The sequence below is a fragment of the Pezoporus flaviventris genome, unplaced genomic scaffold (genome assembly GCF_033815535.1).
Source record: "Pezoporus flaviventris isolate CSIRO_AGI_PZ_B2104156 unplaced genomic scaffold, CSIRO_AGI_Pfla_v1 ptg000007l, whole genome shotgun sequence".
Taxonomy (NCBI): domain Eukaryota; kingdom Metazoa; phylum Chordata; class Aves; order Psittaciformes; family Psittacidae; genus Pezoporus; species Pezoporus flaviventris.
The window spans coordinates 35,665,674-35,954,031 of NW_026892555.1; the positions used below are offsets into that span (position 1 = coordinate 35,665,674).

Sequence of the window (288,358 nt, forward strand, 5' to 3'; positions counted from 1 at the left end):
GCCACAGCTGGAGTTTACTGTTTGCTTCCAACAAAACAGTATAATGCAGAGGGCCAGCAATGGCTGCAAGAATGACTCAAATATTAGTCAGGTAGAATCTAAAGGGAAACAGATTCTGTCTGTACGTTGGCACTAAATGCTAAGTCTTCTACCTGCAGCACTTTATTAATATATATTATATAATTATATAAAATAATTATAATAAATATGTTATTAATAATCCTGTGCCCACAAGCATTTCAGTCCTGCAAGCACTGTCGGAAGGGATCATCAGAGGAAATCGCCTATTTGCTTTTAATCTAGTGTTAGTTACTACCATGCATCAGAAAGACAGGCTGACAGACAGCGGAGATGTTGGGGACCCTGTTTGTCACAAGAAGGACAGCAAGGATCTGCTGGATCTGTTCCTGCCTTGTTTTAAAAGGCAGGTTTCCTGCATGCTTTGGCAGACTAAGTATTTACTATTTTATAAGCTTACACCAAAAAATTAACATAGGTTATTTAAACTTCCCTTACAGTAATCTGTACATGATTAAAAATAGCATTTGCCTTTCATTAGTGGCCTCCTGACAGTGGAAGAGCAGGTGTTTTGTTGACATTTTAAGATTGGGATGGTCTTTGAATTTTAAATTCTCTCTTATTGCAATAACCTGCTGACTGCCGAGTTGCAGTGCTGGGAGCCTTTCTGCAAGGGAGGACCACAGTGCAGGCTGGGTATTGGAAAGACACTTGACTTGTTCTGATTGTTTGGGGTACTCTGGAATCTAGTGCCATGTTTTGTTGAACTTCTAATATCCCTCAGTCAAAATAAGCTGGGTAGCTGTTTATAGATGTAGAATGTCAACTAAATAGTGGACTTCTCAGCCTAAGCTGAAGAATTGAGGATCCCGACTCTTTGGATCAAGCTGAATGACTGAATGGTTGAAGCACCTTCTCAGGACTGACATAGCTCCTTCTGTGCAGCACTGTTTGCTAAGATGTGTGATAAATCTTGCACTGCAATTGCCTGTGTAGCTGCCATTTCATTAATGCACAGCAGACTTCAGCCTTGAGGGCTACTGGTCTGGCACCTTTCAAAAGCATGACGCTTAGAACTTGTCAAATGGACCAGACCCAAAGATTCGAGGTGAAGCTGAGGCACCCAGCCCCTAGGCTGGAGAAGCTCTATGCTAAGATGTAGGAGCCAGATATCGGTGCACTTTGGACTCACATGCCCAAAGCTAAATACAAAACCTTTCAAGATGAAGGCTAAGGGTCAAGTGTTTAGCACAATCAGACATTTCTAAGATCATCAACACTTTAAACAAAATTCTTTATTTTTGCATCTGCAATAGCAAACACTAAATGAACAGTGAACGAGTGAGAGGTACTAGAGTTATTCATATCTTCTGGATGTGTACTTTCAGAGTGCCTTTTCTCCAGACCATTCCAGAAGACAAACAGCATGTTGCATATAAATCACAAACAGCATGTTGCCAATAAATCACAACGCAAAATACTTTTGTCTAATGACAGTTAAAATTATTTTAAAAATAAAAGTGAAAAGAAACATTTGAATTTTATGTAGTAGTTTGTCATTAATATCATTCCCTATGTTTTTGTTTAATAAAACACTCTGTGGGAAGATGGATATCATTGTAGTGGAGAAAATATTTCCCTAATATTTGACTTTCTGTAAACTTTTAAGGACAAAATTTTAAGATTAAAAAAATATACTTAGCAAGTACAGCACATATTTTACTGCTTTCAAAGTTGTAGAGACAGGAACTTGTAAACGTATCAATTTTATTGTAATAGGTAATAGAATAATATGCCATCTCCCAGCAAATGAATAATTACGCTATTACACTTTTCTGCTTCATGAAGATTTCCTCTGACTTTGGTAGGAGTACTGAATGTAATACACTTATAGGCTGAAGTCCTTGGTGCTGTTTTCAGAGCTGAAATAATATCTGTTTCAAGTGCAAAATTTCCAGCAGATTCTCCTCACTGTCACTGAACTTAAGTAATGTCTCAGCTTCAGTTCAGTGAGACTGCTCAGGATTTTAGAGCTAATCATGTGCTTAAGTGATACACTGGATGAAGATCAACTTTTTTCTAAAACATATATATAATGAAAAATATAACTTAAAGTTTTATAGAATGAAATGATTGCTAGGGATACTTAACCAAGTAACCTGATATAAACAGATTCTTTAAGCAAAGTAATTTTTATTCTCCTCCAAAGTCCAAGCACTGGGTTAAAAATCTAAATGCAAAAAGAAGTAAACTTGAATTTTGAGAGAAGCTCAAGAAGCCCAATATTTATCAGGAATTTGGAACCACTAATTATTTCTTACACTGTTTTAGAAGTTACTTGGAATTTACGTAGAAAAAAAATGCATGGAATCCAGGGATAATTCCATTATAGTATCACAGAAATGTAATTAGGTGTAACAGAAATGAATACAAAATCCAACAGAAAAAGATCATGCTATCATTATGCTTTCAACCAGCCTATGCCATTTAATATAAAATTGTGTCTGAGGCAATAGAGAATTCTTTGAGTTATCGCAAAAAAGCAATAGGAAAGACTTGTTTTTCAATTAAATGGGACCTTTTCCAAAAAAAAGGAAGGAAATATGATAATTTATATTCTGAATATATACAAGTTTGAAATTTACAGGGGCCTCTGAAATACATACATCACCATTTAGTGCTTGTGAATATAATACAAAAAGATAATGGATGTTGGGATGACACATCTCTGAAGCCTGTGCAACTGGTTACTCACCATAGGTTCTCCTCCTACAAATTAGGAGCAGCGATGCTTCCATCTGGAGTAAAGGGAAGGAAATGAACCCCCAGCCCAAAAACACAGCTCACCCAGAAACTGAAACTGGGGAAAAACTGGCTGGAGAGTATTGTTACATGGAAATACCTGTGTGTTTCTGGAGGCAGAAGAGACCTGTCATATGCAAAACACAAACAGTCAGAAGTGTCAGACAGCAAAAGCAGGAAGCAGGGGACCTGGCAGAAGCAAAAAAGTAATAGCTAGAGAAAGGCTTGGAAATGCAAACAAAGGAAACACCCCATTTCCTGAACTGGAAATCAGGCTTTTGCTCTCTGTAGAGAAACAGTGTAGCATCAAGAACGTTTTATCCCACTCACCACCAGTTTTTCCTTCTGTAAGGAAAAAAAATCACATGATGATAAGTGTTTTTCAAGGTAAACAATTATTTTCCTTTTTATTAAATATTTCTGTTTTGATTTAGGAGTTTTTTAATGTGTCCTCACTTGTTTATATTTGTGGTAGCCATTTGTTTGATTGGTGTTTGTGAACTCCATCATGGCCTACTTTTGCATGCTCATGTGTGATATGGCCAGGTCACTCTGCTGCTTTGGCTAAACCACTGACATCTGCATCTGATAATATATTACTTTGGCTCCTCCAGAACTATGAAGCAACCCAAACTATGAAGCAATCACTTGAATTAAAATACAGAGGACAAGTCCACAAGTTCAAATACATTCCCCCCAGGCACAACACTACACTTTTTTTTCAGGTTTTAACCAGCCCTTGACTATTAAGCCAGAACCATGTTTTTAGAGAAAACTTTTAAAGCCAAAACACTTTTCAAAGACAAGGCTTTCCAAGTGGAGCCATTTTTAACTGATTTTAGAAAGTCTGTGTTACCAAAGCAAAAGATGCATAGCAATAACCAGTGACATCTGTATAGCTCCAGCTCACAGCTCTGATAGAAACTGAATAGATCCAAGTAGTTCCCTGTCTTCATTTGTAACATTCCTTTTCCCTAGTATCAAGCATTGTCTTGGCTGTGCTTACAGACACAAAGCAGAATAACTTTCAAGTGTTCCTTCCATCACTTCAATGCCATAATCAGCTCAAAATCCACTGCTTAATTTCAGTTATGGCATGAGTTTCCACACACAAATGAACCAGTGAAAAGTGTTTCTGAATGGTTCTAAATACTCGAGGGTATAAATGTCTCCATCTATTGCTGCCTTCCCTTCATCAGCTACATATTGAGATGACCCATAGACTGCATTACCTGCTGATGCATGGAGGATTTTAAGAGGTTATGTGTTCAGCAGGTAGGTGACCAAAATGTTGTGCTGCTTTCATCATCTCGCATGTGTGTATATGCTAAGGCATAAATCCTATTCCAATTCAGTATTACCTTTCAGGAATTACAATATGTTCTCTCCTGTTTTTAAAGTCCAGTGCTTGAATTCATAGGGCTGCATCTACTTTTGTATTCCTCTTTTTATTCCTACATCTTAGTGACATCAGTTCTGCCTGTGGAGGTGACACTCAGGAAGTATCCTGTCCCTTCTCATATACTGCCCACTTATCGGAGGCCAACCTCAGTACGTGTGTAAAGGAGAGCTCCAGTGCCTTGTGAGTATGTCCTCGGTTTCAACTTAGCCTGTGACAAACCTGGAAGGTAACCGTGGGCATAAGCTGTCTGCACACATATTTCCGACTTCCCCTTTCACAGGATCTATGCTTGTGCCATTCTTTAGAGATAAAGTAACTTGTGAGGTCTGATTTTAGAGCTGCTTGAACTTAATCTTTATCCACCCACAGAAGATTTAATGGAGCAAATCTATTTAGGACAGAGTCAAGTACAGACTCTACCTCACCACCCACCAGTTCCTTTAATTAAAACTCCTCCTGTAGGTGTGCCCCAGCACAACGAGGCACACCTTTAGCAACCCTAATAGCTTTACTGGCCAACTTCAGGCTTTGACAGATTTGCAGCACAAGATTAAAATCAGCTGACTGACATAATGATGAGCCACTAGCATCTGCCCCAGCCTTGTCATGAAGCCTCTGGGTTAAGAACATACGTGCCCCAGTGAATGAGCCGAGTGTTGCTCACCAAATGACAAAGGACTAATTCAGATCTGGTTTAGTTTAACACCAGCAACTGAAAACTGACAACTGAAAAAAGGACAAGAAACAGTAAAGGTAATAAACCCAGAGACTAATAGAATAGAAAGATATCATTTTGAAGTAAATCTGATTCTGTTTTTTAAAGGTTCTGAGCAATCTCAAGTACCTTTGACATAACTGATTGCACATTAACTGAACAACTGGCTGCTAAGCCAATTTCTGGACTTTCCATACAGAATTTACTGTGCTATGATGTTTACTTTTTGTTCTTCACAGTTAGGCTTAATTCAAATTAGTAAGTACAATAAAATACGATAACAAAATATAAGCCCAAATCCTTTAATTGATATCTTAATCATGACAAGATTGATCAGCAAGACCATTAATAGAAAGCAATTACCAGATCAACAATCAATGCAGTAAGTTAGCAAAACCCAAAGAACACACATTTATCACATTTAAAGGCATGGTTTAAAAGATTTGTAGCACTAATGAATGTAATGAAAAACTGTGGTCTAGAAGTAGCTAATAAGAAAGAAAAACTGATTGTGCAGGAGTGCAGTTAGCACCTTGGGAATCATTATCAGCTCTAGTCTGAGACATCAGGATTTAGAAATCCTGTGATTGAGTCATGCTATTCAAGTCACATTTCAGGTTTATATGAGCTTTTTCTCCTTGAAATCTTATTCGTTAACTGCATTTCTTTTCAGGGTGAATGTGAACACACAAGCACGCATTTGGAACTTGTATGTATCTCTACTTTTTGACACCAATGTGACTTTAGTTGATAATTACCCTGTGTTTTATTGCTAATTAACTTCCATAGACACAGTAACTCTTGGCATCGTTTTTTTGAAAGATTTTCTTCAATACTTTGATCCGTTCAGCACTGCTCTACCTTGTCTGCTCTTGCCAAGACAGCTAACAAGTTGTTCAGTGTATTTCAACTGATTTTATTTCAGTTCAGAAGACCAAGTCTCCTTTTTAAACATTTTCTTCCATTTGTTTTTTTCGGGTTTTTTATGTATCTGCCATATGCAATTTGCCCTGTTTTGCAATGGTTAGCATTCCTGACTTAACAGCTTAATTATTTTAACACAATACCCCAGCCAGTGATTTTCTTTTGTTAGTGATCATATATTTCCTTCATTTCCCTATAAGGGGATTCAGAAATGTCTGTGGGTGGATTCCTGGTTGCATTGAAGCCAGTAGTATCACCATCCTGGAAGACAAACCTGTCTGGATTTTACTGTCTCCCTTTCCTCTGCTTCTACTGACCAACCATGCGGCTCTTAAACTTGTTACATCACAGTCTATCAATAATACACTTGCTAATAGTTTTAGGATTTGTAATCTGCAATCTTCAATCATTTGTTCTTTTCACTTGGGTAATTGTGACTTTCTCTTGAACTGTTTATATTTGCAAGTCAGGACATTTCACCCTCTTGCTGATTCATCCTTATAACGGCCAGGACTGTGAGAGCCAATTTTTTTACGCTTCCTTCCCATCCAATCCTTTTTCTCCTCTCCTCTTTCTCTCCTCTGCCTCTCCTCTTCGTCTCCTCTCTTCCATTTTGTGCTATAGCTATGTTCAATACTAAAGAGAAATGAAAACTTTTCAGATGTTGTTTATATATATATACACCTGCCAGTTAATGAGTTAATACATGATATTTATTTTTGTAGCAGTACAAACATTCTTTAGTTGCCCCAAATATTTGTTGCTAGCTAAGACTGCACTACTCCAAAGGCAAATAAAACTGAATTATAGTGAAGTAAAGAGTATATTTTGAAGGTTACAAAGTCAGCTATTAGAAACTTAGGAAATCCCAGAATTGTCGGCCTTTAATGCGTGAAAGTATGATATAGTTCCATTCATTTTTCATCAGAACTTTGCCAAATTCTGTCTATATAATCTATATAATCCTGGTCAGGGAATACAGCATTCTTCAAAATTTTGTGCTGTAACTCAGGGCATACACCTAAGTGCCTTACTGTACTGCAAATGTTAATTTTGGTTAGGGTGTATTAGCATTAATATTTTCATGCATACTTATCAGTAGGGAAGCTAAATGCTGGTTATTTTTAAGCCAAGAGTGCTATACATATTCAAAGTGCAAGTCCTGAATACTCTGCTGGTTTTTACACCTAGATACCTATAGATATGTGTCTCTTTTGATCGGCTTAGCACTTTGGCATATCAGACCCAAACTCTCAAGTTAAACCTGTGGAAAATGAGGGACTATCAGATATCACGCTACTAGCCTACGAGCGGTATGATGGTATACAACTTACCACAGACAAGGATGGAATGAACTTTCAAGGAGAATCTTTGGTTATCCAGAACAGCCACTGCTCTTGCAGTCACTCCCTTGCCTTACCAAGTTTCCAGCTACGACAAGAAAGAAGCAGGAAACCTCCACCCTCTTTTTCTACCTACTTTAGATTTATCTGTAAAATCATTCCTTAACCACACCCTTTTAGATATGTGTATATATTAACATTTTCTCATTAAAAAGTCAGAATGAAAATGTGAAAATTCTCCCAGATGACATCATACTTGCATGTCCCTAGCATCACCAGGGCTGAAAAACTTCATGCTGTAGCACAGCTCTTTTTCCTTTAACTCCCAGAATAGGAGTCTTATTTTCCCACAGTCCACATCTTGGACTGCCAGGCCATTTCACTGCATGGCTGTGGGGTGAGTTGAATCAATGGCATATCTGTTGGCATGCTATTCCTTCTTCTCCTTTAGTGACTGAGTCTTCTGCCAGATTAGGAAGTAAGTAGTTCTAACTGTGACCACATGATTGTTAGATATAACAGAAGGGAAATGACAGGATCACATGACTTGTGGCACAGATGGCAGTAAGGAGAAATGTCACCATGTCTTTTGAGACTCTTTGCAGTTGTACCATCTTACACAAAGTAAAACTACAGCCAAGAAGATGTAGCTTCATCTGTTGGTACCTTCTTCTCCTGATCCTCTTGCCCATCACTTTTATGCTTTCCCAGTGTCAGTTTTTGACCCAAATCTTCCCTCCTATTGAGACCCCTGCAAACTGTAGGAGTCATCTCACTGTTTCGACCTCAGTTCTCTTGGCTACTCCTCTCCCATACTGTCATTTCCACACATTTTCAGTTCCACCTCTCTTCTTTGATTTCACCTTTAAGTCATACACAAATTCCACACCTTCATCTCTACTCTGAGGCAATGTCAGTTCTGTCACACTCCTCCTCAAAATCTTTCCTATTATTACACTCCTTCTCTCACTTCATTTGGTTTCCAAATTTCATCTTGCTCATTCAACCCCAGTTTTTACTCATCTATTCCTAATCGTCTTTTTTACTTCCCTCCCTGGCTCCCATTCATGATCTTTTTGCGTAATCAGTCCTCCACCTCTATCAGCCAATGCCACTGCTTCTGCCCAGTAGACCACTCAGCTTCTTTTTTTATCCCTGACATGATACGAATCCATGTGTTGGTGCACATAACAGGTATGTCTTTGGCATGTCAGTCCACATGATAGTGGAAAGTGAGACTACGACATTTGAAGTGCAGGGGCAGAGGAATGGGACTTCTTGCTTCTTTCAGCACGGGGTCTTTTTCAGAGCTCAGGCAGATCCGCTTGACTGACACAGGAGGTCACGGGAGAGAGGCTACAGTGCTGCATTACAAAAGCATGAAATGCAGATTGAGCCATTCTTGAACGAGAGGACACAAAGTGAGAATCAAATGTATTAGTCTTAAATCTAGTGAGTGAGATGAGAGGTCTGTAGCCTTTTTGTACTGCACTTAAATCACTGCACTTCCCTTTGCGTGTATCCTAGCAGGAAGAGAGACAGAGAGCAGTGAACAAAAAGGCTTTTAGTACTGTTGCCCTGAATTCAGCCCGATCGCTATTAGCTCAGAGCTTCACTTTCAGAGAAAACAGCTGCTGAGCTAAGAGCTGGAAGCAGACCCAGTTCCAGTGGCATCTTCAAGGAACTAAGCCCCAAAGTTCCAGCAGGTCACAAGAGTATACAAAACCTCTCTTCTTGTGGGGCTTTTAACCTAAATAAATTTGGACAGATTATCTTTGACACAGAGCTTAATTTGTTGACCCCATTTCAAAGTCTGATGCCACTGCCATTTCTCAAAATCACTAAAAATGTTACCACAGGTATTTTTCCTTAGCATTGTTCACAAAAATACATAAATTGTTTTGATTGAAATATTTCACATGCATTTAAACTGAAGGCAAGAACTGACTTGCAGTTTTGCAACTGCAATGGTTACAGCAGAGTAAAGCTACAAGCTGTTGAAAATAGCCTTACATGAGTTGTGCTGGGCAAGTGGAAAAACAAGCTTTGCTCCTGCCATTGCTTGTAACACATATGTCACTGGTGTTTCAGTGACGCAGAATCTGCTTCTGTCTAAGCCTGGGAGTTTAAATCCTTGCGCACATGAAATCTACCCAGTAGAACAGGCATTTGTCCATGTGCTGCATATAGCAAAATCACACTGTGATGTGTAACATACAGTACAGATTGCAGCATATACTGTTCGAAGTTTATTTTGAGTCTTCTGCATTTTCATAAGACAAAAAAATATGATCTATATCATCTTACAACATTGGCAGTATGAAACATACACACAGTATGCATTTTGAACTGTAGCATATGTACAGAATGTTCACAATTTAAACAGGAGAAATGTAACCGAGCAGCTATCTATCTATCTATCTATCTATCTATCTATCTATCTATCTATCTATCTATCTATCTATCTATCTATCTATCTATCTACCTGGGCTATCACGGTATTAGGAACCTCTCCGAAATCTTGGTGGCTTCCAAGTGAAAAGCCCTTCAAGCTTATCTTACGAATTCTCTATCCCTCCCCCGACCCAGTATATATCTGCAAATGCCTTCACCTCTCTCCAGCCTGCAGTTGTTTCTATCAGATTTCTAAGCACACAAACTGCACTTGAAGAAATCTGCCAAGGAGCCAACACCAGAAACAACAGCAATTACACGCCACCAGTAAGGGTAAAAACTGGGTGTAGTTGTATCCATCTGGAGAGTAAAGTTATCATTTTCCAAACATAACAGCATTTGCATTCTTTCTCTTCACTTATGACCAGGCTTCAGCAAGAGCTCCATAAAGATCTCAGGACAGCTTGAAACTGAAGATCCCTCCAATTCTTAAAAAGCCGTTTTTCAACATGAGACCATATCACTGTAAGACTAGGTTTGCACCTCCTGAAAAGGAAATAAATTTCCTCTTTTCTGCTACAGCTGTGTTAAAGGGGACTGTTCAGCCTCAACTTCTTTCCCCAGGTAGCTGAGATGGCAATATGTACGGATACGTCTATTGTAATTTTAACTGTGTATGCTATGTGCAGATACTGTCCAGCTGGATCTGCATCAAGGTAGCTCATACTATAGATAACCTGACATCAAACTTCATCAGGTTTGGGCTTCTAAGTCTTTGAGATTCCTTTACTAGTTGAGGAGAAATTAATCTGTACTGTTCGGCTTTGTAAAGGATTGACACAGAAACATACACAGCACTCATAGGGTACTTAGGACCTTTTGGGTTGCGTTCCCTGCATTTTAAAATAACAGTGTCTTGCTTATGGTGTGGTGCTTTCTGGTGTGTGAGTTTTGGTTTTTTTCATCTACAGTTGATCTGAGATGATAACTTTTGACAAGTATGCGAAGTGCAAACTAGAAAGTGGTGTTGTAACCCTCTTCACATCCTCTGCCAGAACTACAGTGATCTTGATATTTTGAATCTGGATGAGGGCTTATTCCAATGTGTAATTGTATGTGGACAGTTGTTTCCCACTATACTGAAGTGAAACACTGGATTTTCACAGCAGAGGTCACTTGGAAAATGAGTAATATTTTACACTGGTTTATGTCTTACAGTGCAACGCTTTTCTGTCCTAAATTACTCCCTTTCTAAGAATTAATAGGACTAATAGCTAAGAAATCCCCTGGAATTCCCAAGCTGGGGATTTCAAACACATTTCCCTACAAAAAGCCCTACAGAGCTATAAGTAAAATGTTAGTTTCTCTTACAGTTTCCCTCCACGCATTGTATTGCACAATTGTGTCTGATTTTTTTCATCTCAAGAAGGTCAACTGATGGTTTTAAGCAGTAGTGACCAAATCCTGACACACTTTAATGTGAGACACACTGATTTGCTCTTATGGCATTTTACTGAAATCAGCAGGAGCGTTTGAGAAAGAAGACACACAGGGCTGCCCACTGCAAAACCTCAGATGTGAGACAGGCCTCTGAAAATGATGAGATCTGCTGAAGTCAGGAAGGTTTGTAGCTAACTGGCTATTTTATCCGCTAAGATGCATTTGGGTATCTGCAATTCAGAGAAAACTCAAAACAGGGCAATTCATAAAACTGAGTGTTGCAAAACTTTTGTCCACGGTGAAAAGATATAAACCACCAAATACTGAGAAACAATGTGTAATATATATGAAGCTGAGAATGAGTTAGGTACACAAACTTCTGTCAGCATCCAACCAATCCACAATTCTAGAAACTGAAGCATATTACTCTATCAAGAGTGAATTTGCCTTGAACGACACCTCCCATCACAGCAATGTTTTGAGTGCACCAAAAGGCGATAGAGCTGTAAAGTCCATCTTTGTTACGCCCCCCTGCCCTGTCATGCAACACCGAACTCCCTGGACTTCTGCCCCGTTCCACCCCATCGCTCTTCCTACAGCTGGGGATCCGTCTATTGCCTCTGGTTTTAGTTTCTCACTTCCTCCTCTCTTGTCCTCTATAACACACCACGGGGACTAGCATGGTGGAATAAAGGACTGGACCTGGCATCTTCTCAGGCAGCAAAAGCTCAAAACCAAACCTTTGCTATCTGTACTTCATTTCTCCTACCTCAGGTTAAATTTTACGAAGCTGGGAGGGAGCTGTTTTTAAGCATGAACACGCATCAGGTGTTTGTCCCAAAACCAAGAGGAGCCAAAGGCGGTACCTGCCCAAGCCGAGCACTGTTTGCGCTGGGGACAGGCCACCGCCTCTCGGTCGGGTCCGTGGGGGCCCCGATCCATTCCCGCGGTGCATGGAGGGCTGAAGGGGATCTCAGGGCAGGAGCCGCTTCCCGGGACGGTGGGATGATCCCGCAACCCCCTCCCCCGTCTCCGTTCTGGGACCTTCCCGCCGCATCGGAGCCTTTCCCGCAAGCGAAGCCCAGGGCTTCCCCTCCGCCGCCGGGAGGCCGCGGGGGCGGACGGGCGCGACCCTCCCCGCGCCGGGCGCTCCCCGGGGAGGAGCCGGCCGGGTCGTACCGGGCCCGCTCGCCAAGGCCGGCTCCGAACAGCCAAACCCAGCCCCCTGGGCTCGGGGTGGGCGGGGAGGGGCGGCCGGCCTGGCGCCTCTGCTGCGGGGAGCAGGAGGACGGGCGAAACTTTCTTCCCCGGCGGCGGCAAGGTACCGGCGGCCGCCGAGGCGAGCGCTGCCGGCATGGGCCCCGACACGCTGCAGCTCGGCACCTATGGCGGAGCGGCTGCCGCCGCTCTGCTCCTCTGGGCCGTGTGCCTGCTCTGCAGGAGGAAAAGGTACCGGGGTGCCGGGGGGCGGCCGTCGCATTCCTCCACGGCCGCGCCAGGGTAGCGGGGGTGCGAGGCGGACGCCGTGCCGCCGAGCCACGCATTGGGCCGCGCTTCCCTTCGCCCGCCCCTCCTCGCCGGGAAGCCCTATCAGCGCCCGCCGCCGCCACCGCCGCCCCCAGCCCGGACGGGCGGCAGGGCCCGGGGGATGGCGGCCCATGGTCCCCCGCAGCGGCCGGGGCGAGCGTGGGGCCGCGGTAGGAGCGAGGGGCAGCCGGGGAGGCGCTGGGCTGCGGACGGAGGCGGCTGTAATCCTGGCCGGCGGGTGGGAGACGCCGCTCGTTCATGGGCGCCTTGGGGAAGCTGGTCTGGCCCTTCTAGGTGCTACAAGACAAGGGGTGCCCGAAGCGCGCACCCCGGCCCCTGGCAGTTCGGAGTGTGAAGATGGTTGACCCTTCGGTTTGCTCAAAACCTGGGGGTTAACTTGTGCGCTCTATGTAGCAAAAGAGATCCAGTGCGGCACTTGAGAGCCTTCCTGCGGAGTCCAGGGTGCACCGACCTGACCTGCAGAGGCAGGGTGGACAAATGCTGCGGCTGGGTTGCAACATCGGCCCTCGCTGCCTGTTTTTTTGGTGATGAGTAGCTGATGCGTAATAGCAAAGCCTCTAGAATTCAGGTCGTTTGAGTGACTTTTCTATGTGTCTCTTTAGTTGACAGTGTTGGGTTTAGTTTGTTTCAGCTAAAGTGTCACAGAGGGTACACACATATTGTGGGATGCTTTAAGTTGAAGTTGCAGGTTTTGGGGAGGAATTTTTTTGGGGGGAAGGAAGTGCTGCCTAGAACGACTCCTTCTGTTCCTGAGAAATGCATGTTTCTTTATATGCTAACCCCTTACCCCGTACTTTTCACTTGTGTTGCAATACTTCATGCTTTTCAGTGTCTCTACTGCAGCTGATGAATAAACGTGTGTAAAGGCTTGGGGGATGAAGAGTGAAGAAGGGGAGGGATCAGTATTCACTATATTGTTTGCTTATGATTTTAATTTGTGTAATGAAACACATAGCAAATACTAAATTTAATTCTTAATAGTAAACATTTGCTTTTCCTAATCATTAAAAGTTATTTTTGGAAAGTTTAGACATGCACAGATGTAGAAAAGAAATTGCAGTGCTAGCCTCTGAACAAGAGTCAGAGAGTCAGGTTTTAGACCAATAACCCAAACTTTGGGATCATTTATAGAATGAAGTAAATAACAGAGAAAAGTAGTGAAAATTCTTGGTTTGATTCCAGAAGGCATCTGTCACTGACTGTAAACAGAGATGGGCTATTTCCATGATGTCTGTTTTGGAACCATTATTAATGTGATTGGAGTTAGAGAGCCTAATCCTTCTTTTAAGTAGAAGACATCCATCCCAATGTTCCAGTGGGATCATCCTGTAAGACAAACTACTTGACAGAGTAGCTCAGGATGCAGCTTCATGTTTTTGAAGATGAGTGGATAGCTGATTACCAGATCATCCTCCCTGTTGCTTATCTGCCCCTGTGTGAACTGGTTCTGGGAGCTAAACCAGCAAAAAAATGCTACTTTTTTTGACAAGTTTAGTTTCCTGCAAGTTTAGCTCCCTGAAGGAGGTCAGCACAGAAAACAAAAACCATATAAAACTGTGCCTGTCATTAGTAGAAATTCCAGTATAATTATAAAAGACTGAATTTTTGAAACTGGAAACAGGAAAAGCTCTTGCTTGTAAAGTTTTCAGCCAGATGTAAGTGGTAGGGGAAAAGGGTCAAAGAACGCATTTTGAGTTATTTTCGTAACCCTTGTGGATGTAGAGGTTTTTAAGTGTGCTTTTACTGTTTCTATAGCAAAATGGTTTGGACATTTGTGCTACCACAGAATGATGTTATACAGGAGGTCTCAGCAGGAAGGCATACTGTCTTGTCCAATAAAGGAAACTGCTGTTTGATTAATAAACTACTTCTTTAAATCCTGTGCTGTTTCTCAAAGAAGTGTGCAAAGTTCTAGCTTGCAAGCAACTGGAAATAAAAAGTGAAAAACCCCATCAACATCTGTGTAGCACAGGCCTCAGTATAAGGTGCTGGTGTTGAAATGCTATCCTGCTCCAGCAAAATGTGCAATTAATTTTTCTTAGTCACAAAAGAAATTGGGCATGGTCTTGAGAGATGCCTGGCAGCAGCTGCAGGAAGAAAAGCTGTACTATGGGCACAGTGTGTTTAAAAATGGGTATGAGGGTTAGTTCATGCTCCTGAGATTTGGTGCAAGTTTGTGATCTCCCCTTGCTTATCTGACCCTTACCTGTTTATCTGTCCCCATGTATCCTTCATGTGTCAAGTTTCTTCTTTCCTTGTATTCTATTTGGATCTAACAAGCCCAGTGGCAGGCAGGACTACCCCCCTCAGAAATCCACAAAAAACATTTGGGAACTTGTTGACATTGGAGCTGTTGGCATTACTGAATAAATGCCAAAGCGAAGGTTGTCATGCATAATACCTGTTAGGACAGAAACACAAACTTCTCTGATTTTGCAGAGATTGCCTATGCTAGATAAAATGTTGCTACTTGATCTGTGCATGTGTTTTTATAGAAATTACTATGTTGCCCTAATGTTGGTGTGCTTGTACCAGTGTGGAAACTCTGTATAAGGGTTATGTTTAAGGTACTAAGATAAACTTTACCAGGATAATCAAACTTAGCATCTTAACCACAGCCATACATGGATTCCATCAGGACAGCAACAGTAATCAAGTGCATATGTATAGAAGAGTTTAAGTAAATAAATATACACCACTAAGTGCTAACTTGCACTTCAGAGTTCTGTAAGTTTGTTTTGCCAGATGATGCTTCTGTCCTGCTGGACCAAGGTGAAGCACAGCCACCTACTCTGAGAGCTAGTGCATCCAGGAGTGTAATGAGGGTTTGTATGTCCCAGAAGAAAAAACTCTCCAAATCCATCACTGACGTTCCTTAAGCAGGTGTTGCGGGATTTTGTCTTACTTGGAGTGAGGTGCTTCTGCTTTGTTTCCTCTCAGACTGAGTGCTCATTCCTGGAGAGAAGATTTTGTAAGGAGAGGCGTTCTATTAACTTAATCTGCCATTGCCTTTTCCTGTAGTGAGGTTAGTTTAATCTGGCATTAAGGGATTTCAGGGTGAGTTCAGTACTGGTGTTCTTAATTAAGTATTTAGATCTGTTCTTTGGAGACAGCAAAAAGGGGAAGTGGAATTTCTTTTTGTATTAATGTTTATCATATGAGTTCTGGTGGCAGTAATAACACAAAGGAAACTAATTGGAGTCTTTGCCAGATTTCGTATCACAGATGGTGAAGAAACAGAACAAAAGTTTCCTTAATCACAGAAAATTTTGAGTTAAACTTCAGTGTCAGATGAGGCTCAGTGCCTTCTGCATGCTACAGAAAGATCTTCCTTTTACTGGTTAATGAAGAAAAGCCTATCTAGACTGTTTGCTGGGGAATGTGTTTTCTCCAGAGAGAGCTTCCTTTGTGCTGTTTCACGAAAGCATTTCAGCTATGGCAAAACCTGATGACTTCCTAGCCTGGAGATTGTACAGATTGGTCTCTTTTGTCTTCATAAAATGTCTAAGTCAGCTCCAGCTTTATGCAGTCTTTGTTTTCAAACTGTTTTTCCACTAGCGATGCACAGTCTCACGGAGCAGGAGGTGAGACAGCAGGTGAGACCTGCTCCTGCTCATCTTCCAGTAGTAATGCTGCGCAAGTCAGGGAAGGTCCCTCAAAATCAGCAGGGGTTGGTTCCTAGTTACTTCTGTAGGTGTAGTACTGTTCCACTTCTTGTTGCTCAAACTGATGCTTATTTTTGACTGCTAGTGTCTATTGCATGTCTATGACTGAAAATGATCACAAATTGTAACCAACAGTTTGGGAATGAGGCTGGGATGCTCTCTGCATCCCTCCCTGTGGGGCAAACATTGCAAATTACCAGGAAGAGGAGGAGGGTGAGGCTTCAGTTAAAACCACTGGCTTTGGAGAAGAGGAGAGTAGAGAGAAGTGGAACAAAGATTGTTGTATCCGTATTTATCCCTTGAAATTGGATCCTGCTGTCCTTAGGTTTGTATCCCAAAGTTCATCAGACAAAAAAGATACAGACCCAACCTAGAAATACTCATCGTGGATGTATCTCTGCTTGGAAAGTTAAAACACATACTACAAGAGCAACACCAGTGAATGAGTTTGTAAAAATTATTCCCTCTGGAACTCCACAGGTTGGTGGGGTTGGTATTAATTATCAGAAATGGGCTTCACAGTCAGGATTGCTTGCATGGAATGATACAATCGCTGTAGGGCACATGTAACCTATGTGGGTTTTACTGTACAGCAGTATACGTGCTAGGTTAGACAGAGCAAATATGTTCTAATATATTATTTCTGACCAGTTTCTAATACATCAGAATATAGTATGTAAAAAACTTAAACAGTGTAATTGTAGATTAAAAACATACAAAGAATTTGATACATTTCTGAGAAAGGATTTTGCTATGGCCTAAGTTTCAGATTTAAAGCCTTGTTGAAGCAAAGTGTCTTTCATTTTTCTCTTTTATTCTATCCCCTAAAATACCCCCAATCTATACAATCTCATTCATTTAAGATACTTTTCCAAAAAATTGCTCTCTTGAACCTAGACAGATATTGTTGAAAAGAATATAGATTTTGTCTTTGCCTTCAAGAACATCTTATCCTTCTCTGTGACAAGCTGTGAGCTTGCTAACAGCTCTCTTACCAAGTGAATTGTAGTTCACAAGATGTCATCAGCCTGTCTTTTTTACCACTTTTGCTAATTTAGGCAATATGTTAAGGTAGTTTTCAGTTGGAGGGAACATCAGGAAGGACAGAGAGAAGGATACCAGAAAAATCTATCCTCTCCCTTCTTACCTTGTCTTTCTACAGAGGCCTTTTTCTCCATCCTTTTGGTTGGAGTTCTGGGGAGCGCATGTGTTTTCATGACCTCCTTTTGTTTAATGTCATTGTCCACTCTTCCTCTACTCTGAAAAGATAAGGACTGAAGACTGGAACTGTTTAAGGCAGAAAAGTAACAGTTCTGTTTCTTAAGTAGCCTGAAAAAACCTTTCTTTCTCACCATCACACTCGGGTTTTCTGTCAACTTTTCACTGCTCTGCCAAGATGCGGTGGAAGCTTATTTATCTGATTGCTGCTTCTGGTAAGAGCTTAGTGGAAGTCAAAAAAAACAAGAAAACCTGTAGCCTTCTCAAGATGTACAAGACTCAGTTCACTGGCTTTTGGTTTTCTTATGACACTAATAGAGCTAGAGAGCCATTATGTTGAGGGTCCCAAGATGTTTTTTTCCTTTTTCATTTCTTTTTTTTCACTGCAGCTTCTCATCCTTCTGATATGTAGTCTGGGTATCATGTACATCTTGGGTTCTCTTACTACCAAGACTTTGAATATGATGCCTTTGTTAGCAGATAATTTACTTTTCCAATAATCTATGATTTACAGTATTCTTTGCTTAAGGTACACTGCCACCTAGCAACAGTTTCCCTTTCCTCCCAGTTTTCTTGACCTACTTTGTCAGGGGTTGTTCAGCTTTAGTTTGTGCCTAGTCTGGTCTTGATTAGCATCCAGAACCCATCAGTAGATGCCATCCTGGTAAATGCATATGTGTATGTGGTGCAGATATTTTTAGTGGCAATAAGAACTGCTAGCTTCAGGTTTCTCAATAAAATACAATGGTTTTTACTTTTACACTGGTTTTTCCTTTCAGTGTTTTTGTGGAAAATGCCTAGAATATTTTTATTTTATTTTATTTTTATTTTTTTCCTTAGAAGTGCTAGGTTTTCATTTCTTCTGTTCATTATTCTTTGGAGGCAATAAAATTAAAGTGCAAGAATTAAAGGGAATTGCTTTCTGCTCTTTTTATTATTCCAGTGTAACAAGAAGCATGGATCATCCATCTAGAGTATTGTACACAAATGCACATAGCTTGCAGAAAGTACTGAACAATTAACCCTTCTGCTCCTCCTCTAAGTTGATAGTCCTAAAAGTATGAATGAGGAAAACCCAGGTAAACACAGGGTTCTTCAAAAATGAGATTCATGCTTACTATTCTCCTTAGAGGAGGAAAACACGCTCACTGGCAAATTTTAGCTGAAACGTTATATATAAAGGCTGGTGTAAAGGAAGACATAAACGGGGCAAATCTTAATCCTAGTATCCTCTTACAGGAGATATTAACTACTCCACCTTCAAGCATAATGGTGAAATTTGCCACCTGATGTGTTTTAATTGTTGGTGATGTAACTAGAGAAGTACATTGCCAGGCAACTGCAGGACAGACTGGAGTCCCAGCGCGTGAACCTACCTGGGCCTCTGACTCCAAGCAAGGAATGACTGAACTTGCAGTCTTGCCTGCGGACTCTGCCTCAATTCCTCCCCTGTAAATTGGAGGTCAATGTGACCTCTTCTTTATGTACCGATAGCACAGCTGAATGCTTCACAGCATATGCAGTTATCAATGAAGCTGAAAGAAATTCTCCCGTCCTATAACTACTCAACATGTGCTGAGGAACTGTTACCTGGCCATTCCCTTTCTCCTGTATGCTGAAGTACAAGTCCTAGTTAGTGTTTCAAGCCAGAAATGCCACATTTTCTCACAATATTCAGCTAAGCTGTTGGGTCATGTCAGCTGCTTTAGTATTTACCTCACTTATCAGAATTACAGTCCCAAATAAAATTGTGGTTTTTTTTTTTGTTTTGAGGGTTTCTTTTCAGTCAAGTATTTTGATTAAGAAGTTGGGCAGGGCTTGTTTTGGTAAAGTAATATAACTGTTCTCAGTACTCCATCTAGTCACTTATTTTGCTTAGTACATTGTAATGCCACGGAGTGGGGGAAATATAGAAGCTAAAAGAAACAGCATAAGTGCAATGTTAATACATAAGGAAAATCTCACAGCTAAATTGGCAGTCTTCTTCTCTTTTATCCAAGTTTTATAGAGCTACTTGGTAGTGGAGCCAGGGTTGGAATTCATTTTCCTGACTTCTAGTTTTGTGCTTTAGCTTGCTGCCTTTCCTTTCCAACACGCTTACCATATATGACATTATAGCTGTCTGGTAAACTAACTTTTTCAACCACGAGGCAGATTTTTACTTCGGATTCAAAACTTCAGTAGTGTTCCTTTTCTTTCCCAACCATTTACTGATCCTTCTACAAGATGCGTTTAGGTTTTTAGGCTAATATCCATTTGCACGCCGTCTGGGAGAATTTTGGCTGACTGAGAGTCCCATAAAACAAAAGTTTCCTCTTTACAAACCACATGGAGCTTGGCTGTAGATATTCAGTTCCTTTCTCCACAAACTGTTTTTAATGGTGCCAGATTCTTCTGTTTCTTCTCCTTGTTTGGCACATGTCAGGCAAAAAAATCTTGGCTCTCATATAGAACATATCTTGTTTCCTCTTAACTGCTCGTACTTTCTATTCGTAATTCAAATCAGCAGAAAAATGCTATGGTTGTGCTTCTCATGATTTAATCTTGTAGTTTCCTAAGCAATATTCTAATGTTCTTTAAAAAGTAGTGTGCTCTCATACTGTAGGCCTGGTGGTAGGGGATTCTAGCTGAATGCAATGAGCATGTCCCTGTTGATTTGGGAAAATGTTGCATGGTGTCCTGAAGGGGTGGCTTGTTCAAGCCCTGTGGAGGCATATGAATGAAGCTAAAATGGGATGTTAGAGGAGTGTCCTGTCTGTCACACAGCTGACCCCTTCTTATGCTGCAGTGAAAACCCAGATTGAAACACTGCATGTTGCAGGCTTATGTCCATAGTGGGAAGTTGAAGAAATATCTCCTTCCTGGTCCATGGCATCCAGAGAGCCTGTGCATATTTGTCACAAGGTACTCATGTTACTTGCTAACAGCCTCACTCTACATCCATGGGAGTTGATCTGCTACTGATGGCTAAAACAGAGTGTAGTACTGCTGAGTGTGGTTGCTTTATCTGATTTCTTGTGACTCCCTAGCAAAACGTTCTGCTCTTTCCTTACCCCGATTTCTGGCTTCTCAGAAGGCCCTTGCCCAGATTTTCCCTGAGTAGTCATTACAAATTCTTATGTCACTTGCCTTGCCTAAAAACATGGGGAAAAAAGTGAAATTTTTGAACAATATGTTGAAAAAAATGGAAAATTGCCAGATTTTCATTACTTTTTAAAGTGATGCAGTATTTAAAAAAAAATAATGGTCTCATTTCAACACTGTGTGAGAATGCAAAAGTTTTCCAATTATTAGCTCTGGCAGTAATTACTTTAAAAAAAAACAAACAAACCCCAAAGAAACCTGTATATTTCTTAAGAAGACAGACTACTGCTGCTGAAGCACATTAGACAGAATTAATGGAGAATTGGTGATTAAAATGAGGTTCCTGAGAAGCCAGTATTTCAGTCTTTTTGGACTCTTTTTTTCCCTTTGTATGCATGACAGCAGAAGGATGGATTTACCCCTTTGTCACAGTGTAATACTGTAGTCTTTGAAGGCTTTGGAGAGAGTGTCTCCAACTTTCTAATAGGGCCACAAGGAAAATCAAAGTATTTTCAGACATCCTCATTTAATCTGGTTAACAAAAGCAGGATGCTGAAAGAAGGACAATTGTTGATATCTGCTTGGAGAAAATGTGATCAACTTCCATTGCTGGTCTGCTCAACTGGTGCTACAGTAGAGTTTGGTCATCGCTTCCCCAGCTGGGAAGCACTGCTCCATGTTTTCCTCTTTAGTGCTGGCATGTTTTTTTTAGGTTACAGTAGCTCCACTTCAGAGCTTCTGGTGTATGCTAGATCATAGCCATTCTAATTCTGCCCAGCTGGTTTTTCATCATGATAAGCTTTGGGAGTCACATTTAGGAAGTTTCTCTGAAAATAGCTCAAACAGTGGATTGATGGCAAGGTATAATTCTTTCCTTCAGTTGTTCAGGAATCGCTCTGTGATACTTACTCATCTCAGACTTACACTTCATTAAGAAAGAAGAAGCCTCCTTGGAAGACTTTTTGTTTCGGTCATTACTGCATTTGTAAAATGTTTCCAGTGGAGTAGGCGTTTCTTCCTTCTTCCTTTCAAAAACTTCTGTTATTCTATTGGATGGGAGTTTTTTCAATTTTTTAGAAGATTTCAGATGTCTGGGTTATTTTTCAGCACAATAACCATTTTGCTTAAATAGCAAATTCCCAAGCCCTACAGCTGAGGGCAAGGCATATTGCCAGAGCCCGCACTGCAATGTTTGTGTGTGATTCCCGTTTAAAAGGAGCAGCTGTGTATCTGTACAAGAAGTGAAAATGTCTCTCAATTCAGGAGTCATCCAAGAACCAATTTTAAAATGTGCTGAAAGCGCAGAATTGATATTGGGGCAAACAGGGAGGAAAAATGAAAGTACTCGGACAGCAGGCTTATATGTGGTGCTCCTTTTAACCCTAATACATGCCTGAAAGAGTCTAATTCAACAGCAATAAGAATTAGATGTGTGTGTCTGATGATGAAATTAAGCTTACAGTGCATGACAGTACACCAAACTGTTTGGGCTTTTCAGTAATAGCTGTCATCAGAGCATGCATGACTGATGGAGATTCATTTCCAGGCCCCGGAACAAGTGCAGCAAGCCAGATTCAGAGCCTGGGCTCCTTCTGAGTACCAAATGAGGGAAATTCGAAGTTTGTGTCCTAGAGGCTTGCATGTAGTATCCTTTAAAGCCAGGTTAAATTATCGGTCGCTGCTAAGGAGCAACACAGAATTGATCACAGCAGGACTGGAGAGGTTTCCCGTGTATGTCAGCATGCAGTGGCTTGGGAAACAGCTGCTTGCACAATGTCTGGTTTGTGGTTGAACAGACAGCTGAATTTCTGGCATTGCTGCTTTAAGATCCAAAAATTATAATTAAATTTCAAAGAAATTTTGCATATGTGAATGAGTCAGAGTTATCTTTTTTTCTGTAAGCTGTTTAGTTTCTTGCATCCTGTGTAGTGAGAATGCTGCTAGATCCTATCTGATAATACCACATTAGGAGTGAAGGGATTTTTTTTTCATAACCTGTGGACTTCCTCAGATAGAACCATATCAGCTGTAATAAATTTAGAGCCTTAAACTCCCGTTGTTATGAAGACTTTAAAATAAAACTGTGCATGCAACTCCTATTGGCGCTGCAGTGGTAAGAAGCTAAAATAGACAATGCTGAGATCTGCTGGGCTCAGAAGAAAGTTCAGGCTTCCTGGCTTCACAATCTCATTTGCAGAAGTAGGACATACCTACTGTTTTGCCCTCAGGACAGATGTCCAATAAAGCACAGTTGTTGTGACCCATCCAGTCTTATCTCCTGCATAGTTTAGGCCATTGCAGTGTCTCCTGCATCAGCTACGTTAAATTCTGCTTGAACACAATCCTGTTTGAAATGCAGAAAGATTTTCTGCCCTTGGTTTATTATTTCCTTTGAGTGATGAGTAGTCCAGTGCTTATCCTGCAGGTTGTTCTTACCATTCTGTCTTTGCTTTAAGAAAGGGGGTGAATTCAGTCTCATTAGTGGATGCATATGTCCTTTTAAACACTGACAAGATTTAATTAGAAGTGATGAAAGATAGCTAAGATGGCATCCAAAACTAACAAAGAAGGCCATCTCCTGTTCCAAGTATTGAATCCTGCTGAAAAACAAAAACAAAAAAAAAAAACCAAACCTGCTTAAAGGTGCAGACAAGATAGGGATGCTGGAGAGGGACTCTTCATTAGAGACTGTAGTGACAGGACAAGGGGTAACGGGTTAAAACTTAAACAGGGGAAGTTTAGGTTGGATATAAGAAGGAAATTCTTTCCTGTTAGGGTGGTGAGGCACTGGAATAGGTTGCCCAGGGAGGTTGTGAATGCTCCATCCCTGGCAGTGTTCAAGACCAGGTTGGATGAGGCCTTGGGTGATATGATTTAGCGTAAGCTGTCCCTGCCCACTGCAGGGGGGCTGGAACTTGATGATCTTAAGGTCCTTTCCAACCCTAACTATTCTATGATTCTGTGATTCTAAGATCATCTGACATGTCTTTGTGTCTCAATGGCAAGTTAGTAGGGACTGAAGCAACTTGTCATCTATCCTTTCTCCCCACTCCAGGAACATTTGGGAGGACCAATGTAAGTGTAGTGCCTGCTGCTTCTCTGTAGTCTTTACGTTGCATGCTTGCTTTGGGAAAAAAGAAGAGCAGCCAGGTTTTAACCAACACTATAAAAAACAGAGATAATTCAGCTGGGATCAGATGAACAAATGCTTCGTTTTTGGTTTTTTTTTTTTTGCTTAGATATGAAAAAAATAAATCTTGTTTGATTTGTTTTGTGCGTTATTTCAGTGTATATTCTTATTAATAATACCTCTGAGACTGTTGTTTAGGAGCCAGGCATATGTGTAAGCTCATGCCTTCAAATTGTGTTTTAACAGTTCCAGAGAAAAAAAGCACTATATAAAATAGAAATGTGAGAGATAAAGCAACTTAAACTGTAGTGATAAGGTTCATTTCATAAAAATGAAAGCCCAAGAAGATTTTTCAGCACAAATACAGTGTGCTGATTTGGAATGTCAGATGATTTGTGTCATCAGAACATGAGGAAAAAAAAAACAACAAACCAGGATGCTTATAGCTGTACCTTTGTAGGCAATTGATGGTGTTAGAAATGTCTGATAGAGATATGGTTTTGATTGCTCAGTCACTGAGCATGAAGATGTCACACTGGGCTCAGTTTTCGATGAAAGACTGCAGTGTTGAAGATGGAAGGAGATGGAAGTCCCCATGTGTCTATGATGATGGTGCCTTCCAAAATGAAGGCTGCCCTAGGATACCTTCACATGCAGGACATTGCCACACCCCATAGCTTTTCTCAGTGGGCAGGACCCAAGCCTCTGGGTGACAAAATCCCTGTTGTTACCGCCTATGACCATTTGTACCTCTGGTATTCTATTTAGTCCCAGGCGCACTGATCAGGTATAGCTATAGATTCAGCTCTGCTGTATCAGATGCTTCTTTTTACTTTTTGTGACAAATATCAATTTATCTCCTTAAAGGCAGCAAGTTACTGGAAAGTGTTTCCTGCTCATGGCAGTCAGTTAATTTCTCTTAAGACTGTGGAAGGGACAGGTCAGTTAATTGTCTTCAAAAGAATGAATTTTACTGGAAGCTAGTGCAGAACATGGGTATCTCTTTCATTTTCCAGTGTTGGGCTGGTGAAAGCAGCTTCAATAAGTATGATTTGGCATGCTAAATTTCTCTGCTCTGTATATGGAAAGCAACCAGCACATTTGGATTCTGTAATATAAATAAGGTCCTTGGGCCTTACTGAAATTCTGCTGATAATCATTATAACCTGTCTGCAGAGTTTAGCTAGTGGGTAATGCTAGATTTATGTCAATAAAGGATGAAGTCTGTAGTTATCATTTTTTTCTCTTTCAGCTGGATTTATATTGTGTATGACCCCTTTTTTCTGCTAGGTATTAGAGTGCTTTTTTTTTCCCTGATTTCTCAGTTTGCTTTGTTGCTGTTCACAGAATTCACTGTGCTGTGTAGGAACTGTCCTCTTGAATTCCCATTGCTCTGCTCAGGGAGTAAGCTAGGCTAATGAGACCCCTCTTTGTTTCATTTGAGTGGGTTTTGCTAATTGCTTTTATCACATTGGAACCTGTAGGGGGATTTTCCATAGATAAAATGACAATAAAAAAATGAAACGCTTTTTGTTGGTAAGTCACCTGGCAATTCCGCCTGGTTTCTCAACATAGCTGTCAGCAGATGTGAGTGACTTCTTAACGCCCAGTGTCTCTAATTGCCCTTTATTTCCCCTCTGCTCTCCCTGGATGGGATTTATTTCTCACTTGGTGGGATGAAACACAAAAGCAGGTTGTGATGGAGTGCATCTCCAGTCAGCAGTAGGGAGGATGACAGGGTGAATTAGGGTGGTCAACATGTAGCAGGAAGAGAAATTTCATCCTGCTTCCTGCACTGTCCTGTGGTTGTGGCTGATCTGTCCCCATCCCACTTCATCCTTGTATCATCACTTCCTTACAGCCCAGCTCATGCTGAGAGCCTGCTGCTTCTGCAGATCAAAGGGGCAGGGACTTCAACACTTTAGCCTTCCCAAAGGCTCATGCTCCCCCAGTTACCCATTTGTACCCATCTTCTCCCTAAGTTGTGTTCAGTATACTTCAGTATACTGATCACCAACCCAAGCACTCACCTGCTCAGGACTGTACTGTTATTTTCATCTTGAGGACGGTATTAGGTTTTGTGAACATCCTAAGAAAAGATGATTGAATGTATTTCAAAAACCGAGAATGAGATGGCAGCGATTAGTCAAACATACCTAGGAGTGAACAGCATCTATGAGTCCCTGTGCTCTGGCCTTTGAAGAAAATTTATGCTGAATCCTAATGGAGTTTACTGAACCACTGGATTTGTAATTATTGCTGTCTATGAATTTTACTTGGTTTATGTTAAATCAAGGTATATTTGGGGTTGTTTTGTTGTTTTCTTTTTGTCTAGCTTGAAATTTTGCCCTTGAGCTATGCTGTAGTCCCTTCTTATATTCAACTGGGTCAAGAGTAGCCTGAAAGCTCCTTGCCTTTTCCTGCAACACTTCTTCAGGACTCCGTCCTCACCCAGAGAAGGGATTAGAGCCGTCACTATTCTCTTCATTTATATAATCCTGTCATTGCCCTGACACCAGCGTAATCTTCTTGACTGGCTGATCAAACTGATTTTCAACAGTTTTAGACAGAGTAAAAAATTAGTGCATTTAAATCTTCCTTGATTTTTCTGGCAGTTTTTCTGTCATTCAGTCTAGCATTTTCTTTATCTCAAGTCCCTTTTGTTATTTACTGTGCTTATCTTCCTCCCTGTAAAATATCTACTACAGCTGGTGTTTTTACTTTTTAGGCTCTAATTCTCCTAATCTTAGGTTAAAGGAGTTAACGGATGATAACAGACCCTTATCAGACTTTGTCTTATTGCAGTGTTTGACATGACTTTTTGGCCTTACTTTAGACATTTGAGGTTTTCCACTCATTTCAGCAAGCCCGGGATTTTACTTTAGATATTTACTCACAGCATAGAGCTTCTGTAGTGGCTGCAACGTTATCATATAGCCAAATGAAATAATCTCTTCCGTAAGTGGTGCATGTAGATTTAGCATTTTTGTGGTTTATAACACATCGGTAACAACTGAAATACTTCTGCAGTAAGAAAAACTGTTCAAAGCCATAGCAAATCTTGCCGCTGTGGGTCTTTGAAAAGGGGACAGAGGTCTGGTTTGTGATCCTGCTTCTACCAAGAAATGGCTTTGGATTTTATTAGCAGGGAGGTTTGAATTTTTACGGTGCAGGATGAAAAAACACAGTACTTGAGGGTGCTCTGGGGAGAGTCACAGTCACTGAATTTCTCAGTGACATTTTGAACCCCAACAAAGTTTTGCCTACCTGGCCGCACTAGACAGGGCTGTAATTTATCTGTTCTCACCCCACTGTTGCTGTGCCTGCAGAAGCCCTCTGGCAGCAATATCTTAGGGGGCAGAAGAGATTTCTGTAGCAGCTCTTTCTGGTTGAGGAACCAGCTTAGTGTGTCTGTTCGAGGTCTGTTTGCTCACGTAGCGTTTACTGACAAGTAGGGCAGACCAGGCCATATGGGCAGGTGTGGAAATCTTGATACTAAAGACATGCAGCCTGACACAAAATCTTTGCTTCTGCTGGACTTTGCCTTCAATGGTTCACTATCTCTACATGGTGACTACCATGTTAAGAATACTACTTGCAAAGTGAGTTGGAGTTAATGAGTCTAATGTTCTGATTCAGTGAATTGATGAAGCAATGCCTTCCTTTTAAGCCATTGAATAGTTTCTTATTTTAGTGGGATTTGAGCTTCTAAGTGGAGCAAAAGCTCAAGTTTTTTGACAGATCAGCACTTTCTTGCTGAGGCAAATGTGAATTTCTTATTTGATGGTATGATACAGAATATGCAGTAGCATTTCCTTGCCTTAGTTCTACTAATTCCCGGGGGAAAAAATGTGACACTAATTTTATGCTTTGAATAGAATTTCAAAGCTCAGTTTTCATACAGCTAAAATGTCTTGACTCATTGATTCTTGAAGAGTTTGCAATTCAATGTTTGGAATTTAATTTAAATTGCCTAGAAGTTTGCAGAGGATGAGACCACTTCTTGTTGGTAACTGAAGTTACTTAAAGATAGAACTTTCACTTCCATCTGCATACCCATGCTAGTCGACATCTTAAAAGGTTAGGGTTGATTCTAGGTTTCATTTTATATGCAATATTGCATATATTTGAATTGTATGGATTGCCTGGAATCATACTGGCCACATGGCCCTGATCACGAGTCAGTCTTTCTTTTCTCATTTCTAACACTGTGAAGCTGTGACTTGTCTCTTGAAACTCCTTTCTGGGTCTATAATGCTAGCAGCTGCCTGCGGCTAGCCACCATTGGCACACTCACTGTCCTCTGCTAAACCCACCCTTTATTTTTCTGTCCACAAACTGACACGCATGTGCTTGACCACATCTGCTGATGAGTCCAATCTGGTGTTTCCCAGTGGGATACTAGCTTTCTAAAAACAGTCTGAAGCTTATTCTCCTTTCATTAAAAAAGATGGGGAGGTGTAATTCTGTTGACTTAGAACAGAAGTGCTCCTCTGAAGAAGAAGGCTGAAGCCTTTAAAGCCTTTTTCATTTGAAAGCAGAGACTTCTGTGTTCCAGCTATGGACCACATCAGATGTGAATTTTCTGTAGTCACATGACAAAACTAATCACATAGTTGCTAAGAGTGGCAAAGTGGCTTTTGAGCCACAAAGATTTTATGACATTGTAGCATTTTTTGTTTGCTTGGGTCATCTGGAAACTGATATGGTACTTCTTTAAGAAAATCCATCCTAAGTTTGTCTCATGAGTTGCTCCTTTGGTAGCCTTCAGCTGCACAGAGCTGGCCGCAGTTTGTTATCAGTGAATTTTGGGGAATTTCTTCTGATCACTCTGGGACGAGATAGTTCCTTCTAATATAAAAAAAAAAAAAAAGAAAAAAGTGTATGTATGGTAAAAATAAGAACTGTAAGCAGCTGAGAAGGTAACTTCTGGGTGTATGATGGAAAAGGTGTAGGGTAGGTAGTTTAATTGGGGTATAATAGGTGGTAAATCTTCTGGAAATAAAGAGAGCTCATAAGATGAGAACGGTAGACTGAAACCCCAACCATCCTTTGATTACTACCAGATTTAAACATTCTTGCAATCTTAGCATACTAATTAACCACAACTGATACATAATGTATGCCTGTAAATAAGTAATTTTCCTTTAACTCTGGTTTAACCCTTGTAGATGCTATTTTAGGTGCTCATTTTGGTGTAAGCTTTACATTAATTTAGCTGTACTGTTTGGTGTCAAAAATTAAACTTAGTTAAATTGATAAATGTTTCATGATACATATCTTTTAAATAATATCAGTACATAGGTCTTGTCAGTCCACAGCTTTATGACAATCAGTAAGTTTTAAAAGAGAAAGGTATCTCTTTTTTTCTTCCTTAAAACTGGTTTATATAGGTTGCCCTTTTTTTAGTATCAATTACCATTTATCATCAATTCAGGCACTTGGAGATCTTTGTGTGAAACTGGAAGCAAAGCCCAACTCCTTATTAATGTGTTGAAATGAATGTGTTTTCTGAGTTCATGTATGATCATCTGAGCTTCTGTTTTTTCCCTTTCCCTTTCATTCTTTTCTGAAAAAAAAAAAAAAAAAAATTGCAAAAAAAAGTTTTAGGGGAACCAAACTGTTAACCAGTCTTTGTGCTGCTGCAGCTATGGCAGTGCTGGAAGCCTGCTGTATGTGTGCTGCATTGATGATCTCTAATTCATGTCTTTAAATCACGCAGTCTGTGGTTAAGTGTGCTACTGCGTGGTACAAGTAGGTCATCTTCACTGTGCCTGCAGGGATGGAGCCACATTGGGGCTCAAATCACTGTTCCTTCAACAAGACCTCACTGAAATAAAAATACTGAGTGTTCACCACTAAAGTTATGGGGAAATTCAGTTTATTATTGCACATACAGTGTTGTCAGAAACTTGAAACTCTTTTTACAACCTGATTAGTCAAGAGTTCAGTGAGGAGTTAGTCCACACTTTGGATTCCTGGTCTGTGTGATCTACTGTGTTTCTTTGCTTCATGTGTGAGAGCACCTGGCATACACCTCTCCTTAGAAACTATAGCTAGTTCCTCATTCTAATGCTAGTGCCAATGCCATAAGGATCCAGCCTGGGTTTTATGTCCTTTGCAACATAACTGGTCCTTTTTGGACCAGTGGACCTTGCTGAATTTACTCAAGTCACCCAATTTACAGCAGGGATTCATTCAGATGATGCCCAGTATGTCTAGCTCCTGCAGATCAGGGAGTGCCTCCCTTGCTTAGCAGGGAGCATCCTCTTCTAAAAGGAGGCTCTGCCCATTTTTTCTGAGTGATCAGGAACTTACCTGGGTGGAACTCATGTACAGTTGTGTAGGTTCACTTGGATTTTCTCATGGATGAAAAGTAAAGGCTCTCTCATATGCAGGAGTAACAGAAGATGCAGTCAATGGTCGATGTAGTATTAAAAATAGTCATTTTATCTTGGCTTAGTAACAGTGGTGACTGCAGCAATTAATACAGTTTGAAAAGAAGAAAGAATATAGAACAAAGACATTTAGGCAACTTGTTTGTAATTCTCCTAAATGTACTCTGCTTCACAAAAATTACTGCAAGAAGTTGGTAAGTCTTTTTTGCTCCACAAAATCAAAACAAAATTGCTTTTCCATTTTTCAACCTGGTGCTTCTGCCAGCTTTGTTATGCTGGGAACGTGATGTGGTGTAAAAGGCATCTGTAACCTCAGGCTCTTAAGAAAAGGCCCATGTTTTATACCTTATTCTCTTCTATTCGATGGATACCTTCTAGGAAATGTCTTTGTTGTTCTTTTTTCCAGTGCAGAAATACTGCTTCAACATGTTCTGTGCTGAAATGTCAGCATTGTGCTGTTGTGTAGGTGGTAGTATGTATTATACACAGTTTTCAAAACCTGAATAATCAGTGATGTGCATGACTTTGCCAGGGAAAACAAATGGCTGTGTCATCTTGATTTCGGTATATCAAGAAAATGTAACCTATAAAAGTTAATTAGCATTCTTCCAGAAGGGAGTTGTTTAACTAACATCTTTGTTTCCATGTTTTCAGTTTTGTCAGAAGCTGAAGTGTTTTATTCTGTTGCTAATATATACCCATAGATTTGCAGAGTATTTCACAGAGCTTTAGCTACCATGCATCCATCCTTCATTTTGGCGAACAGCTAGGTTTACCACTCACTTGAACAACTGCTTAAATCCACTGAAAAGTTTTATCCTGTTTTTCATGTAATTTTTTTTGCATGGCTTTTATAAATAAAATTTCTTGAGCCTGATGGTGTTCCTGTTATCAATCAAAATGAGGTTTCAGTGATTTTAATCTGAGGAACCCTGCCGTTGTCATTGAAATCTTGACTGTCTGCATCATCTTGACTGTCTGCATCACTGGTTACTGCTGGGAGTTGATGGATCTCTCTTTCCCCTGCTCTCTCTTTCTCTCTCATGGCTTTGGTTCTCTAATAGGCTCAGTTCTTCCCGTTCAACCTGGATATTACTGACATTTGGCTATATCAGATGCACAGAATGTCCTGGTCTGAAACAAGGCTGAAGTTTGAGCACTCATAACACTGAATTGAGTAATCTCACTTAGGGTTTTCTTATAACTCTGCAATTCATTAGCCTTCCTCCACCACTTTAGATTTAGATAGAATATTTAGGTGTTTGCACACCAGCACTACTTAACTATGTGCTAAGGTAAATTATAAAAATTAGGGAACAGGCTTCTCATGCATTAACTGGTTTTATACGTTCTGCCTAGACTGAGGTCTTCCCAAGGTTTAAAAATCAAAGATAAATGAAATTATACTTTCATAGTAAAATTATATCAGTAGTTTTACAAATATTCTAGAAGTGGAGATGAGGTTTTGTTCTGGGTATTACTTCTGGATGTTAATATTTACAGAAAGTGTTCAAGAAAAAGCAGTTAGTGAAGAAGTCTTATTTTAATATTAATGAGGCCCTTATAGAAAAGATAATCCTTAGAGGCCAGATTTTCAAGCCTGTTAAGCCTGCTGAGATGCACTTGCTGTGCACCAAATCCTTCCTTAAAATGCCAAAGTTAAGATGGTCTTATGGATAACAGCTTTGTTTCCACTGCTCTGTAAATGTATGCTTGGGACTTTGATTTGGGAGTCAGCTTTGATGTTGTTACTATGCTGTATATTAAAATGTTTGGTGTCCTTTAATGCAAACCCTGGATGGTGGCTAGAACCTGTGCCTAGACTTCAGCATCATAACTGACTCCTTACTTAACACAGTGAGGGAGAACTGAATGAATAGTGGTCTCCTTGGCAAAGTAATGGTGGAATCAGAGCAAAGTAATCTGAGAATTATTGGTATTTAGAGGGCTGTTTTTTCCGAGTTATGTTGTTAAGAAGTTTCTGTGCTGTCTCATTATTCTTGGGCTTGTTCTGAGCATGATCTGTTTGATTTTGTCATGTCTTTGATTGCGAGAGTATCTACTTTGACCCTTTGCTTGAAGCAGGCTTTAATATTTCACTTGCCAGTGCTGTGTCAACATATCTTTGGAGAGCATGTGTCTTCCACACCATCCCCCGGCTTTCTTAGTAGCCAGTTCATTTTGTTCCTCATCCTTGTCTTTAACTTACCGCGTTCAAAACCAGGGTTTACAGTTTCCTCGTCAGTGGTGGTTGCTATGTGCTTCTCTAAAATGAAAGCCTGCTAAGGCTTGATTTTTTCATTTAGGACTTAACTGAGGTTTTACAAATAATTAATTCCCTGCCCTCTTTAGAGATGGTGTCTTCATAAGAGGGGTTTTGGAATAAAACCCTGTATATGTCTGACAGCTGGATTTCAAGCCCCAGCACCTGGCTGATTACTAGTATCCTTGTCCGTGTTTCCAAGCAAATATGCTTTCTTTCAGAGTTCAGTTGTCTTTCTTTTCATGATTTTCACTGTATCTAATATGCTTGTTCTCTCATCTCTCACCTTTAGTCCTGCCAAGCACATCACCATATTTTGAATTTTTCCTGTGAGGACTCCAATTACCCTTACTCATTTGTAACAAACTGATTTACTTGGGGGTTGAGAGAGGCTGCTACAAAGAGTTATTAAATACAAAAAAGAATATCCATTAGTAGAGGGTGAAAAGTGTAATCTTTAAGGTAAGACAGGATATGTTCTTTTATATCCATAGTATATCCCTTTCTGTCTTTAGTTTTTATTAGTAACAGTTGTTTTCAGTTCTTTACTGACCCAAGTTGTATAGTTTTCCAACCTTTGGCTAATAAAAATCTAAGTCCTCTTGAAGAATTCTAACTCTTATTCACATTTTCAATTTCTAATTTTGCCCTCCCCAGTTAGCAATCGCTAGGGTTTCCTGTTGCATTTGGAAACTGTGCTCTTTAAAGCTGTTGACTTTGGAACTGTCCACATTGAACATAATCCAGGACATGATTACTGATTACTGCAACAGCAGCTTCCAGCCCAAAGATTTATTTCATCTATGTGTTTCTGCATAGTTACTGGCTTGAGCAGGGTATCTCTAGTGATGGTAAGATATGGAAACTCTAATGGTGTTTTCAAACTGCCTGCGTGGCATCCAAAGAGAAGCCCCTCACATCAAAATGATTTTATTTCACATACTAGATAGGTGCATGAGGACGAGTACATCCTTAAGTGTGTGAAGAGCTGTGATAATGACACACAGTTTCTTTATCACCGTCTCACCCCAAACCACTCAGGCACAGAGCTGTAGCTATGAAACTACAATGAAACTGGGAAGTAAGGTAGCTTTGTTGAGCCATGGGGTCTGCAAACCGTACACAGCCATGAGCCTCCACCCTCAGTGCTTCTGAGTAGCGTCCCAGCACAAATAGCTCTGAGGCCTGGGAACCCAGCTGGGTGGTCAGGTCATGGAGCAAGCACAGAGACAGCCTTCAGGAGCTCTCAGACACATTAGCATCTGCTCTGCCGATTGCCAGAGCCTGTTCTGAGCCCTGCAGTTCCTGTGGTCTGCACTGCTCTGCAGCCTCACTGATCTTAAATGGCCGGAGTGGGGACAGCTGTAGTTCTTGCAAATAAGACTCCTTTGCTACTGATACTGTGTTAATGTATGTATGTAATTTAACCATTTATTTCAAGTATTTTTTGAACTTTTAACTCTAAGGAGTAGGTAGCAGTGTAAAATTACTCAAAATAGATCACTAATAAATTTCTTTTTTCTTTCCTGTCTTCATACTGTGCTATGCTAATGTTAGACATACTATAATAGGGACAGTTATAAGGCAAACTCAGTAATTTCATTTAATATCTTAAATGATGTAGATATTTAGTGAAAGAAAAGAGTGAAAGGCTGTTTCCAAGGTCTGGAACTGGGAAAAGTTCTTCCTACCAAGAACAGTGAGAGCAGGTGGAAGGGTGGGGAGCAAGCCAGCGCCAGGACAAACAGGAGGAGGGTGCAGTGCAATTTGTGGGATGGGCTAGCTCCAATTCTTTCTGGACATTGATAGGTTAATAAACACTTGAAAGCTGTAAAGTGCTGTCTCATATGCAGAAGCATCTTGTGGAGGTGGGGTGGACTTCTGTGCATGGGCTTGGGAGAAGGTGGAAGATTTGGGGTTGGGAGGAAGATGAACACGCAGTCATTGGGGTAAGGCTTCCTAAAGGTTTGGGTTGTCCAAAAGTACTTTGGAAAAGCTGTAATATAGACAAACGTTTGTGTGATGAAGGCACACAGAATAGAGAAAAATATCTTCAAAGGCTTGAGATTTGTGTTCAGGTTAGCATCCTGTTCCTAAAATGGTGAATTGTGAAGGGAAAAATCACAGCAGAAGATAACTAAGAGGCGGTAGTGGACATTTGTTTGCTTTTGTATTGGTACAGAATGTGTTTAAACTTTCTGTTTCTCTAGACACATTTTCACATTCTGGGTTAATTATGTCAGAAGATAAAATGAGATCTTGCTGTATTTGAATCTGAACCAAGATATATCAAGGGGACTTCACAGAGGAAAAGAGGATTTTTAGTAAAATGGTGAATGCTTCTGAGCTAAATGTTCCATCTTACCCAGTTAGTGACCTCACCTACAAAAAGCCAGAAAGTTCACATTTCCTTTGCCAAATAGAAAAAAAAAAAAAAAGTGATCCCTACCTAAATAAATATTCAATACAGTATTTTGTACAAAGCATAATGTCACTGTATCTCAAATAATAATGAAAAATGAAGAGATAATGTATTGTATATTAAAGCCAAAAAACATGAGCTTCCATTTAAAGAGTTTTCTTGGAAAAACTGTCAGACTTCACCCCCTCCAGTACTGACAGAACTGGAGTTATTAGTCTATGTAAAAATTATAAGTGACTGTAAAATATGTCTATCTGAATTGACTGCAGGAAAGTAATTCCAAGAGAAAGGGTTAATATGTCATTATTACAATAATTACAAGTCTTGGAAAAAGAAGCATTACTAAGTGAGAAAATAAGTGTTGCATTCAGTTCAAGCTCCCTTTGAAGGGTTGCATTTCTTTTTATCAAACTATTTTACGCTTTACTTCTGTAGTTCTTACTTCTGTATTTCAGTGTGAGGACAAAAAGCATACCTTCCACAATGAGCCCCTACTGTAATAAGAATTACAGAAATGTGCAATAGTGTCTTTATACTTCTATAGAAGTGTAACATTTATTTTTATCTACCTATATATATATATAATATTTAAAACTAGTCCTTTCTCTCTTGTCAGTGTGCTGTGCCATATGGTGCCGAGCAACATGCCAGATGATAAAAATATTCCTAGAACATATGATATCATCAGTCAATTCAAGAGGGGTGAAACTTCTTGACCAAAGCATTTGTGGCTTTGATACATTTTCCTAGGTGTAAAGTGTATATTTTGAAATGATGAAGTCTGTCCAAGAGGTCTCCTTTTATGCAAATTCTAAAGTACCAGCTTAGAATATTTTGCCTGTTAAAAAATGTTAAAACTAAATAAATTTTGTTTTAACAAAGGAATTCATGGCAAACTAACAGCTCTTTTCATAGCAAGAAATGATTCACCTTCTTCTTTTCAATATGTATCGCTGATAGCTGCTCTGGTGTTGGAATCATGCCATGAAGAATGGCACCTCTTCATCTCCCTTCTTCATTTGCAGAGAAGATGAAATACAGTGTTCAGTCAGAGAATTTTCATGTTTGGTGCATACATCTATCTGTACACACTTGGGAAAAGACCATGTGTGCCCAGAAAAAAGAAAAGGAAAAAAAAAAAGGGACTATTAAGTATGATGGTTTCCATCATATGGTTTAGCTGGGTTTTTCTCACTTTATGTTGAGCTTGTTTCCTGTTTCTAACTGTTTGCACCAAACAAAAAGAAAAACAGAAAATGAAGTTTTTTTCTATTGGCAGAGTAACTATTGGTCAAGAGGTCTTCTGTGGGCAAACTGTGAGTGTTTCTTCAGAAAATATCATAAGGATGATACAAAGCAAATACAAAAGAAACATTAAAAACTGTAGGAACAATGCTGCAGGAAAAGTGGTCTTTGCAATAGTGTTAGCGATACACATGGTAAACAACCAACTCACATGCTAGAAGTGTGTGCACAGACGGTGTCTTTAGCTGCCTGCCAGTTCTCTGTTCATTTGTGTCTTTGTCATGGGAGGAATATTAAGGAGAAAAGCCATGACTTTGAGTTAGGATATAAAAATTGTGCTAGTTGATTAATCAGGATTATCTCTGTGTCACTGGACTCTTTCTTCCTGCTTGTCTTCCTTCATATATTTCCTTACAGTGTTTGTATTTTACCTGAGAGTCTCCTTAGTATCGGGCTCAGTTTCCTGGGTCAGTGTTTTTCAGATTCACCTTAAAACTCAAGTGTGTGTTGCAGCACTCTCATTCTGTATTCACTGTTTTCAGATTTACAGTCCTTAAGTTGCTTCACCTCCCATCAGATATCAGTTAAGGCTTTAACCTGTTTATTTTTGGTAAAAAACTGCTTTACAAGAATTCTTGAATATCCCAGGATAGAAACCTCTGTTATACAAGACATGGTTTAAAACATAGCCTCTGGTCCGGTTGTTATAATCTAGTGTATAGAATGAACGAATTAACTGGGCATGAATGAAAAGTAACATTCAGAAGTGTGGTTAAAAAATCTGTTTTGCATATTGCTTAGGCTCAGACCTCTCATGTTACAGTCCCACTAATTCTCCAGTCATCCATTAAGTTCCCAAAGAGCTAGGATGTGTATTTATAATTAAAAACATGACAAAATGTGTGAGAGAAAAAAACAGTGGTTTTTTTTTTTTGTGCAATGTGAAGAAGGAAAAAAGGGGTTCAAAGTAAAATTTATAAAGCTGAGAACAAAGTGTAGATGCTGCCATAAATTGGTGTCAGTACGTATGCTGCTGATGTAATGGAAAAATAATGTAGTCCTAACTTCCAGTTTATACTTTCCACCTTTTCCTTTTGTGAGTACTCTTCTTCATGTTTAATGGTTCTCTATAACAATCTCTTTCAACCCATGAACTCATCAGCAATTTTTTTTTACAGGTTAATATACTTACAAATTATTTTTAATAGAATAGCCTCATTAGAGGGCAGATTTATTGACAATCCCCACCACCAACTCCCCAATTTTTTCTTTGCAACTCAACTATGTACCTGATTTAGTGTTTTTATGGTGACTGATTAGTTAGGCAAGGAGTGCTTTCCCTTGTGCTTGAAGTCTGAACCTTTTGAATGTCGCCAGAGGTACATCACACCACAGGCATTTCACTGAGACACTGTATCTTCCTTCAGGTTTTGTATGTTTAATGCAGAATTAAATGGGGTTAAGATCCAGAACCCTTCTGCTTGTGCTCATCATTTATGAAATGGGGCACATAACATTTTTGCATGTGTGTATTAACTAATTCAAATCTTGAAAATGCAACATCCATCTTGTAACCCTTCTTCTCCAAACCAAGATCAGATCTACGGATTCTGTGTAACCCTGTGGTTCAGGTATGGATCTGAACTTGTCCTTTGCCTGGAACTTGTGAGTAGCATTGCTGCTGTTTTCTAAGCCAAGGTGATCAAAATGTGCAGGGACAAACCATGTTGCAAATGGGATGCACTTCTTTCAGGAAGACCTAAGTAGCCAGCTGTATTTAAAAGCAAAAGACCTAAATTGATTTCTGTGGGGGGTTCTGGTGCCTAAAAGTGTTCATCACTAACTTGAGACTGAAATAGGCCACTATGTCAGAGCAAAAGACATGGATGTGATTAAAGGCTAAAATGATCTATGCTATGTCTACTTAAGAATAAAGCAGTACTTAATAATGACCTCATAGCAGCCTTCCAGTATCTGAAGTGGGCCTATGGGGATGCTGGGGAGGGACTCTTCATTAGGGACTGTAGTGATAGGACAAGGGGTAATGGGTTAAAACTTAAACAGGGGAAGTTTAGTTGAGCAATCTGGACATCCATAAATCCATGGGTCCAGATGGGATGCACCTGCGGGTGCTGAGGGAACTGGCAGAAGTCATTGCTAGACCACTCTCCATCATCTTTACCAAGTCTTGGGAAACAGGAGAGGTGCCTGAGGACTGGAGGAAAGCAAATGTCACTCCAGTCTTCAAAAAGGGCAAGAAAGAGGACCCGGGTAACTATAGACCGGTCAGCCTCACCTCCATCCCTGGGAAAGTGATGGAACACCTTATCTTTGGTGCCATCTTAAGGCATATCAAGGATAAGAGGGTTATGAGGGGCAGTCAGCACGGCTTCACCAAGGGGAAATCATGCTTGACCAATCTCTTAGCCTTTTATGAGGAAATAACACTGTGGATGGATGATGGCAGAGCGGTGGATGTGGTCTAGCTTGACTTCAGCAAAGCATTTGACACAGTCTCCCACAGCATCCTCACAGCTAAATTGAGGAAGTGTGGTCTGGATGATCAGGTAGTGAGGTGGACTGTGAACTGGCTGAAGGAGAGAAGCCAGAGAGTTGTAGTCTATGGGGTGGAGTCTAGTTGGAGGCCTGTAACTAGTGGAGTGCCTCAAGGGTCAGTACTGGGACCGGTATTATTTAATATATTCATCAATGATTTAGATGAGGGAATTGAGTGTACTATCAGCAAGTTTGCTGATGACACTAAGCTGGGAGGAGTGGCTGACACGCCAGAAGGCTGTGCTGCCATCCAGCAAGACCTGGACAGGCTGGAGAGTTGGGCAGGGAATAACTTGATGAAATATAACAAGGGAAAGTGTAGAGTCCTGCATCTGGGCAGGAACAACCCCAGGTTCCAGTATAGGTTGGGGAACGACCTGTTAGAGAGCAGTGTAGGGGTGAGGGACCTGGGGGTCCTAGTGGATGACAGGATGACCATGAGCCAACACTGTGCCCTTGTGGCTAAGAAGGCCAATGGCATCCTAGGGTGTATTAGAAGGGGGGTGGTTAGTAGGTCGAGAGAGGTCCTCCTTCCCCCCTACTCTGCCCTGGTGAGACCGCATCTGGGCCCCTCAGTTCAAGAAGGACAGGGAGCTGCTGGAGAGAGTCCAGCGCAGGGCAACGAAGATGATTAAGGGAGTGGAGCATCTCCCTTATGAGGAAAGACTGAGGGAGCTGGGTCTCTATAGTTTGGAGAAGAGGAGACTGAGGGGTGACCTTATAAGTGTCTATAAATATATAAAGGGGGAGTGTCACGAGGATGGAGCCAGGCTCTACTCAGTGGCAAACAATGATAGGACAAGGGGTAATGGGTACAAACTGGAACACAAGAGGTTCCACTTAAACTTGAGAAGAAACTTCTTCTCAGTGAGGGTGACGGAACACTGGAACAGGCTGCCCAGGGAGGTTGTGGAGTCTCCTTCCCTTGAGACATTCAAAACTCGCCTGGATGCATTCCTGTGTAACATTATCTAGGTGCTCCTGCTCCGGCAGGGGGATTGGACTAAATGATCTTTTGAGGTCCCTTCCAATCTCTAGCATACTGTGATACTGTGATAAGGAGGAAATTCTTTCCTGTTAGGGTGGTGAGGTACTGGAATAGGTTGCCCAGGGAGGTTGTGAATGCTCCATCCCTGGCAGTGTTCAAGGCCAGGTTGGACGAAGCCTTGGGTGATATGGTTTAGTGTGAGGTGTCCCTGCCCATGGCATGGGGGTTGGAACTAGATGATCTTAAGGTCCTTTCCAACCCTAACTATTCTATGATTCTATGTTATACAGTCACCTTTCACCTCCTGTCTGAGGATCTTGTCATTGCAGTAATTTAGCGCTAGAGAGCGTTATTTTCCTTAACCTATTGATGGGGGAACTGACAGACAGATACTTTAAAGATGCTGTTAAGAGTTAATGGGTTCTGGACCAGCATGGGGCTGGGCTATGCAGCTGGAGTTAGATGTCATGGAACCATGTCTGGTCTTGTGGCCAGGGCATCTCCCATGCATTGGATCAGATAATGGGTGCTGGCCATCGTAACTGAACATTTCTTAGTTTGCTGTCTTGGTATTGTAACCTGCAGACCATCTCAATTAATTTGCAATCAAGAAGAAACAACATAGTGGGAACAGAAGCACTGGCTAAACAAATAGGAGCTAACGAGGCCGTCTGATGCTCCACACAGCTCTGTGGCAGTAACCTGCCAGTAAAGCATCTCAGCAGGTGTGTTACAGCACATGCTACTCTTGTGTAACCTCAGTTAGGCTGCTTCTGGGTTACAGCTTGCCTCTTTGCTACATAACATACCTAAGGAACGCAAATCAGATGCAGTTTGATTATTGTTCTTATTTTTTAATATTTATGAAGCAGTTCATAAGTTTTACCAGTCTTAGCTATCTACACTGTAAATATTTTCAATGGGGATCTATGCTCTCCTGAGTGGTGAAGACTAACTAAAGACAGCAAAGCTCAGAAGTTATAGGCAGTGCTGAAAGACATTTTTAGGCTCTTACAACCTTTAATATTCATTCTTATAAGATCACATTTTCAGAAGGCAGAGAAACACAATTATGAACACAAAAATATACATGCTTGTATGGGTTAGTGCAGTTGGTTCACTACACAAGCAAATGCATATTTCAGCACCTAATTACCCCTTCTGAAGTGTAGTTATGCAATGTATCCACCCACTTGCTATAAACCTGAATGAAGATATAAGCTGCATATAGGTTGTTTACATTGCAAATCTCTGCCTCTTTTAGAAAATCCAACTCTTACTCGCTTCATATGAGCAGCTCACAGGATTTTAAGAATTCATCTTAACAGAAAGCAGATGGTTTCAGAAAGCTGAAATGAAGAAGGAAAAGGAAGAAATTGAAGATCAGAGCTAAAATGTATAAAGTTAAATGAAAACTACCGTGATAGTTTTTTTTCTTTTTTTAAAGACTGTGGATTACAATGATTAGTCTTGTGTCCTGGCATGCAGGAAAAATTTTAAAGATGTTTATAAAGCGGCAACTTTCTTTTTTAATCTGGGAAGTGTTCAACAGTACAGAGCACAGGTCAGCATGTCTTCTTTAATTGTCTGTCTGGTTAGGAGGTGGTGTCTGGTGGCAATATATAACTCTTCCCTAGGACCTCCACTTGTAAAATCCCGTATTTCCTTACCATGCAAAGCCCTAGGGACTCTTGCCGCTGTGCTTAAGTTGAAAGAGGGCATCACCTCTCAGATAAAGGAATGAAAACTTCTCCATGTCAGCAAGAGAAGTGTGTCTATCTGCTCTGCTTAGCCTCTATCTCCAGACAGGTCCTGCCTCTCCAAGGCTCTGTGGATTAGGGGAACCTCAAAGTGGGCTCTTAACAGTCCTACTGTGAAAATAAACAGCCGGTTTTAAATTAGCAGAAAGAGTAATTTCCTTTTGCAGTACCAATTTTTCCATATTAAAATCAGAGGACAAGATTTAAATATAGCATAAACTTCCAATACTGTGTAGTATTTCTTGGAGGACTGTGTTTGCTATGTTTATTTGCCTCAGGGGTAACACTTTTTTTATGTACATTGTGAGGCTCAATAGTCTGGCAGCAGCAGCACTCAGAACTGCTTTTCTTGATACTGTGCATCTGTCTCTGTTATGGTATCTATAGCAAAGTTGATAGGGAAGAAATAGATAGTGAAGATGCCTCTGGACTCAGTTTTTTAGTGATGCTGTTTTCCAAAAGATTGTGATTAATTCTAGTGTGAGATAATATGCTAACCTTTTTTGCCTGTGGCTATTCTTAAGGGAAGAGTGATGAAATTTTGATGTAAATACTGTACAGATTAATTAGTATCTGTTGTCTCCACATGGCTAAGTAATCCTTTTGGGCTTGTGTGAGAAGGATCATGTGTGCTTTATTAATGATCAGTATTCAATCAACATAACTTTTTTCATTATTTAAAACTTGTGTTCTGTCATGAACTCATAGGTCTTGTCAAGAGCCAGAAGTAATCAATATGAATATAAACTATATTGTTCATATTTAATAGTTTCTCTGTGTCACTACTGTTACTGTCAGGGTTTTTTATACTGAAAGTTCATCTTTAAATAGCTGATATAAGCATGGGTGGTCTATCTTCTCCTTTCCACTTTCATAACTATGGGACTGATTTCCAATGACTACATGATGCTGGTGTGCTGCCTGTGCTGCGTGGACTTAGAAAGCAGAGCCTCAGCTTCCCAGTAGAGAAATTTTTCAAAGCAGGGCTCTATAAATTGCACTGATGGGGGAGTATTCAAATACCCAGATGGGAGGAGAGTTGATTATAAAAGCTATTGCTCTTCAAACTTCACTCATGAGCAGGTGATTCCATTTTGAAAATACTCTATTCCAGAGTGTTTTCTTTTTATTCAGTCCCAAAAAGTTGCTGTTTGCAAACCATTTTTGGTTCTCAGTAGCAGACAAGCATTAGGCAGATGTCTAGCAGCAGTAGCAGAAGCACCATTATTGTACATCTCCATAAAGAAGTAGCTATTTATTATTCTTACTGGGGGAAAGTGTATATCTCTACATATTCTCTATATCTTTGTATACCATACATAGAGATATTCAGAAAAGGGCAAACTATCCACATGGCTTATTAAAACACATGGCTTCTGTACCTTTTCTTCCTCTCAGGTTATTTTCATAGCACAGTTTGAGATACACGTAGGAAAAGAAAATTATTTCCTCAATGGAATTTGTAGTTCAAATTCTCCACTAATCTATCCCTGTGCTATTCATACACCTGTTCAGAGGTTTGTGTGTAAATCCATTCTGCAGTTTCTGGAGATACCAACTGATTTTCAAAGCCTGATGGAAAGCCATAGCATTAATATAGAAAGTAAAGCATAGTATATGAGTCCTGCATTAGTACAGGACTACACCTAGTGAATAACTATGGGGTTTCAATGGCAAGAGCAATGGATGAATTTTATATCATTGGCTTTTAGTAGCACTTATGAGTTGGTCTGGGACAGTTCTTACTGAAATCACTGCTAAAACCAGTGTCAGGGTTGGAAAGCCCACCACTGAGGTCATGTCTGTGTTATCAGGTGGTTAACTTCACTCTGGATGCTTTCATACCCTTGACTGGCCCACATGGACAAGTAGTCAGGAGTAATTTGTTTGTTTTTCAGTATAAACAAGCCTAGTGTATTGGCTGTGCACAGGCAAGTTCTGAAAGCTTTTGAAAGCAGCAGCACTGTTTCATGCTAGAGGCAGTACTGGTCCTCCTGAGCTGAAAAGAAATGGTGGTGAGATCATGAGCTGGAATGCCATTCATCCCCAGAGTTCAGGGGTTAAGATCTCTCTGGACTGATTCTTCCTTCTTGTGCTTTGAAGGAGCTTATGTCCTAGATTCGCTAGGCGAGGAGCATTTCCTTTGTTCCTTTTATTCCTCAGTGTGGCTTGTGGTTAGCATAAAGATTGATGCAGAGTACCTTCCTGGAGGTTCATCAGACTGCATGTATATTTGGGGGAAGGGAGCATTTCTAAAGCATGGTTCATCTCATTTTAAATAAGTCTAAAACAGATTAGACAAATTGCAAGTTAAAAGGAGATCGCTCATCCAGATGTGTCCTTGTGTGCCTCTGCCAGAACTGGCCACATACATCAAGCCAGGACGTTGTTTTTCTTGTTACTCTTAAATAAAACTGGTCATTCTAATAACACATATGCACAGTATTTCAAACTGGATTAAAAACAACCTGGAAATTTGGTATCCAGTGAATTTTCCAAACACTTTTCTTTTTTCTTAAACTCTCCTGAGGTTAAGACTCATTCTGTGTGAATGTCCAAAGTACAATTGCTGCTTGATTTGTAACAGCTGCTGCAAGAAAGAAAGTCTTTTACATTAACAATCCTGGGCAGGCAGTCAGATTTTAAACTCTGGGCTACTCTATTCTCTCTCCCTGATTCTCTCAGGAGACCAGTGAATCCAGGAAAAAAAATATGGATACTTACATGTTGTGCAAAGTGACAGGCTTTGAGCTTTCTGGAAGGATGCAACAAGTATGTGAAGACTGAAAATCTAATTTGGAGACATGATGTTATGAGCCACTTCAGATGAGGAAAGAAATTAAATTTAAATTTTCATGAAAATTTTTACTGGTGCAAATATTGTTTAAAAAGGAAAAGTTTCTTAGATGGTCAGTAGAGGGCAGGCATATTTTATTTCTGAAGAACCTTTGCCCGCTACTGTGTGCAAAGAATATTTGTTCTATCTTCAGATTCGAGGAGTATAAGTCTACTTTGTCATATTACAGTGGTATAAATCGGCAGTAATAATTTAAAAAGACATTGTCAACTCCTTTGAGGAGCTAAATGTCCATTTTAAAGCAATTGGAGGATATGAGTTATGACTACAGGCATTTAATTTCTGTGTTTAGATTGTAAAAACCATGGCATAAAAAACCTGAAATACTGCCACTACCAAGTACTAGAGAAGAATCATTTCTCTGCTGAATTCTGTAAAATGCCGTACTTCTTTCTGATGTGAACTACTATATCACTAATGGGGTGGAAACACTCTTGAAAGTCACGATTGTTTAAATCTTCTGCTCGGTAACAGAGATTCTTGAAGATCTGACTAGCCAAGCGACTTTAAACCTAAAGGAGCAATGCCTCTTTTAATTTCTACCTGCCTTCTTCTGTAATTGAAACAGTGTTTGTATTTCAGCTGGACAGAATAGCTAACAGGTTCTGAATACAGGATAAAATCAGTGTCATATCTGATTAACTCAACAGAAAAAATTAAAGCCGATTTAAAGAAGCATTTATTCTGAATGAGCCCATTCTTCCCCAAATGCTTTCTAGCCCTGAAACAAAATGTAGACAGAGTCTTTTCAGGAAACACAGTGATATTAAACACATCTTTAATGTTATTATGGTATACAACTTTTAAAGTCTTTGAATGAGATTTAGTCTCAAAGAGAAATGAACGATAAAAATATGCATGCTGATGCTGTAAAAGACTGGAATTTTTTGTTAACCCTTATGAAAATCTGCACGATCAAACTTGCTGCAGTGAAGCTATACATGCAAGTAGCAGTAACATGAGACAAAGATTATCTCATCTACCATTTCTTTCTGTGGCTTGACAGTTCCATTTTTTTCTGGCAAGCCTGAAGTTCACATAGACACCTTTACTTAGGATCGAAAATGGTTTGAAGATTTGTCCCAAAATATGCACTTCTCATTCACTTTGTCCTCTCTGTAGCCATCAAGAGAAAGTCTTCATTACATTTCAGAACTATTTCAGATAGAAGAAGTGAATGCTCTGAAATATGTTGGCCATCAGCTCCATAGGATTTGGACTTATTTGTTTGGTTGCTGCTTTGCCTTCAGAACAACCAACGCTTAGACATGTGTGACTGAGGTAACAGAGGTCTTTGAATTGCACTTGTAACCAGAAATGAAACCAAGTTTGTGTGCTATTGCTTTCATTCTTTTTAAAGAACTGATGTGGCCTTACAGGCAAGGAGCTGAATTTTTATGCTACTCATGCTTTCCAGATGGTCTCGAGGATTAGTTTCAATTTTTCGTTCTAGAAATTAATGGGGGTCCATATTTTTTGTCCAATACAGCCAGATACTAAAATGATGGATCTGTGTAAGAAATGAAAGCTGATTGAAGAGATGCAAATGTTAGAACCTTCAAATGATTTCAATCAAAATTGGACTTGCTATCATGTGGGTACATGTTACTAAATTAACAACAATTTTATCTACTTGTATCTTTGTTGTAGTCATCTAGGCAGATGGAAGAGCTGTCCATATGCAGCCTATATCATATACAAATTTTACAGGATATACTTTATTCTAATCTTGTGCTTAACCCCTGAATGATCTAGTGTTATGTTTCCTATGAAATAATAAGTATAAAAACTGAACTTGCTGCTTAAGGCTTTTAGGTGACTGGATTTCACAGCACTTAGACTAGATACAAAATCTGAAACTTTACTGTATATTGTTCTGTTAATAACACTGCAGCAAAATATTTGTAGCCATATGGGTCTTAATAAGAAAAAATGTTATTTCTGTCAATAGTGCAATAATCATTATATCAAGCCAACATAGATAACTTTCAAAGTTTTAATGCCCAAGCTTTCAAAAAGAACTTTTTCCTTTAAAATCTGTGCCTTTGACTTGAGGTAGTGAAACTGCTGTAGTTTAAATTTCAAGATTACTTGCACTGACAACATCAACTTGAAACCTTGTCATTTCACAGGAAAAAAAAAAAGAGCTAGTGGTTAGTGGTTTCTATTTCTATGTTATCTTGCCAGTTTCTGTAATTCTGCAGTTATATTTTCCTCTTTAATGACTTCTTATCTCCTGTGTTGGACTGCAAGGCTCTCACAAAAGCAGGGGAAGATCCATTTATGCAGAGTAACAATGAAACAGACTTCAAACAAAATGGTACTTTTAAACACAAATTTTTATGTGATTTTTTTACACAAATTCTATTTTCACAAAGTAAACAGAGATTAGAGAATCTAATTATGTTATTAGTGTTGCTTATAAATGCAGACCTATTTATTATGATGTTAGTGGTGAGCGTGGTAAAAGCTGGAAATAATTTCTCTTTTAAGAAATTAAGACAGACAGATGGCTGTAGAGGAAACAGAGATGAATTGAAATGGCCTGCTCTATATAGTAGGTCAGAGATTTTCATCAAGAAGTACTGGAACAAGGTCTTACTGAATGCCTTCAGTACCACCTTAAAAAAAAAAAACAGAACTGCTGTTTTAGCTTCTCTGAGTTTTTTAAGATATAGGACAATTGTGCATGTAGGCAGCTATGTAGCGTGTATTAGCTGTCTACCATAGATCCTTAAAAATGGTATGTGGACCACTTATGGTCCCCAGCAGTTGCAAAACAACTCATCTGTATAAACCTGAAGAATACCCATGACCACAGTCAAGTGTGAGCTGTCCTTCAAGACTGTTTCTTTTTGGTGAAGCCACGTTGAGTGCTGTGGATTCTTGTGCCCAGTCTTCGTCATCTACAATCACTTGTCTTCAGAGGTGATGAAATAGCTATTTCCATGGCTGCTCTTCTGCTTTTTCTCTTTGATGCTTTCCCTGATGCGAAGGCTGAAATGTGTTGTAAGAGACATGAATGGAAATAACAGTATGGGAAGCTGAATTGAGGTAACCTAGATGTGACTGCATGATGATGTTCAACTCTTAATTCCATACCTGTATAAAAGTCTGTATGGTTGAAGTTTTGAAAGGGGAATAAGAAATAGTTCCTATGGAGTAGGATAGGAAAAAATGCATTACAGAGAGTGGGAGGGATGAGCCTGTGGTGGAAGATAAATGTGTTGGAGACTTAGAGGGGTAAAAAGAAAAGAGATGATAGAAATGAGGAAGAAAAGAATCTCTTGTTTGTTTCTTGCGTAAAAACTTCTGCCGGAGGAAGAGCTCACTTGAACATTAACAGATAAAAAGACTCAGGAAGGCTGACCAGGAAGGCATTAAACTGGAATCAAAATGGAGAGGAAAAGGGCATTTACGTATCTTTTCCAAGATACCAACCCCCTTTGGGGTTTTTGGCAATAGAATGCTCCCAGATTGCTCCCTCCTCACACATACACCCTTCACACTTTTTTATTTTTTATTTTTTTTTCCCCCTGGGTAAAAATCTCCTGATTTCCCAACTTCTTGTCATTCTGTAAACTGAGGTGGGACTTCTGACCCACCATCATATTTATTATCATTTTGCAATACCAAACTTGTGGTCAGGACCTTTCTGGGAGCAAGGCTGTGAAAATTAAGAAAAATGATAAATTTTTTGTGCTGAAGTCTGGTTCAGAGGCTGTTGAAGGCCGTGTGAAGACTCCCATTAATGTGAATTAGTGGTTAACATTTTAAATGTGCTGGAAAACTAAGTATGTGTCTACATACTGCAGTAACATGTCATTAGGAGATGTAGAACCAGGTCTCAACATCTGAGCAGTAGACACCTGAAATAATTCATCCCAAGATGCAGTCTGAAATCCTGGCCTTACTGAAGAAAATGGGAGTAGGATTTTAGCCCTGCAGCTTCTGTGACAGGAATTGGCTCGAGTCTTACATGGGTCTTACACAGTAGTGATGTAGTGCAGCTACAGTGGTTAAGTGCTAGATTGTCCTACAATAGAAGGTGGCCAGGTTTTGTTGGTTTGATCTTAAAGCATAAAACAGAAGCAGCCTGTCAGGACTGAATCAAGTCAGGCTTAGCCATAAATTCCATAAGTACTCCTTCTTCCAGTTGCCAAGCCCAGTTTGGCCCTGGTCTGCTCCCCCGGAGAGATGTTGGAACAATTCATATGCACCTAGAATACAATCAGGTGATAAAAACCAGCCAGCATGAATTTGTCAAGAGCAAATTGTGTCAAACCAATCTCATTTCCTTCTTTGACAGGGTAACTGGCCTAGTGGATAACAGAAGTAGGAGATGTGATGTACCTTGACTTAAATGAGGCTTTTGACACTGTCCGACATGACATTCTTATGAGCAAGCTTGAAAAATATGGCCTAGATGAAATTGCCATAAGTGGCTGCAAAGCAGTTAAAAAAAGTGTTCTCAAAGAGAAGTTATCAGGGGTACTCTTTCCAACTTCAGCAGAGGCAGCTCGCCTGGCATCACTCACAGGTCTCTTCCGTAGGACATTCTGCTCCCTAATCTATCATTCAAAATGCTAATGAGGAAATATGCTTTATTATTTTACAGGGACAATGGGTTGATGGGAGATTTTTGCAACACTTTGAAGGAATGAATCAGTTCAGAAGGATCTATATAAAAATCAACCAGGTGAAATTTGGTAAAGAAGTGCAAAATACTGCCCTTGGAAAAGATACGTAAATGCACAAAGACAAAAGGTGGAAGTAATTGGAAGGCAGAAGAGTGTCTGGGGTTTTAGGAGATCACAAGTGAAATATAACTCACAAAGGACATGCTATTGCAAATAAAGCACCTCTTTTTTTGGGATTCTTTAACAGGAGTGTCATGTGTAAGACATGGGAAGTAATTATTTTGCACCATATGGTGCTGGTGAGGCCTCAGCTGGAGTATTGAATCCAGTTTTGGGGACTGCATATAAAGAAAGATGTAGATAAATTGGAGAGTTTCCAAAAGAAATCATGAGGAAGTGAAGAATTTTCAAAGTATGATTTAAAAAGAAAGGTTGAAAGAATTAGGTTTGCCTAGAATATTTATTGCACTCACCTCTTTTATGATGCTGGAAGGTCTAGACAGTCTTCTGAGATCTGAGATACTCATATTTTCGTAGTCCTCACTGCAGTATCGGCTATCTGAATAATGTACTCATCTCAGTCATGATTAGTTAATGACCTAGTAGAGGCACCTTTAACGATGTCATAACAGAGTCATCAGAAAAGATCTGAAAGAATAGGCAGATACTTGGAGTGGCTTCTCAACTTTTCTCTGTGCAAGTACAGCAGTAAGGAATTCAAATTTATTGGTGAAATAGAGAAGCCAGTGTTCAAAGCTGACATCATTAGTAATGTAGAGAAAAACTACTTTATACATGATGATTATTTTTGTGCATGGCCACATGGATTTAAGTATCATCATTTTGACAAGTTGGTTTCCTTCTGTAAAATTTTCTTTGCTGGAGATTTCTGATTGATTAGATACAGATTTTTTTTTTTTTTTCTGAATTCAAATGCAGTAGAGTAAGAACAATGTATTTAGAAAGTAATTTTTTAAAAGAAATTAATAAGTCCACATTTACAGTATATGGTCAGATTTTTCTTTCTTTCTTTTTTATGCTTGTTTTTCAATTCCAAGATACATCTGCTGAAATATATCATTTAGACATTGAGGTATTGGTAAAATGATTGCTGGCCCTTGCTGTCTGTTATTCTGCTTTTTCTTTAGAGCTGTATGACATATATTTACCTATACCTACCAAAAAGTTCCCAGTGTTTGAAGGATTCAGTCCAGTGTGCTCTTCTGAAAGGCAGAGCTAGAGTAAAAAAGTCCAGATTAACTGTGGAGCAGCTCAGCTCAGCAGACTAATGCCATGCCAGGTATGGCATTTATCTTTGCTGCAGAAAGTTCATATGGTCCCTGACAAAATATTAATAGAACAGGAGATAACAAATCTTTGTAAGCTGTTAAGTAAGGAATAATATATATAATTACTTTTTTTCCTAAAACCCAAATCCTCCTATGCTGCCTCAAGAAGAGTTAGCTTTCCAGTGTGGTTTGAGGGAGTTTAAGCTTCCCCAAAGTTGCAGGGATTTCTGGATCAAGTGAAAGTTGTCTTGTATCCTGCAAAGGATAACACTGCACAGGCTTCCCAGAAGGATAAGACTGACCATTTGTCATGCCTAGGTGAAGATTTGTGGCCAGTGGAGCTGAGGAGCCATTGTTATGTCCCTGTTTCATCCTGTCCTTCACATCCTTCCAGACCAAGGTGTGGCATGGCTGTGTTCAAGGGAGCAGAGACCATTTGCTTTGTTGTAACACAGCTTCTCTGCCTTGAGGTTGCAAATACCTGTGATGTGAGTGGAAATGATGCAGTTGTCCACAGATATGAGCAGCATCTGTATTACAACTCAGCCCGTGCCTTCCCCAATACAATGCTTCAAAAGCATTTGTGTTTCCTGAAACAAAAAAAGGCAAAAAACATCTCTGTCTCTTATATACGCACAGACACACAAACAACAACAACAACAACAAAAAAGGAAGAAAAAATCAGGACCTAGTTTAATCTCTGTGAACTCCAGGCAGCTCAAACTTGAACTTCCTATTCAATTATTAATTCATTTATTTTGTTTGTGGGTATTGCAGTATATGGGGTCTGTGAGATTACCTGCTGTCATTTTTCATAGCGATGCGGCTAGCCCACTGAAGGGATTAAAAGTGAAGCTTCCTTTAGTGTTTGCGTTTTGCAGTGTTATGGGGCACGGGGAAGTTGTTTTGCGTGTCTGAGAGGGGAGCTGCACGTGGATGTGAATTAATAGAGTTTTTAAATGTATTTTTAATTTTTATCTGCAAGCAAGGCTCTATTATCAGCTAGATGATAAAATGTCTTGAATAGTTGACTCTAGGGCTTTCACTAAACTGCCCATGAATGCTGAAACCATCTGTTTTTCTGGACGTTTGTCAGGGTGAGTGTGGCAGAGGCAGCTGTTTGAAAAGGGACGCTTTGGATGATGAACCGGCCCATTGTTTCTGAGTGATTCGCTTGCATTCAGAGGCTCTACCCAAGCGTACTATAGAGCAATCAAAATCAAACTATTGTTTGTCCCAATCATATTGATCTGAAAAGAAGGTGGTGGGATGACCGCATTGTAGATGCAAATAGTTGTTTAGAGCAGCTGTATGCTGGCCAATATGTACCACAGTAGGAAACCCACATGGAAGCTAGAGGGCTCCCTGCACCCTACTGGGGAAAGAGAAAAGATGATGCCAGATTGAACTCCAGTCTACAGCAAAAAAGAAGGCTCTGGACTGTTGGTATTGCTAGTAATTTGCTTTTTACAGCAGTGGTTGACATTAACCCTGTAGTGCCTTAGTAATTAAAGTCAATTGTTTGGGAGGTTTTCCTGCAAGCATATTGCAAAGAGTTTATCAAGACAGTTACATAAAGCCACTGCAATGAAATCAAGGAGCAATGGGATTGCTTGGATGTCAACTATCAATTTTCTCTTCTATAAAAATTAATTGCATTTTTGTTGTTGTTTTCTATGTGGAAACATTCATGCACTGTTTAAAGTTTTCATAATTTATTTATGATGATGAAAATATAGCAGCTGAATCGAAACATATTGTGGTGTTCGTTTCTGTGTTAAATATAGCTGTCTTATCTCTGCAGAAAGCAGGGGAAAAGATGATCTTTAGTGCATGTAATGAAGATTATAGCTTTTAGTTTAGAGTAACTGAGAAAGCTGCATTTCATCCATTAACATTTTAGGCTTTTTAGTTGTCCTTGTCACTTCATTGCATGCATGCTAATATCTCCTCATATAAAATTTAATCTGTCGAACTAAATGAAGGAATTAGTATCTGAAAGACATCTTTCATTAAGCAATTAACGAATCTTTCTAACAAATCTACAAAAGCATATGTGTTTATATTTAATAAGTATTTGTATGATCAGCCAATTACGATACATAGATACATCTCTTTATTTGCGATATTACAAAATCTAAACTTACAATTAAGTTGTAATTATGCTTTAGAAAACCTATTGCAATTGTCAACAACTGTGGTTAGGGGACTGCTGTCTTTCATAATCATCACAGTCACATAAAGCTTAATATCTATTTCTTCGTGTAAGAATCTTTTTTCCTGTCTCTTCATGATTTATGGGTGGAAATGATGAAGTAGTAAAGAATTTGCAGAGGGAATACATTTGAGGATGTGTCTTTTTAAAATTAACAATGAATGATGTATATGTGCATGTAGGAGGGAAGCAAACAAGAAGAGGATGCCAGCCTGGATGAAAAGATGATCACCTGCACCAGCTGCAACACGTTTCCTTTCACAGCTTTAGGGTAGCCTTTCAAATGTATTCTCTTTTCAGACTGCTTGCATAATTTTATGAAGCGACACCCCACTGTAACTTAAACTGTCGCTAAACCAGTTTCTGCCTCTGTGTAAAAAGTGAAAAACAAGTAAAACCAGTGATACTGTCCCTTTGCCTTTGCGCTATTATTAACTTGTTTGGGAGTCACTTTCTTAGCAGTATATATGAATGCTTACTTCCCGGGCTTAGTTTTTGTCTGAATTACTTTAGTTTTCAGAATGCTTTATCTGATGCATAGGTGTGCAGATGCTGCAACAGAATGGTCAATTGCCTAATAACTCTTTTAATACATATTAAAAAAAAAACCACAAAAGCCTGCTTGATTTTCTTGAATAAGGCAGTGTTCCTGTACTAGTCGCTGTCTGATTTGGCCTGCTTTTTAAAAAAATTTTTTTTTTAAATTAAGTCTTTACTTGGATCGTGAAGTTGTTTGAAGCAAAAGACTACAGTAAAGCAGATGAGCCATAAATCATCCTAGCTTCAAGTAATGGCCATTTTCCTGGGCGCGGACCAGATTCTGCGTTAAATGGTTCATTTTCAAGCACATACAGTGTATACAACAAATCTAAGTACTTCCTCCTACTAAATAATAAAGTTCTTCAAAAGTTTCTACCCTTCTGAGTGTGTGTAGGTCCATAGCAAGTGGCAGGAAAACTCCACAGGCAAGAACTGGAGGGTGGGTAGGATGAATAAACCACCAAGTACTTACAAAATAGTGCACCTGCATTCCTTCCCTTGGGATGAGAGTGAGTCCTAGGGAAGAGTTAATGATTACAGGAAGGTACTTGGGTGTTACAAAAATGAATTTGGCCAGTAGAAGACTTGTTTTACTTTCCAGACATACCATGCAGCATTGAGACAGACAGTGTAGCATACTTGATTTGACTCGTTTGCTTATCTTTTTCATTAGCAGTTTGCTACCTGACTGTTTCAGAGCCAGTTCCCCAAGTGTTAAAATAACTCACCAGCTTGACAGCTATCATATATGTCTGGCAGTATTAACAAAGTGCAATCCTTGCCATAAAGTTTGAAAAAAATGTATCAGACACCTACTCACTGGTTGCCAGAGGACCAAACCTCTGAGCATGAGAGAGACAGAGGGAGATGCTGTACCACCAGAGTTTGAGGATGACGAGGAGCCAAGCCACCTGCTATCTTCACCTCCTGGAAAGGGTGGTATTGAGGAATCCTGGGAATCTCTGTTCACTCTCGGGTACTGTGAAAGTCTGCTCAAAGTTTCACCCTTTGCGTTAGACTCAGAGATGTGTTTGTCTTGTGTTGTAGTGGAGGCCAAAGTCATCTGCCCGAGGATGCTTTCATCTGTGTGCAGTGTGCTGCACAAAATACTGGTAAGACCCATTCCCATCCTGAAAGAGCCCTGGTTTCTCTCAAGCATTAGCAGCTTCCTTCTTCTTTGAATCTTCTGTTTGTTCTCACATAGCTTCCTGGATGTGGGCTTTTATTATGCTTCTTTTTTATATGCCTTCAGCAATTGATTCCAGTGCCTACTTCCGATGTTACTCAGTTTCACTAAATATTGGTGTTGTGAAATTAAAGCTGGAGATTTTACCAAGTGCAATTCCTGGATCTGCTTTACCTCAAATGGAATTACACAAACAGGAGCTACAGAATATCAGCGTTTGTTTATAGTCCTGCTAGTGAAAAGCAGTATAAATATGTAGATAGACAGAAATCAGTGCCTTGGAAAAATAATGCATCACTAGTGTGTTGCACTTTAACCTATTCCCATGTCCTGTTCTCATCAGAAGAATTGGGTATAGGTGTAGGGTTGTGGTTTCATACTGAGTAATGTGAAGGAATCATTTGTCTGTGTTTTTAAGCTACATTGGTCAACCCAGTGTCCCCATTTCCTGATACAAACCTGGACTGTAAGAGAGGTAGATGCAAACAGTAATGCAGAACTATTAGTGCTGCATGTCTGTGTGTTAACATTACTCAGCTAAGTCTTTTTGATAGGAAAAAAGAGGTGGCACTTTCTTTTTTACAGCAATGGAAGGCTCAGATCTTTAAATCCTGGTGGAGACAAGGAAATTCTAGTCTCACATAAATGTTTCTTTGGAGTGGACACACAGAAATAAAGCCTGTTTCGCTTTGTTTCCTTTAGGATTTTAGTCATCTTAGTATAAAAATGCATACATTTGATCCCACCTTTTTTCTTTCATTATTTGTTTGTTTTAACACATACTGTTATAATACCCTAAAAAGATTTTTTTAAGCAGTCTCCTTTTCCTGGGGAAAATTTTCTTCAAAAAGAAACATTTTGACAAGGATACTGATTAACATCCTTTCACAAGGTGAATAATATGTTAGGCGAAAATGTAGTAGAGTTAGAGAATTTGGCACAAAATTGGAATAAGGACAAAATGTTGTCAGAATTGGGTGCTGGAAGCCATATGCTTCTTTTTTGAAGGTGGGTCACGTTTTTAGCTGTCAGATTGCTAAGAATCCTCACATCACCCGTGGACTTCAGGCAGAGACAGGTTTGTCACCATGGTGGAAAGGCAGGTCTGCCTGCTACACCCAGTTTGGCACATGAATTTGAAAGTTGTATGACAAGGCATCTGATTTATCAAGCCTAATTTGTGACGTGGAAGGGCTTCTCTTACTGAGATTTGATTTCCACTCTTCCTGTGGCAAACTGTCATTTTACTGCAAGTTTCAGAAAATAGGGAAAATTTGGTTTGTTGGTTTATCTTTCACCAAAGGATTCAGTTTATGAAGTGCTTGAATAGGAATTTAATTTTTATAAGAGCACAGTAAGTTTTCTGACTTGTGGTCCCAGGCATCATTCTCTGTTTGAGAGAACAAAGAAAGAGGTGAAAAACTGAAGACAAATAAATATTAGACTGCTTATCTCAACCCGGAATGAGCTCATAGGTAATTTGCGCCCAGACTTTTGTGCCCGCACTTTTCACTACCTCAAATAAATCTGCTGTTTTCACCTTCTGCTTCTTCCCAGTGTATTTTTGCTATGCTAAATAAGTGTATCTCCCTGTCCAAAGAACTGGTCTCACTCCTGTAGCATATAAATTTTTATTCTTCTTAATTGTCCAATAAATTTTATTTGAAATTCTGGATGAGCTTTAATCAGAGATTTTTTGGGGTGATACAAGTATTTCTGTTGACAATATGTGGCATGACAATACTATCATGGTTTTGCATCTTTTTACTGGGAGAAATGAATAGCTCTTCTTCCTTGGCCTCCTTTGTGTTTTCAGTTATGGAAGCAACCCAGCAGAAATTCTTGTTTCTGTCCTGAAGTGTGCAACCTCTCTGCTGAGGCTAACAGATCTTCCATTACTCATGTCCCACGTTTCTTTGTTGTGGTTTCTGGTCCTTTTTATCGCCAATGAATCCTGACTTCAAGTTCTTGTTAGCATCCTTATATTTAATATTTTATTGGGGAAAGTATTAAACATCATTAATCTTAAAGCTTGTCCTTAAAGTAACCTCTTTCCTGTATGAGTCAACCTTTTTTCTGTATAAACTACTGGTTTCTGCAGTCACTTCCAGTTCAACATTTGAACTGGTTGTGACCACTGGAGATGCTCTGCTGAGTTCCAGATAGATTATTATGAATTACTGGTTTTGTTGTATTTGTTTTTAACCCATAGTACTGCTAGAAAAGAAAGATTTCATGTCTAGCTGAGTCCTTTCAAAAATTGTTTCAAAACCTCAGTATCTCTACAGGCGTGTGGTACCCTAGGACAGTATAGCTGCTAGAAAGAAATGGACATAGTTGTGATTTGTGTGCAACTGCTGATTTCTATGAAGAATATATATATTTCCACAAAAATTAGCACAGTGATCTTTTCAAAGCAGACTATTCTTGAGTTTTAATCTTTTTCAGTGTTTGGAAATGAAATTCAGTTGCACTTTATGTGTGTTGTATGTCACAAGGAGGAATTATATGCAGCAGTTTAACATGCAGAATTTCCATTTCTATATGTTTTTTAATCAAAAACTTATTAGTTCTGAAAGGTGTCTTTTTGGCTTTCCAAGTATAAGCTAACAGATATGGACCCATTTGCACTGAGAGAAAAATTATCCTACTTGCAAATGAGTTTCAAAAAAGGAGACTGCTTGTGACTATTAAGAGATCCTGTAGCGATCTTTGTTCTAGCATGCTCATCCATTCCTGCTTTAGATGCTTACCAAGTCATGTATCCCCATCATCTCAGAAAATACCTTCCCCTTACTAATATTTGCTTTAGGTTTGATTTGACACTTCATTATTTATTTTCTATCTTCAGCTCTCCATGGTTTAATTCCAAACCAGTGAATAGCAGTTTCTAAGTGTCTTCATTACCATAGTTCTCATGTAACTGGGTGGGGTTAGCCCTTAAAACAGAGCTGGTCACCAGCAAAAGGGAAGTTTTCCTGGCTGTTTTCCTCAAGCAAGGGTGTCTCTCAGGAAGCTTTCTCATGTTTCATTAGGAGGAATAGCTGACCTCTCAGTTCCTATGTGAATTTCACATTTGGGAAAGTAGGTGATGCAGCACTTCTAAGACATGGAGACTAATGTATTGATATATCAAGCAAATTTGATATTCAGTACTCACTGCAGACAAATACTGCACATTCAGTCTGTGATATGCATAATAGTAATCAGTATCAAATGTAGAATGCGTACTCAGCCTTCAACTTGAAGTAAAGGCTTTATTCTCAAATGATATATTGACTCATTCCAGCAATGAGTGAATCAAAGTTTAATGATAGTAATGAGGCTAAATAAAAGAGTTTATGCATAAAATAAATATAAATGGTCATAAATATCAATTTAGTTCCAGAACCTTAAAGATTAAAGATTTTACCGTCATTGCCATTTAACTGAGGGATATTTACCTCCACTCCTGTTTTAAAGCCAGTTTCTCTTCTGCATCAAACACAGGAAATATAAAATATTGATGGAAAATGTTGTGTAATAACATAGCACAGTGGTGGTTCAAATACAGTCATAAACAATGGATGGCAGTTATAGCAAAATAAATATTTGGCATAACTAATACAAAAAAAAACCACAATAGTTTTGTTTAGCCTCTTTCAAAAAGGCTTAGCAGTAAAATTTACTTTTTTCTGAAATTTATTAGAAATTTTACAAAGGGCTAATCGGGTTGATTTATATTGCCACTACAGGATAAAGATTAAGAGTTTAACTGTAGACTCCCCATGTCCAGCTGAACTGAGGTACACGCTTTTTCATCAGTCTAGGTGATTTACCGTTAGGAGAATTACTGTATTATAATGGTATTAATTATATTTATATATATAATAATACATATTATTATATCTATAAATATCAAAAAAAATGGTATTAAGGGAGAGTAAAAAGTGGTTGCCACAGTTGCAGTAACTTTTGCTCAAATAGATGTTGACATTGTTTAGATATTGTCAGAAAATGGATCAAAGCATTTACTTTATTAAAGGATAAAATCAATGCTGCCATGTGAGGAAGTGGGAGTGTTCTTCTGCTCCAGATAACCTGTATGTGATGTCCAGTTTTCAGCATGATTCCTACCCAGGGCTTGGTGGGATTCATGCAAAGACCCCTTATCTGAGTGTGGTGGTATTTGTACCTCAGTGTGTTGAACCCATTTAGTCTCTGGCGTGTCCAAATAGGCATTCAGAGCAGTTCCAATGTGAGTTTGTACTCTGGTTTTGTTCTCTCCCTGGTCACCTCTCCTGAGATGCTGTTAATGGTTTTGTGGAAATCATTTATGATGCAGGGACATGCTGTAATGAAGACATAAAGGGCACCATTCATTCTCCTAAACAGAGATGTCTGTCCTGCATGGCCTCCAGCTGCGGGTCCAGAAGGATGTAATTCTCCCTCCATGGCAGTGTCAAACCTGCCAGCTCTGTGTGAATGTGGAATAAATACCATGGAGCATCTCACGGTACTAGATAGAACCCTGTCTTGAGGCAGCTGAATTGAGCCCTGCTTGTTTACTTCAGTTGATATAAATCAGTTCGAGCATCATTGACTGTACTGGTTGCTGTTGGGGGCAGGGAAAAGCAGAGACAGAGCATTTTAAATACATACATTCAGGTACCTGAATTTAATCTGAAACTGAATCCCATGTGTGCAGCAAAAAGCAGAGTACTTACTATCTTCTCTGGTACATGGGACACAGGCTGGAAATTGTTGGTATACCGCTCTCTACCAACCTAAAGCCATTGTGGTGCATACTCTTCTTTAAATAAAATGTGACGTTCTGGTAAAGGAAGTGTAAGATACATTCAACCTTACTAAGTTCATGCACCTGACCAGATTAAGTGGGGCCTGTAGCTGTCCCTCTGCAGTCAAGGGAGGTAAGACAGATAGCTCTATAGAAGAATTCAGATCTCAAGCACCTGAATTGGCGCGAGGAACTATACTTTCCATCAGCTATATAAGATATGCAGGTTGATTAGAATCCTTACTGATTGCTATAATTTAAGCAAAATGAATCTTGACCTAAATTGGTTTATGTTAGAGCTTTGGAGAATGTTCCTAGAACGTAAACCAGGTATAATAAACAGTCTGCGAGGAGTGTGGAGTGGTACCCCAGCAATGTTAGGGAGGCAGGCAAATAACAAACAGATTTGGTGGCTGGCTGACTCAGGTGTTGGGCTGACTGTTAAATTTGAGTTAGGAATTATTTTCTTGCTCATCTTCTTTAAAAGCATGGCCTAGTGATTTTGTGTCAGGGATGTGATTAGGTAATGTAACCACGACCTCCAGTCGGTGTCTTCTCTGTGGTGAATTCATAAAAGAACAGGGGATTCCCAGGAATACATCCCTAGAATAAACTAATGTTCTTTGGGAGCAATGCCTGGTAATTCTTTTTGTCCTCCAACAATGATTTCTGTTTGTGGGACAAAGCTCTCTTCTTAATTTATCTTCTCTCTGGAAATCAGAAGAGCTCTTCTGGGAAATAAAACAAGGTGACTAAAAAAGAGAGAGACCTGAATCCCATACCCCCTGGAGAGCATCTCTGCTGGGCAGAAGTCCCTGGTGCAGAGACCCCTTCCCCAAAGTTTTGCCCAGCTGGAAGGAGCTGCATATTTGCTCTCACTTGGGTCTGCACAAGAGCTGAGCAAGAAGTAATAACTTGCAGGGATGTGACTCTTCTCATAGAGGGTCAGCTTCAGGCTTTAGGCCCTATTCTTCCACTGTATTTCTAACCCTGCCGCAGTGAGCTGTCCACTTAATTACAACAGTGCTGAGGTTTTTTTCAAGATTAAGAATCAATCTTGAAATGTATGGGGTGTGTTAGAATTGTCCAAATATGAAGTACAGGCAGGTGTACTACCCTGCATCTCCCCATGAGGGGTCATTACAATGCCTGAGGTTCTGCTGATGGTGACAGAAATGCTACACCTTCCTGTCTCCCAGCAGCAACCTCCTACCTCAGCAGCTCTGCTTAATACCAGTGATGATCTTGAGGGAAAGTCAGTGTAAAAATACTAGATTAACTTCTATCCATCTTTCAAGCAGAAGCATCCATTTTTTGAATGGGGTGATCTGGGCTGAATACCTGCAGGCAACTCAACGCCATGATTTAGGGGGTTTCTTCCAACCCTGTGTTCACTCATTGTTGTTTGAGTGGCTGTAACCTTAATTAAGGTTGCCATCTTACAGTATTTTTTAAAGCGTGTTCTTGGAAGCGTTGGACTGCTTATGAGTTTAAAGCAAATTAACAATACTTCTTTTTTTCTTTTTTCTTCCCTCTGTAAAAGCTGTTTTACAATATGTCTCTTGTAAACTTGCAGCTTTCAAAGTTTCTGTATCAGAATGTGAATTGATTATGGGATTTGGCGGATCGTATCCCATTAGCTCTTTGGCTTGTAGGAAACAGCCCTTGACCTATTTTTTTAAGCTTTATTTCATAAATGTTTTCAAAACTGTCTGAAGATCAAAAAAGCATGGTCATTCATTTAAATTTACTTGAAGACCAGCGGTTCATGGCTAATGAATGTATGGTTTATTAATCAAATGTATGTAGCTGAAAGAAGCCAACTACAATTCACTTACAATTGCGATTTTACCCTATTTTAACGTTATTTTAATGAGCTACAGATTTGAATGTGGGCTTTGTTCATCTGTTGCTTCCACTCAATTGCAGTTTCACCCTAAGAAGACACAAGACAGATTGATCAGGCTTCCAGTCATTGTGAGACTTAAATGAAGTGAACAGGGCCTTATGTTTCAAAACCAAATGAGAGGATTAAAGCCACAAAGAAAAAAAAAAAGTCTCCTATGTTATCTGTCTGCTGTTCTTAAATTTGATTAAGCTACTTGCCACTGAGCACTTTTGGTTTTACTGTAAATACAGCCTAGAAATAAATTTTCATGGCCGCAGGCACCAATCAGCAAGTGATACCATGAATAATTAGCACTTAGAAACACTTGTTCATGTTAGAATATTTCTTTGACTGCCATTTCCAAAAACACACTCAGATAATAGGACAGTACATCTCTTTAAGGTCTAATTGGATAGAGCTCTGTGCCAGCAGTTACAGTAGTAGTATAAGCAAAGTCTTCTGAATATTTTTTTGTGTGTGTGTGTAATACAAGTTTGTATTTTGTGAGAGCAGGGGAAAAAAAGTAGTCTCTGGTTAAACTGTAATAATATAATGTATTCACATTTTCATTTTTTAACTACAGCATTCAGGTTTGGGCTATAAAAGGCACTTTTGAACCTGAATATGACAATATCTAATATTATCTTCATAAAATGTAAGCAGATTGCAATGACCTGTAAAATAATGAAATGACCTGCGAAGACAGTGTAAGCAAGAATTCTGTATCTTCTTTATTCTTATTCTGCTTTATTCTTAAAGGCACTCAGTTGGCTTGAGAATGTCTGATAGAAGCAATCCCTGTGAGTTATACTGGACATAAACTCCAGGAACAGCAACGTAGGAGCATAGCTCAGTTTTATAGACTTTTGCTTTGGTTTGTATGTTTAACTTTTGACATAAGTGTGTTTGAACTGTGAAGTCCCTCAAGATACACTGTGAAAATATTTATCACACTCTAATAATGCTGTATTTTTCACATGTGTTTAATTTACCTATTTTATAGTTTATTTTGATACCAATTGCACATTTCTGTATTTGATGTACACCTTTTTTGTTCTGAATTGCCTTTTGAATTTTGCATGAAAAAATGTTAACTAGCAAATCAATCTAACATATATGTTATTTCACCCTACTGTAGGGTGACTTTCTGTGCAGAAAATCCTGTCTGCAGATTCTGGTGGCCTGACTAATGTGGGGTACCTCCATGGAGCAGGCTAAATTTGCAGCTGGTAGAACTGAGGCAGAGAAGGAAAACCTTGACTTTCTGATGCATTTAAGCATATCTTAATGTCTCTATGCAGAAAATGAAATGCAGGCTGCCATAACTGTGCCACTTTTCACCTAGCCAGAGTAAGAGCAATGAAGGGTAGGGAAGCTGTGGCAGTGGTCAGCGAATGGACTTGGGGGCAGCCTAGGTGTATCTTCACTGGCGCTGCCTGTAATACCAAGATGAAAGCTAACTGGAGATTGCCTTACTATACTGTGAACTGTGTCTTCATTCAACATCCTAAGGACAAATGCAATATAGAAATTGTAAGATTATGATCAGATTTAAGAGTCCCAGACTCCCAGATTTGCATGGTTTTCTCTTGAGCATTCAGACTCTCCTTGTCTTGTCTAAGTGTTAGACTAATGTCTATCAGTCTCAGGAATTAAATGTGTGAGAATGAACACATTGATAAGAAAAACTAATTTATAATCAACACTGAGTCTTTATGCAAAAATTTAGAATAATGCAGGTCTTAAATCTGTCTGATTCCCACACATTGTTTGTTTTTAAATAATGTGCTTCATGAAGTACATTTTTTGTGTTCTGGGGAGATGATCATTAATAGACCTTTGTGTTTTCTCAGCCTTTGTGTGGCCATATGTAAACTTGAGGAACTGAGTTCTGTTGTATACATCTGTGTCTAGCTGAAGTCAAAGGTGATTTGATTTTTTTTTTTCACTCCAAATCAGAATTTAAATTTAAGTGGAAAAAAAATATTGGTGTGAATATGAAGCACAAATATTCAGCTTCTGTATGTTAGTCTTTATGCGTATCTATGGTATTATGTAAGAAGAAAGCTTTAAGAAATATTTGCATGTATTTTTAAGAAGATTGAATTATTTTATCTTTCATGAAAGTACGTATGAAGACAAAAGCACATAATGCAGTGAAATTTTATAAAGCATTTGTGGGCTCATTTTCTGCAGTGCAGGGTGTTGGCAGCATAGTCAGTGAATATTTCTGTATAGATTTACAGTGTAAAACAAATTTCTCTTGACATTCAGTATATGTAAGTAACTGAGAATATAGTTCATTTCATTTAGTGTTCAGTCATCTAAAATCAAAGCATTTGGGATATTATTACTTAGCTTTGATATAAATGAGTAATCTACCATGTATTAAGCTTGCTCTGTTTAAACTGAAGTTTCCAGATAGCACAGGTTACCATCTGTATTTTTTCATATTATTATTGCCCTCATAATAAGTTCAAGGTGAGATTTTCAGGCAGTAAGCTGCAAGTCAGTTTTCATATAAACACTTCAGAAAAGCTATCTTGACATCAGCAGCTTATTAAGTCTTCCATTTATTATTTAAATGACTACACCTGTGTTATTTTTATTTCTTCATTATTTTGTGGCCGCTCATTTAAAAATGTTTAAAGCATTAAAAACGTCTCTGCAAATATGTGTGAAAGGAGACAATTATTCTTGTAGTAAAGGCCAGGAAAACACACAAAAGATGCCACAGTGAGACGATAAACATAAAAGTCCAGGAGATATTATGATGAGGGTCACAGATACTGTGTTCCAATCAAGCTCAATAAGTTCTGAATTCCTATTATGTTTCTCAAGCCTCCAAAAAGACATGGGAAGAAACTGAAAGTTTAAGTCAAATAAAAAGCACTTAAGCCAAGACCACATGAATGTATGGCTGGGTAATGGAGCTTTCATCTCTGAAATAAAAACAGTTCAATTCAATTGGAACTAAAGTTTCTTCCCCCTTTGAAAAAGTTTATTTTAATGAGTTTCCATTTTATGCGTGGGTTGTTCTTTAATCGATGCTGCTCCATTGAAGTTTTGCCCAATGAAGACACAAGACAGATTGTCCAAGCTTGCGGCTATTGTTGGGAGTTGATGAAGTGTATGGGCCCTTATGGTTGATAACAGAAGTAGATGGTCAGAGCCAATAAATAAAAGTTTAACTCTGACTGTTGGGTGCTTTATGCTGAAAAGCTTTCTATTACCATGAATCTTTGGTTTTGAAGGACTTGTGAACCCAAAGGCAGCTTGTAGCTCTGTCACACAGACTAAGTCGGTCAGACAAGCAGCAATCTGTCCTATCTGATAAACCCAGCTTTGTCTTTTTAAATCCTAGACTTCTCTTCAGGAATCAACATTGTTAATATCTTGACAGACCATTAACTTCATAATGCATGTATCTGCTGCCCTGTTGGTTTATCATAAAAAAATGTTGTTTGCAGAAGTTAAATTTTGCTGCCCTTGCTCATGTTTTTACCAAGCATATATTAGATAAAAACAATTTTAACAACTTTGAGGAAATTAGTAAAATATTTTTGTGACAGCACTGAGAGTCACAAGTGCAAAAGAACCATAAAAAGATTCATATTCAATATAGTAAGAAATCAGAATGTTAATCTAGGATTTTGAGGGGTTTTCAATAAGATAAGAGATTTATTTTGCAGGTAGAGCAGTCCCAGAGCCAGATTTGTTTGTTGCTTGATCTGAAAAGATCTCAGTGAACAGAAGAGCAAATACAAAGTCAATTAAAATATTCTGCATATTTACTGAAGAAATGTCATTTGTTTGAATTTTAAGGAGAAAAACTGTTTAATATTGGTATTATAATTGGTTTTGTTTGAGCAGCAATACTCAGAGTGTGGCATCTAGTGGCTGCCTCATTTTGGAGGTGTCACGCAGATACAGTGGAAGATGTTTGGCCTTAGGGTATCCTGGAGTTTCCTGATTCTTGAGGTAAAAGAAGAGTCAGGAGGTGAAGAATCCTGAACAGCTGGGAAAATGGAGGGAGTGCCAGTGTGGGTACACTTGAGATGGATGGCAGGAGGGAGAAGTTGTTTGTGAGGAAGCAGGAGAGATGATTCCTCTGGGAATGTCTGTTGTCTACTTACATGAAGGTCACTTAAGACCTTACAGTTTTCTGTGGTTCTTACCCTTCTTAGACATCTAGGTAAAGGAAGATCTTTCAGTGGTGTGTGAAGTGGCTTGGTTAATATTTGTCACGTGGTTATTCTTTGTTATTCCTTACATCTGAACACAAGAAAACAGTTTTTTACTGTGGAACGTGGTCAAAACATTGGAACAGGTTCCTTAGACAGGTTATGGGGTCTGCCATCTATCAAAACATGGCCCTAGGCATGGACCATGGGCAATATGAGTGTTAAATGAGCCTGCTTGACCACGTGGGTTGGACTGTATGATCTCAAAGGGTCCCTTGCAACCTAAATGCCAGAAGTTTTTATCCTGGTATACATGTTGTCTGGGTTCTAATACTGTATGTTGTTGGTGTGTGTTTCAGGAAAGAGAGAAAGGTGCAGCTTGCATATGGAATAGGAGGTCACTCTCAGATTGGCTGCCAAAAAAACTCCTTCACTGTAAGGATCAGCTTTTAATCTGCAATGGTAATTGGAGCAACATCAGCTTATATACAGTACCTGGGGAAGGTGGGCAAATCATTTTTATGTATGCAAGTTTGCCGATGACACCAAGCTGTTTGGTTCGGTTGATACGCTGGAGGGAAGGAATGCCATCCAGAGGGACCTTGACACACTTGTGAGGTGGGCTGATGCCAACCTCATGAAGTTTAACCATGCCAAGTGCAAGGTCCTACACCTGGGTCAGAGCAATCCCAGGGACACCTACAGGTTGGGCAGAGAAGAGATTCAGAGCAGCCCTGTGGAGAAGGACTTGGGGGTGCTGGTCGATGAGAAAATGAACATGAGCCGGCTTCAGTGTGCACTTGCAGCCCAGAAAGCCAACCGTATCCTGGGCTGCATCAAAAGGAGCATGACCAGCAGGTCGAAGGATGTGATCCTGCCCCTCTACTCTGCTCCCGTGAGACCTCACCTGGAGTATTGTGCGCAGTTCTGGTGTCCTCAACTAAGAAGGACATGGAACTGTTGGAACAAGTCCAGAGAAGGGCCACGAGGATGATCAGGGGACTGGAGCACCTCCCGTATAAAGACAGGCTGAGGAAGTTGGGGCTGTTCAGCCTGGAGAAGAGAAGGCTGCATGGAGACCTCACAGCAACCTTCCAGTATCTGAAGGGGGCCTATAGGGATGCTGGAGAGGGACTCTTCATTAGAGACTGTAGTGATAGGACAAGGGGTAATGGGTTAAAACTTAAACAGGGGAAGTTCAGATTGGATATAAGGAGGAAATTCTTTCCTGTTAGGGTGGTGAGGCACTGGAATGGGTTGCCCGGGGAAGCTGTGAATGCTCCATCCCTGGCAGTGTTCAAGACCAGGTTGGATGAAGCCTTGGGTGAGATGGTTTAGTGTGAGGTGTCCCTGCCCATGGCAAGGGGCTTGGAACTGGATGATCTTAAGGTCCTTTCTAACGCTAACTATTCTATGATTCTATGATTCTATGTTTATTATGCCTAAAAAAAAATCTCTATTTAGCCTTAATATTTGGCATAGTTGCTTTACTAACTGGTACTCTACTGAACAGTGTTGATCATTCTTCAGTCAGGTGTTTGATGGGGATGAAAATACTTGTTTTCTTAGCTAGAAGACCTGCATTTTATCCATTGTAGAACAAGTTGGGCTTGTGAGAAGAAATGGCACAGAAAGAGGAAATAATGTGCAAGATGTGGGAGGTCAAATGGATGCATTTAGTGTATACCAGAGAATCCTGGACTGTAGCTATGGTGCCTCTAAACTGTGCATCAGTGTGTTTAAGGAATGACTTAGGATGAGGTATAGAAACCCTTTATTTTATGTGCAGTACACTAACTGCTCCTGCAATGCAATATGCCAACCCTAGCTAGTCTTCATAGCAATAAAGATTTTATGTGCTATACCATACTCTTGCAAACCATACTTTAACTCAGAGTGTGTTGCTAAAATGTGCGTACAACTCTGTTGGGATGTGGGTAGCTGGAAAGGCTGAACTTAAGTAAGAAGCTTTGAAATACTTGAGGGAAAGACAGCTGCTAAAATCTCTGTGAGGACTGGACACAGATGAAGCCAATTCCATGGCAAATTAAAGGTCAGGCTAATTTAGTGCTGACCAAAGTTATTTAGCACCCAAGATGAGCTCCTCAGGCACTTGTGAGCGAGTGAGCTAATTGCAGCCTCAATCCAAGTCACAAAGAACTTGTACTGTGCAGGTTGTCTTTTGGCTCTCTGAGTAGATAAGTCACTAACTGAAAGGATTTAAAGGTTTGATGTCAGCTTACTCGGACTGATCACTTCTGTCTTTACTACATTTTTCTGTCCATTGCTGTTGAAGAACACTGTGTTCTAGGAACTGGTGGTAGCATGGTCTGTTATTAAAGCAGTCATCATATATTTCCATGAAACAGGTCTTCTTACTGGTTCCTGCCTCTCTTTTGTAACATACTTGGAGATTTGAGCAGGAATAGTGATATGAAACTCTGGATATTACTGTATTATGTTATGCCGAGTGGCTTTGTGTGAGCAAATCTCCTTACTGAGGAATATGAAATGTGAGCTCTTGCAGATGAGATTCATTCTCTTGCCAATGCCCATTCTTGCACAAAAGCTTCACTTCCAGCTCTTTCCCAGAGAGGGCCTGTGGCTGTACAGATATCCTAAATAGCAGCAGACTGGACACCCCACAGAGCCCAGTGAGAGAGAGAGAGGCACAACCATGAAGCAGTGAATTAAAGACTCACTTTGCCACTCCCTGTAAGCACAAAGGCAATTCTCTGAGAAGACTCAGATTCTAGAGCTCTCTCTGAGCAGGGAGCAGTGCTCCTTCTGTTCCTGGGTATTACCTGGCACAGGGAGGTGTGCTTGCATTTTCCTCATGAGAAAATTATTCTTCTCCCTCTAATTACATGAGGTAGGAATTTATTCTTTTTACATTTAAATCAGTTTTATATCAAGCTTCTTTTACCTGGAAATATACCTCAGGTTATAGAGTTCCCTTAATTCCTCTACTAATGGAATTGGAGAATCTGCCTGTTGTTCCACAGCCCTGAAGGATGGTTATCTGTGCTTTGCATTGGATAGACTAGTTCATCAGGGGATTTCAGCAGTTTCAGCAATTACACGTCGGGCAGAATCATAGAATCATAGAATAGTTAGGATTGGAAAGGACCTTAAGATATTTAGTTCCACCCCCCCCTGCCATGGGCAGGGATACCTCACACTAAACCATGTCACCCAAGGCTCATAGAAGAAGAATCATAGAATCACAGAATAGTTTGGGTTGCAAGGCACCTTCAAAGGAAAGAGTCCTAGGCAGTTAGAGTCTGCTGGCACCTTAACTTACTACCATCTTAAAAGCCATTCTCTTTTACGTACCATCAATAGAGCTTTGGTGGTGAGTTTACCTTAATAAAAGGGAAGGTTGTTGGAAGAGAGCAGTTCATCATTTAAGATAATGAAATAAAATGTGCAGTTAAAATCCTGACTGTAGTTTGGATAAATTTGCAACCATAGGTCCTTTTCCATGCATCACCTGCAGTTGTGGCACCTGAGGACCATGGAACGCACTTTGGCTGTAGGAAAGGACTAGGATGTATGTAACTCCCTGCTGACACTGCATTGCAGGTCCCTGTCATACTCGGAGCTCAGGTTCCACCCAGGAGCTGCACAATTGCTCAATAACGGGCTTTGGCTTTTCTGGTCAAGCTGTAGTGGTTAATGACCCAAGTTCTGGAAATCCCTGTTGCATTAAGCATTGTTTCAGGTCAGCAGAGCACCGGCAGTCTGACTTCTAAGTCTTTGGAACATAAAGCAGCATCCAGTAGGAAAACTGTACTTGATAAAGTAAACTTATTTTGGCGGAAGATAAGGAGCGTTGGAATTTGATTTATATGGTAAAAGTACTGGCTAGAGGCTGTATCGCTTGCTGTCCTTTATTATAATCCCCCAGTTGCCAGATATGGGTCAAAAAGGTAAGATGTACTCTTTTGTACAAAAGCAGTGGAGTAATGAGGACATCTGTTTTCATATGGTACTTGACACACACTACCAGAAATTTGATGTCATGCTGTCCAAACTTGTACATCATTGCAGAATTGCATTAGCTTTTCTGATTGATTCTGACAAGTCACTGACAGTTTTTGAGGTGAAACAGACATGACAAAGGGCAAGCAGAGGCTGCATATGTCAGCTGGAACACTCCCTTGTTGACTTGAAAGGGTGAAAATCTTTCAGTCTTGTCTTTATCTGCCCCTTGCTTCTTTTTAACCTCCCTACCCTTGCCCCAGTGTGTGCAGCTTTAGACATTATTTGGTTATAGGAGAGGGTCCTTTTGAATTTTCTCTTCAAATACGTATAGTGCCAAGGAATCATTTTCTTTTCATGGGTTAATGCCTATAAGGAAAAAAAAAAAAAAAAAAAAGTAGTTCAATAAATACATTCCTCCTGAATCATGAAAGGTTGATTTCATTTATCATATACAGCATAAACATAGTATTTTGTGGTTTGTATTTACACATGCATAAACTTAATTTACCCTTGCGGTGTCAAGCAAATCCTTATTTTCTTTCCAGAAAGTATCAATGTATACATACAAGCACATAGTGTTTTAAACTACCAGTGCTATGAAAAAAAAACAGTTGTTTTTTTGTTGTTTTTTTTTTAAGTTGTAAGGGGTTTGGGGTGGTTGTTTTTAAGAAAAATAAGTACAAATTGCATTCCAGTGATAATGTATATATATATACACACAGGTTTACCAACTCTGAAACAACACAGGATTCCCCCTGTGATACTGTCAGTAAGGTCAAATGCACCATTTGTTCTCAATATATGTTTCTAGGTATACTAGCAAAAGAGCAAGTGGTGTGATGTAGCATGGCAAGTTGGGGTTGCAGTTTATTTTAGCATTTTGCATGCTCTGTTCCGCTCCGGCCCTTCCCTATGAGATGGATGGTAATTTTTTTTGGCCATGCCTGATTTTGTTCATTTCTTGAGAAAAAGCTGATCAGCAAATGGAGATTGTTTGCATTGTAAGTATTTGCTGCTGAAACACTCGGTGTTCTTTAAAAGAAGAATGTAACACAAATGGAAGGTGATGCATTGTAGGTGAAATACTGAAGTTGGAATTTATTATTTTAATGAGAAGATAGCTTCAAACTATATTCTTCTTCGTAAAAGAAAGCTCACCTTTGACAAAGTTTATTTAATTAAGAATAGATCTTTTTACAAAGCAGTATTGTAGCTGTTTTAAAGAAGCATATTAATGAAAAAAGTGAATAATTAAGGAAAAATATAATTAACTGTAGAGTCTTAAAGTAGTATCCAAGTATTAAGCCACAGATTATATGAATGTTGCTTAGATCTGGGTTTTTCATAAGCTAAGAAATTTCATTTTGAAAGGGTTGTGGTCTCTCAGTTACATTAGTGAAAGGCACTTACAGTTGAATCACATTAGCAGCTCTTCCCAGAAAGAGGAATATGTGAAGCAAAGCATCAAAATTCCCCACCTTATCGTCATGTAAATTCCAAGAGACGGCCTTATCTTAGTGCCGTCACCCCACTGGACTCTATGAAATGGAGCAAGTTAGATGCTTTCAAAATACTCATCTGTGGTCACCTGCTTTCTTTTTCCTATGGAGATGCAGACCTCTCCTGGTTGCAAGAGACTTGCTTTTCTCAGTTAACCTTTGCAGACATCTGAGATCATTGTCTGAGATCTGGGGCTTACACTTTGAAAACTCCTGGCATTTGGAGAGTTGTGTCATCTCATTGTACATGCTGAGCTGCTAAAATTATGCACTGATCAAGCAGTAGTTGCAGTGGCTGTTACAGGTGTAGCTGATATTTCTGTAGCTGTAGAGAGCTATGGTAGTGTAGGCAGACCCACGAGAAGCTCAGTCATTGGACTGTCAGAGCTCATATGGGCAAAGCTGGCCCTAGGAAGCATATAAACACTACTTCTTCCATCTCGCACTTGGAGGAAGAAGCACAGTGTGATCATCTTCAGCTTTGATTGTTTCAGATTCCCAAGCTGAATCATCCATATTCAGGAATGATTTTGTTCCATTTTGGACCCTGGAGAAAGTTGTGCGAGTAAGCTGCCATTTGGGAAGCCTTGTTGTCATCAGTTTGAGCTGCATACCCACAGAGGAGAGTGGTACAAACAGCAATACAAGAGCTCAGACACAAAACAACATTGACTTGTGGCTGCATTTGATCACCTTAGTGTATCCTTTTGTATTCTTTTTTGTATTTCCAATGCAAGTTTATATGCAAAACCATACATTATCAAACTCTTGCAACATTTAAGACAAATACAGGGAGCAAGGTGATTTTTCAGCAGATACCTTAAAGCACCTTTTTTTTTTTTTTTTGCTTAAATGCCATTGACTTGAATTTCCATTGTATTTTGTGTGGTGAAACTTAGAGATATATGAAAAAGTATTCTCTGTTGGTTTTGCATACATAATTTGAGCTCACCAGCTGGAATCACATGTATATGTAAATGACAGCAGATTTGGGCTCATAATTGTTCAAATTGGCTATGGCATTTGTTATGTCAACCCTGTGTTCTCAGTGCTGCCACTTTGATTTCAATCAAAATTTTGTTAGGCAGGAGTCATGGAAAATCCATTCTTTTAAGTGTGTAACTTCCTCCTGGTGCAGTCTGGAGTCAGCATACACTTAAAGAATTATTTTAGCAAATGGCAGTCTTTTAATAATTTAGTCTGTAGCATAGTCTTAACAGGTTATATTCTTCAGAGACTTGCAAACTGCCCATCAAGATAGCTTCCAGTACTAATGGTGGATATTTTAATTTAATCTATGAGTGTAAATTAGAATGCCTTTTTTTTTCTCAAATCTGTGTGAATAATTTAATCTCCTCATCTACAAGGGCATGCTGTAGATATTACTTATCAGGGATAATTGCTAGCTGTCATGCCATTTATGAAATTAGGACCTATATTACATTACATGTATATAAAAGTACATATATTCCTTTACCTAAATGTGCTCTCTTCGGTGTAATTCAGATGGGTCCAGTTTAATCGTCATGTTTGAGTTGGGAGGAGGAGCCTGCTCAGCCCACAGCATACTCCTACTTTCTGGTTTTCAATGTTTCCAAATTGTTGGCTCTTTCACTAATATACCCTCTGATTTTTCTGACATGCCTAGAAAAATCCCTCTCCCTTCTCAAGCCATCTGATCTTGGGAGGATTATAGTATGAAAAGAAAATAACTATGGTTATTTTAACTCCTCAGAAGTTGTTACTTTACACAACACACTGAGTTGTGTACTCGGAACCTGTCATTACTTTTTTAACCTTTCCTTTACGTATTTGCTTTTATTGTTCCTTTGGGTTCTGAGCACAGTCACACAGATAAGCAAACCTGGACAGGCAGACCTGGACAGGCAAACAGCTGCACTCATGATATTTATAAAAGATAATGCCAAGAGTTTCTCAGTTCCTTACAGGCCTGACTCTTCATTAAAAAGAATTGAAAGTGCAGTGCCATCAGGCTGAAAATCAGGGAGTGACCAGCGCAGAAATATAAACTGATTTGTACTGTCACAAAGTACATTTTGGTGTCTTAGTTAGGTAAGGCTCAAGCAGAGTAGAAGTGCCTTAAGGCACAGGCCGATTCTGAGCTTTATGCACAGAAAGCATTTTACTGCCATGATAATGTGTCTCTGAAATTAAGCATCCTATCCAATGGCTGATAGTCTTTTAGTTAATTTATCACTATGCAGTATCTATACAGTCACTTACAATGACAAGCTGTAGTATGGACAGTAAACCTTTCCTGTGGCAGACTGTGTCTGCAGACTTTGTCTGAACCTGTGCTATAAATGTTCCCAATGGGCCTTTTTTTCCTAACAGATGAGGTTCATTATTGTCCCTGCTCATGGGTGTGTATGTGAGGAGAGCCACGCTGAGTAATGCTGGAGCTGCTCCAGGTCCTCCTCACCCACCCCAGTCTCCTCCTGTCCCTTGGTTTATCGCAGCAGAGGACATCTTACAGATGTGCCCACTGAAATTCATAGAATCATAGAATAGTTAGGTTTGGAAAGGACCTTAAGATCATCTAGTTCCAAACCCCCTGCCATGGGCAGGGACACCTCACACTAAACCATCTCACCCAAGGCTTCATCCAACCTGGCCTTGAACACAGCCAGGGATGGAGCATTCACAGCTTCCCTGGGCAACCCATTCCAGTGCCTCACCACCCTTACATTAAAGAACTTCTTCCTTATATCCAATCTAAATTTCCCCTGTTTAAGTTTTAATCCGTTACCCCTTGTCCTGTCACTACAGCCCCTAATGAAGAGTCCCTCCCCAGCATCCCTATAGGCCCCCTTCAGACACTGGAAGGCTGCCATGAGGTCTCCACGCAGCCTTCTCTTCTCCAGGCTGAACAGCCCCAACTTTCTCAGCCTATCTTCATACAGGAGGTGCTCCAGTCCCCTGATCATCCTCATGGCCCTCCTCTGGACTTGTTTCAACAGTTCCGTGTCCATTTTATGTTGAGGACACCAGAACTGCACACAATACTCCAGGTGAGGTCTCACGGGAGCAGAGTAGAGGGGCAGGATCACCTCCTTCGACCTGCTGGTCATGCTCCTATTGATGCAGCCCAGGATACGGTTGGCTTTCTGGGCTGCGAGCACACACTGAAGCTGGCTCATGTTCAGTTCCACATCAAACAACACCCCCAAGTCCTTCTCCACAGGGCTGCTCTGAATCTCTTCTCTGCCCAACCTGTAGGTGTCCCTGGGATTGCTCTGACCCAGGTGTAGGACCTTGCACTTGGCATGGTTAAACTTCATGAGGTTGGCATCAGCCCACCTCACAAGCGTGTCAAGGTCCCTCTGGATGGCATTCCTTCCCTCCAGCGTATCAACTGAACCACACAGCTTGGTGTCATCGACAAACTTGCTGAGGGTGCACTCATTCCCACTGTCCATGTCAGCGACGAAGATGTTAAACAGGATCGGTCCCAACACCGATCCCTGAGGGACACCACTCTTTACTGGTCTCCAGCCGGACATTGAGCCATTGACCACAACTCTTTGTGTGCGGCCATCCAGCCAGTTCTTTATCCACCGAGTGCTCCATCCATCAAATTGATGTCTCTCCAATTTAGAGACAAGGATGTTGTGTGGGACAGTGTTGAACGCTTTGCACAAGTCCAGGTAGATGACATCAACTGCTCTACCCCTGTCTATCAGTTCTGTATTTCCCTCATAGAAGGCCACCAAATTGGTCAGGCAGGATTTCCCCTTAGTGAAGCCATGCTGGCTGTCACCAAGCACCTTGTTGATTTTCATGTGCCTTAGCATGCCTTCCAGGAGAATCTGCTCCAAGATTTTGCCAGGCTCAGAGGTGAGACTGACTGGTCTGTAATTCCCCGGGTCATCCATTTTCCCCTTCTTGAAAATGGGGGTTATATTTCCCTTTTTCCAGTCATCAGGAACTTCACCTGACTGCCATGATTTTTCAAAGATGATGAACAGTGGCTTTGCAACTTCATTTACCAGCTCCTTCAGGACCCACGGATGGATCAGGTCCCATGGACTTGTGTACATTCAGGTTCTTAAGATGGTCTCGAGCCAGATCCTCTCCTACAGTGGGCCTAGGGTCTTCATTTTCACAGTCCATGGATTCATAGAATGATTTGGGTTGGAAGGGACTTAAAGACCATCTAGTTCCAACCTCCTGCCGTGGGCAGGGACACCTTCCACTAGACCAGGTTTTTTAAAGGCCGATCCAACCTACCCTTGAGCACTTCCAGGGATGGGGCATCCACAGCTTCTCAGGTCAACCTGTGCCAGGGCCTCACTACCCTCAAAGTAAAGAATTTCTTCCTAATATCTAGTATGAATCTGCCCTCTTTCCTATCACTACTTGCTCTTATAAAATGTCCCTCTCCAGCATTCTTGCATTTTTGATGCATCAGCTCATGCACTAGCCATTCCTCTGTTAGACCCACAGACTAATCACTGACATTTTCAGGAAAAGTGCATTTTTGAGTTCTTCAGTGCTGTTGTATGTGCATTTCTGTCCTGGGTTCAGCAGTAGCAGTCATGTTTTTTCCTTTGTGTTAACTGGTGCAGTGCTGTGTTTTGACTTCTAGTTTGAGAACAGTGTTGGTGAAGCCGATGTTGTCGGCTGTTGCTAAGTGATGTTTACCCTGACCAAGGACTCTGTGAGGCTCATGCTCTGCCAGGGAGGAGGGGAAGCTGTGAGGAAGCAGAGACGGGGCGCCTGACCCGGGCTAGCCGGGGAGGTATTCCATACCACAGCACGTCATGCCCGGGGTGGGGGGTAACTGGGAGTTACCCGGAAGGACAGGAGCTTCCGGGTGGAACTCGTTTTCTTGGCCGGTGGTATCGTATTCTCTTCCCTTGTTATTTTCCCTTATCATTGTTTTAGCTGATAGTAGCGGTGGTGATTTGTTGCTGGACTGTTCTTGTCTCAACCCGTAGGAGTTGCACTCTCTCGATCCTCCTCCCCGTTCCTCCGGGAGCGGGGAAGGGGAGAGGCCCGGTGCAGTGGGGGGGGGGGGAGACGGACACAGACCTTGATTGTTGTCAGCTCGGCACCACTCACTGGGAGTGAGTGAACAAGTTACCTGACTGGGTTTAAACCACGACAATTTCTAACTAGCTAGGTGCTTGGTTTTGCCATCAGCAAAGTCTGAATTTCATCCAGTTATTGTAGGTCTTATGCTTTGGCCTCATTTGTCAGCTTGGTTTCTGAGAATCACATTACCATGTAATGGGTGTATGTTTCAAATTGCCTTTATGATGATAATTGCTGATTTGTATGACTGTTTGAATTTGTATGGTGCCTGTTCATGAGACCAATGTGTGTTTACATCCTGAACTCCACATTTGTGTATTCCGTTCAGTCTGTTGATACTGGCTTGATGGATAGCCTGTTAAGATGGAGCACAGCTCCAGTGGCCACCAGTATACCGGGCTGCCCTATCCCTTCCCACCCAGCTATAATGTGTGTTTTTTAAAAACAATTTCTACTGTGGTCTGGATTTCATTGCAAACTATTGTAGAAACAAATACTCATACTCTATAACATTTAAAACCCATTACTGTACATTTGTCATGCTGGTTGAGTGTGGCAGCACCATTCCAGCATTAAATTAATTGTAAGAAAAGTGCTCCTGGGCACGGCAGCTTGGTTTCTATACTGAGATCCAGATTGTAAAAAACTTGCTGATTTATACCTCATCGGATCCAAATGTTTTTATGTTATTAAAAGATTTGTAAGTACACCTTTTATTTAGAATGCTTGTGAAGGTGTAATTTATAGTCAGTTCTATTGATGTACTGGGGAAAAATAGAAAAATACTTTCCTGGAAATAATAGCTTGGTGAATTTTTGCTTCAAAGCAACTCTTTGGGAGTCTGACAGGTCTAAGGGAGGAAAAGGTAGGTTACGCTTGAGGACAACAAAGACAGAAAAGGGGCATGAGATTAGGATAGGCAGACACATCCAGTGATTCTGCAGTTAAAAGGAGTTATTCCTCAAAGCTCAAGGTAAATCCCACCTCTCCCATGTTTTCTTTTTAGACGGAATGTCTCCTTAAAGCCCCTTAAAAGAAGGGCTTAGTTTCTCTATTAAAATTGTGGTTTACAGGCAGTACAACCTGCCTCACAAGTTTTCTTTCTGCAAAGTAAAACTGCTTTGATGAGGAAAAATAAAGCAACATCAGAAGGCATAACACTATGTTTGTCTTACGGAAATAAACAAGGCTGTTAACATTCTTTTAAGCCTTAATTTCGTCTAGGCGGTGGCTCATTTCAGAGACTGACAGGTAAAGTGATTGGCATCAGGAAGGCAGTTTTCTCCTGACAACCTTCCAGTTCTGTGACTCTTGCCCTAACACCGTGCAGCACCATTACAATTGTTTTGCAATGTTGTTGGTTTGGGGTTTTTTTGCTTGCAATAGAATTGCAGGCACACATATAGAGGTCTGGGCAGTGAAGCTTTAAGTAGAAGTGTAAGTGTATTTGTATGCAGAAGCATAACCATTCCTTATCAATTCAGATGCAAAAGCTGCATAGCTGGTATACAGGAGGACAAAGCTCAAAGGCACAGAGAAATTTCAAACAACAAGGTGTTCAAAATGTGACAGCAGCACTATTAAGACATATCAGCTTTTTTCTTGGACCCTCTGCTTTCAAGGTACTACACCTTTGGTTTTAAAAGGGGGTTAGTTTCCAAATTTAGTGTGCAAGACCTGAATCAGCTGAAATTGATTACACGGGTTTGGTTTTTTTTCTCCAATAGCAGCAAAACCACACATGTAAAAATAGGGGAGGGGGGATTAGCAGGTCTTCACTCATTATTGGGCAGATGTTTCCAGGGGTGTTGAAATAAATCCATTTGGTTGTAGGTAAGATAGTACTTAAAGTGCCAGCTCTCATTGTAACTGAATGTTTGTGGAGCCATTCTTTCCCCTGTTACAGCTCTTTCAGACTGTGGCAGGTTGGTCAGGAGTACTTCTGAATGGCTTCTGAGAGTTGTGGGAGCTCTTTCTTCAAGCTTTGGTATCCCTGCCATTTCACAACACTGCCTTCCCTCATTTTTCAGTGCACGTGTAAGAGTACTCAAGTGGGCTCAGCTCCTTAGTTACTGGGAGCTGGTACAAAACCAAAAAAGTCAGTGACAAGATTTCACTCCAGCAGACCTTATATTGTGAACTTTCAGTATGTACTGAAAAGAAGGTACCAGATCAAAGCAAGTTTTCTTTCAAAGAAGCCAAGATATCTTCCCACTGAGAGAAATTTTCTTGCCAAATGCTGGCTCTCCAACTGTGGCCATCTTGACTAGGGAGCTATTTAAAGCAAGCATGCAATGATTTTACTTTATTTTTTTTTTTCATTATGGCAAGACTTTTACTCCACTTCTTATGGATGGCTGAGCTGTTGATGCTCAAGCTTTCCTTAAAAAGTATGTTTAGACAGAAATAAAGATCAGGAAATTTCAGAGGGAAAGTGATAACTGGGAGGAACTGAAAGCGGAATTAAAACAGACATTGTTAGTATAAATATGTGGGTTGTTTCTGCTGCTGTAATCATAATCATTTATCTTTATTTGATATATTCTAACCTAACTTAAGTCAGAGCACACCTGACATGGTTGTTGCATCCACTTGGATGTGTATTGTCTCTTCTGCTCTCAGACATGGTTTATAGCTGCTAAAGAAAGGGCATCAGATGTCTGGTTCAGAAACTGAGGCCAGATATGCCAGTCTCAGTTAAGATAAATACTGTTGCCTTGGATGACAAACTGTCCTTTGTCTCACCCCTTGGACGCAAAACATGGATGTGGCATTATGTATATTAGGAAGCATCTTACAAAAAATTGTTGGATTTATATAGAATGTGTCCAAAGCTGTTTAATATGTGTTGAAAAAAGCCTGGGAAAAAAAAAATTTAATCTACTAAGAGCTAGAAACAAACAAGGTATCCAGCAGTTGCTCATCAACTGTAAAGCTATGTCAACTTATTCCAGGTTAGGAAGGAATAGTGAGTAGTGGAACAACCACTGAAGGGATTCAGTCATGACTGCAGGGCTTACTTCTCAGGGTGGACTGACCTGTACATTTTCTCCATAAAATTAATGAAGTCAAGACACACATATGCTTAGTCTGCCTAAGATCTGTACACAGATTTTTGACCCTTGATCAATGTAATATCTGGTTTATCTCTTTTAAGTTTTATTACTTGTAGATCTCCACTGGCCAAAGAATGAACAATCTGGGTATTAGCTGATGCTGAGTTACAGCTTGAACAGCTTTCTGAGGTGGATGAAAGGAACTCTCTTTTATGTCTATATTTATAAGAATTTGTCCTTAGAACTTGAGGAAACTATGGCTAATTCCTGACCTCAAGTCACTCACCTTTACAGGTCTAGCCTATGTGTAAATGAGCATTTTGAATAGCACTTTCATTATTTCCAAGATGATACTGGCTTCTGGAGAATATTTTTCTTCTCTGACTGATAGTTGCTATCCTTGATGAGGAAAGCTTGGGTTTGGTTTTCTAAGTTCACTGCAAGTTTACATGCCATAGAATGAGTACTTAGGGTTCAACATTTATTATTTTTCTTATGATGAACAGCCAGTGTCTTTTTGATCTTTTCCAGAAACTTGCAGCAGTTTATCATCTAGGTCATGTAGGCAAATATAGCTTCTAACTGCCTAAACACCAGTAATAGAATTGAACTCGTTTATTTAAAGGCAGAAATATGCACATGCTTGATTTTAATTAGCATGCCTTATTTTCTTATTTCTGCCCTTGTTATAAGAAAGCTTTACATTCTTCCAGTCTTCATTCCAACCCCCACTGCTCTTGTTGCCCTTTTCTCCATTGCTGTGCCCCCTGCTACCAGTCTTCCTGTGAATCAGGCATGTGATACAGACGCCATTATCAGCTACTCATGGCTTCTAGTCAAACCATGCCAAATCTTACAGATTATTTTGCATAACATTTTTAAGAGACCACCTTTCTTGTCCGTTTGTATATCTCTCATGCTTGCTCAGTTCCCTCCTCTGTTATGCCTCAGTTATTGCACCTTAGCACATGACCACCAGCGATGGATCCATCAAATGCAACATGATTGGTCTCATTCTTGCAGTCTCTCATGGTCTCTCTTCTCACTGATTCAACTAACCTTTCATTTAGTATACAAGTATTTATGCACTCTTCCTCATTAGTCCAGAATGTCAGTTAATCTTTGAGGGTATTGAGGATATTGCCCTTGAGAATTGACTTTCAGAGTTTGCATTTCCTTGTGATGACACGAAAAACGGTTCATCTGCTTATGTGCCAAGATGACTGCTAATTGATGTTAACTGAATATTTTTTCTGTGCTATTTTATTCTGTCTTTAAACAGACATTTTCTATTGTCTAAAGTATGATCTTTCAGGAAGAAAACACCTTCTTCATCTGGTTTGGCTTTGTGCAATGCCTAATGCATTGGGTTTCTGATCCGTGATTCAGCTTATATAGTTCAAAAAATAATAAAGTACTACTAGATTGTTCTAGTGATTGCCTCTAATAGCATTATTTATGTCTAGTCATTTTTATAGTTTCACTTGCAAGCAGTAACTTGTAAATTCCTGTAAATTTCAAAGTCAGAAAAATTCATTCTGAGATTATGAAGTATGAGTAGATAAAACCTTCCTTAAACATGCAGGACTATTGAACACAAAAATAAAGGACGCCAGCAATTTAAGCTGCATTTATCTTATTATTCCAAGGCAGTTGTCTTGGGAAAAAAAAAAATATTTTTTTTTCTCCATTTGCTTCTATTTTATAGTACTTTGTTTATAAATTGCTACACTGTTTCCCTGAAGGAAATGGCGAGAATGAATCCAAAGCCTGTTGAAGCCAGTGGGGCATTAGTCACATTTGACATTTGTTTGTTTGTGCCTTTGATACAGAAGGAAGGTTGGGTTCAGGGTTTTTTAGCAAAAAATACGCAAATCTGATTGCAAACCTACAGAACTGGTAAACTGGCTTGAGGGCAGGTCTGGGCCCTGAAGCTTCTTTTAAATCATGCTCTTAATTGACTGCATTTAAAGTTGACGTCTGTTTGAACAACCTTGTATGGATAGGAAAGAGAAATCCCAAAATCTTTAATTGATGGTTAGGGTTCTTTTTTCTAATTTTTCTTCTGATTGATTCTCCACACTTTGTGTGAAGAGATAGGCATTGCCAAAATAGTTACCTAGAAAATGAGTAGTTTCTTACACACAGATTTTAGTTTTGACTCAAAAAAAAAATAGTGGCCTCCTTGCCAGAGGCAAATTGTAATCTGGCAGGCACACAAGGCCCTAAAGACTTCAGAGGAGCTGAGCAGAATGGCCCATATATCTCATTTTAAAGCTTCCTGCAATAGCCTTGAGTCCAATAAGTATGTTGGAAAGATCTGCCTCTTGACACAGCAACAGAGGAAGAAAGATTAGACAGGCACTGTATTCCCAGTGTGGAGGCCTAATTTCTTTCTTTATCAGAAGGACCTCAGCGACAGGCTGTTGGATATGATAAATGTGTTTTTTACCATTAGAATGATGATGATGATAGTCTTGTGTTGCCATGATTTTGTGCTGCAAGTGATGAAATCTGGGAAGAGGGGGATTTTCAACATAAGAAAAGAAGAAAAAGAGAAGCTCCTTATTATCTACAAAGCTTTTGAATTTCCTAAATCTGATGAATGTGCCATGTGTTTTGAAACCACTAATGGCCACATTACTTTTTGGGGAGGCTTAGTAAGAGGAGCTTTAGCGTGTATCACCCTTCTGCTATTCTGTGTGTTTTGTGTAAGGTATGCACATTGAACAAATGTACCTGAGATTGCTTTAGACCCATTACATGGTCACATAGATATGCAGTTGAGATGAGTGTGCACAAAATTCAGGTGCAGAAAGCTTTTAGCTAAATAGGACAAGGGCCTCTGTTGCTGAAACTTATCAGAGCTCCATTGACATTGGGCACTGTAAATCAACAGAACACCATTGGTAAATTAGCCCATCCCATCTTAACTCACAAATACCACTCTTTTCATTTCTGCTAACTGGGTGGCCCAGTGAAGAAGCTATCTGTTTCCTTCTGCACTTCTAGTGGGGGCTAGTCCCAGGCAGTGCCTGGGAGTCGCGGCTTCTCTCCAGGTTCAGCTGTTTAACAACAACCCCCTGGACTAAAATTGCCTTTCTTCAGCATTGTGGGCATTTGCTGGCTCAGAGGAGTGACTGTGCTGGATTAAACTGAAGGCCCGGAAGACTTCATCTGAGGGGCCTCTGGCCTTTGTTGCGATAACATCTCATGTGCAGTTTCCAGTGCCATTTGTCCTCAAAAGGACAAATGTCCTCGGAAGCCAAGAACTTGCATACTTTTTGAAGGCATTCCTTTTGACTTCAGTGTAATCATGATATCCCCAACTGAATTCAATCCTTATCTCAAACAACCCTAACCATTCTGTGATTCTATGTTTCTATTAAATAAAATCTGAAATCAAAACGGACCACGGATAGAAGTTTAGGGAAAAAAGTATACTGAAGGCAGACTGGATTAAATGTTTTCTATGATTTATATATACATGTGTAGATAAATGTATATATTGTATATACATATATAGAGAGACATATACTTCTTTAAATAAAATAAATAAATAAAAATAAATCTATTTTTCATCTTAAGGAAAAATTACCCCCTGATAGTTCTCCATAAAGCAGAAGGCTCCACTTTATTTTTTTCCCTTAATGTGAATGCTCACAGGTTGCATGTTAGGCTTGTTTTGGAGGAAGCTGGGTATTGAAGGAGCCCTGATCTGAGAGCGCACAATTCATCCTTCAGGATTCAGAGTTCCTGAGGGGCAGAACTGTCAGGAGTGGTTGACATTTAGAGGAAAAGAGGCTGTCTTCTATGAATGCTGTGCAAGTGTTTCAAAGGTTTTGAAAACAGGGAGTAAATGCAAACTATACATAAATACTTGGAGGAAAGGTGCTCCTGGTAACCTGCAGATGTGAATTGCTGCGCCACACTAGATCCGAATACAGAGGATGAAATCTGGTGTTATCACGGGAATAGGGCTGATGTTGACATCTGTTCAGATTCATTTTGTTTACAGAGAAGAAAAGAAAGAACAAAAATCTTCAGTGTTAGTAAAAGTTGCTGTTGAATGTGTTTGAATGCAGGAGAAAAAACCTGCAAAGACAGATTTAAATTAATTTAGAGTCACTGAAGGGATTAGGAAGCATTTCAGTGATGTAGTAAATTAGTACTGAGGTCTTTCACCTCCAGCCACAAGTTCAAACTCATGCCAAGCTGCAAGCTGATAAAAACCAAGTGATTTAAACTATATCCTTACTAGGGCATGGTTTCTTGTGTGTGCCTCTCTTCAGTTGTAAACCAATTTCATTATTTTTTATTTCAGTGTGGGATTATTGCTTTGTAGATTTACAAAACTGATATATTTTCAACATTAATTATAATTTTTATAAGAAGAGCTTTGTCCTGATTGAATTAAAATGTTTCAGAACATAGCTATTGTAATGAATGGAACTGGTTTAGTATGGCTGTTCTTCTAGGGATATGGAAGCTCTTTATTCTCGTATTTATATAAGAAGAATTCATGTACATTTGTGTGTACAAATAGTCTTTTTTTATGATAAAAATACTAAGGAAGGGAATTGTATGTTTTTAAAAACCTTAAACCCTTAATCTTTTCATTTTACATAATAGCTAGACTTGGATATAACTAATGTCATTTGGATGTTCAGTATAACATATGCTCTAAAAGCTCAGCCAGCTACATTGATAAGATAACCCTACTTCTCCACATACTATGGGTGCAGATTTGAATTTAACACTGTTAAGCTGTGGATGTGAAATGAGAGATCATGTGAGGCCTTTTTCAGAGATCCAACCATAAACCATACATTCAAATGATACCAAGTCATAAATTCATAAAAGTGAAACAGCCCAATGTTTATGTTTCTCTCACGCTCCATAACTCAGACATTTTGTGTATGTTTGGTTGTGGCATACGGTCTTCTTCTATCAGAAAGTTACAAAGATCTGAATAATGTTACATAAAAAAATGGGACGAAAGCTCTGGTATTTTTCATTGTTGCGATTACGATCTGGTGGTACATGGTATAGGTGACACAACACCTATATCCTAGACAACATGAGATACAACTTTCAGTAGGTATCTCTATGTGAAATAAACGTAATTTTATGTATTTATTTTATGTTAGAAATGTATTATAATCTCTCATTGCTGAGGCAATATTTTATTAATCATTCTTTCCTGGAAGAAAAATAACATCTCACTAGTCAGTCAGGAATTTATACGGTTCTGGAAGCTGCATAAGACAGCCTTTATGGACAAGAAAAGGACCTTTTAGAGAATTAGAGAAGCATAAATGTTTGTAAATAAAAGCCCCAAATGTGCCACTCTTGCTCATTGGAGTAACTCAGTTTACTTCAGGAGAAGGAATTATTTCATATGTCAGTATGAAGCACCTAGTAAAAAAAACTACAGATTTGTAATTTCTTAAATAATTCATCTCTGGTGATGGATAAAGCATATTAGAACGTTTAAATTATAATGCATTATATTTTATTTTCAGACTAACAGGTAGGATATACAGCAGTTTTCGGGGTTATTGTGTAATGGGTAACATCTCTGATAGATTATTTTACATGTTGGGGGTTTTTATTTTTATTTATTTCATAGAAATACTTCACAAAATATCATAGGCTGGCATCTCTACAGTAGCTCGGAGCTGCTCTTTAAAATGTCCTTGACTTTAAATAAGTATATAGCCAGAATAGGCATATTCTTGGCCTCAATGTAATTTGCCTTAGTCCACTCTCTGACAAGGCTGTTTAGGAGGGAGTACGCCAGTGTTTTCCAACAGAAAAATTTATGCTGGGTGAAATTCAGTGTTTGACAGTAATACAAAAAGACATTAGAGGCAGGTATGAAGGCACCTACTACAGGGGATTCCAAATCTTAATTGGACTTCTTTTTGTTTCTGCAATACTAACAATTGGAGAATTTAATAATAATTAAATAAAACCAGTAGAATCCTTCTGTCATCATTAGGCTTGGGGGGAAGCTACTAATGTACTGCATTATAACCAAGTATTTTGTGCCTGGGCTGTGTATTGGGAAGAGCCTCAGTTTGGGAAGAGGAACAGCAAAGGACAGCAGGCTCCTTCTCTATTGCATTTTCTTGGGTTTTTTTCACATGTTGGGGTCGGGGAGTGGAACAGCTAAGGATATTTATTTTTAACAGGGAAAAACCCCACTGGAGTTTGAATATTCTATCTTAAATATAAAGAACCAGAATTGCCTAGCTCCTGGCATACCTTCTCTATAAGGATACAGGGCAGAGTACCTTTACAGCTTTACCTATCTGGGCTTTCAAGTTGTTACCTCTAAACTACACCTTCAGCTCATTCATGGTGCTTCGCCTTTTACATCACGTTGAGCGCTTGTGGGACTCAACAGGGCTAACAGTTCTAAGGGCACCATGAGCCTCCCAAGGTCCTCCTGGCTCTCTTCAATTCCACACAGATAGTCTTGAGGGTTAGATTCAGTGTGATAAACAATAATGAGCTTTTTATTGCCACGTGATAGCCTTCAGATTTCTTATTCTTCAGGTAATTACTTGGTTTGTGATAGAGGAAGTGAGGATGGTGTAAGAACTTCTTGGAAATGTGCCTCACTGCATTAGCAACTGCAACAACCCAGACTTAGCTGGAATTTTTTCATACTTTTCAGTAGAATATTTTAGAGACCATTAAATGTGAATTTAATTAATCCTTACGATTCCTTTGGGAGATATAAGATTGTTATTAGTCCTATTTTACAGATGGGAAAACTGAGATTTTTCAGGCAACTCACTTCTATGTGGTGAACCACTGATGGAGCAAAGATGATAGCATAAGACCTCCTAAATAACTCCTAGTCCTCTGCCTCATCTCCAAGCCATGCTGTTTTACTGACAGACATACTGCATCTCCAAACCATTTTAAACCTATGCCAACTCTTAAGTGCTTCAAGCCTGCTTAAGTTCAGGCTTTATGATACACTGAGTCTCTGGAAGAGCATACACAAGCCTGCAGCTGGTGGTGTAACATGGCAAAAGGAAGAGAATGGTATCTTGTAATTAAGGGTGGCTTTAATTCTGATACTTCCTAACTTTATGATTGATAAAACAATGTACCTTTAATTTGAGATGTAAAGTGCCATTTTTTGTTTTCTTTGTATTCTCAGAAAGCCAAAAGGAATGTGCTGCTTGCCATTGTAGCAACAACTTCCTACATAGGTGATGATCACCCATCCAACCCTGGGCCTTTAGGACTATGGTACAGGCTGTTAGGGGATTAAGCTGGAAGCTAATAAGCCTTTTATCCTTTAGGCACCAACTATCACAGGGGTATGCACATCACTTTTAAATGGTGCCCTATCTGGGGGGGGGGGGGGGGGGGTTGAAAAAGAAACAAAGGAGGACTGAAGGATAATTGGAGGACAATCCCCAGCAGCCTGGGATGGGGTATATTGAGTCCCAGAAGTTTTTGCTTTCTGAATGATTTGGCTGTTTATGGGATTGATGCACAGTCTGCAGAGAGGAGGGATCTGCTGGGGCAGTGGCTCTTGGGGGCTCTGCCTCTTGCTGTCTTTAAGCACGCTGTATTTCCTTTTTATTGCACCTGCAAGCAGTGCTCAGGAGTAAGGCACTAAATTTTGTATACCATCTGGATGTCAGCAAGCATCGCGAAGAGGGGTTTTGTATTCCAGTTAGGATGCTGGTTTGCCTTAGCAGACTGATGCAAATGGGACAGAATAGCTCTGGGTTTGTTCTGCTCACTCCAGCATACTGAGCTGGGCTAAAAAAAATAATTTAAAAAAGTTATAATTTTCACCTCTTTCTCAGATAAGAAAGCTTCTTCCAAGAGGCTGATTTATTTTGTTGAAAACAGACAGAAAAGGCAAAGCCCTTTGTTTCTAAATTCTTCTTCCTCTAAGACTCATCCTGACTGCAAATCTGGGACTAGTGGCTTAATAGGTTTTTGGCCACACTTCTAATCCTGTAAAGTGGACACAGAAACCTGCCTTGGGCTTTTTTTTTTCTGTTTTTTACCTCATAATAAATGTATAATAATTCTGTATAGGTAACGTTGTCAAATTTGTAAGGCAGATCACCAGCATGCTGCTTATGGGCTGAGTTCATGATATATTCTTGTTATGTCCATCCTTGGATCCAACTCTGACTTCATTAGAAAGTTTCACCCTCCTGACTTTCAGACGTAGGCATATGGAAAAAATACAACTGTCAGCAGCCAAAATGCTGCCCTGTGTCTGCTCATCCCCTGGGACATGGATAATTATTTGAAACACTATCATCTAAGGGCTTGTGTCAGAAAGCGGAGAGTGGGAAGGTCCTGGGACAGGGGAAAGGAGTGGCTGCAGCCATGCAGATGTCAACAAAGTGCAGAGCAATGCCACATGACAGAAAATACTGCACCTACCTCTTGCATTTTGTATAAGCAATTTTCCAGTCTGTTGTCTTCCGTCAAATGCAATGTTCTGAGACATTTAAATAAAATAAATATTGCTGTTGAGTTATATTTAGAGCCATGTGAAATTTCTCTAGTGAAACTCCTAGCTAGGCAAAACATGCCGGCTTTCAGGTTTCCATACCACTTGAAGCTTCGTCTGGGTTTGTCGGAGGGGTTGCTCATGAAATCTGTCTGCAAACGCGGGCTGCTTTCCAAAGGCGGCCGGCAGAAGCTCCGCCTGCAGCTATGGATGCTGCCAGGGAGATTTGGGCAAACCAAGGCTGAGTCCAGGTGAGCCTTGGGAGAAAGTTGAGTTTCTTGCAGATGAAAGGTCAAAACAGTTAATGATGAGACAGGCTGCTGATGGGTATTGAAATGAAGGTTTGCATAAACCTCCCACCCCTGCTCATTGTAATCACAGAGCTTTCACATTTCCCTATCTTCCCAGACATGTGTTGCTTATCTAATGAGGAAGGGTGTTGGTGTAATGCATCCGAGCATATGTGGGGCTGGCCAAGGTGAGTGTAGGTGCGTGGAAAACCTTTGAGATAGGGTGGGAGCCTGCTGAGATGGGGGCCGCAGTGCAGGCCTGAGCAGAGCAGGCTGTCCCTGACTTGCTTGGCCATCCATCTCCCTCCATCTCCTCCACCTAGCAAGGGCCAGCTCCCAGCACACTGCTTCTTCCCCAGGGAGTCACCCTAATCCCAAAGCGTTCCCAAGGGCACCACTTTTCCCCCTGAAGTGCAGTCAGGTGAAGCACTCCTGCTCAGCTGAAGTCCCATTTTGAGGCTTCTTGAGCACAAATACATTAGGTCTGTGCAACCCCCTTGCTCTGCGGAGAGCGGCCAGCAGCAGTGCAACAGTTTGTCAGGTGGGCGGCTGGTGCCACATAGGCTCCAGTGCATGTTTTACTGCGCTTTTCTCCCAACACTAAAATCCAGTCAAATGAATTTTGATAAAGCAGCAAGTGCTATTCTCTCTCCCTTTTCGTGGCAAGATGGGGAGGGGAGGCTGAGCATACCTTTAAATCACTGTCCTGCCTCTTCATAAACATTCCCAAAATAATTTCAAAATATACAAAGGCTTTATTGTAGAATATATATTAATGGGAAAGCAGGCAGATTTGTTCACCGCAGTGGTGGTCTAGCTGTGAAGGTTATGTAATAAAATGGAATTTTAAACATCTTTTAAAATAATAACCTACATTGTCTAAAAGCTTTTTTTAATTATCTTAACTTGGTAGGACCCTTCTTTTATTAATTTAAAAGTTAACCTTGTTTGATACAGTGCTAGGAAGGGGCACAGAAACCTTTATTCTTTCAGAGGGCTGAATTCTTTTGTGAGATATGATAGACAAAGCTGGCATCCCTTGTACAAGATATGTAAAGCCTGTCTTCAGACATTGTGACATTGCTACAGAGAGAGTTTGTCATCCATAAATTTACAGCTTATTTCAGTCTATTCATAAATTGACTAAATTTTTTTTTGAAAGAAAAAAATATATATAGGTGTATAAAATACCCAGTTACAGGTTGTGTTCTATTTAGCCCTTGATTGAAACGTATTGCTCCTCAGTATCTTTTAGCTATGAAAATTATAATATGGAACAGAGATTAGAATGAAATTATCATGGCTAGAAGGCATTTACTCAGTGGTGGCAGCCACATAAACCTGAGCCCTGAGAATGATGATAATGCATTAGGTTCTGCATGCCCGATATTATTGCTGTACATTATGTATGTTTCATTTATACTATTTCGCACACACCAGCAACGCTGACAGATAGGTAATTACTCTCTGCGCCAATGAACACTTATCAGCCCCGCTGCTGTTTATTGCTGGGATGAAGTGCGCTTGTCAGTCAAGGTCACTTGTTTGTGTGTCCTTTTTAATAGTTCTTTCACAGTTATTGAACTTTGCGGGCGGTTCTTATGGCAGGCTTTCGGCAGGTTGCTTTACTACATCACCTGCCTTATTAAAGTCATTTGTATTTATCACTTTAATTGATAAACAGTCTGAGTTGCAGGAAGCAGAACTGGAGAGAGGAAGGAGCATATTTTGTTGGTCAGTTGATCTGAGGAGGTGTTCGGTCATGGATGACCTCAAAAGCAATGTTTTGCAGAGATCCTCAGACCCTGCTGTGCCACCAGTGTAAGCTGGTGAAATCTCTTGTGATAAAGAGAAACATGAATTTAATGGTGATGGATACCAATGCAATCTTCAGACTGCTGTAGGGCTGCTGCTTGTGCTTTTTGGCAGGATATTTGCCATTTCTGAACAGGGCTCATATTGTTTACGCCCTTAGGACATGCAAGCAGTAGACCAAGCCTCTTTGCTTGCTTTCAAATCAGGGTTTCCTTTTCTGCAAGAAGCTTCACAGAAACTGTGTGTTGTTGCATAAAATATGTTTTCCAGGCGGTGTGTGTGGCTCTCAATTTATTTATATTTTTTCTGTTCTTCAAAGTAATAGTGTCAAAGGCATTATGGTAAGACTGTAATTTCTTTGGTTACAAAGTATAATTTCACAAGATTTTACTTTTTCTCTTTTTTTCTTTATTCCTTCCTTCCTTCCTTCCTTCCTTCCTTCCTTCCTTCCTTCCTTCCTTCCTTCCTTCCTTCCTTCCTTCCCCCCCCACTTCCTTCCTTCCTTCCCACCCTTTTCCTTCCTTCCTTGTTTCCTACCTTGTTTCCTTCCCTGTTTCCTTCCTTGTTTCCTCCCTTCCTTTTTTCCTTCCTTTTTTCCTTCTTTCATTGTTTCCCTCCTTGTTTCCTTCCTTCCCTGTTTCCTTCCTTCCCTGTTTGCTACTGAAGCTTTATTAGAAAAAAACAGAATAACCTCTAGGTTATTCTAATAATTTATCCAGTCAAGATAACTGTAGCTATTTCCTTAAGCCTGTAATCAGCCTGAGTTTGTATGTTGTGAGATTTATACGGCAGTTCCTTATTACCAAAGAAACAGTTAAAAAGGATTTATGTGGTGTGTGTGTCTGGAATTTCTCTGTGTTCCCAACTTCTGCACTCTGGTGCCTCCTTGGTCCCTTTCATTGAGGGCAGTATTTTGAAGTGGAGACTGAACATTCAATTAAATGCAAATTTTATTCAGGCATTAAAGCGAATCACATTCATTCATTAAACTCAAATGATGCTTTTATTTAGAAAACTATATCAGCACATGGTAGCACCACATGCTGCTTATAAATAACTATGGTGATCCGGTTGTGCAAAAGTATATAATTTCATTATTAAAGGATTTAAACTCCTTACAAGGTGCATGGTGTCCATGAATGTTTCACTTAATTTGATTACATCCATAGAAAAAGCATTTCACTTACATGGAATGCAGTGGGTCTCCTGTCTTACAGCGCCGTTCTAATGCATTATGATCCCAATCTCATACTTGAAGGTGCTGACTTGGCTAGGTCTGTTTAATATTTTGAGTGCGTAAATGCAGATTTAGGCGATTCGGTTCATTTCTGAATCTGGCCTGCCCAGCTTCCACATTTTCAAACCACTTCCTTCTCTTAGTTCTTAGTTACCAGAGTGTTACAAAGAAAGGGTTTTGATCTCATGTAGATAGCATAGCATTAATTACCCTGACACTAATTAAACTGCATCAAACAAATACCACCGTGTTCCTCAGGGGGACAACAGAAGGCAGTTTAAAATAATTACTGGAGCTTCATGCATGTGTGAAGTTTTCATTACTCTTAGGACACAAGCAGAAGAGATTTGGTATCATTAAAATCCCCCCCTTTAGTGTTTGCAAAAAATGACTAAAATTTCCTCGGAGCATATTGATGTCTAAATAGTAGTGATTTCAGTTCTTGCAAATAGTAACTTTTCTTTAAGAATTGTAAGCCTGTGAAGCAGGAACAGGTGTTCCAGTCCACATTCTGGTATGATTATGTATTAGCTTATGTTTGTCAGACCATTTCATTAACCACCCACTGCTATCACATATACATATACTTTGTTCTTTCTGAACCATGAAATGAAATGCATATATCTTCACTAATGCTTGCTATCAATGTAAATGAGAAAAGCAGGCTTATTACCAATCACTGCTGCTGTGAAGCACACACCTCTGTACAGTTACAGGTAATAAACATCTTTTTGTGAGTAGGAAGCAAGATATATTGAGTTCTACGTACAGTAAGAAGCAGGCATGCCTTCCAGTGTACTCCAGTATTAATAGACTGCAATTCTCAGCTGTGTGTACATATTCAACAGGACATCCTAAAGCACCTTTGTGAACCAGAAGATGCTACTCCTTTCCTTGCTCATTTATGTCTTGCAAATGTTTTGAAGCTAGCAAGACTTGCCTGGCCAACCGTTAATGGGCAGCTTCCCCAAGGAAAATTGGAGTGTTTTTGCGCCATTGAGCAAGTGCTGGTTTCTGGATCAGCGGTCGCTACTGTCACAGCCCGCAGCTTTACAGGCCCTTTGGAAAAGTGAGTGGAAGAGTGATGTCCCTGCTTGGGGCCAGGGGTTGGACCAGGTGGTCTTTGAAAGGTCCCTTTCACCCCAACCCATTCTATATGGTTCCACGTACCACATACTAGCAAGCAAAGATGACACCAGAGGCAGTAAATGTGGAAAATCTGGAGTTTCAAACTTGATGTAAATGCCGTGCTTTGCTAATGTTTACTTGACTATGCATGAAGCACCGCTTTCCCTTTTCCAAGCTTGTATATATTTCCCAGTATAATTCCCATATTTCCCAATACTCAAAAAAACACCAAAACCATTGTGCAGAGTCATTTAACCTCTTTATTTCTGGAGATGGGTATGGTGTTGGTAAACTTCTTTGAATTTAGTAGTAATGGCAAGTGTCTATGGTGAAAATCGTGTGAGACAGAAAGCCTTTCTCAATCTTCACTAGTCATAGTGTTCAGAGTATGTGATTCTGTCCTGGGTTCAGCAGTAGCAGTCATTTTTCTCCTTCTTAGTAGCTGGTGCAGTGCTATGTTTTTGACTTTCAGCCAGGGAACAGCGCTGATAACACCGATGTTTTTAGTGGCTGCTCGGTAATGTTTACTCTGACCAAGGACTTTCTGAGCCTCATGCTCTGCCAGGGAGGAGGGGAAGCTGGGAGAAAGCAGAGACAGGACCTGACCCAAACTAGCCAAAGAGGTATTCCATACCACAGCACATCATGCCCAGTATATACACTGGGGGCAGTTACCCGGAAGGGCTAGATCACTGCTCAGATCGGGCTGGGTATCGGTCAGCGAGTGGTGAGCAGTTGTATTCTCTTCCCTTGTTATTTCCCTTATCATTATTATTATTGGTGGTAGCAGTAGTTGTTTGTGTTATTCCTTGTTTACTGGACTGTTCTTATCTCAGCCCATGGGAGTTACATTCTTTCGATTCTCCTCCCCATCCCTCCAGGAGTGGGGGGAGGAAGAAGTGGTGGGGGAGTGAGTGAGCAGCTGCGTGGTTCTGAGTTACTCTCTGGACTTAAACCATGGCAGATTCTTTCTCAAAATTTGATTATGTATAATTGGAATGTATATAGTTATGTATCATAACCCATTTATTTTCTGTCTCCTTTGAGCAACTATTTAAAAGATTTATCTGTAATGGAAGATCCAGCAATTCTGGTGGTGCTTCTTTTTCTTTTTTAAATTAAAGTAATGCCTGGATATTACTAAATCTGCTGCCTGGAATATAACATTGCATTAGGGTTGTGCAATTGACAGACTAAGTAGAGATGATCAAAACTGATTGGAGAGGAAATACAAAATTAATCCAGTTGTAGGATTCTGCAAACCCAACAAACATGCACAGCAGAGTACTTTTATTTCTTTGGAGCCAGATGGTTTGTCCTATTTTAAGCTGATAGATTCTTCATGCATTTCTTTTGGATGTCATTGGTTTTAACTGCCAGACAGTATCTACTGTTAGAACTTTCCTTATTCCTGGATTATTTAAAGAGTATTTTTGGCACATTTGAATGATCATACTGTACACCAAGTTAATTTTTCCTTACACTTAGCTCATACGTGAAAAAAGTGTTTATATAATGAAAAAACCCTCTAAAATGAACAGTTCTTTTTTTCCTTCTTTTGACATGATGTTGACAGAAGTCGCTTTGATGTAGTTTAGAGTCATGAATTTTCTATCTGTTCTGTTTTTCCTGGGGCTCCATCTATTCAGACATCCTGATCTGTCATTTTGCAACACTTTGTGAAGTGCTTGACAGATAGCGGTTTTGACAAGTGCTGGACATCAGCAGCAATTCAGAATAAGCAGTGTATATTTCTCCAGGTAAAGTGACAAAATGTCTAAAAGCGTAAGAAGAACTGTACAGTCTTCAATCACATTTAATGTTACAAAGCAAGACTTTTTCTGCTTTCTCCATTTGTTCTAGTAGCACGCAGTGGCTCAGACTTGAGTATCTGCTGGAATTTTGGATTGAGAACTTTCTATTTTCTTTTTGTATTTCCTAACGCATGACTCATTTCTCCAATCTGATTAAAAAATGAAAGGGCTTGCTGAGACTGAGATCTGGAAAACTGCAGCACAACTAACGTTTCATGTAATAATAATTTTCAGGGTCTTCCAGTATTTGACCTAAGCAATATGTATGTGATCAATCATCTCCAGTTTCTTTTATTTTATTTTTTTTTAATGCCATTTTGATTTTACAAGTAAGGTGTATAAATAAAATAATTCAGGAAAGTCACCATTATTGATTAGTCATCCCATTTCCTATTCCACTTCCCAACTCCATTCCTGAAGGTAGCTTATGTCATATTACCCATAGGTGCTCACAAATCCCTTATTTATATTATGTAGTATATTGAAAATGTAAAACATTTCATATAATTATTTTGCATCTGTATTCACTCAAGAAACAGCTGTTGAAAGTTGAGAGGGATGCAAAATGGCACAGCCTGAAGATGTTCTTGTTCATTCAGCTAACTCCTTTTTGATGTGATACCTACTGGCAGGGTTGTGTGGTGAATTCAACTTCTTTGACAGCCATCAGCCCCACTGACCAGTAGTTTCAGTTTTTGTAGTTAGGGGAAAGATGAGAAAAAATATTTCCATAATTTAGGGATTTTTTTTTCAGCTGCTGGATCGAAAGCCCCTGCCAACAGCTATCTAAATCAACACCATGCCAACATGTTCTGTAGTCCGAAGGTCACTCAAACATCTGGCCCTACAGTCTTGTTCTTTAAGGTTTGTCACTGGGCAGCATCTGTTTATAGATTCTTTCTCAACCTCTCTTTGATCACTTTGACAGCAAAAAGAAGCTTCTATCACCCTTGATGTGCTAAGATAAAAATATCAGGAACATTGGACTGTTGTAAAATTTGATGCAATTTCATATAATACTGTATCTACAATTTTATTTTCTCGAGTTTTGTTGTTTTGTTTTTTTTTTCTTGGCTGAGTTAGAGGGAATTATGTGGTACTTTCTGCTGTTGAGATTTAAAAAAAAAAATATTGTCAGAGCTGATATGTTCAGTGGGAATGTGAAAATTACTACGCTAAGCAGGTCTTGCCCAGCTGAGCTTGGTCAGCATTTAAAAAAAATAAAAAGTTTGTAAAGTGAGCAGAGCCGGCATATTTCACTTCAGTCTATTTTGAGTAACGTTATCTAACTCTCTCTGTACTCCTGTCCCATGTACTCCTGCAAAGAGTTACTTGTTTCATAAAGGTTTATATATGATCCTATGTCTTTAGATATTTCTCTTCTAAATAATAATTGGGAAAAAATGGAAATATCATTGCTTCCCTGTTTCACTTTACTAACTTATGATTAATTTTTAGATCTACCATTTGAAAACAATGCAGGAACTTCTTGCTTTATTCTAGACAGGAATAAACAGGCCGTCTTTACCTTGGTCTTTTGCTTTAAAAAAATATTTGGGAGTCTTTGACAGTGTTAGAATTATCCTATTTATGAATATTACTGAAATCTAGTTTGTACCATGATGGAAAAGATCTCAGATGACATGTTGTCTTAGGAGTCTTAGGTATTCTATCCTCAGCAAAGACACTTTGTTTGAAGATATATGACCCAGGGACAGACATGACCTGTGATATGAATGCAGAAAATCATGTATATGTGGAATTAATTTTTGTTTATGCACTTACAGAGTTTGTGGCAAACACTGCAGACAGCCCTAGAGTCCTTTCTTACTCCATGGAGTCAGTTATGCAGGCTTACTCATCTTCAGCAGAGTGATTTAGGGGACCTATAGGGATGCTGGGGAGGGACTCTTCATTAGCGACTGTAGTGACAGGACAAGGGGTAATGGGTTAAAACTTAAACAGGGGAAGTTTAGATTGGATATAAGGAAGAAATTCCTTCCTGTTAGGGTGGTGAGGCACTGGAATGGGTTGCCCAGGAAGGTTGTGAATACTCCATCCCTGGCAGTGTTCAAAGGCCAGGCTGGATGAAGCCTTGGGTGGTATGGTTTAGTGTGAGGTGTCCCTGCCCATGGCAGAGGGTTTGGAACTGGATGATCTTAAAGTCCTTTCCAACCCTAACTATTCTATGATTCTATGATCTCTGCATGAGAGCTTAATTAAATATACACCTAAAGTCCTGAGTCCTGTACATCTACCATGCACAGTCACCTCAGTTCTGTAGTGATGGTTTTACTGATATATATCCACCTCTTAGATGGAAATGAGCCATGAGCTTATTTCAGCTAGGCTATTGACAGCCAATAGATAGCTAAAATTTCTGTTATCAGCTGAGTGTGAGAAAATCACCGTATGTGAAAACCAGGAGCAGACACATCTTAGTTAGGCACCTTTTAGCTTTGTAAAAAGATATGGGAATGCCTACACCAAATGGCCCATGTGAGGGGACTATGGCCCTGCTGTTCTGTCAGGTGCCGTTTTCCCGGGCATTGAGAGCATGAAGCTGTCTCTTCACAAATGCTAGTAGTATAATAAGAAAGGGGCACCTGGGGAGTGAGGGGTGGTACTATTGGCATATTCGGGCTTTAGCTGTGTTGTGGTTTAAGCCCAGGCCATAAATCAGAACCATGCAGTCTACCCCACCCCACTTTCTTCTCCCTGCTCCCAGAGAGATGGGAAGGAGAATTGAAAGAATGTAACTCCAACGGGTTGAAATAAGAACAGTTTAGTAACTAAGGTATAATACAAATCACTACTGCTACCAGCAATAATAATAATGATAAGGGAAATAACAAGGGAAGAGAATACAACACCTCACCACCAGCCAACTGATAATACCCAGCCCAACTCCAGCAGTGAACTAGCCCTTTCGGGTAACTCTCCGTTTACATCCTGGGTATGACGTGCTGTGGTATGGAATACCTCTTTGGTCAGTTTGGGTCAGGTGTCCTGTCTCTGCTTCCTCCCGGCTTCCCCTCCTCCCTGGCAGAGCATGCGACTCACAAAGTCCTTGGTTAGAGTAAACAATTTAGGAACAACTGAAAACATCTGTGTTATCAGCGCTGTTCCCTGGCTGAAAGTCAAAACACAGCACTGCACCAGCTACTAAGAAGGAGAAAAATGACTGCTACTGCTGAACCTAGGACAAGTTGAAATTTCTTTTTTCCCCAAAACTACAGCTAAGCCATGAAGAGTATTAGCAGTACAGAAGGTAAGTTTGTACCCAAAAGAGGGGAGAGAAGAAAGGCAAGGGGCAGGTGTGACCTCCTTCCCCACCAGAACACCCTAATTCTGAGGGGCTCAGAGTGAAGAAGGAAGAATTTAATCCGTACTGAACCATGTCCCATAACTTTGAGGGGCAAGATGACATGGACACTTGAAGAGATTTCTAGTTGTATCAGAGAGGGGGAAGGTCAATCTTCAGAGATATTTTCAGAAAGAAGTGGTAACATTTTGTTATAATCTAATATGCAAAGAAGGCCAAGCCTAAGACTGTAGATCTGAAATATACAGAGGGTAGGCGCTTCCATAGTAACTGTGAAAGAGATGTAGGCTTTGAATTTAAATTCCAGCTAGCATATTTAATAGTGTATGAACTGTTTAAGATAGATTACTTTAGTGTAATTCTGCCCGGAATCTTGCTTTTTATTAGAGCAATATTGTGAAATGGGGTGATTGCACAATCCCGTATCTTCTCTGTTCTTCTATGTCTTACTTGGTGTCATGATGCTTTCTTTGCATTTTCTGTTTCTGTGTAATTTTTCAAGTCCACTTGAACATATGATCCATACTCCTTTTCCTGTGTCTTACTGCTTTTAACTGTATATTGATTAATCCCTGTCTTCTTGTCTTCCTCCCTTTAGCTCTCCTTTCCTTTGTAGCAATATTTTATCTCTTCTTTTTGTCTACTCTAATAAAATCTCATCACTGAAGGGCTGAATTAGTGACATGTCATAGTCCCGTCCATTCATTTACAGACAACTTTTGACTCAGGAAATACCTAGCTGAAGGAGACAATATAAGAAAGCAAAGACTGTTGGGTGGGATTTTCCCCCATAATGTTTTTGTAGAACAGTCAGTGTCACCTGCAAGAATCAGAAGATTTCATCCTATTATTAGTGCTAACATCAAAAAGACATGGGCACTTTCTGAGAAAAATGGACATCAGGATTTCTGATGTCCAACCCTGTCACCCTCTGAGGTGAGTTGTAGAGAGTCCTTCCTGGAGGTAGTACAGGCTTGAGAAGCAGGAAGGCCGCATGTTAGCCTTAATTGCACTGGAAGATCATACTAGGTAGAACTAATAGTCTCTATATAACTCACAAGCTGCTTACTTTTAAGTTTTAAGGTGAGCAAATAAATGTTCACACGGAAACTCTCCAGGAATACAAAGACCTGACAGAAAGAATCAGGTAAATCTTATTCCTTGTCTACAACTTATACATGGTTAAAACTTCAGCCAAAACTTTAGCTGATGAAGTAAAAAGCTAGCTAGGAATGAGCTTATATGAAAAGCAGCTCTGAGAGCAGTGCAGTGAGCACGCACATTAAGCAGTACAGTTTCCAGCACTACGGCTGTGAGATGAGACCTCTGCTTCACGAACTGCAAAAAAGCATATATCAGCTTGTGTGTTTTTATCTAGTATATTTCTTTTGGAAGTAGATTTTTACGATCCATTACTAGAGAATGAGCAAGCTTTTGGCCTAGGGGTATATCTGAATGAAGACTACGTATTCTCTTGTGTCTGTTTATGGCTTCCTTCCTCCCCTCCCCAAGTCAGAAACCTGATTTATTAACATTTTGTCTTGGTTATGTTATGTTTAAAGGTAAGTGGTCAAGATGAAGCTAACAGCTTCCCTAGCTGAGTTTCACATTAACTCCAGGGCCAGCAGCAGATGTGTGCCAGGGAGTGCATGGCAGGAGAAGGTCGTGGAGGCACATGCCTTTTGCCTCATCTAGTTTCTGTGAATCTGTGACTCGGTTTATTTCGGGTCTGTGTGCAGTATTTTTCTAATTTTAGACTTTCCACACATGAATTTCACTAAATCTTTGATTAACACGTCAAACTTTTAGTTTCTACAGTATTTTCCACACAGACACCTTGCCAGACTCCAGATAAAGGACAGCCCTTTGAAACCTATGAGATCTGAACCAAGTTGATCAGGATTCTGCCTTCTTCTACCTCAGAGTTCAGCATTTTTACTTCTCTTGTTTTCTGCCTTCCTAGACCTTCGGTTGAGTCCCAGATATGTTCTATTTTTCTTTCAGCTTGATGTTCCCCACTGTTTTGTTCTTGATCCTGTTCTCCTTTCTCCCTCTTTCCTTTCCTTCTTCTCTCTCCTGGAACTTACTTCAGGCAGCTCTGCCCAGCTGGCTGTATGGCAAGGCGTCAGCTCTGTTCTCACACAATAGAGATGGGACCCAGAAGCCAAGTGCTGGATGTTGTGGGTACATCATGGATGGAGGCAGCACAACCACCTATACTGCCTGTCCTCAGCCACAGTGTTGAGCTTTGGAGGGAAGATGAGGATCCTACCAACACAGAAATGAGGGATGCCAGAAAACTGGCATTTTAGTGGGATTATTAGCTCCATTTTCAAATCAAGAAGGGCTTCTAATAAAGAATATGGGCCTTTAATATGTCAGAGATGTCTTTAAAATAAGGTGCTGGCCTTGCTCAGCATTGTCTAGGAGCACAACTGGCTTAAAGCCCCTAGGAAGACATCCCTGACTCACTGCCTGCAAGGCAGGGTCGAACTGATGGCTGGTGTTTGCTTTCTGTGATGAAACTTCCCAGAGATGATATTGAAAGCTGAAGAGCCTTTCCAAGGCAGACCGGAATAATTTGTGTAAACAAATAAGTAGCCTGAATGCTGTACAAAACAGCATATTACAGAGGCTGTAAGTATTTTTCCACATTTCTTGCACAAACAACCAGGCTTATAACTGTTTATGACACCTGTAATTAAAAATGAGATAATCCCAGCAATTTGAGAAAGTCTTATATTATTAATATCCATTTCCTTGTTGCTTGCTGCAGTGAAGAATAATTAATTGTAAAGACATTTTTATAAGCAATGCAATAATCTTCTCCAAGCAAAAGCTAATGTTTAAAAAGTAAGAAAATTGATAATGCAATTAATTATGTGGATATTACAATGATCTAACCTCCTTGGTAGAAAGTTGCTGCCTAGGGACAGTATTATCCACACATTAAATTGAAATGAACAATAACATTCTCTTTATCATTGCAGTCTAGGAAATGGCAGATGTAACATAGCTGCAGCCTTATGGAGTTGCTTAAGTTGAAATTTAGAGCAGTTATTGAAGAAGTGGATCTGTTTTCATCAGTAGATATTCACAGATCTGTCTCTAATATCCTAAAAGGATGTTCCAGCTAGAGATTTTGAGACTTACCCTAAATGAATTCGTAGGCTTTATATTGTAACAATGCTTCCAAATTTCACAGGTGGATTTGTATCTAGGTGACGGGTTAATGAGGCTGTGTCCACCTCCTCACCAGCTTTAACCTGTGTTGTAAATACATTTAACTCTGCAAGTAAACATTCATTGAGCATGGATTTTTATTAGTTGCAAACACTGTATTTCAGAATTAGCCATATTGTTTCCAAAACAAACCTTAATGAAGGAAACAATAAACATAAACAATTACTTTTTTTAAATGCTAATTTACAAGAAAATACAAGATATTGTTGATAGTAGATACAGAAAACAATACACAGTTATTTCAATCTATTGTGCTGAACGTTTTTGTGAAGGACTGTAAACTCTTAACCAATTTGGTATATTGTTATAATTTACCTACAATATTTTGCTAATATTACAGATGGCAGTAGAAGCTCAAGATTAAATTATCTGTTAGTCAATTAGGCTTCAACAGGTTGCTTATAATATAACAAGAAAATGAGCATTTAAAGTCTTGCGAGTTGTAACAGTAAAATGATAATGCACAAGTAGGTAAAATACAGCACTGATAGTAAGGAAAATGGCAGGAACTGAATTAGCTCTGTATAAGTGTCTGTGATAATGCATGTGTTTTATATGTAATGTGAACGTATACTTTGTTGTTCATTTTGAAGGAGAGAGATCAATATGAGCTTTATTAGTAAAAATGAAGAACATATATCTGTTGTAATAAGTAGGAAAATGTTTGCATGAAATAGAGGGGTAAAAGGAAGTTTTTGTGTTTGATGTGTCAGTTGTTGATTTGTTTGTAGGTATATATGCATAGACATATATTGCTCTAATCTTAAGTAGTCTTTACAGCAAACCCTGAAGTGTCTGCTGTGTGATTCTCTTTCCCATGGAGAATCAATATGCAGTTCAGAGGAAGAGTATGATGTGTCAGGCGGTGGCCTGTTGTTACGATGCAGAGAGGCAGAGATTTAGAAGGCAACATGAAGGAGTGGAGATTTATGACATAGTTACTCTCCAAGAACTTTGCTGTGTGAGTTTTGAACTTGATATCTTCCATCTATCTTCACAGTGTGGCACACACTCCAGGGCTCTGTCGCTTCCTAGGGGAAATCTGAACTTGCAGGAGTTTCTTGTGGGTTTCAGCAGATATTTGTCAAGAGAACTTGTGATTCTTCTTGTTACATTTGAAATGGGGCCCAAACATTTGCTCTTACTTTCTTTCTATGGTCTGTATATGGCCTGGCCCTGGGCTTGCGTCAAGATGGCTTGAGCTAGCAAAGCCGTTAGCAAGACTTGGTACTGTGAGCGGTGTGCATGTTTCACTTAGTGCTGTCCATCAGTTCAATCCAGAGGTCATCATGTGCAGCAGGCAGTTTAGAGATAGCTACATTTCAATTCTATTCCCTTATAAACACACTTAGAGAATGAAGTCTTGAAGCTATCCAAGAATCAAAAAGCACATGAAAATAAAACAACCAAACAAAATATAAAATCCCCCAAACCAACAGGAAGAACATAAAAATTCCACCTTTGGACATTTAGATCCATAATTCATAAATAGCTGCATGCTTCATTCTGCAGTGTGGTTTGAATTAAGTGTTTGCTTGCGTTCTGCAGGGTTTGGAGACATACATTGCAGAGTGTTTAAATTTGTTGCTGGCATGTTAAGATCACGATATTCTAATGTCCTGGATTATATAATACTACTGAGCACCCTTTGTAAATTTCTGATTGCTGTGAGTGATTTGGCTTCTGGGCATTAGTTAAGTTGTTACATAGATGATTTCACTCGTAATTGTAGACAGTTTTGCTGCCTCGTTTTTTTCTCTTTTTTCTTTGGCAAACAGGATTGTTTCACTAGTGGTAATAGTGTTGCCTGTTGCTATTGCAAGTTTAGCCAGCTGTGAAGCTGCACTTATGTTTGTTACTACCCTGCACTTAGTTATGAAATGCAGCCTATTAATTATTTCATTAAAATGTGAAATACTGGGCCCAGTCTTGGGGGATATTCCACTTTCTCCTGCTGCTTTACATTTCCATTCATCTTAATGACAGTTCAGGATGTTTCTTTACATTTATGTGTAATTTCCTTTGGCTGTCACTGCCTCTTCCTTCTAAATACTTCAGTCAAAATTTTCCACTATTGATGAAATTAAGGTTTCAGCTTGGGAACTGTCATCGCAACTTCTGATCTCTTATTTCCCCCTCAGTGCTATGGTTGAATGTTGAGATGTACAGGGTTGGAGGTCAGGAGTACACCACTTCTTATTCACCATGGACCAGATTTCCAGAATAATACCCATCTTCAAGCATTAAAACATTTGACCCGTAACCCACCTTGGTGGCTGCATTTGACATAATAGCTCCATTTTGATTTTTTTTTCCTTTGGCTCTGATTGGTATTGCAGTGAACTTGTTGGGAAGTTAATAGCTATCATGACAATTTTTATTTTCCAAATGAAACAATGCCCCCTGGTGCTCTAGGATTCGAGAGGTCTGATTTTACAGTCAAAATAAAAATAAAACCAAATAGAATCTTTTCAGACAGATACTTCTTGTCCCTAAATCTGCCAGCTACCACTCAAATGCTGTCACTGTCACTCACAGGAGATGGGGAAAAACACTGTCAACGCTGAGTAACAAAGAGAGTAACAGGGAATAAAAGCACACTTGAAAAGAGATACACATCAGGCAGGGTAAAAGCAAATTATAGAAGAAAAAAATAAAATGTAAGGGTCAAGACAAGAAAGAGTCTAATGAAAGGAATAGCCAGAGAAAAGTAAAACTAAAACTGTCTGCTTAATGAAATGTAAAATCTAGATAGTGATAGAGAAGAAGCTATAATATTAAAAATGGAAGTACTTTTTTTTGTAAAAAGATTGAATATAATAAAGGTATTACAGAAGAAGAGGACAAAGAGAGTAACTGAAAAATATGCAATCAAGAGCATTAAATTAAAATGGCAAATCTAAAATGGAAGAGAATATAGAAGATATATATTAAGTGCATGAATACTACAGAAATTAGTAGAATAAATGTAGTTTGATTTTTCTGTGCACTAACGAAATAGATTATCCATGCAGAAATTTAAACCTCAGAGTGGAAAGCTGGTATCAGTAGAGCTGATAAGCAGTGAAATGGAACAGTTGACCTCTCTTCAGTTTAGCCTGTCACTAGCATTTGCTTCTTTAAAAAATTAAGATGCAAAATTAAAAAATTACTCCTTATGGGCACAGCACACGTGAACTGTGAGAATATCACTTATCCTGTTTGCAGACAGCAAACTCCAGTGCAACATGCCTTCTCACAGCCACGCAGCTGATGGGAGTGTCAGCTTTTGAAGACCAGTCAATAGAGCAGACACTGCCATGAATCACCATCTCTGATGGAGCATGGGGCTATGAATGCTACCAGAGCTATCTGTAACACCAAAACAGACAGCAAAGAATAAAAAAACTGAGGCAGAAGAAAGGCAAAAGAATCCAGCCCATTGCTGCAGCTGCAATATGTGTAAACAACCATGCTCTGACAGTTTTTTCCAGTCGCAGGCAAGGATGAAATAGCACAGCTCAGAAGCAGGGATGTCTGAAAATGGCTTGAAGGTGGCGTTCTGTTCCCACAGTCCTGGAGCAGCAATGAGTCAGTCAAGTCCCTCACTGTAAGTTAGCATAGCCTGAAGGCTGCTGTAAATCATTCTGGCTGCCAGTGACCCTGCAACAGCAGAGAGGGGTTGCTGGGGCATACCAAAGTCTTGGCCGTACTTCTTTTCTTTTGGCCATGTCCTCTAGCCTGACCAGAGGAGTTCGAGGGGGTTGAAGGGGAATCGGGAGAGAAGAGAAGTGAAAGCATAGAAATAGCCGTGATGCCTGTTCAACTGGAAGACCCCCACTTCTGCTGTGGCTGGCAAAGGTCCAGCAGCTGACTGTGGTGGGAACCAATCCCAGCACAAGCAAGAGAAGTTCTGTGGCAGAACAATGGCCAGAGGCATTGGTAGGGTTTGTTTTCAATAATCTGCTTTTCAAAGGAATTTTTTTGAGAGTTCTTCAGATTGTATAGAGTTCCCTTTTCCCAGGAATCTCATCATGACAGTGATGTGTTTGTAGCTCCTGTTGACAGGAGTTCATGTTCTGTGACCACCATGATCACTTTTGTTTTTGTACCAATGTTAATCAGATATTATCCCATGCCCATTATCATTTGGCCTAGCAATAGCAATATTTAATGCTGCATTGTGGATTTATACCATTGAGTATAGGTCGTGATTTTAATTTGGCTTTTATTTACCTGCTCTTATAAAGTAAATAAATATAGCAGATCAGGAGAAAAGCATGAGACTGTGATTTGATTTTTTTCCTGTCTTCTTTGAAGAGCAAAATTCCAAAGAATATAAATACCAAAATTTCTGTTCAGTAATCCTAACTCCAAGTATTTACATTTTGGATTTGGATGCTGTTGTCAGTCACCTCTGAGGTGACCCTGTGTGTGATGGAAGCTGCAGTTAAGAGTGTGATATGTTTCCAAACTCTTCTCTAAGTGTCCCACTCTTGCTAATTCACTGCGAGCAAAATGTGTGCAGCTTAGAAGATCATGATGCTTTCCAAGCCAAAGGGCATACATTCTGAAACCTTCCCTTTCTCCCATTAAGCAGTGAACAGCCTAACCTTACTAGTGGGTAGCCATCAGAATTGTAATTCTATCGAACTGGTTAGTAATGACAAGTAATTGAACAGGCTGTTAGAGGAGATCCCGTGGCACAGGAAAAATTATTATCCTGTTTAATAATGCCTTAAAAGCAGTTCCAAAAATTTCATTTTCAGTCATCTGGGTATTCTGTCCTGCGCAACAAAAGTAGAGTGATTTTTGAAGTACTGAGCAGCACCATTGGTCTTATAAATAGTAGATATCTCCGATCTTGTGTATCTCTGCAGTTATGCAGACATATGCATAACCTGCACATCCAGTGCAAAGGATATAGTTTATACTTCCAGATCTATTTTAATGAAAGTGTAAGGAGGTATCTTCCCCACTTATTAAACCTCCATGAAGGCAGGTATAGAAGAACACAGATATTCAGTCATTCGCTGTCTCTACTTGCCTGTGGCAAGAGGATAAGATCCCTTGATACAATCCATGGTAAGGCAATGGTAGTTTGTAACCACAGGTCTTGTGAGGGAGCACATATACTGTAATCCATAATTAAATTTAGTGCTATTGATACTGTAGCTTGTATTGCCTTGACTTTTTCTGATCATTTAGAACAGAAGTTTTTAAAGGAAGGAAAAGATGTATGTGTTCATTGGATGTATGTCAATGCTGGTTGACACTGTCAGCAGCTGAGGACTTGATCTTCAGGGTGTAAATTCATTTGGCACAGATGATGCCAGGAGAGCTGTGTCAGTCTGCAGTACTTTAAGCTCTGTCTCAAGGACACCCAGTACCATCGGTAGGAACCTCTTATACAGGATAAGTAGTTCCTTGGAGAGGATTCAGGGCTTTCCTGACAGAAGCTTCAGCACCAGCAGTGGTCCTGTAGATCTGGAGCTGCTAGAAAAGATGCACAATCTCTGTCTGTTGCCTTTAATCACAACTGAGGGGAAAACTGTTTCATTCCATCTTCAAGTCTTAAAACTGCTAACATCCCAAAATATTGAAGTTCATCTGATTCTACAGGATTTGCCTGCTGCTTTCTTCTCCCTGGCCTTTTTAGATCACACAGATTGCAGCTATTAATGCTTGCATGTGGGAGATTGTTTTGGAGTCTTACCTGTGTCCATGCAAATACAAAGATCTTCCTGCAATGGTGAGCATTTCATCCCATCCACATTATGTAACTATTGGCTACCAGGTTGACCAGTCATTGCAGCTAGTTCTAGTTCACAAAATAGAGGAATGTTTATGGTAGCTTGGGGGAAGTGGCGAGAACTGGATATTCACTGCACTCACAATTAATGCATAAGGCAGTACTGGAGAATGCTTCCAGATGTAGTCCTTTGCATGGGAGAGTCCGCTGAGCAGCTATCTTTGATTTAGCAGCAGGATGGAGCTGAAATCATGTCTTGACATGCAAGCATTTTGGATTAATAGCTTAATTTTTCCTTGAGGATTGATGGCTTAGTCTGTCATTTATTTGTTTGAGATATTTTATGATCTGATGATTTCTCCTCACATATTTTAGTCAGGTATTTTATGTATCATTGTTGCTTTATGTTTTCTATTACTGGAAATTAATTTCTCACACAGTGTCTTCATTTCATTATATAATACAACCACATGTGCGTTTTGCGTGAATAGGAAGAATCTGTTTTAATTTAGCCATTATATAGTTTGCTATCTTGGGTTTTCCTGTTAAAATTCCCAAGTTTTTGTTTTAGCATAACAATAGTCATATTCATTGCTTCTTACATTATAACAAAAGCACTCAGATGTCAGTTCATAGATTGACATAATCAGCTTTGTCTCTTAATTAGAAAAGAGAATAAAGCTGTTTAGGGTTGTCAGTAAAATGACAGTAGTATCATTAACAGAAGGCTACATTGGATGAGAACAGTGCAAATGCTTGGAATTGGAACGTTAAAATTTTTTACTGATAACCTTTCATTTATAATTTTCATTTCCTTATGATTTTTCTTTCTAATTGAAAAGTAATAAAGCCAAAGGTACATAATACAGCATATAAATGGAACAATTACTGGTGATGGAGAACATAAACTCCTTCTGTAAAGACTCAAGTTTATACCAAAGTAGACCTACAGCTAGGAGAAAGTGTTGTTCAGGATTCCTGCCTACTCTCAAAGCAAAATTCAATATGGCCAATGCACCTTTTGATGCACTCCTTGTCATTTGTATAATGTCACCAGTTGTTCATGAACAACGGGCAGCTTATGGATCTTAATATGGAATTCCAGACACAGCCCAGACCTGACGTCTCAGAGCAGCACATAACAGGAAATCTTTTCACAATTTGTCTGAATTAGGCTTAAAACATGACATCAGGCTACTAGCATTGACTTCAGTGAGTCCATATTTTGCACATTTCTCCATCAGTTTATGATGGTATTGATATCCACCCTTTGGTATAATAGAAGTCCACTATACTTGTAGGACACTGGCTTTCAGCTGGATCAAATAAAAATTCCTAAATCTGACTGAATTTAAAGTACTCAAATACTAGGAAAATGGGAAGTACATGCTTCAGGATTCAGACATACAGATGGAAATACCACTGCAAGCTGCATCTAGGAGTTATCTGAGGTGGCTTACCCCAACAGGGTCTAGGCATTCACAAGACTCAGAATTTCATCACCTTTACTGGCAACCTCAGTTAGTGGACTTTCAGACTTCCTACATATCCAACTGTCTTTTGGCAAGCAATATTAAGGTCCTTCTAGGAAGAAATCTGAGCTGCTTTGTCTCTTCAGCATTAGTCAAATGACAAAATTGAGGTGCAAATCAGCTAGCTGGCAGATCAAGTAGCCAGTCACCTGAGAGAGCACCCTTGAGTGTATTCTAAAACACCCCCACCTACAGCTTTCTGTATGAGATGAGTGGCTGTGCAGCCAGTCTCGGAGGCATTTCAGCAGGGAGAATGATGAATGGGTAAGCCACTTGGCCATAGTCCCAAGTTTGCATTCATTCCTATGCAGTAATATTAGCATGGATGAGGTGTCCTAAATCTTTATCTCTGTCAGGCTGCATCCACTTTCTTTTCATTAGAACCTGTAAAGCTCATTATCACCCCAATAGAAATGTTTTACACTTTTAAGATTTCATGAAGCTTTGATGCTTCCATGAACTTTATGTTCTGTGTATAGACAGCTGCCTCATCTACTGTTTGGGATTCACATTTGTTGGGCTTCAAAACCAAGTTTAATAGTGCTCAGTTGGAATAGCTGGTTGGAAAATCTTGAACATTTATTTAAGGAATTTCCTAATTTTCAAATTCAAGCCTTTTACTTGATGGAAAATGGAAATTACGTTTGCCAACACCAGGGAGTTTAGATCTGTCCTGTACCCTTGAACCAAAGTTGGAAATTACTCAGTTGCCGAGGTGAGTAGCTCCAGTGCAGGCACGACTGGCACTGGAGCACTCCAGTGCAGTGCACAGTGGGATTTCCTGAACGGGGGGAGTCCAGAGAGCTGGCAGTAGCCTGTGGTTCACATCACAGTGGCTGATGAGACCTGGGCAAGCAGATGGTATGGTGTGGCAGTCTGTGCAGAAGAGCCTGCAGGAGGGGTGCTGAAGCCTTGCCAGCTCAGCCAGGAAGCAGTGATATCCACGCAGCAGAAAGCCATGGGTTCTCTAAGATCTGCACCCACCATGGCTGACCCAGCTATCCAGATAGAGCTCTGGTGGGAGCATGCTGTCGCCCAGGAATCTGGCTGCGGGCTGTGCCTGGCTCTTACACCAGTATGGAGCAGTGAGCACCCCTGGGGAGGTGTGCCCAAGTGGAGGAACTCCTCTGCTTACTGACAGAGCACCTTGACGACAACCAGGTGATCACAGCTGATCAGCATGGCTTTATGAAAGGCAGGTCGCGCTTGAACAACCTGATGTCCTTCTATGACAAGGTCACCCGCTTAGCGGACAAGAGAAAGGCTGTGGAGGTTGACTACTTTAATGAAGCTTTTGACACCATTTCCCGCAGCATTCTCCTGGAGAAACTGACTGCTCATGGTTTGGATAGGTGCACTCTTTGCTTGGTAAAAAATTGGCTAGATGGCCAAGCCCAAAGTGTGGTGGTGGTCAGAGTTAAATCGAATTTGTTGCTGATGACAAGTGATGTTCCCCAGGGCTCAGTACGGTGGCCTGTTCTATTTAATACCTTTATCAATGATCTGGATGAGAGGAGCCCTCAGTAAGTTTACAAACAGCACCAAGTTGGGTGGAAGTATTTATCTGCTTGAGGGTAGGAAGGCTCTACAGAGGGATCTGGACAGGCTGGATCAATTGGCAGAAGCCAATTGTATGAGGTTCAGTGCTAGGTCCTGCATTTGGGTCACAACAACCCCAGGCAACATTACAGCTGGAAAGCTGCCTGGCTGAAAAGGACCTGGGCTGTTGGTCAACAGCTTGATGAATATGAGCCATGAGGGTGCCCAGGCAGCCAAGAAGGCCAACAGCATCCTGGCTTGTATCAGAAATAGTGTGGCCAGCAGGGCCAGGTGAGTGATCATGCCCCTGTACTTAGCACTCATGAGGCTGCATCTTGAATACTGTGTTCAGTTTTGAGTCCCTCACTGCTAGAGAGATATTGAGGTGCTGAAGCAGGTCCAGAGAAGGGCAACAAAGCTGGAGAAGGATCTGGAGCGCAAGTATTACAAGGAGCAGCTGAGGGAACTGGGGTTGTTTAGCCTGGAGAAAAGGAGACTCAGACCTTATTGCTCTCTACAACTACCTGAAAGGAGGCTGTAGCAAGGTAGTTGTTGGTCTCTTCTCCCAAATAACAAGTGACAGGAAAAGAGGAAATGGCCTCAAGCTGCACCAGAGGAGGTTTAGACTGGATATTAGGAAAAATTTCTTCACCGAAAGGGTTGTCAAGTGCAGGAACAGGCAGCCCAGGGAAGTGATTAAGACACCATCCTTAGAGGTATTTGAAAGACATGTAGATGTGGCACTTAGGAACATGGTTTAGTGGTGGACTTGGCAGTGCTAGGTTAACATTTGGGCATGATCTTTAAGGTCTTTTCCAACCTTAACAATTCTGTGATTCTATGAAATGATGCAATTGTGCAGTATCTGTTTTTTTTGGGAAAGAAAAAAGTCTATATTTCAATAGATCTAGGACAGGCAAGTCTTGGACTATTCAGAAATATGATTGTATCATAATCCAAGTATTACTTTGTGAAGGAAACAGCTTAGGAAAATAATGAAACAAGTATTCATTTGCAATTGTAATATCTCTGATTACAGTCCCCAGGTTGACATTTACTCAATTTAATTGAAAAAAATTGAGAATTGTATTTATATTTTCTACTCCATCTTTCACAGCAGAGGGATTTAAAACATGTTCAGACCTACAATGTCCCAGTTACTGTTCCATCTTATGATCTTCAATTAATAATATTTTACTTTCCATGGCTGCAGAATGAAAATGTATTCTTGATTTACCTAAAAACTGGAATTAATTAGGTTGCCTAAAAGTGACAAGGATGTTGTACATTCCAGGGAACTCACACAAACAGAAGGCCAAGAGCCTCATTTAAGAGTTTAACCCTTATGCCCTTGAACACAATAGAGTTTACATAAATATTTTAAAAGGGCAGCTGCAGACCAATTAAAGGAATATATTTTCCAAGCATCAAACCATTGTTTTCAGGCAATACACTGAAGCTCTCATATTGATACATATTAAGTCTGTTAAGGGCTCAGCAGAGTTTCAGGCTCAGGAGAGGGAAAAGCAGATGAGAGCACCCCAGGGGGAGTTTGGGCAGAGATCGCCTGTGAGATGCATAGCCCAGCTCACAGGGTGTCCGCATGGGCTGCAGGTGGCTGCATACTGCTCTGTAAATCCATCCAGGGAGGAGACAGCACAACCATCCCTCTCGTTAGTCCTTTCCTAGGAAAAACTGTGGGCACACTGAGAAGGCTGCAACGGTCTTCATTCTGATATCTGCTAAATAAAATTGAGGAGCAGCTGTTTTGTGGGAAATATATTTGAGATTTTTTTTTTAATCTTTAAAAATAAGGCTGTTAAGATACTTCAGAGCTTCTCTCATAATGAGAGGTTTAGCTTTTGCTAGCCCTACCAAAGAATGCTTAGTAAAAAACTACATTTCATACGCACTTACTTCAGACTCTAATGGGCTGTCGTTACATAGCAGGAAGCATGAATTATAGAAGGGTGCTTCTCATACACATGGTGACATGAAAAGTGTCACTACCCACCCCTAAGAAAACAAGTTTGCAAGCAGTCAGAGTTTTTGCTCCCTAATTGTGGCAGCTTGATAAGGCAGGGATAGGACTTAGCCAACTGTGAGCTATAAGAAAGGTTGGCTTGAAAAAGACCCATGTGTGCTACTGGAAGCAGGGGCAGAGCCAGAACAGAGCTAGGGGAAGAAGGAGGGAAAGGGTACAAGTGGAATGGAAAACAGAGTGGGGAAGTTTTCGAAGAGGAGATGTGAGAAGAAAGAGCACAGAAGTACATCTAGGAAGGAGGAAAGGAGAGACTTGTGAGGAGCAAAAGATGAATAGCTGAGATTGCAACATGCTTTCTGCTGAAATAAGTCACCTATAGTTTCTCCTGAGAGAAGTGAAATCACATAGGAACTGAAATGTTAACCTAGGCTGGTGGCAGAAGCAGATGAAGCAGGAGAGAATGAATGTGTAGCGGAGAGTCCAGTTGCAAGACTGTTTCTCAGAACATGCGCAATAGACTTGCAGCACTGCAAGGAAAAGAGGGAAAATGAGGATCTAGGGAGGAAGTATGTGTAATAGTTTGAAAGGGAAGAAGATCTACGCATACTACGTACATCTTACAGACACTAAGGCTTTTGAACTATTCACCCAAGTACAGTATTCAGTTGCTGTTTTCCTGTGATACATGAATTAGTGACAGTGTCAGTTATCTTCCTTCAGTATATAAGATCAGCTTTGAGTGAACAACTTTAACCTGTCTGTATTGTTAATAAGGGCCAAAAAAAAAAGGAAAAATCCTTTTCGCGCCTTTTCTCTCTAGTGATGATAAAGAACCTAAAAAGATACCAAACTTTTGGACAGCTCAGTTACATGAAAATGAAGGGACTCTTTTCATTACCTTTTTTGTTCCAATGAATATCCTCATTATTTGGCATTCGTACAGTTTTTCAGGAAATAATATTTGATTTTTACATTTTCCTTTTTAAATTATATATTATAAACTCAAAGAAAACACAATTGCTGCACATAGAAGCAGCAATCTTTCCATCTAACATTCCCCTCTCTTGCCTTGTTACCAGGGTTTTTTAAACATGATAATGTCCCACCACTGTTTCTGAGATTTTCTGAATTTATTTGTTTGCTTATTACGTAAGGAATGATTGCTGCCTGTTTGAATATATTTCTGTGGGGAGTGCTGACATTCTTATCCACACTTCACTTGTCATTTCTAGGCCAGACGGTTAATATGATTTCCTACTATGAGCTACTTACTGTGTACAGTTTTAACATGTATTGCAGCAAGGCAGTATATGAAAGTGCAGAAATTGATTACAAAAGAGATGGATACTGGGGAGGAGTTCTTGGGTTCTCTTGAGTAAAACCAGTTGATGTGCAAGCATAAATAGTGGTAAAAGGAAATACCAGTGGACTTTATATTCTGATCTCATCCTTCTCACATGAATACAGGAAAATAAGTATTTATGTTTGTGGATAATACCAAAAGAGGAGCAGCTTCAATCCTGCAAAGGAGAGGTTAGCATTCCAAATGGCAAACTGGAAAACACAGAGGACTAACCAACAACATCTGGACAGGAGCACAGTCTTTTCTCTGGGAAAAGGCTGAGGGCTGTAATGGTTCCCAAGCTGGATTTTTGTCACAGTGGTGATTTTGCACAGAAAGCTGAGGTTGTGCTGGGAGGCAAAGCCAGGTGTGTCACCGTCGAGATGGGAGAGGTAATTTCTCTGCTGTACTCGGTACAGAGCACTGCCATAGAGCAGGGCGTGGGCTAACACAAGAAAATCGAATGGGGAGTGACATAAGTATATAGAGGTCTAGAAAATCGTTATGAGGAAATACTGGAAGAAATTGAGGTTATTTAACCTAAAGGAGACTTAAGGGAGAACATGATAAGTACCTTTCAATATATTAAGTGCTCCTGCAGAAGTGAGGGGAATCATTTATTCTCTTATTTTTTTGCAGGCAGAATGAGAAGGTGTGGGCTTAAGGTACAACAGGAAGATAAAGGTTAGATGTGAGGAGAAACTTTCTGATAATGACAGATTGCTTGAGGAGACTGTAGAAACTCCATTACTGAGCATCTTCCAGAACACCATAGACAAATATGAGCCAAGATATCAGTGCACAGCACCCTACCTGGGACATGAGGCATGGAATAAATAACCTCTCATCATCCCTTTCCCACCTATTTTTCTTTCATTAAATATAAATTAAGAAGGGGAAAGCCCTTGTCTTGGCAAATTATCTCAAATCTATGTTACTTAAATGTAATAGAATAACCTTGGGCTTGGTCAGGCAAAGCGTTGAGTAATTGTGGCTGCCCTCACTGACCTCACCCAGAGCAGAAGTAAGGTAGGATTTCAAGGATGGGGCCATAAGCACTTAATTTATATTAATTTTTGATATTGCTGAATTACTGTTGCATTGACCAAGTCTTGTCTTCCCGTGACTCTTATCTTGGGTGTTAAGAAACTTTACATTAAATTTTGTAAAGGACCTTTCTGGGAATTGTCAGCATTAGATACAGCTTGAGCCAAGAGGGTTTTTGCAGTGGGTTTCCATTTTAAAACTATTCAGATTACTTTCCCACAATGGTATTTCCTTTTAGACAATGTCCCAGCCAGTCACTACAAGTAGTGGTTGAATTTATGGATGTGTCGTTCAACACACAATTCTGAAGTACGAAGAGGTGTACATACAATGTCAACCTACAATTGTTGAGGTAATTTAGCCTAAAAAAATGCAAAGTAATATAATTTCCTAGAGAGCAATATTTCAGAGCTTTTGAATGAGTTGTCGAGTACTGGTATCTTTTGGATATTTGGGGATGACCTAAAGGAAATTACTGGAACAGAGAAAAGAGAAGAGTTCCTGTGAGGATGGCAACACAAGTTAGAGATCTCAGCAACAAAAAGCTTGTAATATTTTTATTTTAAAATAAGAAAGGATTTTCATTTTAAATCCCAGAGGTTCTTGACATGAAAAACTTTCAACTAAAGGATTGCATTTTTCTGTGGGGGAGAAAAAAAAAAATCACTGCAAAAAATTCACTGTTTGGTTGGTTTGTTTTCATCAACATTTCTCCCAGTTTGTCTCACATTATCACTAGAGTCTGCCTTTGCTGTACTGCTCTTTTTGGGAGCGCAGATAAACTCCTTTTTCCTGGTGTGCTTAACAGTGTATTTGCTATTTTTTCCTGAGTCTTTCTCATTTTCTTTTACAAGTGACCTTTAGCCTAACGAAAAGAGGAAGTTATCAGTACTGCAGCACAAAATCACTTTACCTAGGCAAAAGTACAGGTGTCAACAGCAGTTTTTTCCATCCCAGGGCTCTTGTTTCTTCTTCACTGAGTCAATCCGTATCTGCATCTCTGTCAAGACTTGGCCTGATGCATCCATTTACTCCGCATAAGCTCACAAGTAGTGATCAGATAGGAGCAGCGTCCAGTCCTTACCTCTGCAAGAGGTATGTGAGCTGGGATTTCGAAGGTAGTAGACTGTGTATTGCTAAAACTCTCAACTGGCTTGTTCTGCAGGGAATAATTTTTCATAATGCATGTGTTCAGCCTGGAAAATTTGGAGTTCTTGATGTCACTGAGGCAGGTGATCTGGATGGGGCATTTATGGCTTGCATAATTTTATAAGTATTGAAAAATTGTGTTGTGGACAAATATTTTGAAGTTTTTTTTATTTATATCCTCTTAGATACAAAACAACTAATGCTGTGAGCAGGTCTGGGGGAAACTGTAACTGCTGAATTAAAAGGACATAGGAAGATAGACTTACTGCCTTTCTCCTGTCCTAACTTTCTTGTGTTTGCTCTCTCGTAATACAAGAAGACACTCCAGACACCACATTCTGGGGATTTCCTTTGTTGGGGTTGAAGCCTTTGGCCTCATTCTTTTCCTCACAGTTAGAGGGTTCATAAGCCCCTGGAAAGACAGTGTCTGTCATGTCTTGTTGCTTAAATATTGTGGTCAGCCTGTGAATAATCTCAAACTGCTTTGACATGTTCATAATAGCTTTTGTTCTACTTCTGTACCCATCCATTTCCATTCCTTAAAGTCCCCCAGCGTGGAGTGTTCCAGCTTGGATGCAGTGTGTGATGATTTGGCCAGAGATGTTACGAGAAAATCGGACTGTTACCTTTAATTTTTGTGGAACGTAACAATGACTTGGCATTGAAAATGACCCCTCTGTGGCACATGATATTACTGTTAGACGTTTTTCTCCCTGGCTTGCAGGTGTTTTTCTCCCTTTGGTGAAAGTTTCTGAGGAGCGGTCAGCTGAACCGGCTGTACCCTGCAGAGTGACGTGTTAATGTGGGGCTTCTTCAGCTGCGCTGTGTGCAGTGAAGGCTGCGTTAACACCAGATGCCAATCATACACCACCAGTGGATTTGCAAGATTATAGGACAGGAAAAAAGATGAAGGTTAAGCACAGGGCACAATAGAGATTACTTATGGTAATGAATTGTATAATTTTTCTAGACAGATCTGGATTAATGTTTATCCCAGGAAAGAGATTACTGTATGTCTGATTCTAGTTGTAAACAGACATTATTAAACAGAAGGTTTATGTTCATGAAATGCGACTATGGGTGTTAAAGCACTTATGATTTATTATGTGCAAAAAGAAAAATTAACCTGTTCATCTGCTGTAGTACAAGATGCGCTGTGGATTTTTGCATAATTTGGAAGGCATCTGCTCCCTTGGAATACAAATAACCAGTGAAATGAGAAGGATTCTCCTCTCATTTACACTGATCCAGTGCCCTACACCGCAGTTATGTTGAATGGTTTAACCAACAAAAGAATAGTCTTAATTGCTTTTACAAAGCAATAATATTTCTATGAGAGATAATGTTGGCAAAGTCTGTTTGCTTGTAAATTTTTAGGGTATTTTCTTACAACTGAAAAAAAAAAAAACCCCAAGAAAAAAAGTATATGTGCAGAGAGCTTAACAAATGACCTTATTTGTGTTTCCCAAATAATTCCCTGTCAGTAATTGAAAGCACAATGTTTGGAGACTTTAATTTTTTTTTTAAATATATATTTTTTCAATCTATTTTTTCACATAATTGATGTTGTAGACCATTTTTCTCCTGCTTTATTGCATCACTGCTGCTATGAGCGAGATATAGGTACAACATCCACATTTTTTAATACCACCTTGCCTAAGGAGCTAAATAATCGCACCTGAGTCAGTGTTCTGGGTGAGGTAAAAAAATCTCACCTTAAGGAAACTGCAAACTCCAAAACTTTGCTTATTTGGTAGAGAAGACATTGCAACTTTATTGCTCGCTAGCAAGAAAGTATCTTTTTACTGTGAAAGCAAAGAAAAATTAGGTATCAAAATCTGTTCATCCTATTTATGGGCTGTATTTGTAGCCAGCTGATTTTTGCATAATGCCATTTGAAATTATCCATTTAACAATGATGGATGATACAAATGTGTTTCTTTGCCTCCACTTTGTAACTGATCTGTCTACTTATAGATTGTATTGGACATGTTGCTGATGCTTTATTTGTAAAATTCACTTACATATGTGAGAAATTTGTCCATTAAGTCTTACTGACTTCACAGTGGCTTCTCAGATAACTAGACTTATTCCTGTATGCAAGCAAAACCAGCCCAAGCCATAAAAAGCATAGGAACATAGAGCAAAAAGATCTGGGAATATTATGAGGTGTGTTAAGTAAATTAAAATTTAAGCAGTTAAACAACTTCTGAATAAAAGGTAAGATGTTCTGAATGCTTTAGATTAAAAGAGTTATAATCTTAAATTGCCATCAAAACACTTGATTTTGCTGTTACGTATTTCTTAGCTCTATTTTACATTTGGTACAACATTATATGTTGTGTCATGAGAAATATGTAACTAACGTTTTCAATATTTTGCCTAATTATCAAATCTTCCAATGTCTGTGAAGTGTGAATCCAGAGTTAATGTTCACAAACATATTGATTAACCCATAATAGTTTCTGTGGGCTTTTCTAATGGTTCAGTGTAGCCTCTGAAGCTGATGAGAACTTCTGGAGGTACCAGGGATGCAGGTGAGAGTCCTTCAAGAAGCCAGGGTCAGCTGCTTAAGAGTTTGTGCAGTGAAGCATTGTATTTTGGGAGGCACTAAAATATATGAGGTGCTCTTTTCTTCACTTTGTATTAGCAGACATCAATAAGTCATAGAGATGACCTCCATCTTCCAAAGAGAAGGAAAGCTAGAAATGAAGACACATTTCTGTTATCAGTCTGCTGTGGGTCGTAAGTTGAACTGGTGGTATATTTTCCTCTGAAAGCTGCATAGCCTTGACGCGGTGTTTAACAGTATTAAGCTTATTGCTGCTGAGCTAAACATGTCTGAAGCAAACGATGACCCTCACGTCTTTGCAATAGCAAAATGTCTCCCTGATGTGATCCTGCAGACTTGGAGCATTAAGTTAATTTTCCCCTGGATTTCTGAGCTGCCTTCTTTTTACCCGGTGGAGAGCTTGTGAAGAATACAGCTTCTGACCGAATGACAGAACGTGGAGGGTGAAATTAGGTGCATTCAATTAGAAGATGACAAAAAGACCATCTAAATATTTGTCAGGGTACTACTTACAGGGCGTAGTGTCCAGACTGGGAAGTGAAAGGCGGCTGCTCTCAGGATTTAGTAGTTTGGGGGGTGAAAAATATGGGTAAATCATCCAGATTCCTTATGGGGTTGGAAGGGATAATTGAGGGTATCAAGTTGGCTGTTATGCTTCCAGGGCTGGTCATCCTTCTCATGTAATCTCAGATTAGTTCTTTTCTTGTATTCACTATTACAGAATTAACCATCATAAAGTTTTTTGGACCACTTTTCGTTATCCATCCACCACTAGAGGATGGATAATGCAGTGGTTTATGGGAGGTATTGTAAAAAAGGGGCTGCACCTTCTCCACAATTAAAAAAACCTATCACAAAACAAACAAAACCACAAAGCCATGAAACCCAAAGAAACAAAAAGCATGGACAAACTTGTCAACTGTGAGATTGTGAGGTTTGGACCAGAAGTTTTACTGGTTTTCCAGAGGGCAAAAAGATGCTCTTGAAAACTAACATTCAAAATAAGTGGTAAATTGAATTAAGAGATCAAGATACGCAGCTTGGTTTGGCCACGTCTGTTTGTCCGTATATTAAATTCATAACAACTTTTTAAAATCCGAGAGCAAATCTCAGGCTTTTAATTTCTTGTTCAGAAAATTTTAATAAGGAAAATATAAGATGCGAATACAGCCTATGATGTTTACCTTTTTTTTTTTTTTTTTCATTTCTGTTGCAGCAGTTCAAGGGAGGATATGACTATGATAGGGTTAATCCAGCTACATAAAAATCCATGCTGTGTATAATAGTAGTAAAGCTTGTGATCCCTTGATCTTTGATTAGATCCAAGCTAGTAAATATCTTGTATTTAATCAGAATGAGTTGTACTGCATGTAGTATAAGTCACCTTCACAGATGGGATGTAGCAGCAGAGTTGTTCGCGAATATTTGTTTTAATCCTTTCCAGAGCAAGCACGCTCTATGTTTCTTTGTTGTAAATCAGATTCAAGCAACTAAAGACCAGCATGAAGGAAAGACATTTACTTGCAGGCAGGAATAGGAAAGTGTGAGAACCTTTTTTTCCTTTTTAAAGAAAAATGTAACTTACTAGATTCTGGAAAGGTATTTTTCAGTATTCCATAAACATAACCAAGACACCATGGCTGCTTTTTTAGACTGGGATGCAAATATCATCACTAGAATTTAATCTTTAACTGTTCATGCACATTTCTACCTTAGAAGACTATGAATGTATGGAGACTAAGATTTATTATGGTAAATGTTTAGCCTCTATTATTATTCTATATTTTGAAGTTATTTAGTTAGAATGGTAGCTGTTCTGTGTGCTGGTAAACTGAAATTATTAAAACATTATCTGTAAGGCCAGTTTTGTGTGGTTTGTCAGCGTCCTATTTACCTAAATCTGTCATAATTGCCTTCTGATACATCTTCTTCTGACATGCCAAATATTGAAAATGAGATGACTCTTTACTGGGAGACTTTCTACCGAATATCATTTTTCTGTGTTCATAACTTGATGGTAATAACTGTACGACCTGTAGTTAAATGCATCTCAATTTCTCTCACTTATTTTTCCTAATCACCACACAGAGCCTTCTGTGCTCAGAGGTGTGATTAGATTTAACCTGCCATCATATCTGAAGAACTTTCTGTACAACATATTATACATTGCAAGAATTATATATGTAAATGGTGGCTCTAAGTGTAATATATAAATAGATAAAAAGATGAGTTGCTCTCATGCCAAAGTTAATTCCTGATCATTTTTTTTCTGTTTTTAACAGGAAGTCTGGAGAGCCCCCACTAATAAATGGCTGGATCCCTTACCTTGGGAAGGCTCTGATTTTTAGAAAAGATGCTTTCAAATTCTTACTGGATCAGCAAAAGAAACTTGGAGATATTTTCACTGTACATATTGCTGGTGAGAAATATTTTAGTATTTCTCTTTTTTTTTTTACATCGGTAAAGTTAAATACTAATTCGGATGCTTAGTTTAGAATCTTCTTTATCTAAAAACATTTTTGTGTAGCATAGACCAATAAAAATTACTTAAATTCACGTGTATTGTATAAATAATAATTATCCATAGGATATAATTATGAACATGTGGATTTATGTACAGCTATAGGTGTATATGCATATTGACAGAATTTGTAGGCATGTAATGTATGAGCATAGCTTTTGCCAGCACATTTAATTGTGTATTGTTTGGGGATTTTTTTCCTAAAGAAGGGAGAACTAACATCATCTTGACACTGCACAGAAAAATATCAGATTAAATTTAGAAAACAAGAAAAAAAGTGCAGAATATGTTCTCACACATTTTACAACTGGTTGACAGGAACACAAGGGAATGAATGACACATTGACTCAGTGATACAATCAGGACTGGAACATAGAAACTTCCCATTGCCAGCCTTTTACTCTGATCTTGCTTGCTGAAAATAACAATATAATAAAGTATGATATAACCTTGCTGCTTTCTGTATTTATAGCTGTATTACTACACTAGCTTGAATACAAACATTTGAGTGATTTCACGTAGACATTTAGCTGTAGAAAAAAACATAGAATGAAGCTGGAATCTTGAATGAAACCTTAATATCTAAATTTACATATATACACAGATATGCTTTTAACTAAAATCAATTTAAAACCCAGTTTTTTCTTCTATTCGGAAAAAGGCAAACTCTTATTAGTGTAGGTGCATGTAATGGAACTTTTTCCCCTTTACATGCTGATATACTTGTTCAAATGATCAACTTTAGAGTTAAGTCTATCTCGGTTTTAGCTGTTCCTGTATTTTTAGGGAGTTTCAAATAAAAATGTAAAGTGTAAAGTATAAAGTGTGCTTTGTAATTTCCTGCAATAGCTTGAAATTACATTCATATTAGCTTTATATTTCGATACAAGTAATACTTTGCAATAAAAATAATATTTTTCTTCAAAAGTCAATTAATTAAATTGCAAGCCATATGTTTAGTTAATAAAATTTTTCTTCCTCTTACCAAATCTGTTCATTTTTTTTTTATTTGGAAGAGCATTTTTACTTCTATTAAATGTGTGATATTTTTTATTCATTCAGGGCTTTTTCTTTGGAAACTGGTACACTTAGGGGTTTTTTCCTACTTGAAATTGAGTTTATTGAAATATAGTTTTTGTTGAAATATAGTCTTTTTTATTGTAAATGTATATTCACAGTATATACAGTTGTGGCTTCTTATGAATACAGATTAATAGTTGTAATTCAGAGACTACCTTAGTATATTCATAGAACCAGATGCAGTCATACTTCAGAATCCTTACTGTGTTTAATCAAATGCTTATTTCTTTATGCAAGGCTATGTTTAGAGTTTTGTGTGTTTAAGCAATCTATGAGTGTAATCTAGTTTAACAAATTTCTATTTGTGTGCTAGACAAAATTCCATTTCACCTAATCTCCCTGTGTTTGGGTATTTTGAGGAAGCCTTCCTTGATAAAGACTGAGTAAATAGAGTGAGTTCTGGATCATTTCAGCCTTATGCAGGAAGATCTTTGATTTTGTGAGTTTGTCATAACAGATATTCCCCTTTAAGTTCTCTTTCCTTGGTATGAAAATACTAGCCATCAAGAATTCACTGAGGAGAAACAGTTTGTCATTCACAAGTCAAGGAAGAAGCTGAAGCTAGTTAGTACCTCCTATCATGTCCCCATCTGAAGACGTACAGAATTTCTATATGTCTTACTGATTTGAGAAAGATGATGTTATATGTTCGGCAAACACAGCATAGCTTGCTGTATATGGACTATCATTACTTTGCTCCCCTGGTGGGTGTCTAAAGGTCCTGTCAAAAAATTCTATCAATATATATTGTTCTAATTATTGGTTCTCAAACTAGTTCATTTGGAAAATGTGGAACGATGCTTGGAGTTTCTGGCGTTGCCCCGTACCGGTAATGCGATTTTGCTGATTGTACTTTCCCATGAGATGAGCGAATGATTGTCATCCCTAAAAGTCGCAAGGGACATGGATGTCATCTTAATAAAGAAATTAAAAAGCACATCTTTCTATGAGAAACAATGTAAATTCCTGACCTGTCGCAGAAAATAGTTCTCTAATTGGTTTTGTGTGGTGGTGCAGCAGAATCGTTTTCCCCAAACGTCATGCCAGCGAAGCACCACTGTACATCATTGTCAGCAGTTCAGCAGAATCTCCCTAATAAGAGGACGATTACGTAAATGCAATAGTCTTCAAAAAAAGAAAAAAAAAAGAAAGAAAAGAAAAGGAGGGGGGAGAGAGAGGAGAGAGTCTGTGTGTTGAGATGATATACTTTCCAAGCCAACCTCTGCTTGTTAAGGGTCAGCAGGATAGGCAGACAGCTAGGTAAGAACTTGAAACAATTTTGTCATTGTTTCTTGGAATTAAACTTTGTCTCCTTTTCCTGGCATGTTATTAGGAATGATACTGAAATTTACAACACTGTCTCTGAGACTAACTCAACTTTTAATAAGATAATATAAGGGTTTTCCACTAAACACACTTGCTTTTTTCAAATGCTGCTGCTAAGTCATTCTTTTCTTTTAAATCATGATACAGCTACAGTAACATACCACATTTTTCTCTTAAGCAAAAGGTAATTTACATTAACTCCTTACCAAGCTGAAGCCCGCTGCAAGCATTACAGAAATAATATCCCGTCATTACATGCCATCTGAAATGCTTGTCTTTTATCATTAGCATTAGAAAGCTCCAGAATGCATTATTAGAGTAATTTCTTAACTATCATACAAATACTGGCTTCTGTGCTTGGATTTACCAAAGTTGACAATCTTCATATTTTCCACATCAATCTTCTATTTCTAGGAGACTGTAAAAACTAAATGGAGATAACCAAGCTATTTGCAGCATGGGTGTAACGCAGACTGAAGGATTGGATGGGGAAGTATGAATTCTCTGTAGCTATATTAAAAAATAAAATAAAATCAGAGGGCTTTTTACAGAAACAAGGATACATCTCATCTTCACTGGCTTTTATAGTACTAAATAAAACAGCTCAGTGACTTGAACTATTGGGAATTGGAGTGTGACATTTCTATATGGACATGTCTACTTAGTTTTTTGTGTTGAAGGATTTTTTTACAATCTAGCAAGGAAAGGCTTAGTCCCCAGTGGTTTTTATATAAATACCTTCAATATTCAAGTCTTCCTGATTTGTGGAGCATGTGGTGTGCCTCCACTTTTGGCTGATCTGGCATTTACCTTTACCACTACTTTGATGGAAATTCATGAGCATCTAGATTTTGGTTCATTTTCAGAAAAGGCTACTTGTCAGAGATAGTTCTTGGCATTAGCTGCAATAGAAAGGCATAGGAGGGGGGAAGCTGCATTTTAAAATACTAGATAATAACTGGAAACTTTAGGAAAGATTTACATTTGTTGGTCTCTGACACCGCCAGGGACAATCAGTGGGAAGAGACCTCATCGGGGGCGACAGAATTTAAAAAGCAAAATTAAGGACCATATTGACACATACAAAATTTAAAATCATAACTTGAGGTGAGAAAGTTTGTTCCAGTTCGGATGTTTGCTGCTCAGGGTAGAGGAGGTGTTGGGGCATGGTTTTGTAATTAGCAATCTGTTCCTGTGTGGAAGAGACTGGGGTAGCCGGTGTAGCCGTGTAGTGCATCTGTGTGCGAGTATGACTGTAATTGCTAAAGGCTCCCATACCCACTCTCACAACAACTTTCTAACTGCCGTTAATTAGCCCTAGATTTTAGGGTTTTTTTCTAATTAAGAGATCTAAAATTAGATTCTTGGTGAGGTACGCAAACAAGCTGCCTTTGTTACAAAGGGGTTCTAGTTTTCTGACTACGTAGACCTTTACTAACTGCAGTAACAAAAGTATTTGGGTTTATGTGTTTGTATGTATTGTTTATTTGCCGTGATGTGGTCTGGAGCCTGAATTGATTCTACAAAATGAATTATATTTCAGTACATACTTACTTTTTGCTACCAGGAACCTGATGAGAATAATAAAAATCAGGATCTTTAATATTCTGTTTCTCAAAGGGTTTGTTGGTTGGTTTGTTTTTTTCTTTTAAAGTATATGCTCGTGTTGAGTGAGTTTTGATCTAAAATTATTGCTAAAATAGTTTGTTTGTCTGAAAACTCATTTGCTGAAAATCATTTTCTTACATAAAGATGATAAGAATTGATGTGCGTTTGCTAAGTGTCTGATTAAAGATCACAAAGAAACTCATATTTTGCATCAGAAATAAGCAGATGGTGGACAGATGGTTTAAATTAATATTAATTAAAAATCTTAACTTAAATTGTTTACCCTGTAAACGCAAAGTTAGGAAGCCAGCTTTCATCTTTAGGGTTAATAACACTCCAGATCTATTTATTAAAGATTGCTCCAATGGGCATTCTTTCCAAGCTTTGATTGCAAAGATGGTAGCCTCAATAAAAAGCATGAAAATGGGTGAAAGCTAGAAAGATAGAGCAATTCTAGGACTCTTAACAAAGATCCTGCAGAGGCTAAAAATTCCTACTGATGTCTGTGGTCTGGGAATGAAGAAATCGTCCGACAAGAGGACTGAGGATTCTGGATCTCTTTTTCATTCTGGTTTCTTGATATATCCATTTTTTTAAAAATTAGTTTCCATCTTTCTGATTGGTTATGTTACAGTAAAGCAAATTCTGCTCAAAAATCTTAAAAACCTTGACTTGCTTTTGACAAAAAAAATGAAATAAAATAAGGGTGTCAAATTCTTTCTCAATTCATCCCTTGTGTTTCCTTACTGGATCATTGGGATTGCAGTGGATGTAACTGGGATGGAAATTATGGCATCTGTTAATTGCAGAGGAAATCCAGAGTGGTGCAATCAGATTTACCATAGAGCACTGAGTATATGTAAAACAGAATACAGAATAACTATGATAATTCAAATATCAGTATATGGTAACCATGGATACTTGTTGACATTTTTAGTGGTAGTGACTACTTTATCTCAGGACATCTGTCACAGAGCCAAATTTGGTCCTCCGTTAAGCATGTAGTGTTCCCATTAAAATCAAAGGAGATTTGTCCCTTTAGTGAGACAGAATTAGACTGTAAGTCCTTGAAGCTTTGCTGTTTTCCTATTTTGTAACTGGGATATTTCACAGAGGATGTGTACATTTTAATGTACACATTAAAGAGGATGGGTACCCTTTTTCCCTAATTCATCTCTCTATTCAAGTTGAGAATCCAGAATTCTAAATTTAGGCTTAACATGGGAATAAAGGGTTAAGATTCATCTGAGCTTTTTGAGTGTTACCATTTTGATTCACGGTTGTTCACCAAAATGGTCTTCTTTAGTAGCTGACTTAAAGTTTAGGGAGAAATTGCAGGATTTTTCTGTCAGGGTCAACTTGAAAGTGTCAGATGATGCAATCCTGTCTGTCTGTACAAGCAGCCTAACGTATGGGTGTGTCACCTCACTAAGAACCTCAGGAAGGGTAGAAGGTTCTCGGTGCATTCTCAATGGATGATAGCACTAGGACAGCGTGTATCCCAGAATGGCGTCCATGTTAAAATGGTAGCCTGCTCCACTGTAATCCGTGGCTTCAAAATCAAGCCCTGAAGTAGTGATTTGACAGATACTAAGCACATTCTCAACAAAAAGTTAGCAAAACTTCAGGAAAAAACAAAACAGATGTAAGAGAGGCTTTAATGTTGGGGGGGTTGCAGTTTGCATTTAAAGCTGTAACCAGCAGATATTGCGTTCCTGTGTGATCTGCTTGAAGAAAAGCTGCCTAAGTGGCATGTTTTCCACTCCAGCCCCCATTGTTCACTTTCCTCCAGGCAGGTGAATTGTGTGTGTCTCTCCCTTCCTGCTGGTAAAATACCCTGTAATTTTCTAATGCTGCTGCAACTACACATTGTATTTTCATGAATTACACCATAGTAGTAGATGATTTATTTCAGAATACCACAATGACAGAGATCACTTTTGGCAAAACCAGTGCATCAGTCTACATAGACATGGCTTCACACTGATTTTAAAAGAGCCATGAAATTATACACAGGTGGAATCTCCATCCTGACTAAGAGAATCTAAATGAAACTTGTTGTGTCTTACTTTTTTTGTTTGTTGGTTTGTTTTGGATTTTATTTGTTGTTGTTTTCTTCTTTGCAGATTTCTTTACAGATTCTTGCTTTGGGAAATTTCTGCATTCTTTTATTCCAGACATTGGCTTATTTTCAGTTATTACTTCTGAAAGTGTCATCAGATTTTAAAAGCACGTCTCAATTTTTTTTCTTTTCTTCAATTCAGGTAGATACATTACTTTTATCATGGACCCATTTCAATATGTCTATGTCATCCGAAATAGCAAGCAACTTGAATTTCATGAATTCGCTGATAAAATGGCTTCCAAAACTTTTGACTACCCAGCCTTGTCAAAAGGAAAATTCCCTGATCTCAAGGAAAACCTGCATAGAATCTACCAGTATCTACAAGGCAAGCCTTTGGATATCATTTCTGACCACATGATGAAAAATCTCCAGGATATATTTGAATGGAAATGCTCACAAGCAACAGATTGGGAAACAGAAAAAATGTACAAATTCTGCTGCTCTGTAATGTTTGAAGCCAGTTTTGTAACACTGTATGGAAGAGTTCCTGCTGCAGATGGCCACAAAGTTATTAGTGAAATCAGAGACAAATTTATCAAGTTTGATGCCAGCTTTCCCTATTTAGCTGCAAACATACCAATTGAGTTGCTAGGAGCTACCAAGAAGGTTCGGAAGGAGCTTATACATCATTTTTTACTTCAGAACATGACAAAATGGCTGGGAGGGTCAAAAGTGGTCCAAGCCAGACAAGATATATTTGAGAAATATGAGCTGCTTGGAGATTATGACAAAGCAGGTAGGAAACTTATGAATGATTGCTTGTCTAAAATAAAATAATTTACTATAGACCTTTGAAATAAAAAGGCAAAATGGCGACCTTGAAATTTTTTTATGTTCTTTCTAATTGGCTAATGATAAAATGTTTTACTCTGAAACAACCCTCTATGATAATTGATTTTTTTTTTTGTGCTGAGGTGGTAAAACAAGATACTTAATGGTGATAATGAGAAAGATTATAACTGAGCTGCATTTCCTCCCCTTATTCTCCCCCCCCCCCCAACATTACATTTCAAACTATTCTCATTAAGCAGAAAATTAGACTTCAGAAGCCTATTGGTCCTCATTAGCATTCACTGATCCTTGGCTGGGTCTGTGTCCTAACATCTTTTAATTAGCACACTGCAAATCTAATCAGTGTAATAAATGCTATTAATCTTCCTTTTCACTTATTTTCTCCCAGCACATCATTTTGCCTTCCTGTGGGCCTCTGTGGGAAACACGATTCCAGCTACATTCTGGGCCATGTATTATCTTCTGCGGCACCCAGAAGCTCTTGCAGCGGTGCGTGACGAGATTGACCATTTGCTGCAGTCAACAGGTCAAAAGAGAGGGCCCACATATAACATCCACCTCACCAGAGAACAATTGGACAACCTGGTCTACCTAGGTAATTTATTTTTATCTGTTAGGAAGAAAAGAGGGGCTCTCCCAGCAAACTCAGTTTATCACTCATTTCTGCTTACTGAGAAGGTGGAGGACACAGCTGCCTAATTGACATAATAACACCCATTTACATCAATTATAAATTATGTAGTTTATAGCTGTAGATACTCTCATTGCATGTAAACATTAAAGCCTAGGTAATTAACTATGCAAGGTATGCAAAAGGCTAAATAGAAGCTTTGCAATTATTTGAAAAAAAGTTGATGCCTAATAAGTTGTTTGATTCTGAGCATCTGCCGAAGTGTTAATGCATTTCAAATACTTCTGTATGGTACTGCCAAGAACGACCCTTTTCTGAAATTAAAGTGGGATAATGTATTTAAACTGCAAATGTAATTTTATCACAAGCAGTTTCTTTCTTTCTCTCTGTAACAAAACAAAGGCTTCTAAAGCGGGTTTCAGTTGAGCGATGCCTCCAAACAAAATATACAAAGGTAAAGCTCTGCAGTGTAGAAACATTTTTTTTCAGTATTGGAAATGTTACTTTGATTCAAAATAGGGAGCTTTAAGGGAGATACAGGTCTTCCAATTCTAAATCAGGGGTTCAGAGGGAGACTCTTGCCAGTGGCTATTGGAACTTGTTTGATTCCGAAGCTGGGTAGGCCTTCAGAGCATCAGTTGATGGTTTCACTTTGTTTGCTAGTGCACAGGCATTGGTAAGATAAATGCTAAAATGAGGTCAAGAGAGGAGAGAGGGTGTATCAGGTCAGAACCTAACCTTTAAGCCTCTGAAAATCTCTATGGGTAGCATTAATAGGGTAGACACCAGCTGAATAAAAGCTTAAAGGTTCAGTACTCCTCTCTTTTCAAATATCAAAACCAGTCCCTGTTAAAACTGACCTCATGGCTGTATGGTTTGGTATCTCATGGCTGTATGTCTTGGTGACTAATGGCCGGAACTGATGTTCCACTCTTAAATGAAACTGTGTCGAGAGAGTGTTGGAACAGTGCAGTTTCTGTGCCTCGTTTGGATCTAAGTACTAACTGCTGTTCTTCAGGACCATTCAGTGTGGCATGTCTCAAGGATCTGTGTTCAAACTTGATTTGCTTCTCATAGTAAGAATATAAAATTGAGTTTGATTCAGTTACTTTTTGTTAGAGCATTAATGTTAATCTTACATAGTGTAATCTAGTAAATTGGTTTCATCTGTACTCATGGCTGTTTTGGTGCAGATTTATCGCTAACTGATGAAGAATGCTTTTGAATTAGGGGAGATATGGATGACAAGAGCACTTCTGAAGAATAACACAGCATTCTAAGCATTTAATGTACTTTTAAGGAACATAGGTAAAACTGCTTAACATCAGACCTAGCATCCACCAAACAAGATAAAAGGAAAGTTATCAAGTTTCACTAAGATCAGGACAGAATTTACTTTGTATTTGGAAACTGATATGGGAATGGCAAGGAGATAAAAAAAAAAAAAGAGGCACCCCAGAAGTGTAGGAATAAGGAAAATAAAAGTGTGTATTTCACTAAAACCCTCTAGTGCAAAGTGGTATGAACAATTTCAAACATTAACTGTGTCATTCCTCTGCTTCGCCTTGAAATCTTGAAGTACCTTGGTAACGTTTGATTTATGTGTTGAGAGGAAAGTGCCACATCCTACTTTACTTTGTAGTATTCTTGTAACACTTTTGTTAAATTTTATAATCATGTTAAACATAATGTGATACGAACAGAAGCTAGATTTCAGTTATTCTGGCACTTAAGTCATAAAGGGCTGGATACTGCCCCATAAAATAATAATATAGAAAAAAAATCTGTACCATAAGAGAATTAAAATCATGCTTCATTGGAAAGAGGAAAGGGATGTTTTGTTAATAAATGTGTAATAGGGACAAAGGTCCCCATTTGCATTGCTTGTGCACCAAAAATCCCCCACACTGAAGAAAGGCTATGGGCAAGAACTGCCTTTGCCCTTGCAGCTCACCTACCCCAACCTCCAAGGCCGAGCTTTTCCACTTCCCACTCTCCCTGTGCCAGCCCAGAGTGTAGGAAACTAAGATTTGTGTCCCTGCTCTTGAGTAAGGCAGACCAGGTGGGATTCTTGTATGTTCAGCGCCTTGTCATCTCATTCTCCTGTTTTAAGCGCTCTGATTCTCTGTCCTCTTTTTGGCCTACTATAACAAGAGCCTTTTTTTGGATTCCTCATGCTATGGAGAACAAGCAAAAATTGCTAAAAAGCCTTTCTGTGGAAGCAGAGTTGTTCTTATGGTCAGATTATTTGGGTCTAGGGAACAACATGCCCTTATTTACTTCTAAATTCAAAGCATAGGTATGTGATATTTTATTAAAAAAAAAAAAAGAGGGCTTTCAACCCACAGCAGAACTAGCACATTTTCACCCTGATTATTTTTTTTCTGTCTACGTAAGACTTTTCCCAAAACCCAAATGCACTTATTTGTGTGTGCAGAGGAACATACATTATTAGTCATTATGGCTCACAACGGAGCTCTAATATGGTAAACAACACATGAGAATGGTCTGTCAGTTTTTATGGTTATAATGGAAACGCAAAGGGTAAAGCAGAGATGTACTTAGTGCATGTTTAATGCTAGACATGTTTAGTCAGTTCGTTTGTTTAATATTAGTCCATTCATTTATATGGTGAAGTATTCTTGCCCCAGGTCATTGCTGAATCCCAGATATCTCCTGCGAAAAGAGCACAGCTTGAAAAATTGTTTTGTACACAAGAAAGGGTAGGAACCCAAAAACAGCTCATACAGAGTGTGTAGTCATAACATAAAAATGCTAAGCACTAAAATCGTTGGTTGGATTGAGAGAAATTAATATCTTTTCCTGGAATGGGCTGGGCAGTATCATTTAGTTCATAGTAAGATGCAAATGTACTTGTTTCAGATTGTTGTTTGTGTTGGCACACCGGGATGCCTGTGTGTAAATGACATCCCCCCCCCCCCAAATATTTGCATACTCAATAGCTATTTTCCTACAATACACTCTAATAATTATAGTACCCTATTACCTGCTATGTGTTAGTGCAAAATTAACAATCCATTATGCACAATAAGTTTTATAAAACATTTATAGATAGAGATCATGTTTAATTAAAATTAACTTGCCCGCGAAAGCCAAATGCACTTATGATTCCAATGACCTTTTATTACCTGCAGTCCCTTGTTTTGGCTGGATGATTGACAGCTTGCTGTTTGGCTACCATGTTGTATTTCAGCTGACAAGACTTTTCATTTTAACTCAATTTGCCTGCCTATCACAAGCTGGTGGCAGGCCAGGCTCAAGTCACCCAGCTTTGCCTCAGCAGCTTGCTCTATTTCTCATTAGTACGCATTTATTCAGTGGAAATTGGAAGACAAATGCTTGAAGGCATGTGAACTAAGTATAGCAAATTAGGGTTTAAAGACTGAATATTTATAAGTATATTGAAACAGTTTTTTAAAAAAATCTAGAATGAATTAGAAGCTGAGTGCTAGCTTTAGTATAAGAAACGAAGAGAGAAGTGGGAGGATTCTAAGAATAACAATACTATGAGAGAGATATCTCTCTCTTCCCTCCCCCCCCCCCCCCCCCCCCGAAAATATGTAAAATCTCTCTGACAACACCTTATCAAACAACAGCCTGGCTTCTTTATGTAGCGCTTGCACAGTGACGTTTAGCATCTCATGTGTGTAAGAAGGGGGGGGGGCGAAATGAGGGTCATGTTCATTTGCTGCTTGGTTATCCCTTGGTATGCTTTAAATTGCCTTGTTTGTTCGGCACAAGCACAGAAACAGATGTTGCTCTACCGTGCTGGATAATTTACTGTACCTCACAGTTCAGAATGGAAGGCCTCCCAAGCTACCCAGCTGGTCTGTCAGCAGCGATGGCTGGTGTCTGCTGAACTATGACAACTGCAAGTAAAGGCTGCAGTTTTATTGTGCAGTTGTCATTCCTCTCAATGTATAGCCCCTGCATTTGTGGAAAGCTGACTGTCTATTTTTTTAATGTGAGCTTGCAAAGCCATATAAGCTCCATTCTCCTTTGTTGATCATAATGTGACTCATTACTTTTGTCATCTAATGATTATCGGCATGATCGCTCAGAGCAAGAGCCAAGCTCGCCTTCCACACATAACTGGTACTGGAAGGTAAAACAGATTTGTCATTTACGATCTGACCGCTAAGCCACACTTTGTGCTCCATTATTGTGATTAACTTCTGCATAAGATATGCTGCCCAATTGTCATTTGGGATCCGGCAGCGGGCAGGGACTGCCGCGCTTTCTGGGAAGATGTCCATTGATGGGATGTGACCGCATCAGTTGGGTGGTTAAATGTAAACCTGCTATTTTGCAGCAGCAATTTAATAATTTTTTGTTGGTTGTTTTTTGTTTGTTGTTTTTTTTTCCCCATTTTCACTCTTCCTCATTTGATTTCTGCTGTTGCTACGTGTGTCACCACCATTTCCAAATAGTGGACCATCACAGAGTTACCAGCTTCATTTTCCACAGGTTGAAGACCATCTGGGAGCAGAGGCTGGACCCTTTCTTTGTACCACATAAAGTTTTGTTGCCAGAACGCTGCCAGTTGAAATCTATCGTGTCAGGTGCCTTGTGGCTATCCGCAGTAGAGGCCATCTTCTGGAACCAGGGTTCTTTTCTGGCTTCGTCACCAACAAGCCGATTTGACTCTGCCTGATTATAGTAACGAAGGCAGTCCAAAAGAATATGCACAGACTCACTGTACGTCACATTGAATCATGGTGCTGGCCACACAAAGCTGACCGCAGCCTCATTTCTTTAGACAAATGCATGCTTAAGGAAAAACCTCCTGCAAGAAAGCATCCAGGGCCACTTTATTTGCTATGCATGCTGCACCAGATTTAATTTTTAGTGAAAGAACGTTTGCTTTTTTTTTTTCAGAGGCATCTACACTGAGTAGCTACTATCTCTAATAAACTAACCTTTTGGGTGCAGCAGTCATAGTGCCTTGGTGAACACTTAAAGAAGGCTTATTTGATACCGCAGAACATAAATGCAGACACAAATGGATGATTATGTGCAAATGAAACCCTATTTTAGGCTATTTTTCACACTGATGATTAGAAGGAATCAAGTCACATATAACAGTGCCCATATACGCTGGTGGAAAAATAGTCAGTTTTGATTACAAAGTGAGAGATGCAGCCCTAGACAGGAGCTACATACTGATATACATGCTATCAGAATGATTTATGCAAATTATGCATATTATTCCCAAAGGAATTCCTCCTCAAACTGCCAGGATAAATTGCCGGAAATTAGCCATAAAATCTGTCGTGCTAGGAGCAAAAGGTGAAGGCCACTGGGAGAGCAAGGACATTCAGCTTCTGGAGCCTTCCAGGATGTGATGGTGGAGACAGAAATCTTGCTTTCCCTAAGCCTGAGAGGACTATGTTTCCTTTTCTCTTGGCTAATTAAAAGTGTCTTTCTCTCTTAAGATTACCAGGCAAATAATGTTGCTTTCATTCACTCTGACCATAACAGACACTATCATTTGGCAATGTAACACACTGGAAATAAAATAAAGAAATTTTAAAATCCTTAGATTTACTACGAAATTAACAAGCAAAATTATTTTTCTAACATGTAGTCCTGACATTCCATCCAACAGCTTTCAAAAGGCAAGCTAAACAGCTCCATGGATGCTTTCATTGGTATTTGCTAGCAACCTCCAAAATGCATGTAAATGCATAAAGCGTTCCTGTCTTTTGATTGTGTTGCTTTCAATGTGATGCCTGAATAATGACTTTCTACCCAAAACTCAGTGCTGCCTACAGCTGACAGGATTTCTCAGCACCATCAGTGAGAATCATATCGGGAGGTTCAGCATGGTGCCTCCCCCCCCCAGCCCTGTGGGGTTGTTTATTGCCTCCTCCTGGTCTCTGCTTTATGTTTGGTTTGGTTTGGTTTGTGGTTTTTTTTTTTTTCCTTTTTTCTTCTTTTCCTTTAGCCTGCCCTACTAAACCCATCAGGATTCAGCAGCTGTAGCCATGTGTAACTTCCAGTCATCTCCCATATTTCTGATGCTTCCCTCCCTCCACTTTTGTTTAATCGCAGAGAGTGCCTTAAACGAGAGTTTACGAATGTGCTCATCCTCCATGAACATTCGCATCAGCCAGGAGGATTTTGTTCTCAAGCTTGAAGGGAATCAAGAAGTCGGTTTGAGGAAAGGAGACTGGATAGCCCTTTATCCACAGATTTTGCACATGGACCCTGAGGTCTATGAAGATCCTAAGGTAAACATTCAGCTGGTGCTACTCTTCCTACTCCAGGCACATAGCAGCAGCCAAGCCTTTTGTGATCTCTGGGTTGTGGGGTTTTTTACTGCTGTTCCTTCTTGTGGAACAAATCTTGCTACTTTCAGATGTATTTTGTAGGGCCTGATAGGTCAAAGAATTCATGGCCTGAAGACAAAAATATGGTGATGAGACTGCTTTCAAAGGAATTGACAATTGCACATACACTACCATAAACATTAGGGTTTTGTTTGGCAGTGGATCATTTGATACCCAAGGAGGGCTGAAAAATAGAAGGTGGTTTAAATACCAAATAATGTGGGCCATTTAGCTAAGTGCCCGCAAAGCATCATTGGCTTTCTGAAGCCCTATAATAGCAGTGTCTTACTTGAGCCTTATGCTTTTTCACCTCCCTTCATAGGGATTCACCCCTTCTTGATCAATTAGTAGAGTGTTGTGAACTTGAGGCTGTAAAGATGTTGCTCTGCAGCAAAGCTCAGAGGGTAATTGTGTCATCTCCTTGTATTTTTCTCTGATGCTGGAGTTAATGAATATCAAAGACTCGAAATTAGTCCACCCTTCCTCAGCCTTAATACAGCTTCAGAAGTTCACCACCTGCATGCAAATTGGGTAGTCCTTGTCTTGGCTAGGTTGCTCCCACAGATTGTCCCATGCACAGGGTGCCATGAAGGAAGAGTAAGCTCCACACTGAGGCTCTTAAATGGCTCCTCTGCCTGAGAGGCAAGAGCTCATACCTGATCTGTTCCTCATCCCCATTTTCCTAAGCAAATGGCTGTCTCCCAACTATGCTGATTTCCATCCTTGGCATTTGAGCCAAAGAAGAAAGGAACTGGATTTTTTTACATATTTATAGAAAACTCATGTTAGAGGCATTTCTTGCTGGGGCTCTGCCTTTCAGGAATTTGGGGATATGAGGTTGCAGAGGAAAGATGAGATTCAGGTGCCTTGTTGGTGCATGTTAGCATCTCACTGTACAAGAACTCCACCAGCCTTCTTACCTTAACTTATCGAGTTAGCGTAAGTGAGGAATAGTCACGGGGATGAGCATTGGAGCCACAAAAATGTAAATTATGTTCAGGATGGTTCTGCTGGCTGTCCCCACCCAAAAATGAGGACAAAGCCCACTGAGAAAATTAGAATTTTAAAAAAGTATCCATATATTGGCAAATAGTCAATTAATATTTCTATCCTTAAAAAGTAACAGTTAAAAAATGAGCTTTTTCTTATTTTATTCTTAACACCTTATTTTGGAGAACATTATTGATTTGTCAAAGTCCATCTGTTTGTTTAGGTCCTAGACCAAAAGCATCAGTGTAGAAACTGATCCCCTCCCTTATCCAATAATTGCCGGAATATATTACCATATTTCCATTGCTTGAATATATCTGCTTAGTATCAGCTCAGCTCAGCTTTCACAGTACAGCTTTAGTTCATATATTTTATCTTTTTGATAGTGAATGAGCAATCCACACATTGCGGTACATTGACTTCAGCACATGGGCCCTCTCGAAAAGTGGGGAAATCACTGTTCTGTTTAGTTCTTAAAATATGCAGTGTGCTTTCAACAATAACTACTGAGGATCAGATAGCGATGGAGAATGAATTTTTTGAAAGGTGCAGTCTTGAGCTTGTCATGTATTTAGGGAAAACTTTCCTGGGAAAACAGGCAGCTTGACGAGATAATTTTGTAGCAATGCTTTTCTCCTGAATACATAAATTTAAGTTCAAGCTATCTTCTGCTTTGGCACCACACTGTATAAGTGTAAGCATATATTATTGACCTCTTTCTCCACTCATCAAAACCTAATAAAAGAGTCACTTCTCTCTGAAGTGGATAAAGTGAACCCCTAAATCCTAACTCAGCTAGTTACAGAGCTCAGTAAATGAATTCTGCAAATCCCATAGAGCGAAATATCAGGAAACCGTACATGGTGGCTTCCCAAACAAAGCCAAATACAAGATGTGACAGAGGGAGACTTATATCGATCACAGGAGATTGCTCCATTTTCATAATATTCTTCACAGGCCGTCCACAAGGAACTTTATCATCTGCTCTTTCCCAGTGTCTTCACCCTTTCCTTGCCATCAATCACGCTGACTCTTCCCAGGAGGCCTTGTGCATGACTGAAAGCTCCTTTATTGTCAAAAATTAGTTGTTATTTAGCCAATGAACTGGCTTTTAAGGAAACAGTGTCCTACCCAAGGGGCTTCAGCAGCGCAAGCCTGAGTTTGATGTCACTGTCACTGGCTCAGTTCCTGTCTCGCACTTGCTTTCTGCTTTCCCAGTTCCTTAGACACCAATTTATTTTTCGTTAAAAGCAATTACAAGTCTCAGATGGCTCTTAAGAGGATAAAGAAAGCATAAGGTTTGACCCAGTCTGTCTATGTGTTCAATACCACCACTCATAACTGCTCCAGGTGCTAGGAGTGCACCTTGCGGAAATGTTCCAACAAAGTGAAGAGCTCTGGTTTGGGTTGTGTTGTTTTTGTAAGCTGTTGCAGTTCATATTTAGCAGTGGTGTTTTTAGACCAGTAGGATTTAGATTACAGGAAGTGAATCTTTTTTAAGGGAGAAGGGATATTCTGGGCTTTCATTTGTCATTGTGCTTCTTCAAATGAAGTGATAACTTATGAAGGAAAAAAAAAATGCCATGCTTCCTTTTGTCTGGAAAGTTCAAAGAGACTGAAAAGAATTACTTGGCAGTGGACACACACACACCTTTGTGGAAAATCCAGACCTCTGCAATTTAGAAAAACAAGATCCTGTTCTTCAACCCAAAGTTACATCCCCTTCAATGCACCTTGTATTTGTTCCCCTTCTCATAGACCACCTCCCCCACCTCTGTTTTTTTTCTTGACAGCAAGACCTGCAGTGCATGTTTTACAAAGCCTTTAATCTAATGGGTAGATCAGTATCACTGTGTTTTTCATTGTAGTGTGTTTCTTTTTTAATCAGTAGAGGTTGGTTTCTGTCTGACTGACTTGTTCCCAGCCAGCTCCAAATGGCTGCTGCTATAGCAGATGTATGCAAAGCAGGACAAATGCTAATGAGTGACCATAAGCAAGAAGTGTCTGTCATTTTTATTCAAAGCATGCAGGAGGATTTTGTAAGTGGTTAATTTGCCATTGACTGAGTGAGGATGCCAGATCTCCTTCATTCAAAAACATGAATTATCTCTGAACAGGGATCCTGCTACTGGAAAATAGTCAGAAAGATGTACAATTTATGGGACATAGGTTACAAGTGCAGCCTCAAGCTTTATTTGAAAGCACTTGCCTTAAAATGGTCAGTCACTACTACTGCTTTGCACACAGCTTCTGGAGCAAAACATTTGAAGGTAAGATGTGGCAAATTAAGCAGCAACCATCTCCAACTGAAGGGAAAATTGACTGCAAAGCATCAGGTCTGGTTTTCAAATAACCTGCACCACTGGGTGCAAAAGAAGGATGGATTTTGCTCTAGCTTGCAAGAGCAAGATCGGTGCAATGCATTAATTTATTCATAGGCATTTGCAGAATTTGGCAGATTATCCTTATTCATGATGTATGTACCACACTGAGCGTGTATGATGCTTTACAAGAAAATTGTCCTTCCACTAAGGTTCATTGTCCCTGCTACAAAGTGGTCAAAATCTAATTACAATCAATATAGGTGAGACAGTCAATGAGACACGGAAGTTGAAGGAGCTTGATGTAAAAGGGCTAAGCTAAGTAAATGGATTTGAGGAGTGTTCTTTGCAAGGAAGATAATGTGAGTCAATGAAACCTGAGGGAACCAACTAAAAAGGAGAAGCTGTCAGCTCCTTGTCTTCCTCTTTATCTTATTTTCTGAGTTTCAGAAGCATTACTGTTGTGCAAACAAAGCCACTCATGTAACTGCCTTGTTAGATATCACGCTCTCTTTTATTTTCAGGAGTATAAGTTTGATCGATACATAGAGAATGGCAAGAAGAAAACCACCTTCTACAAGGCAGGAAGAAAACTGAAGTATTTCCTAATGCCCTTTGGCTCTGGGATCAGCATGTGTCCAGGGAGGTTCCTTGCAATGAATGAGATGAAGATGTTTCTTTTCTTACTGTTGGCTCATTTTGATGTAGAACTAGTGGAAAACAAAGCTGTAAGACTTGATAACAGCCGTATGGGCCTTGGTATCCTCCTGCCAGATGTCGATATTGACTTCCGTTACAAGCTAAGGTCCTTAAGAAAGTGAGTGGCTGCCTATATGCCTTCTACTAATCTCTGTGTTTGCTCTGTTTTATCACTCAGCTTTGTATTTTTGGAAGCATTTGCTTTTCCCTCTCTGCTTTTACCTCTTTCCTATTTGTTTCTAAGGAGAAAAGCCCTTTGGCTGGAAGTAGATACCAGATGCAGGGACATGCAACCTCATTTTGTCCTGAGTCATGAGTAGTAACCTGAGATGACAAGAGCTTGGCCAAGTAAATGGTCCAGTGTCCCTACAAGACGGACCCCCCAACTCTTGGCCATGAATTGGGTAGAACTTACAGGGAGGATGACATCAAGCTGAATCCAGGCCATTTATATGGCAAATGGGTTTAGCAACCCTTTGTCACAGGGATTAGATTGGAAGGTCCCATACACTCACCATCTGGAGGCATCTCTGCATCTGGTCATAGAAAAATAATAGCAAGAAAGGGGGAATTTCATTCTAGGGGGTGAAAGACTTTTTAGTGATTATTATTCTGACTTTCTATTTACTCTGTTCCCTTCATGGTCTTCTGTGTCTTAGCCCTTATTTGGGAGATGTAATGGAAGCTGTGTCGGGTGGTGGGGAATGATTTGCAAGACTGTCTTACTGGCAACACATTTCTGACTTCAGTTTGATGTACTGAGGGTGAATGCTTTGCTTCTCTTTTTTTTTCTCTTTTTTTTTTCTGCAGTGCAAAGAAATTAAAATCTGTGATTTTTTCCTGCAGTCATTTTCAGTCAGAAGGGAGGTTCTGTTGATTTTAATAGGATCTGGATCAAGCCTAAACTATCTATTTCAGCTTTTGAGCCAAAAAAAGTATATTCTTCAGGAGAGAATATATGAGCCTGTTTGAAATATTCTAGCATCTCAAAAATGACCTTCTGTTCCTCTCACTGATTTCCTAGTACATGTCCATGTGTTTATTTTGACCATTTCTTGTGTTTGTTCTTTTCTCCAAGAAGGCAAAAGAAGAAGAGGGCTTCCAGAGCAAGTGTGGTATCTAAACCTAGTTTTTAATAGTGTTTTACTGTGCCTAAGTTATGCGTAGTGTGACCTGTGTTTGGAAACGTATTTGTCCATCTACAAATTGGAAAACAGGCTCTTCCCTGCAGCCAAAATTTGGCCAAGTGAAAACCCTGGGCAGCCACAGAAGTTACCTGTATCCTGACTGCCCAACCTGCTTCACTGGGTGACCAGCTTTTGTTCCAAAATTAATTAATTTTAATTAGCAAGATGTTTAGTCGCTGTCTCTTCCCAGCCATCACTTCAAAGACTGATGAGGATTCTTGTGGCTGTCCCGTCTCAATTTGCCAAGAGGATAATTGTGATGGGAGAGTAGCCATGTCTGTAGGCCTTGTCTTGTTTTCCCAAAAAACATCTCTCTCTCTCTGGGATGTGCCAGTGTAAGTCTTTTAAAGTCATAAATTTTACTCAGCTCTAAAGCATTTGATGGCCTATGGATGGAAACTTCTGCGTACATAGTAAGGGTGAGAATTATTTATTGTTATTTGTGTAGGAGCCTGTGTAGTTATTCATGTAAAGCACATACCCTAAATAAGCATCAGCATCAGTAGAAATGCTTTCAGAGATTGGCATAGCCACACTCTAAATCCTCCGAGGAGAAAATTGTAGTTTTGTGAGATATATTGGATAAACATTTTATCTTCATATATATTATCAATAATGTCTGCAGTGTTGGAGTGCGCTTACATTAAATGGGCTTTGCAGTTGATTAAATGTTTTAACTTTGCTTCAACATTTAATCAACAGCAAAAGCTGATTATTGCTTTGTGCTACAGAATAAAATTTGTTTCTGTGGAAAGATTCTTGTACTCAAGTTACTTGCTCCTGTAGTTACTCCGTAGGAGCTGTTCTGTACTCAGCCATAGCTCACAATGCAGTCTGGACATTAGAGAGAGGAGATGTTGGTATCATTGCACTGCTGACTGTATTCCATTATTGCTTGAGTGTAAGCTGTAAAATGTCTCATGCCACAGTTTTGATAAATCTTTCTTTGGCACTTTGAAACAAACCTGAAGCAACTGCAAAAATAACCATAGGTATTAGTTTTAAATGGAAGACTTTTTATATATATAATTGTATTCTATTTGGGGGATTTTCAATTAGGATATCACAGGCTGATTCATAATTTGGTAGGACATAATAGGACTGTGCCAAAAGTATGTGCAAATCATTAGTAATTTTGGATTAATTGCTGATCAGTTTGTATAGTATCTATTTTGAAATTAAAAGAGTTAGATTGTCTCCGAAATAGTCAATTAAATCTGTAGGGCATGCATCCATTTAAAAAAGAATAAAAGGATCAGAGTCTTTCCCAGGAGCTGCAGGAAACCTCTGTGAAGGCACTTGAAGGGCTTGCATGGGGTTGGAGAGCACTCCTTGCACTACACAAAAGGCCAGCATTTCACTGGGTAAGAGTGAGTTAGTCTTTTTGCTTAGGGACCAAATAATCAAAGATAAAGCAGGGCCTACCCAGTTTGTCCTGGAACTGTGTCCCTGGTAACTCGTACTCCTGGTAGATTAGTTTTACTGGTAAGTAACGTATCACTACCTTAGCATACCCCAGCTGCAGAGGAGGTAGTCCTCACCCCCATATACAGTCATGAGAGCTAGAATAGGACAGAGGAAAAGCCCTTCTGGTCCATGTACTCCTTAGCTGAGGAGGTGACTTAGTCAGCAGCTCCTCTGACCAGGACTGACTTGGTCTCCATGGAGCAGGGAGTGAAAGGCCCATGATGTCAATAAACCACAGCAGTGCAAGAGGATGAGGGTACACCATTCCTGGAGGTCCCAGCTGGAGCCATGACAACAGCATGTTTTATGACATAGGACACAATGCAGTTTTTGATGATCTCTGCTGCCACAGAACCCAGGAGTGACCAGCTCTTAGTGTCTGTCAGAGGGCCACAAAGACAGCAGTCATTGACGCAGAAACAGCAGTGCTGTTTACAGGCATTCAGGTGCCAGTGGTGCTGCAGGAGTGAGTGGTGAGAGACAGTCGGACCTTGCGCCTCCTTTGTCCATGTCCCTCCGCTCCCCTTCAGCAGGAGGGTCTGCCCTGCAAGCCCAGCAGTGCTTGCTCATCTCACCAGCCAGGTGTAGGGTCAGCTAGGAGGAGTGCACGGGTGCTCCTGGAATCTCTCTGCTGTTTCTCTAGTGAAACAGTGCACTTGTCAGTCTGAGATATGACTTGTCTGGTCAGTACGAGCCTCCAACTGTAAGTTGTCTCTGCCTATGGTTATATTGATTATATTGATAGTATATTCTGTTATTAAAAAAAAAATCAACTTTTTCTCATTTAAAATAGATTTAAGTCAGTATGGCCCTTTACAGCACCTGAGAAAACTGAATTCATTGTGAACTAATGTGAATGCTAAAATGTGACTTTTTATTACCATTTCAATTTACAGATCGTATGTTTTCTATTTTCATCCTGGCAGTCAGTACTGCTATAAGCTATTGTAAAATTTTTAAACTGTTACATTGCTTAAAAGACCATGTTAGTCTACATGTACCTGTTTGCAAATTAATCTCTCCCAATATGTCCTAATGTGCTAATACAAAACTGTGTAATAGTTGTTCTTGAGTTTATGCTTCTAAGCCAGTTGCATGTCGGTGGGTGTTGCTGTTTTTATGAATAATTACTGTGAATTTCTCTTGTAGAATTATAAATGATCTTTTATTTCCTCATTGTTGAACTATCTGACATTCAAAAGATTGTGAATTGCTCTTAATTGTGCAAACTGACATTCTGTATATAGATGAACAATGGTTAGGTTCTACTTTAATAGTTAATATCCACCATTAAGGCTCTTAGATCGCATAAGGTCTATTGTGAATTTCTGAGCAAGAAAATTAAAATTTCATTATTTTAGTAATCTAACATCTTAAATGAATTTTGTATTTTAAGGACACAATAAAAATGAATATATATATTTTAATATTGAATGACTGCCTATGGTATTTTTTCCCTCACATTTACGCTTTTCTCACAGATTCACAACTATTGCTTTAATTTTTAAAGTATTTATTCAGCATACCACATTTTTCTGTAACTTGATCTTGAAAGGTATTTCAACAAATAAAAAAAAACAAAAAAACAAACCAAACTCTAATTCAGCACTGGCATGGAGGAACTTCCTTGAATTTAGGAAATTATTAAATCTGTTTTACTCTCCCATCAAACTTAGGCCACTTCTTACCAGATAAGAAAAAGGAGTGGTACTGCTGGCATTCCTAGGACATTATTTAAAATTAGTATAAAGATCTGCAATCCACTAGTGATTCCCAAATACAGCTCCTAGGCTTTTCCTTTTGCAAACCTCTGCATAGTACAAGATGTACTACCTGGTGTAAAACATTCTGTCCTCTCAGATCATTCATTTTAAAAGGGGAAATGAATGAAAATTGTTACAATACACAGCACTGTGCCAGCAAAGCACAGCTTTTCTAAGTATCACTGTAGCTACGGAGTTCTACAAGTAGGTATTTAATATGAAGGTTGTGCCCCAAAGACATCAGTGTTTCTTCATTAGCTCATGCAGAAATGCTTGTCAGGTATGGCTGTGAGGGTTGAAGGTGTGTCCCTAGAGAAGGTAGACCTTGCAGCAGTTTTCTGGGTTTGATGAATGTGTTTGTAACTATGCAATTGCTTTAACTCCAGATTATAGTAGAAGTTAGTGAAGTTTACAAACAAAAAGTGGCATTTTTTGAGATTTCTTGAAGGGCACATTTCTGACTGAGCTTTCTGTGATGGTCTGAAAGATGGCTTGGGCAGGGGGGATTAATAAGACCTCCTAACACTGTATAATACTTGGGTTCATACAAAGTTCTTTCTTGATGTTACTTATATCGCATTGTATTTTAAAATTACTCAGACATCAATTTATGCATGACATATGATTAATTCATATGAATAGTTATTTTAACTGTCACACCATAGGAAGTGTTTTCCCTCCTATTGCCTAAACAAGCCTTTGTACCCTAGCTAGCCACGTCCTGATACCCACAACATAGCAGAAAAATTATCTCATTACAAAAACACCCTTTAAAACTACGTGTGTGAAAGTATTGTTATCCTTAAGTTCTTTTATATGTTTATAAACAGTAATAAGTATGAAGAAATAATTGCTGCATATATAGAAGCACAAAAAAAAAAAAAAAACAAGAAAAGAAAATGCAGCATTTTCATTTGAAAGCAAAGAATTAAACTGTAGTGGGATCTTTATCCTCATATAAACCAGTACTGTGTCTGTGTAGCCTGTCCTGTGCATCAGGCGCTGATTCTGTGTGAATACATCATTTGTAATAGCAGAAATGTGCTTGTTTTCAAAACTGTTTACACCAAAACAAGTAACGAAAAAGAAGCCTAAGCTTCAGCTGCTCCTGCTAGGAGCCTTGCAGGATTCTATCTTGCAAGACTTTGTTAAACCGATTTTGACACTGATGTGTTGGTTTGTATTTGTTTCCCCCTAAGCAGCAGCTATGAGTACAGCGAAGTTGAATAAGAGTCGAGGTTCTGGCTACAGGGAGAGTGAAAGACAGTAAGTAAACACCACGGGATGACTTTTGACAGTGACTTCTTTCCTACCAGCTCATCCTTCCAACTACCTCTTTCTTCCAAACATTTTAGCCGCAAACTCCTACAAGCAGCAAGGCTTTCCCTGTCTGATTTCCACCCCGTGAGCCAGTACATCGGCTTTCTGCTCAATGTGATTTTCAGATGACTTCTAAACATGAAATCTTTACAGCAGCCCCTCGCAAAATCGGCATCGCAGGTAGCTACAGCTGGGAGTAGTGCCGCTAAAGCTTTGAACCTGAAAACTGGACGGGTATTAGTTGGGCTGGGGACTGCTGAGGACCGGATTGAAGCACGGCATACCGCAGCTTCTGGAGGGCTCCGCTCCGGGATCTCGTCTAGGAGTGTCACTGGCCCGAGGCGGGACCGCGACCCCCCCGATCGCTCCGTCAACCCGCCGGGCTCCGGTTCTCCGACCCCCTGCAGGGGTGAGGAGATACTCCTGCCGCCCCTTCCTAAAAGCAACCCCTTCTTCGAGGAATGCTGGAGTGGGGAAAAGCGTAAGAGGACTCCCGGGGAGGTTCCTAGGGAAGAGGTCTGGGTGTTATGGGAGTTTGGAGGGCTTCGGCTGGTGGAGAGGAGGTTTACTCCGGAAAGGCGATTGTTTGCCCTTAATCCTCAATTACGAGGATTTCAAAATAGTATTAGAAGAGCAATCTGTTCTGCAACTTCTCGGAAAAAATAATTGTTGATTTAGATAAGCACTGATCCCTTCAGCGTTTGATGAAGACGTTAATTTATGGCTGTCTAGCAGTTTATGGCTGTCATTAGATTTTCAGCTTTGTCTCTGTTCGAAATGTATCTTTTTATTTTAATCTGAGACAATTATGTAAGAAAACGGCTATGTTTGATCTAAAATGCATCGTTTTCCTATAGCGTTTCAAATTATTCACAGATCATAGTTCTTATATGTGCATATATGAATTTAAAAATACAGCAGTAAAGTGCTTGAAACAGACCATAAATTTGCTTCATATTTTATTACACGTCTCTGAATCAGATTGAGAGGACAAGGGCAACTAGGGGCTTAGGGGAGGATTTAACCCTTCCCGAGGTGGAGAGCCGACCAGAGCAGCGCAAACTCCCTCCGGAGCTCTTGGGGAGGGGTCTGACACCGATCTGATGAGTGACCACGGGGAAATGAGGCTGGCTCCCTCTCTTTGCTCATTTAGCAGCTGTTCCTTCCGTGGCATAGCCGGCTGCCGGGGCTCCCCGAGTCAGGCCGGGGCGCCGGGGCCGCCGCGCTGGGCCCTGCTCCCTGCCGTGGCTCTTGCCTTCACCCCCGCCAGGACCGGGAGGGCACCTGGCCGGCGTGCAGGACCGGCTTAACCCCTGCTGCGCCGCCTGAGCCAAGCGTGGTACTTCTCAGGGAGCCAGCACTAACCCTTCGACGGTAGTCCACCGGGCGGGGGCCCAGCCTCGTCGAGCAGCCCCGCGGAGTGGGTGGCTGTGACAGGGACCGGGGCCCACAACCAGTTCCCCAAAGTTTTGTCCCGCCCAGCCAAGGAGCTGTTCCACCCTTACTGAAGCCTTAGGATCCCTCTGGCCTGTTGGCAGCGGGTGCGATCAAAGTTGCAAATGATCCCGGAGAAAAGTGGCCGAGATCTGACTCCTTTATTTTAGCCCCCAACTTACCCCCCTCCGGCACTACCACCACCAAAAAAGAAGGTGTTAATTGCTGTAAAGTTTCCGAACACGTGGATAATTTACTTTGTCTGCTGCGTTTTAATTAAAAGCAAACTTATTTATGTTTCTGATGTTTATATTACGCGATTTAATTACGTTTAGAGGCAGAGTCGCATTTCCCCCCCTCCCCCCCTTCCACTCTAAATCACATTTTCATTAAAGGTTTTAATAAGAAAACTCACTTGACCACTATTCATTATCTAGTCCCCTCCATGCACACAAGTTCACTTACCCATTCATTTATTCACTTACTCATTCCAGCAGATCCGCTGCAACTGCTGCTAGCAGGGATGTGAACACTCATAATTATTTGTCAAAGTCTGGAAAGTGTATTATCCCTTCTTCTAGTGGTAATTAGTTACCATAGCATCTAATACGTAAATGTGCCCAGAGCACACCATTAACAGTTAAGCGGAGGATTCAATTTAACACATGATTATATCTTTCATAAGTCATTACATTAGGAAAGCCAATGTCACTCATGCTGGGACAATTTCAGGCTCCGAGACCGGGTACGGGGCCGAGAAGGAGCCGGGCTGAGCGGCGGGGGGCAGAGGGAGCCCTCGGAGGAGGCTGGGGGCGAGACAGCGGCTGTGGGGCTCTGGGAAACGGGGAAGAAGCTCCTTGGAAGGGGGGGGACACGTTCTGTTCCGGCTAAGCGATCCATCAAGCGTTAAGAGGGGCGGGGGGGCCTCTCTCCTCCCCCCACCCCCGGCACACACACGGCGCTCACGTTGGCCAGACCTGCCCAGGGACTGGTCCCGCGGCTTCTCGTCGCTCCCCGGCGAGCCTGTTGATTGCAGAGGGATGGGGGTACAGGCAGCACCCCTCCCTGCCAGACACCCCTTCCCCCCTCTGCAGCGTGAAAGGAGGAAGCGAGAGAGCCCGAAGTCGGGCGGCAGCAGGGAATGAAGAGCGTTTCATTCCGCTTTCCCGCTCCAAAGCAGTGACAGGCGAGGGAGAGGGGAGTAGAGGAGCCGTTACATGTGTCACAGGCGGCCCCGCAGCCCACGCTCTGCCCGGCCTACACCTAGGCCCTTCATCAGTGACCAGGAGGCAGAGCCGCCCCGCGCCCCGGGCCCTCTCACCCTCCTTTCCAGCCCGGGTCCTGGCCTCCCCAGGAGTTTGCTGGGACTTTGCCTGCTTCTCCCGTCCCACGCCTTCCCGGGGAGCCCCTCCGGGAAGCCCTCTCGGTAGGCGGTAATATTAAGCGGTAAATATCGCAGCAAACGTGTCCCTCGATGTTAGATGCACGAACACACACTCAGACACACACACAGGCACGCACCACGCCAAGCTGGTGGCGGTGGTTAATTCCTAATCAGAATGATGGACAGCAGAGACAGAACAATACAAACTAATGGCTGTGTTGCTGATCACTTTACCCCTTGATTAAAGACACCCAATTATGGCGCAGAACAGTGTCGTAATTATGTTCCTTAATCACATCCAGGAGGTTTAATTGCCTTAACGATGTGTTTCATTAAATGAATTTAGGTATTATAGTCGACAGTTTTCATACACAGTTGTTTTCAAATTAACATAATATTAGACATCGTCATGGAAATTGTTTTAATAATCATAATTAGACGCACCCAGCCTTTGTCTAGTAAATGCTGAGAGACGCTTCTCCTTGCGCCTGGAGGCTGATCTGCCCACCCTCTCTGGGCTGCCTTCCCACAGCTCCGTGGCACTTTACAGTTATGTTTCCTGAAAAGTTACAGGTTCTGATTAATCTTTTTTGATGGGAAGTGGAGCAGAAAAGATTTATCCCCTTCCTCCGCTTCTGGTGCTGCCGTTAGGAGAGGCGGCTCCGTGGACCCCCGCCGCCGACCTGGGCCTCCCGAGGGGAGGGGGGACCCCTGCGGGATCGGGGCCCCTGGGCCGGGCCCAGCGCAGGGCTGGCAGCTCTGGTAAGCTGCCTGCTCCTCTGACCTCGGATCTGCGGCAGGTCGGAGGCGACACGAGGGGACGGGTGGCTCCAAAACTTGAGGGTAGGGAGGAGACGGGGGAGGGGAGTCCTGTAGCTCACCCGGGAGCACACCCAGCATCACGGTAGAAAGGCACCACAGAGAAGACCTTTCTCCCCTCCCCTCTTTGGGATACCCTGAGCTGGGAGTGGGGTGCCGAGGGGGTACCGTGGCGCCCTCAGAGCAGGGTAAAGGAAACTATCCCCCCACCCACCTCCTTAAATCTGGAGACACACGCTTAACAAAGCACAACACAACAAAAGCGTTTGTTCAAAATATTTTAATAAAGATTCTTTCCGACATAGATACACATACAAACGATCATACATTGCTGTCATAATCTGACCTATTTAATATATATCACTCTTTACACATCCGTGACCTGCCAACAGATCCATCATGGCTCCTATTTTGCCATCCAACCTGACAGTCCGAATTTGTATTATCTGCAAGTAGTGGAAAACAGCAGGACTCATTTTTGAAAAGGGAAAAAAAAAAAAAGAAAAAAAAGAAAAAAAAAAAAAATCTTGATTTACAAATGGCAGAGAGACAGCCACCCAGCCATGCAAACTCAAACTGAAGGCTCACTTTGGGTGAACAGCTACTTCTTGCTTTTCATCTCTCATTTTCCTTCCCCCAAAATCCACACCCCCCCCCCCCCCCCCCAGGCCCCATAAATAAAAGAGAAGAATTCCACGCGTTCCGTAAATCAGCCGAAAGTATTTTAAAGTATTTAAACTTAAATAATCATCCACAGTCAGAATAATTTACATACACATTAAAAGCGGTTTAAATGATACCTTTGAAAACACAGCGCCTGGGAAAACACCGGCTTGGCAAGTGCTCTTGTAGCAGCTATTGGTCTGATGCCTTGTAAAAGTAAATAGCTATTACCTGCTCTAATGCAAAGAATACCCTCTCAAAATTAGTTGCTTGAGCAATTAAGAATACACCTTTCCTGTAATTTTTGGACTGAAGCAATTTATTAAAGCTCAATTTAAATACAGGGATGATGCAACTTAAAATCCAGATGACCTTTCATAAGCCTAAGCAGCTCGGATACATCAACATTTCTGGTTATACGTTGTTGGCAAATAAACGTTTTAAACACTTGGCACACAGTTTAAGTTAATCCATAAACAGAATTTCAGAAGCATTTAAAGTAACTGCACATAAGACCCGTGACCTTAACACATGATAAACATTGTTGGTGTGGAAGGGTCATTTAAAGAATAACAAATAAATAGCATGTCTTGTTTATACATCATTGCAAAGTGGAAAGAAACAAGGTGCACATAAATATTTCTTTTAAAAATGCGATACTTTCAGCCACACGGAGTAGGCTTTTGATTTTTTTTTAACTCTCTTAATTTATTTTTTTTTAAATCACTCTCACCAAACTTTGCGCATTTTCACAGGATCAAAGTTCAGAAACGATAAAAAATACAAAGTCTTCCATAGCAATGGTCTTTGTTTCTGCGAGTCGCTTAAATAAGTTTACATTTCAAGTTTGTTTGTTTCCTGGCTTAGAATAATAATAATACTGCTAATAATAATAATAATTAAAAAAAAAAATCTATGTTCAAGTGCCCTCTCTGATTTGTCCCATCCACCTCCGCGCCCGGGCCGTCGCGACTCCTTCCCCTCCCAGGGGCCGCCAGACCGGGATGAGGGATGCTCTCCAGCCCTCTCCCCGGTGCTACTCCGGCTCCCGGCACAGACTGACGCTTCTTCCCGGCCTTTCTTTTGTCCGGCCGCTCAGCGGGCTCTCCGACGGAGCGAACACCCCATCCCCCGCGCCCCCCAGGCCGGGGCACCCCCGGCCCCCCGCCCCACGGCCACACGCACGCTGGCTCCCGGGGACGTCCCGTTCCGGCAAGACCGAAAGAGAAGAGCGAGGCGAAGAGAGGCCGGGCGGAGGGCGGGGGGGACCGAGCGGCGGTCAGTCCCTCCGCAGCCCCCGCGACCTCCAGCCCGGGACCGGGGCCGAGACACCGGCTGTCGCCGCTCCCCGGGGCTGTGGCGGGGGGCGGCAACGACAGCGGCCCTTAAGGCTTCTCCGTGCACTGTTTGCAGAGGCTGGAGGAGACGCTGTTGAAAATGGCACATTTCTCCGGGCAGGAGGTAGCGGGGGGCAGCCCGGCGCTGAAGGGATACCCGGCCGCCTGCTCGTAGGCGCCGAGGGCGGGGTGCAGCGCCGCCGCCGCCGCAGCAGCCGCCGCAGCGGAGCTGGGCAGGGAGGCGGCCGAGATGGCCTGGCCCTGGTTGAGATAAGCCACCAGGCGCCGCATCTCCTCCAGGGCCTGCGCCTGCATCAGGATGTAGTTCTTGGCCAGGAGGAGCGTGGCGATCTTGGAGAGCTTCCGCACAGAGGGGCTGTGCGCGTAGGGGATGACCGCCCGCAGCTCGTCCAGAGCGTCGTTCAGGTCGTGCATCCGCCGCCGCTCCCGCGCGTTGATGTTGAGGCGCAGCGCCTTCTGCTCCTTGGACTTCTTGCTGCCGCCGTGCCCGTGGCTGTTGGAGCAGCCGCCCTCGGCCGCCTTCAGCCCCCCGCCCCCCCCGCCGCCACCGCCGCCGCCTGCCGCCGGCGAGGCGACGCGCGGGTCCCCCCCGGCGCCGCGCAGCACCAGCTCGCAGCGGCCGTCGCTGTCGTCGTCGGGGCTCTGCTCGCCGCCGCTGCTCTCGGCCACCGAGCTGCGGCTGGCGCTCTCGCCGTACTTGACGCAGACGGAGCCCGGCGGCAGCGCCAGCGGGTCGCCGCCGACGCCGGGTTGCAGCAGCGCCTCGGGCTCCGCCGCCTCGTAGCAGGCGAGCGGCGAGGGCTGGCGGTCGCGGGGGTGAGAGAGGTCGAGCCCTGGGGGCGAGCGGAAAGCAGACTCCATGCGCTTGGCCGAGGCAGCGAGGCTCTTGTGGAAGAGGTCCTCTTCTGCGGGCAGCCCCAGCGCCCGCTCCATCGGCGCCCCGCTCGCCTCCGCCTCCTCCGCCCCCCTCAGCTCCCGGCCCGCTCCTCCAAGGCTCCGCGCCGCGGCGGGCGGCTCCCCGGCGTCCCGCTGGCAGAAATCGCTTCCCGGCTCCCGCCGGGGCTGCGCTGTGCCTGTCGCCGCTGCTGCCCCTGCTCCGGCGGCGGCTCGGGCTGTGGCTCTGGCGATTCCGGCTCTGGCGGCGGCTGTGGCTGTGCCTTTGGCTGTGGCTCCTGCTCCGGCTGCAGCTCCGGCTCCGGCTCGCCCTCAGCAGGCGCCGCGCTGGGGCATTGTGCGCTGGCAGTGGAGCCGCTTCCACCGTTTATCTTGCTTGGATTCACCTTCAAGAGATTTCCGGACCCATCAACCAGCAGCCGCCGCAGACGGGGGAGTCTTTTACATCATTATCTCTGAGAGTAGGTTATTATGAAGAAGACTCGCCTGTTGGGACAGAGCTTTCTACCCAATCAGGTTAACGTTTTAATTAATAGGATTAAAACGGTAACAAACAATCCCAGGCGCTATCTGGCCCTGAGTCTGAATAGTTGCTTTTCCCAGGTCTGAAGACAGGCAGCAGCTAGAGCTTTATAAGAGGCGCCTGCTCCATTATTCTCCCTGCCATCTGTATACACAGCTTAACGCATATGTTTGCAAGACGTTGTGTCCTGTTAGTAACCCAACAACTGCCTTTAGCTTGACATGTGTGGCGACTTTCACTCATCAATGAGCACACTAAAAGCCCTACTTAGATCGAAGGATGTTCTTTGCCTCCTTCAGCAAATTACAACCCTGCACTGCAGAAAAGCCCGCTTCAACGCTCCCCTTCCGAGTGCTGCCAGCAGACTTCTGCTAACTTAGCTGTGGAGTCAGGAGTGACACCCTCTCCCCCCACCCTAGCCCACCCACCCCCTGCATTTACATTAACTTAGAGCTCCCCTCCAACCCCCACCGGTCTTCCCGAAAAGCGTCGCCGGGGAAAGAGAAAAAGATCCTAAAATAATAACTAAAAGAAGCGGAGCGACCCCAGCAGCCGTGTCCGCTCCTGCCCCCCGCCAAAGTCTAACTGCCTTTCCTGGGAGCCGGATGGCCCCTAGCCCCCGCTTCCCCCCTCTCCAGCAAGCGGAGACCAAATTACAGGGAGGCTCCCCTCCTCCTCCTCCCTCCCTGAGCCCTTTCCAAGCAGCAGATTGCCGCTTTAGAGTGATGATCCCCAGTGTCCCTATAAAAAATATAAAGCCCCATCAGTTACTTTGCAAATGAACCTATCTGGGGAGGAGGGAGGGCGGGGTGAGAAAGGGCAAACCCCACCAAACTTTTTTATTATTATTTATTTACTGTGATTGACCAACTCTTTGCAGCTCCTTCCCTCCCCGCCTCCTTCGGCAGGAGAGATCCGCTCCACTCCCCAGCGCCTAGATGCCGCCACCGGTGCCGGGAAGATACCCTGCTCTCCTCCCGGGGCTTTTCCCCCTTTTTTTTTTTGCCGGGCACAGGCTCTTCTGCGCTCTCTCAGAGACTGAAGCTGCAACCCCAGGGCTGGTCTAAATTTTGTCCCGCTGCTCCTCTACTGCTGGAGGCGAGCAGCTCGCTCTCGCTCTACTGTTAGCGCTCAGGGTATTTAGTGGCAGGTTTTCATCCTTCTGACATCAGTAAAAACAATATTTCCCAACACTTCCAGTAAATCATTCTTACGTGGCAGAATTACTGAAGGCTATGAAATTTTTTAGTTTCTCTGGTTTCATTAAAAACCTTTTAATTGTGTCTTTCAGAGTTGGCCCCAGGTGTTGGACTCTTTTCATTACATTTTGCTCTAATGTGATGAAATTCTAATTCTCTCCTTACCATATGGTTAAATTTCCCCACTGAGAATTAGTTGAAAAAGGAGAAATAATCTATTAATCTCTGTAATAGATTCACAAATGAGGTTTGCCACAGAACCTGTTTTTGAATGGTAATATCAGAACAGTTGGGTGCCTTGTTTCAGGAAAGAAAGGACCAGGCGACAACAGAAAACGTTTGAATTTTCACCTGGAAAGAATGAAAAGAAGCCAAGCTGCAGATTTCAAAGTAATTGACTGAGATTTCATCTAGCGAGGACATGACTACAATACAGACCTTCCTCACCTCGTGTCTCCAGATCAGAGCCGAACACACAAGCCGAGACCTCCGAAGAGAAGGGGGGGGGGGGTCCTCCCCCACGTCCTCTTCCCCCGTCCTCCTCCCTCCCAGCCCCGTTTGGCTGCTGCGCTTGTCCCTCGTCGCCGTCCAAGCGCACAGGCACAGAGCGCCTCGTTCCCCTCCCCCTTTCCAAGGGATGCCACCCTTAACCTCTATCATTATTAATCCAAAGGCATTTTCGGTTTATTGTTTTCTAATTAGCAATTTCATTTTTCCTTGGGATCATAAACAAAGGATTTTATAATAGCAATAGTTTATTTAAAAAAAATAATTATTTTATCTGTTCAATACCAAACTTGTAAAACTCATGTGGTCACTTAGGGATGACAGATACTGTTGTTATAGTATGATGGTTAGGGGAAACATTTAATTCCTCGCAATTTATTTTTTGTAAGATGGATTTCCCTGGCTCGATCTCTTCAGCTAATCTGTCGGTTCACTAGTGCTACCTCACTTCTTTTTCCCTGCACCTCTGGGGAAGGCATGCCGTCCCGCTCCGCAGGCGACGGGGCCAGTGCTCCGAGGGGCGGCGAGAGCTGCCGGGCCGCGCCGTCGGGGCAGGCTGACGGGGACACTGCGGCGATCTCCAGGAGGTCTCCCCTTGGCCTCGGCTGCCTTCGCTCAGGTTTGCGCCCTGTGACTGAAATTTGCCTCTTTCCTTCTAAGCTTTCTGCTCGTCCCCGTACACCCGTCAGCCTGCCTGATGCTGATCTGCCTGAGAATATAGCTACGTGCTTGTCCCCGCTTCTGCCCGTCCTTTCATCCATCTCTCTTTTGCTTTTACTTCTCTCCATCCTTTCCTTTCCCTTTCTTTCTGGGTCTGACCCTGTTCTTGATGTATCCCAGTCCTCTTGCCTATGCTTTCACCTGTCACTTGCCGTGCTATAACTTTCTCTCAAACTTTAGCTTGGAGAGGGGGAGGTAGGGAGAAGAAAGTGGAGGGCATAAGGAGACAAAAAGAGACACCAACTCACCTCTCCCGGACCCGCCTGTTACGGTCTATCTCTACCCCCTCCCGAAGAAGTGGCTGTTTAATAGTCTACGGGAACTTTAGTTTGGAGCAGGCAGAAGAATTTATAGAAGCTTTAAATGCGGGGCTTATAAAAATACCGAGGAATGGTCTTTGAGGTTTATGCACTCGTAAACTTTTGCTGATTGCTTCTGGGAAGTTGTCAGGCATTTAACACTGCGTTTATCTTACAGCGCAATGAAAACACATCTGCCCAGCGTCTCGTTATCTGGCTTAATTGTACCGCAGCCCTCCGTCACCGGTTCCGCTCCACTTGGGCACTATTTCGGGCAAGGAGCAGCTCGGACCCGGGCTGCAGAGAGGGCTGCTCCGGCCGTCCTGGAGCATCACCTGCGTCCCCCGGGCACCGGCCGTCCCGGCGGGGCTGCGGGGAGTCGGGAGGGTCCCGGAATACAGATGAGAGCGGGCAGCCACAGCGGCTGCTGATTTTCCACGGTGTCTTTCGCAAAATCTGCTTGAGAGCCACTTTGTTCTGCTCCCTACCCTGGGGAGAAGTTAAACCCCCCCTTCCCTCTCCCCAGGGCTGGGCTTTCCGTTTCATGAAAAGCCTCCTGGAGGAAAGACGGTCTCCAGATTTTCCCTAAAGGCGTCCAGCAGCTGAATGCTGGTGAAGCAGATTTTAGGCAGCCGAAGGCAGCCTCTCCCTGCCTGCTCGGGGCAGAGAACGGCGTGCACTCCGCGGCAGCAGGCTTAGGTCTTGGGATCACCCAAGTTCCCGGTCCCCTTCTAGAGGCTCGGCCCCAAGCCCCTCAGCCTCCGGCAAGCCGAGCCTGGGGGAGCAGGGCCGGGAGTCGAGCTCCGAGGGCAGCGGGGACATCCCCAGCGATCCCCCTGGCTCTTTCAGCGCCAAGTGCTAGAGAGCGATTTTCGTTCTCCTCAGCTGGTTCTGTGCGGTCTTCACTCTTAGACAAACTTTCTTTAACTTCAGGGTGAAGAAAAGACAGTGAAAAGAAAGAAAACAACACCCTCCTTGCATTCTCTCCTACTGCAAACCTCCCCAGAGGTGCCTATCCAGAGGCCAGTGAATTCCCAGCCTCGGAAGTGTTTCCAGCAGCAGACTGGGACCGGCAGCCCACCCGGTTCTCAGGGACGCGTGTAAGGGAGGAGAAGGGGCGACGGGTAGTGGAGAAAATGCGATGCTCTTAGCCCCCAGGACGCCTGGGGCAGCGTCCTGCTCACCGAGGGATCGGGGATGGGACAAGGTGGCGGGACCTGGAGGGTGTAGTCGAGCTTGAGAGTATTTGTGAGGCGAGAGGCTGAGAAATGGAAGAAAACATCCTCCCAGCTCCATCCCAGGTCCTTCAGGAGGAGAAAAAATATGTTGATGGACTTGACCCGACACCTTAGCAGAGTTGAGGCCCCTTAAGGTGAGGGATGCCACCTGGTATCCCTGCCCTGCCCTCGGGAGGGAACCGCTGGAGATTGCAAGGAAAGCCTGAAGAGCTCCAATGGGATCAAAGGCACCTGAGAGTCTCTGCTGAGACCCGCAGGTGGCCAGTAAGTCTTCCTCGGGCTCTACCGCGACCTACCGGCCCCCCAGTCCCGGCCCTGGTGGCTGCGCTCCAGATCCAAAATCCACAGCACCATCTCCTGGTCAGCGGGAGAAATGCATGGCCAGCCTCTAGAAGCGGAGTTTATGCCCGCGATGGAAGGAAGGACAGGCGTGGGGCTGGAGACAGAAAATTACACGACAAAAAAAAAACCAAAACACCATAAAAAAAAAAAGCAACAAAACAAAAACCACAAGCAAACCATGGAAACTTAAAATAACCCTGTAAAGTGTGTTGGCACAGCGAGCTAAATAATCATTCCTCAGGTCTCCCTGTTGAAGCTGAAGTCTAATAGGCTGAGGGCTGTGCTTAGACAGGAGGAGTCAAAAGGGTCTCAGCAGGTATTGCATGTATATTCATTTACATAGGTGCACACCAGGAAATATATGTACTTGAAACAGATTATGGCTGGAAAAGCCTGCTGGTGTCCCATTTTCAGGGACAACACTGGGTGTATATGCAGTGACAAACCCACTGGGGCACTACAATCAGTTTTGTGGAGAAAGACTGGAAGATCCAGTGTGCTCTGTTTTCGCTTTGGAAGGTTTAGGGTTATTATTAGTATGTATTTCGTTCTTCCTTTTTTTCTTTCCCCTCTCAATCTTTCCCTCCTTCTTCTTCTCCCTCTTCCTCTCCCTCTCCCTCTGCTTCTTCCTCTCCATCTTTTTCTCCCTCTCCTTCTTCCTTTTCACCTTTCCTTCTCCTTCTCCTCTTTTGCCTTCTCCTTCTTATCTCTCCTTCCTTTCTCTTCTAGGTCCTCTAAGCCATTCCCCTCCTCATGCACATGATTTCCCACATGTGTGCACTTTTGCTTTGGCCAAAACAGGGTTACTGGTGTAGCTTCCCATAGCAAACCACTCCCTGGATTGTCAGAGCTACCTGTTATGCTTGTTTATCTATTTCAGCCTGAATTCTGCCTCATGCAGTTCTCCCTAAATGCTCTCCTCCTGTTTCCAGCTCTCAGAGTAAGTGCTTACTCTCTCTGCTCCTTTCAAACACTCCCCAGCAAATGTCTGAGTGGGTCTCATCAGAAGAGAGGCCAGAGCTCTGACCATGTACAAGGAACACTTACTCCCTGTCCAGCTTTCACTCTTACACCTGACCCTATTTTGTTTATATTGGAAACTTTCCACTGTGAGGAATATGGCACTGATCTTACTTTTCCCACCCTTGTTTGGCCAGGCTATAGATATCTATTTTCAGTTAACATTTAATCACCAAACAGTTTCTATAGGTGTTTCTTTTCCCTTCCAAGCTTCTTGAACTCCTTCCAGTTCCTCTTTATTGGTACTGAATGTACTTAAATCTGAAAGCAGTAGTCGAGGTGCTATCTCATCAGTGCTGTATACTGAGAGAGACATCTATCACTTCCCAGGAACATGACACAATGCCTCTGTGTTAGAAGCCCAAAAATTACATTGGATTTTTTTTTTTTTGTGGTCACACTGCTAGATCCTATTTAATTTACTGAAGCTCATACATCCAAATCTATATGTTAGTAGGCACGTATATTACACCTACTGTATTCCCTTCAGTCGCCACTTTGCAATTATAGGAAGAAAAAAAGTGCTTGTGTGTGGCTTTCTTCCATTCCTTATAAATCCATGCTGTTTACTGGTTGTGGATCCATTCTCCCCTAAGTACTTAGGATTTTTACCTTTTAATATTTTTTCCACTATATTACTGCAGACTGAATTTAGGCTTACCAGATGGTAGATGACAGGTTCACTCTTTCTCTTCCTCTTCCCCAGCCGCTTTTAAAGACCAGTAACATGCTCCTCTTTCTTTTCAGTTGTCTTAGGGATCACTAATTCTCCAGGAGCACTTGAAAATAATTGTCAGTAGTTTGAATAAGTTCGTTAGTTAATTCCCTTTCCTCCCCATGCTGCATATTACAGGAATTTGTGCAGCTTCACATCCTTAGTTTTCTCCCCCTCAACCTTCCTTATGACCTTCTCTCACCAATCCTAACCACAAGCTGCTCTTTCTGATTGCACTTTAGTTTTTATAAGAATTGCAATTCAGTAATTTTGCTAATTTAGAATCATCTCTCCTTTTGTCCCCTTCTTTGTAGAATGAGAAACCTCTTTTATTTCTAGCAATTTCCTTCTTCCCCTTGTAATTAAAAGATCATCTAGAATCTATACATATCTAAGTAGTTGCTACCTTGAAAAATGGGGGCATTATCACTAGCAATGCTGTTATACTCTATAAATAAGGCAATTTTATATGTTTAATAACTTATCATGGGCATAAAATAAAAAAAACGTGTTGAAATACAGTTCAGGAAGAGTCAAAATCCATATATTTAACAGTGAAAAATAATTTTGTTCTCAAACTCTTCCTATATTTCATCTATTTTTGAATTAAAGTGTAAATTCATTTCCCATTACATCACTTCAGTTGCCATGATAAGTAACAAGCAAGAACAAAGAATTTCCTTCCTGGATTACTTTGCTAAATTCATACTTTAGTCTTTTGGTAGATGATGTTTTTCAAATGCACTCAGATGTCTGATTGTCAGCTTTATGCCTCAGGAAGTATTCCTAGCAATTCAGGTACAGTAAAGTATCTACCTCTAGCAAGTCCCTGTGTACTATATAACTTTTATAGTCATTATAAAAAATAATTTATTGAAAAAACTTAAACCTTTTCCAACTCAACTGACTTTTGATTTAAAGGTGTGTGCTCCTGGTTATGGTAATCTGGTGTGGTAGGTGCTTTTTTCTGAATTAGGTTTGCTGTTTATGTCACGAAGTTTAGAAGCTCTGAGAGTAACATCCTCTAAAACATAGCATGTTCACGGAAACAGAGATATCAGCTCATGTTTCACTGTTACAGTGCCTGGAATTGCACATAATACGAGCCAGGAGAACTTTTCCCTTTTTTAGATTACATTTTTTCTTCTCGGTATTATTTCTATTTGCCATCACTGGAATACAGTACAGAGATTCTGGCTTTATTGCTTTCCTTTCCTTGTTTTCTTTCTTTTTCTTCCTTTTCTTTCTTTCTTTCCTTCCTTCCTTTCTTTCCTTCTGCCTGCCTGCTTGCCTTCCTGTCTTGCTTCCTTTCCATCTTTCTCTGTCTCTCCTTTTCTTTTTTACCTCTTTCTCTTTCTTTCTTTTGCTAGCTTACTTTTGCTTTCTTTTTTGCTTTGTTGCTTGCTTCGTATACCATATGGTCTTACTTAATTTTAAAAGTTACAGGACCCTTTAATGACAGCAGAAATCATGACCAAGAATAAAGCTCCTTGTAACAGTGCCTAACTCTGATTAGTGCTGTGACGCAATATTTTTGAGCCAGACCATTGCAATGGCTTTTGAACTTGCTTTTCAATCCAGAGAGGAGGATGCTGCCAGCTATAGTCCCATCCTGTCATTGATACTGTGTGGTCAGAGGTTCTGCTGGTGCAAACCGAAGGACTTCTCCTCACTGCAGCCACGAGGGCAAGAGAAAGAAAAGCCAGAAGGTATGAGCAGGTGAGGCAGTGACCCTGCTGTGCTCCTGAGAGGTCCAGCTGCTGAGCTCTGACATCCGGAGTTACCTAAAGCAGCCTTGGTGTTGCTCTGCATTGTGCCGGTAGCTCAGTTAGTCCTTCATTCAAACCCAGGGTTAGCACACCCACTGCCAGAGGTCAGACACAAACCAAACTGGGGTAAGGACAGAGGGCAAATGCTATCCTTGGAGGGGGGAAAATAATTGTGCAGGTCAGTTTTGTGAGGAACTTTGGCTTTCAGAGTATTTTGCAACACAGCCTCAGTTACCAAGAGCAGTCCAGGTACCACAAAGCTTACACACAACTTCCTTTCTGAGGATAAGACTGAGTGACCAGAGAATGCTTGAGGGCTGACAAAAGCTTTTACTATCCTTAGTCCTGTCTGAGCCTGTCACAGAGACTTACTGATGTTTCCCCTGTGGAGTTATTTGATTATTCCAGGAGAGGACTGCTGAAGGCAAGGGGCTCCATGCACCTGCAGGCTGAATCCACCAAGGTGACAGTCATCTTTGAAGAGGCAAGTTTGCGCAGACATCTGAACATATTTCAAACTTATTTACTTCATTATCGTTCCATTTCTCTCACTGGCCATCCACTTGGACTACAGTTTGGTTTATTAAATGGGCATGAAAACAGTGTAGTTTGGGGCAAAGCTAGGTTCATCTGATCTACAAAACATGTGGTTGCATGTGGAGACTTGTGAGCTGAGACATTGTCAGGGAAATGGTATAGGCAGCCTTTTCATCTCTCTGGTGTTATACACGTCTACATACAGCATCAGACAGGAAAGAAGCCCTGTTTAGTCTAAGTGTTGGTTATCTTCTTGCCAATAACCCTCAATTAAGAGCTTAGTGACTAATGACATGCAGGTTTTTTGAGAGGTGAGTTCTAAGGTTAACGTTATACTTGTCTGACCAGTCATCAGGCTTGGAGGGGTGCTTGCTTGAACTGCCAAAGTATCCCCAAGACACATAATTTTAGACTTCCCAAACAGGGCATGGAATTTTCCCTGCCTCCCTCTCTTGACTCTGACCATAGGAAATGAAGCAGGAATTTCAGTTTAATGGCAGAAGGATGGGAGATGGAGGTTCCAACACTATTTGCTTTGATAAACCCAAGTCACCCTGGAGACGTATGTTCTACATCCCATGATACGTATCAGATTTGACCTTTGGGCATCTGATTATCTAGCCACTTTGTCCATGTTTTGCTTTTCTAAATTTGGTCTCCCTTCTTTGCATCATGCCATATGATTTCCTTCACGATTCCCTTGCTTATTAGGGCAGATTCTCTGTAGTCCTCACCTGAAGTAAAACCAAAACAACTCCCCTCAAAGATAAAACAGACTTAAATGCTTTCAGCAGTGATAATTACTCCTGTGTATCAAATGAAGCCCATGGTGCAGAGGAGTGTAGTTTCAGCGTGCTTGCTAACATTCTGCTCATTCATGGGATGAATCTGGATCAAGTGCTTGCACATCGCAAGATTTGGGCACCAGTTTTTAGCAATAGCGTCAGAACTATGGCAGCAGTGTGAGATCAGGCACAGTGAGAAGCATGGAGCTTGCAACACACCGTTATCATATTCACACTGTTGATTCTGATTCTCTGATAAAGTTAATTGACTGAGTCAGGGCAAATTTGCTCCACACCTGCTCTGGACAGAGCAAGCTCAACCAGCTCTAATCAATCACTCCCACCAGGAAACTGGCACAAACAGTGCTTGTTCAGCTGGTGCCAGCGGCCAATCTCTGTGGTGCTGGTGCAATCCCAGGATAAAGCTGTGGGATGTGCAAACGGCCCTGAGGGAGCCACATCAGAATCTATCCCTCAGCTGCTTAAAATAATATGCTTCCTGAGCCTTTCTAATAGGCTGCACTGGTCTCGGTGCCATTCAGTTAAGGCTCTGGCAGCATTTCCTTCAGAAAAAAGTGTACTTTATTGCATTTATGACCTGTCCAGTATCAAATTGGTTCCAGGATGGACCAAGGGAATATCTTTTCCTCTGCTGCCCACAGTCAAGATCCTTATCTGAGAGCTTTCAGCAAGGAGGGATTGCTGCACTTTGCTCTGTGGGTAGGGCATGTAGGTCTGGAGTCTGGAAACTGCCCTGCATTTCCTAGATTTATTCATCAAGAGATTCATCCCAGTTAGTGCTTGTTTAGAAATGCCTGTTAGACACACCCAGAACCTGCTTCATCCTTTGTTCCTGAATATTTCTGAGCTCTTTTCATTGTTTTGCCCTGCCCTGCTGCCTGCACACAAAACACTCCATCCAAAATCTGTGACTCTTCTCAGAGGGAACATGTGTCTAAAGGCTCTGTCATTAGCCCTTGGGAGCCTGTGGCTGTCCTGCACAGTGGTTCCTGATGTAGTACATGGAGCAGTTGGACCTAAGCCCCGAGAGGAGTGGAGCTCTGCCAGCCCTGACAATGTGGTTATAACATAGGATGCAGTAGCTATGGCAAACTCAGGACCTTAAGTCAGAGAGAAGACTAATTAAAACCACCAGTAGAGCTGAACTTCTTCCCAAGACAGTTGCAGAATGTTAAAGTCTGTGTTTACAGACAGTGGGTGGCAGAAGAACGGAAGGCAGACAGCAGTCAGCCATATAAATGACAATGCTTGCTTTTGAAACACTTTAATGTATTACTTGTTTTTAGTTGGCAGAAAGAGGGGCCTGAGTAGGACCCTTTCTTTGAGGTTAAGTCAGACTACACCACAGCAGGAGACAAACAGACTTCAAAGGTAACAACATAAGACTAAATTATAGAAAGGACCACGTACACATTTCAATCCTGCCAGCTCTCTTTTCACATGCTGTGGTTACAGACCCTCATCCTATGTTACATGTGGGTTTGGGTAAATTACTCCTTATGCATTGTGGGGTCAGGAGCTTCAAACAGGGACAAGTGGGCACTGAAAGAGTTGTTGTGGTTTGTGCTCTGCCTCATGATAACTTGCTTGTGTGTCCAGAGGGTCAATCAGAAAGCAAGGGGACCGTTTAAGAGTTCAGATTGGATGCTAACAAATCAGCCAGAGGATGGGCAGAAACAGTGCTATTAGTTCTCACCCCAGCTTTGATGGACACAGTGGTGGTGTTCTTCTCCCTGTGCTGGGCTCTGGAATCACGAGGAGTTCAGCTGTCCTGGTGAATTTAATTCCTTGAACATCTGGTCCCTATCTGCTACAGAAAGGATGGAGGGCCAGACGGGAACATCCTGGTGGCTGCAGGCAGCCTGGGGGCACCTACTACATCATACTTGAAGATATTTTGAAAATGATGGATCACAGGACCTGAATAGCTCTCACAGAAAAGATCAAACACTACTGTAAAGTGAAATAAAGTGCAATTTTTTTTTTTTTTTAATTTTGTAAGGGAAAAATGCTAATACAATAAGAGGTGAAAGTAAGAGGTATATCCACTGGAGATTCAGCAGGTAGGCCACACTTCTACGAAAAGGAAAATAAAAGGCAGAGAGTGAGCCCGAGCACAGCTATGTACTCTGTTTAGCTGCTGGTACCCACTCTGCCTCTGCTTTCAACCATTTCAGCCAGCCACTTCCAAAGCAGAGTTTGGGAAGAGACAGGCTTGCAAACTGGGCACATATGAACCTCAGGAAGTTCAACAAGGCCAAATGCAAGTTCCTTCACCTGGGCTGGGGCAACTCCCAGTATCAATACAGGCTGGGAGATTAATAGGTTGAGAGCAGACTCCTATGGAGAAGGGCTTGGGGATCCTGGTAGATGAAAAGCTGGATGTGAGTTGGCAAAGTGTGTTCATAGCCCAGAAAGCCAACTGTATCCTGGGCTGCATCCAAAGGAGCATGGCCAGCAGTTCAAGAGAGGTGATTCTTCCCCTCTACTCTGCTCTGGTGAGACCCCACCTGGAGTTCTGCATCAAGCTCTGAGGCCCCCAGCATAGGAAAGACATGGACCTGTTGGAGTGAGTCTAGAGGAGGGCCGTGAGTATGGTCAGATGGATGGATCACCTCTTCTATGAAGACAAGCTGAAAGAGTGTGCATAGTTCGGCCTGCATAAGAGAAGGCTCTGAGGAGACGTTATTGCAGCCTTTCAACACTTAGTGGCTTAATGATGACTTATAAGAAAGCTGGAGAGGGACTTCTTATCAAGGCCTGTTGTGACAGGACAAGGAGCCATGATTTTAAACTGAAAGAGGGTAGATTGAGATTGGACATAAGAAAGGCATTTTTTATGATGAGGGTGGTGAGACACTGGAACAGGTTGGCCAGAGCAGTTGTGAATGCCCCAGACCTGGAAGTGATCAAAATCACACTGGGCAGGGCTTTGAGCAATCTGATGTAGTGAAAGATGTCCCTGTGCATGGTAGGGTAGTTGGACTACATGATCTTTAAAGGTCCCTTCTGACCCAAGCCATTCTGTGATTCTAAGAGTCTGAAAGGAGTTCATGTCAGTTCCTGTCCAAGGGGCAATAAGGACTGCATTAAGTTTGACTCCTTTCATGCTACATAGTCCTCTTAGTCCATCCTGGAAGGCTTGTGTTTGCAGATGCCAAATCTGTCAGCATGCTCTGTTTTTTGTTAGTTTGATGTTGCACACACTATGTGGCTGCCTATATCACATCTCTCATATTATTTCAGGTATTGTAAACTGACAAAAGAAACACAAACTAATAATGACATCTTAGGGCCACCAGGGGCTTGAGGAGACACGCACTCTAGGCTCTGCGTGAAGCCAGAGGAGTCTGGCCTTAATGATGCTGGTATCCATCAGTATGTGCCGCTTCACCTTGGAGACTGGTGACTCCCTAGTCTGCTTCCCACCCCCTTGGTTTAGGAGTGCAGATACAGCTTAAAAGCTTGAATCTTCGTCACTGGGACCATTTCAGCTGACAAGTGAAGGTTGCATGATTTCCCCAAGATGTCAAAGGGTGAAGGAAAGTTTGTCATGCTTAACTGGACAAACCAGGCAGTGCAGAGTCTCAGCAAATTATAGGGACAAACTGAGACTCAATGTCATTCATTTCAGCCCTTGGATTTAGTTTTATTTTACCTTACCGGTCAATGGGAAAGACATTTATGGTCAGAGACTGACCATACATCACTTACTGCCATCACTAAGGAGGGCCTGGCAGCTTCTACCTTGGGATTATAGACATTTTTAAGTTCCATATCAGTGATGCTGCAGGTTGAATACAAACCTGACTGAGGTGTTGTAGTTAACAGAAATGCAGTATAACAAAGTCTAGTATATCAAATGCTAGATCATGTTTATACTATGTTGTGAGAAAAACAGAAATCCATCCAACTTCAAAAGAAAGGTGGACAACAGCTGCCAGAACTGCTGCTGCTGGAATGAAAGCCTGGAAGAAAAAAAGATGGGCATTAGCACAGGGTAGACACAACAGCTTACTTCCAAAAATTATTGTCAGTTGAAGGAAGGGACCAGAGCAGTCAGGATTTTATTTCACGATATTCACAGTATTTATTTCACAATTTCACAGGATTTTATTTCAGCCTGTATTGTGATTCTTAAGCACTTATAGAAAAAGGTTTATTGTAAAATAAAACCAACAAACCCCCCTGGAAAATCCAAGAGAAATGTGAAAGGGATGTTACAATGGCTGCAAAGAAATTGTGAGTGTTCAAATGCTTTCAAGGATTATAATTTATACAAAATATACAGATCAATTAAAGCAAAAGGACATAAAGACTAACTAACCTCAGAGGTGGCACAGTTTCTATAGGGGAGGTTTACTCCTTTTGGTCAAACTTGACATAGATTATTCACTGATGTGTTTGAAAAACCTCACAGATCTTCCTGTTCTTACACCCTGAGACAGCCTTGGTACAACTAAACAGGAGATTTTGGTATTTCAGGTAATTTTTCCTGCCTGTCTGAAACAGCAGGCACAGTTTAGAGTCATACAGTCTCAGCTATACGGACATGGGTTTAGCACTTTGCAATAGAGTGCAGGTTTAGGTGAGCACCCTTTAGTTCCCATTTTCGTCAGTCCGTTTGTTGGAAACTATCGCTGAAATAACATACCTTCTGACTATGTTTAGTACTTCTATTACAGAATGGTAGCAATGAAACAGGGTTAACATAACCTCAGATTTTGCTTGTGAGAACAACACAGAAAATCTGTTATAAACTGAGAGAGACTGATACTTGCAAAAATAAAATAGGGAGATAAGGCAAAACAAGAACACTCTATGAGCTGCCACCATTTGATAAAAACAGTCTGCATATTTGTGAGGATATTGGTTGTGTCATCAGAGGTAGCTTGGTGGTCATAGGAGGTTGTAACTCCAGATGGACACATGCTCTGCCAAGAGGGGAGCAGACAAGAGGCATTAAGTCAATTGTTTTGCACAAGACATTTCCAGGCAACAACCAGCAGGTAGAGTTGACTGAGTCCCAAAATACAGCATTGACAGGAAAAGGCAGTCTCAGGGTACGCTCAGAGGTCCAAATGACAAATATACAACTCTAATTCAAAATCAATTCTGTTAATAGTTCATTTACAAGTATTTGAAGGTCTTTGCTATGTTAACTGCAGGAAAGTGATGAAGATGGTGATGGTGTGTGCCTGCTAAAGGAAGGTGTGGGGAAGCATGTTGTGAGATGATGCTGGCACATGTTTTTTAGAAACAACTGTTGGGTTGTGCTCCTGTAGTGCCATACCAATCCTCTTGTGCACAGACAATGCATGGAACAGACCTCTGTCAGGCTCCTTGGCTCTTAATGAGTCTAAACAACAGCTGTTCTCCCTTTCTTTGGGCCAAAGTCAAATGCTGAAGCATTAAACATGTGGGCTACAGTGCCATGGAGGGAGTGCACAATTCATCCTTTTGTAACTGTTACACGCATGTGCACTTGTGTGAGCAGTGTTTACATGTACATGCAGTCAAGAGGATGTTGGGAGCATCATAAAGTGCAGATTACAGTTTAAAAGCCTGAAGGAACCACTGCAAGATTAGATAATCAGGCTCCTCGTGCAATGGGTAAGACTGCACTGAATTAATTTGTTTCAAATAGATCATGTCTATGAAAAGAAAATCTTAATGTTCCAGTTTCCTATGTTAATGCCCCATGACCGCAGAGAAATTGTTCCAATGATACCTGTTCTTACCGTTTAAAACATGCAACTTCTTCCTGGCCTGAATCTGGCTAGTTTCAGGCTCTTGGCATTGCACAAGATGTCTTCAGTTACACTGAAGACCACTTTTACTAACGTAACTGAGCCATCTACTTTATACTTGTTAACATTCATAGTTTTTACGTTTATAATGATACAACCTCATTGTGACTCTTTGTGGCGCATTTCTGAGCCCTTTCCATACTGTTAGCTGTCTTCCTGAGGAGTGGGCCACAGAACTGGGCATTGTGCTCCAGCTGCACTCAGGGGTCAGTGCCTGACTGGCTGCTTGAATGCCGATCTGGAATATCAGGCTCTTTTCAACTACTTGATATTCCCTGTTTATGTATCCAAAGATTTCAGTAGCCCTGGAATTGTGTTTGGAACCATGTTCAGCTCACTGGCCCCTTTTTTCCTTAATAAAACCAGCCTTCTTTCTTTGTCAAACTGACTGATTTAGAATCAACTCAGTAATTTTGTTTAAGATGTGGGCATGATATTACCTTACAGAATCATCAAATCATAGAATAGCTAGGGTTGGAAATAACCTTAAGATCATGTAGTTCCAACCCCGTGCCATGGACAGGAATGTCGCACATTAAACCACGTCACAGAATCACAGAATCACAGAATCACAGAATCACAGAATGGTTTGGGTTGGAAAGGGCCTTAAAGATCATCTCGATCCAACCCCCCTGCCACAAGCAGGGACACCTCCACTAAACCAGATCACACAGACCTTTTGTACTCTTAAAATCCTTCCCCAATATTTCAGTCTAAGTATCCTTTACATTTTCAATCTGTGATGCTATTTATCACGCAGAAAAGTATTTTTGTCCAGCAAGTAAGGAAAACTTGGGCTAGAAGGGGGAAAAAGACAATTTTGCACTTCAGTACAAATTTGAGTTTTTGCTTTGGGTAAGTCCTTGATGCTACATGCCTTAGTTTTCCTGCTTATAGCTACACTATGTAGCAACATTTGCTCCTTCTACACCCTTCTCTCACCAACCAAAGGCTCTGTTATCACTCCACAACTTTTTTCCAGCTAGCTCTCCACCCTGAAGAGAAGCAGAAAGAAGGCTGTCACCCAAGACTCCATCCAACCTGGCCTTGAACACCACCAGGAGTGGAGCATTCACAGCTTTCTTGAGCAACCCATTCCAGTGCCTCACCACCCTAACAAGAAAGAACTTTTTCCTTATATCCAATCTAAACTTCCCCTGTTTAAATTTTATCCCGTTACCCCTTGTCCTGTCACTACAGTCCCTAATGAAGAGTCCCTCCCCAGCATCCCTTTAGGGCCCCTTCAGATACTGAAAGGCTGCTATGAGGTCTCCACGCAGCCTTCTCTTTTCCAGGCTGAACAGCCCCAACTTTCTCAGCCTGTCTTCATACGGGAGGTGCTCCAGCCCCCTGATCATTCTCGTGGCCCTGCTCTGGACTTACTCCAACAGCCCTATATCCTTTTGCCAGTACTTTATAGATTATTGAAAATAGTGAGTTTCTTTGTCAACTCTTCCGAAATTCTTGTATACAAAATTTCTTACAACATAACCCTCAGATACATTTTGATAGGGAAATCACATTCATCTAAATGCACCTGCTATAGCTACAGGAATGTCTAATTCCTGCATTAGCTGGAGCAGCTTTTTCAAGCAGGTATTTTATCTTGATTTGGAGTCTTCAGCTGACGGGAAGCCATCAGAATGACTGAAAAACTTCACTGAAGTCTAAATACCCTCACCATTAATATTTTACACAAGTTCTAAATGCAGTGTATTCAGTGTCAGTTGCCAGCTATTCACAGAATCACAGAGTGGTTGAGTTTGAAAGGGACCTCTGGAGGTCATTGATTTGAAACCCTCTGCTCAAGCAGTCTATTATAGCAGGTTATAGGAAGCCCACTGTATTTTGTACGTTTAGGTCCTTCTGTGGAAAGAAGTTATGAGATACAAATTCAAGGGGCTGCCATGTTTTCTGTCCACCCGACAAGAATAATTTTGACCTGCACATAAAATTTAATAAAAATGAATAATGGCTACATCTTAAATCACTATTGATGCCAAAACAGAATCAGAATAATTCAGATTTGCAGTCCAAACTCCAGCTGAAGCTTTGAAGTCACACACATATGTAAAGCCCTGGATCCCTCATCTTGAGAACCCCCTTGTAGGTATTGGAAGGCTGCTATGCACTGCCCTCTTCTCCAGGCTCAACATGCACAGTTCTTTTGGCTTATCTTCACAGGATAATTGCTCTACCTGTTGACCATGTTTCTGGCCGCCTGCTGAACTCGGTCGATTTCATCAATGTCTTCCTTGCACCAGGAGAGGCAAAACTGAAGACAGTACTCTACATGCCATCTAAGGAGTGCTGAGCAAAGTGCAATGTTGATACAGTCTTGCATGCTGTTGGCCTTTTTGTCTGCCAGGGCGCATTGCAAGTTCATGTTCAGCCTATTTACCAAAACCCCAGTGTCCTTTCCAGCAGAGCTGCTCCACAGCCAGTGCATCTCCAGCCTGCATCAATGCAATGAGTTCTTCCTTCCCAGGTGCAGGACTTGGCATTTGTCCTTATTAAATGCCCTTAAGTTCTTGTTGGCTGTTCTTCCAGACTAAGCCCTTTTGGATGTTGGCCTTTCTTTCAGGTGTATGGACAGGCACCAGTTTGATATAATCTGCAAACAATATGAAACTGCATTACATTGCCATTGATAAAGTGTTAAATAGGACAGGTCTTGGTATAGATCCTGCAGTATTCAATTTGTAACTGGCCTCTAGGTGGAGTTCAATTCATTAACCAGTCTAAACATTGACTACATTTTCACCCATCTACTTGTCTTCTGTCCAGACCAAAACATCCTAGCTTGGATATAAGAATAGAATACTGCAGAATGCCCTTTCAAAATCCTTCAAAACAGAGGTAAATGACATTCACTGCTCTCACATTGATCACCACACCAGTCATTTCATCATAAAAGATGATCAGGTCGTTTGGCATAAGGACTTTAGTAAATCTATGCTGACTGTTCCAAAACATCATCATCTTCTTCATGCGCCCAGAAATGTCTTCCAAGATGATTTGCTCCACGATTTCACCAGGGAACAAAGTGCAGATAGCTGGCCTGTAGTTTCCTCGATGGCCATTTTTTCCTTTTCTGAAGATGCATGCAACACTTACCTTTCTCCATGAGTCATGGATCAATTTAATTCTCCACAACTTTAGAAAAAAATGATAGTCACCTTGCAAGAACATTGGCCAGATCTCTAAGCACTCTTGGATTCAGCTTGATCAGTCCCATGAACTTGTATGGGTCAAGTAGTTTTAGTTAATTTTGGAGTACTTTGTTTTGAGGACTGCATCCTCAACCATTACTGGTAGTTCTTCTCGAACTTTCTAAGCAAAGAGCCTTGAAAGTGCTTTTTAGTTGGGGGAAGATGAAACAGAAAAAGCATGGAACACCTTAGTGTTCTATGTGTCCACTGTCACTAGATCACCAGCTCCATTCAGACATGGGCTCACATTTGTTTTGCTCAGCATTTTACTACTAGTAACACAGTGTTGCCCTTGACATCCCTTGTGAAGGTGAGCTTTAGGTGAGCTTTGGCTTTTCCTAACCACTGTGGATGGTGGTGGAAAGGATACTCACTTACTTGAATAACATGGGACAATGGAAGGACCATATTGCTGCAGAGATCCTTCTCATGTTGAGGTCGCTAGATGGGACATGTAATTTCTTGCGGAGAATGTCTAGCATATTTTGGTAGGCAGCAAGGACTCTCAATAGGTGTGGATGAGCCGCCTAACTTTAGATAGAGAAGAGTTCGGGCACATAGATACAAACTGTGCTATTCCATTTGCTCTCAGGGTCATCAAATGCCCATGATTTATTTTATTTACTGGCACAGATGTAGCACATCTGATGCTAGTAAAATTTATTATTGCATAGCTCTGTGTTATTATTATTATTATTGTTGTTGTTGTCAAGCTGTGTATAGGTCTCTAAAGGAGGTCATCCAATGTCTTTTAGATTAAATAGAGGCCTTTACACACATTTTTGTCACTATCTATAATTGTTACTTTTTGTCCTGGTGACTCTGGCATTGGCTCTGCATAGGGCTAAATTTAATTTCAACTTGTAGAGAAGGCACTAAGCAGGGGTCATTCCTGTGCCTCAGAGAGATCTGAATTTTACCACCACGCATAAATAATTGCAAATTGCACTATGATTAAGAGAAATACTCCAAATGAGTCAAAAGTTCTGTTAAACTGGAAAAAACCTGTGAAATTCAAACCAGATATAAATCTTATTCTGACCATTGTTCTTGCTTTGAAAACTTGAGGTTCCTAGGGTTTGTAGGTTTAATTTTTATGTCACTTATTTCCTTTTTTGGAAGTGAACAGTTGACAGTCTGCTTTATATGCAGCATGCATAGCACATAAATAGCATTCAAATTAAATTCTACACCAGCTGTACATACCCTATACATGTGGTTCGCGAATGTTGCTGACTGCAAATGGTGCATATTTTGATTTTCAGTTGATATCTAAAACTGTGAATTATCTACTGAATATGTAGTGTTTTGCTTTCAATCCCTAGATTACATTTATATCAGGCAAAATAAATACAACTGTCTGATAATCACAACCTGGTTTTCTTCAACTTAGGTAAAGATTAGTTTTTGGCACAGTGACCCCAAATCTCATCTTCTTCAAGTCAATAGTCCCATTTCAGATCTGAAAGGGAAGTTTGAAATGAAAAGTAGCCACAGAGGAAAAAACCTAGTGTTGTTCTACACACCGCACCCTGTTAAATTGTCTTGAATGTGGGGCTGCTTTTACTCCTGCAAAGACCCAGTGTACCTTTAATGTGGTAAGATTTGGTACTCACCTATTTTATCTGTCTCAGGCATGTTCATACTGCATGATATTTATATAACATTGACTGCCAGAAACATGTTTCAGCATCCATTGAGTCCAGTATAAAAACCTGTGAGGATTTTTTTTGGATGTGGCTTGTATCTGGTTCTTCCAATATCCTGGTCAGGAACATGGCAGGGAGCCATTGGAAGGAGGAGAAGTAGCCAGATGGCACCAGTACACTGTTGCTTTGGCATTTTTTTCTGGCCAGCTGACTGGCACAATCTCTAAGGAGGATTTTTGTTTGTTTGTTCATTTGTTTTGTATCTTTTCTTCGAGGTAGCCTGTGGACTTAAGTTAAGCTCACTGGTAGCTTGATCATCTTACAGATTTTCCACCTTTTCTTTTTGCTTTTTATTTGTTGTACATAGTGCTGGAGGAAATTTACTTTGCTATACTAAATTCTTGCCCTGATTTCATATTCATTTTTCATACAAAAGCCTTGTTGGCTCTAAGGAGAGCCATATGCTTGAAAGACATGCAACACTGGTATTTTTTTTTTCTATCAGCATATCTTTGAACATTGTAAAAATTCAAAACAAACCTCAAAGGGAGATAAAGATCTATATAGATATTTACGCCCATAAACTTCAGAGGCAATAAGACCAGTATAGATATTTATTCCCATAGCAAAGTCTTTATTTTTAATTCTGTCTGAGTCTGAAAACACCCCCTCTCACTGACTGTATCTCAGATCTTGGTATCTTCCTTAACAAGTTGGGGAAGTTCAGGGGAATTTTTGGGTGCACCTTCCTGAGGGTGGATGTAGGTGTGAAATTTGTCTCCTCATCCTCCGAGCTGGCCAGACACGAGCCATTTCTGGTCTATATAACTGTGTTAGCATTGCACTATGTTCAAGTCAATAAGGCCTGGTGACAGGCTGTGTATATTACCGGTTTGTGTCTAAACAGCTTTGAGACTAGAGCTGGCTTGTATCCAGCCATCTGAGAGCACTGACCAAGCAGCCTGCATGTATCTGCACCTGTCCACATGGATGTATTATAAATGTGTATGATGCAATATAATTCACTGTTTATAAATGACATATTGTGACACCTTTTCTCTGAAACACTTTTTTTTTTTTCCACCAAAGCCTTTCAGCAATAATCCAACACAGAAACAACACAGCTAAGAGAATAAGTGCATCACTGGGAGTTACCACTTCTCCTTTGTGTTTGAACCTTATGATCTGCCTAATTGAGAGATTGATCTTGATTAGTTGCGAGCACCCACAGTTCCTTCTGATGGGAGCATATGGTATTGCACTGTATGCGCTTTGAGCCAGGGAACAGATCTCTCACTACCCCCTTTACACATAGGGCTGACATTACTACAAAGACAGGCGGCAGTAATATAATGCCTTCCAGCAACTGTGAAAAATGTCTGTGTGATTCAGATGCTTTTCTACTTACTGATAATTTATTTCTAATATGCCTTAAAAAGTGGTTCATCAACCTCCCAAAAGCACAGCACTCTTGGGTCATCTGTCTGCCTGCATCTTTACAGGTGAAGAGGTTCCTTCTGGGTTAGCTTATCAACTGTGAATGAGTAACTTCAGTATAAAATGTAAACGTCAAAACTTTCAATTTAGAATTTAAAAGCTGGTTTTGGCCAGTATCTTTCTAACACACAGATTACTGAGTCTTAGAAAAACTGTTCAGACTAAGGTGGTAGATGCTACACACGTTTTGATGACCAATTTTTACATGAGACAGCAGCAGCAGCAGCTTGATTGTTCTAAGGGAGTGAGAAGATATGAAGCAGCTGCATTTGTGGTCTGCAGATGTTCAAGACAACACCAGTCAGGTGTTAACTATCTTTAATTGATCAGCACACCAAAGTGGGGAAGTGAGCATTTACATCTGTGGCCCGTTCTTATAACATGTTTCCTTCTCGCTAATTTTTGCTACTGTCTGGAAGCTTTCCAGGCTGCTGCTAGTAAGACAGTTCTTCCGTAAAGAAGCAGGCATTTCCAGCTCTTGCAAGGCTTTGAACAACTAATCAGAGGTGTTTTCAATTAATAATTAGTTAAACTAAAAAATCTGTACTTAGAGAAGATTTTAGCTTTGTTTTAAGGTGTGCTACTCCTATAGGATGGCTAGGCCTTGGCGCTTTGCTAGCTATGCTGAAAATCGAGTGAGGTTAAAAGGTTTTCAAAAAAAATTAAGTAACAGACCATCATAAAGTCGCAGGCAAGAAGCAGCAAAATGAGTCATGTTTGGCCTGCAAGGTCAAATACAAAAGATCTTTCTCCATTTCTTTATTCAGCATTGAAGCTGTGGATGCTTTCCTAAACCCATGTGGTACTGTGCACACCTCTACCTCCAGGTAGCCCTGACTTGGGAAAGTAAGTCTGGTTTCAGATGCTACCCCCTCCTTAGGGCTTCCATGGGTCCCATTCAGATTTAAATCTGCTCTCTTTGTCTTCCCCTGGGGCTTCCTAATCCTTAGCTCTACCAGAGAGGAGTGCTGAGCTTCCTCCCAGAAGACTAGGGCTGCCTCTGCCTTCAAAATGCTAATGTCCCCTGGGCATGGCCTGGAGGTGATTAGGACTAGCCTGCCCTCTAAACTGGAAATTGGCTAGATTGTCAGGCTGAGCATGGTTCAAATCCCAGACTTATCCCATATTCTGAATCTCTAAACATTCTTTAAACCGTCATAGTTTGGGAGGGTGAACATAAAACATGACTGCCTTTGGGGTAATAATGTTCCCAACCTTGATACTGACAGTTTCCATGCTAAATGTGGTGACAATCAGTTTAGGAAGGTACAGATGGATTTAGAAACCATGGTCTATTCTGTGGATCCAAAAGGTAAAATGTTCAATAGTAAAAAAAGGTAACAGATGGTAGAATTCCTCATAATGGTATCTTGTTGAGACTAGGAATTTAACTAGGACGGGGTGTTTATAGAAGTAACAACATCCAGACTTCTAAGCAGTTAAAAATACAAAACGTGGAGGGAAGATGAGTATTTTTCTTTAGACTTTAGATTTTGTGAAGTTAAACTTACTCTGTTCCTTTATATTGCATACACACCTGGAAACAAAATTTTATCCGTATCTGAAATTTAGCAGCCTTGCAAGATTTCTGACCAGTCTAAATGCATCAAAGAGCATTGACTGGAATCAGCATGGGAAAAGTTTCCTGTTGTGTTATTTCTATATGTTTGTTTTCTTTATCTGAATGTCAAGATAATGAACCAAGTGTACAACACAGAAAAAGCTTACCTGAGATAGGTAAAAAAAAATAAAGCCATGTAATCTGTGACATAAAGCGTAAGTCTTGTTTATATCAAATATGAGTATTTTTAATTTTGAAGCACAAGCTTCTATATAATTTTGAATTACCATAAAAAGAGGAAATACTGTATTCCTTGTTTTCTATGAGAAGTCTAGAAGCTATGAAACTAGCCCTTGAACCAGAAAAGAAAGAAGAATTTCTTGCATTAAAAATGTGAAACTGCTATGTGTGAAATTACTATGTATGAAATTCAGGTCTAAATTCCTACCTATCTGAGAGGAGTAAATGAGAAACTTCTAGAAATATCTGTTGCAACTTGAGGATAAAAATTCTACTGGGGCTCCAGATTAGGCACAAAGAAGTCTCAGGGGGGGTACAGCTCACTTGTCACTGCACATACAGCTGCTGCAGAGCGTGAGTGTTCACCCCAATTTGACATGCAAAGACAAACAAAAGGGTATGGAAAAAAAACAACTATCTTTTGGCAAAAGCTTGACTAAGCCAAACCTTGCTACTACTGAAAAATAGTCCAGGACAGGCTTCTGGCAGTAAGGCTAAGCAACGCAGTGCATTCACTTTCACATGCATAAACTCTTGTCCTCCTAAACAGGGGGTGGCTGTATCCAACCCACCACCTGGTCATGTGTCCTGGCATGTTCTACACTCTGAGCCATACCCATGCAATGCAGGCTGCTGCTGCTTGGCACAGACCAAAACTGCACCAGGAGTGTGCTGACACAGAGTGATCATGAGTTTGAGGCTTTGCCCTGAGACTTGCTTTATTTGGTAGTATAGGCACTGCCTGAGAGAGCCCGATGGAGAAGCTCTGTGTCTCTTAAGTGTGTTCTTGTCAGGTGTTAATACTCTGCACACTGCCCTCACCTCTCATGTCGTCTTTGTGTTTCTTCCTGATTTTCAGTTAATCTTTGAACCAAAATAAATTGTGCTGTGGACATTTGTGGGGGCAATTACAGTCCACACTGAGGAAGTGGGGCATTGGACAGTGAGTACCAGCACCTACTGCTACAGGCCTCAGTCAGCCTCCATGAATTTCATTGAGCTTACTGCCTGGGAGCCTCCAATTTTGCAGTTCAAGGTATAAGGCTGCTCCTGTGTCCCTATATAAAAAGGTTGTATATGTGATCAACTGTCTGGCTGGCTGTTTGGCTGATGAGCTGTGTCTGTTCACAGCAAAAGGAGATTTTAGTATCCAGGGTGCTACTTGAATCCTCTGTTATTATGCCACTTCAGTAAAAATACAGGGCAAATTCTGTAGAATCTGCCCAGCTAATCAACTAACAATGTCATCTGCTGAGAAACATCTTAGAATTCAGATATTCTGAATGCTCTGCATATTTCTATACTCTGAATTATTCTATTTTGAGGTAATTATTCATTCCTTTTGTTATTACTGATGTGTACTGCAAATATTTCCCGTGCATATGATAAGTTATGTTCATGAGAAAATGCCTTTTCCTTGAGTGCCTAAATGCACTGCCAGAGTAAACTGCTGTCGTGGTTTAAACCCAGTCAGGTAACTTGTTCACTCACTCCCAGTGAGTGGTGCCGAGCTGACAACAATCAAGGTCCGTGTCCGTCTCCCCCCCCCTGCACCGGGGCTCTCCCCTTCCCCGCTCCCGGAGGAACGGGGAGGAGGATCGAGAGAGTGCAACTCCTACGGGTTGAGACAAGAACAGTCCAGCAACAAATCACCACCGCTACTATCAGCTAAAACAATGATAAGGGAAAATAACAAGGGAAGAGAATACGATACCACCGGCCAAGAAAACGAGTTCCACCCGGAAGCTCCTGTCCTTCCGGGTAACTCCCCGTTACCCCCCCACCCCGGGCATGACGTGCTGTGGTATGGAATACCTCCCTGGCTAGCCTGGGTCAGGCGCCCCGTCTCTGCTTCCTCACAGCTTCCCCTCCTCCCTGGCAGAGCATGAGCCTCACAGAGTCCTTGGTCAGGGTAAACATCACTTAGCAACAACCGACAACATCGGCTTCACCAACACTGTTCTCAAACTAGAAGTCAAAACACAGCACTACACCAGTTAACACAAAGGAAAAAACATGACTGCTACTGCTGAACCCAGGACAACTGCATACATTGAGGAGCAAATGAAAACTGAAAAAATTTCTTGCAGCACATGACACTTTTGTGTTGTGTTTTCTTTTTTTTTTCCTTCTGAAAGCAGAGGACTTCACATGTGTGGTTCCTCTTCTGAATAGTCCTGTCTCATTATTTCTCGGTTTGAAATATCCAGATTGACTGCCCCCTGCCTGCAACTGCATATTCCATAGGATCATCTGGCTTTATAACTCTAAGATGCAGGGTTGATCTATGAATCTGGCCAAGACGTCTCCAGAAGGCCATCATGGAATAAATAGCAACAATTTAATGTTCCCCCTTCATTATTAGTAGATGGCCTGATTCTGCACTTCCAGTGAGATTAATTCTTCATTGACATAATTCAGAAGTAGATCAGTTTTTACAGACTGGTGATAAAGCTGGACTGATGCCAATGGCAGACTGACATCACAGGATATAAGAGGCATAAACTAAGAGTTATATACCATTTGTGGTTTACCCCGTAAGGTCTATCTATATGTGACCTCACTCTGCCCTTGATCACAGTCAACTGTGATCCACGGAACTGAATTAGCTAGAGCCTATATATTATCTGGCTTGGTAACTGGGGCTCAGTATTGTGTCTTCTACAGTCACAAGGTTTGTCATCACCTTGCAGAAGAGAGGGAAAAAGATGTGCTTTTTCTTGTGCCTGCAAGGCACCACCCCAGTGGCACTGGGCTACTTCAGCCAGGAGTGGTTCTATGCAGCTGGAAACTGCAGTCACTAAAAATAGTCAGGAAGGTTAAAAAAAGCAAGAGTGGGGAAAAACATTTAATATGTGATAAAGTAAGTGATTTTATAACTGATTTTATTACTTAAAGTTCAAACATTATTTTCACTAGTCTTTGTCAAGTGTAAATGAAGATGAAACAAGTTGGACAAGGGGAGACTTGAGTACTGCAGGATGCTTCAGGGATCACATCTTTAAGGGTTATTAAACACAATTTGTTTTTGTCAGATTCCAATTTGTCTGTGTTTTAGCAAATTCTAGAAACTTGAGTACTGACATTTTGTATATCCCTATTAATTATTCATTCCTGAGAATCTGTACTTGTTTGACCTTAAGAATTACTGTGTGTTTACATTGAAGAAGACCCAGTAAGACTTGTCATACATTGTCCTTCACAAAAAATAAAAAAGGTACCACAGTCTTTCTTTCTGGCTAAATGAGGAAATAAAACAACCTGGGCTGGGTCAATGGTTTTAATACTGGTGGGAAACTCTTAACATGCTGCAGAGGCAGCACCTAAGGAATCTGCTGAGACAGCTGGATCTGCAGTTTGAGGTTAAACTTAGGGATACAGATCCACACTTTACCAATGTTTTGTGGGATGAACTGACCCTTATGCAGAGTGCCATCAGAGGACTTATACATCACAAAGCCTCTTAGGTGGGACTTTGGTGGTGCATGAACCTAATGTGGGTACTTTTTACAAGAGCTAAGTTTTAACCATTATGAGTAAGGTTAACGCAATCTCTGTCTTTGCATACACTTAATTTTTATTGAGACAAGTTCAACAAGGTCAAGGGAAGATCTTGCAACCTGTGTTGGGGCAACCTCCAGCATCTATACAGGCTGGGGGATGACAGGATTGAGAGCAGCCCAGTGGAGAAGGACTTAGGGATCCTGGTGGATGGAGAACTTGACATGAGCAGGCAGTGTGTGCTTGCAGCCCAGAAAGCCAACCATATCCTGGGCTGTATCAAAAAAGCACGAACAGCAGCTTGAGAGAGGTGATTCTGCCCCTCTACGCCACCCTTTGAGGGCTTCAGGTACTAAGGCTGATCCTGATTTTCATTGTTCTAAGTGAATTGGGAAAGATTTCCAGACAGAAAGTTGATGACAAAAAGCTACAGCCTGTATGTAAAGAACTCAGTTCCTATAGGTACCTCTATACTGGTAAATAAAGAAGATTCTCATTTAGAGAGTGTTGGTGCAGTGGAAGAGTCACAAGGGAGGAAACCTGGATTCCTGTGGGGTAATCTGGGAGGGTGTCCTCTGCTTTAAATGGGTTTTTGAATTGAGTACAAAGAGGGCATGACTTCTATATAGGAAAAGATCCCTGTTACTGAAGATAGCTACAACCTGAGTATGGATATTCTATGACTTCAGGTGGTGAGCAGGGAAAAGGGTAGTAAGAAATACTCTGAGCCTGGAGACAGAGCTGTTAGCTGTGGAGAGGTTCAGAAGTAAAGCAAGTGTTTCCCAATAGAAAAGATGGGTCTGTGGGTTTGTACCTGAGCTAGGGGCTGTGGTTGTTAGAGGGGTCAAGATAAAACAAGCTAGACTGATTAGATTATGAAACTAGGAGGCAGCAAGTCTAATTGTTGTTTCCAACTTGCTGTATGATTGATGTACGATTAATGCCAACTCATCTAATTTCTCAGGGCATCAGTTTTTCCATCTGTGAAACGTGGATGATGTGGCCACCCTCAATAAACTGCACAGTGTAAGTGCAACGTGATACCTACTCTTAGTGCCTCATGGACAGATTTTTATTCAGATACTCTGCCACTTTTGAAATCACATTGAATAGGTGATTTAAAAGCTTTGTCGTAAATCTGAATATCACTGACACATTAAGAAGAATGAGGTGATCAGAGAAAGAACTGCATTAGCAGAAGAAGTATATTTAAATCTGATATAAATGAGTTTGAACTGTGGTGGTATGAAGGTATTTTTATTTAGGCATTCTGCCAAAATATGAGGCGTTCACATTTTTATCCCCTTTATGGATTTTCTTGGAACATAAACAACATATATTTTATTGTTACAACTTTGCAAAAGTGACTCAAATACAATTTGACTATTGTTGATGAATTGTGTAGATAAGATTTGTCGTAGAAGAAGTAATTTTTGTGAATGTAAAATGAAAAAAAAAAGAGAGATGTATGAGGCATCCATCATGGGCTACATTTTTTGCTTTCTCAACAATGAAAAGATCTAAGGGGAAGAATTTATTTTGCAGAAGTCTATGCCCTGATTTGAGGATAGTCTTTCCACGAGCAATAGGTGTCACCAGAATTTCCCAAACTTGTCTAGCAACTTCATAATTTCAGGAGCTGAGTTTGTCTTTGTAACACAGTGTAAAAAAGATTCAGGGAAGTGTAGCTGAACCTTTTCCAAATAATCTGTTCATGAGTTTGTGGGGAAAAGGCTATGGGACCGACCCTAAAAGAGAGCTGAATTGCAACTTCAGTTTCAGTGCTGTAATATAAACCGTGCATTTTAATGTCTACATCATGCTTGCAGCAGTACGATAATACAGAGGCATAACAATTACATCAGTAGAATGAACACATTTCTAATGGTATTTGTGTTATATGGATATATGGCTGTTGGCCTGTATGCTGATATTTTCATTGCTGCCATATACATGCAATCTACTTATGGTTAAGGTTGCCAGGCAAGTAATTACCAGAATGGAGTGCTAAGCAAGCAGTCCTGGTGTCAAAGAATCTGACCTTGTAAAGATAATGAGACAAGGAGAATTCAGAACAGATGAAAGCCAAGAGCACCTACTTTATCTACTGACAGCCAGAGAACACCTTCATGCTCAATCAGTTCCTGCTAATGAGACAAGATGGGGCAAGATGGTAAAACAGCAGTAATGGGCAAACTTTTTTTCAGCTTAATGATCTATAACTTAGTCAGATAAAATTGTCTTTTAAACCAGGCAGTAACATAAGTACGAACAAAGAAATACAAAGAATGAGTTTAATACCTTTTGATTTTGTTTACATTATAATGAGGAATGATTAATGAGTGGGGAAATATACCCTGTAGTGTGGCTGGGGGAAGCTTAATCCATTTAACTTATCAAAGAGAAGGCAAAAGGGCAATGTGAGCACTCTCTCAGAGTCCACATCAGGAGAGGAGCACTGTAATGAAGGAGTTTTCAGCCTAACTGGCAAAGAGACACAGCATACACTGTCTGGAAGCTGAAACCAGAGTAATTCAGGTGAGAAATGGTGAGCTTTTATCCATGAGCATAATTTATTACTCAGCATTGAGGGGGAATACTTCATCCTCAGTTTAAAAATTGAATTTATTTAAAATAGACTGGCTGTTTTTTGAAAGGTATATGTGCTTTTTTGTGTGTGTTTGTGAATACTTGGTGGTCTAGGGGTCACTTGTCACTCTGAAGGAATCTAAAAAAGGTAACTAAGGAGAGCAAGTTGGTTGTCAGTGGGCCTGGGATCCCTATGCAGCATCTTCAAACCTATTGGAAAGTTTAAGGGTATGCAAATTGTAAAAGGTTGAAAACTAATGGACTAGCTAAATTGACTCTTGGCCTTGGATCAAGAATTAATGTAGGGGAATGTTAAAGCCTCTCTTACACAAAATATCAGACTAAACAATCACTCTGTTCTATTCTCATTTTGCAGTCTATAAATACAACTAATATTACAGAGGCAGACCGAGATTGGGAAATTCAGGCATATGCTGTAGATTACCTCTTCCAGTGCATGTTGGTTAGGCAGCCTTATGAGGTGTTTGCAGGATAGCTAGCTGATTTTCTAAATGATCCTCTTGCACTCCTTTTCCTGCCCTTTTAAAGCTACATGGGAGTTGCACAGTATTCCTGATGCTTACAAAAAGCAGTAGCCTCATTCTGACCATTCTTTGTTGAAAACCTCTGCATTTATTTTCTAAAGACTGTGGCTTGGTGAGAAGGTGGCATGGAGAGGGAATGGACTTTTGCTTCTGGTCTCAAACTTACTTGAAACTCCAGCCAAAATCATAATTAACAAAGGTCTTTGGCAGGTTGATGGCAGAGAAGAAATACAAGCTTGATAGCCCAGTGGCTGTTTGAAATCCTTCTCCTTTTCCCTTTATAGCAAAGAATTTAAGCCACCCAGCATGAAGCAAACCACATGAAAAACACAGATCAGACTTTCAGAGAGTCATTTCCTGTCCTAGTCCTCTGGGAGCAAAGAGAAGGGCACAGTCCTCTTCTGCAGCTCTGGCGGGGAGGGTACTGGTTGGTTACAGAGCCACACTTTTCCCGTCGTTTCCCTTCAAAGCTGATTCTACTCCATATAGAAAGGCCTTTCAGTGACCAGTGCTGAAGTTCAGAACTATCTCTTCAGCTGGGTGCTTGCTCTGGAAGCTGCTGGAGAGAAGTCCTGCTCTTTCTGTACTGGGAGAGAGGAGGAGTGTAAATCCAGAGGCCAAGGTCAGGAGAGAGAGGACCAAGGCATCTTTGGGATCAATTTCTCTAGCCAGCCCAGAATTTCACTAGGCACTTTCTGTGCTGACCTGCAACAAAGCTGGTTGGCCTTTTAAAAAAACCCACCTAGTCTTGATTCAGTGTCTCAGAGCAACCAGACCACTCCAGGGACTTAGTTTGCTTTTAATTGAGGCAAAAAACACATGGTAGTTCCCAAATGCAAGTCACTCCTGGAGGCTGAATGTACTGTCACTCCTATTGTAATGCTCCTCTAGTTTTCTTACCTCCTATAATAAGCAATGAGAGTCCTAGCAAAGTTGAGTCCTCTCCCTTTTTCTGTTCTGACTGGTTCTGCTGCAGATGCATGCAGCACAGATGCTGTGGGCACCACTACCTCAGAGCTTCAGAGGGTTTTTTTACTGTTTTAAACTGGTCGGAGTGGAAAAGTGAGCTGCAAGGGCCCAGGTTAGCATAGCTAGAAAAAAACAGGTAAGTGATCTGGTCTCACAAGCCTGTCTGCACATGAGCAAACCAGACTCTGTTCATGTAAGGTGTTGCTAAATATTTGTCATTCCTATTACTTTTTTCCAAACCTTCTGTCTTTTCTGTTCCCCCCCCCCCCCCCTTTCCCCCCCCCCCCCCCCCCCCAGTTCTTACCAACATCTCTGTTATTGTGGTGCACAGATGCTTTGGGAACAGATACCTCTGCACAGACACCCTGACTCGGCCACAGGAAAACTCCCATTGGAAGAAAAAGGGTGCTCTGTGTTGCCTATTGTGCACTGGCTTTTGGTCCTTTAGATTCACCCAGCCAGGAGTATCTCAGCAGTATCATGGCCTAGCAGACTAAGCAGAGTGTTATACTTGCATGGTGGTGTTTCTTCCCATTTTGCACATCAGGTTGATCATAGCTGTCTTGTGCCTCCACTTCTCATCTCCCTTCCCCTGGGACTCAGGGCCTCTCTTTTTAGACCTGCACACAGTATTGTGCCCCTTTGTTATTCCCACCTATATATCCAAGTGTGATTATGTTCTCTAATGTTGAACTGAACCCCCTACAACACGTTATCTTCAGTCATCTTTCCTCAGGATCTGTTGTCTGTAATGCGTGCCTCTGAGCTTAGCATATGTTTTGTCTTCAGGGAAACATGGTCTTGAATTTATCTGTTTTAAAAGCATTACCAGCTGTGCTTGACACCCCAATCACTGTGTTTTGCCTCCACAAATGTTCACAGATTAGTGGGTGAATAAACCCCTAACAATTATTTAAACTCGTTTTTACTTAGCTCACTAACAAACATATTCAGCCTCTTATATATACAAGATGTATGTTAACCTTGCATATAATTACATCTACTGTGTGTATGTAATGTGATATGGGTTTTTTTATATATTTATACATATATCTACATATATTTATACATATACATACATAGCTTAAAATGTTCCTTTTATTTCAGTATAGCTGGAGATGCACCTCGGTTGAGACAGTACATTCCGGCTCATGGTTTTCAATCCTTTTCAGAACTGTTAGCAGTGGGTTCAGCAAACCCCAATCCTTCCTTTCATAATGATGAGTAAGATCTAATTCCTTTTCAGGCAGCTTGAACCTGCAGATAAAATCCTGCATTTGGAGTCTGTAACTTCTCATCTGCTCCCATCTTAATATGGCTGCACAATGAGCATGGGGAAGATCCATTGTTGACTGGTGCTTCTGCTGACCCATGTCTTGGTTTCTCTGTCTCCAACAATGAGATAGGGTCTTACCTTCTATGCAGAGCACTATAAAAGGCGAGTATTAAGATCAGCAAGAGCTGGGAAAGTGGCATGGACTGAGAACGACTTCCACCTCACTGTCAGCAGTAGCTCAGCAGCAGTTCACGCCCAGTATTTTATTCACCAAAGGTCTGCTGTAAACTGGTTGTATGTTAGGTGGCTTGGGTTTTTTTTCCCCAAAACTTCACATGTATTCCTAGAGGGCTCAAAGCATTTTCCACTTCAGCAATTTTCTTTTAAAGTGAAAATAGTCAAACAACCTTTCATTTGTAGATCAAGTTTGGATTTCTCAGCAGCTTTAAGTCCTTCTCCTTCTATCCCACCAGGGCACTGCTGTGGCTTTTCTCCTTTTCCCCTTCTTACACCAGAGTCAGTGTACTGCAGCTGACAAGTTGGGCCTTTTTTCTAACTCTGACGCTGCACAGTGGTCCCGTAAGACATTGTGACCGAGGATGGCAAAGCCATTCTGTTTCACATGATCTGATTGCAACATCCCAGCCCTGACTTGTCCCACTCTTGCCCATGTGTGAACTGTCTCCATCCATATTGCATTGTAGATTTTTGTGATATGAAGTCAAAAGTGAATCTTGTGTAACATTGAAAACAATGTAGTTTGATGTCTCCCCTTCAATCAGGTTTTTTATGGTTTTCCCATAGCATTTAAAGGAGAGGAAAAAATTTGATCTAAGGAAGAGTGAGAAGTAATTTGCACACCCACTCACACACACCATAAAAAGGAATGAAAACATCTTGCATTCTTCAATGTTTTCCCCAACTTTAGACTTACTTTTCTCAGTGGATAAAAAAATCCAAACAATGAAAGCATTTAACACCAGTGTGATTTTTAATGCTGCAGTCATTGTTTTCTTAGGCAAATTATGAGCAAATGTAAGTGCTGAAAATAGGTCCTCTCCTGTTATCTAAAAAATCTACAGAAATAATGTCAGGAAAATTATGTCTGGAAATGCATAATTGTTACTTTTCTTGTAAGAGCTGAGCAGCTTTTAGAAAACAATAACTCCAAGGTTAGTGTAGAATAAGACAAAGAGGTTTGTGAGGTTAGAGAAGGACCAGCCCATGTTTTTGATTCAGCTGTGCTGTGGAAGACAAATTTACTTTCAAATTTACTTTCTTACTATTTTTATTTTTAAGTACTTAATGATCAGTTTACAGAAACAATCTGATCTTTCACAATATTTAAAGAAACAGGTTTGTGTATCTGTGTATGAGTCTATATAATATACACTTATATATAAAAGGAAAAATAACCTTTTTGCATCTTGGCTTTGGATTATAGTAGATATAAACACGGAGGGAAAGCTGGCAGGATTCTTGTGTCATTTGTATGTTTTTTTAAATTTTTATACAATATCTCACTTTGTGGCTGGTTAGCAGCCAAACTAAACCTGCTTGTGAAAAACAGAAAGTACACATTTCTTGAAACAGCCAGGAGTCACTTTAGTCACAGAGGTAGCATGGCTCAGCAGGGTCATTTTGTTGTGTCATCTGCATGAGAAGCCAGTAATGTGTATTTGTTTTTTTTTTATAGGTATAGTTGGAGTTGATACTAAGGATTTTTATGTGCAAAGTACTGTACTTTGTGCAAAGTACTCTGTACAAAGGAGTACTTAATATCCAAAGACATTTTCTGTAGAGTTACAAAAGAAGGTTGTTTAATCTCAAAGACTGAAGTAGTTAGTGTTTTTCAAAGAACTGGACTATATCCCAGATGGTTACTGGGAAACATTTAACTTTGCTGTTAAAAACGTGTATTTATTTAGAGTATCCTCTTCGTTGTGGCATCATTGTACATTTAATACTGGACCTTTTTAGAAGCTGAGATGTTTTCTAAAATACGTATTATGTTGTGTTGTGATATACAGCTTCAGGATAATGCAGAGAGGAAGGCATGGCCAGGTGATGTGTCCTGGCAGTGTCAGGCTGCCAGTGTGAGAAACTGACACAGACAAGCTCTGTGCATCCCTGGTTGAATGTGTGGCACTTCTTGCACATGCTGGACGCGCTCCCTTGGATGCAAAGGCTGTTCAAGCAGGAGAGCTGCACTGTTTGGGAAGAGGCTTCCTTCCCCCTTCCCTGAGAAAGCAGCTGGAGTGTGGGTACTGGGAAGAAGTCTCATGGGGAGGAATGGGGGAGTTGGTACAGAGGGATCTAGGAGTGGAGAGATCCTCCGTTAGCAGCTTGTGCTGCTGGGTCCTTCTCTGTGCTGTTGGTCCTCACTGCAACCTGCCTTTTCCCAATACCAGCCAGTCCGGGGGGGGAGCGGAGCACAGCTTAAACCCCCAGGGTTTGAGCTTGATCCAGGGGGAGAAGCAGCCTTGCAGAAAGCTGGGGGAGTTGGATGCGCACACTGCAGGATGTCTGTCAGTCAGGGCCATGGGGATGAGGCACAGAGTGAAATTTAGCCTCCTGACAGCTGATGCGGGACTGACAGCTCTGCAACAGACACCAAAAGTAATTGCTAGGTGCAGCTTTGTGGAAGAAAATGATTTAAGGCTGAGTGAGGCACAAACTGTCACACAGAGAGTAAGGATGGTCGCATCAGCTGTCCCACCATACAGCTCCCTTCTGAAAACTTTGCCTCAAATGCTGTCAATTTAAAAAAAAACAAACCCAACCCCAACAGATAGTATAAATAGGGAGGTAGGTTCCAGGTGAATCTGAGTTCATCTGCTGGAGGCTGAACTGTAGCTGAAAGACTATCAGCTGAAGAAGCTGGTGGAAGAAAACAGCCCAAGTATCGTACCCACTTAAGAGAGGCAGAACAACCTGCTTGTGTGGACGAGTGGTCCTGGGCAGTGGTGGGAAAGGAAAAGCAACTCTCACACTTGCTAGGTATGAGAGAGAGGTGAAAACCAGGGGAAGCTCCTATTTGCTGCTATTTTACTGACAAAATGGGATTTGTCAATGTTCAGTAACAACAGAAAAAGTCATATGATTGTAGATAGGTGTAGTTCAAATATGGTTTCCATAGGACAAATTGCACTAATGTGTTGTTCCATTCAATTTCTCTTTCTTAACCACTGAATTTTTGTATCACTTCATGGTACTTCACCTTGGTAAAACTGATTTCAAACAAATTAAATAAAATACCCAATTTACATTAACTGAGCAAAAGGTATAAGTTCTAGGTTCTTTTATGATCTCCAAAATGGATGGGCAATTAACTAATTTAAAAATCAACATTTAAGGTCGAAGATACTTCACAGCCAAAATCTTCACATTTTTCTAAGTCCACATTTTCTAGGTGCAAATATCTGATGTTACACAAAGAAGAATTGAACCGTGGTATCAGATGTAAATTCCATACTTTCCCTACTAACAGTTCAGATCTGGAATTACTGTTTGACTACCTCAAAATAGGAAGAACGAGTAAGATGACAGGATTTGGATAGTGAACACAGTATGATGATCTAACTTTAGATAATGTTCAGGTCTGCATTTCTGGTTTGGGAAACTTGGCCAATGTGTATCTTTTCTGGATGTACTCAGGCTGGGAATTTTGGATAAAAATACACAGCACGTAACTTCTTGTTAGGAATCTGTTCAACCTTATGGCTACTGATCCATTGTAGTTTCATTTAAAATAGAAAGGCAACAGTTATGTGCAAACAAAGAAATTAGGGGTTTTCAAAACAATGAATCTGAATTGAATTTAAAAATATCCATGAACAAATTGACGTGATTTGCAGAGAAGTCTACCATGTTCTCAAATGTTTATCCTTTCTCTAATCCTTGGAAGACTGGCTGCAGACTGCATACATTTTATTTTCAAAATGTGATGAGACCAAGTTTTGAAGCAGAATAGCTATTTAGAAGCTTTCAAACTCAATACATTTGTATGCTTTGTACAAAACAAAGAGTCCTTGGAGGGTGCTAAAGCAGGAGAAAGGGATAGCTTATGGTTTTGGTGAAGAACTGAAGCTGAACAGTACTGTTCACTCTGTAATTTTTGAGCTTATCACATCTTCCTGTGTGTTGTCTGTCTTGACAGATAGTAGGATGACGGATGACATCTGCCTGCATCTGAACACAACGCTTAAACACACAGATGCACTCAGGAAGGATCCATTGTCCCAGTGATGTAAAACACCAACCCAAACCCTGGGGCTGGCACCAAAACCTTAAAAAAAAAAAAACAACAAAACTGCCAAAACCCCCAACCAAACAAAAAAGAAAAACCCCTGAAATATCTCAAATTATAGAAATTATATATAGATATAAGACCATTTATGTTTTTTTTTTTTTTGTCTGATGATTAGACATGCTGGAGCAACCAGATGCTTTGCCAAAGATTTAGTACAGTCTTTTTTACATCTTTCGGTTCAAGTGTTTCGCAACCCTTTTTTATCTGAGCCTCATTATCACCACTTGTTTTTCCCTACCACTTTTCTCACCTGAGCCATTGCAACTGTTTTCTTCTCCATTTCTTGGACTCCAGCCTTACGTATTCTTGCTCTCTTACCTCATTATCAAGACATGTATTTTCTATCTTCTGTTTTATGTTCTCAAAGTAAAAATCACCAATAAACCAAAATCACCCAAACCCAACCCCTTTTCAGTAATCAGAAATCTCTATCCAGTCAATGAAAGTAACTATAGTGTTATTACTCTTGAATGGTGAAGACAGTTCCTAAGAAGTGACCTTTTGTGAATAAACGAATCTTGTATCATCCTGAGCTTTTCATAATCAAGGTATGTACAGCCAAATGTATGAAATTAAATGGGTAAGCTTTCTACATGGAATACACTTTCGCTTTAATCGCCCATGTGGCATCTTATGGCAGTAACAGAACTTGCATTATTTAATTATTATAGATGCCAGTCTCATAATGAAATGATTATCATGGACTAGATGGAGGGAGACAAACTACATGCGTCTTCTTCTTTTAGCCCTATTTTCTATGATTATACAACCTGTACAAATCAGGTAGAACTTTATTAGACCTAGGGAAGAACACATAAGGTTTCTATGCAAATGTTGATCCTGGTGCAAGTTTTACGCTATTACTTACCTCATGATTTCTCTGGAAATAGAATCAAAGTATCATGTAGATTGGAACGAACACCTGGAGGTCATCTAATCAAACCTGTGGCTCAAAGATTTCCCTGGTGATCCAGGCAAATATAAAGTAATACTAGATAGCAATTTCATTATTTAGATTAATCTCTTATATTTATGAGGGAAACCTTAATTACAGCATCACTCTGTTAGACCTGGGCACACCTCAAGCAGAATGAGAAAACTTCTCAGATTTCATAGATATTCAAAGGTTCAAATGAATACCAAAGTTAAAACTGAATAAATATTACCTGATAGCATTGGTCAAAAGATTACCCCCTTTCTTTGCCCATGAATAGTTTGCGATTAGATTTTCATTTATCTGCACAACCATATTTGTTATTCAGGAATATTCATCAAAGAGTTCATACAAACAATTTTCTTAAACTATGTTATGCTGTGTGGCTGATTTACATCACTTGGTATTTTGAACACTCTTGATTGCATGACTGAAAACCAAAAGTAGAAAAGCATGACATACATAGCTAAGAAAAATACAGTATCATGTGGTACATTCAGTTAACAAAGTCAGGTATTCTGAGACAAGACTGCAACACACGGTGTTTGTTCAAATATCTAAGACTTCCAAAGGATTCTTAAGCTAATCTTTATAGAACACCTTTCTCATGCTTAAGGACAGAAATGTTTGTCAGCTACATAACCCAAATCTCAGGTTTGTTGCTTTCTAGGTTGCATGTGATGGAGTTTTTAAAGATACTTTTAAATTCTCTTACATGGCTGATTAAAGTCAAGAACAGAAGAAAAAACCTGCTCCTAATTTTCAAGTAGATGTCCCAAAGAACTTTGCAGTAAATCTCCCAAAAGTTTTGGCTCAGTGATGACTCTTCTGGATGTTGACAGAATTGTTTATCTTTCTACAAAATAATCCAGTGATTTAAACCCCATATATTCTCATGAAAGCAGAAGTGCAGCATTAATGGGTCTAAACTGGGATAAAGTAATTCTAAAAGTTTCCAGTTACTTCATGATTCTCTTCTGATTTTATAATGAAAAAAAATCCATGTACCACGGTTGTTTAAAAATGAAAGACTCCTGATTGAGCTATTAGGAGTCAGTAACAATTCATAGCGAACTTGAAAAAAATCTGTAGAGGTTTTGTTTTACAAATTCTTCAGAACATTAATTTCACATCTTGTTCTTTAAAATGTGTTCCCTTTTGTGGCGATAATTATTGAGGATGTGAGTGAATCAGAGTCTGAATCATTTAAGACCTCTACATCCATGAATAATGTTCACCAGTGACTATTTCTCAGCTCCATATTTATGCAGTAATTCAAACAATGAAGTCTTGTTGTGTTTCAAGAAAATAAACATTAAAGTAAACAGCTTGTTCTGTATTGAGATAATTAGCAGAGGTATTCAACAAAGACTAGACTTCTGTCAGTCCAGTTAGGAGTTTATTACCCAAAGCTGTTGCAATAACAGTGTTATTTCAGTGGATACAGGCTGCTAAAGTTTCCTGGGATTTAAAGGTGAATTCAGTTCATTCATTATGTTTGTTGGCACTGTAAATCTGTAGCATTAGGAAAGAGTGGAATGAGATAAGTATGCTACAGATAGTACAAATAAAGATGGAAGAGGTCACTTTAGCTCCCTAATTCTTCCTGTATGAAAAACTTGCTCCCGTCATTCTGGAATCATAAAAGTAAGATGGAAGAAAAACACTGAATTTCCTTTTTCCAGCTGTACTGCGTACAGTTTCTCATACACGAAGGACATCTTCTGAAGCCTTCAAGCTTGTGTGCTTTCTGTTGGTTCTTTGAATGATGGAGTTCAACACCAATACTGCAAATACATGAAACTGAGAAACTGGAGAGCTTGAACAATAAACTGCTTTTTGAGGACTGTGCTGTGATTTTTGATGACTGTGATGTGTACTGTGAACAGCCCCTAATTTGGATATGACTTGTGGAAGAAGCTGTGTTGAAATTTGTGTTTCAGTTGCAGCTCGAGTAAATCTACTCCTCAGCAGCCTTGAATTGGATATAGTTGGATATGTTTCTTCATCATGAGTACATTCCTCTTCTTTTTATTCCTGAAAGAGGTGAAGGAGCAAAAAGGAACTTTTGTCACCACATTTTCCAAACTGATAGTAGGATCATCCTTTTTCCTATTTGCTGCCTCAGATAAATTTTTCCCATGTAAAAATATTGAAAATTTATTTCTTGTTACATGGTGACTAGATGGATAGTTTCTAAGTGGACTAATTTTGCCTGTTCATCACATTAATTGCTCCCTTTTGCTAATTACTTTTGAGTTAGGCTACTTCTTATTATAGGATGAAAGCTGTTTATTTCTCTTCCTCTGATTAGCCGTGGTAAAGGCCTTGCATACTTTCTTATTTTATTTATTTATTTATTTATTTATTTATATTATTTCTCTGGGAAAGGTATGGTGGTATCTAATCACCAGTTAGTGGTGAATGGAAGGCTACAGAACTCAACTCACTGGCAACTTCATGCATGCAGATGAAAGCTAGGTTTATGTCTGGAGCAGCATTAGAAATACACCTGAAAAAGTGTTTGAGATCTTAATTTTACTATTATGTCTCCCACCTACGAAACCTATCTTTCAAAGGTCTGAATTCAAAACAAGGTGTTGAAATGAGATGAGGTGTTGCAGCCAGTCAACTCCCCTGTAATCATCAGGAGACACACGTTGAAAACAGCTTGACTGCTCAGCTTCCTTTTCTGCTCAATGTGGGCAGAGTCTGGCAGATGACACATTCATTCAACCCTGTGCTTACTATTAAACACCTTTTAAAAAACAAGCAAAAACACTCTACCATAGTAACACTAACTCCTACTTCCAGTGAAAAGCTATTGCAGTTACAGGGAGGGAGAGCATCAGCTGTGTGGGGGAAAAGCATGTCCTCCTCTGAGTATAGCTGCTGTCAGGATGGTTAGGTGTCTAGCATGGGTGTTTGTGCAGACTGCATTTCAGCACAGCTGGGAGTCCTGCTGCCCACCGAGCCTGTCTAACTGCACAGAGCATAGACTGACTGACACCCTTTAAGGCAAATGTAGAAACTTTGCTGCAAAACCTGATATAGTTTTTGACATTGATGGGTATGAATAGTGAGAAATGTCAGTTCAAGCTGAAAAGCTACTGGTGAAACAGCATCCTCCAAACATATTCCCATGATACCACAGCAGACTTCAGCAGCCTTGATTTTTTTGACACAGAAGCTTGTAGATAAAGGTTTAGATATAGCTTCAGTTTCAAACAGTTGCTGGAAAGGCTATAGCCTGATTTGCAGAGCACATTTTCACTCCTAATGCAGAAAAAGGTTGGTTTTGTACTGTCAGATACATAGAATATAATACATATATATATATGTATGTGTTAAGGCACATATGTATGTCTGATTTTAACATAAAAGTATGTGGCAACAGGACATGTTGTGAAGTGGTATTCTTTTTCATCACCTCACTTTTCTCTAGCCAATAATCCAACTACATTTGGAAGAGTACAGTAAGGCACCTATTCAAAAAATTACAGATTTTATTTCTTTCCTCAAAATATTTAATTTTATCTTCAAAATTATACTCCCCAGGACTAAGGGTTAGGGTTAGTCCCTAGGCCCAAAAGCCAATGGACTACAGGATACTATGTCATGGGCATGTTACCACAGGATGCCTCATACCAGGTTTTTCCCCAGAGATTTGAGATAAAAGTTGGGGAAAAAAATAAAATAATAAAAAAAAAAAGTTGTGGAGAGCTTTTCTGTCCTGTTTTGGCTGATAAATGAATTCTGTTGGTTTGCACTTTGCATGGTTGAATTTTTCCTGCTCAAAAATACTTGGGGATTAAGTCCTGACTTTTCATGAAGACCTCTGATTTATCAAAAAAGTTTACACAGAAAAAGTTTAACTAATCCTACCTAGTGACATTTTAAGTTATGTTTTTTACATCACTTCTTCTTGTCATTGTTTTTAAGCAATAGACTTTAAGCCCTTTTTAAAAAAATTATTACTGTACTTGAATAGATTCCTAAGGGTAAGAACCTGACCTCACATACAGAAAAAAAAAAAAAAATTACAGTCTTCGGAAGGCATTTAGAAATTCTTTAAAATATTTGTAAAGCTTTCTTTGTCCGTTTCTTTTTTACATCTGTGCCTTACATCCAGCACATTGTAGAATATTACAACAGTTTTACTAGTCAGAGCTTGAGGATATGCAGCACTTACCACAGTTGCTGGTCTTTCATTAAAAAAAAACCCAAACCTTTTAGCATAAAGCTGCCTCCTTTCATGTTGTAGTTATACTGAAAAGCAAAAACCAGCAGAGATATTTTGTTTGAATGTTAAGAGTAATTTTTTTTTGCTGTACAAGGTCTCATGTCATGACTAATAAGGGGTAACAGGGAATATTACTATCTGACAAGAAATTGTCTCACTCATCCTTTGAGTGGTACTGAGTTATTATTTGTAACAGGGAAATTTTGAGACAAAAATATGAGGTTTATCCTTATTTGTACATTGCCTGATTCACATTGGGTGACTTCACTTAGAGACTACTTCTCCTAAGGTTTTTATATAGATACTTTATAAGATAAAGTGAAGGTAAAGACATTTTATTGCATGTTTCATGAAAAGTCTAACATTCATGTGCTGAATATTGTCTTCAGGATGCTGAAAATACCTAAAGCTTCTCAAGAAAATAAATTATCCCCTCCCCCCCCCCCCCCTTTAGGTGTAATGTACCCTTTAGGTTTCCTGGGGTAAGAACAATTCTTTCTCCAACACTTCTTGTAACTTGTTTTTACTGGCCTTGACTAAGTGCCTTTTGAGCACTGTAGAAGCAAAAGGACTGTGTGGAAGTCCATCGCCAGAGGGAATTCAAAGCCACATATTCCATAGAATCACAGAGTGGTTGAGGTTGAAAAGGACCTCTGGATATCATCTAGCCCACCCCCCCTACTCAAGAAGGGTCACCTGTAGCAGGTTACTCAAGATAGTGCTCCATTGATTTTCAAGTATTTCCAAGGATGATGACCCCACAACCTCTCTGGGCAACCTATGGCAGTGTATGACCATCCCCATGGTAAAAAGTGAAACTTCAACTTATGTTTAAGGGGAATTTCTTTCATTTCTATTTCTGTCCACTGCCTCTTGCACTGGACACCACTGGAAAGATCCTCGGTTCATCTTTTTCATTCCATTCCATCAAACATTTATATACATTGATAAGATCCTCACAAGCCTTCTCTTCTCCAGGCTGAACAGGCCCAGCTCCCTCCCCATACGTTAGATATTCTGGTCTCTGAATCATCTTTATGGCCCTTCCCCAGGTGCTTGCACAGGGGACCCCAATTTGAAATGTGACATGAAATGTGACACTACTGGGTATGGACTACCTCTTGTTTTGTGCTGCTGTTTTCTTGGAGTAGTTCGTAAGACTCCTTGAACCTGCAGAGTTAGAGCTGCATTTCTGGTGCCCATCACGTCAGCCATGGTTACTGTCCTGGGTTCAGCAGTAGCAGTCATGTTTTTCCTTTGTGTTAACTGGTGCAGTGCTGTGTTTTGACTTCTAGCTTGAGAACAGTGTTGGTGAAGCCGATGTTTTCGGTTGTTGCTAAGTGATGTTTACCCTGACCAAGGACTCTGTGAGGCTCATGCTCTGCCAGGGAGGAGGGGAAGCTGTGAGGAAGCAGAGACGGGGCGCCTGACCCGGGCTAGCTGGGGACGTATTCCATACCACAGCACGTCATGCCCGGGGTGGGGGGTAACTGGGAGTTACCCGGAAGGACAGGGGCTTCCAGGTGGAACTCGCTTTCTTGGCCGGTGGTATCGTATTCTCTTCTCTTGTTATTTTCCCTTATCATTGTTTTAGCTGATAGTAGCGGTGGTGATTTGTTGCTGGACTGTTCTTGTCTCAACCCGTAGGAGTTGCACTCTCTCGATCCTCCTCCCCGTTCCTCCGGGAGCGGGGAAGGGGAGAGCCCCGGTGCGGGGGGGGAGACTGACACGGACCTTGATTGTTGTCAGCTCGGCACCACTCACTGGGAGTGAGTGAACAAGTTACCTGACTGGGTTTAAACCACGACAGTTACTCACTTAGGCTAGAGTGGTTTGGTCACAACAATTTTTGTAGCTAGTGAAGCAGTGTAGGTAATATTAAGACCATGTTATCATTCCTGCCATCTCTGACTGAGCATCAGTTCCAGTCTGTCTTCAATGTAGGTCTGTAGATGCAAAACAAAGCCTAAACTTCTCTGATACTATGCAATGAAAGGCCTTTTAGGACATCTTTATTTATATTCTGTCTTAGAATATTCTTTTTCATTGTGTTATGCTATAAAAGAATTTATTGCCTACCTGACAATAATATACTGAGGCATTCTGATTTCTCTTGCAGCAAATTAAATAGCTTTGTGAAGTTTATTAGTAACTCTTAGTTGTGTCTATTTTTATTTAATGGTTTATTTTGAAATAAGGTGGCTTCAGTAATTGCATGCAGGTAATTTTTTGAGGGATTAAATTCATATTTTAGTATTTTTTCCCCTAAAATTTCCCAAAGTTGTAGGCTTAAACCACAACAAAGTTTTGTTAAAATATGCCAGTAGCATGACTGGTATTTTTCAAGACACAAAAAGGTGAAAAAAAAAAATCTGTCCTCAATAGTTTAAGATCAGACAGAATTATTTTATGAATTATGAAATAATCAGAGTGTTTGGATTTTGTACCTTCTCTTCAGTTTCAATTACCTGTAATAGGAATCCTGGTTTTAATTCTCACTGTGCAGATATCATAGCTTAAAACCACATGCTAATAAAATCCTAAAATGGTAGATGATGTTCCCTTTAATATTTCTATTGGTATATTAAATGGGGTCACTTTTGAACTGGGTCGCTCCCGGGGCAGTACGGATTTCTGCAGCAGGATTGTAACTGCAGTACTAGATTTTGACCACTGAGTGTCAGACACTGAATAATCTTTTGACAGTTTGTTTAGCCTTTTCATCCCTTTCAGTCTGCTGCTCAGTGTTAAAGTTACGGCAGATCTTCCTGGCCCTGCTTTAACCAGGAAAAGATCCTGGTTATTTAATGAATTGAATCCCACACTGAGACCAAAAAAAGAAGAAATCTGATCTTACTAAAAGGAAAGCTTTACAACACATGCTACAAAAAAAAAAAAAAAAAAAGAGTGCCTTGCTCTGTGCCTTACTGATGGCATAGCATACAAGAGAGATTTATGTTACTGATAAGACACAGGCAGTTCAAATCCTGTTATTGGTGTAGCTGTCACAGGCTGGTTGTTCTTCCTCAAAAGGAGAGGGTAGACATGACCATAAACTACTTCTCAGGATTATTCTGGGGTTTATTATCTGGGACTGTGAGATGAGAAGACCCTGCACTGCTTTGTGTCTACCAGGTGGTCACAGCTGCCAAACTTACACACCTGGTCTTCCTCTCTAGGTGCTCCTTTCCAGCTTGTCTGCATGATAAACAGGGGGATCTGTCACACTGGATTGCAGGAGGAATGGTAGAAAGGCACAGGCTGGAAAAAACTGCTTGGAACCGCTGGTAGGGACTGAAAATCTGAGCTAGCGTGCAGTAAAGAGAGGAAGATGACTCTTGCTAGGAGCAGAGGGAGAAGCTGAGGTGGCAAAGGGTGGGTATGAGGGAATACAGGGGTGGGGGACATAATTAAGATGTGTCTACAGTGGGTGCGGAAACGTCAGCTTTACTTCAACTTACGCATAAGGAAAAAGACAGGTCTGTGCAACAAAGCTTGCTGTGCGGAAACATCTAAATCAGCATTGTCTGTGCAACCTTAAGTCAGTCACTACCGGATGTGAAGTCTCTAGCAATGGCCACTGGATATTTTGTCTGCAAGATCATCTCAGGATCATCACTTGGACACCTAGGTGGGATGTCAATTTCTGTTGCAGAGCTAAGACATTATGCTACATGAGTTATACCTATGAATTTTTTTCTATGTTTCTCTGTTGCATGATGATGTAAAATGTTAAACACTTTTCAAAAGCACCTGAAGAACAATCAACTAAATTGCACCCAATAACCCCATGCCTGAGCTTACCTTCTGTGAAGTGCCCTTGCTCTCATCTCTGGGGCATACCAGAGAGACATTCATAATGGCTGTGGAACAATTGTTGTAAAATACATCATCACAGAAACTTCCAGCAGGTAATGAATACCTTTCTACTTGGTAAAACATTGGGCTGTAGCACTGCAAATAATACCTGAACAATCCCTTGAAAGAAAGAACACAAAAAGAATTAATAACAGTTTGCACATCAGCTATTCTGCACACTGAAAGAGTCTGGGATATGATGCTGTGGCCATGTCACAGTATGTACTGTGTGTCACACAATAAAGTATTTCATCTCACAAAGCTCATAAACAAAACAGTTGGATGAAATTTGGACAGGGAGTTTTTTTCCTACTGTAAAGCACTGAGTGCTTCAATTAATTTTCTTAGTTTGTAATGTCACAGCCCAATTGTGTGAAGACATCTTTTGCTTTTCTAAGAACAGGGTGTTGGTCAATTTGCTCTCCAAGAGACGAAATGTTTCTGACATTGCTCTCTTCATTATGAATCTTTCTTCTTCTTTTCCCCATCTACCAAACACTAAATAAGTCACTTTTAGAAATGCAGGCTTTCTATTTTAACCTGGTTTATGCAGCGCTTCCATTACATTTCAGTCCATTGTAATCTGATCACATATAAAATTGCCCACTGAGGCTCACTACTTCCAAGAAGTATGTGTAAGATGTCATTATGTGCATCTAATAAAAAGCCCTAGAATTTTTACTCAAGAAGGAATAGTATGACCTGGCCTGGGAACAGAATAGTAAATATTAAACCTTAAAAACAATCTACTGGGTTTATGGGCTGTAAGCCTTCAAGCTAGTAGGAGAGGACAGAAAGAAATACTGCTGGACTACATGTTTATTTCCCTGGTAAGAAAACTTTTTCATATAGTCTGCTGCCCATCTGGAGGCTCGGTGTGCTTACTTTATTCACGTGGTTTTGTGGCCTCCTGCTGTATAAGACAGTTTGCTTTTTGCCTTGGCTCTCCTTGTAAAGGACTTGCTGCTTAGTGCAAGGTAGACTGAAAAATACCCTGTGCAGTCCTCCTAAAGACAATGACCCTCTGTTGCACAATCTATCTAGCTTCCTTTGGGAAAGAGAAGGGAGCTGGGGCAAAATGTAAACCTTAAAATAGAGAAAATAATTATCCAAATAGTAGAAAATTTAATTAGATAGGAACATGGCCTTAATGGCAAAAGCCTTGCCTGCTAGCACATCTTCTAACTTGGGTGGTGCTGCAATTCACGTCTCTGTTTGCAATGGGTACAATGGAAAGGTGAGCAGTAGTCCAAGGGTAGAAGCAGATTATGTAGACTTTTAATATTTGAGAATGAATTTCATTTCTTCATGTCACAGGATGTCTGCTTTCAGCAACAGGCTACAGAGCTAATAGTAAAAAGCTTGCATCTTGTTTCTGGTTGGGATAAGCAGGACTCAATATTATATGTATGCAGCTGGCTTTTGTTTTGGACCTGCAACCTATTGGACCTCACTGAGCTTTATCTCAAGATTTTGGTGGTATGGAAAAGGCGATTCAGACCACTGTCCAGAGGGTGGCACACTTAAACCAGTGGTGGGGAAAATTGTTGTCTCCAGCTTCCTCATACCTTAAACGTCACGTCTGGCTAGAAGTTCTGCTGCTCTCTGCAAAGTTGCCTGGGTCCGTGAGAGCAAAGAGCTCTTTGGAGACAGGAGTGCAAATAGTTGAAGCAGAGAACACAATAAACTCTAATCAGTTTAATCAGGAGACTGTTAGTCTCTGTGGACTATTTGTAAGAGATCTCAAAGGAGAGCTTAAAAAGGCAGCTTTATTGCCTGGAGGCTTGACAGAAGTTAGCACCTCTCCTTGAAAAGCGCAAGTCAAAAAGGATGAAAATTGCTACATCTAAACCATGGATGAATGAGTTTGGTGGAGGAATTACTAGGGAAAAAGAATTACATACTGCTGTGCAAGAAGACAAGCCTAAAGAGGTCCCTGTTGGCCTTTCCATACCTATGAAGATGCATTTTTTTCAGTCTTACAGTAATTGTGAAAATCGTAATGAAGTTGTTGAGTGAATTTGCTTTTGGTTTTGAGCCATTTTGCTTTGTAGCATGGGAAAAGCCAAATTAACCTCTGATACTTAAGTACTGTGGACTGCAAAAAGCTCCTTGCAATACTATGAATTCTGCCTAATAATATTCAGCCTGTAGTGAATCCTGTAGGTATGGTTGTCTGTTTTTCAGGTAGGTAGTTGAGTAGAGGGGCTGAAGTGGCTTTCTCTGAGGTTAGATGGAAGGTCACATGGTGGTGTAGGAAAAGAATACAGGCAGACAGGCTGAGTTTGACAAATGTGCAGAATACTACTTCTTAGGGAAAGAATTCTTTCCCTAAGCAAAAGTGAGCCAGGACTAGAAATGACCTACCCTGGATCTGAGGGCTTGCAAGGAGCCACCTGATGGGTATGTTGTGAAGGTAGGAGGAAATAGGACGGGTGACTGTGCCACCTTTCAAATAAGCTTGGTGGCTGGAGTGCCAGTGGTGGTTGGACAGCTTGTGAGATCCCCAGTGGGGATTTTCTATCTCCTCCAAGCTATTTTTGGTGGGGCACTTTCTGAATACTGTGTGTGCACACCAAGCTCCTCTGGCACCCTGTGGGCAATGGAGCCCACTTGGAGGTGCCAAAGCACCAAGTTAGAGGGCAATAAGGTGACCTTGTCTGCTGATGGGCTGGTAGCCTCTGGCAAATCTCTTTAGTTTGGGCACTGAGAAGGGTACTGTACTGGGGGGTAAACTGTACGCCTTGTAACACGCAGCAGCACTGCTAAAGGATATTTAGTACCTTACAGTGAATGCCGGCTGCCTGTAGCAGGGAAGCAATCAGCATCTTATTGTCTTGGGCAGCCATCTGCTGGAAGAAGGGCTGATTTACCCTGACCAGATTCTCCTACTTGTTTTATTTGACTTCCTGTATTGTTTTTAATTTTGAAAATTTTCATCTGCTCCCATTCAATCTTCCTCAGCTGGTGAACAAACCAGCACAGAAAAGCAAGTGAAGGTAGTTAACGTCAGGTCAATTAAAATGTGTTTAGATATTGATTTTTTAAACTTTAAATTCTTTGTGGTGTAGATAAGTTCTGAAACAAAAAGTTGTCTTCAACTTGGGAATAAAATTATTTGATGCTAAACCCCATAAAAATAAAATCTTAGAGCAGTTTCACGATTAGAAATCTTTCTGAGATCAGAAAACTTATAAAACAATTTTCAGGCTCAGCTCTATTTAATATTTTCTAAACAAACTTAAAGTTGTTAACAGCCTCTCAACTACCTCTGCCCACATTTAGCAGCCAGGATTAGGATTTTTTCTTCCTAGTAAGTCTTGCTGCTGAAGATGAGATACCAAGTGGCAAGAAGCTGCTGGCAGATGTGTATTGTGGCTCACAAGAGTTTTTATTAATATGAAGTTCCTGCTTACCAAGATTACCAGAATATAATTCTCATTTACAATATATCCTGCCACTTTCCACAATAGAGCCCAAGCCTGAGCAAAGGTAACATGCAGAAATACCACAAAGTTGTCACAAGGCGCACACAGTCAGCCAGACAGGCTAGGACAAAAATGGCTTATTTTGCAGTCAGTTAATTTGAACAGAAAAATATCTATTTTGGTTTGAAATCTAATCAAGTGTTTAAGACAGTTCTGTTTGGAAAGGGCAGATGATTTTCACTTTGAATTGCTTCATTTCAAAATCTCTGCCAAATTATCTCGCTGGCAAGACGGAGCCACCTGGCATTTTTGAATGGCTGCTGGGGGTGGCTGCACGCCAAAAATTTGCCAGACTGCAGCAATTAGTTTTAAAGAACTTGGCCTATGCTGTTCCTTCTCTGTGCAATGCCGTCAGGTCCCCCAAGACAGGCAGATTCCTTCACGCTTATTAGGAGGGGCACATGGCTTTTGAAATTAGGGCGAATGCTTTTGAAGCAGAGGTTTTGACCACCAGAAAGTAACATGGCAAATGGCACAAGCATTCCCAGGAATCTCCTTGCTTTTTGCCTTTAGTTTTCCACTTCAGAGGTATTTGTTTGTTGAGAGGAAGAGGTTGTGTGTAGCTGCCTCTGAGTTGTGTGAAGTAATTACACTTCTGCTTGTGTGGATGACAGCAGAGACAGAGACACATGTCCCTGGAAGGAAATGTTCAGCCTATAAATTATGTGTACTATTTACCACAAGGTCTTTTACTGCTCCTTACCTTTGCAATCCAGGACCATTTCTGAGATACAAAATGAGTTCTGTGTTTTGGCTTTGAAATGACAAAAAGTTTTCTCATCAGAAAAAGTCATAGAATCATAGAATCAACCGGGTTGGAAAAAAACTAAGCTGGTCGAGTCCAACCCCAGGACTGCCAAGTCCACCACTAAGCCATATCACTGAGGGCCTCAACTACATGGTTTTTTGAACACTTCCAGGGATTGTGATTCTACCACTGCCCTGGGCAGCCTGGTGTTTCAATGCCTGATTACCTTCTTGGTGAAGAAATTTTTCCTAATATCAAACCTAAACCTCCCCTTGCACAGCCTGAAGCCGTTACTTCTTGCCCTATCACCTGTTACTTGAGAGAAGAGACCAACACTTACCTTATTACATCCTCCTTTCAGGTATTTGTAGGGAGCGATAAGGTACACCCCTGAGCCTTCTCTTCACACGAAACAACCCCATCCAGCCAGTTTCCAGCCCAGTGAAGAATCCACTTATCCAGGCAATGAGCAGCCAGTTTCTCCAGAATTCTGTGGGAGACAGTGTCAAATGCTCTACTAAAGTCCAAATCGACAATGTCCACAGCCTTTTCCCCGTCAATCAGGTGACCAAACCTTATTGTAGAAGGAGATCAGGTTGGTCAAGCAGGACCTGCCGTTCATGAACCCATGCTGACTGCGCCTGATCCCTCTGTTTTCCTGCACGTATTTTGTGATCTCACTGTCAATGATCCCTTCACATTTAGCTTAATTACCTTTCTAAGAAATGGTCTGTCCTCTAGGTGTAAGTGCTGAAGAGATGCCTCATCTGGTTTTATATGCAGCTGAAGCACAGTTTGTTCTGACTCCACAGCGTAGATGTATTTTTCACATGTAAAGCAGAGACACCAATGAGCTGGAGGTATAGAAACTAAATGAGCTTGTTCTAGAAGTAGTCCAGTAGTACCAGTGGGAGTCTTTTCAGCATAAATTACTGCTCAACCTCATTTAATGATGTCTTGACTTGGTCAACTAAAACCGAAGAGATAGTTCAGGCAGTGAAATGATATTCAATGTGAGAGCAGCAGATCCTGATCATTAGTAAGAGTCTCCGTATTCTCTCTTTCTTTTCAATCAGCAAATCAGCCTTAGATGCCATCCAGTCAGTTAATTATAGAGCTAACTTCAATGATTATGCCCTACAAATACCAGAAAACTTTTATTAGCACTCTGTCCTGCTACTGTTTGCTGCTCATACTCAGAAGCATCTGAATTTATGTTTTTAGTGAGAAAATCATACTTCCAAACCTGACAACGGAAGGGTGCAAGCTTGCAGAGTAATAGAGACTATGTAGCCTTCCCTTTGACTCCTGGGCAGGGGATGAAATACCCTGCCTGTAAACAAGGCTTAGAGCTAAACTGGGACACCTAAGACAGCTCCACAGGCACATGAGCCGGAAGTTGAGTCTGGAAAATAATATCTGCCAACCTACTACTTAGTGGGTCCTGAAGCTGCCTCTCTGTGCATGTTGAGGGTTGCCAGAGACCTCTCCATCACCTTATGGTGCTTAGTAAATAGATTTTCCTCCTCTAACTTGGTTGAGGGGCTGAGGTGTTTCCAGATGCCACTCTGACAGACCAGACTTCTCTCAAAATGCAGCTAACAACAGCTGTTTTCTTTTAAGACAGCGGTAATGATGCCCCAAGTTTTCTATTATAGACTAACAGTAGGAAAACATACACACTAATAGGATAGCCAGGTTCACACATCATTTTCTGGTGGGATGCGCACTTACTATTCCTTTAGCAATACCTTAACCAGGGACTTCTTTCTCCTGCTTGCTCATATGCAACAGTGAAAATACACAGATGCAGCTTCTCCTGTAAGTCTGATTAATTTGTATGCCTACAAAACATATATATGTAGCTGTGTAGACTGAGAGAAGTATATGAAATGGTGTTGCAAAAGCTAAGAAGGTTACTGTCATGATGGCTGTGTTATTAATATGCGTTTCTTGTGAAGCAAGGGATTGATTTTTCAGGTTGTGTTGCTTAGAGAAAGAACTTAGTTACTTTTGGTCATATTTTTACGGTTTCTTTTCTGAGGCTTTGTTCATGGTTTCCTGGAACATTTCTCCACATCTGACATTGTTTGCTCATAATCAGCTAATTCATAGGTTACTGCCATGTAGTGGTCCCCATTGACATAATACTTCCAAGGTTCATTTGCCTGTCCCACCATTCTAAACACTGCACAGCTCTTCCTTATGTGGGAGATGGATACCTGTAGCCACAGTTGGTACATTTGAGCAAAAGACCACATGGGGTGGAGGTAGAAGAGAAATTAGAAGGTTTATATGCTGTGAGACCACAATGGAAGGCAAAGTCAGTATTAGCTGTATATCCATTGTGAATGCTCCCAATGAAAAGGTTCATGTGCCACTAATTAGGAGTGCCCTTTGTTGCAGGACATTTTTTCCTTTGCAAATATGAAGGTTTGATCAAGCTCCTACATGCTGAATATTGAACTGATGCCACACACCAATTAACACTCTAGTTTATAAATGGAGAAAGAAACAGAATCTACCTTTTAGACTCTGAATAGCAAGGCTGCTTTAAATTATTTGACTGACACCTCTTGAAATTCACCTAGAAGATCTGGGGGCTTTTGCTCATTCCCTGCACAGATTCTTTGCACCCACAGGCAAGTTTTCCAGGACCCTGGTGTAAAAGAGGGTTAGGCCTGCTATTTGTGTATTACTGAAAGTTCTTTCAAAACTGCTGTGACAAGTAGAATAGCACGATTATAAAGCAAGAATTTTGGGAAATCTGCCTTTGGAACTTTTTAGGAAGGAGGAGGAGAGACCATCTGTTTTGCTTGTCACAATTCATGTTTGTTTAAGATGTGAATTGCCAGAAATGTGGAAAGATTGGGTACAACGACAAGTGATAGAGTAATTTTCACACTGGACTTATGGGAAGCATGTGTTGTCCATCTGTGTGATTCTCATTTTATGCAAATTTAGGAAATATAGTCATATGTTTAATTGTCCAAAGGTAGTTCTGAACATTCAAATGGAGGAAAGATATCATTCTATATCGTCAATAGGCCTTCCTTTGGCTCTATAACACGCCAATGCAGAATGCTGCGTGCTTGAAATGACAAATCATAATAAACATTTATATTTAGAATTCAATAAAGTAATGTTTCGGAGTCTGAAAAACACTTCAGACCCATACTTGGGTTTTCCTGGAAGTCAAGGGGATGCCACAAGTTTCCTGACCCTCCTAAGCTGGCATTACCAATCTGTCCAGAGCCACATACTGATGTCTGCTGGTTCATGATGCTGGGGGAATACTAAAAGAGGCTGGTGTGAGTCTTTGGGCTAAAAAATACACAGCTGTGTGTAGTTAAAGCTTATACAATTAATATCTGAGCATCTGGGAGGAAGTTTTGATTTAAAGTTTTGTTTGGGGGAAGAAAGTGTTTATTTCCCTTCTTGAAAAAAAAAAAACAAAAACCAAAACCCAAATCGCACTCCACAGAGGGTGATTAAAGTTTTACCTGGAGGATATTGCATTTTTCAGAGCTAATGAAAATTATACTTGCCCTTACCTACCCTGAGAACTCCCAATGAATAGCTCCCAAAATATACAATTCTTTTCCTTTTTTATGCATATCATTAAAGCAGACAAAAAAAAAAAAAACAAAACCAAAAAACAGCCAAACAAGAAGACAAAGCTTTTTAATAAACAGCAATGTAGTGATGGTAATTCATAAAAACTCAAGAAGAAATATAATTACAACACTGATTCTGACTCATTGCGGTCTGGCTGGCTTTTGAGAAGAGCTTTGCTGAGCAGGTTAGTAAACAGGGCGGAAACCTTGTTCATAAGGCCTATGGGACAGCTCCCCGGTGGCTGATGTTAGAAAGACTGTGTACGGATGTTAGAAAGACAGTATAGCAGGATCCCAGGTTTTGGCTGGGTCAGGAGTACTACTGTAGTAAAGCTCAGAAGATTTTAGGTATATGAAGCCACAATGAGGTCGGAGAAATGGACTAACTGAAAGGAAGAGAGGGAGCATCACAACCAAAGAAAAAGAGAAATTAACCTGCATTCTGCTTTCTGCAGGTCTCACATGGTGAAGGGACAGAAAGTAGAGAAGTTAGGTCTTGTATATATAGCAGGACAAGGGACAGCAGTAGTTGAAAAGGTGGAAATCTGTATTGTATTGACTGAGGTAGAAACCCACATGTCATAGATGAGCCCATTATTTGGAGAGGACTCTGAAAGTGGGGGAATGAAGCATGCCTTCTTTTGTCCAGTGGGATTATTTAAGGAGCAGGTTAGTTGGCTTTCAGCTGTTAGAGGCTAGTGAAGTGTTTCAAGTCTCTTTCGGTGGCAATATCACGGTGGTTTTGGCAACAGTGGGAATCAAAGATGGAGGAGGGGAAAAAGGAAAAGTTGAGGTGGCAGAAGAGAGATGTTCCTGTGCAACTCAAGATGGGTGGACTCAAAGATGAGGAACTGCAGCCTTGTGAGACAAAATCTTTTTTTTCTGTGTGTTAGAATCTGAGCTCTGTGGCAGCCTCCTACTGAAACCTGTCTTTTACCTGGAGGACAGACTGGTACAGACTTAGTCAGCTCAGGGAACTGGAAGCTCTTTTTCTGTTTCTTTTTCTGTCCTAGAGTACTTGTTAAATGCATCTCTATGGTGGTATGTGGGTAAGTACAGTAAAGTTTATAAGATTCTTGGAGATGTGTAATTTGAGCTATAAATCACATGCTATCTGAATATGGTATAACTGACTGTTTAAAAATTTTAAATGGAACAAGTATATTTTATATACATACCAGGCCCAGTGGAAACACCTCCATAATTCAGAGTACGTTTTGTGTTATCAAAATGTGCAAAATATATAAATGTAATTTTATAAATTCCAAGTTTAAAGAGAAATTAATATCTTTAAGCTAAAATCATTAAGCTAAACATGGCAGCCACTTTGCAATGAGCAATGATTTATTAATGTCTTTGGATATTGAAAACTAGGTGTCTGAAGAAGGAGTGAACTGCACTACCAGCTCCGCTTCCTCCTTCTCTGAATTATATAAGGATGTGTTTAAACTCTAGAGGATTCACTGAAAACCCCAGATCCTCTTTTGATGCTTTCATCATGCATTACCTTGTTCATGCAAAACAAACAAGGAATTCAGAAGTTTTGAATAAACAGCTTGCAACTGTCCATGTTTTCTGCTTGCCTGTTTTAATCAAACAATCTTGAGCAAAATGTTGCTATGTTACTGCTTTGTCTTTGCTTGCCTTCAACAGGGCTAATTATTCCCAAAGCTGAACCGTGCTCATGTTATACTGCAGTATGCTGCATAGCTAGATGTGTCCTAAGTGAGTTAACTGAAGTATCTCTGTGTTGTAAACTGATTTAAGAAAGCAGGAAAGAAGAGGTACAGCTCCTCTGTTCCACACCCAAAATATTGTGGAATCTGCAACAACTTCAGAAATTCTTACATGTTGCTGGAGGTGGTTTCAGTTTTCACACCAGAAGTAATTTGATTTCAGCACTTAAAACCCAAAAAACTCCAACATATTGCCAGTGTACAAAAATTCCATGTTTGCTAAAAAACAGCATATGGTTGGGTGGGGTGTGACCAAAATGAACACAGTTATCACATTGTGAACTTTCTTTTTACAGACTTGATTAAGTAAGTGAGGGGGGGCATCTAGGATGAGAACCTGGAATCCTCCTAGAGTCAGCCTTTTCAAATGTTGTGTAGTTAACTGAAAGGTTCATCTTGCATAAACTGCATCTTAAAATAGGATACTGACATTTCATCTGAACATAAAAAACAGACACAAAAGGAAGGTGAAAAGAAGGCAAGATGTCTCTAGGGTGAACCTTTGGATAAGGATGGTACAGAACACAAGCTGGAGGGGAACTTCAGCCCTCCCTGTTTGCTGTTAGAAAATAGGTAGATTGGGATTATTGGCTTTTTATTTATAATCTATTACCTGGGCTTGAATTTGGCAGAGCGAGTCTGTTTGTCAGGTCTGTATATTTCAGGATGTTTAAAATCACCGCCAATTCTTGTCAGCATAGTTAGTGCTGAGGTAATTGTGGGCACAAATAACTAAAGTAATCTGTGATGGTGCTGTATATATAGATCCACAGTAAATTTTTTTTTACTCTTTTTCTGGTCTTTTTTCTCTTGAGTCCAGTGGTACTTAAGACCTTATTGAGAATATGTAAGAAATCTTTCTGGAAACTAGGCATAGATATTTGACTTATCCTCTGAATCCCTTCTAGCAAGAATGAAACCCTTTAAAACAGTAATAACAAAAAGCTTGGGGTCTAGTATTAACATGCAATTGTTTGGTGTGACTTACATGGTTGCACATAAATCACTCACCTGAGTCTACCTCTTTTGTGTCACTGTCAGCGTAGGCTGTCTGCTTAAGTTGATTTGCTCTTGGCTGCTTTTTCTGTGTGTAAATATATCTGGAGAAGCAGAATCCTTATTTTCTGGCACATTGCTTGCTATTCTATCTGCTGTTCAGTTGTGAATATGACAGTAGTCCAACTTTGCCAGGTAGCGGCTCTTTGCAGGCTGTTTTACTGTCAGGTTCTTGGCTATCTGTATGACCAGCTCTGTCGTCCTGTGGGCAGCCAGAGAAAATGTCTTCTACTCATATTCCCAGACAAACTATGTCGTTTCTGTTGCAGAGGCCAAATAGCATCACTGGGCCATGTAATGCAAAAATGTGCCTTTATTTTCTGCGTGCAAGTCTGTCAGATGGTTAAAAGTTAAAAAACAGTCCTAGTTTGACTTAAAAAAAAAATAAAATTTGGTGATTTTCATGAAGTCTGTAATATTTTATGGTTTTTAATGATGAACATTTTCACACTTCATGTTGTTCCCCTTGTCTTCTCAAATGAATGGTCATCCTTGAGCAGCCTTAATGGTTACAGTGTAGTCCACCCTTCTTTATTATGTTCTTGCAAAACAGGTCTTGGAAACAACAAAATAACATTTCACATAAAAGAATATTTTTCTAGTTTCAAAGCTGAGAACTGAAAATGACGATGGATGCCTTTGAAACTCTGGAAAAACTTCGACTATTAAAGAATTTTACCCACAAAGGCCATTGCTCATGTTAATTATGTTGGCCAAGACAAAGCGTGTTTTTCAGAATAAAACTCAGGTTACTCTGTGTAACAATAAGGTCTGTCAACATGTGACAAGGCTTTCATATCTTGAGGGGAGGATCCAGTTGATGCCACAAAGCGTCAATCAGAATGTAGAGCTGCAGGAAGTTAACTCATGCATACTCCCGGGTTGTCCAGATCAGATGAAGAAAGTGCCAAAAGAGGTTACCCTTCATCACCAGCTGAGAGATGAGCTATATATGAAAGACAGGACAGCTTGAAGGGCCCTGAATGGTGATCTCAGGAGATGTGTCCCTCAAGAGATAGAGACATGATTCATGTCTTTGTACAGTCACTTAAGCAACTTGATGTAAAAATACTAAATAAAACATACAGAAACCCCAAGAGGGCATTTCACCAAAAAGCCCTAATGGGAATTATCCAGCCTTTTAGCAGGTGTAGGGCCCTGCCTGAAAGTGGCATCATAGATGTCTCCTGAGCCTTCCCAGTAACCCAGTAATGGGTCTGCTGCTTGCCAGATAGTCTGTCACAGGTTGTCAGCCACGGCTGGGAAGAGGGACGGCAGCCTCTTTTGTTCCCATGTCAAGCATGCAGAGAAGGGACTCCGAAGTAGATAATTCAAGGGGAAACAGCTGCTGAGTTCTCAGCTCTCCATGATTCTCTAATTTTGCTTTCTTCTCTTAATGTATTTGCCTGCTGCTGGATGAATGCTGCCTGCTGACAGTCAGACAAATAGCAAAATGCTGTAAACTTCATTGAAAACGGTGAAGTGTGGCTATTTCTATGCTTATGGAAGAACAAGTTGAAAGGCTTTTTTGAATGTGTGGGGCCATGGTTGGATAATTTTAAACTCCTGTAAAAGGGCACACTAACTTGATTGCCCTGATCTTTTAAGTCAAATTAAGTATTACAAACTCTTTTGATTTTGTGATTGTGAAGGGATTTTCCCCCCATTTAAAATCCCCGGTGTCTGACATCACTTGAACATACAAGAATCAAGCACTCTGCTTAAAAGTAAATGAACTTTTGAATTGTCCTTGAAAATGTAAATCCTACAGGCATATAAAGCCAGACAGCTGATAAACAACTTTCCCTACCTGACTAATGCCCCATTACCTTTAGGCTAATATCAGATGCCTTACTCACAGGTTATTCGGTTAACTGTACTTTGGCTTCTGTATCACTCAGCAGACCACAAAAGTCTTCATGAACTCCAGCAAGAAAAACTTCTCTTGGACAATTTGTGTCTATGTGAAACTATCTGGCATAGCCTGAGCGATATAAACATAAACCCTTCTGTTACCCTGGCTTGCACTGATGCTGCCAGGTGAAGTATGCTGTGCTTAAATCCTGGGCCATAGTAATTTGTCATTTGCAAAAGTTGTAATTTTTTATTTGTAATCTGTAATTGTTCTGAGCCTGGTTAGCATTGGCACTAGGACCTTTCTGGGATTGCTAAATAACCACATTATCTAGAAGATGAATATGGCATGGGGCTGGTTTGCTGTTCTCCCCCCCCACACCACTTTTCTGGGGAATATTCGCATTTGTGTTTTGGGGGAGATAAAGGTACTTTTGGTGCCTACCTTTTAATTTTCGCGTCTTTGCCCACGTGTCTTGTTCGCTGCCTGCTTTTATGGTGCCATTGCTGGGAGTTCCCTCCCAGCAGTAGCTACGGGGATGCAGGGGGAGAGCCGCCTGGCAGCTGTGCCGGTAAGGTGAGAGAGGCTCGTGCGCTGCCGGTGGGTGCCCGTGCGTGCCGGTGTCAGTCCGCGCACCGGTCACTAGATGGCACCATGCGACCGGGCTGGGAGAGGGCTTGGCGGGGCGGGCAGTCCCCGCTGGGTAACGCCGGGAGTGCGGCAGCGGAGCTGGTGAGCGCTGGCGCTGCCCCTCCCGCCGCTTCTCTCGCTGCCTTTTCCCAGGGGGCCGCGAGAGGTAAAGGGGCCGGGCGCTTGCTTCCTGCTCCCGGCAAGGCGCCGGCGGCCCCGGGCCCGGAGCGTGAGTCCGCCGTGCGTGGAGTGAGGGGCGGGCCAAAAGCTGGCAGGGTACGGAGGCAAAGCTTTTGCCAACTCTTAATACATTCGCAGAAAAGTTTCTCACTCGCTTGCTCGGATAGAAATACATTAGTTTAGGGCCACATGCTGCCAGCAGTCACTGCAGGTAGGCACTTACATTCCCTGCCTCACTGCCAAAGAAGGATTCTAGTATCAGTATTTTACATCAGGGGCATCTGAAAATGAGCATGCTGTTTCTGAGCACGTGTGTGACTGCAGGGCAGTGTGTCAGAAACATGCAGGAGAATGAAATGGCCCTTCGCTCTTTCCCTTCATTCAAAAATGATCAGGAGGATGGAGCACCTCTCCTGTGAGGAAAGGCTGAGAGAGTTGGGCTTGTTCAGCCTGGAGAACAGGAGGCTCTGCAGAGATCCTGTTGTGGCCTTTCGGTTCTAAAAGGAGTCTATAAGAAAGATGGGGAGAGACTTTTCAGCAGGGCCTGTTGCGAGAAGATGAGGAGTGATGGTTTTAAACTGACAGAGGGGAAATTCAGGCTGGACGTGAGAAAGACTTTTTACAATGAGGGTCATAAAATCCTGGCACAGGCTTCCCAGAGAGGTGGTGGATGCGCCATCCCTGGAGGCATTCAGGGTCAGGGTGGATGTGGTTCTGGGGAACCCGGTCTAGTGGAATGTGGCCTTGCTCATTGCAGGGGGGTTGGACTACATGAACTTTGGAGGTCCTTTCCAACCCAAATTATTCTATGATTCTAAGATTCCCCTACACATCCATCACAGCGGTGAGCATGGGCATAGTGGCTGGTTTAGATTCCATTAGCCAGTTTATTTACGTATGATTCAAAAGATACAAAGTTGGAAGCTGAAGAATATGTTCATATTGTCAAATTTTTCCTTGTTTGCTACTGGACTTCTGGCAGTCTGCATAACAGGAGCCTCTGTTCCAGTGGTATCCAGGAGTGATATTATGACCTTAGCATGTGTTGGTACACACCACAGGATGGTCTTAGAGCACATGAACTGGTTTTCTTTAGGATGAGATGAAGAAATCCTTATGCAAGAAACACAGAAGTCGCACACACCAAACATTGTCTGCTGCAACTGTTAAGGTCACGTAGTGATAGGACAAGGGGGAATGGCTTTAAACTGAAAGAAGTTGGATTTAGATTAGATATTAGGAAGAAATTCTGTACTGTGAGGGTGGTGAGGCCCTGGCACAGGTTGCCCGGAAAAGCTATGGCTACCCCATCGCTGGCAGTGTTCAAGGCCAGGCTGGACTGGGCTTTGAGCAACCTGGTCTAAGTGGGAGGTGCCCATGTCCATAGCAGGTGGGTTGGACCTAGGTGAGCTTTGAGGTTGCTTCCAACCCAAACCATTCTATGATTCAGTCACTGGGCAAAGATTAGAGACTAGACTGAAGAAACGCACACAGAAACCCCACACCCTCCCCCAAGGTTTAGTTACTGAGTGGAAGAGAGTTAATTATCCTTTATTTATTTAAAGGTTATGCTTTCTATATTCATGAAAAATTGCACTCGGTGCACAGAGATGGGTGGTAAATGCTATGAAGCATGCGACAACTTGGTGGGTGGGCTTTCAGCACCTCCTTTCTAGAACATATCCCAGGGTTGTTGCTAAATACATTTGAAGTAATTTGCAGAGTCCAAAATCCTGGAAGCAGGAACTGCCAAATTTGGGTTTTCTGCATACTTTCACTCCTGCTGTCTGAGCTGTCTGCTACACTCATGGCTGGGAAAAGGATTTCATGTGATATTTCCGTGATTGTGCTGCAAATGCCACAAGGAGAAATCAGTGAAACTTCCCAGGCAACTGTGATTCAGGTGTACTCATACTTCTCCAAGGGTCTGAATTTTTACTGCAGCTTTTGATCTTTCAACTGAGGGGCTTTGGGTGAAATCTCATTCTCATTAAGCATGTTCATAAAACATTGTTGAATTTAACCTTTGTTTTTATGCTCTGAATGATTTTTTATTTGAAATTATATTGAAATTATATATGAAATTTTATTGAATAGTGGTGTTAGTGAAATATTGCTCAGCTTTCCTGTCTAGGTATTTTGAAGTATAACAGTAAATCCAGAATGGAGCCCTATGTTCTGAATAATGCTTAAATAGTTAAGCTGTTCTCTGTGCTGCTTTATTTAACTGAGTGTCTTATCGTGGTGCTTTGAATTGCTAGAAAATGAGTAAAAAATACTGTAATTTTTCTAAATGCTTTGTATTTACTGAATATAAATTGCAAATGAAATCTTAGCCTCTGAGCCTAATTTGTAATAGTCAAGGATATGAGACAAAGATTAAAAAAGTTTCTTGTGTTTTATTCTTAAAAATGGATTGAAGGAAATATGTTGAAGGCAAGTTGTGCCAGCAGTGCGTAACCTGCTAGTATCTTGGAGATTATTTCTGCTGGCTTTGTGGGCCTTTTCAGTGTGATACTTGAAAATGCTAATTAATTTCAGGATTGCTGTGTGTGTGATATGCTTTGACATACACAGCAAATTAATAATAATATAATAATCTTTCTAAAAGAATTTTGAGAGCAATTTATAGTTCATGCCAGATGTCAGTTGACTGAGTAATTTAGCACACTTGTGTAACTGAAACGTAATAGCTTTTGCCAGCTTGCCATGCTGCTTATGGATATGAATGACAAAATTTACGGGTTTTTAGCTGTGTGCATAATCTGAAAAATTCAGTCCCTGTTGCAGGGAATAAGCAGTATCACAAGTGAATGTGTTTTAATCATCTGAATCATATAACCCAAATACTATTTTATTTGTTTAAACCAGGAAAAGACATAATTCCTCTAAAGAAGTGCTGTGAATGCAAGATGAAGAAAATTGGTTTTGTCCTATCGGTAGCTGCAGAGACCACATCTCCATAGAAGTCATTAAAGCAGCAAAGACAGCACTGTCAGCTTAGAAATTGCACTAGAAGGTCTACTAAGCCTCTGGCCCTGGAATCAAGTGTTTCTTCCTATGTTTGTGTCAAGTGTAATGATCCTAAATCTTTCAGGTTTTAGACCTGGATGTGATCCTAGGAATGGGAGTTAAGGAAACCAGGGATCCACCTTGCCAGACCATAGCTGCCTAGAAACAATTCAGCCAGAGTGGATCTCCTCTAGAGTAGATAGACAGGCACTTCTAGGAGGAGGTTCGTCTCTAAGAAGTAGTTGGTGGATGAATTGCTCCTTGTAGGGAGCAAAGTCTTAAGTGAGAAGAATATCTGTTGTTTCACGCAAATGATGGTAAACTACAGAACTAAGTGGAAGATGTTCCCTTTACCTCCCAGGAAAATGTCAGTTTCACAGTCATCCTACAAATTATGACACTGAGCATTTTTAATTTGTTATAGTTTTACAAGCAGATGTACTTAATTGTTTTTGTTTCACCCTTTAAAGCAAAGCATCTCTCTCAGCTCTAGGTTCCTTATAAAGTGTCTTAGAAGCTCATGTCCATAGTGCACTCTAAAATGTGATGGTTCATCCTAGGGTATTGGCCTATGAAAGCCTTCCTGGCTCTCCACACTGCTGCCAACTCCATCTCCATCACTGCTCTTTTTCTCTCTGAGAATAGATAAGCCATGCAAGGAGTCATTAAGATAAAACAAATCTGGGGCCTGTTAAGCTCAGTTAAATGGGGTAACCACTTTGAAGTGTAAGGAAAGGAGTTACAAGTTCAGTTCCTGCCTGCTGTCATTGGTTTACTTCAGCCGAGACTCTAATCCTAGCTTCTACAGAAACTGAGTGTGATGGATCGAATCCTGGGGTTTATTTTCATTTTTCTTTGGTTTTGGTTGTTTGGTGTTTCTTTTTTAAAGGGTGTTAATGCTTCCCATTTAGTCTTAAACTAGCGTATCCTGAGAATATTGCACACAGAAATTTCCCACACATGCAGTTAGATGCCCAGGTACATCTTTGAATCAAAGTTAATAGATAGAAGCAAGGGAAAGTGAGGTGAAAAGGACTGAAGTGAACTGATTTAATCAAGAAGGGATGAGAAGTGGGTGAGTGGTACAAGACCACATTATCGGCTCCGTTTGCTCTCCTGCACTAAAATCCCACCGATCTAGAAGAGCTGTTAATCAGATGCACAAGCAAGAGGGCACATGCCATCCATGATGTCTCCAAGAAACCTTACAAGTATTAGAAATGTGCTTGATTGTGATTGCTACTTAACCATTATTTCCTTCAGCTCCTCACAGCTTTAGTATGTATTTGTTTCTTCATCTAAGGTTAGTAGCCAAGTGGCCCTTGAGTGTAGCCCATGCACACGGTGCGTAGCAGGGGGAGACCTTAGCTTTGAAGACCTTCCATGGTTGAGATAAAAAGGAATAGTTACAGTGTGTGCTCAAGCTGTTTAATAAGTCATTTTCCACTTTTTTTTTCCATAGGAAACATTTGGCATTCTTATCCTATTGATACATGCTTTGGTAAAATTCAAGACTCTCAGCAGGTTGATAGAAAGCAGTGTTTCTCAGCAGCAGCCAGTGAGGAGCTGATGGGGATCACAGTCTATACATGCTCTGTAAGCTGATCACGGACAAGAGCTAGGCATGCATTCCCATGCACAAAAGCACGGGGTCAGTACGAGGAAAGTAAGGGTTGTGTGTTGTAAGTGTTGCTCAGATTTTATTGGCTTGAAACTGATCTGAGCACCTAAAGCAGGAGGCAGTCTGTCCTACTTTTTCCCCTCAAAAAACTATACTCCAGAGAATGACAGTAGCCCTGTGCATAAGCACTGTAAATCTGTAGTGCCTATAAACCTGTATGTTCTCACGCTACCTGATGGACAGATTTTAGTGGTTTTGTATGACATTATCTGGACATTGTTGATATCAGGTATAGCTAAAACTCTGGCTCTAATGTCTTCATCTGAGGAGGTTGGCCAGAATCACAGTAAAGCTGAGTAACATCTCTAAGGCAAGAATTGTCTTTGATTGATTGAGGATCTTAAATCTAGCTCAGAGTTTACCCTCATGAAGATAAGAGAGGCATAGTGTTTTTTCCTGTCTGCCTGAGACCAAAAAAAGTAGGGAGTAGACCCATGGACTCCAGGCAGGGCTTTGGTTAGCTCCAGACAGCCTTTATCTTGCAGATTTGACTGAAGTCAGGAGAGATGTACAAGTACATCAATGCAAACTTTCTTCTGCATAACAAAGACAATTTAAAACCAAACTGCATTCCTTGTAACAATATCTAAGTTCAGTTAAATTATAATATTGCAGAATTCTTGTTAGACATAACGTGAATGATAGTTTTGATAACAGGCTTGAAAATCTGCTTAATGTAAGTCATGCGTTCTGCATTATTCTGAGTGGAACCATGTGCTGTGGTTCTAAGAAGTAATTTGCTAATTTATTGTAACAGCCCATTTAATGGAACTTTAATGAAGAGTAGTCCTTAAGGCAATTTTAGGTTTCATGTGTGTAGGAGGAATATTTGAACAACGTCATCTTTAATATTTTTAGCTTGGGATTTTTATTGGTATATTAGTACAAGGGCTGTGTTTCCAGTCTAGTTTTGTGACAGTGCCACAAATTAAATGCAGTTTCTCAACTGACAAAGACTTGCCAAATGCTATCCTCATAGCGGGAGAGGCTATGTGAGTAGCTACAACATCAGAGTAACCATGGCTTGCAATGGCATCTTTGTTTTTTTCATTTCTGAGAGGAAGGAAGCTGTATTGGATTTAAGAAGGCTGTATTAACAAAACTTAGCAGCAGTAAGGTTCTCTCTTGGCTGCATGTATGTGTGTATGGTGAACATATGAGAAATGTAATTTTTTTCCTCTGATATGAAACAAGTGTGAAATTGAAAATCTTCGCACTTTTTATTTATTTATTTATTTATTTATTTATTTATTTATGGCCAGCCCTACTTTATTAAGCTAACATATTTATACAAAATGGGGAGTTCTGAATTTGAGTAGAGATGTCCCTAAGAACACCACTGCCATTATAAAGCTAAAAATTTAAAAAGAGGATAAATTCCTTTTGTGTGGCAAGGAGAGCTGGTTAGATTTACATATCAAATGCATTTAGTTTTTTTTTCTCTTCTAAGCACTCCTGAACTAAGCTAGTTGTTCGGGGCATTTGTTAAATTATGTCACTTGGGAGGTGCAGGTAATTCCTAAGCTGTTGTAAAGTATGACCAGTTATATATAAATTTTAATATAAAGTTCTGTATGTCTTTTCTCAGTGACAGCATTGCTTTTCCCCCATCCCCTTACACAGGTCTCTGTTGCTTATTCCTTCTTTGTGCTCTTATCCTTATGCATCTATCACTGGTTGTGGTAGTATTTGCTGAACTACAGGAGTAAAATGCCTGGATTTCAAAGGAGCTCTCCAAATTATGTGCAGGCCCTCAGCTCCAAAGCTGAGGAAGCAGTGGGAAAAGGGGAGTGCGCAGCTGGGAGTGCTGATGCAGAAAGTGGCAATGCCCTCACCCTCCCACTGTCATAGGAAGAGAACAATATCTAGCTCTGCACTGGAGCCCAACTGGGATTACGGGTGTAGGGGTCAGGCTGCAAGACTGGTGGACGGTTCTCCTCCTATGCCGCATTGGCCACAAACTGGACTGTTTCCACAGTCCTTCTTTGTACCACTGCTGAAGTGTTTTGTTACCGAATTGATCCAATTCTTGAACGTAACACGCATACTTTTTGCAGAAAAGACAGATAAGTGGTGGGAAGTGTTTTAGGAAAATCTCTGTTTGCACTCCCGGAGCCTTTTCTGACTGGGCCTTGAGGAAAGAGAGAACTCTTTGCATGGGCAAACATTGTTTTGTACCTCATACACACACACACATGCACAGACGTGTGCATACTCATATGCCCATACCACTTGTGATCAGTCCCAACAACTGTTCACGATGCAATCAATAGTTACAAAACTGCAATGGCAAGCTGGAAGGTGAATTATATGTTGCTATGGATATAATGGTTTGCCTAGAAGAGCAGGTCAAGTTTTCAAAAAAAAATTACTGATGTAGGGTGCTAGAGGTCCGCTCTTTCATTGTGAACTTGATTTTCTGAAGTGGTGTGCTTCTGAAAATGAGGCTCTTCAAAGCCATCTTAAGACTCGACTAGCAAAAATATTTTTATGTCCCACTGTTTGTCATCTTTGTGGTAAAAGCAAAGAAACGTGAAAGTATCGGAGCAGCACTGCACTGTAAACACATACCAAATTGAATTGTTTATTAAGGAATGTTTATTAATGCTACTTTAAATTATTAGGCTGGTTCAAAAAGTCACTTACTTTTAAGAATGTACTGAAGTGCATGCTTCAGTACTTTCCTGAACAGAGATGTTTTTCTAAACTGATTCAGTAACAAAACAACTGGATTAGAACTAAAGGTAAACACCAAGGATGTCTTCAGACATCAGTATGTTAAATATAGTGGAAGCACTTAGGTGGAAAGAACAATAGAAGAAAACATCGAATGAGGTATTTTGGAAGAATTTTTTTCTCTTCTTTTATAAATCCAGAATTTTAAAGCTTTTCTAGACCCCTTTGTTTTAGTAGATGTGTTCTAAATTTATGTGTGCATGTACATATATAAACACACATTTAATATGTACATAGATATATACACACACTATATGCATATGATGTTCAGGTGTAACACATGGGAATAAATAAGGATGTAGCCTGCAGATATGATGCTCTAGCCTGAAGAGGTGGGAGCTGGCAAGAAAATTTGCCTATATATTTGCACTTCCCAACAGCATGCTTGACCAAGTTGTCCAGATCTCCTCCTTCTGAACCATTTTCAGCCACATGAATAACAAAAAGAGGAAAATCACAGGCTACACAATTTATCCCATTGCTAGAATGGACTGGGACAGTTCTTCACACTAAATATCCAGATTTTCTCATTATGCACATCCCAGTCCCCAGAGCCCTCCTTAGAAGTCTGTTAGCAGCTCTGATCCCTACAGAGCTCTTAAGCTCCATCTCTGCTCATACAGAATTTAGAAAACATGTGGCTTTGGATAACTGCCCATACATTAGACTGTCCTGATTAAGCAGTCCCTACTGTCCCTACTTTGGTATAAATAGAGTCGGATCATATGTGTAGTGGAGAGCAGTGAAGAGAATCATACAAATTAGATCCTGAAAATGTAACATTTGTAATGTTGCTCCTTTGCTCAGCCAGTGCTTCATCTGCAGAAATACTTGGTACGGTTTCTTCTTAATCAGTTCCAATGAGAGAGAGCTTTTGTAGTAATGAGTGTTGCTGTGCTCACAGCTTGCTTTCACTGGGAACTGAGAAACTTTAGCTGGAACTTAAATAAGCTATACTAGTGCTTCACAAAACCCAGCACTGAGGACACAACCTGATGAAGGGCTGTGCAACTTGTATATACATCTACTTATCTGCTCTAGCCAGGGCAGGCAGATCTCAAAAGCTGTAGATAAGTAGTCACTGAAGCCTAGACTGAGTACCAGCACTGGGCTTACCAGAAAGTTACTGTCCCTGGAGTTCTCCATGGTGAGAACCAGCCATTAGAAGGAAGATCATAAATACTGTTGAATTTAGATGCCAGTTGTCTGGCAATTGCTGTGTCTCAAGCTGCTGGCATAATTCTTTAGTCCCCCCATGCTGTGCTATTACACCACATTCAGAAGGGAGAAAAAAAAAACAAAACAACAACTGTGTAAATAAACTTCTTAAAATTACTTTTTCTTGTTTCAATATCTTAGCACCCCTGAGTTAGTATATTGAAATATTAAATTAGGAACCTGTCCACAAAGATGTGATCTCTTTAGAGATGCATATTTTTCCCATAAGTGATGGTGTTTTCCAAACACCTTTTAAATAATTCATAGTCAGAAACCAGAATGTAGAAGACTTTTAAGTAAAGAGTGTCAAGTCACTTTTCATTATTCATCTTGGTCATATTAAGTTCTTGCTGTGCATTTTTCAGTGTTTTATTTTTCTGAAGCTGCTTGTTTGGGAGAGCTCAGACAATTTTTGGCCCTGTTAAAAATACCTTTTTCGTTAGATTTTCTCTCTCTATTAGGCAAACTGAAAAAGGAGGAAGTTCATTTCTGCTAAATCAGCTCTCCAGAACCTCTCCAGCACTCCTTAGTTTGTTTCTCCAGAACCTTCAGAAAACATGATCTGTTAGAGTGATATCTGCTGATCTCTCGCTACATCTTGATCACTTTCTGAACATGTCGGCTCTTGGTAGGAGTAGGAGGGCATGGCAACTGTCTATGCAACCCAGGTATTTCAGCTCCAATCCATCACACCTGGGGGTAGAAGGTTCATTTCACCAAACTTCACTCTGATGCCGAACAGTGTTGATGGTTAGAACCCCATCTTGTTGTTCTCAGCCAGAAGAGCAGTGGTTGTAAGTAGAACAGTTTCTAAAGTTAAGGAAAATGTAGGAACCATGCTATAGGATGCAAACTCTGAAGCATGACAGGGAAACACAGAATTTTGGATGGGGAAAATATGCAATACCGTCATGCATTCTATTGATTTGGTTACATTAATTAATGACTGTATATAAACACTAATTTAATGCTTCTGTAAAATTTTAGGAGATTCAAAGCCAGCTTTTTACTGCTCATTCTGTAGGGATTTTTCAGAAGAATTTCAAAAGATCAGCCATCTTTCTCTTTCACTGATAAGGCCATTCTGGTTTATCTCTGACATTTGTAATTGCTGTATAGGAGTTGTTACTGCCTTTTCCCTGTTTGGATTCAGCTGCTGTTCTCCTTCCTTATTGGTCTTTCTAAATTCCAGGTCTGGACATACATAAGCAGAAGGAAGGATTTGTCTTCCCTTTCCTTAGCAGCCTCTTGTATCCCCTCCTTCAGGGCAGGCTTTGGGCTGAAACTGCAGTACCAGAACTCAAGTTTTATCCCTGCTCACCATCTCCTCTGCCATTCATCCTGTTTCTTCAAGGAAGAAATATGCTGTGGTTGGGAATCCAACAGACACAGCTTCCTCTGACATGCTCAGCGAATGTTTTCATTTTCAGCAGAAAAAGGCTTTTCAAAGGCATTCCTTATTCACTTGAGACCTGTCTGCGGTTCTTGCTTACTGGACAGAATTGTACTTACTTTCTGAGATGATGGGCCCTTAAATAAATGGAATGAAAACATGTGCATGTGAAGACATAAAAATGGAGTGATTTTTGTGTTTGCCCACAAAAGGTTAATGTTTGCTGGAAAGAAACTTGATTGTACAAGCATCTTAAGCTAAACATAAAAGGCTAAGCGTATGTAAGAGAAGAAAATTCATTGTAAATTAAAAAAAAAACAAACCAAACTGTGTAATTTTCACAGTTCTGTTGCTCTTTGAACTATTTGTCTCCGTTCTGTGCTTCTCCATATTGTGGTATAAACTTCTGAAGTTGCAGAATTTTTCCTCTTCGCTGAATATTGCATGGAATCTCAGTATTCATTTCTACTCAGGTTCAGCTGCGATCTTCCTAATAGATACTTGGCTTCTGTGTTCCCCTAATATTCCAGGCACTTTTGCAGTTTCTGTGCAGACAAGCTTGCATACTCTTTCATCTTTGTTTCTTCACATCCACACATGATCCATAGAATAGCTGCCTTCTTGCAGGTTCATGTTTATGTCTGGAAAGGCAGAAGTGTCTATAGTTTAAGACGGCAAAAACAGCCAAGCATTTTTAGTTCTAACCTCTTGTTTTCCTCTATTTAGGATTTCTTCAAACTTTTGCAGCCTTAGGTGGCTTTCCTCCAGTGTTTGTCTCCAAAATTGAGGGAAAATAAAAACATTTTAATTATATGAAGGTTATGTATTGCTGAAGCTTGTAAACATGATGTAACATACCTTTAGGGACTGCTAATTGTTTGAAAATGGTTTAATGTTAATATAGCTGATACCTGGGGTATATTTATTTATCCATATTTTTGAATCTATATATGCCTGTGTGCAAGTCACCATGCAGGCAAAAACAGTATATCTGAGCATTTAATCATAAACTCCCAGGAACTGCGGTTCTTTGATTACCTGCAGTTAGTAGAACTTGCTAAATGTTCTTCTGTCAGTCCACAAAATCTATAAACAGATTATCTTTGCATTTCCTTATCTCTTAAAATCAGAAAAAAATAATAAAGATAAAAGCTTTAGGATCTCTTGATTTAGAGAATTTGTTTCCAGCAATGTTAACAAAGCCATAATATACCCTGATTTTCTGTTCCTGCAAGCTTGCAGTATTATTGACAGCTTGCAGTCTATCTCATTATGCAAGTTCTGCATAATGACTGAAGGAACACTTCAAAGCAGAACAGAGGGTTATTTGTAGAGCAGTGCATGTAGGATATTTTAATAACTTTTTTTAAAAGAAGAATATGCTGATTCATTGAAACCAGTGAAACAGTACATTTTGATAAGTTACCCAACTCAAAAATACCTTGAATTAATGGATTAAAATATCTTGGTTTGTACATTTTCTTTTATTTGAAAATATATCCCTTTTCTTCCCTTTCTCTGTTTCTCCCTGTTTCTCCTTGATTCTCCCTGTTTCTGTCTCTTCCTGTCTTCGACTTTTGCATTCCCCCCTCTTATTGCTCTTTTGCTCTCATTATCTTTCTCTCATCCCCTCTTTCAAACCAACCTTTTATTTTATAACTGCCATAGATTTGGAGCTTATAAATATGTCTAAAATATTTTGCTTTATCCAGGCTGAGATCTGTTCTATTTTTTTTATTTTTTTTTTTTTTTAGATTTCAGCATGTTAAAAGATCAGAATAATCTTCCTAGTAAATGAATTCAGTTGCTTGCTCTTAAAATCAGGTTTTTTTCCACTCCACCAGTTTATGAGAAGACTGTTTACAAATTTACTTCCCTTTATGCTTAGATTAGTTTGGGATTTGTTGATTTCCCACCCCTCAAGATAATGTTAGTGCTAGCATCCCGAAGTACAATTACTTTTTTGCCTATCCCAGTGTTGTTTCTTCTTGGGTATTTGCCAAGAGCCATCATACGTCCCCTCTGACTTCACTTCACTGAACTCACAAATCAAGTTCTTGCCATCACCTCATGGACCGGAGGCTTTTCATCCTCTTTTCTGTCTTGGCAGCCCTTTGGCTGACCATGACTGATCAGACCGTAAATAATATTCCCAATGAAGTCTTGCCTGCACTGAGGGTTACAACATAAAATAATTTCCTCTAATAGCATCCCACTGGCTTTTTTTTCTTTCCCGTTGTATATCACACACCTAGCATACAGATATTGTGCAACCAAACAATACCTTACAGCTTTTTCCTCCCATTGCCTCCAGCCATTTGTAGTCCTAACTTAGAACATGAAACTGTTTAATTAATTCCAGAGTGTGATCTTCTAGATTCTTATGTGACATTTAATTCTATTATTCCTGATCCTTAAAGTAATTCTGTTTTTTCTTGCATAATATTTCAAAAGTCCTTCCTTCTTTTTCTTAGATCAGGAAAAGTATTTCTGGTCTACCTCTGCTATTATTATACAGTTCTTCTCTTAATGCAGAATTAATACTCTATTTTGTGCATGTATAATATTAGGAAGTCCCTGGATATGTTTAATTGACTGCATTAAGCACATAGTATGACCACTGGCCTTGGTCATGCCCGTTACTCTTGTGAGTAGTATGAATCTTCAGGTCAAGTGGATTCAACAGCCCCCAAGTGCCTGCCTGATCCTGACAGTTGTGGGTGGCTCTGAGCACAGGAAATCTCTTACCCCAGTATGGAGCTACAGGGCCTGAACACAGCTGGGGACTGCAGTATGTGCTGGAGTGCCATCTTAAATCCAGATTTCATATAGGGAAGGATGGAATTATTTTCCAGACATGTATTGCATCCTACCTGCTTTGAATCTCCTTCCTGCATGTTTAAGACTTGTCCTTGGTTTTAGGATTGCAACATTCTGCTAAAAAGTCAAGCTCACTAAAATCAAGTTTGTGAACATGTAAATGCAGAAGAACTATCTGAAGAGACATATATGTTGTTTTGATTTTGTACTGGCCATGGTAAAATTAGTAATGCCTTCTTCTTAGCTGACAAATTAAAAAGTCAAGATTTCTATGTATTTGTTAAATACTTGTGACCTGAAACCTACACGTGGTTTCATTGGTATGACTGAGGCACGGAATCTGACATTTTAATTGCTTGAAATTGAGCAAAAGAAATTCAAAGAAGGAAAACCTTCTGATTTTTCTTTTTTCTTTGGGGGTTTTGGCACTCTTTTAGAGGAAATTACTTCTTTGGATTGGCCTTTTAAATCCTCTACAGAAGAGAAATGAGGAAATAAATCTTTAAAGTAGGTCAACATCACACTAATTATTGCTTTAATTAGTGACAGCCACATCATAATTTTTTTATTTTGCTCATTTTAACAGGAGTCAGAGATATCCCAATTTTGCTAATTTGAAAGCAGTTGTGTCTGTGATTTTCAATGGACTTCACCCTGTCTGTCAGATTACCTGGAAGCATACATGGTAAAAAAATTAAAAGGCTGTACCTTTAGTTTTCCAGTCACAGCTGTTCATTTCATTTTATCTACAGATATTAGTAGACTATATGTGGTCTAAAGAAAGAACAAATAGCAAAATGTTCTTAATTAGGTTTGAAAAACAGCAGTGAAGGTGAGAGCTTTTTACAGTGACCTGTACTCTCACGAAAAAATGTTCTCTCAGTTGATTGCATTGTACTCTGGACGTATAACAGTAAATCAAACCATAAATCTTTAAATGGTCCAAAAATACTTTAAACACCTCTAATAGTTCTAGTTTGTGAGAGCTGAATGGTGTATGAGGTTCAGATTCTTTTACGCAGATTATGTAAAATGGCACATCACAATGATGTGTCATAACTCTCTGAAGTAGGGAAGACCTATGTGTGTCAGGTTTTTTCATGTTCCAAACACCATAAAGATGTCTTCAAAGAATTCTGAAATTCTTTGCTAGAATTGCTGAGAAAATAATGCTACTGCCTTGCTTTGTAACCCCTTTGCCAGCTGCATGCATTCATTAAGATCAGTTTAAATGTGCCCTGGTTAGTTGCTGTGAATAGAATATTGCATCTTGTATTTTCTTGTACAGAACACTTACACAAAACCTGTTAGTGATGGAGTTAACAACATTTTAAGTACTTTTTTTACAAGTATTAAGTGTGTATTTGTTAACATTATTTAATGTGCAACCTGTACTTCACCACATAATAAACAGGATTACTTTTAATACAGTGAATTATAAACTAATCTTCACATGAACAGTACATGAAGTTAATCTTGTAGTTTCCTGGTGCTAATCAAATTGTCCTTAAGTTACACTTTCAAATATTTTATAGTAAGAGTGTATTTCAAGTTTTGTTTTTCTTCCCGCTTTTCTGATTTTGAGACTACTTTAGTCATATTTTTTTAAGACTACTTCAGACACACAAATATTTAATACTAAGAAGTGCTGTACCCTTGATACCCACTATGCTATCAAAGCAGTTCTGATTAAGAGAGAATTAATTCATGTTAGACTGCAAATTAGTATCTCTATTATCTCACTCCTCAGTTATTGTGGCAATTTATCAGTATCAGCAGAGCTAAGTAATGCAAAAGGAATGTAACGAAGTTTGTGCAGAGGGTGAAGATGAATTTCATGCCATACCTTGTAGACTGGCTCATCCACTGTCCTGCACTGTGGCAGTCGCAGTTGTGCACCAGGTCTTGACATGCCAGACTGGGGCTTTTCCTCTGCATCTTTCAGTGGAGGCACCAGGGAAGATCCTGCTGCTGGGACAGTCTCTGCAGAGTGGAGGCAGTGGGAGAGAGCTTGTTCTGCTGGAGGGCTTCCTTTGCTTATCACCTGACTTACCTGTGCTCTACACGTTTCTCGGCCACCACCTTGAGTACGGGAGGACAAGTGAAACCACATGAAATAATGGCATTTAGTCAGCCTGATTCATAGGCTTAATTTTAACTTTTTGAAGAGCATCACTGGGCAATACCTTGACTTTGCCTCTTGGTGTTTGTCCCTGAGTGAAACTGATGTCCCAGGCTGCCTCAACAGCTGCAGCAAACAGATAGTAGCCCATTTCTCTTCATATTTTCATGTCACAGCTGACATTGTAGAGTGCTGAATTTATGTGAGGGGGACAGCCTTGATTTCCACCGGGCAGGAGCAAAAAGCTATATTTTCACACTCACCACTGCGATATATTATGACTTGTGCTTGACTTTTTAAAGCTTTTTTTTTTTTTTTTTTTGAGTTCTGAGTGTTGCTTCCAAATCCCTCACACTTGAAGTTCCTCGAATTCGGTTGAAGAGGGAGGAGGGAGCGCGCAGGGTTGCGCGGGGCTGCGCGGCCGCCAGGGGACGCCGTAGGGCCAAGCGCTGCTCCCGTAGCTCCGGCGGCCGTCGCTTCAGGAAGGAAAAAGAAAGAATAATTAAAATTTATGTAAATATATATATATAAATAAAAATATATATAAAGGGGGAGAGGGAGAATGTGTGCTTCTTAACGCTTCTAACTGCAGAGGGGGCTGGCAGGCAGTGCTCCATCCTTCCCCTGGGACACCATGGTTGAATTAGTCTCGGAAATGAGTCTACTCCGAGGAAAAATTGCTGAGAGCAGGTTTTTCTTTCCGTTTTCAGAGCAAGGAAGGAAAATGATGAATATTAAATGCAGGTTACTTTCAGATGCTGCCATCAGATCGTCAATATTCCTACAGCATCAGTATGACATTCAGAAGGGGAAACGCAGGGCTCTGGCATGGTGTGGTTCATCACTCGGGTCTTCAGACCTTGCTTACATCCATTTTTTATGTGCTACATCATCATCACTACCATTATTATTGCTACTGCAGTTTAGAAGGCAGCAAGGTTCCCCGTCTCTGGAAGCTTTCCAAAAGAAAGCTCCATCTATTCCAAAGAAAGTTCCATTTCTTTCCAAACATTAAGAAATATTTTAAAGGCTACATTGAGAGATTGGCAGTGACAATTCTTTACACATTTATGTTTCTTTTGCTATGGAATAATATAAAGTTTATAGTGAATCTTTAGCAACTATTTCCAAGGAGAAAAAAAAAAAGAAGTGAGCTGTGGAGAACACAATGCCTCGATACAGGGGTGGTCAGCTCATGTTTGTAATCCTGCAGTTTAGTTGAGTGCTGAGTGCTTCAGGTCACTCAGGACACATTGCCTTTAAAAGCCCTTCCTGCTCTTTACCTGTGTAAAGGTCAATCTCGGCTGCACCTCATCCTGGCTCACACACAAGCAGGCGAAGATGGACTTTCCTCTGATCCCTGCACAGCTCCCCTGAGATCCTGTGAAACTCTGGGTCTTACAAAGGACATATAAGGAAGAAGGGATGATGAATAAATCATGACAATGTGAGGCTGCATAAATGAACACACACAAATGTGCATATGCATGTGTAGGTAGATGTATGGATGTGTACAGGTATCTCAAAGCAAGAAATGAGAACAGCTATGCAATGCATCAGGAAGGACTTGACCCCAGCTCGCTGAGCTGGAAGGAAAGGATGGAACAGTATGTGTTTACACTGATCTGCTGGACCACAGAGGGGTGATTACAAGGGGATGAAGAGGCAAGGAAAGGATGCGAGAAGGGCAAGAATTGTTCCCTTTATCTCCTTGCAGAGAAGGGTGACCAGTCCCATCTGCAATCCAGTCTGGGCAAGAACTGTTCCCTTTATCCCCTTGCAGAGAAGGGCGACCAGTCCCATCTGCAATCCAGTCTCTGACAAAAACCACACTGCGATCAGGGCTGTCTGCTGAGTTCAGCAAGAAAGAAGGCAAAGCTCTCTAACCTCTAGACAGATAGTATTGTTACCATTACTGTTCTTGTGGTTATCACTGTTACTTAGTCGGTTTGCCTTATTTAGTGCATGAGAGCGTCCCCTGCTTTTGCCGACTGTGGCTGCTGTTTGATAGATGGCAGAGCAGAATTAGGCCACAGCAGATGGCCACGGATGGAGCCTACATGGGAGCTGGACAGAGCCCTGAAAACGTGCTTCAAACCTGGCTCTTTCAGGCTGGGGGGAGGCCGACTGGGAGGAATGCGCTGGGGAGCAGCCCGGGGATACCGTCGAGGCAGTTGCCTCCTCACTTTTGCCCTGCCCGTCCCTCACTCCAGTGCACTCCAGCCCTCTGGGATGCTTGGGTTTGATTCCGCCGGAGTAGCTCCCGCTGCGCCGGTGGCCCGGTGCCGCCAGGAGTCTGGCCGGGAACAGGCGGTGCCGGCGGGCCGCGGTGGGAGCTCGGTGCCACCTCCAGCACCAGGGACAGCGCAAGAAGCGGCCTCGGCCTCTGCTCGGATCCGCCGCTCCTTTGTTCCGCCTCCGGAGAGGCACCGCGGAACAAAGGCTTCCGCCGCCGACTGCGCGGAACCCCCGGCCTCTCCCTTCCCCTCCCCGCATCCTTCGCTCACCCCGCCGCCGTGGCTTCGCCACTGCCGCCACCTCCACCGAAGCCTTGTCTCCTGTGCTCCGGCCGCGCATGCACCTGCCCCCGCGCACTCTGCGCCGCTGCCCCCCGCCGCCCTCTCCCCGCGTGAGCTGCCCCGCACACCCCCCGCCGCTGTCGCCCGTCGCTCCGCGCTCCTAAGCCGCCGCCTTGCGCCTCGCCCCGCGCACAAAGACCGCATGCCGCTCCGCTGCTCTCTGCATCGTTCTCCCCCCGCCGCCCCCTCCCCCCCCCCCCCCGCGCAACCTCCGCACACTGCTCTTCTTCGCGCCTCCGCGCTGCGCCTTCGCACACAGCTCTACTGTGGTGCCCCCTCCGCCCCTGATACCCTTCGCTCCCTGCACCAAAGCCGCACATGGCTCTGCCGGTCCCTAGCACAGATGCTGCTCCGCGCCCCCCCGCGCACTGCTCCGCTGCCCCAGAGCCTGCATCCCGCGGCTTAACAGAGGCGCCCCGCAAGATAAGGAGCCGTTATCGAACGAGCATTCCTAGCTACTGGCTGCGCGATGCGCAAAGAACAATCCTCTCGATTACAATATTAGAAAATATATTTATTTCCCATTAATCGACTTTACATGGTTCAGCCCAGGAAAGCGAGAGGTCGAGTAGCCACTAACCTTGAAAAAACACCGCGGCTGCCGCACCGCCCCGGGACCCGCCACGGCCCCGTTACCTGCTGCTGACAGCTGCCCCGTCCCGTGGCAGCGGCATCTCCACCGGGCTGAGCCGTTCGTTCCGACAGTTCTATTTAGTCTCGGTTTCCGTAGGTGAGTACAGGCTGTCGAGCTCTTTATTGCTTTGTCTCTCCCCCTTTTTTAAACTCTAATTTATTGCTGTTAATTTTATTATTAACGTTATTATTATGTTATATTCTAGCGAGATCTTTCATGCTGCCTTGAGGATCCGCTCTTGGCATTCACCGCGTGCCTTAATTGTATGACATTAAATCAAGGTCCGCTGTGAACACGGAGAGTCAGAGCCTTGGAGCTCTCTCTCTCTCTCTCTCTCTCTCATTCTGGAAGCAGAATAGCAACTGATCCCCGAAAAAAAAACGGTAATTTGCCTCCGCCCTAGTCCCAGCCTGGCCTGGGCTGCATGTAATTCCTGCTTGAGTTTTCTTACTAGCCCGTCTGTTGTTTGCAATGCCCAGGAAGCTGTTAAATATGAATTTAATTGATTTTTTAGAAAGAAATTAAAAAGAGAGAAAGAAGAAGTTAAGCTTGTGCCTATTGCACAGTTCCAGGAGACTACTTTAATTTCGCCAGCGTCTTCGCGTGATTTTAAAGGCAGGAGTTGGCTCTCCCCGACTCGACGTCTGTGATTTGGCATCCCTGGCTGGGAGGGACTGTGTCCTTCCGGCTGCCCCAGTCCTGCGGCTCCGCCGGATGGCGGGCGGGGGGAGCCCGCACCCCCAGAGCATCGCAGCTCCTCTCGGCCGGGGGGGGGAGCAAGGGGCAGAAGGGGTCTTTCGGCGGTGAAAAATGAAAGGGCAGACGTGTCATCTTTCTTTGTAAAGCGGAAAAAATTCAGCTCACTCGCACCTGCCCCTTTCCCGGGAGGGTCTGGGCAGCCCATCTGGCCTGCACTGAATGGGGCAAGTGAGGAAATGAGGGGTGAAGTCATTACAATAATCATAATAATAATAATAAAAAAAATCATCCTGACTTTTTTTTTTTTTTTTAAAATTGTTACTACGGCTATTGCCATCTTTCACGGCTCAGGACAGGGACCATTCCTTTTCGGTGCCTATGGCACAGAGTAGAGGAGCGGAGCGGCCATGCACCATGCATCGCCCTAGGGCTGAACCCCGGCCGGACCCTGGGAAACGGGCGGGCTGACCTCGACTGCTGTCTCTGCCCCAGGGGCCGGGAGAGAGAGAGGAGGCAAAGCAGGCTGCGCAGCGGCGGCTGCCGGGTTCCGGCGAAGAGCTGGCCTTCCTGGGGACTTCTCCCATGGCTTGCCGGGGCATCCTGAGGCAAGCTGGTCAGGGGGCTCCGGTCTCTCCCGGCACCGCAGCTCTTGGCGACGGCCGCCTGGAAAACAGACAAAGCGAGAGCGTTAGAGAGGCAGGCGGGGAGGGAAGGAAGGCAGGCGGGAAGGGAAAGGAAGACAGGCGGGGAGGGAAGGGAAGGGAAGGCAAGGAGGGAAGGGCGCCGGGAGACCGCACGCCGCTCGGTTGTCAATGACAAAAGGGAGAGAGGGGGGAATCAGAGCAGGGGAAGGGCGGGGAGGAAAGGGGAAGGGGAGGAAGGGAAGGAAGAGAAGGGAAGGGAAAGGGGGGCCACACGAACTGACGCGAAGCTGGGGCCGGCCAGACCCGAGCCTCTGGACTGCTCACTCCGCAACCGAGGAGGCACAAGACAGAACGCCCCTCATCGCAGCGCCAGGGCGAGCCGGTACCTGGGTCTCTGCAGCGCGGTGGGAACCGGCCAGCCGCGGGTAACCGCAGAGAGCAACCTCCTTGCCCGCCTCTGCAAAATCCCCCAAGGGCAAAAGTAGGGGGAAGCTTAAAATTATAATATATTTAAAAACAATTTAAAAGAAAAAAATGAAGGGGGGGGGGCGCAGTTCTTCCTTCTTTCTCGGCTTGAAGAACGCAAGACAGCAAAGTGAGAAATCCATGGGGAGAAATCCAAGCATCCAAATAAAAATAAGTACTATCAACCCACTCCAAACACTTTAAAAATCGTAATAAAAACCAAAACGGTCAAACCTGCCGAGGGCTGGCGGCTCCTCCACCCAGCCGGAGCTACGGAGCGCAGCGAGGAGAGCCCTGTTAGCTGCTTTTGGGGGGTAGGAAGCGGTCCGGTCTCTCACCCTCGCTTGCTGCTCCAGAATTAGGGATTAATGCCTCTCCAGCCAAACAAATAAGGCATCTGCCTTCCGTACAAGAGGATTACACGGGGTTGCTGACGTCACCAGCCAGGCAGATGTTGGCTCCCAAAGTCCTGATCATCTCCCGTGTCCTTGAAACCCGGCACAATCCCAGCCCCGCGCCGCCCGGCCGGGTCCCTGCAAGGTCGAGGCGGACCTGCTCGGAGGGGACCCCGCCGAGCTGCTTTCTCCCAAAACGTCCTCTCGCATCGTCTGAAGAGAAAGGTGTGAAAAACCGATCCCAGCCGAAAGTTCAACCCTCCCCCTTCCCTCCGGCTCCTCTCCCCCCACTTTCCCCCGCCTTCCTCCCACCTCCCCAACCTCAATGTCACATGAATCTGTACAGTCATAGAGAGGAAGAGGAGGCCGCTCCCGGCTCACCCAGAGGCCACCCTCCCCTCACAGCAGCTGACCCCTCCTCACTGCGGCACCGTCGCTCCCCCTGTCTCCGCCCCTCCTTAACCTCCGACCCGGCCCACTCTGGACCCCAGCACAAGGCTGAGAGAGCTGTAGGGCCGGCCCCCTGAGGGCTTTGTTCCCGTTATGCCCGTCCCGGGGGTGAGCGGCGGGCAGAAGCTGGCCGTGAGGGGAAAACCATCTCCCGCGGCCGCAGAGCTATGCGGAGGCCCTGCGGCAGGCAGCATCTAGGGTGGGCAGCAAGCCGAACCGGGCCAGCGCAGGCAGAGAGCGCGGAGGTCGCTCAAGGCCTCCTCTTGCCTTGGGGAGCCGGCGGGAGGCACAAAATAGGGCTTTTTTCGTGGCTAAAGGACTTGAAAGTTGCGTTTATGCAATTCTTAGGTGGAAGCACAGCGGTTTGTCACTCCTGGAGCTCAGCTCTGAGTTTCATGATGGGTATTCTAGAACTGTGGGGTGGGTTGGAAGTGCTGCAAAGTGCATCTGAAAGGGGAATCCAATTAGAAGCGTGATCAAAATAATAAATAAAAAAGAAATTTGCCTGGGACCCATGGTTGTTGCCTTTGCTGTGGCATAAAGTCCATGACTCATCATTGCTAGTCGCTTTGCATCAAACAATGGTTTCTGTCATCTCGATACTGCAGAAAGGCAAACTAAATGATGTGACATAATACAGCGGGATGAAGAAGGATTCACCAGCACCTAGGCTTCTGTTGTTGTTGTTGTTCAAAGAAGCTGTTTTATAGATCTGTTCCATATTATCCTTGTCTGTCAAAGTGGCATTTAATTTTTCCAGTTGTGGAACTTGGTCACTGATAAAATCAATTTAATTTACACCACTGTCATTCATCTGATCCGAGCAGGAGACTTATTTTTGGCTCAGAGTTGAGGGGAAAAAAGCAACCGTATGCAGAAGGGAGAGATCCATTTGCTGCTTTTGTGAGCAGTGAGAAATCACTGGCAAGGCATTTTAATAGAGTTTGTTCTCATGCTGGAGAATTATAAACGCAATTTCTCAAGTCTTTCGTGTGTAAACTTGAGCAGCCACACGGAAGGAAAAACAAGAAAGGCAGGCCAGATCAGTTCCCCTCCGTTTTGGGGGCAGGCACCTTGATTCACGCCCTTTTCTCCCCAGGGTGATCTCTAGTCGGGCCCTGGCCACGCACACGGCCCCTGTCCATGGTGCTGACCAGCCGGCGGCTGAACAGCACTGCTCTCCGCGGTGTGCGCGCCCCTCCGCGCCCCTCCGCGCCCGCGCTGCCAGCTGCCGGAGAGGCCAGGGAGCGCGCCGGCCCTTCCAGGACACTTCCAAATCCGCCTGTGCTTTATTAGTATCTATTTTTTTTTTTAAAATTCAGCATTTAGAAGGAGGAGAGGCAGGGTGCACAGGAATTTGCCTTTCTCAGGTTTTATTTCATAACTCTCCTGTTTCAAAGTGCTTTTAATCCCTGACGCCTGGGAAAGCCCATATGATAATGAAAAGTGGTTAATATCGGGCAACGGTCTTTAAACCTTGGACTTTCATTTGTTTTCTTTAACAGATTGATGTGGAAATTCAGGGGCGGTTTTCAGTATCTGAGTACCTGCCTACCAGCTCACCTGAAAAGAACTGACAACATTCCAAACTATTTTTTTTCATTGCATGCTATAGCAGGAACAATTTCCACACAGTGACTAAATACACTCGAAAATCACACATTATGTGTACACGACCTCTTTGCGAGCCTAATGTTCTTTCTTGCTATGTGGCTACATCTGTAGGCACATACATACACCCTCTCTCACATACACATACATGTATGTATACATAAAGTTTAAATAATTTAGCGGAAAATTCAGACCATCACTCAGCGGTTCACAAGTTTTTTCTCAGATGATCTTTCCCCTCCCCTCTTTGGCTAGCGTCGCCCCTTTTTAGCATGTTAAAGCAAGAACAGGTCTTGGATTATTATTTCTTTCGTCCCCGTCTTCTCATAACCTACTCCCCTGAGTTGAATAACGCGGGTTAAGAGCAGCTGAAATAGCCGCTCCAATGCAAGAAGCTCTGAATGCAGCAGCTTTAGGGATTGTGCACTAGCCCTGCAAGGAGAAATGTGTGGGCTCTCTTAAACGTGAGGTACTGCCGGCAGGGGAAAAGGCAGAGCTGCAACCATTCACACTTCGTGGGCTGGGAGACTTCTTTCAAAGGAGTCCTGAAGTATTTAGGATTTGGGGGAAAACCCTTGTACCGGAAGAAAATGGCCTAAACACAATAGGACTCGCCATTTTCTCCTTCCAAAGCACAAAGCAGCTCCGCGGCTTCAGCACCACACAAAGAAAGCCCGGACTCTCTGAATTCTCTTACATTTTCCCCCACGATTTCAAAAGCCTTCCCCTCTAGCCGATCAGCTTTCCCAGGAGTGCTCACACAGAAAGAAAGAAAGAAAGGAGGAAGGGGAGGGGGAGAAAAGCGACCAGGCTAGGCGAAAGGGAGACAGTTTTGATCTTAGTTTATTTAAATCAAATCCTGCCAGGAAAAAGTACCGCTACCACATGTACACTTGAGGAGGGGGGAGGAAGGAATTCCCCCAAACCAGCTAGAAAGCTGGTTTGACCACCACATTCCTTCAAGCTGGATGGACTCGCGTTGCACCACAGAAACTCGAGCAGGGCCGCACTGCCCAAGGATAAGAGTGTACACACAGGGGCGTGCACACCTCCGTGACAGGAAAAAAAAAAAAAAAAGATAAAATGCATTTTCAGCCCATCTGAAGCCACATAATTGATGTCGATTATAGCCGTCTGCCCCCCGCTTCTCCAGCACTCGGCATTCCCCCGCGCCCGCGGGAGCTCCGAGCCTCCGGCTGCTGCCCTGCAGCCGCGCTCGGCTCTGCACGGCACGGCTCAGCAACGGCATGGCTTTGCTCGGCTCCGCTCAGCTCAGCAGCCCGTAGCATTCCCTCCCTTGGCTTTTATTTTCTTATTCAAGTAACTCAGCAGAAGACTGATAAAGAACGGGTGATATTTGAAAGTAACAATAATAATAATGAAAAAAAAGAGATAGTGGGAACAACAAAGAACCAAACCAAACCCAAACATCCCCAACCTAAACTGCAACAGCCTCTCACTATCCCTATGAAATGCAGCAAGAAATTTTGTACTTACAGCCAGCGCTAAAGTGAGCAATCCTCACCCCAGCGTGTTTTTTATTTTCCTTTTCTTTTTTCTTTTTCTTTCTTTTCATATATGTATTTTTTTTGTCTGCTTTTTTTTTTTTTTAAGTACTTTTTTGTTCCCATCGTCCGTGGCTCGAAGTGGATGCAGGCAAAACCGGCCTGTTAGCAGGAATGAAAATAAGAGTAATTTCATTGTGCAAATGCAGCGAAGAGACAAGATGCTGGGTTTCTCTTCATACTTTCTGCTTGGGAACCAGTAGCTCTCAGCACAGGAAAGCAGGACTGTGTGAGTCTCCCCCTCCTCTCTCTCTCTCACACACACAGACACATGAACACGCACACACACACATACACACTTACTTTCCTTCTTCTTCCTTTTTTTTTTTTTTTTTTTTCAAAAGAGGGCAGGTCGTTCCCTGAATCCCAATGAGTTAAGTCAGTCACTTTCCTTCGCATGCATCACAGCCTCCTTAGAGCTGCAGGCACAAAAGAGCATTTAGCTGCCTCCAATTTGTGTAGAAGGCCTGGCCTTAATTTGCTTTTTTATTTTTTTTGGGAGGGCGTTTGGTTATGTGTTTTTTTATAAAGTATATTTAGATCATGTATTTTACGTATTATAAAAATACCATGTCCCCAACTTTGACGATTGAGCCACTAACTGTAACCTTTTAATTAAATTCCTGAACTTACACGCATACTTAGCTAGTCTGCAGGAGCTTCACAAGAAATGGATGCACAGTATTTCTAAACTGGGCAGACCTGCACCCTGTTTCCTGCAAAGGTCAGGGCTGTACAATCCACAATTACTTTCCAATGAAGTCTTCAATCAACAAAATCTCCTTGAAAGGATTACAGGCCTTTAAAAATAAAGCTTCAATCTTAAATATACGTGGTGGCATATTCAATTTCAATCAAATATGAGGGATTGTTTAAAACATACATGTGTTTTCATGCTGGGTTACTTTTTCCAGGCTGACAGAGAAAAGTATGAGCATGGTTGTACTTGCTCCACATTTCAGCAGGTATTCTATGTTGATTCTTCTTTCCCAGTAGAGGAAAATCCATGGGTATATGTGTCTATATATGCTCATACATATATATAAAAATGTTATTTTTTTTATATATGTGCATATATATATGTATACACCCCCCCCCCCCCCCATCTGTGCATGACGGATCGTGGCTAGCCTGGCCATGTCGGAGTCTGACACCCACAGGGCTGGCAGAAGCCTGTCATGAGACAAATGAAGCGCTAAACCAACCCAGCGGTGGCCCTTCCTGATGTGGAGCTGCAGGGAGAAGAAAGGAAGGTCTGTGCTGGGGACCAGGGGCCCTGAGGGACCCCAGGGACACCCTAACATCTTGGTCACCTTAGGTTCTTGGCACTTTCTTTGCATCCTTGTCATCTCCTAATTCCAGCTACACTTGCTCAAATGGATGGTAATCCGACTCTAGAGGAGATTAAGGAACCAGAGATAGCTGCATTTAGGATTATCGAAAGGAAATGAAGGACTCTAATCCACTACCACACCTTACATTACAGGGTTTCAATAAGACATTATACCACCTTTTAGGATTTTAATCAAATGAAATCACTTGGAGAAGGGGACAGAAAGAGACCAAGTGGTGGACAGTGTGTTTACCCATTAAATGAATTGAATAGCAGAGAATAAGGTAAATTGTGAAAGCAGCCATGGCTGAGCTGCTTTCTTCTGCATCCCAGCACCCACTGTATCTGAATGGGCCCAAGGATCCTTGGGCCTCTCCTCAGGACCAGGGCAGGCTCAGAAAGGCCATGCTGGAGATCCACATGTGAACTGCAACATCAATCTAGTACTGATTTGAGCTGCAGTACGATCCTTCCTCCCTCTCCCAAATCCTACACCTCAAAAGCTAAAACTCCACAATATATGTTGTTTCCAGTCCATAAGAATTGTCAGTAAACCTTAGAATGTCCTTAGCTTCAGAGGGTTGTTTCTGCCCTATTCTGATTACATAAAGCCAAGAATAAAATAACCAGTGCTGACTACAGTGATAAAATGAAGTCCTCTATTTTTCCCCCCAGTTTCATGTTAAACCAAGGAAACAGCATATCATTTTGCTTCCAAATATACAAGTAGTCTACAGAAAGAGGTGTCCTAAAACCAGTTCCTCCTCCTTTTGAAAGTGTAACACGAGTAACATGGAATTAAAACACACAAACAAAACCAATCAACAAACAAATAACCTGTGAAATCTAAAGGTGTTTTCTTTTTGTCATTTCAAATATAACCGTCCATTTTCCCAGACAAGTTTTATATCTGAAGTGCTAGACTGCCTGCAACAAGCCTCTTTAAATAATATTTAATAGGAGTATGCTTAATTGTATTGAGCTTCTTCATATACTGATTATCCTTGGTGCATTATCAGGGTCATTTGAAATACTCCTCGATTGCAAGAAAAGAGCCTTAACATGAGGAAAAAAAGTGTCTAGTCATTCCAGAGTAAGATTTTGTTTTGTAGAGTGCTTGCCATGGTCCTTTGCAATCCTGGAAGCAAAATCCTGAATCAAAAGCCTCAGAAAGGAGACCTACGTGGACAGAGGCTCCAAATATAGCAGGCGCTAATTATGGAATCTCGTTCCCTGATTTAGGACTCTATTTTCCTTAGCAAGCCCATCATCCTGACACGACGCAGCTCAGGATGTTTGTTCAAAGCTTATGAAAATGTAACCCAACTCATTGCTAGAAGTTGTTGCTAATTAGTTGATAATAAACTTCTCCGGCCAGGACACAAAAGTCTTTCAGAAGTGCAAGGTGTTCTTTGTGGTGCCCTCACAAGGGGAATTAGCATATCAATTCGGCGGGGGAACAATGCAGCAAGGCGCTTGATTCCCGCCCCCCCTCCCCCCGCCCCCCCCCCCCCTTTTTCCCCTTTCTCCCTTTCCTAACGTTTTAAGTGGATGTGGTGGGCATGAAAGTGAAAGGCTGGGGTCCCCAGCGCCGCCCCTCCTTGGCTCCGGGCTGAGCCCGCCGCGCTCATCGCACTTGTAGCCGCGTCCGGCTCTGGACCACCGGGCAGCTACCCCTCTGCGCCGCTGGCTTTACGACCCCTCCTCTGTGGCTCTGACAAATGGAGATAGCTGGGGGCTTGCGAGCCCCCGCCCTGCCTCCCCCTCCCCTCGCCACCGATGAAAGGGTTTCAGCCTGAAAGCCTTTTGCAAATGGTTGTTTTACAACGCCTCCCGCCCCTGCCAAGGTAATTCTGCTACCCAATATCCTTAATAAAGACTGTTGTTCCCCCTTCAGTTGTTAAAGGTTTCTCTGACAGACTGGTCTTTTCTTCCTCACCTCCAAAGCGTGGATTTCTAGACCTCCCTACACAGGTGTAAACACTGAGAGAAAGCAATGGTCCTGATAAAAATGTCCAGCCAGTTATAAATGCAAATAACTGAGGGGGGAAGTCCCATTTTTAGCAATCTAACAGGAATTTGTCCTATTGATTGCAATTGCTGCCTCCTCCTGCTCTTTTTTGTTTTCTTTCTTTATTTTCTTTTTAATTTTATGCCTAGTAAATTCACAAGATACAAAACCCGCAAACACAAGGCACAACCAAACACCCAAACCTCTTAGCTGCTTGGTGACATGTGTAAGTGGATGCCATAGAAGAATGGAAATCTGTGTATAACAGGCCAAAGAAAGCAATTAAACAAAACTCTGCGATCCTGAGGCCTCTGATCCATCTAACTGTGTTCCTACCCAAAGGCTTGACAGCTGCAAGAGTTATTTATCCACATGGTTAGAGCGCAAATAAATGCCTCGGTTAGAATGAGAAATGTGGTTTGGGCCCTACAGGTAAATCAGAGCAAGTCTACTGAGTGGCATTTGCCCTCCTTGGTGGCTGCGGATGAACCCTTTGTTTGGAGCATGGGGAAGGGGCCAGCCTGTGAGGAGATAAAAGCTAGGCTTGCCTAATCAGGGCAGAAATGAACTGAGAGATTTCAATCTTCTGCCTTTTCTTATTTTTTTTTTTTTTTGGAAAGGAGCAGCACTCTCCAGTTGGCTCCCACTCAGAAAAGAGGATGCTTGAATACAGTTATTTTTAGGAGCTGCAGCAATATGTAGTGTGCAATAAAGCATAGTGATATGCTAAGGAGTAAAAGAAAAGAAACCTAATTTTCCCCCTTAAATCGCTAGGGAAAATGGTACCCCAGGAAAAATGTGTTGTGTAATTTATTTATTTTTTTTAAAGAAAGTATTTATTAAGAGACAATATTTATTTTCTTGGGTTTGTATAGGAAGTCTTGAGTGATGAGAATAAAAGCCCAAATCCTAAGAGTTTTCATGAAATTCAGTTAATGGAAAGAAAAACCCAGCCCCATGTTAAGGATGGTTTTTTCCCCAAATGCAAACCATCAGGGAGGAATCTGAAGAGAGCTTTACTTTCTGTGCAAAATCTCCATTGTTGCTTGGCAAACAATGGGAGCTCTGGGCGACTGGAAGGCTGTGAGAATGAATAGGGAATCCGCAGGATGTGTGCGGGTCAGTGCTTGGGGTCTCTGTCCTAAAGCCCTTTCTCAGCTTGCCACAATAAAGTAGCACAAGGTTTAGTCTTTCCTGGGTCACTGGCCATCTTCTATTATTCAACACTTCACAACAAAAAACACTTATTAATCAGCGCTGACCAGAGGCCCCTTTTGAAACAAGAGAAGGGGAGAAAGAGAGGGGGAGAGAGAGAAAAGAAGATTGAGAAACCCCGAACAGACCCTCCCAATACAAGAGCAACCATAGGAACTTTCTCAACTGGCCAAAGAGATTTTTTTTTTCTTCTTTTTGCCACAACAAAGTTTCCAATCAGGTCAGAGAGGACTGGACTTTACCCCCTACCCCCACCCCTGTTTCCCCTCTCACTCTCTTTCCTTCTTGCTCTGAAGATGATGGAGACTTTGTTTTGCAAGTAAGGATGGCTTTAGGTCAAATTGCCAAGGTCTGATCTTAGAGGTGTATCCTTGCTATATTGGAAGATAAGGCTGTTTCTCATCTGGGCCTCAACTCTGGAGATGGCATAGGAGAGAAGAGGTTTGCTTGTGGGGCGCTGCTCTTGTGCTTTAAGAGCTGATGGATGAGGTGTCAGGGCAGTAGGTGTATGTGGACTTGGCTCAAAATGGTATGAGAGAGCATCAAATGTGCCATTTATTGACTCTGTTGAGGGCAAACGTGGGCTTCTTGTTGTTGTTCCTGATTTTCTAGCACTATATATTGCAAAGGCCTAAATGGTGAGCTTTGGAGTGAAAAGGAACTGATGGATTGAAGAGAAAAACTTTGTATTCCTCTGTGCAAAGGAGGATTCAAAAGCAGCGGTGAAAAGGGATCATAAAGGACCTAATAAGTGATAATTTGATTTGCAGGGGGAAATGTGTTTTGGTTTGTTGTTTTTTTTTTTCCCTTATTTTGCTTCTTTGTTGCCTTCTGATTTTTTTTTTTTGTTTTGTTTTTTTGTTTTAGGTTGTTTATTCTTAAGTCAGTTGGTGTTTCTATGTAATGAAATATGCATAGATTGTTACACAGCCCACATTATGATGTTCATGCTTCTTACCCCCATGAAAATTGTCTAAATAGCTTTGTACAAAGAAGTTTATTTTGTTAGCTAAAACTATTTTTTGAGTGGAGAATATGACTGAAAAACTGAGGTGGTTCAGACTTTGTTAACAGTACAGGTACAGACATACCTAAGAGAACAAAGCAATTTGTACTAACTTTTATATTTAACAAATGCATAGAGACAGCAAATATCGAATCCCCTGTGGATTACCTGTGAAAATGAAATTGTTGTCTCAAGAAAAAAATTAGTCCACAAGAAAGGTAAAAGCTCCTTTTATTTTTTGTTGTTGACTAAATCATGTGTGTATCGAGGGGTGGGCTTTTTTGTTTGTCTGAAGTCGATGTGCCTATTTTAGCTAGGGTATATTACTAAATGGGAACCTAAGGAAAAGCTGTTCTCTAAGCCCTCTGAATATCGGACTTTGTAGCATGTAAGCTGTGACTAGTGCACCATAGAACTCCTCACTACAGGGTATTGTTAGTGGAAACCAGAATAAAGTGTTTTTTTGGGGGGTAGCCCCAGTGGTGCTTTACCACAGTTTGCATTGCAAAGACCAGGCTGCAGTTCAGGGTTTGTTTGCAGGAAATATACTTTACGTAAGAGCTTATAGTAGAGTATTCTCTCTTTTCTCCTCAAATATTGTGTTACTCAGATTTTGCAGAGCTTGACGTTCCAGCAATGGAGTAATCAAGTGTTACCTAAATTATTTAAAGCCTGGGATTAAAGGCCTTAGCTCTGAGTGCTGACAAGCTTTCAAATGTAGCCTGAGAAAAGTTTTGTATCCTTTCCTCGGTGTGTACACTTTGAAAATAATTTGGAAAAATACAGTGAATTATTCTCAAAATGTATGCACAGAGAGAATGAATAATTCTTTTACAAGTTGATCTCCAAAGGAATGAGTGACTATTAAAAATACAGCAGCAATGTGTACACAATAATATTGTGGCACCTGCAACATTATTTTTAGCAGATCTATCCCTTTCACTGGAGCTTGTTGAAAGGAGCTCTTTTATTTTAGGACTTTGGTTTGGTCTGCAACACAAAGAATGCATCAATTCAACAAATATGACCATTTCAAATGTTAAGTTCCTTTATGTTTCGAGGCCTTACCCTTCATTTCTTGCTCTTCTGGATGCTCAGTGGCTTCACGCTTCTGTGTACTGAAAAGTAATGATGATAACATATGATTACCTTAAAATGTTGGATAAAATACATAGAAATGCATTTTCACCCAGCTAGATTTTATTTCCACCTGTATGTGGATTTGGTGAGCTACATGTATATTTATTTGTGTTCTTTGTCTTAGCTTTGTTTTGTGAATCGGTGGATTGTTGGTGTTAAACAGTTATAGATACTTTATTTTTTTTCTTTTAGACACTGTACCATTTCTGCTATACTGTAGTGCAAAAACAGATGCACAGGGTTGTTGTATTCTGGATTTTCACTGCATCACTATAATGTACTTTGGACAGTATTCTGTAAAACTAATGTCATTCACAGAAATAAGGATTTTTCTAGTTTGACAAAAAAGAAATAGCAATGGCAGTTACATTTTTGCAAAGGTTTCATCATTAGTAGGTTGTTCTATGCCATCAAGAGACTTAAATTAGAAATGTTGCTATATGTCAGCTTCTCTTTCCATTCTTATTAATGGCTGATTGTGTGAGTAAGTCCGATCTAAATCAGTGGGACTATTCAAAGGCTGAGATGCTACTCTACATGACAAAGGGGACAACAAAATTTGGCCTGCTGAATTGAATGGAACTATTGGAAGAACAATATAGAGCTCGGAGTGTGGAAGGATACTCAAATCTGTCTTTAGTATAAGGCACCAACCTTATGCAGTGCTTTTAAAACATGGACATTTCTGCACATACGAATTTGTAGCTTCAGCCAAGAGAGGCAAAAACAAGCCACTGGGGATAAGTAAGGTATGTGAGGCTGGCAAAGATGGAAAGCAGAGAGTATCGATCACAGGCAGAAGTGCGGGTTAAGGTGGTGCAGAACAGAAGGGAAAGGACACCAGCACTTTGTTCATGGAATATATATGCCAGGCTGAAGGACCACTACAGAGCTGGAGATGGGTTTAAGAGATAAAAGAAGCCTGAGATAGCTACTGTAAAGTACTCAGAAAACAGAAGAGGTTCTTCCTGTGTGTTTGCACAACATTTGTGGTTTAAAGTAGTTTTGTATTTACTTATATTGATATTTTAAGGTAGAAAGATTTTTAAAGTATTGCCTTGTCTGTACAGTGCATCCTGGGTTAAAAATGACTTGTAGTAACTGTTCCAGATATCTACGGGAATTAGGATGCTCTTCCCATAAATTATCTCTGCTCCTGTGAAGACTGCTTTACTCATATGTGAGTTGTATCCACTCTACTTGCTAAGGGTTTTCCAGCCAACTTATTTCAGTGAAGGCTTGGTTATGATTTGAAATAGATAGATCAAGGTTTTATAAATGAGTTCCTGAAAATCTGGCAGCAAAAAGACAAATTTTAGCATGGTACACATGTGCATATCTGTCTGACATACCCCTGAAGAACCACATCTTTTACATTTCTCTGCAGATATATATCACTATAGACTGATGAAAAAAAAGATCTTGAATACACATATATTGGGTTTTGGGTCTGCATCTTGGACGTATATAAACATCTGCATGTTTATTTTAGTAAGTCTGCTCCTTGATAATGAATACAGACGTTATATTCATTCAGTAGAAAGAGTGCTATATTTAAATATAGGGAAAAGGGACATGTGAGTTTACCTTCTAAGGGACTTATTTATTTGTCCACTCCAGAAACTGTAGTGCTGCTACGAAGGTGTTTTTGGCAAAGAGAGATATAGAATAATCAATTAAAAATATGGCAGAGATATAGCACGCTTTATTGAATGTAAATACATTTCCAACTATGTGAGGGCATAGAAAATGCAGAGCCGTGTGGGATAAAACAAAACCCAAAGCACACAGACTCAATGCACCTTCACTCAATCACACCACAGATTTTCCTTCCTGTTTTTCACAGCAACACCGGAACTTTGTGGAGGTTTTGTCCCATGTTTTAATAAAGGCATTATCTCGAGGGCTTGCGACATGGAGTTATGTTTAAGAGCAGGCTGAAACCAGCTTGTCTGCTTGTCTCAGGTTCTTGTAGACCAGGAATCTGGGACCTGCAGTCTCAGCAGCTGATGAGCTGAAGGCCTGCTGGGAGTAGAAGCAGGGAATAAAGGGATGAATCTGTTGGTCAGTTTGAAAGTTGTTTTTATATATGCATTATTTTTTTTAAGGTGGAATCTAAGTGATGGAGTGTTCACCAAAAGTTAGTGCTATATATCTAAAGAATTCAAAACTAATGAGTCATTCTTTCCAAGGCTTTGATTATTTTTCTAATAATACATTTAGGGCTTGTTTCCTGTTTTTGAGCTGGGGCCCTCGTGCTTTCAGACTTTTCATCTGCAAAAGCTGGAAATTTACTTTAAAAACAAGATTTGAGCTTCTCTTGCAGATACATGATTGCAGCAGCTGGGGCTTTATGAAACACTGGCTCATGAAAGTGGGAGAGCTGGCGGTATTAAGAAGCTAAGGAAAGGGCCTGGAATTATTATGAAGTCTTATAGCTCAGAGAGATCAAATAACTATTCAAAAGACTTTTAAAAGCCTCTGTAATTCTGTGTGTGTGTGTGGGTTGTTTGTGTAGGGGGTGAGTTTGTTCACAGATCTTCGCTAAAGGAAATGTGGGGAGAGGATGCAGGTGAGAATAAAGTTTGTGGTGACATGTTGAGGGAGAGAATCTGTATCGAAGGCTGGGTATCACTGAGAAATGCAAGGATGGAGGCACTAACTCCTTGCAGAGGCAGGATCAGGGGGTTGGGAGGGAAGCTGCTGCTCGGGTACCTGATGACTAGTTGTTTAAATACATCAAAATTGATAATCTATGCAGCAAAATTCAGCTTGCTGCAGGGAAGAACTGCTCCAGCTTGGCTGCAAAAGCTTGAACTCCAAGCAAGGCTGAAATTGCTCAACTACATCTTTTACGACAAAAACATATTTTTTTTTTTTAATGGCAGATGACATGGCTTGGGGATAAAAAAGTACCAGTAGATGGCGTGCAAAAATATTCAGAGCTGTTCATAGGTTTTATTGGACAAATGTAAGTTCTTGTTATTGCAACTGGCTTTGAGTATGAAGGCATGTAAGTAGTGAGTTTAATGAGGAGGTTCCTGGTAAGCAGGGAGGATGTGCATGTAAGAGAAACAAAAGACTGAGATTAATTTAATCTATTCATCTGTTTTCACAAATAGCTTTTCAACCACTGCTGCTTCTTTTTTTAACCTAGTCAAAGCATGACCATTTTAGCAAGGGTCATTTCCTCTGCAGGCTTCACACTACAGTCTCCTCTTTTGAAATGCTGCCTAAAATACATGCTTACACTTTGTCCTGGGGAGGAAAGCATAGAAAGAGGAGCTTGTTTCTTTGTAGTTTATTAGAATTTACAAATAAAAATAATTTACAGGAAAGATCAAGAATTGAATACCTTGTGAAAATGTCAATGCTTTGTAAAGTTATGGGTTCATGACATAGAGTCTGTATGACATTCTTCATTTTAGTTGGTATTATTATTCCATGTTGATCGATTTAGCCTTGTGTTCTTGCAGAACTGGAAATAGTCACTCTAAAATAATTGTTTGGGTTTTGTGGTTTTTGTGTGTGTTTTTGTGGTTTTTTTTGTGTATACAAAATATCATAGAGAATCAGTTGATAGCTGCCAGTTGATATTGCCCACCTGCAGAGGTAACAGTAGCATTGTGTGAATTTATTGTCACACAGTAGCTCTTAGTCCAATATAAAAAGGTACTGAAACTGTTTCTAATTGTAGATGGTCATGGCCATGGCTATGTGTACGTGAAAATATTGGGTTTGATAGGTACCTTTGATCATATTAATGATGCTCTGCCTCCTGCTTACTAGTTCTCCAAGATTGATTTTGAGGTCAGAGGTCTTCCCCACCAGCTCCACAGAAATTATATCATGTTATCAAACAGAGTGTGATGTGGGTGTCAGATGGCCTACAAGAAAAGCTGGTTTGTTAGCAGCCTGATATACATTTAAAAACAAAAAATTGGAATTCACTGCTTAAGCCCCCTACCAACCAGCTTTGTTTTACAGTGACCTGGACCTTTGAAGATGCCAACACAAAAACTCTGAGAAACATTGTCTTCCCTTTCTGCTCTTACCTATTTACTGTGGTTCATGGAAATACTGTAGTGAAGGCATATCAGAATTTGTAGAGATAGGATTTTTGTTACAAGGACATGATATAACTGTGTCCATGCAAAAGACAGAGAGAAAGGACCCACAGAAAAAGCTCAGGAATATGCTGGGGTTCTTGTAGGCTTTCTAGCTCTAACACAAACTGCTGTTCTTGGAGGTTCAGTTTAGGAAAATATGAAAATCTAGATTGTTGCTAGGTTCTAACCGAGTGTTTTGCAGAAGTGGAAGGAGGAGTCTGCATGCACTGGAGTTCTTCACTTCCAGGAGAGTGAGACAGGCAGAATTTCTCCTTCTGTAGGAGCTTTTGCAATTAGATCAGATTTGTTGATTTACAAAGATATTTTGGAAAGTTTTCTAATATTTTATAACTCGTGATTTCTCTGTGTTAGTTCTGCCTTGTTATTTGCACAGCTATCTTTATAAGTGAAAGGGCATAAACCCAGGCCTTCTAAATATAAAAAGAAATATCTTTTTGTGACTTTTCTTCTTATTAGGGCTATATATTTTATGTCTTGCTTGTTTTTCTACAGCATTCTGTCTTAATTAGAGCTCATTTGCAGCAGTCTGTGTAAGTTGCTTGTTTCTCATGACAGTTTCTCATTTAACCCAAAACCAATAAAACCTTTTCATCATGCCATTCCTTCTCGTTTTCTTGCTTTTATGTGTGTGGTGGAGATTTTTAGACGAGATTACAGTTTGAAGATGAAGCATACACATAATTCACTTAATTTATATTATATTTCAGTACATTTAAATGATCACATCTTTTTTATTTTTTTGTCAACTGAGTGTTCTACATCTACTGGCAAAGTAAGGTATCAGTACACTGTGATGAAATGGAAATAGAAAGTGCTGAGTTCTACTCTTTTGTATACTTTTCTCCCCATTTAAAACAAAGCATATAAGTATCTGTACTAGATGAAAGGTTAAATGACAAGATTTTAATTTTTTATTGCTCACTTGCCCTTTTGACAGTGGGATTTAGTAGAAGCATATGATCTGAGGTTTCTAGTGCAGAGCTTCAGTCTGCTGCTTCTCTCAATTTATCATTTTCTTTTAATTTTATTTTTTAGTTTAAATATTTCTGAAAAGTAGATGCTTTTTCTGTCAAAACAGGAGCTGTTTATGAGACACAAAATCTGTTTTTAATGACTTCAGTTTATGTGAATTAAGATCTAGTGTTTACTGGGACACAATTCTATGAATTGGTGAATCCCATCGCTCATTGGAATGAATAAACCGCCTTTTAGGAATTAGTGCTTTGTATGATTAACATTGTATTAATTTTATGGTTATCAAGGATCAATATTTATAAAATGCATTAAGAACTATTTTGTGTGTTTCCATTGAGAGAGACAATGTTACCTATTGCATGTCTGTTAATGTCTTTACTGAGTGTCTTGAGACACTTATTTGGAAACACCAGGCAACCCTGATGGTAGTGGGAAGGTAGATAAACAGAGCTGTTGAAAAACATCTAGTTTAATGAAGTCTAGTTAACTGAAATTTTGAATTTTAATAATACCCAGCCTAGTCAACACCCTCCATATTTTATGGACGTTTTTTTGCCTTTTAATGGCAACAGGTCAGCTCTTTGTGCCGAATAAGTTACCCCAAAGTGTTTTGATCTCTGAGTATACAACTCTGTTTATATACTTTACAGCAGAGCATGTTTCTGGAAGGAGTCCTGGAAGCACTTCTCAGGACAGTAGTCTTAATTCCAATTCAGAGAAGCAGCCAAGCCAACAACAGCAGCAGAAGATGCAAGGTTAGAAAATCAATACTCTGCTGTGATTTAAAATAGTTTGTAAGTATCATACTTGTCTTTGTGAGGATGCTCATCTTTATTTTACCAATGCCAGAGACCTAGTAAACTCTAAAAATACTGATTTCAGATTTCATGTCTCCGCTGTGCTTCTTCCATCCCTTGGGTAAATAAGCTGACTTTGGACAAGAGGACTGAAGCGAGAGGGTGAATGGGCACTTTTTAACAATTTCGTGAGTGATTGGGGTGAGTTTTGAATTCTGCTCTCAGATTAGTCAGGTTCAAAACCAGTTCTTTGTCAAAGGTTCAAACTACCATGGTTACATTTAAAAGTTACCACTATGAAAATCCCTTAAAAGTTCAAGAAAGATGTGGGTTTTGCTATAAATTTCTGATATTACTCCTGCTGAAAAGTAGGGTCTCCATTCTTCAATACTCCTCTCTGGGCTAAGATCCTTAACTTTATCTTGTATCTAATTCATTTTTTTTTCTCTGTTCTTGCCTTACTGCGTGGAATATCACTCTCTGTCACATTTATCTGTATAAATTATTTCTTTCAAATTATCCTCTGTCCTCCCACGCATTCTTTTCTATAATTTTCTAGAATCTTGCAAATACAAAGGTTAATTAACTAATAGTCAAATGCTGGTTTGACACAGGTAAGTGAGTGTTCTCTTTGCTTTTACCTAATGCAGAAGTAGGGAGAGAGGGTAGAAGATCTGGCTGGCAGGAGAAGAATTTGCTTCAGAGATTTGGTTCTCAGGCTCTTTTTTTTTCCCCTCCTTGCCCCATTTGTGTAGTCAGACAAGGGGAAGGCTTAGCAGAAAGAGGGGTTGCATGGTCTACCTTCTATAGTTTGAACAAATAAAGGATGCTACAAGTGATAATTTCCCCACATTTTAACATCCAGGGCACCAGAGAAGGTCAGGGCAGGGCAGGAGCAGGACCCTCTGTGTGAAGTATCACAGAGGAGAGTGGCTATCTGAACGTGTCATCTATGACTTCAACTGTGGTATGAGCTGTAGTTTTTCCCCCAATTAAGAGACCTGATAAACACCATCAGGAAGTCTGAAAGGGGCTTGATAAAGGGAAGTCTGAGCCCACCTACAGCATGAGATGTTGCTGATGTTGCATGTGTGAGGTTTGTACAAGTATCCTACCAGCAGTGGTGGGCAGGACACCAATCTCTCCCATTCTTTTGAAGGTTTAGGGGTTCTTGCTAAAACGGCTTGCACAGCAGTTGTGTGCTGACTGTTGAAAGGTGGAGAGCCAGCTCTCATCTCAGTGTTAAAGTCTGCACTCCAATTGCCTTACTAGGGGACATTTAGCTGGCATTAACATTGGTCAGTGTTGTGGTTTAATTCGAGCTGGCAACTGAGACATGGGTGCATTACCAATATTATTGTCAGGCTACAGCCAGCACACAGCACTGCACCAGCTACTAAGAGGAAAATTAACTCTAACCCAGCCAAAACCTCATGTTTGCTTCTACAACGTGTAAAAGGAAGGTGCTACAACTATTGTGCATGAAAGCTATATCTATTAGAGGTATTATATCTGGTTTAAACTGTAGATTTTCCAGTATAAGTCTTTGCTTCTTTTTTTGGGGTGATGTTTTCTTTAACAAATTCAATAAATAACATAGAAACAAGCTTGAAAACCTTACTTCAAGTGATATTTACCTAGTCACTTTGTCAGATACATTATGTGCTGTGTAAATGGTCTGTGAACAAAAATACAGTCCTTTTTTTCCCAAAACCTGCAATTTTCTTGTAGGTTTTTTCTATTTTTTTTATTCAGACATGTTATTTAGCTGAAACTTTATTTAAATTTAAGCTAAATCAGTTGTATAAATTCTATCTCTTCTGCATGAAAGAAGCAGACAAGTTATAGGCCAGTGAAGAAGGAACCTTCCTGATAGTTCTGCTTATGCAGTCATGCTGTTAGGAGTAATCATAAGTAATGATCTATAGATAGACCATTATGTGGATGTTTAAATATGGACAAAACCAGGACAATGTTTACTTATGTAAGGCCTTACATTTCCTGATGATGATAATATCAGTCAAAGGGGTAGGTCTGGCCTATCTAGAGTGGAAGATTTCTAAACCTGTTTCTCCCTTAGTTAAAAACCCTTTGCTATTGCATTAACAGGTCCATTCAGCACCTCTCAGAAGCAGGCTACAAATGTGTATGGGACAATAACATTTTTATGAAAGGAAACCACTGTAGACCACAAACTCTGTGAGATAGGTTTCTTCTCTAATTGTCTTTTCCCTGAGGTAGCTATTATACTTCATGATGGAATAAATTGTATTAATAATTTTATTCATTTAAATGGGAAATGGTTTCTCAAAAGGAGAAGCTAAAAGAGGCAGGATCAGTAAAAGAAATGAAGTCTCCACCTTGACACTAACAAGGTTGATTTCTTAATGTCCTACAGTTATTTTTCTCCATATGATACCCTAGGTAAATGCACCTGCTTTATTTCATACAAAAAGTCATACTGACTTTAACTGGGAGCTAATCATGTGACTAGTCCATATGGTATCTTTAAACACTTAATTTAGTTTTAGGCAAGCTTTGGTTATAATTTGTGTTCCACTATTAAGATCTATACACCAAGTACTATATGGTCTACGTGAGTGTTATTTACTTCATTATGCACTAATAACATTTTAAACTTCACTGTAGTCATGATGAATCAAAAAAAGGACATTGATAACCCAGACAGATATGGTAACTTGGTATGATTTAAGATAATATGACAGTGTAAAAAGGATCAAGGCTCCATCACGTCCAGTGGTAGGCAACAGACTGAGAGCAGGTAGGGGCAACTCTCCCACCTCAAGGTTTGCCTGGTGTTAACTGTAGGTAAAATTGAGGTAAAGTGACAAACACTGAATTGATAAATACAGTGTTGTTGACTAATTGAGATTAATCCTATCTCCTGAACAAAAGGACTACACTCACTGTGATCAGCTGTTACAGCCCCAGTGACCATTGGGAGTGCGACAGTGGTGCTAGATGGTTATTGTAATGGCCTTTCATGTATCTGGCTGTTTGTATGAGCTTATTACTGACTGACCAGATTAAATCTCCCTGCACTTGTATCGCCATGGAAATGGTGGTGGTTGGCAGGTGTGGCCACCTGGGTTCTTGTAGGGGTGATTAAACGCAGGGTCTAAGGTTGAAGCAGGGAATTTACTATCTTCTGTCAGCTCCCGGGAAATACCATGAAAAGGTGAGCAGTGTTTGGAGGTGTAGAGAAATGGGATACTGAATGAAAAAGTGCTTGTGGAAATGGCTTACAGTATGAGGTTGCAGATTTTGAGCACAGGGCCAGGGCAGCTGTGCTAGTCTAAAATCTGCCAAGCAATGCAGAAATGAACATCTCTCAGGAAGCAGCATCCCCTGCTTCTCCCCATCAAAGCTAGAATGCGTGAACTGAGCTCAGCGTGCCTGTAAATGGCTTCTGCAGGAGAGGAGGTGCCAGGGGTCAAGCAGCATTCACTGCAGGTCGCCTGTGCTATGCAGTCTGACACAGGATAAAACCCACCTGTATTCCTGAATTTGTGCTTGGATGATTCATGTAAACTTGCATTAACAATCATATATTTTCATGTAGAATGCATCATTGTGAACAAGCTTTGGAGCCTCAGATGGCAGTGCAGAATCTCAGTCAAAATCCCTGTATCCATTTTACGGGACGGAGCTCATCCTTCAGACAATGAGAGATTCAGGAGGAGCTGACTGTCCATTTGTGGTTATATATGGAGTTGATTAAATGTATAAATGCATATACAGAGTTTGTAGATTAAATTATCTCTGTCATGTCACTAGAAAAGCTCAGTAGAACCTCCTTCTATGCAGTAGGATTGTTCACTTTCAAACTTGGATGCCACAGCCCAAGATGGGTTCTACTAACAATCTTGTAAGAGTGTACACCATCAGCACTAATACTGTGTCTATTTCTACTGCTGTTTCCACTCCTTATAGACCCAGTGATCCTTTCAGTCACTGTGTCACACTGGGAACTCAAAGAGAGCTGCACCAGGACGTCCTCTTATGGCAGCAGGGAGATTTTTAAAGCATAGATTGAGAGTAAGTGGTGCAATATTGCCATCTATTCTGAGAATCCTCTGAAGCAATAGTTCTGAGAGATGTATTTTTTTTCCCCTTTCAAGTGGGATTTAACACAGTCCTAATGATGAAAATTCGGTTGCTAATGTAGCTTTTCTATTTTTTTTTTCTTTTTAACCTGTTACCCAGGTATTGTACTTATCCTAGACTCAAACTATGGTCCATGACTTCCTGAGCACACAAGTTCTCCATGTGTATTATTCATTCTAATGTATTGAAGAGCTTCTGACAAATGCAGTAAATTCAGGGGACAACATGCAAAATTTAGGTTTAGCTTCAGTTCAAAAGCATAATAACTTGATTGTGCGGTTCCTGAAAACACAAGTGATGGGCTCAGACCCACTCTGATGAGTAGGGGCAGAGATTTAAAGCAAAAGCTTGAGTCTGGCTCTGTTTTTCATCTAATACTGAAATCCCAGTTGAGAATTTGTGATCAGCAGGTGAGGATAGATCTAGTCTGGAGTTGAGGATGGTCATTTCAGAAGTGAGCCTTTGTCATGCTGCAAGTTTAGTTATTTATTCCAAGTTCAAAAATGTCACTGAGGAATAGGTCTTTTTTTGACTCCTTGACAAATTCTGACAGCATCATGGCTAGGGCACTTTGTTGGCAGTTAGGAGAGGAAAGTGTGTACTTCAGTTTGCTATTTCACAGAGGGGTGCTTTTACCACTGGAATTGGTACTGGAATTCTCATTCTTGTAGCTCTCTCACTGAAATATCCCAGTTCCTCAAATTTGTCCCCTAACTAAAATAATTTGGGGAGTTTTTACCTAATCCAACATAGATGAAACAATGCTTTTGGCATATGGATTGTGCACTGAAGAAATTCCCATAGCTCTGTGCATGAATAATTGGCATATCCGGCTCCATGGAGGACTAATCAACGGCAGCAGAGTAACACTACAGCATAAGCTGCTATTGCTGGAAGGAATGGGAAATGATAAAGAGATTGTTCAGAGGCTGAAGCTCTTGGACTTTCAGCTATTGATCTCTTTCCACAGTGGAATATGGCAAAAGTTTTGATTTCTGAGAGATCTATGGTTTACCTCAAAGATGGTGCCAAATAGATCTTGGAGATCTAGATGTTCTGCATATGTTATTTACATAGTTCTTTGATATAAAAATGTCTGTAAGCAAACATTTCTTTCTCTTCCATTACCTGTAAAGCAAATTGATAGAAAACCTATAGAAAGAATTTGCATTACTACCTGGGTATGTCCTGCCATGAAAAAAAACTGTCTTGAAGGGAGAAAGACTCCTCAGAGTGGTCCACCCTTGAGCTCTTTTCATCTCCTCTGGGTTTGCATCATTACAGTTGCACAAAACTAAACCATACACAGTTTTGTTTTAATCTGTTTTTCAAACAATATGTCCTCTAATACGTTGATGTACTTAGAAGATGAGAATTTGATTTCTTTCATACCTGATATATAGACTAGGTCTGTGAAAACTTTACCATTTTTTCTTTAGACTGAAGTCAGTAGTAACTATCCTGAACAGAAGATTATGTTTACATTATTAAAAATGTATATAATACAACAGTAATATCAGGTACATCTCTCTTTGTGATTGCCCAGTTTGAACTGAAGATGGTAATAAAAACTGGTTATCTTTTTCTGCTACTCAAAATAATAATAAAAAAAATAATTACTAACATTCTAATAAAATGGTTACTAAATTCCTGACCATTGTTCTCTGTTCCTTCCAGAACATGATCTTCCCTTAGAAATGTACTTAAATGATTTAAGGGCATAGACTATTTCAGTTGGGAAGGACCTACCACAACCATCTAGTCCAACTGCCTGACCAATGCATGGCTGACCAAATGAAACCAAATGCCTCTTAAACACTGACAGGCTTGGGGCATTTACTCTCAGTAAAGAAATACTTGCTAATGTCAAGTGTGAACCTCCCCCAGTACAGCTTTGAACCATTCCCGTGTGTGCTATCACTGGTTCCCAAGGAGAAGAAACCTGCACCCCACCTCCACTTCCCCTCCATAGAAAGATGTAGAGAACAATGAGGTTGCCCCTCAGCCTCCTCTCCAAACTAAGCAAGCCCAAATTCCTTAGCCGCTCCTCACAGGACATGCCTTCCAGCCCTTTCACTAGCTTTGTTACCCTCTTTTGTATGCATTCAAAGACCTTCACATCATTCTGAAACTGTGCGACCTAGAACTGCACACAGTAGCAGTGACTTTTTTTTCATAACGGTGGTTTTTAAAAGTTAAGTAATATCTAAATACTTGGAACTGCATAAAGAAATTAGGCAAAACTTTTTAAAAATAATTTATTTAAAAATATTGTTTTCCTGTTTTCTGAGACGATTATTTTTCAGCTGGCAGAGGTAGGGTAAGAAAGGAGAGAAATTTAGCCATACAAAGTGTAGGGCTGAGAGGCAGGAGAGCTGAAGAAGGGACCACAGGGGCTAGCCACCAAGAGAAAAAGAAGGATGTGCCCTGCTCTGGGGTAACTGTTAAAAAAGAGAGATTTGGGGTGTAAATAAAGGAAGATAGAAAAGACTATGAAGCAAATTAAATAGGCTAAATATTTAGAGATATAAAAATATAAAATGTATTAAAAGATATAAAAGAGATCAGGAAACCTACGCTTAAACAAGAGTAAACTAAGTGAGGTGATGTGTACACTTTGATACTAAGGTGGTCACAGGTGGTAGGCAGGGGTTCATTAGTTTTGCAGAGGCCCAGGCAGGTTCGTCTTGCCTCATTCTTATTGACTTGGTTTCTGCAGAGGCTCAGTGCTTAATTAGTCTTTTTTAAATACATCCTCCATGAAGTAAAAAAAAAAATCCCCAAAACCGAACCTAAATTTTTGTCCCTGCTCTTCAGTCTCCTGTTCTTAATAAAAAAGAAATAATATTCTGTTAATCCTAGGAAACTCATGGAAATGCCTTCATTAGAGTACGTATCTGATTCCCCTTGAAATCAGTGAAGTTTGGGTGTCTGACTTCTTTTGAGATTCTCATCCCAAGTAGCTTGCTCAAGGTCACATGCAAAGTGTGGTGGGCAGGTAAGATTTAAATTCACTGCCTCTGGCTATTTCTTTTGTCTCCAAGACCTTTTCGTCTCTGGGACACAGTAAAGTCTAGAGGCTATTAACCTAAGGGCTCTCTAGCTCAGGAAGCAAGGAGAGTCTAGGAAGCAGGGTACCCAGTTGACCTAGAAGGGTTATATAAATAGTTATAAATAGTTATAAGCTAAGGAATGTTGGTGTCTCCTGCTCTTTTTCTCTTTCTTACTTCTTGCTTTCAGGCTTTGACTGAAATAAGACATTCCAAGATTAATATTTTACTGTCTGGTCAGGGCAGGTTGAGTAAAGCCTTGGTGTGCCTGTGTTTGTGCCAAGGCAGAGCAGCACTTCACCTGGAGGAATGTGTTCAGTGAAGGGCATAGTGCAACTTTCTGCTTCTTTTCTCCTCCTTTTCCTTTGTACTTGAGGCTATGACCCTGGAGTACGCTAGTATAATAGAAAACATAAAATGAGGGGAAAGATGGGCATTGAAAAAAGATGCATTAAGATACTGCAAAAGCATAAAAAAATGATAAGAAACCATCATCCTGGAAAAAACCCAAAAGGTTTATCTTACAAAAGTTGTGTTTCAGTGTATTATCTGGCAATTGAACTCCCAGTACAACGTAAATCAGAAATCATCCTTGGCTCATGGTGGCGCATACTGAGCCTGAGTGTCCTTGCACCAAGACAGGGGCTACCTGTCTTGGAACAGGGAAGATTATCTGAAAACCCAGGTGACAGGTACGTAATGGCAGTTGGACAGCCCATCCATCACTAGGGACTCTTGGTACCAAAATTTGTCATGTCCCTTTGAAAATCTTTATTTCTGTGAAAAGCTGACAGCCATGTTAGAGAGTCCCTGTTTTGAAAGGATATACCTGGAGGCTTTTTTTACAACTTCAGAGAACGTCTTGTCTCTAGCTATCTTTTGGTTAGTGGGTTTTGAAAGCATTGAATGATGTCTCTTTTCAAAACAAGCAAGCAAAAGTGGCAATTCCATGCTGGTTTTTTTTCTTTTTTTTTTTCCTTTTCTTTTCTTTCCCCTCCCCGTCACCCCCCAATAAATACATGAAATGCTTTGTTTGTTTCTTAATAGCTGCCTAGAGCAATTCACTAGATTAAGTTGAATTCCTTTTCAAAGAAAATAATACGCAACCATTGTAAATTTGTGTGTTGGTTACGGTACCCAGTGATGACTGAACTCTTGTGTGGAATTCATTTTATTCTGGCTGCATGAGGGATTGTGTTTCAGTGTGAAAGATATCCAGAGTGAGGAAGGATTTTCTTTGGAAGGGTGAGAGAAAGTGAAGTGAGAGAAGGATTAAAACCGAGTTTTGCTTTCTGAGGCTGAGGCAAATTTTCAGTTTCACTGTTGCAGGTTTACACAAGTCAGATGCCTTATCCAGAGTCAGTATGACTTTCTTGTGATTTATATATTATCTTGGGTTAAAATTGAAAAAAGGTTGAGCTGGGAATATGACCTAAGCCATACTACCCAAGCTTAACTAAACCAAAGGAGCAGAGTTCAAGTCACTTTTAAGAACACATCTCCATCGGGTATAGAGAGATTGAAATCTTACCTCAGTAATGTGGCTTAACCTAAATCTCAATTGACTAGTGGCTGCATGTTTTGAGGTGACCTGTGTCTAGTCTCCTGGCCACACAAATGAGAAACCTGCCCAGGTGTGCTTTGGTTCCTCTCTGATGCTTTTTGGGCTTCTTTTTGTTAAGGTTTGGTGTGTGAAGGGCTGGCATGGGTGAAGTTGGCTCAGGAAGAAGACCCTTCTGTGGGTTCAGGCTGGTGTGACCAGAAGCTGGCTAAGCTTGGAGCCCTCCTCCTGCATGGCCATGCACAACATTAGTGTGATCACGCACAATGTCCAATGTGCTCACAGGAGACTTTTCCAGGATGGGTTCTGTCTCTGCTTTCCCCAGTGCAAAGGAGCTTCACTGAGACTAAAGAGAGCACTCACATCTCACACACACAGTCCCAGACACATCCACCCCTGCAGAAAATGGAGGATGGCAGGTGGAGGTTGGAAGATGTTGCACTGGTTGAGAGAGCTGGCAGGGGAGAAGAGCCAGGGGTCTGCTCATGAGGGCCTATGTGTCAGAGCAGCAGTTAGTTGCGTCCTCCTAACTGTGATTTTTTTTTTTTAATATATATTAAAGGAAGAGTTTAGTTTTCTAAAATGCTGGTCTCTGTTCAATGTGACCAGCAGAAAATTTATCTTGTTAGCACTTATTTACAACTGACAATTCTCAATTAGCATTTGAGCCTAGATTCCCATTTCTATAAATCCCTAATGAGAATATAAATTACTAATGAAAGAGCTAAATCTCAGGACCAAAGTCTTACTTCATTAACACGCTAATGTAAATCTGAAGTGTTTTTGTTTGAGCAGAGTTACTTCACAATAACATTGGTGTAAGCAACATGGGAATGAATCCTAAAGGCTTTTGCAGTGGGCAGTATGAAGTGATATTGTTCTGTCTAGTTTTCAAATTATGTTGCTCTTAGGGAAAATGTCTCAAATATTTCTGTAGTGTTACGCTCAAACACATTTGTCTGATCATCCGTCTTCAGACTATTTGATTCCATTAAATGTCTTTATCCTTCTTGCATCTGCTGCTCGGTCAATAAAAGCTGTGTGGAACCCTGAAACATTTGTCATCTTTTGATGGAATAAGTAAGAATTTTATATTTATATAAAATATAAATGTATATATGCTAATATTAACTAACATTTAATTTCTAAATTGCATAGTTCATAGAAAATTTATAATGATTTAAATTTCAGAAGTGGTAGAATTAAAGTAATATATGACTTTTAAATTTCTCAATGCTTTTGAATTTCTTGCTAATCTGTGGTGGGATTAACTGGCTGCTGTAGCAGAGACAAAATGGTAAAATCACTGTACTTAATATATCCTTGGTTTGAAGCCTTTACAAGAGTGATGGTACTGGTCAGGCAAGGGTAACTGTAACCACTATTAATAGACCCATGTTTGAAGGGTCTTTTAGGAAAGACTTTTAGAAAAGGTCTTTTAGGTAATCACCTAGGTAGCATGTGTATCCTTTCAGTGTCAGTGATGCTTTCTTTCATGTAAATGGCAAAATATTCAATAGGCTTACCTGTTATCACAACCTCAAAAACATATTAAAGGCACTGGGCCCAGTCTTGCTGGGTACCACCCAGTGTCTCTTCATCACTTGCTACACTATAGTGTTTGGCAAGGGTCTTTCTCATCCTGCACTCCCAGTAAAGTTGATGGAAGTCTAATGTATGACAGTCTAGTGTGAGTTAAAGATTACATGATACACCTTCATGTTTGGTTCATTATGTTTGATGTTCAGATTTTGAAAGACTGAATGCTATGGGTGAGAGTTGTACTTGAAGGACAAATATTAACAAAATGTGTATTACAGTTTCCTGTTAGGTTTGCAAAGTCTTCCTTTTAATTAGCTCCTTTAGTTAAGCCTGATCAAAGAATTTCTTGAAAAGTACATGAGGTAATTAATTAAAAATTCTAACCAATACTATATGGATGACAAATTATAAAGCTAAAATTATTATGTTTATGAAGCAATAAAGCTAGCATTGTCATGTTGAATGAATAATGATTTTACTACTTCTATAGAGGTATGGCTAAGTTTCTAGTTTTCTAGTTTCTAGTTTTCTTTGAGTACTGGCATTTAACCTTGTAGAATATTGTATATTGAATATTACATGATTGTACTGGCTTACAGGCAGTGGAAACAAGTAGGAAAACTATGACAGTGTTGAAGTGAGCTTGGAGGAACACACACTTCTAGATCTTAGGCTCCTTTCTAGAAAAAAAGTAAAGAATCAAAACCTTGCTGTATGTTAGTAGAAGATCCACATATTTAACCTATAACATTAAGCTTTAGTACTTCAATTACAAGCTGGTTTTCTTATTCTCATGAAGTACTGAGCAAGTAAAAGCTAGTAAAAAGCTAGTTTTCCTTAGGAGAAGTCTGTCTCTCTCATCGAAAGTCAGATCTGAGGTACCTGAGACTGGTCTTGCAGTTGAGAGCTGCTGAAGCCATTGCTGTAGCCAGTTAGATAAGTTCAGACTGTTTGTGTAAGGGGTCTCCGTGAAGTTATGAAGTGATGCATCAGCTTTTCCTCTGAGGAGCCTGAAATATTTATTGCAAACCTCTCCATGCCTGAAGATAAAACGTAAATTTGGTGTCACATAGTTGGCAAAGGCAGATTCAGAATTCTGAATCTTTTGTGACATGATTTATAAATGGCTGGTTTTAGTCTAAAAACATAGTTGTCATCTTGCTAATATACCAATATGTAAACAGCAAAATGATGATATGCAAAAAAGGAAGAACAAATATAAAACAATTTTTAACAGCTTACTTTATTTCTTGTAAATACTTCTTTTTTGGTGACATACTAAAATAAATGATCGTAAGTAGAACTGTAACAATTTTTGTGAGCACAGTGATATCTGAATAGAAATGAGAACTGGAAGAGATTCTTGTCTAATGTTTGCCAAGAATTTGTCTTTTAGGGGGGTGTGTGTGTTTTGTTTCTTTTTGTGTGTTTTTTTTTTTTTTGGGTTTTTTGTGTGTGCTGCATAGTCTGATTCTTTTGTGGTTATGAAAGTTCAGACACATGCGAAAATGATATAAAATTATTGTTGCACAGTGCCCGAACTCTATTTTAATTGATTAAATATAATCAAGGTTTCAAAAGAAAAAAAGAATAAATGTAATTTTGGTCTTTTCTGGTTAAGAAACAAAAATATTTTGAAAACCACAGAACAACATAAAAACAATTTTTTTTTAAAATATTCAGAAGAAAAATCCAGTCAGTAAAGCTATATTTCATTGCGTATATTATATTTAGGTTTTACAGGAGGCGTTTTTAGAGTTAACAGTTTTGTATATACCATAAGTAAATAGATGAGGAAGGATTTCTGTCAGATACTATGGTGACAGGCTTTAGTTTAAATCCTTAAGACAGATAGATAGAAGTAGATTAACTGGCCTTAGTTATTTCATGTTCCCTGTCTGAGTGGAAACATGTTTCCCTGTTGAGCTAGAGTGTCCTAGCAGCCTGAAGTTGTAATGTATTTACTGCCTTCTGATGCATCTTGTTTAATATTTGCTTAGCATATTTATTCAAATGAGGCCAGGCATTTGTTTATCCCTTATCAAACAAAGTGGGACAGCTCTAGGACAGGAGCAAACAGACGGTATCAACAGAAGCACCTTAAGACTTCTTTTTTTTTTTTTTTTTTTGTGATAAGATAATACTTAGCAAAGAAACTATCAACATCTGAAGATATGATTAGGAAATAATTTGTTAACCAAACTTTAGGTAACTTTGGTTGGATCTTCTAAAGAGTAATAATCTCTAAAGGCTGCAAGAAGGCAAATATGCAACAAACAACCTTAACACCAAAGCAAACTCTTTCCTCCTACCTTCAACCCAAAGCAAACCAACTAACCCAACTCTGGGAGCACCATAAATAAACATAAGGGTAAGCCTTTTAGATAGAGTAGGCTTAGACTTCAAGCACTTAAAAGGTAAAACCCAGAATAATCTAATCTGACTGGCAATTGTTTGGGTTACCTTGAATAAAGAGTTGTGTGTAGTGCAGCTTCTAACTTTAACATGATGGTGACACGTGCATGCTCCATCCACTACTTGTTCTCATTTTCTCTCTCGTGTTCTTTTCCATATTGATTTTTATCTTACCCTGCCCTCATCACTGTGATTTGTATAGACAAAACGTGTACCAAATCAGTAAAAGTCTTAATCACAGCTGATATTCGGTTTTGGCCTCACTCTTCAGGCATCTTCTGTCCCTTTTTATTATCTGCTTTAAGGATTAACCACCCAGACTACCCTCTAGAAGTATCTAGCACAGTCCCATAACATCATTAGGTCACACAGGTGTGTCTTGGGGATGGCTGTGGAAAGTAAATGCAGAATGCCTGTCTATTGACCCTTGGGGAAATGTCTGCCCATGTAGCCACAACAACTTCCCATGCAGTCTTCACTTAGGAATGTTTACTGCAAGATCTATGCTTAAGTGTTCCAAATGTGTGAAATGTGATTTTAAATACAGGAAAGTATCCCCTTAGAAATTACCTGTTTAACCCTATAGCAGTGAGTAGTCTCACATAAACACACTAATCTCCAGAGAGCTTGAGAGGAAAAGATGTCTTAAAAATTATGGTGATTTAATTTTATTTTGCCCTAGAATGACATTCTCCTGAGTATTTGTGAAAATGAAGATGAATATGCAGGGCTACATTTGGTTGATTTCGCGCCAGATGGCCAGTTGCAGAGGCTGAACTAAGCTGAACTGATTGATTCGTTTTCGCCATATTGCATGCTGGCGTTTACCAGAGTTCACATCATTCAAATACTAACATTTTTTAGTGCTTTCTCTTTTTATTTATATTTTTATTTTTTTATTTTTCTCAGTTTCTTGGGATGACCTCTGCTTTCACAGTGGATTCTTCCTCCTCCCTTTTCTGCCTCAGTCTTTAAAAACGTCATTTTTTTCCTTGCCCAAATGTTGATTTTTTTTTTTGTCTTCAAAAATATTTAATAAACTGCTCACAGAGATAGGGAAAGAAGAAAATGCAGAGGGCAAACATGCATTATGGTATTTTTTTTCCTCTAGAATATTAACTTTCTCTTGCACTAATTTAGCATATGTAAACAGAAAATACAACATCTTGTATTAAAATGAAATTGTTAAAATTCTGTGGTTTCAATTTACCCGTTATTTTTGGGACCATACAGCAAGTTATTTAAATTCCCAATGTTCTAACTTTCAGGGAGAGGTTCCATTACAAGCTAATGGAGATGATATCAATAGTTACACAGAAATTGCTCCAGAAACTTGTGGAAATCAGAAGAAAAAAAAAGTAACCTTTCAATTTGTTTTGAGCCATTTAAATATAATTATGATAAAAAATACATAGGGAGTAGGATACTGTGTGTGTATGTGCACATATGCATCTTGTAATTCAGAATAGGTATATTTTAGGGGAAGATTTTAAAGGCCTATTGAACACAGGTTTTCTTGTTAAGTTCTGTGGGCTGTGGTGAGATTTCAGTAAAACCTTACTATAGTGCCTTTCTATGAAAGTGTCAGTATACATGCTTTTCTTTCTATACCTACATAAAACCTATTGGAATATAAAAGTAAGGTCTTATCTAATTAATTTTACAATTTTACTTAAAATACAGCAGTTTAATCATTTTGTAGAAGGAAAAAGTAATATCTGAGTATACAGTAGGAGATAAATATAAGCAGAGTAGTCCTTTGTCAAAAGAAGTCCATGTTTCTAAGAGGATTCTTTCTTTTCACTCGGTATCCAGCCAAAACTTTGTCAGGAGCGACCTATTTGTTAGGCCACATGATTTGTAAAGCACAATTCCTCACCGATTTCATACATTAGATAATTAGGGCATTGTAGGGTCAGAGGAGAAATGAAAAAAATGATGAGATTTGTGCATTATGGACAACAATACTCATTGATTAACGGGAGAAATCTGGATCAAAATAATGGTCAGAAAAACAGCAAGAGATGGCAAAGCTTTACCTTGACAGAAGCCAGTAGGGATTTTACTGTAGGGACCTGAAGGGTACTGGGGTTCTGCAGAGAGGAATTTGGGACATGTTTGTTATGTAGGGTTGAACCTACAGATAGAACTATCAGCTTAATCTCTACTTTGCTGCAAAGTCCACTTGGTGCTTTATGGGGCAACTGATTGTGTGATTGGCACATGCTTGTGTGAGGCTGGAAATCCTCCAGACAACTTCAAAACAGACATTTTATGAAGGCTGGCTGCATAGGCCAGATGATTTCTTTAAGGGCTATGCCTAGGGAAGGCAGGGCTCTCCTGAGGTCTCCAGTTCAACTTCATTGCAGCTCAGTCAGATCCTACACAGCAAAATTTGATTCCCTCACCTGGTGAAGCCACTCGGGTTCTTCCACTGTGCTGGGCTATGCAGAGGCAGGAGCACTGCTTGCCCTGGGTTGCACACCTTTGCTCTTGGTGGCCCCTAAGCTCGGGCACAAATATATGCTGCCATAGGCACCCAATGATGGGGGTGACAAATGGGGATGGGATTTTGAAGTGCAGAAATGCACATATAAGACAATGTCAAAGTCAATAGAAATATATTTTTTAAATATCTAGAGCACTGTGGATTTACTCTTTAGCCCCAAAATATTCTCTGAAATTTTTCACATAGTTATTTTACCAGCTGGCACAGTGAAAAAGGTATAGCACTAAAGTTTTCCATCTACCTCACACCAAGCACCTCCTGACACTTCTGTTTGAAAATGCGTGGTGGGATTGATATAAATCTCTACTATTCTCAACAATTCTCTGCTCATCTTTGTCACCTATAACAGTTCTGTGAGTCAAACAGAGCAGTCAGAAACCCAGCCTATGGGATTGAGAAGGATTAAAAAGGGTGAACCTACAGTACTTTATTGACCTAGGTCGTCACATTAACCTGATCTGATCCTTTAATTACTATGAATAGAATAGGGCTTACAGTCCTACTTAATAACACCCCATGCTTTTTATTCTATAAAGAGCTTTCCTATTTATGTGGCCTGTTCTTTTCAGATTTACAGATTTGTAGCAAGAAGGAATGCACTTTTTTTTCTGGCACTCCAGGGGAGAAAGCTACCTAATGTGTATGTGTGGGATACTGGAAAGCATAACCACAAACTTTCTGCTGTGAAAAAAGTTATTTGAAAACCAGTCCTCATTCAAGTTATTTGTTATTTGTCAGGAAAAGGCAAAAGTGGAAAAGGCAGCCAAAACACAAGATCTTAATTTTATAAAGGTAGTAGAAGGAGCTTAATATAGTTTCTATGCTAACTGGAACTGCAGTCAAGTAAGATGCATAATTTTGCCCTTCCCATGCACATTTCCCCCCTCTTCATAGGCTCAGAGAACTAGCATGTTACTGTAATCTAGGCAGACTGAGATATACACATATGATCGTATATATGGGTGATATATGATACTATAATTAATAACTGGTATTTCCTTGGAATTCAGGAAAGCAGCTGCAGCCCACTGATAAGGTACTTCAGGAGAATAAAATCAAAGCTGAACATTAATGATTATAATTTGTTGTGATAGAGAATGGTGAAACAATCATTTTACTTCTTGAACTGAAATATGAGTAGGCTGCTGGGTTAAAAATTAAAAGGGGATACAGGTTATGATTAAGAGCCTAAGACACTGTGCTAAGAGTCATATGGAAAGTAGGAACAGTCTCCCTAATTTTTATGTGAACATATTGTGCCTAGCTTTTTGTGCAGATCCACCCAGAGGCCAGTTTGAGGGAGCAATATGAATCTGCTTTGGAGTTAAAGATGGAATGAGTGATGGTAGAGAATTACAGGGCTTGGGGAGTTTTAGATGGGAAGGAGGGGGAAAGAGAGACAGAGAAGGAAGAATCTCACCCAAAAAGTCAGTGGAGGTGGTGGGAAGAACCCAACCAAAATTAGCTTTTTCAGTTTTCACTTCCAGTCTGATTTGCCTGAGCACACAATCCTTTCCCCATTGTAATTATAAAAAGATTATAGTTGTATAGTGAATTTGGAAGAGAAAGAGTATGCTGTAGATATTTTACCATTTGGAAGTTTTCTGCTTATTAAGGAACAACACATTTCAGCATTATTTTAAAGCTGAAACTTTTTTAACATGCAGCAATAAAACTGGTCTAATTTTATCTTACTAAAGTTGCTGTAAATAACACTGTGAGTAAAATAAATACTGAAAGAATATGGTATTTGACAGTGAAGATGTACTTAAAACGTTTCCTCATAATTCCTTAGCTTTCACAAGACAGTTATTGTTAGGAGCCAGTCTGATTAGTCTATCAAAGACACATCGCTGCCTCCTTTTCCCCCACCCTCCGCCCCCTTAAAGATAGAATAATCTTTACTATGCTTTTAAGGAATAAGGATTTAAATTGAAGCAAACCCTGCAGCTGCCAAAGCATGCTTAATGTTGACAGGTTATATGAAAATGATTGCTTAAAATTCTACCCCACAGACAGAGACAGACAAATAGACAGAGGTATATAACCCCTGTTTTACCGTTATAGTCATCCTCTCTATCGCTACTCTATATGGCTGTAATCTCAAAAGACCATTTATTAAATGTGAAATATTGTATGTTCCTGTAGCCTTCTTGCTTGATTGTGTTCCTATGGCCTTGTTGGGCAATTGATTACTCTGTGCACAATCCCGCTGCTTTAGGTATAAATGGAAAAACCCCCATTGTCTTCAGGATTTAGGCCCTTTATGATTTTTTTAAAGTTCATTATATTTTGCAAGCAACTGAGTTTAAAATCCATGATTGGAAAGACTTACCCCTCACATCTTCCTGTGAAATGTTTTACCTTTAGAATGAAAAAGCATTTGGAAACTGTAGAATGGTTTTGATCTGTGGGATTAAAAGGAATCAGTACTGAAAATGGATTCACATCATTTTCTTTTTGGGTATCCAATCCTTTGGGGGAGGGGGAGGAGAGAAAAAATAACAGCTGATTTAATATAAGTGGGCTGAATTCCCTCTCCTGGTGGGTCTTTCAAAGCTCCAGTTTCTGTTCTTGCCATCACTCTGTGAATATCCCCCTCCCCTTTTGGTTAAAAGGCATTTCCTATGAAAGCCTACAAAAGCAGCTTTCAATCTGATTAAGCTTCTCCTGTAAAAAAGTACAAAAATAGGGATACATTTGGGTCAGTATCACCCCTCTATTCATCTGCCTTAATTTGCCTAGACTACTCGCTAAGGATACTGTACATGAACACAGAAGGCTCCTGCAGTCATTAGGAGCTACCCAAAACTTCTTTTATGAAATTCCAAAACATAGTAACGACCATAACCCAAAACCAGGTTGTTGGAAAGGCCTGAGCAGCTTGGCATAGCTGAGGGATCATTGCTGGCAGGTACCAGTTTGCCACCTTACCTGGGGTGAGCTACTGTTTGATGGAGGTGGAGAGAATGGTTGTCTCCTGAGAACCTCATCACTGATGTTCTCTCTCTCTGGGTGTTTCTCCCTGCACAGAGGCAGTGTCTCACACTCCCAGTGGTGGGTCCACTTCCAAACCAGAGCTCACTGACTGACTGACCCTCAGTTAAGGTAAACCCTGCTTTACCTTAGTCTGCCTACCTGTAAAACAAGTACAGCATAATTTTTTCCAATAGGCTTTGTGAGGGAAGTTCAGCACCTGACAAACTTCGCTGGTGTTGACTTTTCTCTGCATCAGCACCCATATCTCTCACTTGCCCATTTGTAGAAGTACATATAATATTTGTTTTCAGCAGATTAGTATCTGTGTGAGGTATTTGTGCAGCAATTTACAAAGGTGCTATGATAACACGTGTAAGCATTTTAACAGGGTAACGTTGAAAAATAAGCTTGAACTGGAACTGAGTTTTGTTTCTGCCCTCGCAAGAGGTTTGTAACCTTTCTTAATAATTTTTTTCTTTAGTACACAGCAATGTTGAAATGTATTCTTTATTACTAAATTAATGAATGACTGGTGTTGCTTAGGGCACAGACTAGAAACTATTTTCATGTGAAGCCCAAGTATTGTTGCTGTTGCAGTTGTCCTGTTGTTTTATTAGCTCTGAAAAATGTTGGACTACTCCTGAAATCTAATAATTTCTGTAAAGTGTCTTCCTTCAGTAGCATCTTTGATAATGGAGAGTAGATTCTAAAAATATAATAAAAACATGAAAAAGAATATTATTATAACTGCTTTCAAAAAGTAGAAAAAATTAACAAGTAAAAAAGAGGCAGACTGCATAAAGAGAAAAAAGAAGAACAGATACTAAATGCTAGTTTTTAATCAGTTTGTGTATGTATTTGTGATTTAATCTGGTAACAGCCCTGTTAAGTACAGCATAGGATTTGGTGGATATTTGAGAGCCAGCTGCACACTCTTTTTTTCTGAAGAGAAAGAGAGAGAATTAACTAAAAATATGTTATTTTTTTTTTGAAGTTACCAGTTGAATTATAAAAAATATATTTTCTTTTTTCCTATTGGCCATCAGTTGCCATCAAGCATATTTAAATAGAAAACAGTTGTTTTAACTATTGTTACTGTTCTGTACATTCTTTTTATTAACTAAGTATCTAATGATCTCTGAAGAGCAGGAATGGCCCTCTAGACAAAAGCATCTTTCTGGGGTGTATGTGCGTGTGTGCATGTATGTATGTGTGCATGTCTGCCTATAGGCATATAGATATACATGTGCACAAGGCAAAGAGCTTCACAGGTTTATAACTGCAGAATGAACTCCTGTGGTTTTCATCTGATTTTTAAAAGCAGAAAATATGAATTCTGGCCCCAGAGTGTCAAAATATTACAGCTATTTTGCTATGTAAGTTGAAGATATATATTTTTAATTACAAACATTTATTCCAGTGACTTTTACATGAAACAGCATTCAGATGTTTTATGTTTCACATTTATTTAAACAATCACTGTCTCTCTCTAAATATTTTCCCTGAAACCTTATGTACAGGTAATAAAAGCCTTGTATTGGACCAGGCTCATCTGATAATAGCAATACAAGGTTGTCTGATTATGCCAAAATGATACTGGAGAAAGGAGATTTTATTAACTGATTTAAAATGAAATCTGTGACATCTATGAGCTTTTTCCCTTCCAAATGGACCAAAAACTTCATTAGAGAAAAGAAACCTTTTTTCAAAGGCTACATACTAAAATATAAAATATATTTCAATTGAAGCCTAAGAAACAGATGATACCTATTAAATTTCTTTGCCAAAAAGATATTCTTTAATTTCACGTTTTTTTTTTCTCCTATGTTAACATTTTGATGCAGCATCTACATGCTAACACTTCAGGCATTTCACTCCCCTTTTTTAAGTAGTTTGAGAGGTAACCTTAGTTCACAGAGCATTCTAAGAGCCAGGTTCAGTGCTGCTAGATGTCATACCTATAAAATATCTTTTCTTCTTGTGCCTTTGTACAGGTCAGTAGAACCTAGGTTCTGCCATCCACATTAAGCTTTTGAAACATTACTCTTCCCCATGCTTTTGATGTGCATTTCACCTCAGGAAAATACTTGTTCCAGAAGGGATTTTGCCTGGCATGTTTCTGTGCAGGAACAAAAAAAATGAGTGTTGTTAGCTACGTTCCTGTAGAAACAAGGTTTTTCACCTCTGTTTGCAAAGGTAGCTGCCCACTAGCTCTGGCGGTACCTTTTCTTCCTCTTTGACAATCTGCAGGATAACACATCAGCCAGAGCTGTTGGTAGAGAGCTGTATGTAGTCCTCTGCTTGCCCAATGGTTGTTTTTTTCTAGGAGCATTTTGCCTCAGATTGAGCTTTCTCTAGTTTTGTAAGGCAGATGTAGCAGAAAGCAGGTCCATGTTGGAGAATGTTCTTCAGCCTTTCTTATTTGGCTTTGGCACATTCCCCCTTCCACCTCCCAGAGGGGAAGCCGGCTTCTCAATTCGCACTTTTCCAGGACTTCCCTGTACCCCGTCTGAGGACGAGCCCCTGGTATTCAGGAAGGCTTTTCTTAGGGTCACTTCATGATGAGCTATTTGCCACTGTGCACAACATATTTTCCAAACAATATTACTTTGTGGTTCTCATGTTAGAAAATGATCCCCGCCCCCCCCCCCCCCCCAATATTCTTAGCATAGGTACTTGCTAAATATTTTTTTTTATTTTTATTTGAAAATATGAGAATAAGTGATTGTTTTCTATATATGAAAGGTGTTTTGCTTAAAAACAACCAACCCCCAGAAGGCTTATTACCAGTGCAGAAGTGCAGATATTTTAATACAAGCATTTTGGTCAAAGCATTCAAACACCTAACATTCTGCATTTCAGTAAACAACAGATTTCTCCCATAAAATGAGATATAAAAGCCCAGCATCTAAAAAAAATTAACTCAATAAATTAGGGGAATCTAGATTTTAAAACAAACAAGCAAACAAAAACAAACACCAAGGCTTTGGTTTCAGTCTGTAGTGATTAAAAATAAGGGTACTGTGGGGAAAATGTCTTGATCAATGTAGTAGAAGTGGTTGTGTGTTGCTAGAACCGAAAATTTTGAAAAATGCTTTATTTAGAACATAACAGTTATTTAAATCAGAAATAGCTATCTTTTAATTGGAAAAAAAAAAGATTAGAAGAAGAATTTTGCAAAACTGGCATTTTGAATTTGGGACTTCTTTTCTTAGGATATATGTTGTTTATTTCACATGATTTCTGACCTTTCTTAAATACTGAATTCTCAACAAATTCAACAATATACTGGATTTTACAGATGACACACAATAGAATATGAACTCTGAATGCCTGCTGCAAAGGTAATTTATTTTAGAGAAGTGGATTATTTTGATAAAAATAAACCATTTTCAGCAGGAAAATAGTTGTTGCTTGTTCCTCAAAAACCCTATTTACTTTAAAAAACCTCATTTTCTGTTGTATAATGTAACTGCTTCAATTTTGAGCCTTTCTACATTGCTTTCCAAATATTTTGCTCTCTTCTAAGTGTTAGATTTAGTAAAGCCATATAGTATTACAGTCATATATTTCTCTTGCAGTCATTCCTAGGGCCTTATTCTATAGGTTCTGAATATACTTTCAGAAATAAATTAAATTTCCCACCTGAGTAAGGCCTTCTGAAATGGGCATTGTTAAAAGAAAAAACCCTGACAATATGGTAAGAGAATTCATGAACTATTCAATCTGCCTAAATTTGTTTAGATACTATTGAGTCCTCACTATAAACAGAAATAGCAGCGGCCACATTTGCTTCACCAGGCATACCTTTTCTGACGCTCAGGAGCTAAGTTTGTCTTTACTGCTGCAGAGCTGCGCTATTTGAAGACAGGACTGTGGTCATCAAAGGGTTAAAGCCAGTTTTGAATTTGAGTTAATCCATATGCTAATCTATTTTAAATATCCCTGCATAACTACCGGCGTATTTTTAGCAGCACAGTTTGTTGTTCCAGTTGCCAGCTATTTTTGATGACACAACAAAATAGGGCAGAATATAGTTTTAAGGTTTATTTTGGCCTCTACCTTTAAAAAGGACAAAATCTCTCCTCGTCCAAGGATATTTTTCATTTGAATGGTCTATACCTGCCCTCTGCAATCAGCCAATTATTGTAAGCAGTGTGATAGGCCCAAGGTATTAGTGCTGAGAACGTTCTTGTTGTCCCTTGGGTTAGGGATTGTTTTGCAATGATCACCCGTCCTTATTTGAAGATTGCATGACAAGACACTATTAAAGTAAGGGCAAGGAATTCAATTTCTTGATGTCATTTTGCCTGGCCTGGTTTTGAAAATAGGTCACTGTATGCTATCTGGATTTGTATATTATGACAGCACCTGCTAGCATTTTTGTAGTGAAGGGTCTAACCATATTTTCATTATAAACTCCTGTTTTCAGAGGGTTATAGACTGTAACTTGACCATAAAAAGAAGCTTCTATCTAAATGGTGGCATGCAAGGTCTCTTCTAAGGCGCATGGTTTTTACCCTGTGAATCTCAACAGAAATGTGTTCAGTCATTTCTGCAGGAGTGAAAAATGAAAACTTATTTTCAGCTGCAATTTGGTGTTGATAGTAGATTCCTTAAGAAAAAAATACCATGATATGTTTATCTTTTAATTAAAATGATATCTAAAAAAGCTGTATTTCTCATGCAAGTCTTAATAAGAATCTGAGTAAGTATAGATTATAAACATTGGTAACTGGGCATGTATATTTTAATTATGCAAATCTACAGTAATAAATGCCCTTATATAATGGGGGGATTTAACAGGGTCAAAACAAGGTTGTTTGAAAATGTTGGTAAATAAATCACACAGATCTAAACGGCAAGTTTATGTTGATATACTCATTTACATTGCTTTTTCCCATAACGTGGAATTGTTTCTGAGGGAGTTAGCATTGCTCTGTGGCCTAATATTTTAAATCATGAATAAATTCTTGCTTACAAAACCAAACCAGCACAGCTGTGCAAATGTGTGTGTTTAACACTGATTAAATGCTTCCACCTATACATTAAAAAATCCAGACCACAGTCCCTTACTACCAGTAACTGTAGGTTTTCACAGAATAGCTATGGAGGTGCATTTCATCACTTGCCATGCACTTTTTAATGTGTTTTACTTTTTGTTTTTAATATGTTCAGGAGCAGCCAGGCAGCAACAGAGCAAAATGGAAACTTCTAAAAAAAAGATAATAAAATATGTTCAAGTAACTTTAAAGGGTTGTCTGAAGACTGCTGATGTAAGGAAATTCAGGGTTAATGCTGCGTTACTTCATTTTGAAGTCAACCCCATTGTGCCTGTTTATTGCAGGGGTCTTCAAAGGGAGCCATCGCACGAGGATGTGTCAGAGGTTGCTGCAGCACCCAGTGGTCTCATCCCCATGACAAGCTTTTAGATGGCTAAATATAGGATTCCCAAATATTCTTTTGGAGGGGAGGGGCACCAGGGATATAAAGAGGAGGAGGACAATCGTGGCCAGCATCACTGGCTGTGGCTGTGCTGTGGGGTTCAATGCAGCATGAGAGAAAGATGAATAAAGCTCCATCACTCAGGCCTGTGCTGCATTCTGGTTAACATTAAGATTCCTAGATATTTTTTTTTTTTACTTAGCCCTTGAAACACCCACCGGTAAACCAAAATCCCCCATCCCCTGCAAAGCCAACAGTTTGCTACTTAAATGGGTTTAGACTTAATTCTAATGGAAGTGAAACACAGTCAATGGAGGCAAATTAAAACCATATAATTTTGTAATCTTAGTTTAGCTATAATTGCGGCAATAAAACAGTGGAAAGAATAATTGGGGAACATATGTTTGTGAGTGACATTATCTAGGTGACTTCCCTTTTACGGCAATGTGCTGCTGTCCTATTTGTCTCCCCCTCCCTATGCATTGGAATGACAAACCTGCGAGCCCGGAGTTAATGCTGATTGCGGCAGCTGCTTACACACCGAGTCTCCATGGCAACCAGGGACGTTGCCACGCAACCGTATTCTTTTAGGGACAGGGAAAATGCCCAAAGGCTTACTAAAAATACATGGGGGGGGGGGGGGTGGTGGAGAAAAAATAATAAAAAAACCTTAAATTTTCTTACTACTGTTAATGGGTATAAGGGACTGCGCTGCTGCTTGAAAGCGGAGGTCGCACAAATAAAAACTCATCCCTGACCTTTCCAAAATTGCTTGCCGTTGCTTGAAACCTCTAGCTTTATTGACAAAGATGACTTTTGATCGATTGTAAAATTGGTAGCTAACACGTGGCAGCCCTCGCAGACTGCAAGATGCAGCACTGGCCCATTGCTATTCCAGAGGGGTTGAAGGTCAGCCGAGAGCCATCAATGCCATATTGATCAGCGGAGCTGAAAAATGCCCGTGTTTACAGCTCCTTGCGCTGTGGGGCTGCGGCCCCAGCCTTCTGCTCCCAGCGCATGCCGCAGAGCAAGCCGTCCTCCCAGCAAAAGTGACATCACTTCACTCAGCTCAGCTGTTTCTGCAGTTTTCTATAAATAGCTAGATAAAAAAATTGAAGGCTGCTTTGGAGAATTTAGCCAGCCAATCTTCTCATCGTCAGCAGACGAGACAGGCTGGGCTTTCTTTTTCTTCTTTTTTTTTCTACCCTGCTAATATTGCACTGCAAATTCTTCCTCCTGGTACTTGGAGCTTGACCTCCAGTAACCAAAAAATTGTGAATGGTATACATGGCTGCATTCAGGTTCACACTGAAATGGATATTTAATTCATCATTCATCACTTCTCTAGCTGTTAAAATGTGATCAGATAGGAGCGAGGGATGGAGGGAGGAGAAAGTGTCAGCTTGACGTTGTCATACGACACGTGCAGGCCTGGCATTATGATGATGCGGCATGTTTGCTGTACTCAGTATCACCCCTACCTGCAGAAACCCCCATGTGCCAGGCTACTGGGTGCCCTCCTGAATTAAACATATCATGCACTGGAGTCAGAGTTACACCAGGGCTCTTGTTGGTTGTAATAGTGGAGACAAAATCGTCGAAGGAAGCAATTAGAAAAGTAAACAAAAGCACTGTTAATAAGCACACTTCCTATTTTTTCCTTGATTCTGATTTTGCTGCTCTATTTCTTAATTAACCCTCTAAGGTAGTTGATGAAAGAAAACCATCGCCTGCCTGGTCTGTAAATAACCTCTTGCTCAATAGTACTTTTGTATAGAAGACAAGCATTAAAAAGCTGCAAAGCCCAAAATGAAATATTGAAACTGTCTGGGTAAAAATGTGTATTCTGCAGGTTTTATGAAGTTTTGGAGACCATTTCAGTTCTTTTCAAAAAAGGTGAGGTAAATAAACTTGTGAAAATAAGAAATAACAACAGACCCAGGCTCCATCCTCAGGTAGCCATCATGGCGAGTTCCTGTTGCTTACCATGGCTTTACCATCCCTGGGCTGCATTCCCGTTAGGAATTGAGAGTGTGTCAGGTAAAAGGAGAATCTCATACAGCCCATGAGCCTCACTCAGCTAGTCAGTACTCCTGAGCACAAGCCTGTGCTCAGCCTCACACAGGATCAAGCTGCAACTGTCCCCATCCTTTCTGATTCGAACAGGGAGATGAAACTGCTTGGCAACAGAAAAGATAAAAGTACTTGTTTTTTTTTAGAAAAGTTAATGGCACTAGAAATAGAAACCAGACAGTTCCTTGAAGGTGGGAAAGAAGGGATGGGCAGATTTTCTTTCCTGGCTGCAGTGCTGATTGTGGTGCAGTGGGTATTGCAAAGTGGAATGCTATGGCCTGTGTAGAATGAGGGATTAGAACAGAGGACTACAACAATTCATGCTGGCCTCAAAAGCTGCATCTGCCCCTTAGCAATGGAATTGTGAATAAACTGCAAAATGTATGTAAAATTACTGATGTATAGGACTTTAAAATACATGTGATCTGTACAGAAATTGATTTATAAATGATTCTGAATGTAAAATTCAGAGTCTGTTCAAGGGATGGGGATCAATGGGAGTTGTATTCTTAAATATTTTTTGAGTATCTGGGTGCATGTAATCCAAAACCAAAGTTCAGCTGTTTATTGAAGTGGTTCTGCCTTTTTTAATGGTCAGTACTGATACTCTTGCTTGGGAGGGGAGAGGAAGAAGGAAAATGGCAGAAAAAGATCCAATTTATTGTTTCTGCAGAGTGGACAAAGTAGTACTTGACTCATTCGTTGAGTGGAATGCAAATAAAACAGGCTAAAAGATTCAAAAGAACTTAAACTTTTTAACTTGCTGGATTTAATTTATTGCAGAAAAAAATTACTAGTTAAAAGATGGAGTTTAATTTTGCCTAAACACTTGTTAAAAATGTATCTAAATTCCAGAACAGCCTTTGGGATGGTATTGCCATAGGAAAAAAAACACCACCCCAAACCCAACAACTTGGATTGTGAAAAAAAAAAAACACAAAACATTGTGGCTTTAAATAATTTTGTTTATTTTTGCACATAAATTGATGTTGAACCCTTACAACAAAATTTTTGGCAATATATTTATTTTTCAGTAATGCTCACCTTTCCCATTATCATTAAATTCCATAACACATTTCAAAAAGTACTGTTTTTTTTAATGTATGTCTTCCACTTTGAAATAAAGCAAACGTAATTGGGACTTTAGTGCTGAATCAAGTTAAAGGTCTTCCTACTAAAAAGTCATATGTTTGGTGAAGACAGAATAGAGAGGGCTAAAAAAAAAAATAAGACCTTCCTACATTCCTAAGTCCAGGGTTATCTTGTCTTGCTAGCCAATACAGCTGGTATGTATTCGATGCTGAAAAGCTGGACAGCTGTTTTTATTATCTTTGCTTGATCTCAAGCCAAACCCCTTCTGGGGACAACAGTCTTGACTCTGCATTCCATGACCTTTTCAAAATCTCATATTGAAAATACGAGTGGATTAGCCAAATTTGTGAATCACAGGCCTTCTCTCTAAGTCAACAAGAGCTCACTTGCTAATTTCAGTGAAAGCAGGAGCAAAACTGAAGTTGGATTGTGCTCCATCAAACTCCATTTGACTTCATGCCAGGATAAAATTAATTCCCATCACCGTTATTGTCCTTTTATGTCTTTTTGATGAAAGATAGACAAAGAAATTTACTTTTTTCAGTCTCCTTTCCCAAGAAAGGAAAGGTGAGTGTATCACTTAAATTTCTGAACACACAAACATCACCTGCGTAGGACCTCCTCCCAGTCCATTGCTGGAAAGAGGGAAAAGTAACTTCAAGTGTGGATGAACACTGGACAAGTGTTTGCTGGTATGATCAAACCTAGTATTTGTCTGAGGAAAAGAAGGAGAGAGCCCCAGGGAGCAATTCACCAGACTACCCTGAACTCACGTGCGAGACCCTTGAAAACACTGTTGAGCTCCGTGTTTTCCCTCTCCCTCCCTGCCAGGGCAGGCAAAGCAGTAGCCATACAAAGAAAAAGATCTGGAAAGTGTGTCCTAAAACACTGTATGGCAACATCTGGAAGGACAAGGGGATTCCCTTTGTTGTCTGTAATCTTCTTGATGTTATTCTATAAAGTATTTATTTATTTTTTTTCAGTGTGGTTTTCTCTTGTCACTCTAGTAACTAGATTTGGAAGATTTCCTCAACAATAGAGGCTGCCTTAGTAGGAACAGGGTGTACCTGTGTGTGCACAGACACACGTGGGGATGTCAGGAAATGTTACTCTACACGGTTGTTTACTAGTGGAACTATAAACAAAGCAGTCACGTTATTATTAATAAATGTTTAGTTCTCACAACTAAAAATAATAGCCTGTCTAAGGCTGATTTTTATATTTTTAGGTTTTTTTTGGTTTATTTTTTGAATGAGATGAAGCCTTTCACAAAAATTCCTTCTTTATAATTTTGTATATTTGTGTCAAAATATCTCAGGGCACAAAGCCCAGTGGAAAGCCAACTTAAAAAAAAAGTCATCTTTGTAAGCTCTTTCATGACAGTGAACCATTAAATCTCCTGAGTAATGTAGGGAAGAGCTGGATCATGCATAGATTGCTCTTTACCCAGGATGCACCATTGCCTGCAAGATTCTGAATAAAGAGACACACCTGCTAGCTAGCTGATAACACTCTGGGGTCATTTCATTGAAGAAACTGTCAGCCAGGAGGTATTTAAATAAAGCCACAGATGAATTCGTGACCTGCACTACTGAGACTGAAAAAAGGTGTTAAAGCAGAAAGAGAATGCAGATAAATGCACATTCCTTTGTATTGCAACAAAACTTCTCCATGTAAATCAACTGAATGGGAAAGAATGGGGAAAGAATGTGTTTCTCCGTACAGTAGCGGGGAAGTGAGATGGTTCAGCTGCACATCTGGCTACCTGCCAGAGCAGTCGTGTGCCATGCTTGTTTGCCTACTAGTGCTGCTTAGATTGGCAAATGCCCATGCAGTTTGAAGAGGGCAGGCGCATGACTGGATGGCTGCCAGTAAGTGTGCGGGACTGATGCCACTGCTGGACGCCATAGCCTGGTAGGAATAAGGAATACAAAGGCATTCAATAATCTGAATGTCCCTTTGCTTCAAGAGAGTGGTGCCAGGCAGCATTTAATGAGAGATTGCTTTGTTACAAAGTCCTCGACATCAAGTGGGCTGGTGAGCTCATTAACCTGACTGCAGCAAATAAAAAAGGCGCACTCAGAAGACTCCCATGATAGCCTACTCAATAGTGTAAGAGTCCTTTTGCTTCCTTTATGGTGATCCATTAGCAAGCAGCAGTGTAAACACCATAAAGCAAGCCAGTTTTCTGATTGTTCAACTAAAGTCTGTTTTCCCTTGGGGATTATGCCACCAGTTGATGCAGAGACACCCCCCCCCCCCCCCCCCTTATCTGTTACATAATGACCTTCTATGCAACAAAGGATTTTCTCATATTTCTTAGGAGCACAACTGCAGCTAAGGAAACTACTGACAATTCACATCTATGAAAGACGAAAGGCAATGATGTAGGGCACATCAGAAAACAAATCAACCAGAAAGTGATGCCGAAGGGAATGGAAAATACGATTACACTTATGTTTATACAACTTCAGTTAGAACTTATGAAAATGGTACATATCTTTTCTGTGTCTCCTTTGTTCTTGTTTACACAGGGCTCTGTATCTGTGAAAGAGGCAGCCCACCTTGCCCTAACTTGGTTCTTTGCATTTTACACAAATGCTGTTTGCCCTCAGGAAAATGCGTTATAAAGTAGCACTTCCAGAACAAGTGCTTACTGCATCTCTATTCAAAACACAGCCCTTTGCTGATTTACTAATCAAAGGAAAAAGGGGGAAGAAACAAATCCCCAAAGAATTTCCACTTTCAAAACAAAGGGGAAAATTCCTTGTTGTAGTTATTCCATTTAATCCACAGGAGAGTCTACACAAGTGAAAGCTTTTTTTTTTCCCCCAACACCTAAAAAGGTCAAATTAAAATACCTGTGTTTAATCCCCAGGAACTGCAAAGGACTATTGCTTGCCCTTAAGCACCCAGCAAACAGAACTAGAAAAATTGCTACACAAGTTTCAATGACTTTTTATTTTTTGGCATGTAGGTGATCAGTATGGATCCAGTGCACACTGGTAGTAATGATTTCTGGTTACTCAATTGCTCAGTCAAGGTCCTGTTGTCAGTCAAGTTCCTACTCAAGTATATATCTGGCACAAAATGAAATTAAAAATCCTATTAAGCACTAATTAATACCCTTTTAAGAAGAATTACATACTAGTTAGAGAGTGAAAATGTATTCTGCTCTCAGTAATAAGACTGTTTTTAATTCTTTAACAAATTGCAGAATTCTGTAATGATTTTCAAGGTGCTGCTACCAATCAGATCCCATTATAGGATCAATTTAAAGTCTCCAAGCAGTAATTACAGCACCACTGTTAGTATATGAAATTGTGGAAAAAATACAAAAATAAACAGGCTACCTCTTCCTGCCTTTGTGTACTGTATGACAAAATAGTCTGAATAATGTTTTGTTTGCAATGCATAGACAATACTTCACATTTGTAATTAAAAGATGTTTTGGCCTCTGTTTTCATATGTTGGTTCCCACCTTGTCAGTCAGCAAAATGCGGCTTAACTGCTGTAAAAGATCTACAGTGGGTTGCTGCAGGTGCATCTTCAGGTGCATCTTCAGGTGCATCTTCTTCCAGCCCCTTCAGAAACTGTGAAAGGCTAGCAAAGGAAGTGGTCTTACACAATTTTGGGGGATTTTGTGCTCTTTACGTGCAGAAGTAGATGAAGACGACATGCTGGACTGAGTCTAGGGAAGGCCACCAAAGGTGGTCAATGGGCTGGAGCACATCATGGATGAGAAGACGCTGAGAGAACTGATGTTCAGTCTTAAGATGAAAAGGCTTTGGAAGGATCTTACTGCTGTCAACAACTACCTCATGGGAGAGTGTAGAGAAGATGTAGCCAACCTGTCTCTGAATGTGCACAGCAATAGCACAGGAGGGCAGCAGATGCAGGCTGGAACATGGGCAGTCCTGTGGTTTACATCTTTTTCACCATGAAGGTGGTTATAAATTTCAGCAAGTTGTCCAGGAAGGTGGAGGTGATATCCTTGGAGACTTTAAAAACTCAACTTGAAAGATCATGAGCAACCTGATCTGATTGAACCTGCTTCAAGCATAAGGTCCAATTGGGTGTTCTTCAGAGCTCCTTTTCATTCTAAATAATTCCTTGGCTCTGTGACTGGTCTCGAAGGGTGATTGGTAAGGAGCAAACTGAGATCCCAGTGAAGGACTGGATGTTTTGCAGGATTGACCAAGGACAAAGAAAGATGACGCCACAGGGTTGCTCTGCTACACAAGTCCACGGAGGCATGGCTTTAGGAGGATGCTGTGTTTGTGGTATTTCACAGTGAGGCTTTCTCTCTGGCAGTAAGTCCTTCATGCTCACAGGAAAAGTCACTAAATGAAGGCAGCAATAGCACCTTGTCACTACAGCACCAAACACTTGCATGTGATTTTTTTATTTGAATCATGCAATGCCTGATGTAAAGGCAGTCCTTGAACTGCAAACTCCTGGGGAGGGGACATTGCCAGTGATTTAACCTGACAGTGTGCTAAGATGAAAATCACTAGATCTGCAAGCACTCATAATCAGGCCTTAAGCCCAGTACTGGAAAAGAACAAAATGAGTGGAAGTATAGGAGACTCAGGGCCATCACAGTAACTTTGAACTGAACACTGCAGTAGAAAGTAGTTCTTTTTCTTTTCTATGCAGCAACTTGGGCTGATGCTGAGAACAGTAAGGAAAAGAGCATGACGAAGTTGGACTGCTGACAGAGTAGAAGGCAACAGGGAAGAATCCAAGCTACCTCAGGAGCAGAGGGCTGCTCAGGGAACTGCTGCATGGCAATTTACCTGCAACAAAGTTTGAAAGCCAGGGGATACAAATAAGATAAGCTTTAAGAAAATCAAAACTGAATTGTTATATTAAATACTACCAGTGCAACCTTTAGCCCAGCAATAGAAAACAGAGTAACAGGCATTATCACTTTTGGCAAGCAGGATAAGGGGAGGTATTAAGCAGAGCTAGATTAGACCCAAGATTACATATTTTTCTCTCTGTCCTCTTGCTGCTGTTATATGAATCTCGCTCCTTCAAGCTTGAACAAGATTATGTTGCAAAGCACCCTATGCAGTTCCTCTGAAAAGTAACATGGATGTTTGACTACGCCAAGATAACAACTGCAATCATAATTGTAAAAGCCTGATTCACACATGCATTTGGGAAACTGCTTCAGTCAGTCCTGAGAGTAGACAGAAAAATCCTGATTGCTGTTATTAGCTCCTATAGCCAACTTCTGTCTTCAAGGCACATTCAGTTATGTTGACCTTGCTGAGATGATAGGAGTGAATTCATCTGCCTTTTGGTTTAAAGCTGAACAAAGCATTTTGAGGCAAGGGAAGAAAGAATAAACAGTAGGGCTCGAGTCATTCTAGCAATGCAGGGCTTGTTTCTCAAATGTTTTATGAGCCAGTGCTAGTAAATAAGCAAAGAACTCTTTAACCCTTCTCACAAAACTGATTCCTTTTTCTCTGCTTTGTTTGCCTTGCCAACTAACATGATTGCACAGAAAGCAGTAAAAGCATTACCCTCTAGGAGAACCCCACAGCATCACTTGTGCTGGGCCAATGGGCACTGCCTTTCAAGCCTTTCATTCTTCAAAAAATACTTTTAAAGCTGGCTATATTATTTAGTAAAGCTTTATGATGAAATGTTCCTAGGATATCAGCTCAACTCACAGTTCTGCTGTTATCCAAAGAATGGCCAGACTTTGGAACCAGTGTCTACAAAGCAATAAATAATTCTCTTCATGAGAAGTGGAACTTTCGTCCATGCAAATCCTGCTGGGATGCCAGGCTGACTGCTGGGCAGAGGCAGTACAAGTTTGTGGGAGATTTTCAGTTATCTTATATTACCAGGACATATAATGTCAGCATTGAGCAGTGCAGAGGACCTATCTAAAGCTAGTGGGCAAAGTTCAAAAAAGGTCAGGCTATAATATGTTCCTCTGCTGCCTAGACACTGTAATAAGTGTGTCTCCTGCAGCTTCATCCTCAAGACTTAAGGCATCCTTGTGAATTCTGTTTGTGTGCTAGTTCTGTTTGGGGAATTTAACAGCACTTGCTGGCTGTTCAGTCATAATACAATGTAAGAACAGCAGCTCTCCTCCACTCTACAGTGTGGCCTATTTTGAGGGTCCTATTTGTAGCAGCAGTATGTGCTGAACGGTGTAAGGAGTTGAGAAAGATCATACCCAAAGGCAGCCTGAGCTCAGACTATTTCTGTGAGCACAGGTAACCTCTGCCCATGTTAACAGGGTGGTTTCAGGTAGGATTTTCACAAGCCTAGGACAGCGATTCTACAAACACAGTGTGAGCAGACCAACATTCTGATAGATACTTCCTCTGGCCCAGATGCACTAAATCATTGAAAAGACAAAAAGTCAGCCAGCTGTTTCAGAAAAAAACTTGTCCTTGCCACGGTTGTTTTGGTGTTTTCTTTTGTTGTTTGTTTTGTTCTTCCTGCAAGTAGAAAGAAGTGGCAGCCTTGATTTTCCTAGCCTTAAAGTACTAGAGAAGCTAGTGACAGTTCATCATGTTAAGACAGATCATGGTTTTTCATTTCTCTGGGCCTCCTGGTCCTCCTGATGTTATAGCTGTTTGATCCTAAATATACAGACTCACTTCATGCTCCTCAAATTTCCAGGCAGAAACTTGCACTCCTGATATTGGCCAGCTGTCCTTGTTTAACCATTTGATTTCCCATGTGAGATATCTTAGAGCCTCCTTCAACACTTGGGCCAATGCATATGCATCCTGGAGGGAGGAAGGAAGGAATACACCATGCCTGCAAGAGCTTTTTACAGTTACTCAAGATCTTCAGTGGTGGGACTCTAGAGGTACAGTTAATGGATAGGACAGAGTGAGAGGCAGAATAGTGGCTATAGTAATTCTGTTTTTCTTTTGCATAGTCAGTGATATTTTTGTAAGTTTATGATTATTTAAAAGATCACATGAGCTGAGAAGTTATTTAGTATATACATGACCTGTCTTGATAGTTAATTTCCAGACACACATTTCACAAATTTTAACTGAATTTTTTATTCATCTTATATAAGTTTGCTTAAGACAATTAAGTTTTGGGTAGTGTAGGACAATATTCTGATAGAAGAGGATTCTTTTTTCCTCTTACGTTTTGTATCAAGTAAGGTGAGCATTAGATACTTTTCTTTTCATAGGATAGAATTCTTTCTGCGTCAGTGGCTGGTGGAGAAGACTGAACACAGTTGAACAGCATTTGCTCAATTCTAAGTAGACACTATAGGATAGCCTTTTAAATCATAGACCAAATTGGTGATTATCTTTTTCTCTATTATGCCGTATCTTTAAAAAAGGGGCAAATAAGATAAGTGTAATAGTTTCGAGTCAAAGGAAAATAATAAATCTGACCTTCCTAGTGCCATTTATGAAAGAAAAACATTAAATCTACTTGTGACTAAAGGTAGTTTCCTCCCAGGTCTACATGTTAGTAATCATGAAAGTCACTAATTTCTGGCAGCACAAAGCACCTAGCACATGTGAGCATAACCCCAAAATCTGTACTTTTCTGTCTTCTGTGCCTGTGGAAAACCAGGGTGGTTTTTCAAATCCAAAGAAACTAAGGTTAACCTGTTTGCCTAATACTAATTTGGGTATTTTTTTTTGTGTGACTGTGTCAAGAGTCACACAATGTTTTATAGTACTTTGAATCTTGCCTGATGGCACTGATTAACAGCTGGAGATTCTGCTTCATCTCATGTGTTCAGTTGTATGTCTTGTCTGGAATTGCTCCTCCACGCCACAAAAACACATTACTGAGAACTGTTGGAAACACCAACTTTCAAGCTCAGATAGGCCATTGTTGGCCAGCTGCCAATATATTCTTTGAAATAGTAAACTTCTTCGTAGCCTTGTAAGTCTGTTCAAGGAAGCCTAGAAAGTGTAAATATTCAGATAATGATTTTCACAAATCTGGAAATAGCAGTCAAAGCAGGTAGAGGAGTAAATTTTTGCCTGTGGAATGTTGGTTGCTCTCCTCTCTACTTCCCTGATGTCCTCAGATGACAGCAAGCCAGGTATTCATAGAACAATCAGGGTCAACAACAGTAACAACAGGACAATGTATTAAAAAGTTTATGTCAAATTCTGGCCCCACATCTGTCTAAATACCAGGGATGATCTTACTGTGCCCCTCCTCCTAGATCAAAGATTTTCATGAAAAAGTTAGTTTGAATCTGAATTTTGGCTTTTGTCACTTGGACAAACCTTCCCTTGCTTGCAGTGGCGGTTGGTTGAATTAAGAACTGAATGCAGACAGGAAGGTTTGGTCCTTTGCAGTGAATGCAGCAGTTAAAAATTATTAGCTTTTCCAAAAGCTGGCACAAAATATGTACGAGGTGGTATTAAAAATCAACAGAAAAGTAGGAGCGTTAACTATTAAATTAGCAATAGAAAAAAACTAACTGTAAATAAAAATAATGTAAAACTGTAAAAATAAAAAAAAATGGCAATATTTTTTGAGCCCTCTGCTAAGCAAAGTGGAGAAGTTAAGGAAGCTGCATACAGGTGTAAGTCGGGAGAAGCAGGCACGTCATGCAGCTGGGCTTGCAGCCCCCTCTTCCCTCAGATCCACCGTACCATTCCATCACTTGTGTCTGCCACAAGCATGGCTCCAACTTTGGCTAAGTGAGAAAATGGATTTTACTGTCCCCAAATTACTCTGCTCACCAATTGCCACCAGGTTTTGAGGATCCTGGTTGCCTGGGAAACATAACCGGGTGTTGCTGTGGAAACTCGGCTTCGCTGACCACCGGGTTTCCCTGCTGCCAGGCGAGAAGATGGGGACTCTCCACATCCATCTTTGACAGCAAGTGACAGGAGATGACTTTGCCACCGGTGCTATCAATACAGTTGCAAAACAGTGCTAATAGCTTTTACTTTCACTTATTAAGCCTCCTCTGCTGTTGACTTTTGGAGGGGAAAAATTCAGGATAATCCATTTAGGTAATAGATTAGAGGAACAAGTCAGAGTAGGAGGAGGCATTTGTTTATTTATGTGCTTCAGAAAAGTTTCTAAGACTTTTTGAACACAAATTACTTGGGAAAAAATGAATTTGAAAGCCTCACAAAATATGCAGTGTCACATTGCATTAATGTAAGCTTTTTGAAGCTAATATAACCATTCCTTTGCTATTAAAATTCCTGTGTACTCAGTTGGCTTAAACTGTTCATCTCATAACGAACATATGTTGTCAGTAAAAGCAATAGCTGCTGCTGCACATATTAACTCCTTGTTTCCAGGAATCACACCAAGTAGAAATAGACCATGCTTAACCCTGGTTTCATATTTTGGGGCAAAAAGGGTTAAGAAATAGCTGAAATAGAATGCTGTAAATTCCTCAATGGCCTCTGCTGGCTTTGGAAACAGAGCAGCAGCTAATTTTTTCTTTCTAAGTAACAAATTGAAAAAACCCCACCTTATTACAGCTCACATTGACATCAAGGAAATAATAATAATAATAATAATAATAATAATAATAATAATAATAATACTTTGCAGTTATATGGTAGCTTTTATCCGAGGTTTTCAAAAGATTTTTCAGATATTAATGGTGTACTACTTTATTCTCTGTTTGCTAGGTGGTCACACGGTGGTGTGGGAGCTGAGGAGACATAAGGCATTTTATAGGGTGGTGGGACACTAATGCAGATTTTAGGAAGTGATGCAACCTACTGACAACAGCTTTATGGTTAAATCATGTTTAAGATAAAATAGTCTGTGCAATTGATCACTGTCACTGTTTGGTGCAGGGATAGAAAGGGATGAAATCTCCTTTGTAGTCCATTGATTCTACTGCAGATGCTACAGTGAAGGAAACTGAGTTTAGTCTGGTTTAGTGATATCTCTTGATCTATTTACTTCAGCAGGTGCTGGTGTAGGTTTTTTGTTTGTTGGTTTGTTTTTCCTTCTGTAATACTTAAAAATACATGCAAAAATCTGGAGGAGTTCTGGTATATGTACCTATGTTCATTGAAGGCAATAATAGAGTAAAAATGCAGAATGACTTGAATAATTGCCCTGTTTTTTTATACTTTTAGAGCTTCCAAAGTATTTTGTACTTGAGCTTACTCGAAGAGAGAAATTTTGGCAAGTCAGGGAAAAATCACTTTCTTCCTCCCCCTTTTTTTTTTAATTGGAAAAATTACTTTTTTTCGCACTGTACTAAACTGTCACAGATTTGATATTCACATGAGGAAAGGAAAAAAGTTGAACTTTGTTACTAGAAAGGATGCACCATGTCCAATTTATAAACAGCCAGTGCTCTGGAGGCATCTCCTAAGTGGCTTTATGGAGGCAGAGAATACTACCTTATCCGAGGCTCACAGGAAACCCTGCCTTATCTGCAGCTAATATAAATCAGAGAAGCTCTGATGAAATCTATGGAGCTACATCAATTTACACAAGCTAAAAATCGTGCTCAACTGTTCCCAGACAAACAAAGGCATTCAATTCCCCATTTGCCTCCACAAAGGCAGATGCTCTCCCTCCTTACCTGCTCCATTTGCTTTAATGAGGTGTTCACAGCAAAGCGTAAATGGTACCATTTAGACGTCAACGTTAAGCATGGCGATGTTTTAAGAGTAGCACTTAAGGAAATTAAATGCGTAATCTGAGCTAATGTGAATGGTGTATGACTGTTGTTAAATAAAGTTAAAATGGACAAAGTAAAATTCTCTCAAGTGCCTTTAACGAAGGCATGTTGTAAGTTGTGTGACTTATGGCATAATTGTGGTATGCTGGAAATTTATCCATTCAGAATTTTAACAAGGAAATACATGATTATGTCCGTGCCTTGGCCTTAGCTGTTGCAACATTAGTGTTAGATATGCAAAATGCTAAAGGTGTAGAAATACTGTTATATTATGGAAATGCAACTTTTGGATAGGGATTGTGGCTGTATTGTGTGTGCAAGGAGATAGCGTAATGCTCTGTTTTGTGCCTGTATCTTTCCTTCTACCCCAAGACATTAGAAATGTAAGTAGCAGAGCCATGATTTTTTGCTTTTACCCCAGTTATGTATGCGTCATTGTTCATCGTGCTGGAATTATTCTAGATTTACTTCTGTGTGAAACCAGAACTGGGACTAGCTAATTTAGTTTAGCATGCTGATATGAAATACGAAATGAAAATGTCATCATTTGTATTTCTTCTTGTACCAAAAAACTGCTGGAGGCCTCGTAGGGATGGAAATGTTAGTAGTAACAGCATAACATTGCATATATACGTACATACATATATATATATGTATATATCTTTTATATATATTGGTTTTAAAATTGGTTTTAGGAATTGATAAGACATAACTCTGGTTACTGGCTAATCAAGTTTATGAGGTCTAACTTCTGATTTTTTGTGTGTCTGTATATTAACCTGTGGACAAAGTTAGAGCCTTTGCCAGACTCAACAAAGCCTTTTATTCATGGGAAAAACTCTATCACAAATAAAAAAAAAGCATCAGATTTAAAATCATTTTCAGACCTTTCTACTACCCTTAGGTTAAAAAAAAAAAAAAAAAAAAAAGCAATGAATAAATTAGTAGCCACAGCTTCGTTCCAACAACCTAATTTCAATAGCGTTGTAATAAAAGGACAAAGGTCATAGATTAAAGTATTGTAATGGAAATGCAAAATCTATATCTGCTTGTAGGTATAGGACTGTTTTTATAAAGATACTACTACTTGCAATGATTACCATTTGAGCCTTGTGTCACTAATAAGAAAATAGTTCTTTTTTCATTCAGATTCAGGAACCAATATTTACAAGTGTGAGTGTATGTAAGTATAAATAGTTAACAGTTGCACTGAGAATATCTGTGTGGAGCTCTGGGTCAGCCGCAGTACTGTTTGTCTAATGCTGTTATCAAGACACCTGTTACAATTTAAATTTTTTTCTCTCTCTTAGTAGGGGGCAAGTAATAGACTCAGGATGTGGCTAGAACAGGAAAATATGAACGCTATTTTCCTGGTTTCTGACAATATGTTAAAATGCATCAAATTTGTTATTCATAAAATGTCAAAAGTATCCACAATTCTTTTCTTAAAATCACCGAGAATAATGCAGCTCATCACAACCAAAGTCTGGCATTCAGAGTCCTCTATCCTAAATAACCAATCCTGTTATACATGGTGAGAGACCCCAAAGTGGCTTCTGCATCAATAAGTACAGAAACTTAACCTCTCCCTCCACAGAGAGCAGACAGAATAATTACATATAACTTGAATATGAGCAGTTCTGTTCATTATGCCTACTGTCCCTGAAAGTCACATACAAAAATGCATGGAGGAGGCTGTCACGAATACCAGATATATTAAACTTTTGTTTGCAGCATTTTGCGTGTGGTCATTTAACAGGAGGTAAATAACAGTGTCTTCCCACAGTGTCTTGCACCCCTCACTCTCTCCCACCCCATTAAAATTATTTCACATATGGTTGAGGACCCATGCAAAAATAACTGCTTCCCTCTACTTAATGTGATAACATGGAAAAAAAAATATTTAACTTCTGACATTTCCTAACAAAATACATAACAAACAGTTTGTGGTGTTGAAGCAATGCTGTAGGTCTCTCACCAGAGCAGAACAGTAGTAAAGTAACACCTGAAGGACTCCAGAGCTTTGCATCAGAGGATCTATTCTGTATTACACATCAGGTGACAGGTCTGGGGAACATAGGAACATGCTTTGGTGGGAGGACTCTTGGCTTCATCTGGGAACACAGAAGCTTGCAATCCTGCTCTGTCGACTGTCATCTGTCTTGCTGCAAGTTGGAGGACAGTGGAGAGAAGAGCAGCCTTGGGCCTTCTAGGTTGTTATCATGCGCAGGACTAAAGCCCTGACTCCTGTGGTACTATGATGTCTTGTGGTCACTCCTGGTTCTCTCCTCTCACCAAGGTGATGAGCTTGAGAGCAACGATGTCTAAACTATGGTGCTTGAGTACCGTTAGTGGTATACATGCTGCTTCAAAGCCATACATCTGTACTGCCTGTAGAGACAATTGGTCCTCTCGAGCATGCACAAGATGTAGGAGCTGCTGGCAGTAGTAGCTCCCGAAGCAGCTGAGCTTGGGGATGCTTGGTCTTTGTCTGTGTTTGTTCTTGCACTTTCATAGGGTCATAGAAACATAGAATCACGGAATGGGTAGGATTGGAAGGAACTTTAGAGGTCATCCAGTTCCAACCCCTTTGCCATGGGCAGGGACACCTTCCACTAGACCAGGTTGTTCAAAGCCCCATCCAACCTGTGCTTGAATACTTCCAGGGATGGGGCATCCACAGCTTCTCTTGACAACCTCTTCCAGTGCCTCACCACCCTCACAGTAAAGATATTATTTGTTATATTCATTCAAGTCTCCTCTGTCACTAACAGGACTGAATCCTTACACCAAAATGCTGCTTTTGCAGAGCAGGTCCTCATTTATCCTGATTTGTCTGGAGAGGGAAAGTGGGCAGGGATCTTCCAGCTTCCTGCTCCTGGAGGCCAAGGTGGAGGAATGGCAATGAGCAAGGAGCAGGAAGGTGACAGGAAGGGGCTGTTTCTCTTTATGGTACAAGACTGTTTTGCCTGAGCGGAAATGCCTTGCTGGTGACGAGAAAGGAGCTCTGACTTAGATTAAAGGTGGAGACCATAAATCAGGCTTATAGAACCTTTCCCTGGGAATGAGCCATTTCGGAGTAAGAGGCTGCTGTAAATGGATGTGTGTCCATGCTAGGGTGCAATGCCCAGATGAGGTATACGCTGCGCTGATGTTCAGGCGATGTTCATTTTAGCTTGTGCCTTTACTGGCCTCTTGTGAGCCGGTCAAGCTATTTTATGAGCCACAGCTATAATTCGGCCTCTTCTGCCCTCTTAAATGTACCTTGGGATAAATACACCCTGGAGCTCACAGAAAGTCACAAATTTTGTGGTAGAAGCTGGATCTGTCTTCATGCATTTCATGATTTTAAAATCTAGGCAGATTTGGAGCTCATTAATACTTGAAATGCATAACAAAAATGTATATTGCTCATAGTACAAGCTGCAGCCACCTATTTTCTAAAATATATCTGTATGTATATCCTTACAGTCTTTAGAGAACAGTGTTCGATATAACGATATAGATATTTGAAAGTATATGTAGTTCTTCAGGCTAGCTCACACAGAGAGCCTGGTCCTCCGAACAAAACTATTAAGAAAATATTTCTAAAGAGCCAGCATTTCTTATGGTTTTAGGTAAGGGAAAGGGAGATTGTTTGGGGTTTTTGTTCACAGATATGTTTCATACTTCATGAGTTCAAACTCCTTCAGAGCACGAGTAATGTGCACATGTGTGTGTGTTTTAAAGGAAAGCTGGATTTTTCCATAGAAACTCCTGTAGTAAACCAGTATGGTGCACTGTGACCTGCTTGGCCTCATCCTTCCATGTAGTCACAGAATTCAGAGATGGAAAGCAACTTGCACAGCTTTTCTGGTGTTTCTCTTCCACTGTCATTCTGTTCTCCGTGCTGTTTGCACTGCTCAGGTTTTCCAATTTGTTTTTAAATAGCTTGTGGATATGACTTCTCCTTCTTCCCTTGGGATACTATTCCACAATCTAATGGTTCTCAAAATTAGAATTTTTCCTGTGTCCCAGGTGTAAGACTTTGTTTATAAAGCAGTGAATTCGCACAGTAATATGCATGGTGCAGATGTTTCACATGGGGACATTTATGTGAAATGCTTCCATTGAAAAATGGGGATAAAACAAAAAAAATCTTATTAATTGAATTTACAATATATGATGTGTAAACATGCTTCTCTTTTGCAATTTCACTACAAAATTAGCGACACATACAACTGTAATACTGTATTGCCACATAAAACTTAATTAGCAAGAATTGTATTTTTCCAAAGCTTAGGATCACAGCAAATTAATTAAAATTCTTCATACAAAAGAAGGAATTTCATAATAAGTTTTTACAAAATATATGTATGGTACATTTCAGCCTTTTAAAATTTGTGACTGTAACATGGATATTTTTTCTTTTTCTGCATTTTTCATAAGGCAGCAATTGAGATCTATCAAATCTATAGCATACATCACTGCTTTTATTCAAGAATTCTTGTGAAAATAAAGTACTTGCTTTATTCACAAAACTCATAATTGCAACATACATAAAACCTGTCAAAGCTCCAATTTCCAATATTCTAATGAATATCAAAAGAGTCCAGCATTTCTGACTTTGACAAATTGCAAATGAGGTTTTATTCATTAAGAGGGCTGCTAATGTTTATTTAAATGCAATTTACTGTTGCATTATTGATTAGCTACTGCAAAATTATCTTACAAGGAGCACGTGTAGCAAGAAGATTTCAGGTTGAGAAAGGATTTATCTAGGGAAGGCCTGTAGGCTTGATTTAGGCCCCAGGACATGAGAGTTTTAATTTATCTGGAAAGAAAGGCCTGGTGGAAGGTTTGCTTTGTTTGCATTTAGACAGCAGATGAAAGGGGTTTTGATGTTGAGCTGGGAGAAAATGGCTGCCACTCTTGTTATTCACAGAGAGAATTGAGCAAAAGAAAAATATCTATTATAGGGGGCAAGATAAAAATGTCTCCCCCCCAACCCCCAGTCATATTCAACATCAGGCTATATGTGGCTTGTTATTCTTCGAAGGAGAAATAATAAAGCAAATGTCGCTTATTATCTAAAATATATTTTTTTGAAAGTCCATATTGCATTTATTACTGAGCTCTCACTTCGTCTTTCAGGGCCATAAAATTCAAGCAAGGTTGCTGTATCTGACCTCAGAGTATGAATTAAAGCTGGACCTATATTTTTTAATGAAACCCAAATGTATAATGTTTTCAGTGTTTTCCAACATAAACACTTTCTGGCAATGTCTCATGGAACTAATTGATAACAGCTTGAGGTGCTGGAGAGTGATACAGAGCCTCTTTGGCTTCCACCTTAAGGAGAGAAGCATCTGCAGTACTTACTTGTTTTAACACTGGTTTTGTCTGCAAGAATCAATTAGTCATGTAAACCATGAGCATGAATCCTATCCTTCCTGAGGGGTACTGCTGCAAGATTAAATAAGACTCAAGCAAACACATAACAATGATACAGATTTAAGAAATTAAGGGTAGTTACTCCATAGATCTACCAAACAGAAGCCTGTGAACGCAAACAATGCCACCAGATCAGGTGGAATCCAGTGTGGGCGTGGCTTCTAGTCCTTGAATAAGTGATTTCAAGTTTACAACCTGGAGAA

General features: G+C 40.6%; 2 protein-coding genes and 2 long non-coding RNA genes across 5 annotated transcripts; 1 reads left to right on the top strand and 3 right to left on the bottom strand.

Moving 5' to 3' along the window:
* Positions 1-12,192: 12,192 nt before the first annotated feature.
* LOC133266799 (cytochrome P450 7B1) lies at positions 12,193-141,279 on the top strand. The gene is made up of 6 exons (XM_061448387.1): positions 12,193-12,487; positions 119,028-119,164; positions 125,545-126,141; positions 126,586-126,792; positions 132,904-133,082; positions 137,017-141,279. The coding sequence occupies exons 1-6, from the start codon at positions 12,393-12,395 to the stop codon at positions 137,311-137,313; spliced, it is 1,512 nt and encodes a 503-aa protein (XP_061304371.1). The 5' UTR covers positions 12,193-12,392; the 3' UTR covers positions 137,314-141,279.
* LOC133266800 (uncharacterized) lies at positions 120,134-145,257 on the bottom strand. Of its 2 annotated transcripts, XR_009742519.1 has the most exons (3): positions 144,828-145,257; positions 121,318-121,438; positions 120,134-121,231 (listed from the first exon to the last, which is right to left on the bottom strand). It is a non-coding gene; the product is annotated as an uncharacterized LOC133266800 (long non-coding RNA). The 2 variants fall into 2 exon arrangements; XR_009742518.1 differs by lacking the exon at positions 144,828-145,257 and having other exon boundaries at positions 121,318-121,744.
* Positions 145,258-148,472: 3,215 nt separating this feature from the next.
* Positions 148,473-149,669, bottom strand: BHLHE22 (basic helix-loop-helix family member e22). The gene has a single exon (XM_061448389.1). The coding sequence runs from the start codon at positions 149,517-149,519 to the stop codon at positions 148,614-148,616; it is 906 nt and encodes a 301-aa protein (XP_061304373.1). The 5' UTR covers positions 149,520-149,669; the 3' UTR covers positions 148,473-148,613.
* Positions 149,670-217,404: 67,735 nt separating this feature from the next.
* On the bottom strand, positions 217,405-223,944 carry LOC133266802 (uncharacterized). Its single transcript, XR_009742520.1, has 2 exons — positions 223,368-223,944; positions 217,405-222,295 (listed from the first exon to the last, which is right to left on the bottom strand). It is a non-coding gene; the product is annotated as an uncharacterized LOC133266802 (long non-coding RNA).
* Positions 223,945-288,358: the final 64,414 nt, after the last annotated feature.

Excerpts from the sequence above, each read along its gene's own strand:
- LOC133266799 (XM_061448387.1), top strand. The coding sequence starts at position 12,393 with ATGGGCCCCGACACGCTGCAGCTCGGCACCTATGGCGGAGCGGCTGCC. Across the intron at positions 119,165-125,544 it reads TTTCACTGTACATATTGCTG|GTAGATACATTACTTTTATC; the intron begins GTGAGAAATATT and ends TCTTCAATTCAG. Across the intron at positions 133,083-137,016 it reads AGGTCTATGAAGATCCTAAG|GAGTATAAGTTTGATCGATA; the intron begins GTAAACATTCAG and ends TTTTATTTTCAG.
- BHLHE22 (XM_061448389.1), bottom strand. The coding sequence starts at position 149,519 with ATGGAGCGGGCGCTGGGGCTGCCCGCAGAAGAGGACCTCTTCCACAAG.